The sequence below is a fragment of the Brienomyrus brachyistius genome, chromosome 10 (genome assembly GCF_023856365.1).
Source record: "Brienomyrus brachyistius isolate T26 chromosome 10, BBRACH_0.4, whole genome shotgun sequence".
Classification (NCBI taxonomy): domain Eukaryota; kingdom Metazoa; phylum Chordata; class Actinopteri; order Osteoglossiformes; family Mormyridae; genus Brienomyrus; species Brienomyrus brachyistius.
This window is the reverse complement of record NC_064542.1, coordinates 25,572,562-25,818,834: the sequence shown is the minus strand read 5'-3', so window position 1 is coordinate 25,818,834 and position 246,273 is coordinate 25,572,562. Positions and strand designations below refer to the sequence as shown.

Genomic DNA, 246,273 nt, shown 5'->3' with positions numbered 1-246,273 from the left:
AATTAATTTATATTTTCTCAATTTTTTTCTATATGTACTACAATGGTGGTGCTGTACTGAACATCACAGACTTTATTTTCTTGTCATTTTTCTCTATACAATACAGTATAAAAACTCTTTGCATCGTATTGACATTGTAGTAGGTATTATAAGTAATCTAGAAATGGATTATAGTATATGGGAGGATGTGTGTAGGTTATATACATAAGGGACTTACGCATCCATGGATTTTGATATCTGCGGGGGGGTTGGTGGCTCCTGGATCCAGTCCCTCATGGACACCAAGGGGCAACTTGGTACATTTTTTTGATGCTCGGATTGACTTTGGATGTGGAGCCAGTGTTTTGCAGAACTTGCATTCTGCATATTTTTTCATTAAATTTGTTTTACAGATAAAACAGTTTTTTGCGCTGCGTCTGTACCGCATTCTCAACCTGCACTTCAGCAAGAGTGATGATTACCAGGTGTGTGTGTGCGTGTGTGTGGATTACGTTTATATTACATTGTGGGGACCAAATATCCCCCACAATGTAATAAAAACCTGTTATTTTGACATTGTGGGGACCATCTTTCAGGTGCACACAAAGACATGTGAATGCAATCATAACACTAAAAATGCCAGAAGTCTCATGTTTTGTTTGGTTACTTGTAGTTAAGGCTAGTTAGTTAAGGTAGTTAAGGTTAGGGCTGGGTAGGGGTTAAGGTCCACATGTTGGGATTAGAGTTTTCCCCAAAGAAATGAATGAGTCCAAACAAAGATATAATTATTAGCCTGTTATTGTGTGTATGTGTGTGTGTCTGTATGTGTGTGTGTGTGTATGTGTGTGCGTGTGCATGCATGCGTGCGAGCGGGTACACCTATCCTTATGGGGCCACAAATCCATTTTTTCCCTTATGGGGACGAGTTTAGTGATGATTATGAAGAGAAAGTCAGCCGACATTCCCAGGTACATTGCGCTTCAGTAGATGTACCGTAAATCTTTTTGCTTGTAGCACAGGACCGGCTGTAGCTACAGGCAGAACAGACAGCTGCCAAGGGCCCCAGATTACCTGCTTTGTGGAGGAAGTGGGGGCCCCAACTAAAGCTTTGCCTAGGGGCCCTTAAAAGGTAGAAACAGGAGTGCTGTAACGGAAGGAAAAGGTGTTTCTCCACCTGTTGTAATGGACACGGCAGTAACTTGCCCCCCAGCAGTTCCAGCAGCAGCCTGTCTCCCCCCCAGGCACCCGACAGGTTTGTGGAGGTGTCGGAGCTGGCCTTGAGGGAGTTCCTCAACGCCATCCAGGCAGGGCGCGACACTGACCCCTGCTGGAAAAAATCTATATACAAGATCATCTGCCAGCTGGACAGCCCTGTACCAGACAGCTTCCGGCTGCCTGGGTGCCCCCCGAGCGGCGCCGCTGCTGAGTGACCTGCCGCACACAGCCTGACCCGAACACAGCACACTCACTGCATTCTTGGTTCCTGAACTTTGTTTTTGGTTCTCCCTGCTGTTACCGGCTGACAGTGCCTTCCCGTTTGTTTTGCTATTTCAGTTGGCTCCTTTTCTTTTACTCCTTCTCCCCCATTTGCTCAGTTTTCAGTGTTTTAGTTAAACCTTCATGTTTGTTAGTTTTCCCTAGAGTCCAGTGCTGTTTAATTGTAATATGCCACAGCTGTTCTTTGGCATGCTGTCAATCAAATTCTGGGCTAAATCCTGACTGATGGCAGCCCATTCTTGCATAATCAATGCTTGGAGTTTGTCAGTTTGTGGGTTTTTGTTTGTCCACCCGCCTCTTGAGGATTGACCACAGGTTCTCAATGGGAATAAGGTCTGGGGAGTTTCCTGGCCATGGACCCAAAATGGTGATGTTTTCTTCCCTGAGCCACTTAGTTATCACTTCTGCCTTATCACTAGATTTACCGAGTTTTTATTCTCTGCTGAGAGTCCCAAGGTGTTTGTCACCCCTGCTGTGATTTTCGCAGGTCTTCAGCCCCATCCTCCTCCTGCTTTTGTTGTGCAAACACACCCATTACCTGTGAGGCCTGGCGCATTTGCATTTTTTACTCAGAGTAGCTCAAATCCAAGGCAGGCTAAACCTCTGTGTGTGACATGGAAACCTTCACAAAAGTCTGCCATATCTATACCAAATATCCCACACGCTGACTGACCTGCAAATATGAAAGACGCACATTCACAAAATATATGGAAACACAAGTCTGTGTTATTTATAAAACAAATTGAGTGAAAATAGAATGAAAAGTTGCTAATAGAATGAAATGAATAAAATGAAAACATGCTAACACTTCAGTCTCCAATGCATGTTTGTATATAAATGTCATAAGCTGAGTGAAGTCATGGTCCATGGTTTTTGACATGCTCATACACATAATATGTATAAAATATAAGAATAAAATGTCATTTCATTTTCATTGGCCATCACTGAATTATAACACCAAAAGTGAATTTTGTTTTTGTGTGATCTCTCCAGCTTTGCATGTTTGGCTGTTCATGTAAAAATTGATGTATCCGTGCCTCAGTTCCAGGTTCATCTCTTCGTCATCTTTCTGCCTTTTGTCTCAGTGGTTACTGTCCCACACAGTCTGTCTATCTTTCAAAGTCTGTGTTTGCAGCGTTTGAAAACCCAGTGACCATCATCCCTGTATTTGGCAATGGAGTTCCTTGGCTAGAAGAATCGGAAACAATCTTCTTTTTCCTTTCCACCCTGTAGATGCTTTGTACAGAACGTAGGCATTCAACGCCACCAAGTCCAGCATGTTGTAAAACACAGCTACTGGCCACTTGCTTGTTGCTGCTCGTACTGAATACATGCGCGCCATTCTAAACACTGACGTGGAGAATTCCTCTCCCTGTGCAGTGTCCTTTGCCAATGGAGGAAGTTCACGGCAAACGTTATTCACCATGCCCAGTAAAGTGAAGCAGTCTGTGTGACAGTGAGGTGAAGAAATTGTCCATTGTGACATTTCTCCCGTCATCCAGAAATGACTCCATCAGACTCATGACCACGTTCTCTGCCAGCCTTCACCAAGAACTGTGCTGAAAGTTTCACTCCAGGAGAACACATGAACATAGATGTACAGCTGTTCTCGACCAAGGTTCATTGTCCATGCAGTATATTTACATTTACATTTACAGGATTTGGCAGACGCCCTTAGCCAGAGCGACTTACATAAGTGCTTTGAGACTCTGCAATGAATTTCCGATGCTAGCTCAATAAGGACCCCAGCTACGAATACTATCTCTGAGAACGCCAGTGAGTAGTGCAGAATTTTTATTTAATTTTATTTTTTTAAAACACACACCAGAAAAAGAGTCGAGTAAGAATATAGAAGTTCTACGTCAGGTATTTCTGAAAAAGAAAAGTTTTGAGTCGTCGCTTGAAGACATTCAAGGATTCAGCTGTTTGGACATCTAGGGGGAGTTCATTCCATCAATTAGGTGCCAGGACAGAGAAGAGCCGAGATGCGTGTCTTCCTTGTGCCTTGAGGGGAGGTGGGACCAGTCGAGCAGTGCTGGAGGATCGGAGAGATCGTGGTGCAGAGCAGGGTGTGATGAGGTCCTTTAGGTAGGATGGTGCCAGAGAATTTTTGGCTTTGTATGCGAGCATCAGTGTTTTGAATCTGATGCGTGCAGCTACAGGAAGCCAGTGGAGGGACCGCAGCAAAGGAGTGGTGTGGGAGAACTTGGGAAGGATGAAAACAAGACGAGCAGCTGCATTCTGAATCAGTTGGAGGGGACGGATGGCGCTCAGTGGTAAACCCGCTAGAAGCGAGTTGCAGTAGTCAAGGCGTGAGATGACGAGGGACTGGACGAGTATCTGGGTAGCCTGGGTGGAAAGAAATGGACGTATCCTCCTGATGTTAAAGAGGAGAAACCGACAAGAGCGAGAAAGACTGGCGATATATGAGGAAAATGACAACCGATCATCTATGGTAACTCCAAGGTTTCTAGCAGAAACCGAAGGACGGATCAGGGAGTTGTCAAAGGAGATCGCAAGGTCCTGGAGGGGGGATGAGTCAGCCGGGATGTAAAGCAACTCAGTTTTACTAGTGTTGAGTTTTAGCTGGTGAGTGGTCATCCAAGATGAGATGTCTGCCAAGCATGTAGAGATCTTAGTGGAGACATGAGTGTCTGAGGGAGGGAAGGAGAGGATGAGTTGAGTGTCATCGGCATAGCAGTGGTAGGAGAAGCCATGTGAGGATATAACTTCGCCAAGAGATTTAGTGTAGAGGGAGAATAGGAGAGGGCCAAGAACCGAGCCCTGAGGGACACCGGTGGAAAGACAACGTGGAGTAGATGTGGATCCATTCCATGTCACTTGGTATATCGCATCCAAGCCGGACAAATTTGGGATCAAGTTCTGGATGGCCACGGATTTGGAGACCAAATACGTCTGCAACGTGTCCCCTAACTTGGGAAAGGACCCCAGTCACCAGAAAAGGGAGAGGCTGGCAGAGAACATGGTCATGAGTCTGATGGAGCCATTTCTGGATGACGGGAGAAATGTCACAACGGACAATTTCTTCACCTCACTGGCACTGTCACACAGACTGCTTCAGCGCAAAACAACACTACTGAGCACAGGGAATAAAGTTTGGTATGAACTTCCTCCAATTTCAAAGGACACTGCACAGCAAGAGGAATTCTCCGTGTCAGTGCTTAGAAGTGGCAGTGTCTCCTTGACAATTTATGCACCTAAAAAAACAAGATTGTGTGTGTTCTGAGTTCCTTGGACCAAGATGTGGCGATCTGTGAAGGCAGAAAGAGGAAACCCAACACGATAACAGACTATAACCACATGAAGGTATGTGAATGTGTGTATAATTTTACATCAGTGCTACAATGTTTTCTGATATGTACTATACAGGCCTATATAGAAAGTAGGTAGAAAAAAAGCAAATACACTCATGACTCTCTCTCTCTCTGCTGTTATAGTGTGGTGTAAATGTGTTGGACCAAATGGCGCGCATGTATTCCGTAAGAGCAGCAACATGCAGGTGGCCAGTAGCTGTATTTTACAACATGCTGGACCTGGTGGTGGCAAATTCCTACGTTCTGTACAAGGTATGTACAGGGTGGGAAGGCAAAAGAAGATTATTTTTGAGTCATCTAGCCAAGGAACTCCATTGCCAATTTATGCCACAAAAGGCTATGGGGACAGAGGAAGGCTGCTGCTGTGCCAGGACTTGTATGGACAACTCAGTGTCAGGTACAGGAGAACTGCAACAGAAACCGCAGCAGGTTTACCAGTGCAAAGTGTTACAAATTCACTTGCGCCAAATGCAGGGATGATGGTCACTGGGTCTGCAAACACTGCAAAGTTTGAAACACTCAATTTTTTTTATAAATAAAACAGACTTGTGCTTCCATATATTTTGTGAATGTGTGTCTTTCATATTTGCAGGTCAGTCAGCGTGTGGGATATTTGGTATAGATATGGCAGACTTTTGTGAAGGTTTCCATGTCACACACAGAGGTTTAGCCTGCCTTGGATTTTAGCTGCTCTGAGTAAAAAAATGCAAATGTGCCAGGCCTCACAGGTAATGGGTGTGTTTGCACAACAAAAGCAGGAGGACAATGGCCCAAGAAACTCTCAGCAGGGATGCTAGTAGGTGTTAGGCCCAGGGAATTTACGCAAATTTGCGTAGATTTGGCAGTTCTAGTGTTATGGCACGGTGCTCCATCATGCTGGAAAAGGCATGTTCATCTCCAAACTGTTCTTGGATGGTTGGAAGTTGCTCTCGGAGGATGTTTTGGTTCCATTCTTTATTCATGGCTGTGTTCTTAGGCAAAATTGTGAGTGAGCCCCCTCCCTTGGCTGAGAAGCAGCCCCTCACATGAATGGTCCCAAGATGCTTTACTGTTGGCATGACATCGGACTGATTGTAGCGCTCACCTTTTCTTCTCCGGACAATCTTTTTTCCGGATGCCCCAAACAATCGGAAAGGGGATTCATCAGAGAAAATGACTTTACCCCAGTCCTCAGCAGTCCAGTCCCTGTACCTTTTGCAGAATTTCAGCTGAAGCTACTTTAGGAGGTTCTGGTTTTGCTGGACTTTCTTTGGTCCTTTTGTGGCAGGGCTGAAATGCAGTGGAAATGGGTTTTTTGGGATTAAGTTCATTTTCATGGCAAAGAGGGACTAATTAATTGCAATTAATCTGATCACTCTTCATTATATTCTGGAGTTTATGCAAATTGCCATCATAAAAACTGAGGCAGCAGACTTTGTGAAAATTAATATTTGTATCATTCTCTTTTGGCCACGGCTGTATTTGTATTTTATGATTTCTTCATTATGACCCCTTGCAGCCCTTTTATTTTGTGCCTTCCGCATTGTGTTCATTATTATTAATAAATGCCTGATGTCTTAATCTCAAGTGGGTCGTCTCCTTTTTTCTCGCCTACACTACGCAGAATGAACATGCAAACTCCATAAATGCAAAAATAGGCAAACTCAACACACACAGAAAGAACATGCCAAATCTCACATGCAAGTTCCTCACATGCAAGCTCCATGCATGCAAGCTCCTCACATGCAAGCTCCTCACATGCAAGCTCCACGCATGCAAGCTCCTCACATGCAAGCTCCTCACATGCAAGTTCCTCACATACAATCTCCTCACATGCAAGCTCCACACATGCAAGCTCCTCACATGCAATCTCCTCACATGCAAGCTCCACACATACAAGCTCCTCGCATGCAAGCTCCACGCATGCAAGCTCCTCGCATGCAAGCTCCACGCATGCAAGCTCCTCGCATGCAAGCTCCTCGCATGCAAGCTCCACGCATGCAAGCTCCTCGCATGCAAGCTCCTCACATGCAAGCTCCTCACATACAAGCTCCTCACATGCAAGCTCCATACATGCAAGCTCCACACATACAAGGTCCTCGCATGCAGGCTCCACGCATGCAGGCTCCACGCATGCAAGCTGCAAACATGCAAGATCCTCACAATAAGCTGGGGTTAGAAAGCAATAACCTAAGCTGGGGGGTGTGAGGACACCACGCTGCCCTGTGTAATCCACAAGGAGCACGTGTTTGTGTTTGCTGGTGCTGCTGAGGAAGCAGAGAATAAGGGAGCCTAGTAGCCGTAAATAATGATAGTAACTGACATTAGTACTGACATTATATATAGTAAAGATAAATATTAAGTGTTTTTTTGCAGATGTAAAACTGGTGACCAGGGTTCTGAATATCATTCTTGTATTTAAAATGAATTCAAATGCTTTATTTAATATGTTCTAAGTGATTGAAAAAAATACCATCCATTCTGTTTGCACTTAACTGTGTGAGTGTGCCCTGCGATGGGCTGGCCCCCCTATCCTGGGTTGATCCCTGCCTCGTGCCCATTGCTTCTGGGATAGGCTCCGGACCCCCCGCGACTCAGTAGGATAAGCGGGTTGGAAAATGGATGGATGGATGGATGTTTCCTCAATCATTACAAAATTTTAAGAAGGTTGAAGAGGCTGATCATGTTGCTGAAAAATATTTGAAAGGTATTACAGTCTCATGATCATTAACAACACGCTTCAAGAACAGCTTCTTCCTCAGAGCTATCAGACTTTTCAACTTCTCCTCCTGTTTATAACCATAATCAAGAATGAAATGCTAACCTTTGCATCAGCACAGGCTTATCAATCTTTCTGCACAGTAAAATTGCACATTGCATGTGGTGTACGATGGGTGTATGTTATACATTATATACCCAAATGTATGTTGTCTGTATTGTGCCTGTGTCAACCTTCTCCATTTTACTACGTGAATATGCACAAACTTCTGTATTTATCACGTCCCTGCATTTACTCCTGTTGTGCATCGTGCATCTTGCATATATTCTGTCAGCTTCATGCCCTCTGAGCCTGTCGTCATGGTGTCTCCTGCAGCAGCGAGCTGTGCTGTGGCCATGGAGCAAAAAAGATTTTTATTCCGAATCAAACCATCAACCAAGAACATCGGGGCATCTTTAGTACTTTTCTTTACAATTATCATCTCCAATTTCTCTTAACCTAGGGGCGGCATGGTGGTGCAGTGGTTAGCACTGTTGCCTCGCACCTCTGGGACCCGGGTTCGAGTCTCCGCCTGGGTCACTTGTGAGGAGTTTGCATGTTCTCCCCATGTCGTCGTAGGGTTTCCTCCGGGTACTCCGGTTTCCCCCCACAGTCCAAAAACATGCTGAGGCTAATTGGAGTTACTAAATTGCCCGTAGGAATGCATGTGAGAGTGAATGGTGTGTGAGTGTGTCCTGCGATGGGCTGGCCCCCCATCCTGGGTTGTTCCCAGCCTCGTGCCCATTGCTTCCGGGATAGGCTCCGGACCCCCCGCGACCCAGTAGGATAAGCGGTTTGGAAAATGGATGGATGGATGGATGGCTCTTAATCTCCCTCCCTGACATGTGCAAATGTCTGACATCCTCTGCAGTATTTGTTAATATTTCTCACAATAAAACTTCCTCTTTTTCAGTCTGTATTAAGTTTCACAACAAGTTAAGTTCACCTGTTCAGCTTTACCAATGACAGTCAGCTTATCTCTCCACTTCATATACTGTGTAACTCGAAGTCTCTTGATCTGTGGAATGTCTCCCATATTTGGACTTTTCTTAATAATGGCATAATGAGAGCTGTGGGCAGAGAGAGCTTTGAAATGGGGTAAAGAGGAAGGAATTTAAGCTGCATTACAAGACGCCCCTATAAGGAAACCGACAGTAGCCATCATGATTAATGCACTTTTCAAATAAAATATATTTAGACAACATATGATTTCTTGTCACCAAATATTGGATTATGACAGTCAAATCCTAAAACAAACACAAAGGAAAAATAGGAAGCCAGTTACTCAATGTTGTTATAGAGTTTTAAATGTTTTTAAAATCTAAAATAGCAGTGACGCACATTACTAAAGTGAGTTTGAAAAAAAATAAACACAAGTAAGTTCTAAGCTAAATTCCTCTTCAAGAAACTGGTTATTTGTGTGTTTGCAGAGTTGACAGGAGATTATTGGAGTTAAAAGTGCTTTAACTAATGTCCAAATCAATGTGATTTTTTAAGCCTATAAAAACATTACAGTGAAACGTCTGCCTCTGTATAAGGAACAGCTGTCTGCTGGTGAGTTCCTTCCATTTTGCATGGGTGTGATATTTTCCTTACATAGGCTGGTTAAATGAACTGGTGTTGCTAAGCTGCGGATTATTTATGTGCCCATTATGGGATGTCATCCAGTACGTTTCCCTGCTCTGTGGCCAGTCAGTTATGGGCTCAGTGTTCACTGCAGCCTGTACTGGATAAGGAGCTATAGAGGATGGAGGGAGTATGTGTGTATTCTTATTGTCATGAGCTGACAGGAGGTAGGATCGTAGGTCCCTGCATTGCCGTGGCTAAGCATTCTCCAGCTTCATGGCTTTATGAGTCCCATTGCACAGACAGAGAATTTGCAGGTTACGTTATGCTATATATAAACAGGAAGTGACATTAGTGTGTCTTGTGTTTCCTCAGCATCAATATCAGGCATGAAGTGCAAAGAAAATGCCCATTTGTGTTTATTTCTGTTTGTTTATTTATATACGTTTATTTGCTAAATGACCTGGTTTGTGTGGCACATGACTTTGCCATTTGAGGTTATTTAGTTTCCACCGAGTCTGATCAGTTCATAATTCTTAAATCAGCAGCGGAATCCAATATACATGAACTCTATCCTAGTCAGTGCCAATGATGACGTGTCAAACCCTGTCAACACCACTTCTCAGCAAAACGCAGAGCAATCGGCCCATCCAAGATAAATCTAATCAAAGGAACAGAGTATAAGGGTTTTGTTTTAGGACAAATTGTATCAGGCAAGAAGCAAAGAAGGATTTTAATTTAGGATGATTTTTCCAGAGAGGAAGCAAAGCGCAGGTTCGTTTAGGATAAAATGTGTTAGATGCAAAGCAAAGCAGAGGAGGTTGGGTCCCATGTGACCAGCGGCCTGGGAGGGATCTTCAGTGCAGTGCCAGAGAGTAGAGGTGAGGACACCTTGTCAACCCAAGCTGAGGAAATAATGTCAGTTACAATCTGGAGGAATTTACTTTGTGTGTTTGCATTTTATTTACACCGAAAAACTAGATTAACTGAGGTATGATTTAGTCATGGTTTAGAGAAAAACTGAAGTCTCTTGAATTTTCCATCTGTAGGAGTCATTCATTGCATGCCGATTCAAGCTAGTTCTGATGTTTATAAAATTAAGACATATCTAATGCCTACTTGTTTCAGTGTTAAGCCATAATCATGTATGTACATCCAGAAAACAATATACATCCATCTGTGCACGGATGGACAAGCAAGTGTGGATGTTCATGTTTCACAGAACAAGAAGTAACAGCCGCACACTGCACTGCACTGCACTGCACTGCACTGCTCCCCGGGCGCTAAATTAGCTGCCCCCTGCTATGTCATGAAGTCACACATGGGTTAAATGCAGAGGACACATTTTGTCGTTGTGCACTGTGGTGTATCAACACTGATCACTAAATTCTATTTTCAACAAAGCAAATGTTGACCAAATAAACTTTGCAAAAGGCCTTAATATTTTGTAGCAGCAGTATAAACGTAAACCAGAACTGTATGAAGGGCCATTGCAGCATCTCAATATGGGGAGTAGCGTTAGTCAAGCTAGGAGCCCTATAAAGACAGAATTTCAAGAAATTACATTTACGGATATAAGACGGGCAACATGTCTGTTATTTGCATTTTAGCCAGCTTTCAGGATGGACAAAGTTGCCCCCCCCCATCCTGGCAGTAATGGACTATTCCTACTCTGAGACTTCATGCTACCCAGCTTAGTTTTAACACATGAGTCTTGTTTCCCTGCCAAGCAAACCAGCACCAAGTCGCCCAAGAGAAGAACAAAACAGTACAAAGGTGCAAGACTAACATTACATATCATATGTATTTCAAACTATCCTGCTCGAGTGGTAGACAAATTATGAACAGACATGGAGAGAACGCAATTAAATTAATGTATGCCAAAATTCAAGACTAACCTTAGCCTCAGCTTCTTAAACTTAACTGAACGATCTGCAGATTTTACCAACAGCTCTCCCACTGCATCGTATTACTTGAAAACTTTTTTTTCTTCAAGTCAAGTAGATTTTATTGTCTTCTAATCTATTTATGGCAGTAAAGTGATATGAAATTTTGGCGCAATTTAGAACAAAATAAGGGCTATGCATTATACATAAGGGGGTTCTATATATATAGGGACGCTTTACAGATATACATAAATATGCAAACATTTTAAATACGGTGCAATTTCACAAAGCAAACAATAGCAACAGTACAAAAACACATAGACTGCAATTATATAGGAGATTCAAAGACACCAGCTGTGTGCGGGAAAGAGGCAGAGCAGAGATGAACATCTAAGCAGCAGATTCAATGAACACATTTACAGAATAAAGTGTCTGCAGTAGTTGGTGATACGGGACTTACAGAAAGTGGCTGGTGTAAAGAGCAGCGTGATCCTGGTGAGCGGAGGAAGCTGAAGGAAGCTGAAGGAAGCTGAAGCTGTTTAGTAGTGGAACAGCTTGTGTAAAGCAGCATCTCCTGCATTTATTGTGCCTTGTATTTCTTCTCTGCATTACACCCTAATTGTTAGCTCTCCGTTTTGATGGCGTCTCCAACATTAGCAAACTTTACCAACAAACATTTCCTCCGGCCTGAAGTCATGTGGCAACGAAGATTCTGTTTCTGATTCAAATCAGCAACCAAGAACACTGGGGCGTCTTCAGTGCTTTTCCTCAGTCACCACCTTCAGTACCTCTTACTATGAGAGCCGTCACCGGAGAAGGAGTCAGGTGTGTGATTTGAACTAAATAAGGACACATGCACACCTTCGCAGCTCAGGGACAGTGAGTGCAGGGGGGGTAGAAAAGAGGTGAATATGAGCAAACTTAACACCGTTACTTTATTTCAGTGATATTCTAAGTAATTCTGACTTAGAATCTAATATTCTAAGTAATTCTGACTCAGGGAGATGAATCAAGTGATACCAGGTTTATGTCTAGGCTGAAAACATCATTTTGGACACCAAGGGTCAAAAATTCATTTTTTGCAGTATTACCATCAAATTTGAGCATGTAGTTCCTGAGGCTTGTGACTTTCCCTCCATTGTGCTGCTAGGTTGATATGAAGGTGTACAGACGGGTAGACGGGGCCACAATAAAACACATAATTTTCCACTAAAACACTTACATTTACAGTGTTTTTACACCATAATACTAGCATTCTTAGTAGTTCTGTTGTGCTGCAGAAGAACCTCGCAAGCGTCACACGAGACGACTTTTATTCCTGCGGTCAAAGTGGTTCAAGAGCAGTAAGCAGTATATTTCTCAAAATACCAGGGTGCTGCTATTAGTGGTTTTAGTCTTCCTCTGTGAAATGTGCTGAAGTATGTCTCCTTTGTGATACTGATAACAATTATTCACGACAAAACTTCCTCTTTTTCAGTCTGTATTACATTTCACACACAGTTAATTCAGCCTGTCATGCTGTGCCCATTGGAATCAGCTTATCTCTCCATCTCATATACTGTTTAACTCAAAGTCTCTTGATCTGTGGAATGTCTCCCATATTTGGACTTTTCTTAATAATGGCAACGGCAGCACATGGTAAGTAAGATATAACAGTTACTGAGCTATGTGGCACGATATCTGTTTACAAGGCTAATATATATGTACTGCTTGTTAATAGGAAAAAGTCCGTCTGAAGTATCTGTCACTGAAAGCTCAATCCAAAATGCATTGAGTCGTGCTGCCAGTGCTAGTTACTCCTTCATTGAAAGTCTGTAGAGCTCATTAAGTGAGAGCTGTGTGGTACAGAAAGCTTAGATATTATGGAAGGAGGAAGGAATTTAAGCTGCATTACAAGACGTTCCTGTAAAGAAACAGAGATTAAAAGGGGTAGCACTTTCTGTGAAGCCCTGTTTTATAATGCATAATACATACTTTCTTAATGCATTATACTGAAATTAATAAATTATTATGAACACAGCTATAAATCTTTACGAAAAGGCATGATGAATCATGTTTATTACTGTAAGTAGCATGAATGCTCTATGAAACTCTCATCTATAATGCACTATAAAGACCTTATAAAAAAGAATTATAATGATCAGTATTAGAATTACAAATGCTTTGTGCTGCATTATGGAGCTTCACAGTGCATTCATAATGCACTATAATGATCAGTTTTAGAATTATGGATACTTTGTAATGCATTATGGAGCTTCATAGAGCATTCATAATGCATAATCAACATGGCTATAATGTGTTATGCCTTTTTTATAGATAGTTACAGCTGTGTTTATAATACTTTATAAATGCATTATGAAGGTATCTATCATGCATTATGACGACTGCTTTAAATAAAGTGTCACCAGTGGTTTTCGTATAGCAATGAAAAAATGTTTGTCTGGATATTTAGGTTCAGCAAAGACTCAGTATGAACGACCGAGAGGGTAGAAAATAACATGAGCAGAGTGTATCACCTCACCCAGCTTATTAACACAGACAGTGGACTTAATAATTAATTAAGTTTTAAAATCAAATATATTTAAATCAGGCCTGTAGCCAGGAATTAATTTCGAGGAGGGCCTGGCAAATTTCAAGGGGGGTTCAAAATTGTTATTTTGCTAACCAGCTCCATGCCTGGACAGGAGCAAACAAATCGCGAGGTGGGTTGAAGCCTGTAATTTTACCGAGCTACATGCTCAATTTCTAGTCATGAAACGTATTGAATTATCTCAAGTAAAACCTAAAACAAACACAATGGAAAAAGAGGAACCTGTTTACTCAATATTATAATAGTGTATTTTAAACATTTTTAAATGTAAAATACTTGTGTTGCACATTGCTAAAGTGACTGAAAAAAACGATCATGACTGCAAATTAAAGGGGTAGGTTCTACGCGGAACTGAAAGTTGGGTCATTCTTATCGAATCACTCAGAGGGTCCCAGGTCACCCTCTCAAATCCCCCTGAAAAAGTTCACAGGTGCTCCTACACCAAACTTAAGGAGAAATACGAAATATTAAGTCTGTATCTCTATAATATACGATAATAATATATAATAATATAATAGGTTTGAAACTACAGTTTTTGGAATTTTAATTAATTTAGCATTTTGCTGAAAAAGCCTTTCGGTTCAAATTCCGACATTCATAGCTCCTTTGAAATGGCATGTAGAGCTTAGAATTATTGTGATTACACTGTAGAATTCGGAAATACAGTCAGATCTACTGTATCTTATGTACTTTTCCTCCTACAAAGTCTGTAACAAAACGACTACAAACAATATGCTAGATAAATCATTCAGTTTTTCTCCTGTCATTTATGACACTTTAGGCCATGTGTATGCAGTAACCAATCTACTATTGTAGGAGTGTTGGAATTATGTTTTTAAATGGACTCGATTGTCATATTTCCTCAGAATTGCCCATTTTCATGTTCTCATTTACCATGTGAGCAGTTAACCATCATGATCATATTTTTACTTTGTATGCTTATATACCTGAATATGATCTGACAAAAAACTGTTGCTGTTGTTGAGCTTCCTTTTGGAGTTATGATTTTTTTTTAATGATTGATGCCCTTTTTGCCAGACAAATTCAACGAAAACACAAATATTACATAGTTCACAGTTGTAGAACTGTCACACAGACTTATTTCAATACGAGGAATTTACTTCTCTTATATGAATTAATTCAAAATTAGAATTAAAAAGCTTTGTAATGCATCATGAAGGAATCTATAATGCATTATAAGATGGGAGCTTCAAGTAAAGTTTTTTTACGTTACACAATTGTATTGATTGTCAAAAACATGTTAAAGCATTATCACCCGTAATGGAAAATGTGATTATTTACAGCAACAACACTTTCTTTACATGATATAAACAATCATTTTAAACTGCATTCAGATTCACAGCGACAGTTGGATTTAATAGCTAAAACACTGGGAATTACACCCTGAAATTCCAGAGTTGATAGAGGAAGGATTTGCTATGAGTCTGTGCATTCAAACACAAAGCTTAACAGTTGTCCTGTTTAGAATTACTATCCAACAAATGTGTCACGCCCGGCTCGTGAGATCCTCGTGTGTGCCACGCCCCCCTGATTATCCACGTGTGCTTCCCCGGTTGTACCCAGCTGTGTCCGATTATTTTCGCCCAGTCTTGTCTATTTCAGTCCCTGTTTTGCCTTAGTTCGTCTGTCATTGATGTTTGTAGATGTCAGTGCTCGTTGCCCGTCCCGCTCCTTTATTAAAGTCCCGTTTGTCCCGTACTACCGCCAGCTCGTCAGCTTCCTGCTTGCCTGCCAGCCAGTACGCTCACCCATTCACCGCTTTACCAGCACGGATCGTGACAACATGCTTTTGGAAAAGAAATTGAAAAGAAATAGCAAGATCAGTCACCAGATCAATATGAAATTGTAGTTTAGTTTCAACAATCAGTTTTGGGGTCCTGGTGTTATAAGTGTCATATACTTTATAATTTATTCTAACTGAAAAGTCCTTGAACAACAAATGATGTCCTCTGATGAGCTGGGGCGTTTTGCAAAATGCTATATAGTGACTGATTTTAGGATCAGCAGGAAGTTAATGTTCTTCAAAATAATTGAGAATCCTTTATCTTTTCTGACACTTCCAGGTTCTGCAGGCTCAGACAGCAACAATAAAACACATTATGTAGCTCTGGGACGACCTGCGTTTATACAGCTGATTAATGGAGCTGGTGGCTATCTGCTAGCGCTCAAAAAGGATGGAAGTGAGACTTTCAAGTTTAAAAAGAACAACATCACTATTTTTTACGGAAATTGGGAATCTCAGTTTAATTTTTATACGAACGGCACCTTGATGATCATCAAGGCAGAAAGAAGCCTTTCTGGCAATTATACTTTGGAAATACATGACTTAAATGGAAACGCTTTACGAACTGAAAGATTCCTCTTGACCATTGAAGGTAAGTTAGATGTTTATCCTTGTGTAACTATGTCTAATACTTACAGACTCTCATTGTCTGCACGGTGTATCTGACTCCCGGCCGGCATCTCGCTGATGAGTATCTGCGTGGTACTAACTCAGAGCAGTCACCCTGACACTGCGGGCTTCTCCCCCCAGAGCCTGTGACCCTCCCAGCTCTGACTTCACTCTGCCTGCCCCACGGAGAGCTGAGGGTGTCCTGCTCCTCCGCGGGGGATAATCCCCAGTACTCCTGGAATCTGGATGGTTTGCTCCTGAATAACTCCAGGCCTGTTTATGACGATGGGAAAGGGGCCGTCATTCTGGGAAAGAACACGTCCGGAAGCCTCACCTGTACGGCCAAGAATAACGTCAGCGAGGAAAAGGCCGCAGTGACGCTCCCCAACTGCGCAGGTCAATCCAGTGTTACATTACTGCAGGCATGCAGGTCTCTGAATGATCACGCTAAATAAGGGACCTTTACTGGCACTGAATCAATAATCTGCTACCGAAATGATCTGCAGCAAAATGTACAGTGAGTTTTGTCACTGTAATACAGGAATGGATCTGGAGATACTTTGATCCCAATGGGGGATTAAACTGGGGTAAAAATGAATCCTGTGGACCATTTATTTTCTCATTTTTTCCCCACTACGTGACTGATTAGGTCTAAACTCTTTTCTTCTTAAATAATGACTGAATAATGCATCATTTGGTTGGTTAGCATATCTCACTGCATATCATTTGAAACCACAGGACTTGGACCAGTTGTAAACTGCACCTTGACTAATGGTACAGAGATCGCAGTACGAATGAATGCTGCAGTGAACCCTTCTCTGTTATATAATATGAAAATATTCTTCACTGTCGATGGGAGAAAGACACTGGCTGCTGTTTGTAATGCGAGTAGCCAGCAAACAGGAAAAAAAAATGATAATCATTGTAAGTGTAAATATTATTATTATTATTATTATTATTATTATTATTATTATTATCGTTATTGTTTAGCACTGGTCTGTTATATTACTTCATAAGGATACAAAAGATAAATATGTACAGGATATGCTTGCTGGAAAATAAGTGTTTTCTTTTCCAGCAGTTGATATGATGCCGATGCTTTTTGCCGCACTGGGAACAGTGGTCCTAGTCCTCGTATTGACAGTGGGGGTTTACAGTTACTGCAGGAAGAGACCCCATGTGCAGGCAGAAGGTCAGGAATGAAACAGCTGCATTCACTGCACACTGGAACTTAACAGCTACGTTTATATTGCTGGCACATAACTGTTAGAATAACCTGACTCTCTGATCTCTTTCCACCTAGAGATCAAACCTGACACTGAAGAAATGACGTACGCCCAGGTCACATTTAACAAGAAAAAGAGCAGGAGAGAGAAGAGGGCTGAACCGGAGGTGGTGTACGGGGAGGTCAGGGTATAGCCTGAGCGGCACCTTTGGCACAAGAAGGACGTTATGTATGAAAAAGTGTTTATGCAAAGTGTAGTATTAGGGTTACAGTCTCCAAGAACACAATATGTGCCATGTGAGGAAATGGAATACATTTTAATTATTATTTTTTTTATTGATTGATTTTCATTCCATTTTCCTGTGAAGAATTTGTAGTTTTATACCAATTACTTGGATTTGTGTGGTTTTTGCATCACAGATTATCAGGTTGACAAAAAAAAACTATACTTTTTGTTTTCCTCTTTAATTTTCACCCTGGTTGTCTAAAATGGCCAGTTAATCCCAGCTCAGGTCTCCCCCCACCAAAGTACAGTAAAATGCCCCCACCGACCTGAGCAGGCCGACGGCCACAGCATACCAACCCTGTAATATGTCCTGTCAGCCACATGTCCTGCTCTCCCAGCTAAAGGTACAATGACCCACGTAGCAGACTTGGTGGAAAGTGCTACAGGCTGGGCTCACTGCCCTGTGGCTGCCCGGCTGACAGCAGACGTGTCTGTAGAGCGGTGAGAGGCAGAGTAACGCAGCCGGCGAGCCGCCCAGTGCCAGTGCTCTAAGGGCTCCTACTGACCGCTATTGTGGCCTGGGGGAGATCAAACTGGGATCCCAGATATTGGAAACCCCCTGCTCTTTTGTACCTGTCAAGAGGGAAACCCTTTGATTTTTTTTTTGTCTTGCATTTTGTGTCACTTACTTATTGAGTTTAAATGGTTTTTGCATTTTAGTTTTGAAAGAATTTGTAGCTTAAGTCTGACTTAAGACCAAAGAGAAGTGCAAAGGATCCCATCTCAAGTCATATCACTGAGAAAAACTGTAGAATTAAAACATTTCTTGACCTCAATTTGTAAGACACTTCCATTGCATTTTTATTGAAATATGCTGTTATTAACAAAATAAAAGACATCATGTGAAATATAACTCCTAAGTTGTTACAGTGTCATAACTATACTTACAGACTTTTCATACCGGGGAAAAAATTAAAACCACTTTATTTATTTTTTAATCTGCATTTTTAAATCCTGGTTTAATCCTGGCTCTGCTGGCAGAAGGCTTCACGGCAGGTTGCTTCCAGCCTCAGAATTTCTAAGACTGACATCCTGTCTGCTCTGAAGGGACCTCCAAAGTAGCACTGCAGTCTGGCACCGTCTTTATAAAATTCAATAACAACAATATAAAGTCAATACAATAGATTAGGTGAACAATAGATGAGATGGGGGGGCGGCATGGTGGTGCAGTGGTTAGCACTGTTGCCTCACACCTCTGCAGCCTGGGTTCGAGTCTCCGCCTGGGTCACATGTGTGTGGAGTTTGCATGTTCTCCCCATGTCGTGGGGTTTCCTCCGGGTACTCCGGTTTCCCCCCACAGTCCAAAAACATGCTGAGGCTAATTGGAGTTGCTAAATTGCCCGTAGGTTTGAGTGTGTGAGTGTGCCCTGCGATGGGCTGGCCCCCCATCCTGGGTTGTTCCCTGCCTCGTGCCCATTGTTTCCGGGATAGGCTCCAGACCCCCCTGTGACCCAGTAGGATAAGCGGTTTGGAAAATGGATGGATGGATGGATAGATGAGATGGATTTTATTTTTATTTTTGTATTTTATCTTATTGATGTGTGTCATCATTTTGAGAGAAGTAAGAGAACTGAGAACATTTATCACTGTGGTGGAAAAAAGTTGTTTTTTTTTTTATCTCCAGGCCTGCTGTAATGCATGGGGTTACCTGGGCTGCTGTAATGCATGGGGTTACCAGGGCTGCTGTAATGCGTGGGGTTACCTGGGCTGCTGTAATGCGTGGGGTTACCAGGGCTGCTGTAATGCGTGGGGTTACCTGGGCTGCTGTAATGCGTGGGGTTACCAGGGCTGCTGTAATGCGTGGGGTTACCAGGGCTGCTGTAATGCATGGGGTTACCAGGGCTGCTGTAATGCATGGGGTTACCTGGGCTGCTGTAATGCATGGGGTTACCAGGGCTGCTGTAATGCATGGGGTTACCAGGGCTGCTGTAATGCGTGGGGTTACCTGGGCTGCTGTAATGCGTGAGGTTACCTGGGCTGCTGTAATGCGTGGGGTTACCTGGGCTGCTGTAATGCGTGGGGTTACCAGGGCTGCTGTAATGCGTGGGGTTACCAGGGCTGCTGTAATGCGTGGGGTTACCAGGGCTGCTGTAATGCATGGGGTTACCAGGGCTGCTGTAATGCATGGGGTTACCAGGGCTGCTGTAATGCATGGGGTTACCTGGGCTGCTGTAATGCGTGGGGTTACCAGGGCTGCTGTAATGCATGGGATTACCTGGGCTGCTGTAATGCATGGGGTTACCTGGGCTGCTGTAATGCGTGGGGTTACCAGGGCTGCTGTAATGCGTGGGGTTACCTGGGCTGCTGTAATGCGTGGGGTTACCAGGGCTGCTGTAATGCGTGGGGTTACCTGGGCTGCTGTAATGCGTGGGGTTACCTGGGCTGCTGTAATGCGTGGGGTTACCTGGGCTGCTGTAATGCGTGGGGTTACCTGGGCTGCTGTAATGCGTGGGGTTACCAGGGCTGCTGTAATGCGTGGGGTTACCTGGGCTGCTGTAATGCGTGGGGTTACCAGGGCTGCTGTAATGCGTGGGGTTACCTGGGCTGCTGTAATGCGTGGGGTTACCAGGGCTGCTGTAATGCGTGGGGTTACCTGGGCTGCTGTAATGCGTGGGGTTACCAGGGCTGCTGTAATGCGTGGGGTTACCAGGGCTGCTGTAATGCATGGGGTTACCTGGGCTGCTGTAATGCATGGGGTTACCAGGGCTGCTGTAATGCGTGGGGTTACCAGGGCTGCTGTAATGCATGGGGTTACCAGGGCTGCTGTAATGCGTGGGGTTACCTGGGCTGCTGTAATGCGTGGGGTTACCAGGGCTGCTGTAATGCGTGGGGTTACCTGGGCTGAAGCCCAGGGGCTTCAGCTGTCTCACCCATTTTCTATGCTATGCAGCGTAACAGGAGTCTGGGGCTTATTGTTTGTAGTTAGAGCAGAATGCTGTAGTTATAAAGTGACAGCGTCCCAGGACCTTTTGGCAGGTATTTGTCCTGGGTGCTGTGGCTCAGTGGGTCAGTTCTCCGGGTCCATATGGGTTCAGATCCCTCGGCTGGTGGAGTTATTTTATTACCATGGGGCCCTTGAGCCCATCTGCCCCAGCAGTGCTGGCCGACCCTTTGCTCTAAGCCCAAGTCTGTCTCTTTTAGCTTTGGACAAAAAGTGTCAGCCACATAAGTGCAGGTAAAAAACGGTACAAACAGTCAGTCAGAAAGTCTAAATCCAGACAAAGGTTTTGTTTCGACAAACCAGTTTAGTTCTCTGTGAATGTGGCTCTTTTTACTCAACTGGTTGGTTGCAGGCTGGGGGGGAGAGGATATCGGGGGTTCAGTCTTCCGGAACTGTGTCAAGAGATTGTGAACGTTTGTATCGCGGTTTGTGGTCTGAGTTTCAGAAGCATCACACCATCATTGCTGACACAGAGAGTGCTGAAGCACAGAGACACACACTGTGCCACAGCAACCCAGACCGAGCATGAGAGAGCATGAAGGAAACATCCACCAACCACCACCACCGTCAACCTGGAAAAGCCAATCAAAAGTCCATATGGCAAACAGAACAACAAAAAAACAACAGGACTACAAATCACAAAATTAGTCAGTTATGACTACAAATATATATTAATATTGCCAAACATTACAAAGGACCTGGAGGTGCTGTTTCTGAAATAAGGCACCGGTCAGGATTCAGTCGGACATTAATATGTTGTTTTATACTTACATGGTTATGTATTTTAAGATTTATGACAGTGCTGGCTACAGCATCGCATCCCTGTACCTCAGAGTTGCTGTGTTTAGGTCAGCTCTCTACCTGTGCTTATCTACCTGTACAGCTATGACAGAAGCATACTTAAGTGGCTCTTATCGTTTATGGCCCTGATAAAACTCTGTTCAGATATTAATACAAATCCTGTGATGCTGACAACAGGCCTCCATGCCTGGTCAGCCGCATGGACAGGGTCAGGAATGAAGAGCACAAGATTGTTCTCCTTTTCCTGATGTCTTCACTTCAAGCAGTAATTTCAGGCATCTAAGCCAAAACGTTAGCATGCTAGCATTGCACTTTTTTAAGAAGTCATGAGAAAGTCTTATAAAAATTATTTTCCTTTATCACTCCTGTGTGCCTTTGGCTTTGTGTTTAGGTTGATTGTCCTACTGAAAGTTGAACTTCTTCCCAAGTTTCAGTTTCTGCCCATGTGGGGGGTGTTTTATAACAGGTGCAGCCGTGTCCTCAGTAATAGCATAATGGTAAATAGTGTGAATGTCCTTTAACTGTTTGTCTGGAGCTTTCAGACCGATGGGGTTTAAAACGGCGGCATTTTCAGTTCTTGGTTTTTCCTAAAAGATTTGCTGACAAATAGCGGATTTTGAAAATTTACTACGAGAGACTATGAGTTTGCAATAAATATACAGGTCGTGTTGCCCAGTGTGAGTGTATGACAGCCCCCCCCCCCCCCCCCACACACACACAGTGATAAAAAGGCTAAAAAAGGCTGGAAGCAAAAAATACGACCTAAAGATCATATCATTTTATTATACAGTATATTAAACATAGAACAATTGTTACGTATAGAATAAAGGGCCGACTTACGACCATAAGGACTTGCGACTGGTCAGTCGTAACCAATCACCGTCTTAAAAGTCGACGACGACCTGTACTGCAGGTACTGTGTGTATGTATCACTACAAATTCAGGAAAATCTGATCATTTCAAGGAGGGTTCAATACCTTTGCAAGGCAGCGTTTGTGTGTGTGTGTGTGTGTGTGTGTGTAACAGGATTTGCATGATGGGTCATGTTTAATAGTAAAGTGGGGACAATTTATAAAAAAGGAACGGAAATGATACTTTTATGAACAGCGCACTGGCAGAGACAAATATGGCAGAAATAAGGCACAAATAAGGCACAAATAAGGCATAAATAAGGGAAGTCCACAGTTTGCATGACATCCACTCTTGCGGCAGGTGCTTACGAAAATACATTCAATCTATGGGAAATATTTTCGATTTACAATGTAAATGCACGGTTGTGCATATATATATATATATATATATATATATATAAACATATATAACACACACACATATACAGCCATGGAAAAAATTAAGAGACCACTCTATATTTAAAACAAAATATTTAAAACTTTTAAATCCTGGTTTAATCCCAGCTCTGCCGGCAGAAACTTGAACTTCCAGGTTCAAAAATTCTGAGACAGCAGTACATAAGAATAAGGTGAAGCAGGAGACACTGGGAAGGACCAGAAACCAGCCAGATAAAAGGTGGAAGCGATATTCTAATGCCAGAGACGACCGTCAAGTTATCCAACAGTTTCACATGAATCAGTGATTGACATCAAGTGACCTTCAAAGGAATGGGAAGCATTAAGTGCAGGTGTGAAGTGCACGGCTAGGACAGTTCGTATCTCTGAGAAGCAGGACTGAAGTCCCATAAAGCAAGGAAGAAGCTCTTTATTAATGAGAAGCAGAGAAGAACCAGGCTACAGTTTGCAAAAAAAAGTATATTATTCACAGACACACACCCATACACTGAGAAATGAGTGAAACAAAAAATTGTGCGGTGGGTCTCTTTTTCTGTGGCTGTATTTCATGTTTTTCTTGCAATTTGCACAAATGCCGCTAGATTCGAATGCTTCGCCTGCCCCATCTTACTCCCGGGACACAGGAGAGAGTTTGGGGATCACAGGCTCGGCCAGCGGGCAGCACCCCTGCGGCTGGGGGATCAGGGCCCACGGACGTGTGTCTACCCTGCTAAGGCCAGAACTCAAACCAGGGCTCTTCCACTCCCGCAGAGGCTAAGCCACTCACATGCAGGGACTATGTTTGTTTTCCAGAAGGTGGGTGGCTGGGTGGGGGGGGGGGGGGCACTCAATTTACTAGAAATATCAAATTCATTTTTTTTATTAGTAAATCAGTAAATTAATTTTAAAAAATGATAACTAATACAGCCTCGTGCCCATTGCTTCCGGGATAGGCTCCGTACCCCCCCTGACCCAGTAGGATAAGTGGTTTGGAAAATGGATGGATGGATGGATGGATGGATGGATGGATGGATGGATGGATGACTAATACATCTTATTTGACATTACAGCTGAGCCGAGCAACTACTTTAACAGCAATTTAATTTATAGTTAAAAAATACAACAATTTCAAAGATCTAAGGGCAGGATAATTGGTTTGGTTTAACTTTCTTCCCATTGGTTACTACCTGACCAGAACCTCCTGCTGATTTGGACTATGCACCTAATACGGTAACCCCCCCCCCCCAGTGGTGGTGATGTGTGCACTGCTGGCTTCCCCTGTCTGTGCCACTGCTAGTATCTTCAGGCAGTCGAGCACAATAAAGCGTTTGTGTGTCTTCAGTGCTTCTGATTGTGTTTTTTAAGCCTGTCTGACTGAGCTGACATTGCAGCACCGGTGTCAGAAGTGGGATGCCAGGTTGGCAAAGGAATCCTCTCCTCCATAAGCTATGGGTGGGGTGTCCCAGATGGCGGCGGAGAGGGGCAGCGGTAAACCGGAGACCCCAGAACCGAGCGCCAAGCCTTCTAGGGGCAAACTGATAGGTCTAGTGCACCCCCACCCCACCCCCACACCACACTACCCGAAAGAGCTAGTTTACCTCCGCAGTAGCACACATCCCGGCCCTTGTATTACAGCAGGAAAGAGATCCTGGAGTTTTACCTCTGCTGTATGTGTACTGCATTGTGGAGAGTAGCCACTGCCGAGCCCTGGTGGACAGGTGGTCCACCGTCACCCTCATCTGCCCTGGTGTCCTCCCAGACACGAACCAGCTGGCCCCCCCTGGGTGGGATGTGACCTGAGGGTGGCTCACCTCCGTAACTCGCACGTGCATCCCAGTGAAAGGGAGGTGGCAGTTCCACATCACGCTGGTGGGGCGAGTGGAGCAGGGGGTGTGGCGGGTCTGCATGAGGGATGCTGGCATCAGCGTGCCGGACGTCTTATGCTGCCTGGGAGCAAACGCCAACGTGCCTGCAGCCAGTCCCACTGCAGTGAGGGTATGATGACCTTCTGTCAGCAAACTATGGTGTAAGGAGCCTCCACTGTTCCAGCAGACACCGATGCGCAGCCAAGTCCCGCAGTGCAGCGCAAGGGCAGCAGCGAGACCCTCCCAGAAACAGCACAGGCAGTGAATGAGCAGCGGCAAAGGATCAGCATAGGCTTGATAGCTGAGCAGCAATGCTGGTTGAGGACTTTTCTGGATTGGCAACTGGACATCTTCGCCACCCAGTATGATAAGTGCTGCCCACCTGTGCTCGTCCAGCACCACATCGATATCGGAGATGCCCAGCTCATCTAGCTGTGATCTCATTGGCTGGCACTTGCAAAGCGTCAGTCAGTGGAGCAGAAGACGACGTCACTGGGTAGACTTGTTTCGGCTCTTCACACTTCCGAAGTAGCTACTGGCATGTTGAACGGCTCCGGATGCCCGACCTAAGATCGCGTTCACCATCGGTGGCAGTTCATGGCACTCTCAGGTGGTGCCATGCGGGCTCTGTGACACCCCAGCCACCTTCGAGGGGGGGTAGACGCCGTGAGTGCAGGCCACCATGCCCCACAGCCAGTGTCATCTGCCTCGATGACCTTTTCATCCACGCTGCGGATTTTGACGATGTTCTTAATAGCCTGTGTGTGTCTCCACCACCAAACCACTCCACTGCCTCACTGAGGAGGGGCGGCCCCTCCCACTGGACCGGAGAAAAACCCCGATCACACACTGCCTTTTATCCTTGACCCCCCGCCCCCCCCCCCCCCCCCATGGTGTTAGATGTGTGTGCTGATGAGAAGTGACTTCCCCTTTCCAGACTGCTGCTGGTATTCTCTGGCAGTTTTGCACAATAAAGCATTTGTCTGTCTTGAGCGCTTCTGCGTGTTTTAAGCATGTTTCACCAAGCTGACAGCGCAACAATATGAACAATAAAAAGTTGTAAAGCCTCACGAGGGTAACTATTCTTGCATTCGTGAACACAAAAATGTTGTTATCCTCTCGAAGAATTTTAAATACTGCAAAACTCTAAATCTGTCCCCCCGTACCAAGGCAGTAAGTAACACAGGAGGTAATCGCTTTATTGCATTGCCCCCTTTGCTCCCTTCATAGGATGCGCGCCGCCGGCGCTTCCCGAGCGCGCGCACGTGTCGGAGGTGAAGGAGATGGCGCTGCCGAGGCTGGTCACTGTGGAGCTGCTGCTGCATGCCAGCTGCTTCATCTGCGGAATCGTCACTGCAGCCTCGCTTACCATCGTACAGGTAAAACCCAAATGAAAAGTTTTAGTCTGTACACTTCGGCCTTTTGTCGTTCTGCCATCCATGCTGTCATATTAATTAAATAAGCTTCATACAAGCAATTCCCTTATAAATAGTATTTGATCTTTATTCCAGTTTGCGTTTCAAGTGAACAACTTAATATGCATGTATATATTTAAGTGGATGGATGTACATAATTTTTCCGCGTTAAACCCCAACCTTCCCCTTCGTCATTAATGTCGCATATGATCAGAAACACATATATCAGTGTGCGCAGTACTTTAAAGCCAAAGTTAGTGTATTCCGAAAGCAACGCACGCAATACTTTCACTCTTTTACAGTTAGTAATAGTTAATGTTATATAGTTATAGGAATAATCTGAAGCATACTATACGACTCGGGAAAATAATAGCTGAGCACGTTTTCCGTGGTTTCATTTTGTCGAACTGACTCTCTTGTCCTTTGCATGGCGTTTTATTTGGATATACAGCTGGATGACAGCATTATGCTGCTCGATCACTTTTTGCCAGCCACACTGCATTCGGGATTTCAGCGCAGAGAACTGTTTTAGTGGCGTGAAACAAACTGAGTGATCATATGATTACCACCATTAAAGTGGAGGGGGGGATTTCCTGCTTGTCTCGAAATGAGATTCTCGCCCGCATTTTACACTCAACGATCCGTAAACCCACTCAGCTCCTGCGTGCTTAAACGTCAGCAGTTCGCAAGGGTGTGAAAAATGCATGGATTTCCAAATGTATATATTTATAAAATAAGTCTGAAAACTATAACCACTTTTATTAAAGCAAAAAAAATCTATGACTTCCGTGAGTTTAAATATGCTTTGCGATTTTCCGTCATGTGATCTGCTAGCGACTCCTTCCCCTTAGTGTAGTAACTGGAGTCGACGTCAGTCAGCATTGGGCAAAGGGCCGAAGCTTTGGATGGGACGCTGCTCTTTTTTAGGACAAATATTCGGAGTACTTTGCAGTTGGCAGTTCACCACCAGTTGCGTGTTTTTGGACTGTAGGAGGAAATACATAAAATTCCCAGCCTTGTCCACCGAGTTATCATCCCAGCCCTGAGAAATGGTGTTCATGGAACGGAAGAGCTCCGCGGTTGTACCTTTAAGCAGGAGTCTTAATTTAAACGAATAACGGATGAAAAATATCTAACATTATGTATAGGTGATGTGTAAATAACTGTGTGAACCGGTCGGGGGGGGGGGGAGAGGCTGCCTGTGCACCTGCCCCTTTTGCCCAAACGATTGTAATAACTGACAAAGAAAATCTAGTGATGGCCAGATTTACTTGGGGGGGCCCTGTTCAAGCACCTGCTGTCTGTGCACATCAATGGAGTATACATCCATTCGTCTGCTCTATGCAAGGCACTGCAGGATAATAATAACAGCTGACACATTGTACAGTACGGTCTCTATCACCTACAGCCACTGAAATGGCATCCAAGGCTTAAAATCATCTAAAGGGAGTTTCCCTTCCTCCTAGACACACAGTGCCAGGCAGAAGGTCTTAGAGAGTCACAGAAATGATGTATAAGTGCTCTTCACCTGCAGCAGCTGTCCAGTGAACTCGACCTTTCGACTTGGCCGCTAGCAGACCTCGTATGGCTAATCTAATGGCTAATAACCTCCAACTTATTCGACTTACTGACTCATTATTCATTGAGATGGTGGTAAAATATAACACACACATGGAATGGCCGAGGTGCCTCTGAGGAGGGGTTTGGGAACTGAAGCGATGTTCTTCTGGCCGGCCAGCAAGATATCAGTAACGTTTTGGAGAGCAGAAGAACTGAATTTCATCCAGGATCCGAGGCTCCTGAGCCCCAGTCTGTTCACGCTGTGACGGTCAGGCGGCAGGGCTGCAGTATGCGGGCCCAAACCAGCGCTAACCAGCCCTAACCAGCCCTAACCAGTAGAAAGCAGGCTAGCAGGCTCCGAGACAGATCCTTCCATAGGGCAGTCAGAATGCTCAACTCTGGTCAATGAAACCGCTCTGCCGTCCATTCCCACCACATCCATATTTACATTCACATGGCTGTTCACTATATTTATTGCATTTTTCTCTTCTAATTTGCACTGTTTATCACGAGATTACAATCACCATTGTGTTCTGCACCGTCGTACTTATTTGCACTCCTTTGTCACTGCTGTTGTGAACTCACTCTTAGGTTCTCACCCCTTGTACTTACTGGGTGTCAAGCGGAGTGATCCGATTGCCTGCAGCAATGCTCACTTCAGTCTGTGCTGTAGGGGGAGTTTGCCGGCCGCTGCATGCTCTATGGCACAGTCAGCTACAACGCCACGGCCCAGTCCCTCGGGGTGGACGGCTCCAGCCCCACCTCCCTCTGCTTCTTCGTCTCCGTCATTTCTGTGTTCGTGGGGGTCTACTGCTTCTCACTTACCTTGTACTGGATCTACACCAAATGCATTGGCGAGGAAGTCAGCAGGTGAGGGCCTGCTCACCATTTTCCCACAATCATTTTGGTGTGGGGTGATGGTCTTTGTATTTGCTGTTGTTTTCTGTAGGCAGTAATAAGAAGTATTTGTGAGTTCCCATTGTGTGGTGGTTATCACATTTGTCTGGCACATGAAAGGTCCCCCAGAACTGAGTTTATCTGATCTAGGTATTTCTTTGTACCCTTTGGTTTAAGGTTCACATTTACCTTTGCTATTAAGCAATTTCTCTTTAAGTGTCTGTTTCCTAATAGTTCTATCCAACTCTGTATATGGTATAGGAATGTTCTAGTTTATTGTTGTAAACTGTTATCTTTAATTGGCAAGTCTTAACACGCTCATGAATGAATGTGATTCTGTGACTACAGACGCACTGAAAGCCTCCGCTGCCTCCTCAGTTTGAAAGCAACAGCTCGATGTGCTTAAATATTGCAAGACGAGGCAGTTATATAACAAAAGTAACCGCGGTAACTTGTGGTGATTCTTGACATTAACCGACACCTGTCATGTGTTACCCCCTGTCTGTCTCCCAGGACGCGTCTTTGGATGAATGTGAATCTCGGGGTGTGTGGGATTTTTCTCTTCTTCCTCCTAGTGTCTGGGTGCATCCTGAAGGTTGGGAGAGACCGTCTCTGTGACTCCATACTGCGCAATAGCGCCATAAAAAGGTGAGCAGCAGGATAGCCCAGCAGCCATGGGCTACAGCGGGGCTATTTAAATCAATGATCTCGCTCTCGGGCCCAGTTAAATAACTATAATGTAATAAACAGGTAATTATCTCTGTTCTCTAGTGGAAAGTTCTTTGTTATCAAAGAAGATCAGAGCTGATTGATTGATTTTTATAGCTGGGTGGGTGGATGACAGTAATGATTCGTAATTAACCTGTATTACGAGGCATGCAAATCCAAAATGATTTTGAATTATTTATACAAAGCAGTGTGGGCACTTGTCTGTCATTAACTTCGTGTTTCCCATTAATTTACAGTGCTTCCAGCATTTAGTTTCATTCGTTAAAGTGCCTTATTGCTCCCAGGGCAGTTTCTGGAAAGCGCCGCTGTAACGAAGATGAGCATGAAGATGTTTTTGAGCATGGTTGCTGCACAGAAAGTATCCGTAATCATGTCTGCGTGTGTGTTGCAGTTGCGAAGATGCTCAGACTAAGACATGGATCAGCCCGTACAACGGCGAGCGGTTCTACTCCGGCCTGCACAGTGCCGAGGTCTGTACTGCCAGCATTCACAGTGTGCACATTAATAATGGCCAAAAGATCCAGTGTAATTTACCAGCAATCCTCCTTTTACATTTTACTTTTAAGGAAAAAAAAATGTAATATGGTGATGGTAACATAAGATGTTTACTTAACTTTAACCTTTTCAGTTTTTTTAACCTCCTTGCCGTTCACTTCCCCCCCCCCCCCCTTCTCCCAGCCACCTGTTGCCCACCTGTTGTTACTTTTTGTCTCGACTAGGTGGCAGTGTGGGTGAACTTCTTCTTCTGGATGCTTATCTTTATGGTGGTGATGTTCCAGAAGTATCAGGGCTCAGAGTTCACCGTAGAAGAAGGAGAGCACGTTTCCTCATCAGAGTCAAACCCTATTCTTGGCCGAACAAGTAGGCCCCAGTGATTCTTGTCTGAGGCTTGGCTGTCATCCATCCGGGCCGGAGAAATCGATGGATGAATTTTTAACCTGCTAGGACCCATTTCACTTGAAAAATCTAATTCATCTGTTGCCATATTGCGTTAGTTTGCATGGTAACTTACTCTTGTTCATCATACTTGGCCTCACCTTTGCCTGGACATCCATTCAGTTAGAGTATCAAATATTGAGCTCTCTGCTTCTATGAAGTCTTTTCTTTTCTGTTACCTGGTCTATATACATTTTCTCCACTGATTTACACTGAATTGAATGAGAATGTTAGTTTTTTCACCACTAAATAGAAATGTCCAATCATATACATCCATGTCTTTAATAATAATGTAACTGTTTCCTTAGCTGTCTGATTAATAGCCAACAACCATGTTACGATGTTACAAAATAACTACAGGTAAAAAATGATTGGGTCATTGTTGCAATATCTGCATTTTACTTGATACTTATCAAGTACAGGATAATTATTCTAGGTTGTAAAAGTTGCCCTGATCCTGCGCTGTGATGTGACAATGTGGACCTCAGGCTGATCTTGTGGATCGTTCAAACTTTTTTTAAAATTTAGGTAAACCTTGTAAGCGAATTTTAGGAAAAAGGACTCAAGCGTAGGTTAAGTCTAATCACTCTTAGGGATAGTTATTGATCAGTTGTATTGATAAGTTAAGAGTCCTGCAAAATTTAACTAAGAGTAAACATTTCGGAAAAATATCACATGAAGCATATTGGGGCTTTTTGGTTAATTTCCTACGTGTTTTACTAATGTCTATGCCGACAACTGATTATAACCTTGGCTGTTCAAAGATGGTTGGATTCTTAACTGTATAGCCCACTACAGAAAGCAAGTAAGGACGTTTTATATGGCCTTTGTACTCTTTTATTGCTGCTTGACTTTCATGGAAAAACAGTATACAAAAGATTCAGTGTTTTTTGCAACAGAATAATATTAATTCTAAATTATAATCATAGTGCTGATAACCAGGTATTTCTGGTCTGTTTCTGGTTTACTATATAATCTGCATGCACTAGTGTAAACTAGTTAATGTGCTGAGATGTGAACATATTAACACTGTGATACTGGAAGTGTTTATTGGTTTGTGAACCAAGTCTTTTGCAGTTAGGGTTTTTTTTAAGGGTTTTAATTTTCAAACAGTCTATATTTCCACTGAGATTTTGGATTTATTACCTGGGAAAAGGATCAGGTTTGACTGTTGTTTGACTCGTCTGTGTACAGAGGCAAAGGCATGAAACCCATAATCTTTCTTACATGATTTTTTATAAAGAATGACAGTATAGATGACAAAGGTCTACTAAGGGCAGCACAAGACTGAATCAGTCTACGTAAATGTTCTAACCCTTATCTGTGTGCGGGTCAGTTTCGTATAGCACTGTTGCCGAGATAAGCAGCAGACAAACCATTTAATGGACATTAGATCAAACTTTTGCGGTTGAAAGTAGTTGACTGTGACTCATTTGGGCAGGTGGTCATAAACCAGGGGAACCATTGTTTGGAAAGTGAATGCATCTAGAGAAAAACAGCTAAACCCATCAGCCTCACTCACGATCACAGTGTGCTTCTCCGCTAACCAGAGATTGATTACTTTTTAATGCTAAACCAATCAGCATCATTTTTAGAAGTGCTTTTTCTACTGTTTGTAAAATAAATGTATTACTGGCGTTCCTTTGAGTATGTGTGTATGTGAGGACAATGAATGGCAATAAATATCTCTTGTGTGTGAGATATGAGATACGATTTTCTGTGTATGAAGAGAAAAAGAACATTTTAGTCGTGTGTTTGAAGACAGCAGTGGGACTTGCAGTAAGGAGCAGATGCTGATCTAATCATACTCTGATTGAAGTGTAATTAATTGATAATATAACGGCCTTTGCATGATGGTGTCATGCAGAGCTCTGTACTTTCTGTCTGACCTGCTGAAATAGTCAAGGTCCTCATATCGCATAACAGTTATGTTGCCAGTCTTCTGTCGAGATTCTCTGTCATTCAGCGTCACCAGTACGCCAGACCAGAACACTAGGAGCGATGATGATTACTCTGAGAACCTACACAAATTACACTCTCAGCTGGGTGCTCAGTGGTTTTTCGCTTTTTTGTAACTTTTTTCCTTGCATGTTCTTACTCTTAGTCGGTGGAAAGACTAAATAAGTAACAGCTTTTCACTACATATAATTAATTTGGTAACGGTGTCAAAAACATTCAAACGTGAGACTTTAAGAAATTCACAGACGGCAGTAGTCATTCGTCACACATACTGATTTCATATAGCGTATTTAACCCACTCTCAAAACTAGTTACCTGCACTCGAATAATTAAAATGTGACCCTTTCACAGATTAACAATTCATAATAGTTCTCATTTCCCCATTAACACCAAGTGGAAGCGCTTAATGTACAACGGGCATCACAAGCGCAAGTATCAGAATATTAGTCAAATCATTTTTCCTTCTGCCCTCAGAACATTTTTGTGTAAGTAAAACTCGCACAAGCCAGGATCAGCCACTTCACACCCAAGGGCTGGGCGGCCGAAGGGGATTCGCTGCAAGGAAGTTTGAACTTATAGGTCAGTGGACGGGAGGGGTTTGTGAAAACCTAAAGAGAAAGAGTCTAGCAGGCGTCTCGGAGCAGCAGGGGATTCAAAGCTCCCTGCAAAGGTTTGGAATACGACCCAGTTCACTGTGATGGATGGCTGTAGATAGTAAAACAAACTAAATAGTGTATTCATCTGCTGGACAACTTAATAAAGAGGGTAATCGTGTGTTTTACTGAGGCATAGTGGACAGTGGGGTCTCACTCCTCCGAGAATAAGGGTTTCAATGCTGCCTGTGTGTTTGCATATTCTCCTCATATTATGCACATTTCCTCTGGAAACTTCATTTTATAGAATAGAATAGAATAGAATAGAATAGAATAGAATAGAATACCTTTATTGTAATTGTACAGATTAAGCACAATGAAATTTAGTCGCAAATAGGATGTAACCAACATTAGCCAACATCACATTGGCCAACCACGATCATGCTGGGTTAGGATAGAATGATGCAGGGCTGTTGGTATTTATGCCTACATTTGTACACTTGATGCTTCATGGGAATGGATGAGCTTCTGCTCCTGGAGGTGGTCCTCATGATGCATCTAAATTCTGTATCTGTTTGCACCTACCTTCTGCAACTTGTGGACTGGTTTGACTGAGCCAGTACAGCAGAAAGCACAGAGGTCACCGTAAGCGAGGGTTGGCATGTCCCGGTGCCGCCGTTCTGGGCTTTGTGTCACTGCGGGGTCCTTGACGTTCTGCACCGGAACATTAAGTCAGAGAATATCTTAGGAAAGACAGACACCCTCCTGATCAAACTCATTGACTTTGGCTGTGATGAAATTCTTAAGGACTATAGTTACACAGAACTTACAGATGAGTGAAGGAAGGTTGCTCGAATGTTCTCCAGAACAAGCTGCTTGTTGAGGGCAGGGGACCCTAGAGAGGCTTATGAAAGAGCAAGGGGTACTGCTTCCTAAATGCTACCCAACGTGTGTTTCAGCCCCATGCCCTGTGCTGCCTGGGATTGGATCCAAACCCCGCCCCCCGCTCAGCCCCAAACAGAATTAGTGGTTAGAGTGATGCACTATATGTGTTAGCTTAGCCATGTCCGTCAGCCACGAATGGCTAGTAGCTGTGGTTCTAGTGCAGCAGGATGCTGAACATGCCATGACCATAGAAAACAGGATATGAGCTCACTGATTACATTTTGCAAATTATCTACAGGCTTCACGAGTGTTTATGGGCCTGATATCTGTTGAATTAAAGTGTAATTGTATCACAAATTGGATTTGGGCTCTAATTGCGTTTTTTTTTTTTTTTTTTGAGAAGCAAAGAGTTTCAAAATTCCTTTTTCCTTCCAGTGGTACTTTTATTTTAAAATGTTGTGGTAATGAACATTATTAAATTCAACCAAGATTTGCCCTTAAATAAAACAACAAAAGCAGACAGAACACACAGGTGCCACCATGGCGGATCAAGGCAGCGTTAATAATAAAATAGAAAGTTCTCACCATTCACTGATACATCCTGAAACACCAGATTACACAGTCGGATGGAACTGGAGCAGTGGAGTGACATTTTATTTAGCGGGTTTCAGAAACATTCATTTCAATGTTCATTCTCATTGTCTCCAGTCTGATTCAGTTTGATCGGTATTATTGAGTAAGTAAATTATTATGATCACCAGTAGATGGAGATATGTGACTGTTTTCTTCAGTCCATGGTTGTGATTGAAGAGAACTGCATGTTATATAAATGAAGGGTGTTACTAAACTGTTTTCTTTTATTTATTTTTTCAAAATATTATTGTATGGAAGCTGGGAATATGGTATGTAGGGTCAGGGGTACACCAGCACTTCACTGTCAGAATGCCCTTCACCCATGGAAGGTCAGAGATGCTAAATGACATTTTAACTGAAAAGGTAGTGATCAGGGTGTCATTCCAGGGAAAGAATGTACTCCAACCTTCCTCCACCCTGGAGAGATTGCTCATGTTGGGCATTTTTGGGGGTACGTTTCCCAAAAGCTCCCGTTAGGAGTGTTCAGCTGCGTAGTTCTAACTATGTAACTACGTATGTTGCTAACGTTGTTAGCAACTATGCTTTTGGGAAATGTACCCCTGCTCTTTTCACTGAAGGCCACACGCTGATCCCCTGGGATGATTGAGAAATTGGTAGAGTGTCAGTAATATGGCTGAAAACAGAGTAATGTCAAAACAATCAGGGTCAATATGGGCCAGAGCTGCACCTGTTCTGAATTTTACGTTATTTTATCCCGACAAATCCAACTACAGCTCAATAAAGTCCACTACAAGAGGAAAAAAGTGAAATACTTTTCAAGAAATTAACTTTATTGATATCCTCATCTGCATCATCGATACGAATTGGAGAAGCAGTAATAACAGTAGCAGAAGTTGTCCCCGGTTTCAATATTACGAGTCAGTAATGTTGAGTTTTCATGAGGTTGCCATCAGCTCCAACCCACCCTGCACCCCCTTCTTCTTATTTCAACTTTGCTCTAATTGAATTCTATTCAGTTCATGTTTGTTTAGCGCATTTTCACGTTACATTGGCTCAAAGCGCTTTACATTCTCCCTGTCCAGTACCGCCAGAGAGTAAACCAGTGGAGAGCGGCAAGGAAAATCACCATGTCCATGATGTACATACATTCTCTACGTTTACACCGTCGGTCTTTTCACTGTCAGTACACATTCATGCTAGTTACATAGAACATTTAGATGCTGCTGTAATTGGACAACAACATTACTGCAACAGGAACTTTATGGGAGTGAGTACAGGGATGCATGCCCTCTTTGCATTTGCATGGCCATTGGCTGGAGCCAGAGGTGGATAATTTGGAGTGGATACCCAACCAGTTAAGTATTAAGAGTCACAGTCACAGAGTACGCAGCTGGTTAGTTGAGCTGACAATGAGACATGATATTGCTATTTTAAAGAATTTTGGAAAAGGAAAAAAAAAATGCATTCATTTTCAGACAAGATTTTTTGAAACCTTCCTAGGACCACATTTTGTATTTTTACCACACACAAACATTCAAGTCTGATTTTTTTTCAGCTGTTATGCATCGACTTTCCACTGCCACCTAGAACCGAGCCCCACCCGAGCCCCACCCGAGCTCCACCCGAGCCCCACCCGAGCTCCACCCGAGCTCCACCCGAGCCCCACCCGAGCTCCACCCGAGCCCCACCCGAGCTCCACCCGAGCCCCACCCGAGCTCCACCCGAGCTCCACCCGAGCCCCACCCGAGCTCCACCCGAGCTCCACCCGAGCCCCACTCGAGCTCCACCCGAGCCCCACTCGAGCTCCACCCGAGCCCCACCCAAGCGATACCCAAGCTATAACTGGTCTGAAATGTGACCAAATTGGACTGACTCTGTCACCACCATCTGACTGGTTGAAATGCATGGAGATACCGGTGTTGCGCATGGATTATCTCTAGGAAGAAAGGGTATATTCTATATATGACTCATTATTAATAGTACCGCATTAATAGTAATTAATACTATTAATAGTCCATTCCAAAAATTTCAAAACTCCTTCTTAAAAAAGTACTATAGGACACCTGAATGGAAGGGATTTGTAAAGCAAATTTGCACAAGCGAATGCTAATTCCACTAGCATTTGATGCTAACATAACACACTGATTCTCACAGGAAATTAGCACACAGTACATCATGATATACACCGCCATGCCTCTTGGGATTTACGTCACTGTCGCTCTTCAATCCCTGAGTTGACCCTTCTGCAGTGGAAAACCGAAGCACACTGCGCTGAAATAGTCTCTTTGCAGTACGGCTCGGGTATGGATCGGTTCTGGTACGCCAATGGAAAACTGTCACTTATGTGCTGATCAGCTGCAGAATATCCAACTGGTTATAGCTTTTAAGCTTCTTGTCAGAATCTGCAGTGCTTCAGCAAAAGGGAACTATGAAGAACCTCAGCTCAGACGTCCAACTGGGACTCTCAAGTGCCTGAGTAGTTAACAGCACTTTTAAAATAAAATTAGACGGCATCTTTAGTCAGACTTTTCGGTTCTGGACAAATATTTAACCTAAATGCCTTGTAAGCATCTGTTTCCATGACATTTCTTGATGCCGAATTGGATGGACCCAGAAGAATGAATGACAAACAGCAGTAAGGCATCGATTCGTATAAAAGAAAACAGTAGAAGCACATGTATCCATTCTGGCATGTGACCGAACTGTTATTGATAGTTATACATTTTTTTTAAATATGCACCAAATGAGTCAGCGAAAAAAGGACCAATCAAGCGTCTGTAGAGTATCAGGAGTCATTCCTTTGCACGTGGAGGTTCTCTACAATCAGTCCATTACCCTGATGGAATGTGTCACCAGGTCCGTGCGACGGTGTAGTCAGGGAGACAACAGCGCCCTGGCATTGCAGTTCATGTGGTCTGAGCTTTAAGAGAGTTAGGCGACATTAGCAAGCACAGTGGAATTGGACGAAATGTCTATGAGGCGTAGATGGTGAGATAAGCACAAGATGATTCGACAGAGGAGTGCAAAAGCTAAATGCTCGTCGAGAAAGGACATCTTGAAGGAAGCGAAGCTGCAAAGTCACTGATAATCTTCCATCATCTGCTCCTTGTTCTCTCCTGGGTCCGCTGTCAGAACTGATTCACATGCTGGGGCCATTTCCTCTTTCTGTTTTACTTTACCAGCTGAAAAATAGACAGCCAGACAAATCGCAGGACAGTTCTGCCCTCCCCCCCCCCCCACCTACCCACCCCCACTTCTCACGTATCAAATCAATTCCTGCAATGCTAGATCTTCAGCTCAGCAGTGAATCAGCAGTGAATTGAAGGCGTGAGGACATCTGGCCCCTGTCATCCAGGAGTCCCACAACGAGAGCACACTCTGCTGTCTTTGCGCAGATGACAGTCCTGTTTACATAGACAAGCACAGACGTCAATTAAAACCTTAATTTCAAAAGTGCTGGTCACCTGCGTGTGTAGTCATTTGGATTTGAAGGCAATTTTTAATGGTGCCCAGTGTAGGAACAGAGGTTTCCAATGTATCCAGTGCAAGGACTTTTAATTTGTCCATCATTGCATCATTGCGACCACACCCAGTCTGTATAAGAGACCACTCACAAACTCCACTATCGCCCCAACACCCTTTTGCTGAATGTTGATTGGTTACTATTGAGGGGTGCTGGTAGTGTGACTATTGATCCAATCAGCAATTGGGCACAAATTCACAGGTGAAGCATTGAAAGACAAATCAGTAGAACATTCTAGTCTATAGTATATAACTATAGTTTATTATTATTATTATTATTATTATTTTTGGCTGAAGCAATAAATGACTTTGCATTAATTGCTTGAAGTTGCTGCTGCAGATGTTTTTTGTGAAGATTATATCAACCAGAAAATAATGAAGGTGTTGTAATAAATTCCAGAGAAACTGTGTCCTGGTTACCAGATTTGTTATGTTGTTTTTCGTTCACTGCTAAGGTTGTGGGGTTAGACCCTGTGAGCTCATAGAGGAGCCGAATGAAGATCTGAGGTCTCTTTGCAGATACACCTGCATCCACAGTACAGCTGAGTGACATGATCCAGTATCTGTCACAGACGTTTGCTGTGTGATGAGTTCCCCCCCCCAAATTAAAGGGAACAGTACATTCCTCTAGAGCTTACTCTCCATCCGTACTTAGAAGCTGGTATTTGTTACCGCCAACGTCTGTTTTCTGGTCGAGCCCAGCAGACACGGGATGCACATGCATGTTGGTGCACGGCTTCCCTGCCTTCTACTTACATTCTTTCGTATAAAAGGTAGAATGAGCCTCTTGTGAACCCTTCATCCACCTCAAGGTTTCCCCTGCCCTTCCATGACGGCCATTTCTGCCGTTCCTACATGCGTTTCTCTCAGGTGCCCTGTGGTCTTCGTTCTGATTGACACCTTCTACATCTCTGCTCAGAGGTTTCCCTCCACCGGCTTCCTGTCTCATATCTCCCCACTGTGGCAGCTCTCTTCTCCATGGACAATGAGCACTGGGAATAAAAACGCGTCCTGATAGGCCGGTGGCCGGCCTCTTTCCCCTTCCGTTACCTCTTCTTCACATTCTCCTTCCTGTTCCGCCTCCTGCTCTCCCACCTCCTCTTCTTCCTCATCCCCTACTCTCTCTAGAACCCCCCTGCTCTCCTCATCTTGCCGGGACCCGAGACCCAAAAATCCACCGCCCTCGTCTACCCTGCCCACGCCGCCCCCTCCCACGCTGTGGGAATGGAAGAGGCAGGTGGGTCGGGAATTCTGCAGCCGCCCCAGTGAGAACCCGCTCCGGCTCAGCACCAGCCGGCCCCCTGCGACCCCAGGGCCGCTTCCATTAGCCCTCACTCCCACAACCGGCCCGCCCACGAGCACGTTTGTACCCACGTTGACGTTGCCCCTGATCCGAGATGGGAGTGAGGTGCTGCTGGAGGACCGCCGGCAGCGGGGACAGTTCTGGAGAAGGTAGCCTGAGTGAAAGGCTCCGGAGGTGGCTGTGCTGGCCGGAGGAGGGGGGTTGTTACTGGAGGTGTGATCCATGAGCATGGCCTCAGAATAGCTTGGCGCCATCTGCTGGTTGCAGCGGATGTGCCACTCCAGCTCGGTCATGTCCACAGTGTTGACCCGTGAGATGGCACGGTAACTGGAGCTAGGTGCCGCTCCCCCGCCCCGGCCACTCTCCCCCTGCTCCCCACCTTCACGGGCGTCGTCACCGTCGCCGAACAGCTTCTCCACGTGGTAATGGACGTAGGCTGTCCGGTACTCGGCCACTACGCGGAGAGGCCAGGAGAGCAGCAGGGCGGATGCCAGCCAGAACACGTGGTGCCGGGCGAACCAGGGCAGGCGGGCCGGATCCGGAAAGGCCAGCAGGTGCTCCCGGAAGTCCACGTTCTTTAAGTGCATGCCCTCGCGGGCCTCCATGTAGTCGTCCAGACCCTCGTTCTCGCCGAAGAAGCGGGCACGCTGGGTCAGGTAGGCGGCCTCGGCACGGGCGCTGGAGAAGCTGAAGCATTTGGTGAAGCGCAGCCGCACGGCCGGATGCTCCAGGAGATCCAGCAGCTGGCGGGACACGTCCTTCACCCCGTGCCGGCTGTAGTCGAACTCGGAGCTGGCGGCGTGCGTGTTGACGCGCTCGTGGTAGACCTGCGTGGTGGTGTAGGCGTCGCCGTTGCGGTAGCGGGTCACCTGCCGCGTGCGTCGCACGTAGTGGTAGCTGATGGCCTTCCACCAGATGCAGGGCGTGGCCTGCTGGAGGCGCTGCACGCGCTCGTACACCTCGCTGACCTCGGCCTGCGCCAGCGCCGCTATCTTGGAGTAGCACTGCCAGCACTCCACCAGGTAGACCACGTAGAGCATGGCGAGGAAGGCGAGCGGGATGTAGACGTAGCCGCTGGAGCAGGGGCTGTCGTGGTGCACCGGGCCCAGCTGGCCGTACTGGACGCTGCCGTTGGAGTCGTCGGACGCCATGATGGGCACGCGGCACAGGGCGCACCAGCCCAGCGTGCCGAAGCAGCCGAACATGAGCAGCGTCAGGAGCAAGCACTTCCACTGAGACTCCCGGCACAGGGAGCCGCTCAGGGACTGATTCAGGGGGCGCTGCTGTGGGGGAGGAGGGGGGCGTCGGGGGGTGCAAGGCCATGGAGGAGGAGAAAGTGAAATGGGTTTGCAAAGAGGCGTACCGGTAATGAGGGAAGGGCGGTGGGGAAATGGAAGGAGGAGCGATAATCAGGTTACGGTGCGCGGGGGGGGGGGGGGGGGGGGCACGGGGGGGGGGGTGAGAGAATTGTGGGGGGGGTGGAGGAGAGAATTGGGAAGACAAAAAAAGACTGAAGTTAGTGATTGACTTTGTCTCCTGCATTGTTTCTCTCTAAAACAGCAGTTCATCCATAAACAGTGAGGCACGGGACACCTCTTTAGCAGTATCTGTACATGTACAATACATGGATTCACCTGGTATTAAACCGGTAAAAACTGGTAAAAGAGATTAATGACACATTTGTATTTGCAGAGGAATTGTTGCTTGGCTCTAACTCAATTGAAGGAACAATATTATAAACTATTCTGATTGGCCTATTACCTCAAAATGAATCCACTTCAAATGGTAAACGGGGCAGCGTTCAGCTCCGCGTGTAAGGGCTCACTGGGAAGGCTGCCAGCTGAAATCCTGCGGTCGGCAGGGTTTCACCTTAGAGCCCTTGAGCGAGACCCTTAACCCCTAACTGCTCCAGGAACTGACCCTGCCTCCGCTGCTGCACTCCGCTTTGGGTAGAAGCATCTACTAAATACAGGGCCATGACAATTTCTGCACATCTGTAACACTTATTTGTATCTGATCTCCAAAACAAATGTGTAGACAACCTGTAGCCACTCAATCGACTAATGATCCGAATCTAAATGATACCTAGTCACTGCACTGTAGGTATGTAGGAGTTTGGTAAAGCCGCATAAAGGTTTTATTTCCCAATGAGGAACAAAGATGTGAAGTAATTAACTGATCATAGTTGTTACATGTGAAATATTTAAAAGGCTATTTTAACTTTTAACAAAAGCAACCAAAACGTCAGCAGCCACCGAACGACATTGCCGCTTACAAAACTGCAGTCCATGATATAGGGAATAGCCCCGGGGTACAGTAAGGCACGCAGCATCCCAGAGAAACACTCTGCACACTGTTAACTCAGCACGACTCATTGAAGCTCAGCAGAATGACAGGGTGCGGGGGGGCACGGAGACCTTGAGCAGTGGCTAAACATGGTACTGTAGCCATCTGGCCTAGACGGATACAGGCAGTGGCCAGTGAAGCGGAACGCCGCGCATGCTGTGATGTGCACATGGAGGCCGTAGATGGAGCCCAGCGGGAACGAGGCTCGTGCTGAGTCAGCGGTACCGGGCGCTGGGCGGACGCGCGCATTTGTGTCCCGCTGAGCACTCGGGAAGAAGCAGATGACAGTGCAGCCCGTACAGACAGACAGGAAGCGGCGTGACGTCTCCTGGCACAGATATAGCGGCGGTGTGGTCATGGTGGCTTGTCCAGGAGACAACAGCACCCTGGGGCTGCAGCTCACATGGTCGGAGTGTCCAGAGGATTGTGCAACATTAGCAAGCAAGACAAAACGTTCATGAGGCATAGATGGTGAGATAAGCAGAAGATGACTGGACAGCAGAATGCAAAAGTTAGATGTTTGTCGAGAAAGGACAGCTATAAGGAAGGGAAGCCGCAAAGTCACTGATAATCTTCTGTCACAGCTATAGTCAAGAGGTCGCGTGATGAGGGGTAAATAGCAGGGGGATTAACCTGAACCCTGTGGGGAAATCGGCTCCTTTTCACATCCGCCATCTTGGTCTCCATGTGAGATAGAGTGAGCCGAGTGGAAAGCTGGGCTGAGCTAGCATTCCATGCCCTGAGAGCAGCTGGAGCTCAAGGGCCCCGGCTGAACTCTGCAAAATACGATTACTCTACAAAAGCACAACGTCGGGAAGAGTCACTGTTTACCTTCAATTTGTCTTTCTTAAGTTCACAGGCACATATTAAGAATTTTTGCTTTTCTATCCTTCAGCCCAAAGGCAGATTTAAGCGTCTCTTTTTTGCCAGGTTAGGAGTTCCGGTAAGCAACACCCATTTTACAAGAAAAAACAAGCCACACGGATATTAAAGGTAACTTTAGACATTCGACCACAAAATCAGAGACCTAAGTCTCATTCAGTGAGCATTTGAGTAATCTGCAGACGCTTGTATAATATTGTTATGATGTTGCAATGCAACGGCAAGGCAAAAAATCACCCAGGAGCATGACGTCGCGAGCTGGGCGGGATCCAGTTTTGCAATCATGGAATTCTTAAATAACTGGCGACAATCCATACTGGCAAAGTTTTCCGAGGCCGACCATATGCCCTGCTCCCAGTCTCAGAAGCAAGCATGACATACTGGGCGTGACCACGAGGTATGAAACGGCTCAGCCCGCACGCTGGTAAAACCTCTGAGAGGTGTGATTGTCCCACCTCCCTCAGTGGCACCTCCGGTCACGCACCACCTCCAGTATATTCCTGCCTGTACTCCCAGCTGACTGTCAGACCACATGCAGGGTCCAACAGACGCCAGACGGGTAGCTGAGGGCCCACAGACGTGGGGGGGGGGGGACATGTCTGTAGGGCTGTAGCACAGAAGCTCTGTCAGCTTTCACTGCTGTTCCTGCTTTTGATCCATGAGTAGTTAAGGTTAGCAGCACTCCCGCTAAGTAGTCCCACATAATTCTCTCTCAGGAGGACCTGCTGGGGGTTGAGTGGAAGCTCTGTTGCCGCAGGGTGTGTGGAGTTTGCATGGCTTCTGTATCCTCTAACAAACCATCACATCAAGTCCGGTGAATCAGCATCTGCAAATTGTGCATGATGTCTAACTGTGCATGCGTGTGTGCATGCGCGTGTGCATGCGCGTGTGCTCCGCCACGGACCGGCATCCCATCCAGGGCGTCCCCTGCCCTCTGCACTATGCTGCCTGGGATAGAATCCAAGCTCCGCAGCTCCCTGTACTAGATAAGTGGCAGGAAGATGGATGGATATGTATAATTAAAGCTGCAGCAGCAATATGAACAATAATACACTCCCTTGTTCTGTTATGTCATGCATATATGTTGGCAAAATGACCCTGTTTATGAGGCAGAGGGCAGGGACCCTGGCCAGTGGCAGCGGAGGCCTAATGGTTACGGAAGGGTGCTTGTAATCAAAAGACTGCTGGTTTGAACCTCTGACCAGCAAATTACCACTGTGGTACCTGAGCAAGGTGCTGTGCCCCAGATTGTGAATTAGCTTCTGTGTCATGATGTCACATATGGGTTAAAAGCAGAGGACACGTTCTGTTTTGTGCACTGTGTGCTGTGGTGTGTCAACAATGACAACTAATCAGCCCCCACCCCCAGCTTGAAGCTGTGTCCAGATCAGTCACACCATTACAAGAGGAGCATTTTTCTATCAGGAACAGTCCCAGATTAATCCATAAATCCATAAAAGCTTCTGCTGACATGCATCTCTGCAAGAATAATGGATTATATTCAAACGGCAAACGAGTCGACATAAAACACACTTTCGCAGTGTGGCAGCTGAGAACAGAGTGGCCCGAGGTGGACACGCAGTGCTGCACGCAGTGTAGCAGTTATTAACTGATGTGCCTGGCTGCCAATGGTGTAGGGGAGTTTGGTATTGGGGGGGGCAGAGCTTAATAAAGGCAAAGGTCTATTTATGGGGGAGAAGAATGAAGCCAAATTAAATATTGGGGGGTACACCGCCCCCCACCCCGGTTCCCACACCCCTGCATGTGCCCCCAACACAGATCAGACAGACTGATCCGACAGTCACTCTCTCTTTTTCTTTCTACTAACGACAATCCGAACTCGCATGGTTTCCGCATTCTTTTTTTTATTAATAATCCACCAGTTCGGACCTGATCATTGTGAATCTGGTTGCATTTGTATTGTTGAAAAACCAATGGCGTACAATCATCTGACGACAGAGCGCGGCGTTTTAAAACACTTTTTCTTTTACATGTTTTGTACCAATTAGAGTCCTATAACTTTATGTTAAGGTCAGACCGTCAACGTGGCTGCATATATTTAACCTGGGACCCAGGAGATGTGAATCGGTATAATTCCCATTTAGTAAAGCAGGACAACTTAAAAAGAACTGTCCCTACATGAGATTTTCCTAGTAACAACAGTAATAGCATGGTATTGATATAGCGCCTTTTCGCATTCTGTAGCTTAATCAGCACTGCATTTCAGGTCAGTAACCTGACTAAGCACTGGTGCTGCTGATATGTGACTTATTGCTTAGTGGCTAATTAAATTGGTCCGGGGGGTATTTTTAGCCTATTGAAAAGTAAATCCGAGGGAAAGGCAGCCTCCCACGCCATCGCTGGACTTCCAGGGATTAAATTCACTTAAGGATACCTACTCGAGTTCGTGGCGTGCTGGATTGTGGGTGCTAAGATTACATACCTCTGGCATTTATTTTGATTATTCTTTTGTAGAATGTGTGGCTGGTTTTGTTTTTATGTATCGTATTCTGTGGTGAGCGTTTCCACGGTGATGCTCTTCTGCAGTCATGTGACTTCGTAAATCTACAAGACGTTAACCTCCCAAAACCCGGAATGTATTGCGCTTTGGTGTTAGCCGTTATCCACTCACCACACCGAGGCCAGGTGTTCAGATTGCCGATCCGGAGCTTTATACCTTATTACGCTGCACCTGGTCAGTTACAGAGTTTGCCTCAAATGTGATGTGTTTTCTTATTCCTCTTGTGTATTAAATCATGCCCTGGGTCTCACTCTGTCTGCTAGATGCTGCACAGTCCAGCTTCTTATTAAATTAAGGTCTATTGGCTTGCGTTGTATGGGTTGTCACTATAATAATTACTATATTACGACGTTATAATTACCATCCGGTTTCTGTAATTAATAAGTGTACTAGCTGCAGACTCTTTAATGAGCGGCTTTTGCACATTAATGCCAATACACAGTATTCGTTACTCCACCTTGATTTGCTTCATTGAGGAACCTGAAGCCGCAGGACAATAGGGCTCTAATCTCTCATTCAGCTATTTAATTTAAGTTTTATAAACTATTGAAGACCTTGGGAAGATTAGTGTTTTATTTGCCATAATTCCACTGAATACTATAATTATTTGGAAGGACAAATGTAAAATAACTGTTCTTTGGGCCTCTTATCGGTGCAAAAAGGTCTCCCCAGAGAGAAAAATCCTCCAAAAGGTTAGATTACAGACATTCAATTAACAGTCTAATTAACCTGAACAACAAGGGTCTGTCTGGGTTAGAACTGACACACAGGGAGAAGGTGGTTAAGCAGCTTTTGATTAGTCCCCGCTAATTAATGTACTTATCACAAACTTTCTTTTAATATAATGCATGAAGCCATTACAGATTTGATTAATCTGACACATCGGGAGACCAATTTCTGCAAAAGGAGAGTATACATTTTCCCAGACACCAATTCTTGGTGTATTTAACCCTAATGCCCTTAAAATACACGCAAAAAATGATGGTGACCAAAGAAATGCATGAAACTTTAGAGCTAAAGGGATAGATTAACTTGCTTTTGAGCCTTATCTTGTGGCTTCATCGCTGCTAGTTGTACATCGTTCCCGCAATGCCTGTGGATCACATTTCCCACAAGCAGTTCCCGTCCTGTTGGAGGAAATGCTCTAGGGCAGTGCAGAAGGTGCTTTATTGCATTATGTGGTGTGGTGTGGTGTGGTGTGGTGTGGTACAGCCAGTGAATGGACATCCATTTGCATAGAGCAGTCCGGCCTGCTGGGATTCCATCTCCTAGGCTATAGAGCAGCCCCCCCCTTTGCCGCTGTTAGTACCCGTACACAGGATTAGAGATCAGGGCTCTCTGCAAGGTCTGAATTCAAGCTTGTTCAGCCAGAAGGATAGAGGACAAAGCAGAGGCCAGGAAGAATCACCGATTCCAAGTTGATGTCCAGCAGGGCTTGAACAACTTCCTCAGATGTCTATTTTGGTAGCGAGGTTTTCGATACAGAAACCACAACTGGGGCAGTACAGATGGTGGATGCCATTCATCTCATGGAAGACAGTGGTTCTGACCCCATTTTGGTCAGTGTTCTCTCTGGGCTCAACATGAGGCATCATTCAAATTTTTTTTTAAATGTTTCTATTTTTAAATTGATAGCAGTGCCAGAGACACTATATAGTAATTAAGTTCATTTAACCAAGACATACTACATACAGATAATAAAAAAATCTAGTTAAAATGAAACAGAAAGAATTCTGAATAATAGTAAGTTTATGTATTGGTCCATGTTTTAAAGTTCATCTCTAACTAGGGTGCTTATTAGGATACATCAGATTCAATTTCATGGTCATTATTCAAAGTCAACAATATTCAGGCAACAATGGATGGCTGTTCAATTCTCCTCTAAGCCCGTGGCAAAGTAAAGTGTATGAGAGAGAGAGTTTCTCAGCTCCTCCTCTGAATTTCCTCTGCTTAGGATCTATAACCCAGTTTCAGAGGTTAGATAAGGAGGCAAAGCCAGGTTGACTGGCCTGACAAAAAAACTACAAGAGAATCGTTCAGAGAGAGCAGGGAAAGAGTGTCACACAAGGAATCAGTTACCCTTTAAAGACTGAATTTTATAAATCAAATTGAAATACTTTGTGGAAGACTTTGCATTACTTTGACTTCCTTAACTTTTATAGTTATACCCAATGCGTGACTTGAGGAGGGATGTCGTCCCCAGTGTTAACAAAATTTAACCCCCCCCCAGAAAGTGTGCATCCTTGTGGTTAGCACTAGATAAACCTCCCAGACTTGCTTATTATTCATCCACGCTCCCCCACCTGCAGCAAATTTAGAACCTGCTCCCGTGAGATTTGCGCTGCTGGGATGCAACGCAAAGCGGAAAGAGGGACACACGTTAGTGCGAGTGTTTGCTTACTCCCTGAATGTGTGAAGCGAAAATGGCATCAAAAAGAAGAGAGGAGCTTGGCCTTCTTCTTTATTTTAAATGTTAAATTATTGTAGGTTTTTGTTTCATCGAGTAATTAGATATTTCACGATTATGGTTAACATGCAACAATGTCCTTGGAAAGGTACGTGTTGTACTCCTGTCTGTGTGGTGATTGGTTGTGTGTGGTTAGGGACGTGGCTCCATTGACAATCCCTCCTGTTAAAAATTAAATAGCTTATTGGTTATACCTTCCATTTATTTTTGCACCGAACTTTTATATGAAAGGGACACTTCCTGGAACAAAAGCCAACATATATACAAAATAATGTGGTACACAGGCATGATAGTGAGCCAGCCCAGATTAATGGTCACCATTTTATCAGGATACGATTTCTCTGGGGGTGTGGCAGGAGACCAGAGCATCACACACACACACACACACACACACCTACCTACGACCTTCCATTAATTTCTACGGGAAAAACCCTAATCCGTCACCCTTAACCTTCATCTATTTTTACTTTTTTTTTTATTACCTTCACAGACTTTTCTAAAACTGAGGTTATTGGGGATCTCAAAAATATCCACAAAAGTACGAAAGTTTCAGGATTTTTGGGGACCCCAAAGTGCGGTAAAACCTGAAACTTTCTTACTTTTGTTGATATTTTTCAGATCCCCATTTGAATGACCAAATGTCCCCACAATGTAGTAATTACAAACCCACAATAAGCAATCTGTACAAACTGACCTGGGGTCAGAACTGGACCCCTAATCTTGGAACCGTGGCATTTATACATAGCAAATCATATTACTATATGGCATTATTAACATATCTATTGATTTTTTTAAGCTAGGCATCCATGTTGTCTCCAAAGTGCATATATAATGTGTATATATTTATGGGGGAGGCAGTAACAGGGGGCAGGGCGGGTGAGAGAATGATGTGTCCTAGTGCACTGTTTCAGCTGCACAGTCAGCGCCTCTCTCTCTTCCTCTCCCTCTCTCTCTTCCTCTCCCTCTTCCTCTCCCTCTCTCTCTTCCTCTCCCTCTCCCTCTCTCTCTTCCTCTCCCTCTCTCTCTTCCTCTCCCTCTTCCTTTCCTTCTCTCTCTTCCTCTCCCTCTCTCTCTTCCTTTCCTTCTCTCTCTTCCTCTCCCTCTCTCTCTTCCTTTCCTTCTCTCTCTTCCTCTCCCTCTCTGATCCTGCGACAGGCAGCACAATGCAGGAGGAAAATGCAGCTCGTGTCGTGTACTCCTACTTGAAACAGCTCTCCTCTACCTCTCCTCTTCTCTCTTTCCCTCTCCTCACATCTGCCTCCCCTCTCTCTCTCTTCTCTCGTGACACAAAGACCAATTGCTCTAAAAAAAATAAAAATAAATAACAGAGTAGTCAAGGAGAAAGGGAAAGGACAGACAGCTGGGAGCAAAATCACTGAGACGTTGGCGTACCAAGAAGAAGCGTGTAAAACTTGTTCTTGCCACCAAAGTGGTACCAGTAGAAGGGACTAATATAGTACAGAAGTGTGCATTAGCGTGATCAGCACTGCATTAAAACCTTATATGTGCTTCTGATCCTATTGCCTTTTCCCGCCTCTCCTACTATTGATCAGCCTGTAAGAGGAGCACCGAGGTTAACACAACGATGAATATCAGCACTGGGTAAACGGAAGGTTAGAAAGGAAATGCAGAGAAAGACTCAGAGTATCATGTTTCAGTTTAGATTAGCGTGTGAAAGTTGCAATTCCATGCTGATGCAGGACTGGGGACGAAGGACTCTAAATTAGATGGAAACAAAGTGTTCGAGGTTATTGGGGTTCCATCCAATTCTGTTAGATGTCCTTTAACCTGTTCTGGGACACTGTGAATTTGATGAAAGTACAAGGGGGATTGAGGGAAGAGAAAAATCAGGAGGATTCTATTTGAGAGGGAACAAGGGAGGCAGGACGAACAGCTGAAAGGCAGCAGATTGCACATCCCCAGGGAAGAGTGCCGTAGAAAAAAAATACAGCCCACTCTCGCTCCCCTTTCTGCGTAAATCCTCCTTTACTCAAATCGCAACTTGGGAATAACATGAGAGTCTATATATGGCAGGCCAATTAAACCTGCAAGACGGACGCCTGGAACCCAAATACATTAATTTCGACATTCATCTTCCCATCCCTCAGTAACTCAGATAAAATCTATACCAAAACCATCCATCCATCCATTTTCTATATCCCCTTGTGCTATTCAGGGTCATGGGGGTCTACAGCCTATCCCAGAGACTACAGGCGTAAGACAGGGAATAACCCAGGTTGGGGTACCAACCCATCGCAGGCCATGTACAAACCTATACCAAAATCATGTCAACGAGTAAATATCCTTACAACCTGTAGTGTAGAGAATTGAAGAGCAAATTTCCAAAATTCACTCAGACCGGCAGAATACGTTTCAGAAAATTTATGTGGACATAATGGAAATGTAACACAAGTTCTTCCTTGGATTACATGAGTAACTGAATTTGCATCCCAATCTCATCCCATATGATGAGGAAGTCTGACTTCATCTCAAACACGACAAAAAAGTGAGTGAGTGAGTTTTGGAAATTCGCTCTTCAATTGTGAGAGTGTAGCTTAATCATATTTCACAAGCCAGAACAGCCATCGCTTCCAAAGCCAGCACAGATTTTCCACATAGCAGGGGAAGGGGGTGTCTAGGCCTTTCTTTAAAAGGACAGCTTTCCTTAGTCTGTTGTGCTTTTTCACCTGCAGTGAAAAATAATAATAAAAAAAAAACTACAAAAACGCAAAAGCACAATCCTTTTTTTTTTTTCCAAATGTAGAAATTGCTGACATGCTACAAATGGCGTTTGTGGTTTGCTCTGCACCTCAGCCAGGGTTTTGCTTTTAAAAAAAAGGTGGTTGAGAACTAATTTTACGGAACTTGAATAACATCACTCAGATTCAGCTGCCACTGCTTCACTCACTTCACATCTTATCTCCAATAAACATTAAGCAGAACTCATTGTAAGTGTTGAGTTAGCATGTTGTATTTCAGGCCTATCGGAGCACTGGCTACTTCACTGCTGTGTAAATCATTTCCTTCAGAAGATTATTCTTGATCGGTCTCTGTCTGTTCAAAATCCCTGAGAATCCAAACCTCTGTACAGGCTGTGATCAGCTGTGATATCAGTTTCATCAAGATACTGCCGTACAGCACCGACTCGCTACACTACCTCACAGTAACAATCACATTCCATGTGGTTATGTACAGTAATCCCTTTTTTTTGACCATCTGTGTCTAACAGGATAACTAATCCCAAAGATATTTGGTTTGCATCCTAAAGATGGGTTTAATGCATCTGATAACTGCCTTAGAGACTTACATACAGCTGATTAACTTCAAATTGGAGTAGACTGTATAACATGATGGACCCACATACTGCAAAATCATGGAAATCACTATTGTATGAGTGATAATTTTATTATACTTTCATTCTCTCAATCACTAAGCATTAAGACCAGCTTTGTTCTTTGAATCTCTTTTCAGTCTTTTAAAAATGTTTAGGCATAAATTAAAACAAAAAAAGAACAGTTCGAAACAATCAGACATATCTCAATTTAAAATTTTAGAGATGGTTAGAGGTGAAATGTATTTATTTGCTAACTGACTTGTACATTTTAAAGTTGTTAGTACGTCATAACAGATCTTACTACATTCAGGAAATAACTCCTGTCTTCATTCACCATGATTTTACTGAAGAAACAGGACATACAGCCCATCTACCTTAATACTGATGAAAATTGGTCTTAGGTGAACTTCAGGTCTTTACTATTTTGATGACTTAAATGCTACAGTTTTACTGTTTGAACTGCACATAATATGCTATTCAGCATTACAAAAGAGTAGACTACTTTTTCCACATTTGCTTATACACAAAATTTTGCAAGAAATTCACACCTAGTGTGAGGTGACTAAGTTTTTATCTACATTCACAATTAGATAAATAGGAACTTAAGGTAATATTCAGTACACCGGTATAGTTTGCTATTAAGTATATATACAAGTATAGTCTAAATTATGTTTTAAAAGGTCCATCATCCACCACTGAGAGTATGTGGTGTTTATGCAGCAGATGAGAGTCCTATAACGTCCGCTGTTCTAACGAGTTGAGCTACCTATCGTGACGTGCTATCCAGCCTTTCTGCGCATGTGCAGTTCCACCGTCTCGGGATTAGGGTTAGATTTTAGGGGTAGGGTAAGGGTTTTAGCGTTTTTTTTGGGGGGGGGGTAGAGTTAGGGTTAGGGCTATCGATTAGCACTATGGTAGCCTAACTCCCGCAAACTCTCATTCTAACCAATCAACCAGAACCAGTCATTCTTTTATACTGATGCAAAGAGCAGCTAAGCATGTAGGATGAGAACCCAGCACCGGCTCCTGTGCCATCAGCACGCAACACTAATATTACAAATGTGCAGATATTAATGTCGGAGTTTTCCGTGCATGTAAAACCGCATGCGGCGCCTTAGACTGACCGTAAAAGGGCCTTAACTTTAAGTCCTATTTTGTTATAATTAGTTCTAATCCGCTTGATATTTTAATTGGATTTGAGGATAACAGGCAGCAATTGAACTATAATTAGCAGTTTTATTTCCGGGGTAAACGGTAAGAACTAGGCGGCCCGTGGAAGCTCATGGTCCAGTTTGGCGCAATGAATTTGGATTTTTGTTACAGCGGGCGTCTGCTGTTTGTTTTCTAGAGTCAAACTGGTGTTTATGCATTTACCATAAAGTGGATTTATTGAGTCTTATCATAGACAGTGGTCCTAGTTCTCATTTCGTGTAGCTTTACATCCGAGCCACTCCGCATATGACATATTTCACCAAAGAATATGAGTACCATAAGATATGGAAGGACAGATTCACGGCAAACGGAGCAGTCGGGGTCACAGTATACAGTCTGCACCGCGCCAGCTTCTCTAGCTGCAATGCAGACAGACAACGCACGTGTAGATAAAGACGGAGAGGAGGAACAGAGATATGCGGGAGCATGATAGAGGAATGGAGACGATGGACCTCTAGACTAATGTGATACTTAGTAAAACGTAACTAATTTATGATTAACCGTTTAACTCCTGCCGTACTACCGGTACCAAAACAATCGCCAAACGTGAAACGAGCAGGCCTGCAGTTCTTATTTTATCCCACGTAATCCATCTTTTGAACGTGTTGATATGATTTGAAACGTGACAATTGTCATCCGTTCTTCCCAGAAATGACCAGGTTAAGCTCTCCGATCTTCCCGATGACACGTAGGATCCCCCCCCCACTCCCCCTCTGCCTAAATCCGAGGTGCTCATGCAAACAAATCACGCTTTCCGACTGGGTAAGCAGGGGATCCGTATGATTAAACTCAAAACTAACCATGACAAAACAAACATGAAATTACATATGAACTGGTAAATTCACATGTCACTTAGACTGCATAATAATAGCTGGTTTGTAGCTTATTACTCCCCACCACTGCCTTTGACATCCATGCGTCCTTTATCCAACTTACTATTGCCTGCACCGACAATGACCGAAACAATATCACGCTACAATAAGACGGTGTTAATCGTAATGCTTGTTAAGCTAATAAGTTATAAAGGAACCTCAGACCAATGTCTTATTGTAAATGAATGCATTGAAATACCGAGAACGTAAAAACGTCAGAAAATGGATTAAAACACAAATGCGCAGCCCTGCAAATTTTTTACAAGGTGCATCATTTTAAAACAGCAAACACCAGATAAGTAGGACTCACCTCTTCCCTCCCATTGCCATTCATCGCTGGCGATTCCTCAGCCATGGTCAGTCCCTGAATCCCCCCTCGTCCCCGGACACGTTACACTCCGCTTCGCGGCCCGTCAGCACCGGACAGCGGCCCAAAGCTCGCACAACCTGGCGGCCGCGACGGGACCCCTTGGCCGGATAAGTCACCCCATCTGCATCCGGCTCCGCTCCGGTTCTCCGAGAGCAGCGGCCGCGGCCAGCACGCATTATCCTAAGCGAAATGTGCCTCTCTTTCACCCCCCCTCCCCTCTGCCCATGTCCAGTCCGAAGCCCCCCACGTCTTTCCCACCGCCTCCGATACGAAGGGGAAATCCACTTCGGCTACTGATGGGTGACACTGCGCCTCCAGTACCGCCACAGCTCAGCGCACCTCCTCAGTACAGCGCCAAAGACCAGCGAAGGAGCTGGTGTGATGCCAAGATGCTTGCGGTGCGATCGATACGGATTTTCGGATGGGGGTTTTTCGCTGTCCGGCTCACGTCGCTTGAAGCAGATACAGATAAGAGGAGTCGGCGAGTCACCGGGAGCGTGTCCATTCTGGGGAGGTCCGTCTTTTGTTTAGGGGCTTGTCACCCCCTTCTCTCTTCTACACTCTTCTCTCGCAAGGGTACCCACTGACGTCACCCACCTGGGTACCCACTGACGTCACGTACCTAGGTACCCGCAGACGCGAGCCATCCGCCCCTGCGGGCACTTCGCGGGGCTCTTGGTAAACGGACACAAAAAATCGAATTGGTTCGGCAGCCAGCATTGGATACGTAGCACAACGGGCTCCGCACCGCAGGAGTATTAAATCAACACCGCCTCTTAAAGAAGACGGCACTTTGCAATAAAAATTAAACAGTCTATAAGCAAATTATGGGCGAGGAAAGAAACCATTTCCTCAGAGGGTTAAGAGATTTTTTTTTATTATTAAAAACGTCTACAAAAAAATTCTTTGTATTACAATGATTGGTGCATTAAACTGCTACAAATGACAATATCACAGGGAGATAAAGGCAAAATTAGCCAAACTATGAGAGGGCTCCTGGGGCGGAGTACAGCTGGTAGATGGTGCGGCTCAGGGCAGGTCCAATGTTCCTGAGGGGGAAACGAGCGGATAAACACCTGCTTCCAAAACATTACACATACATGTGAGGTCGCTAATAATCCCCACTGTGCCTTTATGCAGGAGAGCCAACCGTGTGTAGTTTAGATACGATGCACTAGTAAAGGCAAAATTTTGCATATGGACCGACCTTTTTAACTTTCCGTATCTTACGGAGGAGAGGAGCTTCTCTCTATCTGCATCACTGGAACACTGTTCATAGGCTTGAAGCAGACTGGAAAATACAGAGGATATAAAGTAAAGGATTTATTCCTATTGAGAAAGACTCCTATTATTAAAAAGCAACACTGAAATCAGCCTCTCATATAGGCCATTTGCAGTATTTACAATGAATGCCATTTTAAAATCTTAAAAAGCTTTATTTGAAGCAAAATATGTCAAATAAAAGGTGCCATTTACTTGGTCCATGTGACTTTATGAGCGACAGACATCTTGCTCAAAGAGTTTCTCCAGCTGAGAGCAGCTTCTCCGACAGATTAATGCACGCTGGAACACAATCTCTGGAGAGTCCGTGTTGACGGTAACCAGCTTGAAAAAGCACTAGAAGCACCCATATTTTGTGCAGAGTCTCCAATATACCTGTAAATTATATTTTAATTGCACTGTTTTATTAACGGCTAAATTTAAAAGCACCTGCTTTCTAAAGCCGGCAGTTGCAATCACTACTTAAATTTCATCTCCTACCTTGTCCGAAAAAAGGTACAAACAACAGTAATGTACTGCCAATGGTACAAGTATGTCCCTCAAAGTCAATTTCTGTACCTTAAGATGTACATTTACCTACTGCTAAGGTATAATTGGCAAACCCTTGAGGATACAGCCCTGTTGACAGGTACAAATTGGTACTCTTTGACAGTATTTCTTTTGGCAAGAACCATGTTAAAAAAATAATGTAGGAATTCATTTTAAAAGCAACTCAGAAGGGCAGTTTTAGCTAGTTTGTCCGCAGGCTATTTTAAATACATATATGATGCAGATGACCAGTACATGTCTACAGAAAAGCACGCGTGTTTCAGGAGGCTGCATATAAACAGGCATGTAAACTACAGCAGGTGAAAGTCACACGTCAAGAGGCTTAATGTGTCACCGATTGGAAAACGCATTTACGGTGCATGGCATTATATCCAGAGACCCCCCAGATAACATGACATCTGTAAGCCTTTCCTACTCACAAGCTAACGTCTACGAGGCACATCCGAAATTAAATTTGTTAATTATAAGATCTAAGGGTCTTGGACCTGCTTCCTGAAGGGCTCAAACACCAGTAAAGGTGTATAAGACTGTAAATATACGTTAAAGATATATTCAATATGCTTTTATTTTGCCAAAATATATTGTCTGGAGTGAATGATATTTTACATTTCATTAGGTTTCAGACCCCATCAGATTCACCACTAATCCTCCCATGCATTAATATGATTATCATCTGATCACTTCCCCCCCCCCCCAACACACAGGTAGATCAGGAGTGACGAGAGCAATAGGACATTTCTGTCAATGTCGTCTCCTGTTCAAGTTACGGGAGGGTCAATCACCATGCTTTTTGCAGAAGAATTCATTTTCAGCAAAATAGACCTCAGGTTATTTTCTGTGTACAACCTGTAGAGGTTTAGGTAGCAATTTATCCCACAGAAGGGCACCTGTCAGGCCGGGAATCTGGAGTCTATCATCAGCTATAGCAGCCTATCATCAGTCTGCTAAGCAGATCAGCTTTATTAAATACACACACTGTATGCTTATGTAAAAAGATGTTGCCAAAAATGTTTTTTGGGAGGCCTAGTAGAGGCATAATATTTGCCAGGTAATTTACACATTTATAACAAATTTTACTAGCAAAAACAAACTGCACCACACACACACACACACACACACACACACGTTTGTATTCACATATAAGTGGGGACTCGCCTTTCATTTCTATGGGAAAACCCCTAATCCCAACAATCCTTAACCCCCCACCCAGCCCTGACAACCATAAGTAAGCAAAATACAAAACTTTAGGCATTTCTAGTTTTTTGATTGCAGTCACAGATTTTTTTTTTTTTTTTTATAAAATTGAGGTTTATATTGTGGGGACATAAAAAAGCTAAAAAATAATATTTACCACACTGTGGTAAATACAAACCCACACACACAGATGTTTGAGTGATGTGGGACAATTCGGCTTTTCTGCACCACCAAGTGGCTGACACTGAACTTCTCCACCTCCCCATATAAAACTACGTCAATGACGACTCTCAATTAACACGGCAGACCACAAAACAAATGAATCACAGGAAAACGGCAAGAGAGATTTTATTCAACCAGGACTGATGTTAATCAGAAAAATAACTTTATATACTTCAGACATCTGGCTAACCGAAACTGAAACCAAAGCAATGCTAAGCAGGTATGAACGACACCGTACTGTGCAAAGGTCTTCAGCAGGTAAAGGAAATATTTCAGGCTATATACCTGGGTAGTAAATTCACATTTGCTCAGATAAAAACACCTTGTTGGACGGTTATACCTTCACTGTGGTTCCCAAACTTCTACTCTATGGCACCACAACCACTGCATTTACTTGTTAAAATTTCACCTCCAGCTCTTAATTAACTTTAACTAGTTAAACAATTCGATGAGGTATTGATTTGCTAAACATGGTGTGCTTGTGGTCCATTGGTATATTGATCGGTGACTGTCAGAGTGGTTTTTAAATGGCTAAGCAGACATTTTGACAGAGAACCAGCTCTGGGGAAAAAAAAAATTTGAGACTGCAGCAAAATGTTCAATTTCACTCATTTCTCAACTTCTGGCCATGCACCTGCGTAAAACAGACATTTACTGCAAACTCCAGTCTGGCTCTTCCCTGATTCTCATTAATGAGTCTTGCTTGCTTGCTTCAGTGTTGCTTCTATGAGCCTGATACAAACTGTCCTAGCAGTGCACTTCACAGCACTTAATGTTTCCCATTCTATTTGAAGGTCACTTCAGGTCATCCTCCAATTTATGAGGCACTGCCGGGTTAGTTGACCTCTGGCACTAGACAGCCGCTTCAGCCCTTTACCTGGCTGGTCTTTGGTCGTTCCCAGTATCTCCTGCTTCACCTTGTTCTTGTGTACTGCTGTCTTAGAAACATGAGCCTGGAAGCCGCCTGCCTCGCAGTGTAGCCTTCTGCCAGCAGAACCAGGGCTATAGAGTAGTCTCATTTTTTTCCAGAGCTGTATAATCAGTTTTACACCAACATGAAGATCATCCATCCATTTTCCAACCCGCTTATCCTACTGGGTCGCGGGGGGTCCGGAGCCTATCCCGGAAGCTATGGGCGCGAGGCAGGGAACAACCCAGGATGGGGGGCCAGCCCACCGCAGGGCACACTCACACACCATTCACTCACACATGCACATCTACGGGCAATTTAGTAACTCCAATTAGCCTCAGCATGTCTTTGGACTGTGGGGGAAAGCCGGAGTACCCGGAGGAAAACATGAAGATCATTTAGACATAATTTTCTTTGACTGCCTAAGACTTTTGCACAGTGCTGGATGAGAGACACGAGGAATGGATTGAATGAAAAAAGGCAATCAAATCAGCATGCAGTCAGCCTTTGGAGTGCCTGTGTTCATCTAGAGAGCTTCACCTTTGGCCATAGAGGACGGCAGGCGATGGGAATTTTGCTCACCTGCTCACAGTGCCATAGTGCTCCAGGATGGCTGCAGCCTTGTCCCCAGACACCCCGCTGATCTGCATTAGCTGCCGGGCAAACACCTCCCTCACTGTCTGGCACTGAGAGACACACACACACACACACACACACACACAGGTAGGGTCAATGACCGCGACTGGCCGAACCACCTGAGAAATTTACACCACTTAACCGCTGCCCTCCTTAGTCAGAACACACAGAAATGACCTTTAACCAGACAGAAGCGGCATCTCAGGATTTATGGGAAATGGAGATATGCCACAATGGACAGAACATTAACACTACAGATAACAAGCTCACATGGGCGAAGGAAGCAAAAATCGAACCTTATTTTTAACAGCTCCTTCATTGAACTCGGCAAAGGAAAGCAAAGAGCATGATGGGTCCTCCAGGCCTCTCTCCTTCCCCAAACACACCCGCTCACTTGCCCCCTCTTCCTCTTCCTTCGACCGGCAGACTAGAGTCTTGTTCTGTGTCAGAAATAAAGACACACAGCTGAATGACAGACCACTCACTGAGGGACGCTGCCCAGGCACTGAGCAGGCCGAGCGAGGCAGTGTCTCAGTACAGGTGCTCCTCCACTAATGCTGGGTTTACGTTCAGATGAACCCACCATAAGTGGAAAACATGGTAAGTTCAATATGATAAGTAAATAACTACTGTCATGGAAGTTTTAAAAAAAAAAAATACATCAGTCGAAAATATTGTACGGCATATCGCTAGTCTAAGAATAGATCAAACTCAAAAATGTACAATGAATGTACAATGTTATGCCGCGGTAAAGCTGAAATATTGTAAGCTGAGCCACAGCAAAGCAAGGAGCATTTGTGCTCCACTCCACTAGGTGTGTAAGACAGAACCATCTGTGAAAGACTGGCCACATGTAGTAAATATCAGTGGAAAAACACTGTACCAGTGTTTAAGGTTCGAGTGGAGCCTACTTCGATGTGTGTGCAGACCGAATTCTGAAACTCACTCGGTAGAGCTTCTGCAGGTACCTCGTCATGATGGTGAGGTAAACGGCCGATTCCCTCACGTCCTGCACCCTCTTCACGAAGAAGCCGTCCACCACCTGACAGAGACACACTCTGATACTCTGGCATCATCTGAGAACCCATTACATCATTACATCTGCCAGGTCACTGAGGATGCCAGCGGGGTCACAACTTCACAAGCAAGAAGACGTTTACAGTTTGTAGACAGTGCTGATGCGGCACAAGGGCTAATTTTGTTAGTTAAGGAAGAAATGAAAATGAATCCCAGATCCCTTCAAAGAAGGTAACTGAGTATTAGGCTTGGCTGGTATTACAGCAGCAGAAATACTGCAGCGTTTTGAAATCTTGGCGACAAGATCAACTCAGCGAATTATATCGTGGGGACCCTCTGCACATAAAGGTGGCCCTATGCTTCAAACGATATTCGGACAAAAACGACAGACGCACACATCCGCGAGAACAATTCGCTGGATACTTTAAACGAGTGTTCTTTGTTCTATGTCACGCCACAACACTAGAAGGCGCACAATGTTTCCGATGCAGCAGACCCACACACAGAGCGAGAACAAACATTGCAGTGCCAATGAGATGCCCCGGTCAGTAGAGCCCATTCGTGTATCCCAGCATGCTCATGAACCATGTGAACAGCCCTACGTACGTCTTGTTAAAAATAGCCATCTGTGTTTTGGTGTAAACAGCTACTGTGCTCCCGGATGTTGTGTGTACCCTTACCCGTGTTGTATGTGTAATCTTGACGTGTCTCTAACTGCTGTCTAATTACCCACCGTGTGTGTGCGCCTTACCACCTAATGTGTAACCGTCCTGCGTTTCCATGGCATGCTACCGGAGTGTCGTCGTTGCTTGTGTGTGGTCCGCTTAAGGCCTGCATGAAAAACTGGCTTCGTGCAAAACCGTCCTGCCCTCCTCTTCTCTCCGCTGCTGCGATGCCTGGGTCGGCGCAGAGCTACACTGACGTCAGAAGCGAAATGCCAGATGCGGCCTAACTGGTTCTGTTAGAGCGCGCGATCCTCAACATGGCGCAATATGTCTACTCCAGCCTTGCTAATGCGAAGGCAGCTGTGGGGCAGCGGATCAGGAGAAGCGGCGGTTTTGCAGCGAGGCTGGCCCGGAAGGAGAAACTCGTCTGTAGGTACTGCAGCAAGAGAAGGCAATGGGTACGCCTTTGTCTGGATGCCCACTCCGAACTTCTCAACGGACAAGATAGCAGCAGCACAGAGAGGGAGGTGTGCAGTGTGCCCACCTCAAACCGCTTTGGCCAGTCCGCTAGAGCCTCGTCTAAGACGATGACATTGCCGAGTGAGGAAGGCGGCCATTACTGCAGACTCCAACCAGCCACCTTCAAGGGCACCCCCAGCGATGACTGCAACGGTTAGAGGCAGCAAGCAGGGGCTGCTCCGTTCGACGTAGCAGAGCCCATTTACGAATCCTGGCATAGTCACAAGCCGTGTTAATAGCCCTGTGCATGTCTCTGTATAAATAGGTGTCTGTATTTCAGTGTAAACACCTGTTATGATCCTGGTTGTCTCATGTACCCGGACCTGTGTTGTATGTGTAATCTTGACGCGTCTCTAACTGCTGTGTAGTTACTCGCCGTGTGTGTGTGCCTTACCACCTACTGTGCAACCTTCCCTCGTTTCCCTGGCGTGTTTTCGGAGTGTCGTTTAAATGGCTACATAAAACGAGCAGCTTTGTGCTCTATCAGTACGATGCCTCAATCTGCCAAGCACTATAATATGCTTATTCGCAATTTCTACCCATTTTCTACCCATGGTTTATAAGTTGCCTGTATATCTTTAAAATCTCAACATCACCCTTCATAAAAATGTAGAAAATTTTAAACATGTTCAGTGAATCTTCTTTCAAAGGCATTGAGTAATACTGCTAGAAAGCAATGTGTAAGACTGAACAGATTGCATTTGTGAAGAGAAGTGTATAGATTAGTGTGTCCCAACTTGATTCTCAGGGTTCCACAGTACACATTTTCGCTCCCTGCCAGAAAGACCACATTTACGCTCCAGTAGGGACCTCGGCGGGAGCAAAGAAATGGACTGTCAGGGCATCCCCAAGGGCTGGGTTGGGAAACACTGGTGTAGACAATGTGAGCGCTGTCATCTGCTAATGTGAGCGCTGTCATCTGCTAATGTGAGCGCTGTCATCTGCTAATGTGAGCGCTGTCATCTGCGCGGAGTCCCACACCTGTGTGTTTACGACGGCCTGCTGCAGCGTGCTCTCCGGTAAGCTCAGGTGAGTGCCCGCAGATCCGCACTCCTCCACCAGGTATACAGGGCGCCGCAGGCCGCACCTCTTAAGCCGGAACTGCAGGCAAAAGACGGTGAACGCTACAGTACATGGTGCTGTTCCTATCCATACTGCACCAGCCCCCAAAACGCGCTACCTTCTGCTCCCTAAAACGCCCGTCGATGATGCTGCCACACAGGTCGTCGATCCGCTTCCGCTCAATCACGTAATCGAGGACCAGCTCTCTGGCAGGGGGTGGGCGCAGGTGACCTGGAGGAGGGGCAGGACGACAATCTCACAGGCAGCTACAAACTTATTTAATCCAATAAGAAACCACACTCATGGTTTACAAAGGATCAACTGGGGATAAACAGGACAGTCACAGGGGTACTGGTCCCTCACGCTGGACCTGGAGAGAATTACAAAGGGCTGGTCACCTGGCCAGTATAAATTTAAAGAGGCATGACTGAGGTGTTTATTGAACGAAGGGCAGCACTGAAATCAAGTCAATAATAGCAACACTTGGGGTTTGTGTTTAAGTTTCCTAGCAATACCTGTTTTGGGAAATTACTTTTACCACAACTGAACAGTATATACGGTAGACTAGGAAGCTTTATAGATATTCTTAAAATGGCATCAATGTAGAAAAGAAATGACTCAACTTTATAAGGGTCAAGTTCTTATCTATAATCAGTGATGTCCCAAGCCGACATCACAGCGACTGAGGGAAATGCCCCCCAGGTAAGGGGTGGGGGGGGGGGGGGGGGGACTGCCTTCACCTGGTACAGGGGTTACTTTCTCTTTGGCCACCCACAGGAAGTCCCCCACGTTCAGCTTCCTGATGTCGAAGGTGACACCGTTCCTCTGAAGTTCCCGGACCAGCTCCTGTTTACGTGCAGCACAGCCTCTGCAACAGGAAGAGGCCCAGCTAGACAATTTCACCAGTGATTTGCCAAAAACACACGGTCCAGGACAGATCTGATTATATCAGGCCAGGGGCATCGAAGTTCCAGAACCTGGTCCTGGTTTACAAGTTCCTGAGCTGCGTCAACTAGGAACTTTTGTGACTCCTAGCCACTTTTGTGTGTCGCCACACAACGGGAACTGGGATGTTTATGCTCAGTAAGCACGGGAGACACAAAAGCTCGTAGGTTAAACTTCACACATAACTCCATATGAAACTACATCGCCACATGAAAACAACGGAGCACAAACAAGCCATTTTGTTAGTTACTGGAGGGATTGATCACAATCAAAACAGGACATCTGATCTTTTTCATAGAATAAAAACTATAACATTATCTTGCTTGTAAGTGCTGGGAAGTTTCACTGCCAACACTGATAATATTAGACAAAAACATATTGGTTAGCGAAAAATGCGAAAGCGCCTATACTGGCCCCCCCAACCCAGAACAATCCATTTATTATCTTTTAGCCCCCCCCCCCACTGGAGTTGTTCCAACCCCACCCCCATGACACCCCAGTAAGACCCACAGAGCTCTGAGACACTGGCCTATTCCCACTGTAGGAGGGATTCATTTCCACATCCCAGCTAACAAGCGTATCAGCACCTCTAAGAGACGGTCTACAAGGGCTCGCCTGCAGAGACTCGGCACGTCAGCAACCCGACCCAACTCTCCCGCACGGTACTCTAAGGCCCAGAGTGAGACAAATGGCCATGAGGTGACCGTGTGTGTTGAAGCAGCACACAAACTCCGTCCTTAATGCTTCCTGGCACATATAGGGCACATAGCTATCTACTGTAATCAGCAGAGTAAGCTAGACTGAATTGGAGCAGGACTGCAGGTATGGGGGGAGACCATGGTTTATATGCGGAAAAAATAATAAACCAAAACACAGCGATGGAGTTTATACATTCAGTATCCAAGTAAGGCTATCTGCTCACCCTGTTGTCTCAATGAAGTCCACACATAGTACGATGTCATAGCTGCCTGGCAGAAGGATGTCAGCCGCTCTCATGTCAAGGCCTGCAGCCTGGGGTTTTCCTGAGATACTCATCCCAACCTCCACGCTTTGCTTCTGGGGCACAGTTACAAGAGGTTCCGGTCTGTGTGTGGTACTGCTCAAAAAGGGACAGATTTTGACTTTATCATTAAAAAAAACCATACAGACAGAGAATTTTATCAGATGTCAGTGTCAGAATGACCTGATCCCCCATTTATTTTATATACCAGGCATCCTTCTCTTCCTGCTCATCCTCTGTCAAGTCTATAGTGGCTGCTGGGCCCAGGGACGCGTCTTCCTGATCTCCAGATGTCTGCTGCTCCTCCTCCTCCTTCTCGCTGGACTCCAGTCGCTGTGCCAAAGCCATGCCTACCTCTGTCAGCGAGTACCTGTGTGCAGAGGCAGCAGATCAGCCATGGGAACACACCGTGATTAACAGTCGAACCCCTGGCGGTTGTTGTTCCATCTCCTTTACCCGCCAGCAGTGACATACTTCGGCGTATCACATCCTTCGTTTCTGCTAACAGGCCACTGCATTAGCATACTGTGTAACTATCGAGAAAACAATGGAAGTCATTAAATGTTTGCGGCTATATGGCTGCCGACGCCCCCAAAAAGCTGTAAAACTCATAACACAGTCGTGCATATCTCATATTTTTGTGCTCAATGATTTAAGTATTGGGTATGATAGATTAATCTCAGTCCTACCTCGCTAATAAAAGAAGCGCCTCGCTTTAACAGAAATACCGAAGTATTGCAATTGGGTATAGTTGAGATTATTTACGGTCAACATATGGTGGAATACCTGTGTCATGACTGGATTGGCAAGGTGCTTCAACTGAACATACACATTTCATTTCAAATAAAAACCACATTTTTTTTCTTTAAATTGTTTCACTTGGGTTTACGTATAAAAAAATATTGCTTTATACAGTTGTTAAACAGTGGAAATATGAACATATAATCACCAATAAAATCCATCTATTTATCCGATATCTTACGAAATGCAAGCCGCGTTCGAAAACTTATCAGCTTTACGATTTCATGACAAAGCAGCCACTCTATTAGGAACATTACGGCTTTTTATTTAAGGGTCTTCGATTCACTGCCGCTATTAACACTAACAGCACATTAGTGCAAACGACAGGACTGCAAACGCCGAAGTACGTCTGCTTGGAGGTAAGAGGAGGCTGACATTCATCGGCATGAGAAATGGCTGTTCAGGCATTAAGGGTGCTGGACAACCAAGAGGAAAAGACCCATCCTACCAGACAAACATCTAAAATCAGCTGCATCCCAGATGCAGAATTAGTTTGTTTACAGCTCATTCCTTTAAGAAGCTGCCAAATTCCCACCTGGCTGGATTATGAGTCTTGAGCAGAAGGTCCCTCTGTAAGAGTGTGCTCACCGATGACCAGGCCGTGTACTTACTGCCCAAGCTGGGCTGCAAAGGGGAGGTGTGAAGGTAACAACTGTGTTTAGCTAAATATACTGTCACAGACATCATGGACAATGTGGCCAACTGGATCAATTTGTATATATAGTACATCACAAAATGCTTACTTTTTATATTACTAATAGTTCATATGCCAGTTAGTATTAGGCGTCTTAATTAGGACAGCTAACGAGCTGGTAAGATTGCCTGGCTTTCAGACTCACCGCAGTGAAGGACGCGTCACACAGCGTCTGAGCTTCTCTCTGCAGTTCCAGTTTGGACAGATAGCCTTTGCTTCCAGGGATCTGCAGCCACAAGGAACGCGAAGCCGCTTAGGACCAATCAGGAGTCAGTCGTCGTCATAAGGATGAAACCTCTGACGACGACTCACTCGGAAGGATAGAGAAAAGGGCAGCTATGTGGCCCAGTGCGGTGGCAGTACCTGACAGTGCCTGTAGAGGGCGAGGAGGACAGCGTAGCCGCCGGAGCGTTTCTGTGGTACGTACTCTCTCCTCTTCCTGCCTCCTTTCTCGATCCCTCCATCACCCATGAGTCGCTTTGGGGCCCTGCAGCCCTGGGGGGGACGTTTACATCATCATTAATTTCATACTGCTTTTGCCTGATGGAATAATATCATTCTGAAATGTTACCAATTGTATGTTTAAAGGCAGTGTAAGAAAATCATCTCCTAGTCACACCAGTTGGCAACAAACAGTTGCCTAGAGCGCCATCTGCTGGGGGGACGCCTACTTCGCAAACAGAGGTTTCGCACAGTCCAAGAGAAAATACCGAAGCTCACCTAGGACGCCATATTGGCTTTGACTGGCATTTGACCCTTCAATGCACAACTGAGGAGCTTGCAGTTACAGCCGTGATCAATCTGGCATGTGATTTTACAAGGCTTTTCGATCACACCAACAAAAGTTGCGGTGCCAACCAACAGTACATGTCACAGCCTCATTCTGAGAAGAGGAACTGTTCCACTATATAATACTTCCAACCTTCTTCCCTGTGGACTTTCTGGAGGTTTCAGAGGGAATTGCGGAAGAAGCCATGTTGCAACTATGCCTGCGCCGCGGAGTACCACGCCTGGACTGGGAGTGGATAGGGGCATCAGCACCTGCAGAGAGCCAGCAATGATGAGCGGAAAAATACTGCAGATAAATACAGCTCACACATTTAGTCACTCGTGGGGCAGGATTTGTTTTGCGTGGGGATTAACGACAGGCCTTCACAACCCAGATTTACAGTTTCAGTTCTCCAATGGCCTGCCGGCACGGCTTGCTTTGCATCACAGAGCTTGACCACTCCCTGCGCCTGGATTTCCCCCTCCAATCAACAGAGCTTTGTGGCTCCAGCCCACAAGCTGCCCTGCCTCAGCGCACCTTCACTCCCCCCCACGTTCCCCCCTCTCTCACCGTGCTCCTTGTAGTGCTTCTGTAGCCGATCATCCAGGAGTTTGCAAATCCCGTCGCCAAAGTTCTGCAGGATCTTGGCCTCTCTGCCGTTTCTTAGAGGAAGAGGGTACTTCTTCAAAGAGCAGATGGCCTTGGTGTCGAGATTTACATTTACATTTGAAAAATAATGGCACATTAGTCATTGTCCAGTTGGCTCTCATTACTATTTATCAGCACCTCTATATCTGACATGTCACTGCTGATGATACATCAATGATGTGTAAGAGATCTTCTGTCATCTTAAATGATATGCACCACATTTAATCTCTCTATAAAACATTGTTTTGTTCCACCCCCAAGATCTGTGGATGAGTTTTAAAACCACGTTAAAATCACGGTTACTAACGTACAGTTCTTTACAGGTAACCGCCTTACACAGAGAGAAGTGGTAATTACTGACATCTTTCTCAATAATGCAGGAGCATCTCCGCCAGATTTACACCTAGCAGTTACCGGCTGAAACACTAACCGCTAACTACCACCTGCTTTTGTAATCCTGGGCCGCAGCTTGTGCAAACAGGGTATCTCGGCACGGCTGACCGACCTTCTGGTAGACGTGCTGCGTTTTCAGCCCCCTTTCTCGGGCTTGGTCCCTCAGCTCGGTCAACCAGCGCAGGAAAAGGGGGTTTGGACACGGGGATAATCTGCGCCTCCGACCCAGGCGGACCGGCTCGGACGATAGCATCACTCTACATGCTGGAAGATTCAAAGAAATACTACAATGACTGTAACCGATGGTATCATATGCGTACTGCAGAATCACCAATATATACATCAAGGTGGGCAACATTAAAAACAAATAACTAGTTCCCGATACCATAGATAAGAATTATTTTCATGACGTTAGCTAATTCGAACACATGCAAACGTTATAAACTGCTTACAGTCAGTGGAGGAGAAGGCAAATACATAATACAGATATCTAAACAAACATAGCTGCAGTAGGTCCCCCTTTTGCCGAACCGCCTCGTCATTCAAACGGAGAAACTCTCTGGACGTCGCATCAGATTATTTCGCAGCGCCACCTACAGCCTCGGGTGTGCAAGTGTGAAGGAAGTCCGCGGCTTACTTATGCAAACTGGGTGGGCGGATATGGCGCTCCATCCACAGAACGAATAGTGTCTCTAGGTTTTGCTTCCGTTTCACAATGAAGTACGTTATAGCTGTATGCTTTTATCGTGTTTTATTACTTATGGATATGGAATCATACATGTTATTTTCTTTTATGGAGAATACACATATGGCTTGTGTTGAACTTAAACATTTAAAGTGGATGTTGATCAGGAGGTCGCGGGGACTGTTTTGACGTAGTGTTACTACTTGAGTTTCGTGGTGACACCTGGGAATCCTCCACTGGAATGTCAGGAGAGCTCCGCCGCTAGATTCCATTGACAAGACTCAACAGAACCCTGGAATCTGCCTCGCGATACATCCACCCACACACAGGCACCTCCTGATTTACCCATGTGAACAAAGGCTCTCTGATGTGCTCAGAAGAGAAGCAGTCCATCCAGGAAACGTGGCACGAACTGGAAATAAAGACAAATGAACGACACACAAACGTCCTGGAAAGTCAATTTACTGTTGAGCAATCCCACAACAATCGTAAGCGCATTGGCTTACATGTACCACAGTCTGCTTCCACTCAATACATAGCAACAGTGAAGCCACACATTTGTGGCAGGATTGCAGAGAGCCTGTGCAGGGAACCACAGTATTTTGCAATGAGTTACAACGCAGCAGGATCGAGCAGTGTGTACAGAATTCAAGTTAATACACAGTCTGTATCACCACAGCACAGACAGCGTACATCTTAACCGCTGAACGATGAGTCAGACAGCCCATTAAAAAGTAGCGTACCACACATGAAATGTATTGCACAATATGGCACAATAACGTGGCAATGAGCCAAATGCAGTTGACTGCCCAGACATGAAAGGAGCGGCAATTCAGGTCTGTGTTTCACCACCCTGCTCACCTTAACCTAGTCAGCGGGAAACCCTTTTGATAAAATACAGGACCACAGCCTGACACATCATCCTGAAACGCGGTCAGATGCAAAAACAAACATGTGTTTCTTGCTGCCGAATGTCACCTTTACAAAGAAGTCTTAGATCAAGTCTATAGAATTAAAAAAAAAAAACAAGAATATATTTCTTTTTTGTAAACAGTAAAAACAACACCGCCCATAAATAATAATAATATCTCTCTATACATATAAAATGCAGCTGGAAATAGTAACCTCAAGCATATTCCTGTTATATGTTCCCTTTTCACATACAAGGCTACTAACAGACTCATTTTCTTACTGCTTCACACACACTTAGTTTCGTACACAAAGGGAACTTGCCGAGATCCTCCTCAAACTCTTCCAAAACGTAGCCAAGAAAGTTACACCATGACATCGCTGATAACCTCAACAAATTCACCTCCACAATTTTATTGTCTAGAATAAGATGCTAGAAAGAAAAATATATATCTTCTCCCAAACTGAAATCCTGTTTCAGTTCAGCCCTGGCACTCTCCCGATCACCCGTCACACTCCCACATCATACATGTTTCACGTGTGTCTAGTGTTCCCAAACTTTAAATGTAAATTAGGATGTAAACTTCATCGCACAGTACTTCCATTCTCGCTTTTGAAGAAATGGCATTAGAGTGTCCTTTCTGTGATTCCTTTTTAAATCACATACTTGAATATGGCAGTGGATCAGAACAATAATTTACCCGGCTAATATATTTGCAGCTACTTATGATTAGACAACTCAAAATATAAATATCAGAAAAATGCATTTAAGTATATAGATCTATATCGTTTTGTCAACATTAGCCCAGCAAATGTATGTTTGCAATATAGTGACAGATCATTTTGGTCCATGTGATTTTGTTCAAAATCATAAGTGAGTCACATGCTCAGTATGTAGTGTTTCCCTATTGATTGAATGGGAAAAGGAGGCCTAATTCTGTACAGAAAAGATTTTAAACATATAGAAGAAAGTCAGTTTCATTAATCTACACATATCTGGTAATCGAGTTGTTTGTTGATCTCAACAGTTAAACAGTTAAAAAACATGGTTTACATTTCATACAGTAAGAGATGCACTGTGACAGGCAGTGTGACAATCGTGGCTGCAACACCTCGAGGTCATTCTTCACGTGTGACTGGTTAATATTACTGGTTTTAGTTTCAACAAAATGTTGAATTTAGCTTTCCAAAACAGTATTCTTAAAGCATGGCTAAGACGTGAAACAAAGTGCATTCAAGACATCGACAAAATAAAAGCTCATCCGGGATGCTGCGAAATGCAGCTACTATTGCAGCCGGGCTACAGCATGAGACATATTCCACTAATTAGATATTGTGCTAATCTTATAAGTCCCTGTGTCCTTTAGAAAATTAAAAACTCAGGATTGTATCTTGCCCAAGACAAAGAAAAACAGTAATCTCATTTTTTTTAATTTACAGTGTCATAGGAGTGTTTAAAATTCTCCTTTCCTTTAGTGTATAAATCGTCGATCACCCCTTCCTCCCTCCCTGCCTCCCTCACTCTACATCCCCCCAGATTCGGCCATATCGTCACTGTCAGGGTAGTTCTGAGACTGCGGGGAGCCGGAGGTAGACATGTCTTCCCCATCCGCACCCCTGAACGGGCCCACTGCCATCCCGAGCTTGCGAGCCCCCTTGGACTTGAGCAGCGCGCTCTGGGGGTGCAGGGCCTGCAGGTGGCGCAGCAGGGAGTCCTGCGTGGCGGCCGTGTGGCCGCAGTCCTCGCACACGTACAGCTTGCTGCGGCGTTCCTTGTAGGCATACTGCTGCACGATGCCGTGGATCTTCTTCATGTGCGACTCCAGCGAGCAGCGCTGAGTGAAGGCCTTGTCGCACTGGTTGCACTTGTATGGCCGCACGCCTGCAGCGCAAGGAAAGGAACATGCGACACGGAATGAGCCAGCGTGCAGCTTGTCAGCACACTTAAAACCGCCCTGTGACGCATCTGCCTGTACAAGTGACTAAACTGTAAGCTGCTGTGGGGGTAAAAAAAAAACTCTCAGCTAACTTGGTTGCAGGGAAAATAATCAATATAATTAAAATGAATAATGACACTAAATTAGCCCGAAGGACTGAAAACAATTCAGAGAAACAGAGGCTGTCTTGAGGATGAAAAGGAGAATCACACAGAGTGTCAATTCCAACCAGGTCCCTTTACCACCAGTGAAGATAATCCTGGATTAGTAACAACATGTGTGTTTTTAAAGCACCTTGCGTGTGTCAGTGCTATCAGATTCAGGAGGTTTTAACGCACGAGACTGGGCGTCGCTTTCAGCAGCTGTGCTCAGAAGTGTAATTCAATTATAAATGCTCCTGGTGCCTAAAGATGACTTTATTTACATAGTATACTGTACATTGTAAATGCAATTACTTACCACTTGAGTGGATGTCAATAAAAACTCATTGCTTGGAAAATATACAATACAAGGTGGGCCTGGAGCCCGTCCAGATACAAGGCAGTGGATACTCTGAAGGATGTGCCAGGGCATATCACAGCACACGTGCAAACAACGGGCAACTTAGAGACGCCTGTCAAGCTAAACCGCGAGTCCTTTTACTGTGTGAGAGAGCAGGAGTGCCCAGAATAGACCTACACAGGGACAAGTCACCTGTCAGAGCTAGCAAGCGTGGAGGTGTGGAGTTACAGCGCCTCCCACTGAGTCACTGTTTTTCTTATTGGCAGTTTATTAAATTGTCCTGAAACTCAATAAATATACTGAGATTTGAATCTGAAGCTAACAAAACAACCGGGTGAAAAAATAAGCTTTACTCATCATAAATGGGTGCAATTAGTCAGAGATCATTGGACGATTTTCAGGTCTGCACCCCTGGCGTCCCACAAAGCCCACCCACACCTCGAAATCAGTGTGGTGGTGAACTTCAGGGGGGGGCCCACCTGTGTGCGTGCGGACGTGCCGCTTGAGGTCGAACGTGTCGTTGAAGCCTTTCCCGCAGAAGCTGCACGGATGCCTCTTGGTCTCGTTGTGGCACTTAAGGTGGCGATTCAGCATGCGCTGGAACTGAAAGGTCTTCTGGCACACCTGGCACTCGAACTGGCCCGAGCCGGCAGTGGAAACGGGAGCCGAGACGGGAACCTCGCTGGGAAGCTCACCTGTCGTGACCTGCAGAAAGAAAAGGAGACATTGTGATCGAGTGACACAGCGGTCACGAGACTGACTGTGTCTGGTTTCAGACACACCGATGTACATAACCAGCCACTTACGTTTCTCTCCAATAAGTGTCGGTCAAATTGATAACAGCGTGTCAGAGAAGCATGCATTTAGCCTTATGTCCAGGTTCTGGGTGCTTAGATTACACAGTCTTACACTACAAGCCTAAATTTCCTAACAACTTACTCTATGCCAGTGTTTCCCAATCCGGTCCTCGGGGACCCACAGACAGTCCACGTTGGTGCTATCTCCCAGCTCCCTGAACAAAAATGTGAACTGTCTGTCAGGGAGCTGGGAGGGAGCAAAAACATGGACTGTCTGGCAGGGTGTTGGGAGGGAGCAAAAACATGGACTGTCTGGCAGGGAGCTGGGAGGGAGCAAAAACATGGACTGTCTGGCAGGGAGCTGGGAGGGAGCAAAAACATGGACTGTCTGGCAGGGAGCTGGGAGGGAGCAAAAACATGGACTGTCTGGCAGGGAGCTGGGAGGGAGCAAAAACATGGACTGTCTGGCAGAGAGCTGGGAGGGAGCAAAAACATGGACTGTCTGGCAGGGAGCTGGGAGGGAGCAAAAACATGGACCAACTGGGGTTCCCCGAGAAGCAGATTCACAGTGTTCTATGCTCTTTCCGCTGCTACTTCTTCTCTCTCGTTCTCCTGCAGTCCTCACCTTCATCTTTGAGCGGATATAGGTGCTGCCCTGTGCCCTCTTTGGACTCTCGGGCTCTGGGCTTTGCCGCTGACCCTGGGCAGAGCATGACGGGAGCTCGGCTGTGTGGGCATGCCGCAGGGGTTCCTGGGTAATCGCCAGCTGGTATCGGCTGAGCTCGGCGGTGCTGGCCTCGGACTCCTCGACGCAGACAGATGGAACAATGGACACTTGGGAAGGAGTGAGAGAGAACATGCACAATAAGTATTTCTGGAGTCACAGAGCACTTAAGCTACAGCAGCAAATACTTTTCTCTTCTTATTAGGACTTGTTGCACGTTCACATTACTACGGGTGAAAAGCTGACACTGGATTACTAAGTGGGTCACTTTGGCATAGAGGTATGGATGTAAATAGATTATTCAGCAAGCAAAATAAATAATGAACCATGAAATTTATAAGTATTAATCAAGTAAATACTGTTCAAGTAAAGTATATGTCATAGAAATGTATATATAGGACACACACACACATAAATATATATATATATATATATATATATATATACACACACACACACACACACACACACAACTGAATGGTCGTTATATAACCTGAAAAGATTACGTAATGGTAATTCAGTTGTATTTTTTAATTTCATCATAATATACAATTACTACTGCACAGCACACCTGTCTGACTTAAAATATCTTTTTAATATAGTTTAGGCTTTAGAAGCAGGGAACAGGTGACCCCATAGGGTGACCGGCTGGTGATGGGTGTACGGGAGAAGCAGGACTGTGTGTCTGTGCTGCTGTAGGTGCGTGTCATTCACTCATGTTACTGCTCTACCTGTCTGACCAGCCGAGCCAGAGGTACTGGCTCACCAGAATTACTCACTCCATACACAGCAATAACTGTCCACACTGCTACACAAAAGGAGCATGAAAAATAAAATACCTGCTCTCACATAACATGGATACCCTTCTGTACCTAGTAAAGTATTATCACACATGTTTACCTTTATCATCGTATCTGTCGCGGTAACAAACCAGTGCGCTTATCCTCGCATCTGTATTAAGTATAAACATATATCTTACGTGTAGCAAAGTTAACAGATAAGATCCATGTGTAATTAAAACAATAATAATAATAATAACAATAACAACAACAACAATAATAATAATAATAATAATAATAATAATAAAACGCAAGTGAATAGGATGATTACGACAGTGGGTCTACACTTAATTTTGATCCTGAAGTTTGTACGGTGTCAAACGCCGCAAAAAATCGCAAAAGGTAAAGGATCGGTGCAAAAAAAGTCATATGAAAGCCAACTATTTGCGAATCTCAAACTGGTTGTCGGACACCGAGTCCATTTGTTGATACTGCCTGAAGTCGATCAGATAAAATTGCAAATTGTCTTGCAAATAAGAGCGGCTGTGTCACTAACGGTATACAGTTAATTCGCCACCGGTGTTGCCTTTCACAGTTACTAGAGGCCTATGACTTTTTTTCCGAAAATACGGATTTCACTTCATGTAAGTTTAAGTAGCTGAGCACCGTTGTACAGCAATTGGTGTAATAAGGTAAATCACGACCCCCCCCCACCTACGAACATGTTCATTCTTGCGCCCCCCGCCCCCAGTGAGTCAAGCAGCTATGGGCGTGGCAGCCACAACTCACTGTACAGTTCGAATAAACACCCGGACAAAGCTAATTGATACTGACAGAGAATGATTAGCCGGGAAAATATTAGTAAGATAGAAGTTGACATATTTATTAAAACTGATCTTAAATGCAAAACTGGGGGGAATGCGATCCGTCAGCACCTGGTCTTTTCCAGTTCAGCCTAATCTCTGCTGTTTGCACACCCCTCCCTGCCATGCACCCACACCCGATCCGTGTGTTTCCAACGACAACCGGACAATGGCATCAATAAATTGGGGATTGTTTTGCCTATGGCACAATGGGGGTAGGGAATATGAACGAAAATCTATTTCATTATTTTTGTGGCATAGGCTATGCACAACTGTTGAATAGAAGGCGATTTTAATCGAATTTTATAAATACGTTAAAAAGTAAAACTAAAAATAATTCAATATTCTGTTTACATTTTACACATTGCAGTTTATATTTACATGGCTATAACTGATATATCCAGCAAGAGCTGAAGCCCGTGACGCAAATAATTTTTTTACGTCAAGTTGTGAAAAATTATGATTATAGAAAGAGAATCCTCGTTTTTATCATTTTAAATATGCCATTGTTCCATAAAAATAAAGACGTTGAAATAAATATTCGCGATCAAATGATAAGCTACATTTCTTATCTTAGGGAAGCAACACAATGAGAACGAAGCCCTAGTGACGTTACAATGTAGCACTTCAACAACAATTTATGTTCTAATAATAAGACAAAAATAAGACTATAGTTTAGGATGTTCGAGAAAGTGTTCTTATTAAAAACAAACAGTAATTTGTATGTTAAAACCATAACTAACAAATCACCATTATATTGGCAACTACCTTTCTTGTTCACTGATTCATTTTTTTCACTTCACCTTTTTAGACTGTTACTTTTTATATTGTCTAGTTATCGAATGTTTTACTTTGGTGGTAGGTCCACAGCCATATTAAGACAATCAATTTATAGGGCTCGGTATAAGTACAGTTCAAAAACAATCTACAAGAAAGGATGAACGCAAAGAAAGAAGGAAAATAAACGCCAGAGGAGTGAAAGTCTACAAGCGAACGGGTCGTGCCATGTTTACTAAAGGTGTAGTGAAGAGGAAGGCGGGTGCGCCGCGCAGTCCGTTATTTCCTTCACTGCACTAAATATTAACCAGACCAGGAGCCGCCAGCCATGCAAAAGCCGATGCACACTTACACCCGCCGAGCTACAAGCGGGCGGCTCCGCAGATAACAATTGCAGGCAGAGAGTCGGACACACAAGGCACATGCTCGGAAAGTAAGTAAACAGTAAGTGTACTTGCCTTGCCTGCAATGCCAGGGAATCGCGTTTAACGAATAAACAAGCCAAACCTTGAAGCGTGATGAATACGACCAAGGCTGCTCGGATAAATAAACGCGCGCCTCCTTTACGTTGCTATTCAGAAGTTATCGTGAGAATACACAATAAAAGGTGACTGCTATGCCAACCACAGGGAAATTACAGTTCAGTACAATTAACATACCTGTAGCGGTAACAAGCGAAACAGGCACGACTCCCCTGCCAGGTTAACTATATAACCGCAAGAACTGAAAGTCTCTTTGAAGCACAGTGTCACTCTACAATACCCCTGCGAATTAGAGACGCATTTAATTAATGAACTTTATGGTATCATTGTGTACTTTCTGTACAATATATTTCATTAAACAAGACATTGCATTATGTGAAATTCAGTGCGTCAGGTAAGCTATTTAACTATAGCCTTTACTATGGGCTACAATATAAAACCGTCCAATTACGTAAAACGCGACAGAGTTTCTGTTTTGGGCATATTTCTGATTATTTAAACAGGGGATGGATTTCAAGGGCACAATAAAATGAAATAGGCCTATATAAAATACATTATCTTTAATAAATACACCATATTTAACGTTTTACGAACACACATAAAAATCAGTGCATTGAAATAATTGTAATAATAAGTAAAGGTAATCGTCTCTCTTAAATAATTAGTACTTAAGTCCAAATGAGGAAAAAAACATCACATATCGGGCCTATGTTAAAAGATATTTGTTCAGATAAATACAGTCAGAACTGAACTGTTTGTTAGTCTGTCTGTTCCGAATTATGGCATTACATGGGCTGTTAATGGTACATATGCAAATACAGGATTGAAAAACAAAATAGGAAATTAAACACATAACACCCTTCAGCACACACCACGTCGCATCATTCCAAGTCAAACGGTCATGCATCAGTACATTTCTGCACACGGAATATTGCAGGTGCCTCTTGTAAGGAATATCCTAGACTAAGCTGTTAATTGCACAATCTTGGTAATATTGTTGTTGCCCTCATCTGTTCAAAGTTGAGTATCGTGCATGTAATCGGAGCTCTGCTAAAGTTGTCAATGATTAAATAAGGGCTCTTTTATGCGACCGAACATGGAAAGAAGCACTATTGCCAATAAATGAGTGACGACGGTATCATTCCGTTATGCAATTATAGCTGTCTGATGCAGCGTCAACCTGGACTCCACTTGGAGGCATCGTATAGGTTCTGGATACTAAAACAAAATGCGTAATACATAAGATTCTTTCTTGAAGTATTTCATCTGATGACGGGCCATTAATGTAATTAACAGTGTAGATGAGAGAAACGTCGATGTAGGTGTCGGGTCATAGTAAATGTAAAAACAATCTTAGCGCAGAGTGGCCAAAGTAAATCATGCCCGTAGATTGGAGGCAAGTTTCACTCTATAAGGAAGCAAGGCAGGTCTGAAGGTCAACAATGAATAGTAACGGCTCTCTACAATCCCTTATTTAACGAAGGTACGCACTCGCCTACATGCACTTAAGCAAAACACATCTAGATTGAGTTATCGCATAAAAATAATCAAACACAACAACAGGGCCTAAAAGAGGTTGAGTTTTCAGTATTATTTGCTGTCAGAGAATATTTTACGGACACCAACAGAAGACAGAATTGATATAACAATATATTTTAATTCCGAACTTGACTGTGTTAATAAACATGAAATTCATGATTATGTGTAATATTTTGTTATTATTCAAATTATCTGTGCAAAACATTTACAGATATTTTAAATTATGAACATGCATTTTATCATTTACCTGGAATGTAAATGTCTCCACGTTCGTGATCTGGACGTTCGCTCCAGTTCCGTTTGCCCGGCGAAATACTTGCTTTTTTCACAAGAAAGGCTCGGGGCATGGTTTCTCCGGCTCCTTCTCCGCTACTTTTCAGGTATTAAATCCGACTGTTGATTTTCCCAAAATAATAAATTACGAAACCGTGATTTGAAATATTGGAGTCGCCGAAGAAATAACTTTCGTCGCGTTACACTCGATTTAAGTTATATGGATCATTTGCTCGGCTACATAACAGAAAAAAAGTCTCGGGTTTTTTCAAGCACTCCTCCCTCTTTCTCTTCCTCTACAAACTTAAACACTTTTCCCGATCTTTAGCCTGTTCCCGGTATGTCTATCTTTTCCTTAATTGTCTCTTTCTTAGTTCTGTTTCAGTTTGATTGATGAGAGGTTTCGCAGGTAACGGAGGATCGATGCATCCGGACAGGTAGAAGTAATAACGGAGAGAAGCAGAAAGCGCCAGTTAGACGCTCGGACCCGCACTGCACCGCACTGCCAACGCAAAGGTTGAAGCGCAGGTACATACTGAGCAGGAAACGGGCATGACCGCGCATGCGTGTGGAAATAACGGTGACAACAAACCCGATGGAGGCAAGTCCAAGTTCTACCTGTTCGACCGGTTTCTTTCTTTACCAGCCTGCGCTGAGCTGCAAACGGAGAGGGAGAAGCGGTAGACGGAGAAAAAAAAGAACTTTGGCGAGAACGGTAAATTGTGGCGGAGTACAGAAAAAAGTGACATTCACCCAAGAAATAGGCACAACCATGTCTGCGCCCTATTAACGGAGATACGCTTCATTCATATACGTATTTCATAAAAGACGTCTTTAAGGAGAGGGACGAAGCTTACATAACTCATAGCTAATAATAGGCTGTTTTTCTATGCAGAAAAAAAACGCAAAACAATGCATCGCAACGCACAAGTCAGTCACTCAAAACACGCAGAAAAAACTTTTGGAAGTTGTTACTGTATTTTGTTTCAGTTGTTAATGTTGTTATTGAGTAATTATTTGTAATACAGCAGTGATGTGCAAGACTAACGTGCGGCAGAGACGTTTCGTTATGTATAACTCGTGTGACCATAGCAAAAACAGATTCTTTTTTGGGGCGTGGGCTGTATGCATAGAAAGCGCGGAGGTGTGTGTTTTTGCAAAACCGGTAATGTGGAAGAAGTGCACTGCATTAGGCCTACATATGCTGTACATGTGTAATTAGTCCTTTTCTTAAAAATTAGTGTAATTTCCACGGCCGCTACTCTGGATATCTGCTGCCGCACCCTATCTACTAATATATAAATACTCATGTACTTATTTGTATCTCATGGATTTTGGCCTTTTTAGTTTGCTTGAGTTTTATATTTATATAAGACAGAAAGGTCCAAAATGTCACTGCCGACGATATTGTTGTTAATAGCAACAAAAAAAAATCAATTATGTGTTTCCAACATATACCTATGTGTATTTATTCATTTTAATGGGCCTTTCCAAATATAAACTAAAGTACAATCTGGAAAAGGTACACACATAGTGTGTGATTCCTGCTAATCTACTTTTAATCACATCACTACTTTTTCTGGTAGTTGTTACAGTGACATGAGTTACAAATTTCAGTTACTAAATGGGGAAGAGAGACTTGCACCTATAGCCTTCTGGATATACTCCGGACCCTAAATATGACAATCGGGTACAGAAAATGGACGAATGGATAAAAGGGGAAAAATGTGTTGCTTGGTATTGTGTCATAAGCACGTTACGTCAGCAAGCTCATCCAACTGTTTTATATCGCTGCTTTTCCATGGCATGGTTTAGGGGGGTTCGGCTCCTAGACAGTTTAATTGATGATGCAGGTGACACCCTGGATGGAATATTCCAGATTTAAATTAGCTACTGATGACTATGTAGACCACAGTAAAAATATTACTTACATTTTCGAAGCTTCTTATAATATGAACAATACATTTATTTATTTATTTTGCATTATATTATACGATATTTTTGAAGAGAAACATAGAATAACATAAGTGATGAAAAGCAGAATCTATCACTTGGCCAAAAAGATTGCATTAGATTACAAGGGAAATAAATAGTTAATGACCTTTTTTCTAATTCTTTTGCTTTCTTTGAGGAACTGGTTAAAGGAATCTACCTGATCTGGGTAGACCGCTTAAAGAAAACTACTTTCTGAGAATGAGTGAGCCATGCGGGGAGAGAAACATTTTGTACAGAAGCCAGACTTAGAGGGAGAACAAGGTGGGAAGGGCTAGTGCCCTTCAGAATGAATGGTATGCTACCAGGGCTGTCAGGTCGGTTGGCTCAAACAGCTACCTCTCCTTCCTCATCACCCCTAATTCATCAGTCGTCTTTAACTGCTGACTTCTGGCATCTCTTTGTGTCTCTAAAAGAAACTGGTTTGGACACCAGAGTCGTGTGATCATTCAATTTTGGGGAAAAAGAGTAAATAAAATATATTGTGAAAAGTGTAACTGGCATATTCTTCTTACTTACCTTCAAATATATCCCAGTATAGTCTGCTACCCTAGGGGCAGCTGTTTTACTTTTTACATTCCAGGAAACCTCACAGCAGGAACTGAATTAATACACCATCTCTCTTTTGGAAATGTATACCTTCCCAGGTTGTATTAAGCCAGTCTTTAGTGTCTTTGTTTTATAAACCAAAGTAACATACCACGGTATATGTGAAGCAATTCCATATGATTTTTTTCTGTAATTATTACTTTATGTTTACTCATTTGCCAGTGAATGTAAAGACTTGCAAAACTCTCATAAAATAAGTGGCTTCGCTTACTGTGTGGGCTTTTGACTGTTATCTGATTTATGCTCCTGTTAACAAACAAGCCCAATTCTACGATAGACAAACACACTTTCTTCGTTCACACACACTTGCGATGTCACTGTTCAGTTGGCGCGTCAGGTTACGTGTCTGACATTTGAAGTTCCAAAGCTGTGCAGACTGACCGAGTGCTAAGACAGACGCCTGGAAAATATGGGGAGTGGTGCTGGGGAGAAGCGGTAGGTGCAGAGACCAAGGGAAACACATGGGCTGGGTGCCGTACTTCAAGCTCAACCTGACTAGCAGCCTTCCACTCTTGCCATTCATCTTCTTTTCCACTCACCCTTCTGCTATGAGGATGGATCGGACAAAAGCTCAGCCATTCATACAAATGTCCAATGCTTCTTATTCAGTAGCGTACTGATTCCTTGACTTGGGTAGATGTTGTCAGGGTGTTTGATATCTCATTCACAGCTCATTCTGTTTTCTTTACTATTCTTTACCCAAATTCACTAAATTGGGGGATTTAATGAGTCACAGGAAGAGCTAACTGTAGCCTTTTTCAAAACATGGAAATAGCTTTTACATTATGTACCGAAGATATGCGTGCGCCATGCAACGGCCTTGTGTCTTCTCCGGACCCGTCGAGATGCTGAATAAGTGAGGTGGTTACAGAAAATTGATGGATGGATTAGATGCCAATGTTACTTTACGCGTTTGGAGCAATACAGAATCGCCAGTCCACCACATTACTTTTCTGCTCCCGTTGAAGATCTTAGATCTTTGTTTGCCACTGCAGTTTATACTGAACTTTTTAGTCTTTCTCTTTGCATCTTCCCATATTGCTGAGAAGAATTTCCGCAATGTTCCAAGCCGCTTGTTGGTTGTTTTTTTACATACGTACAGTTACTGCCATTATATCCACACCTGTTAGACCTGTTACTCTTAAAGCACTTCACACAAAGCACTGAATTTCTTATGATATTTTTGGAAGTTACTTTTGCTTTCATTTTTTCCAAAACCACAACTTATATCCAGAAGACATTGTTAAGTCTGAATTTAGAAAATGGAATTTTTCTTAGACTTAATGCACATCGGGAATATTTCACATAGACTAATTTTCTGGACAACCATAAATACACAACTGCTTATCAAAAAATAAGTAGTTAAATAAGCAGAAGTAGTTATGTATCATATTTTTTTCTGCGAAATATCTATCTTGACACGTTGCTTTTCTTTGATCTCCTGTAACCATCAAAGAAGCATATTGGTGAGATTGCAATGCAGCGCATAACCAAAATGGGGGGAGAGATTACACAGATTACAAAGACATATATACCACTACATGGAGATGTGGTGATGTCGACTAGTCAAGTGAAGGTGTCAGTGGTAGCAAACTCTTCACACGCACAGGAGGGCCACACGTTAAACCCACAACACTGGCTGAGATCAGAGTATTAGCCACAGAGCCCCTATATTAACATACCTTATGACATATTTAAATAAACTTTTAACATAAACTCTTGTCCAAAGTGACATGGACAAGGGTCAGAGCCAGTGAGCATCTGAGCAGATAATGGCCGTGCTAAGGGACCCAACAGTGATCTGATTACGTTGCTGTCCACAGGATCTGAACCAAAGACCTTCTGAGCCCTGACTCAGATCCTTCATCAAAGGAATTAACTCCGCCAGTTACACAAATCTTCTTTTATTCATTAATTTCCAAACGGATTTCCCCTTATTCTCAGAATTTATAATTAATAAGATTTTTCTTCAGAGGTTAATTTCTTTGTTGTCAGTCTTGCAATTTCACTTTTCATCGACTCAGATGCTGTATGCAGCAATAAATATTTATGCCTGTCTGGTGTTTGGTGCGCCATCTAGTGGATATTTTTTAATATGACAACTCTCCGATTTCCTGCTTCGTCACCGTGAATTCTTAATCTTCACTGTTAGTCAGGGCAGGTTGGAACAAGGCAGGATTTTGGAATCTGAAATACCGTTAGGATTTGGGGCAGGGAGGAGCGTGGGTGGAGTAAATTGATGAAAAATATAAAAAGTCTAGGAGGAGTGTTGTAACATACAAAAAAATGCTTATGTTTATTACTTACACATGTATAGGTAATAACACCATGTACACGTCAGTGTTCATGACACGCCTGTGGTGTCTTGCAGAAATGGCCTTAAAAGTGGAGGTATGTGAAGGCAAACCAATGAAGAAGGGGCCATTAGCCAAGAAATGGAATCTAGCAGGAAGAGAGAATCTCAGGACTGGACAACTGAACAGCCAAGTATAAGAGATGTAAGTAGAGGTAAGCTAGTGACATTGGTACTACACGAGGTAAACTATAGAAACTAACTGTAAAATGAAGAAGCTGATTGGTTATGAGCGTATAAAAGCACTAGCTTGTTGCTTACAATGCACTTCCATATAAACTGCCAGTGACCACGTGATTTGCTACACCAAGTGACTATCAGGTTAGGCTTACTTTTGTCTCTGGAATCACTTCAAAGATAGGCGAGTGATGTGCTCTGGGAAGCATTTCTGTACATGTGTGGCCTTCCTGTTATCTTTAACCGGTCCGGCCTTTTTTCTGAGCTCTCATTAACGTTTTCTTTCGGCCACAGAAATTCCTTTAACTGGAAAATTTTGTTCGTCACGCCATCCTGTAAACTCACAACACTGCAGTGCTTCGTAGAGGTTGATCTTTATGTAGCTTTATGTAGATGCCACATAAACTATCAAACCAGTATACCAAAGGCATTTTGGTTGTTCTAACGCTTAATCAAAAAGGGAATGACTTGACCCTGCATTTCTGCTGTACGTTTGCAGTTGCAGTCACATAAGCTGTTTACAACGGAAAGTAGGCATACCTCATAAATTGGACATTGTATACAATGAACTCTGCATGATACACGGTTGTCATACACCAGGGAAGCATTTACATATTGACTTCTGGCTTTTTCATATTTTCCTGTGTTTGTTAACCTAGTGCATCACTACCTAACGTGTATTAAGTAAACCAGAAGCTAATGGTACTTGGTTGTATTTTCTGTGACTTCCAATGTTAACCCAAAGTTTAATCAGACACTAATACCCCCTACGCTAGTTACCTAACATATAGTTGTTCAAGTTAGGCAGTAGTTCTCCAAACCTAGGCTTTGAAGACATTCCTCCCAAGGCAGCAACATTATATACCATTGCCATCTTGTGGACAGAATCAATACTGCAGTACAGCACATATCCCAAAAAATGCACGGAACATACACCTGGATACATACCTCTGCATAAGTAAATGCCAACTCCAGCAGCCTATCTGTGATGAATGACCAAAACCTATTCATTAAATACAGATCTGAAACTGCAGGGACCCTGTGAATCTCATCCATCAGTCACTGTACCGTCAGAAAGCATAACCGGCAATTTTTTGTGTTTTAGATATAAAATGTTGTGCCGATTGTGTATTCATGCCCAGGCCTTTCTAGTAGATATGCCTGATGTCAAAAGACAACAAGCTGAAGTATTAGTCAAGACAGCTACCATTATACCTTTTCATCACTCATAGGCCAATGTAAGCTTACCTGATGCCCCAATTGCAGGATGGGCATGGAGCAATTTAGTTACAATATGCAACCATTCAAAGAACAAGAGCTACACAAAATAAAGGGCATCACAAGGTCAGTTTAGTGCTTTTTTATTAGAGATCGGGGACAATACAAAACATCCAACCACGCAGCAAATAGCCTTCACTCCATACACACACTACCTCAATACCTTTATCATTCCATTCTACAGGCTTTTCCAAAAGACATTATTAACTGGTTAATGAACTAAGTTTATCCTTAATGTGCCAAGGTTGGTTTTGGTCTCAAAATATTTCCAGTCGTTTTAATATTCTACCTAATTTCTGGAATTTGATTTGACACTTAAAAAAAAAAAAAAAAAGTTCCCAAAAACCATTTGAACACTCACTGCATGTTGTATAACACTAAGTGTGAAGCTAATAATTCTAACTGAATAAGAAGTTTGGCAAAAAAAAAGAGCAGGAATGAAGTTTCAAATGTAACAGCTGCTGTCCTCACCTCAGTCTAAGGGAATTCTGAAAGATAAACCTGCTCTCAAACACGGTTTAAATCTCAGTTCTACACTAACTTCTAAACCACGTTTGAGTTTGTTATTAGTTGAGTGAACTGGAATGACAACCAACAATATTGGAAATTAAAACTGTCAGATACCACCCCTCCTGCAGATACCCCCCCCATCTATTACCCCCACCTACCCAGAGAGTCCCCTCCCCCCCCCAAACACTTTATATCATAATGAATGGCCATTCCCCAACACAAATATGCTTTCTGGTAGGCCCAAAGTACAACCTGGAGTTAAACTGATAAAGGAAACCCTTCCAGAGATACCACTGCTGAGCCTCCAAGCTTTTCTGCCAAGATGCGCCGGTCCTTGACATCCTCTAGCCCATTAGCTTGGAACTCGTGCTTAATGCCTAAAACAAAACAAGACAAAATCTTTTACTAGACCTGCATTTCAATACCATACATGCATATGCTGCGTTAACCAGATTGCTCCCCATCTTATCTGGAAGTAAGCAATAAGACTAACTTGTAGTGAATTTCCATATCTGGATTAGGACTACACAAATGTACTGCTTGAGCTCAGTGTATGATGACTGATTAACCAAAGGTCACAGCTAGATAAGCTGCCTACAATAGTGAAACCATGTGCAGATGCGGGAAACTAACGGCGTGTCAGAGTTCTATATTAGTGGCTTTTCGTACCGCAAACATTCAGCTGACTTTCAATCCATTCAATGCCATTTTAAAAGCCCGTTTTATATTTAGATAACTAAATACAAGCCTAATCCTGTCTGCTGGGAGCCAACAGTTCAACCTGCATTTCCTCTTCAGTCATCCTTCCAAACAAAACACTCAATTGTAAAATCAAACTTTAAGGAATGAAAGGGATGCTTCACCAAGCAGCCAACCCTTCCTTTTGGACTTCTAACCTGAGAATTTCTTCTTGATGGCATCCTTGGAGCTGGCATAGATCATCTTGCTCTTCAGAGGGGCACACTCTGGGGCCCTAAGACAGAGAATGCGGTACAGCTCAAAAGGCCCATGAATAAGACATTTAAGACAACGTATTAACACACGAGTCAATCAAAATAAAACCTTTTTACCAGAACACGAAGACGAGGTCTTCCTTCTTTGTCTCCTTGGTCTCGTAGGTGGCATCATACAAGCCATATCGGCAGTCATCGTGAGGCAACATCTGGATGAAGTGCATGTAGGGGTCCTTAACGGTGTGTCCAACATCACCCGCCAAGAGCTCCTTGCCTTCCTCCAGGATGATGCTCTTTTTGTCCTCACTCAGGCAGAAAAGCACAGCCTTCTTTCTACTCTTCTTGTCCTCCTCAGCTTTACGCACCTTCATATCATTGAAGGTCTTAATCACATCATCTGTCACTGTCACTCCGGAGGCCTAGAAGGGCAAGTAGCGTGGTTAACCATGAACCAGTGATATGCAAATGTATACTTACTCCACTCCAGCCCAGTGCTGAATACCTACCAAGCCTAAATGAGCAGTATGAGAAAATGGAAGAAAAAGGACTTGGATATTTAGTCCCAATATGAACAACACCTGACACTGACTAACAAAAAAACTTCACTCTGGAAAAAATGAATATGAGCAAGGAGTGGCCTAAATACAACCTTTTCAGGGTAAAGTAAAGCACTAAAGGGCAATAGATAAAAGATAAGAAGCACGGCATAGATTTCCCAGTGACCTACCAATTTAGGACATGATATGAGTACACAACAGGCTACTTCATGGGTTTTCCTTCAAGGGTGGCACTATCAAACCTATAAACACCTATAAAAGTTTCTTTCAATACGAGCTACAGCACACAGTTGTGTGAGATGTAATCTATGGATAGAAATGTTTTAAAATCTACTACACAACTCAGTGTACTGTAAACTTTTTAAAGCTGAAAACAAATCAATGACAAGCTGATGGGTAGTTTGAGGGGGAAAAAAAACACTTTTGTAATTCCCAAAATGTAATTTGACAGCACAATGTTCTGCAATAAATCTACTTCATATAAGAAAGTAGACAGAATGATTACAATGACCCCCAACCAAGTGAAAGATAAGCAGCTGGAAGATGATTCCAATGCAAAATAAGACCTTCCAGTAATAACATGAAATATTACCACAAGGGAATTACCTACTAACTGTGCTCTTCATCAATTGGACTGAGCATCACATTACACTGGAATTTTTCTGGAGTAGACATTAGCACCACGGCCTCTTGTATAAAACTCCGCTAAAACTGTTAGTTTTAGGGCTGCCACTAATCAATAACAAAATAGTTGTCAACTAATTGTCATAGCTTGGGTGCATTTTAGCTTGCCGAGTAAACAGTATGACGACATCACCACCTAGCAATGTTAAGGTCGGCGTGTTATGCCTAGTTCATATTTCACTTCTGTGCATCCATTACAGTCTGTACACGGTTATGTGCTCAGACTCCGGTGTACATACGTTTGTCCGCAGAAACAGGTCACGGTCAGCACATGCATACAGCAATGCTACTCCACCAGACCAGCAGGGGGCAAGTGTATTGCAATAAACAAATACAAGCAGTGAAGTGAAATGGGAAAATTTCACAAAGTTGTTACTAGGCCAAGTACAATCAGCAAACAATATGGTGGACAGAGCAGATTTTGTATTTCTAAGGCTACGTTCACACTGCCAGCCACATCGTTCAATTCCGATTGAAGTGACCTGTATCAGAGTAATGTGAACGCATCGGTCCTCTGAAACGTCACGCATGCGCACACTGATACGTTTTTACGCGGGCCAACTGCGTCACCAACAACAAAAAACGTCATATCTGTGGGACGACTCATGGCATTAAAAATGAAGGTGTTAGCAGCTGACGCATGTATCGCACTTTGCTCTGGAGGACGACAAACAATGAATCAGCTGTACATGAGCAGGTCGAAAAGGAGAAAAAAAAACGGTTAGCTTTTTTTTGTTTTCGCAGTTATTGCTGGAACTGCTGCACCAAGAGATGTGTGGGTACGAGCCTGCTGCCTCAGGCTGATGATGTCAGCGCATGCGTATAAGCAAAAAGCCACATGAATCCCGATCTGAGCGTTCACATTCAGGTCGCATAGCCACGAATCGTATACGTATCCAATTTAGTACCACGCATGAAAGTGACACAAGCCTGATTTGAAAAGATCAGATGTCCGTCACATTAAGGCAAAAAATCCGATTTGAGTCACTTCAGCATGGCAGTGTGAATGTAGCCTATGCCGCTGCCACTTTAGAGATTCTCTACATTGTGTAAAGGTTTTACTACAACAGTGACTTAAATACTTATTGTTTTTTTAAATAAAGCATTTGCTTTACTTTAAACCCTGTTTTGGCCCATATCATGAATTAGTCGATCACATGATGAATCAAAATAATTTTTTGCGGCCCTGTCTGTCAGTCTCTAAGCATAGACATTTCAAAGCCTCTCAAACCACTCCAACATACCCATGCACTTCACTAATTTGGCTTACCAATATTTCATGAAGCCAATTAATAAAACAAGCTGGCGGTTAAATCAGTGGGATCTTAGGAGTATTCAGAATCAAAGCTGGATTCCTCCAGCCATCCAAGAAATCTTGTTTCCCAAAAGGTAGTTATTGTAGTGCTCTTCTCAGTTGAAGTCTTCTAACTAGCATCCTACTGCACTGTGCAAGTCTACCATTTCAGATAGTGTACTACTTTTAAAGATATAAAACTAGATAGTACAAAACCACACACTGCAAGTTATTTTAGCATTGTAATTCACTGTGTGCAGCAAGCTTAATACATTTAGGATTTTGCCAACTTGGATATTTTGATTTAAAATGTTTTATGGATGAGAATGTTAAGCATGCAAAATGTAATATCACCTAAAACTAAGTCTAAGAAAACTTAATACTAAGCAGCTCTATATATAGTTTAAATTAGTGAAATAAAGTGCATTATTCAGTACAACAATCATATCCATTATTCAGTTTGTCTGGGATGAACACAATTTAAATGAAGCATAAAGGCATTTACAAATATACAAAAGTCCTGCAAAAGTTAAATCAATGAACTGCTTAAGGTACGTAAATGCTGCAAATGAATGTCAAAATACTTCAGAACAATCATTTAGGTTATCAATTGTATATGGGAGATATTTAAAAAACTATACCAATACTGGAACTTTTCTCCAAACTACTGACTAGACTGGATAATTTCTGTCTTTCCAATTGGTCTTGTAGGAGATCTTCACCTATATAGAAATGTGTATAAAACAGGACAAACTTATTACTCCAAGTCTGGGAAACATCAAGTGCTCTGATGGTAACAGCGCATGATTTCAGGGTACGGAAAAAATTTGCCTCTGGCTAAGCACACTAATCAAATGAAATCATCAAAAAGTCAGCAATGCTGCAAGTTTGTTTGGAGGACGCATGCAGGCACTACATGAATTCATTGTATCATGGGCTCCTACTACAGACAACAGGGCTTTAGTGGTGCTAAGTCAAGTAAATCTCAATCACAATGTATGAGACTGAGGACTTCTGATTTTCATTAAGACAAAAGCAGATGAAAGCCGGGTATAGCAACAAGGTACTACGCAACTGCAAACCACAACCATAAAACAACCATCATTGCACCAACCGCATGTTTTTAGAATGAAGAGGACAAAGCTTATTTGGCAGATGGTTCTGCATTACCTAGGCTTGTCTACAGTTGCATACTACATAACTAACCACCAAATTAAATATAATGGGCACCAGACTACAGAATCGGATTGATCCGCCAGAGTGTATCAAGTGTGTAAATCCCTGGTGCAGGGGAAGGGTTGTTTCAAGGAGCACCTCAATATTGTACCTGTGTACAAGCTGCCAAGCAAGGACTTTAGACAGCAGTAAATGATTATAAACAAGAAACTACTTAAGTTTTAACAAAAGGATAAACGTTTTTCCATATTTCTCAAGGTTGAGTCTGAACAAATTCAACGGCAAGAATTATTTAATGAAGCGAGTCTGCAAAATTCGCAAAATATTCCGCTCATAAAAAGTCTTCCGTGTCCTGTTTGTTCGCGGCCTAGACGAGTCTGACAGGATTTTAATCCGTATTATAAAAACTCCAAAGACCAATATGCGGAGTGCAATTTAAAATACCATTAACAAACAAGAGGTTTCGATTCCTACCAAATGCGTTACCACGTACAACTATCTGCCCGTCACTAAAATTACTAGTGATAGTTTGGGTATACTGCATGAATTTCGGTTAAAAGTCGTTTGACTTGACTAACACTGATTTCGGGGCGAGTGAGTCAATTGCGACACTGCAACGTAGGAAATGTAGTCGGAAGAGGCTGCAAAACTTCCCTAATTTAGCTTTTCGGGTTCTCTGGCTGAACGAACACACACCTGCCACCTTCCCCCTCAAGATTTCGGAAATTCAGCCGATTAACATACGGCAAATTAGACACTCAAATGCGCCACCATCCTACCCCAACAGCCAAAACCATGGCGACCGATTTTCAGTTTTGCTAACGGCTAGACAGACGCGAAACAAAACCGGAAATAAAGGGAAAAAAGGCTGAGTATGTGTATGGCGAAAAGACGAGCTGATACCGGTACCAACGCAGCTCGAGACGGGCACGCGCACGTAACTAGGCCCGAAAACGGCGAATGCGATGATTTAACACGCTATACTACATTTCCAAGCGCAACGACGACAAACTCGCTACAAAAGCAAAAAAAACCCTAAAATTTAGCATTTGGAAGCATGAGGTTAAACAGCTATTGGAAGAAAACTTAGAAGGATGGGAGATCGAGTAGCATAGCTTCCGAGAATCTACAGTAGTAAAATTTAGTGAATAGTTGCAGAGCACATGGTACAAAACTCGCACATACAAGTGGTAATTCAGAACAATGGCATAATTTCACTGGCAACAATGACCATTGTGCCACATCAACTGGTCAGCCGGAGCAGCTGAAGTTAACCTTGAACTTTGACGGGCAGGGGTGGCCACCGACACGGCTTGTCAAAGTTGCCTGCGCGCAACCAGGAAGTCGGTCAAGCCACTTCAGACGACACCCAAACGCCAGGTGTCTTCTGAAGAACCGACGTAGGGTCGCTTAAGTCATGAGATATCACCTTTTGTGCATTGGTTATAACATAAGTAACCAAGTAAAATATATCGGAGATGCTACGGAAACACGGGACCCCGAGCTTAGAGCGAAACGTAGATTAGGGTGGGGCCGTGAGCACAGCGTATGTGAGAACCGGCCACACTCGCTAAAAACTGCAGCTACGGCCGTCTGCAAAGTCAAACACATCAGCTGAAATATTAATCCATACGCGAAATTGGCAAACGTTGTGCACCGGACAGTTAACCGCTCAGCCGCCCTTTGAGAGTTAAAAAATCACATATACAAAAACAAAGCAATCTCCATTCCTAAACCGAGACAGACTTAATCAAATACGACATTCACAACGAGCCGGAGAACTGAGGTGGAGGCCTGTCGACTCATTTTACTAAGATGCCAAAACAGATCTAGACATACCGAGCTAGGCCTCAACTTGCCCAGAGAGAACGAAAACGAGGAAATGGCGCCAGTTTTCTCGTCGTTTTGTTGCTTCCGTTATATACCGTTATATATATATGGTTTAACCAAGTAAACAAGGGGGAGAAACAGCTACAAAAAGTATCCCCTGCATCACTTCATTCGTACCCAAACATTTTATAAAAAATAGGAACTCAGATTAGTCACTGCCTGACTTTAAGTGTTTTCTGTCAAGTGCAAAGCCAGTGGGAGAGAGAGAGAAAGAAAGCAAGCAAGCAAAACTAGGAAGTGCTCTACTGCAGCTCTAATACATGCGGGCTATTACAGCACAAAAACCAAAACCCGCTAAATGGCTACAGCACTATAAAGCACAGTTCCTCGAAGAAACATATGGATTATGTGTTGTTATATATATATCTTTCTTTTTCGAAATGAGGGCAGAGACGTTAAAATGTGAACGTACCATGGTAGTATCTCTGTACGACTTTGTCGACGTCTGGCTCGCGATTGAATGAGCTCGAGCGCAGCGCCTCCGTATGACTTGCTACGCCTCGCGGACGCGCCCAGCTGTGGGTGGGAGCGCACTTCCGGGTTTTGAGACCCTGCGCTTCAATCGGAGAGGATAGTGGGAATTGAGGTTTGTCTAGGAGATCCTGGTACAGTTTAAATGCAGCGAATGTCTACTGCGATGCCAACATATATGTTTTAAAATATGTAAGGGTAGGTATCACGATCTCAATGATTATGACGTGTAAATCTTTCAATGTACTATACAAAACACTAGCACAGGGTTAAACTAATGATTATCATACGGAATTTTGAAGCGCGATGTAGATCGCGAGAAATATTAAGGGGCTTCGGCATACTTAATCAGACAGTTTATAATGAAGAAAATTAGGATTGCTGTATTTTCAGAAGAAATGTGATACAGCACAGATTTCCAAGTGCAGGAAAATAAACAGGAAATTGCACAGCCAGTTTAAAAGAGTTGAGAGAATGTAAGTTGTGAAGAAACGCACACAGTGAAGGGACTTCTGGTTTCAGACATTCAGCAACTTTTCATTTTCTTTTCCTACATATTTTTATTCATTAAAAATCATTTCACCATTGAAATGACATTATTGACACGGATGCATATACGTTGGTTGCCAACGTTGATATTGTAAATACCATTGCAACTAGCTGTAGTTGTTAATGCAATACTTTTGTCCTTCACTTATATCCTCTTAGTCAGCCTCTTGCTAGCTCGTACCGTTATATCAGTAAATGACTGAAGAATAGCTTGTTTTTGCACGGAAAGAAGTTGATTACCTACGTTGTTTTATTATTAGAAACTAGGTACAATTAAGAAGCCAAATAAAGTTAACACATATCTACGTGTATGTATCATTTTCATATTTTTAATCAGGTTCCCTTTCCTCGGGTTGCCCAAAACCACATTAAAAGAACGAATCGACGTAGTCACGTTTAACTATTCTGCAGGATACCACAGTTCCGCTCTCGCGCTTCTCCCTCTAAGGCGCCTGAACTCGCTTCCAAATAAGGAAGCGAATAGTAGCACCGGCGGCGCGCGCGCGCCCCACGCTGCTGCTCGAGCGCTGTGCGGATTGTGGCGTCGATTGCCATATAAGGTAATAAGCCATCTCAGATCTGAAGCGAACTTCGTTGAACTGCGCGTGGATTAAAGAGAACCGCAGAAGGCGGCGACGGGCGAGACAGCGCCGCAGTAGGCAAGACGGCTGTAGCAAGGAGGACAACTTCCGCATTTTAAATAGGAGACCAGTTTTTGTAAAGTTTTTCTTGTCAATATTATATTCTTTGATCTGTAGTATTGCTCCGAAGTTATAACCAAGTAGAAAAAAATAATTAAAACAAACTTTTCTCAACATGGATTAGATCTCGGTAAAACCAAATCGAAACAGTTTTACTTGTGCTGCATAAAAACTGTCATTTTGTGTTTAGTTCAATGCTGACACCTAGTGTTTTGAAGTACAAATGTAAATAAGTTTTAAGGAGTAGCAATTTGCATGAAAATTATCGTAAAAATAAGTAGGCACTTAAACTGATTCATTTTAAACGTTCTCATTTTATTTAGTTCAAAAGCTTTTACTCCTTTCAGTAACAATTCCAGTAAACGATATAATACAGTACATGCTCTTAACGTGTAAGCTGATTTGGACAAAATAATAAATTTACAATTAGCATCGGTAAAGCCAAGAAAGGAAGCTGAGTAAATACATTTAATGCAAATGTTTTTATTACGTAAATGAATAAACTTTAGATTTAAACAAAGTGTAAAAAGTGCAAAGAGTATCAAAGTTAATGAACAATACCCACATCATTTACATGTGCAACTTTACAGGATGATGTAAGATATAAGACCTGAATGCAACATGCTGTGGAATGTGATGTACATTATATATATATATATATATATAACATTACTGCTTAACTGAGGGGTGTCCTCTTGCAGCTGGAATTCTTTTTCTGTATTGTCAAAATATAAACTTTTTAACTTGTCCTTCACTACTTTATCTGTTCCTTGAAGATGTACTTTGTGCGAGTTACTGGAATGATATAACCAAAATATCGATGAATATGTCATGATTTAAAATAAATCTTGATATGATATGGCAGAGTTGAGTTTCTTAAAGACAGGACTGGAGTCAGAGTTATCAGACAGGATGTAACAATGTAAGTAGTGGACCGATTCCCATGTAATAACAATATCATGACAATGGATTCATTATGGAGTATACACACAACCAACCTTTATGTGGAAAGTTTATCTAATTGTTAAACATGAGAAAGAAAGAGAGAATAACAGGGAAAACAATATGAATACTACAGCGGAAAAACAGCTTTAAGCAGAAAAATAATGCATAAAAAATGCAGCACTTAATTATTACCCTGGGAGTACTGCTATAATTATGTATAAGGCACATTGTGTAAAATACAACAGGGCATTAACGCAGCATGGTGCCAGATACAATTTAAGGCACATATAGACATTAAATTATTAAATTACATAGTACACTGGTGTTTAAATTATAAGTAATCGTTTGCAGATGAAACCCAGATAAAACACATTTTGATATTGCAGTCACACAACCCAAAGATTGTGGTGACAAAGCTAACTGACCAATGTTTTATGTGATAAATTCATCCACTTCCTAGTTTTGAATTTTCTAATCAACAAACACCAGTGCCCCTGAGACAGGGTAACAGCTTAAGGCAGTGTGAATGCATAGCAGTACAACACGACGTTCTTTGGGTTCTAAGATGGAGACCTGCAGTACACCTTAACGTTTAAAGCTGGACAGTGCTGTAGGTTGCCATGCTTTTGTGCTGGTGAAATGGTATTACTGTCATTGCCACGTAGTGTATTGTGGTGTGTAAGGGTGTCAATGGTCAATTAAGATTTCAGAGCCTGTATACGACCAGACACTTGCACTGTTTCTCTCTTGGTGTCCATTCTGTGAATCACTATGTTGTTATGTGAGCCATGAATGTCACCTGCCAGCCAGTGAGCTTTATTTTGGATCCTAACTTTGTTTCTTCTGTTGCACCACTGCTGGCATTCTGGACGTGTTTAATACCACTGTAGCCTAAATAAAAAGAGAGAAGGATCAGCAGATCACACACACACACACACACACACACACACACACACAGACGCACAAGGATGGACATAACTGGCACGCAAGTACACATTCACCTTTAAAAACGATATGTGCAACAATCGATTGTTTGTAAAAGCACAAATGTGTACTTATGTTATGTGCATTTGTGCTGCTATGACAAGAAAACACCTTGCATTTTAACCTGTATACCGCAAATGAAATAGAGTTAGCATATAGAGATTAAAATGCATTATATTTTGTTTTCATATCAGCGCAGATGTACATAAAATAAGTATGCATTTACACTATTACCACAACTGATTGCCAGACATATCATTTTTAAGGGTGAATGCATACCAGTTATGTCAAGACACAGACAGACAGTATTTAGACAAAAAGTTTTGGGACGCCTGTCAATTACATTTACAGGAATTTTTTATGACATTCCATTCCAAATCCAAAGACATCAGTATGGAGTTGGACCCCCATATAGGTATAACAGCTGCCACTCTTCTGGAAAGGCTTTTTGCCCAGAGTGTGCCTGTGGGAATTTTCCCCATTCCTCCTAAAGACCATTTGTGTGGTCAGGTACTGATGTTGGATTTGAGATCCTGGCTCAAAATCTCCGTTCTAGTTCATCCCAAAGGTGTTCGATGGGGTTAAGCTCAGGGCTTTGTGTGAACCAGGCAGGTTCTTCCACACCAAAGTCACCCAAACAAGTCCTTATGGATATTGCTTTGTGCACTGGGGCACAGTCATGCTAGAGCAAAACAATGGCCTTCCCCAAATTGTCTGAAGCATAGAATCGTCAAAAATGTCTTGGTACGCATATCAAGTTCCTGTGGGTGTAATGGCGTGGTGTCCCAGTACTTTTGTCCATATAGTGTACATGTAAAATCCTGAGGTCACACTAATGCAGTGGTTCTCAAAGTCGGTCCTCGGGACCCACTGCCCTGCTTGTTTTCCAGCTATCCCTGCCCCACACGCTGCTGATTACCTGGATCAGCTGTGTTCAGTCAATCAGACGCTGAAAGACAGCTGGGACTTGTGTGTGGGGCAGGGATAGCAGGAAAACAAGCAGGGCAGTGGGTCCCGAGGACCGAGTTTAAGAACCACTGCACTAATGTATTGCATTAGCCAATTACGTTCATTGTAATATGGAAATGAATGCACAGCCACTCTGGATGACACTCATTTAAAGAGCATGTTAGTATTCATTCAGAAATGCTGCATCAAGTACCTTCATAACTGGAACTGAGACCTTTCTGTTTCATGGGACTGCATGACCTCAATATTTGTAAAAGACTAATTCTCACTCCATCATGAATGTAATTGTGTTTTTATTTGAAAGCCTGATCTGGTATGATCAATTCAATAGGTACAGCACATTTTCACAACATTACCTAACTAATTAGAGGATTGATTGGCTGAGAAGTCTTCACACTCCTAAAGTTTATCCCAAAAACTTCCACACATACTGGCCCTTTGCGGATAAGATCGGCCACCCCTGTTTTAATGTGATGTGACCTTTGACAGGGAACTTACCTGTTCCAGTAGTACCCCAGCAGCGTGGTCTATTGCACTGCCAAGCCCACGATATTTGCCAGAATAACGGATGAAGGCCCAAGTGAGCATGGCAATCATGGCCAGGCCCAGGACAAGGTCGCACAGAGACGCCATGCTGGCCAATCCGATGAACAGCAGCAGGCCCGACAGAACGTACAGGAAGCACACAAGGACAAACAGCACTGCAGGTGTTCGGAATGCACTGAAGACATTCTTGGACTTTTAGCAGGGAAAAAAAAGAAGCTATATCAGTAATACAACGTTAGTCATTCATCGGTTACATTCCACATATTAACTTTAATAATTGGTTTATCCTAGGTATATAAAATCCCATCCAACTCCTTATCCAGTACAGTGTCATGGAAGTACATTAAAAATAAAAGGCATTTTCCTATGTGTCCACGGTATACTGACTAGTCCAGTGTTTCCCAATCCAGCCCTTGGGGACCTGCAGGCAGTGTACATTTTTGCTTGGGAACTGGGAAGGAGCAAAAACGTGGACCATATGCGGGTCCCCGACGGCTGGGTTGGGAAACACTGGACTAGATGGTGACACTGCTTCACAGTTGAATCTGCGGCTGACCTCGTTGTGTTTGCTGAAAGACTGCCACATCTCCTCCAGCTCCTTCTCCAGTTGGCTGTAGTAGCGCTCACAGAAGTCCTGCCCCCCCATTTTCTTGGTGGACGTGAAGAGATCCAATGACTCCTGGAGGCAGAACTGATGCTTTTCCTGTAAGGAGTCTGGCGAGACGTAAGGTAAGTCTCCGCCGCAGACCTGACGGGGGCAGACAGTGGCGGGGGGGACAGAGACAGTCATACAACAACATTTTAAACAGATAAACATTCCACTACATTTAATTCTTAGGTATTGCAGGAAGGTCTTGGAGGCTGCATTCACATTGGGGATTTGACAGGATGTATTTTCTTAACGCACAACCAGATCATAAACTTATTGTTCTTACGGGTGTCTTTACATCGCAGCTATATTTAACGGTTCACGGCATAACCCAGAACAACACCTGCAACCTTTGTCTGTCACAATGCGTTATATTTATGGAACTGACTGCAGGTTAGATCCTCGGGTAGTGCCTCTGAGCTGTGCCCAAAAGCACCTCCGCTTCACCAAAACTGGCTTGTACTCCGCTTCACTGTGGCTGACCGACAACAACAACATCCGAATGATAACGTTCTCAGTGTCCTTCAGACTCAAGAGAATGAAGTGCCATCAATGAAATGGGAAAGGTCTCACTTCCTGGAACATACACCCCTAACTCTCACACCGTCCTGACATGTGCAGGGATGCACTAACCTTCTCCATGTTCTTGTAATATTGATCTTTGGCTGCTGCCACGGCTGCCAGGTTGTTGGCTTCTGCTGTTGCCTGAAGGAGGACGACAGCTTTACCACAGTTTTCAAAAAGAGTCCAGGAATAAAACAGCACAAAATCAGCTTTATGTGCGTCACTCACAAATTATCACCCAGTCTGATACCCTAAACAGAAATGCAAACAGGAAGTCTCACACGAATAATACTTTCATCCAGTTTTCAGTTAAACACCCTTAAATCTTACCTTTGTTGCAAAACAAGCCATTGATTACATTTATGAATACTAGCACTCCCAGTATTAAATTGAACGCACAGATTACATACAAACCTGTACCTGATAAATCTGTAAAAGACAGGTGGATGGATAGACTACGGTTTGCATTTGTTTTTTAAATCTACATGCTGATAGAGGCAGCAGTGATTATACAATTTAAATTATCCAGGGAATCTCACATGCAGTCAGAAAAAAATGGGAAGAGATGCTCTTATCCAAACTGTCTTTGTTCACAGAGCAGAAAATTAATATTTTGCCAGAAGCTACTGCTCTGTGCAATCAGTGTAAAGGTGAAAACATGGAATAGTCCCATCGAGAGACACGAGGCAAAACTCTAGCGGAAGCAGTGGTAATTAGGCTAAGTACCAGCAACATGGATTTCGGATGGGGAAGGTCCTCGCCTTGGTAGATCTTTATGTATGCCTAAAGACAAAAAAAAAAAAAAAAAAAGAAAGTTATCACCCACCAGATAAGGAAACAGTGACAGTGCATCTCCAGCACGCTGTGGCAGCTACAGCTGCATCAGAGAGAGTAACAGGCGTCATCACCGCCTCACCTTAAAATACTCGAGCAGGCCCCTGCATGTGACCTTGTTGCCATTGATCTCCTTTTCAGCCAGGCTGGCTGGCTTCAGCAGTGTAGGAATCAGGGTACGGAGCCCGTCCTTAAACTCCTGGGCCACGTCTGAAAGCAATTAAACAGCCCATTGCACTTGCGGTACAAATTTAACACGTGTAAAACCGGTTTGTCTCAGACAAACGCTATTTCATTTCACTGTTCGCCTGCATATTTTTAAGTGACAGTGAAGTTTGACTTGTCTTGACCTGAAATGTGCGGGGATGAGACAGGAATGTACAGGACGTCGCCACAAGCCGTTTGAAAGTGACGGAAAGGCAGGCGTAGTACCTCTTAGCTGCCCCCGGAAGGCAGGGCTGGTGGCCACCTTCAGCCCTGGGTGTGGCAGCAGGAAACAGGAAATGGAGTTGAAGCAGGAGTGGATATGCTCTCTCACTGACTGCAGCTCCTCGTGCTGTGACTCTTTTACCTATACATACATATACACACATTAGTGACCCTTCTACTGATACACACTCTATTTACGAGCTTCTGCAGTCATACTGATAGAAACTGACTACTAGACATGCGAGGTGACACTGAGCAATCAGTGGGGATGATACAACTTTAGCTATCAAATGTCTGGCTCTTTAGAAATAGATATTCAAAAAGATGATCTTCAGTAAAAAATAAAAAATTGGCCGAGGTCCCTGGCCATTATGGCAATGAAATAAAGATTTGCCTTATATTTCTGAAAGGTTATCAAATATCAGAATTCACACTAACATAATTCATGTGCCATTTCAGTTCCATCAATATTTTCTCTGCACCAGGATGCACCAGCGGTGACCAAAGGCATATCATGTCTACAGGTCACTCATGGTGTATGTGCAAGATTACAAATTCATACAAGCTCCCAGGATTCAGCCTATTTTCCAACACAAACATGCTCCTTGAATGACACAAGATAAGTATTAAAATCTACACAGCGCCACCTACGTACCATCAAAGGACTAGAAAACATCGCACATGCTGCAGATTATGCCAATATTTAAAGAAAATACAGGTACTACTATTAAATAAAATAGAAGCACACAAGCCCTATGATGCCATATATAACTGTACTGGATTCCAAACATGTACCTGCAAGCGTTTGTCCAAGAAGTCACTGCCCCCCTTCAGTCCGTAGGGATACTCATAGGGGAAACTCCAATCTCTAATGAGGAACATTAGGGACTGGGTTGGGGGGGGGGGGGGGTGAGACACAAAAAAAGTGAGATAATTGAATTATTACATGGGTTCATGGCATGTAAACAAACTGCCAACAAAATGTTAGCCCTAGTGACACCAGTGCATCATGAAGGACAGGAAACCCAATGGCATGTGCCGCTAGGACAGAGCATGCATGGGACGCCGCCGCAGCCCCCAGCGTGCAGCCGCCGCAGCCCCCAGCCTGCAGCCGCCGCAGCCCCCAGCCTGCACTGCCACTTTGCATCGTTGGGCAGATGTTGTGGTTTGTCCACTTTGTTAACAGATAGCATGGGGGAATTAGCACAGCTGCTAGTCTACCTTGATGGGTTATTACACAGCATGAACTCCAGTCAATTCATAATAAAAAGCTTAATAAGGCCACTGGGTCACAAGAGCCTTTTGAGAGAAGAAAAAAAAACTGCAAAGTATAAGTAAACTTTTAAAAACAGTGTTACTTTGAAATGAGTGACTAAAAACGCAGTGGTCTGGTTAATGTCTTTGTACCTGAAAAGGCTTCAGGAAGATTTCATCCATGGCAAGGCGACCATACTCTGTGAACAGCTGAAATGAGGTACAGACAGGTAGGATTATTCGGCAGTGCTGGCGACGGGCATCATTTTGCGTTGGAATGCGCGCATGGCGTGTGTTTAGCGTGTGTTTAGTGTGTGTTTAGCGTGTGTTTAGCGTGTGTTTAGCGTGTGTTTAGCGTGTGTAGCAGATGAGTAACCTGAAGCTGCTGTAGGTCATCCTCCTGGATATTCTGAGAGAGGTTGTAGATCTACAGAAACAAAACATGTTGCTGAGCTCCAGACACAATGGAAGTTCAGGGTTTGCCTGCTACAAAAATCAGGGATGCAGAAGTAAAATTATCATCATGAATACAGACACACACATGTACGTTACACGTACACAAGTAGAATAACAAAGAAACCAGGCCGAGGAGAACCCAGACATTGTGAAGGACAAAAGGACGCTAGTAAGGTGAAGATGCAAACCACCTCGCAAGACTGAGAACCATCCACATACACAGACAGACAGACACACAAAAAAACAGGACAAACAGCATGTCAATGCCAAAAACATGGTTGATCAGACAGGCCACACCTGTATGGAGCTAGTCATGGTGCTAAGGGCGAAGATGGTGGCGCAGTCCTTTACAGTAGACTGGGTGTCAAAAGCTCCTTGGGTGTCCATCAGCACCACCGCCACCTGCATGGGGCACAATGCAGACCTGACACAGCTGCCCGTCCATGACGGCCTAATATGTGTGAAGTACCAGGCTCTTCCACCAAAGGAATTTCCCGAGGGTGGTTTGGTGCCTGAAGCAATGCATGCATACAGAAAACATGAGCACAGTGCCTGAAGGAGTCTGGGGCAATTACACGCTAAAGGGCGTAATGTAAAACCTGTGTAACAGCATGTGACATTACATAGCAGCAGAAGGATCACAGTGCGTGATTCATTTACACGGAAAAAGATATTTTCAATTTGCAATCAAATTCATCCATTCATTCAAATTCAGGGTTTCAGAAACGCATTTTCCAGCTTAAAAAGTGAGGTGTCTTTACAGTAGCATCTATATGACATCTTGCCACTGCATATTTAGTGGTATTTTCTATTTCCTCCTTTTACCGCTTAAAACACAGTACTCTTTACATCACCAGCAGTGACACAGAACCATGCACTGTCCCTTCAGAGGCAGCTTCGGGCAGTACCTCAGTGCCGTCTTGCTTTTCCACCAGAAAGACCTCGCTCCACAGCTGGATTCCGGTGGTTTCTGGTTCCGAGCCCCCTCTCCAAGAGAAGCCTGTCAGGGGCTCATCCTCTGATCCCAACCAGCTGTCATCAGCCTAAACATGTGGAGAGAAAAAGGCAGGAGTCACGGCAGGCAGCTGGGGTTACTACACTAGGCATTACTGTGCTGTGCGGCCAACCGGGACACGTTGCTCTAAGCAAACAACCTCTCTCCGTGACAGAGAGCCAAGTCACTCCGCTGCATCACAAGATTTGTGCCTAAATCTCGGACGGCAAAGATGCGACGGCAGTACAGCCACAGAGATTCTCACACGACGTACGAACACTGACCTTCCTGTACATGTACCGAAGCATGAAATCCAGAATGAAGCTTTTGCCCTTGCGGAAGGCGCCGGCAACAGACAGCACCACGACATGCTTGTCTCGGACGTGTGGGGACAAGAGAACTCGCTCCAGAGCCTCTGTGTCCAGGGAGAAAGCGTGATCGTCCTTGTTAACAGTCACAATTTGGACTGCGCCAGGCTCGCAACTCCCCCTCATTGATGAGACGCTGGTATTGCTTCCTGTGCGTGACAAACAGAGAACACTCATTTCAATGACAATAAAAATATGAATGGAAAATAAACAGCATTACTCAGAAAGTACTTCACAACAAATATCCCCGCAACATGAAAACATGACAAACCACACAGTAAAGACTTCTCGTAATGTGAGAAACCATAACATAGACATACAGATACTAAAGCATGAGCTAAGACTTCCAAACTACCTCCGTCAGTGGTCATTAAGATTAGCACAACTACATCACGCCTGGCATTGTTACAAGAATACTAATTAACATTTTTATTATCAAACACCTGAGATCTTTAGAACATGGAATGCATTTGATATACCACTCGTGTCTAGCCATTACTTAGTAAGATATAGCAGGGTAAATGGCCTCTAAGAGGTTAGGGCTCTGGATGCGCATCTGTCCTGGACAGCTGCTGGCTCTGCGGGTTTATGATGAGGCTCCCTGCCGATCAGACACACTCCTTTGCCGCCAATACTTTCTGAACACAACTCTTTGTTGCACCCTGGCGCGTTGCTTTTATCCGTGGGACAGAAAACACCAGCAAATCGCTGATCATCGCAGGCCAGTGTCTCTGCTAAAAACCAAAGCCGCAGATTCCGGACATTTGTCACGGCAAACACTCCGTAACGTCATGGGTTCTGTTCTTAGGCCCGTGGAGATAATTTGAGTATTACCTGTTAAAATGCTTAGACGGAATAACGCCATGACATTTGCAATTGTCCATTGGTGGTACGAAAATGTTAACATTCGCGTTACAAAATTACATTAGTATATGGGATGCAACAACCACGGATTAAATATCGTCACATATACTCTCTATACGCAGCATGCAGGCACTATAACAGAGCTCAAAAAATCTTATAACATATTCTACGCCTGATGCGACAGATATACCACAATAAACGCAAGGTAATTAAAGAAAATTTATGTCCAATAACACCATTACAAAATGGCTCCAGAGCCACAATATTAAAAATGAATTACTGCCAACTATAGTCAGGTCTCGAAATGTTGATATACGCAGCATCTATCAAGATACTACAACACAAACGCTCAGCCCAGAAAAATCTAAATTACATGTTAGAACTATGCAATCAGTACATTTTTCTCAAATTATTTATACCTTAAGTATCCGGTTAATTGAAGCGCAAGCAAACCCTTTCCTTTTAATGACTGTAAAAAATATCCAAAACTTACAGCTACCAGCGAAGTATATCTTGACGTTCACTTCCCCACTGAATTGCCATATAGGGATTGTAGTTCTGGGATTTAAAAGTCTCATATAACTCAAACAATGTGCGGCAGCGATGAAACGCCATCTCCCAGGGTGCACCTCGCTAAGCGAACAGCGCATCATGTATATATTTAAGGACGTGGTAGGCTTGAATCATTACCAATGCGGAAGGGTGGAGTGCAACACGCTGTTTTTCCGTTGCCGTAGTCACTGACGATTTTTGGGTGTGGGCGGTGTGCTTGGTTGCGACGAAGTGAGGGTTCGCCCCGGCGCACACAAGCTGTAGCTGGCACTGACTGGAAATGAAATTGGAAGTTTATCGTTGCTTGCGCTTACTTTGAAGGCATTGTTATTTTTTGTTTTGGCGCAAAAGTGTTATCCCTTTCTAGGTGTGTCACATGATGGATCATGACTGTTGGAGTTGCAGAAAAAATAGAGAACTTGACCTTGGTGTCAGTGGTAGGTTTGGGTATGCAACCATCTTTCTTCTGCTGTTCATTCGGGTCAGGGGGACAGCAGCCCAAACCTCAGGGTTGCCAACTTTGTTCAGTTCGAGATAAGGCTGCACATGCATTCACAAGTATGTAACAGTTTTCATGTATGTAACAAAGCCGATTCATGAGGCTACTGGTGCAAGACAGGATACAACCCAGGATGGGGCACCATCCCATCACCAGGCACACTCAAACACTATTCACACCTATAGGAAATTTGGTAGCTAATTAACCTCAGCATGTTTTTGGATTGTAGGGGGGGGGGGGAACTGGAGTACTTGGAAAAAAAAACCATGACAACCAGGGGAAATTTTCAAACTCTATGCACATAGATCCATGGCAGAGACTCAAACCCTGATCCCAGAGGTGTAACCACTGCACTACCCCAAATATAGTAACAAAAAGATGAAATGGGTACACACTGGGCTCTAAGAATCTCAATAATCATTTATTGTTGACAGAAAAGAACATTTAAAATGAAAACCTTTATTTCATTCAGTTGACCATGCAAAATCGTTTATAGCTGGAAGATTTATAGTTAGTGAAGCTAAAATATCCATTTTTCTAAAAATGAACTAAAAGCATTTAGCAGTTATATGTGTATCATAACTTAAAACTAAACATTAAAACTTTATCTGGGCCCTGAATCTCTCAGTGCTGGCAGTTAATTTTAACATATTGAATAAACATATTTTTATTGCGTAAAATCTCACACGGCAGTCTTGATTATTAATAAAATCTGAGTATATCAGCCATCCAGATTTGTCTTGGATAAAGTTGTCCTTTAATTTTCAGATGTCCCACATCATCGGAGTTCAACTAGATCTTTTGCTGAGCTGCCTCCATCTCTGCATGCTGGTGATAAGTATTAAATATATCACTGTGTGTCAACATTTCAACAGGACTAATTCAGGCAGTGTGAGGATCAGTGTATGTATGTGTCAGTATGACACATGGCAGGTGAGACAGTTTGTGCCTCTTCCTGTTCAAGTTTCAGCCAGAGGATGTTAATGTCCACCTCCTGCCAAGTCAAGCAATGAGCCAGCGGCCTCCTGGGCTTCGGCATCCAGCTGCAGAATCTCTACCGTCTCCAGGTCTAATTCAGTCTCCCCTGGAAGCACTAGGTACTGATACTGGTGATACTGGTAGTAGTGAAACTCAATGTAGCCACTATCTGTTAACGGGTCTTTCTCTCCGTCCTCATTCACTTCCTGGAGTTCTATGGTCTCCATGGACACCAGCTCTTCTTGGTCAGCAGTCATGTGGACGACCGTATCAGAGGGCAAGGCGGGTGGGGAGGGTGAAGAGAGGAGAAGGGTTTGGGACAGTGAATCTGGGCGAAAAGAGAGCAAAACTGATAACGCACAAGCAAACACGCTTACGACCACAAGGTACGCGAAAACATACGAAGGCATTAACATTCCGCCTGTCCTATTTACACAGCAAATATATAAGATATGTGCATTTGACTCTACAGTAAGAGTGAAAGTCAGTCCTTGGCATTAAGTGAACAACAGTGAACCCACTAAAGGCACAGTGGTATGCCATCTGGCTGCGGTGGCTCAACGTTGCCAAGGTAACAGCTGGCGGTTGCTAGGGAAATGGCATACAAACGCAGAAGATATGCAACATGCAGAGGGAAAGAGGGAGCGCGGAAGGGAATGAAATTAGAGGTAGGATGCGTTGTTGGACTGTAATTAGGAAGGAACAATGCAAAATATGCATACTTCACGTTTTAACCATGAAAAATTAACTTTAATCATTTTCACATATTAATTAATAAAATCTAATTTGGCTAAAATATGTAGAAGGTTTTTTGCTTTGCCTGTGTATATGTTACGCATTTAGTACAGAAAGTAAGCAAGAGAAACTGACCTGAGATCTGTATAGCATCACTTAACACTTGTGCGCCATAATCTCCTTCCTCAAGCCTGTTTCGGGGCACAAAAATTTAGAGCATTTTTAAAAGCTGTTACATTGATGCAAATAAGTATCATAAAATACAGATTTGATGGGCTGCTGCCCCCCCCCCTATCCCGGGCTGTTCCCTGCCTCGTGCCCATTGCTTCCAGGATAGGCTCCGGACCCCCCGCGACCCAGTAGGATAAGCGGTTAGGAAAATGGATGGATGGATGGATGGATGGAAAATACAGATTTGTGCTGTGAAATCAACAAAGCCAGCGGTATAAAAATCAGTGTTTAAAACAGTTAAGGCTGTTTCTGATTTTGTGTCACACTTCGGAAGGGTCTTCAAACGTACAATGAAGTTAAAGATGTCCTTCACAGCTTTCCTTGTCAGAGTGCTGTCGCTCAGTGAAAGTGTGTGTTACACTTCACAGCTGAAGAGACCAGTGTGAATATTCGGAGAAAATCTCCCTGACACTCATTCTAAGTTCCTAGAAGAATGTCAGACTAACCTATTGTTGAGTCTTTAAAAATGCATGACGACACGCATATCTTGTGTCTGGACTTAACAGGCTGCTCTTTGGAGGGGTGTAATTGCAACACTAGCAGTGGTTAATATAAAGAGGACTGTGGGAGAAACTAGCAAAAATACTAATCAAATTACTTTCAACGTCAGGGACATATTGGTCAAGGATGGATAATTTCTTGACCATCTTTTCCCCCTTTTCTTGTTAAAATGACTAGATCCTTTCAAAAGGAACGTGTCTATATCAAACGAAAGGTGCACATTTCCTCCTTTTTAATTCACTCTATGGGATACCAGCTTTATCTGATGTAACAGACTTGACTGACCTATTGGGAATCTGGTTGGACTCCCTCAGGAGTCCCGTCCTCACATAAATATCTTCATCACAGACGGGACTGAAATCCCCTCTTTCAGATCCAACATCTTTAATAGCTAATACTATCCATATGGGAAATAATGCCAAACAAAGGTTGCTATAACAACCGTCATCTATATAGAAAACGCCAAGGACACATGCGACTAGATGGACTCTGCATGAAAGGAGGCTGCGGCCATTGCTGTGTTATTGCTGTGCACTTAAGCTCACACGTGTGTCTGCGTTAAGTGATCGCAGGAATATTACATAATCCAGACGTTTTCAACTGACTTGGTCGCAGGATCCACATTTTTCTTGGTCATTAAGTTACAACCCAGAAAAAAAAAACATTTACTCTCTGTGACTCACTTTTAGTTTATAATCAACCAGTTGAGAAACACTGACATAAGCTGTAAGCAGCCAGGCAGTTAAAACAAGGTTGTGTTATAATTTGCGAGACTTCTTCGTTCGGACTGTAGATGTAACTTAAATAAGCAAAATCGGTGTGTAAGTCGACTCACAGCAGAGGGCTGCTGTTCAGGTTGCTGCTGGTGTTGTGGCAGTGCTGAGTTTTCCTGAGCACCTCCAAAAGAGCAGGTCTGTACTCAGGAGACACGCACCACAAGGATCCTTTGCCCACAGTCTGGAAAAGACCCACTCATTGTTATTTAAACACACTACAACAGGACATTGCATGCATGTGTATGAATATGCCTCTATGTATCAAAGGGAACCAATATAGAAAGACAAAAAGGTAGACACTCATTACTACTAGTTATTATTGGCCGAATTCAATGTACCGTCATTTTCATGATAATATTGGAATATATTCAGTTAATGTGGTACTTGGTCTGGTGTGTGACAGTTTATTATTTTTTTTACCTGGTCTTTCTCTCTGCGAATCCGGTGAAAACATTTACTCAGCGACAGGTTGTGTCGCACCGAGTTTCTCCAGCCACCAGGGGCCGCCCTGTAGTAGGGGAAGTTGTTCACAATCCAGTCATAGATCCCCTTCACGGGTAGCATCTTTTCTGGGGAGTCCTCGATGGCCATGAAAATCAGACTGCTGAAGGAGTAAGGGGGCTTGGAAGAGGAAAGGGGCAGATGAGGGGTTGGTATGGAGTCTCGGAGTGTTAGCTGGGGCAGTGGAATGGTTTTGGGTAGGGGCTGCAGGGGGAGTAAGTCGCCCCTTTGGTGCAGCCAGCTGAGGCAGGTCAGGTCATCCTCGTCGGCGGAGGTAGGCAGGCTTGGGCAGTGCGCGACAGGTCCTTGGGAAAGTGGGGGAGGAGACAGGCGATGACAAGGAGCAGAGAGCAACTGGGATTCAGCAGTCAGGGCTGAGGGAGAATAAGACGTAGGCGAGAGAGGGATGGAATTAGAGGGTGTCAAAGGAGAAAGGGGCAATGAAGCAGGGAGAGGAGAGGACGATGGCGGGGACAGTGGCTGGGACTGGAGGGAGGGGGACACAGGGAGAGCCAGACAAGGAGTGAGAGCGGAGTGAAGAGAATGAGATGGTGGCAGTGGTTGAGAGTTGGTGTCCATCTCTCTCCCAGCTCCAGATTCCTGATATACTCATCCAACTATTGACCTGTTCAGAAGTCAACAAAGTGATTATTCATCTTATTTAGAAAACAAATTAAAAGATGCTCTTAACACGACAACAACTATATACAAACATCGTTAAAGAAAGACGTTACACATAATGAGAAAAGAACATATTCTGGAAAAAAAACGACAAAGTATAAAAGTTAGCCAGCCTGGTCAGAGTCCTTGTCTGTCATTCCCAGTCCACTTTTCGTGTTAATGATTTAGCAACCTAGCTAACCAACAGGTGCATATATTTTATGTTGCAAGATGTGTATATACACACACACATATATATAGATCGTGTAAACACACGTAGGTAAAAATGAGCGTTTATTGCACCGTTTATAAAACAAAACGGATGTTGGCGGATTTTATGAAAATGGCGCTAGAATATAGAGTTACACTTTGCACAATTAATGAAACAGGCTTTGTCCATTGCCCTCTATCTCCGTTTCGAATCAAAGAAAGGTAGTAAAGAGACAATTAAAGCATGCGCTGCTTACCTTTATTACAGAAAAACCTTAAGACAGATATGCAAGTGTACAAGTGTTTAGAAAACAAAAAAATGCCTATTTTTGTAATTAATATAAAACGCGTTTTAGAGGAATTCTCCCGTCTGTCCGCGTTCCAACCTTCCTCGCGTTTCCTTAGAAACCAAAAGGACGCTTAGAAACCTGCGCGCGTCTAGCGCGGCCACGATTAAAGGGGAACGAGCTCGCGATTCTCCGCTACTGGGCCTGCAGCGTGGATGCACGAGACATACCCAGAACAATGATTAAAGATTACTTACAAATAAATCTAAGCACTAGGAGTTGGAGATGAATGTTTATAAAGCAATGCAGATATACTACATATATACAATATACTAGGAGACCAGACACAGAGGAAGTAAAATCGTTATCAGACACACACACACACACACATCAATGTAGGATGACCATATTTTGCTTTGCAAAAAAGACTGCACTAGGGGCAGGACGCAAAGATGTACTCAGAAAGCATTCTGACTGTATTTAAGGATAGAAAACCTGTTCAACTAAAGAAACGAAGACAGTTTTCAAAACTTCAGTTTATTTTTCCAAAAGACAAATCTATATTAGCGCTATTCATGCTAAGGCGACAGCACAGATAAATGTAAAATAGTAAGTGAAGGGGGAAAACAGAACACAAAAACACCATACCATTTAATCTCGCCGTTGTTTATTTAGATCAGCAGCAACGCATTTTTGAGTGACTCAAATTCATGTGACGTTTCAACTTCAGCAGAATTATCCCTTTTAGTCCATATTTCGCATCAAATACTGTTCACAGCACTGCTGAAAGCTCTTTGGGCAAGGCTTATTTATTTTATTTTTAATATATTCGTTGTTCGGCCAATCTGTCTCTGCACTAGCTGACGTTGAGGCCCGACGAGCTCCCCCATGTGGTTACAACTGAAAACGGGAAGTTATGTCCGTCCTTTGATTAAGCACGTGGCAACACAAAAAGGGCAGGGAGGGAGAATGCGTCATAATCCCGTACTTCTTGTTTGTGGAAAATACAATATTAAACCGAAATAAAAACTAAAACTTTAATCCATTACACAATGACAAGTTACAATCTCATCTCTAATAGTAGGTCTTCCTTTTTGGTTGGAAATGCCATCAAACAAAATGCATCTCCTTGAAGGTGGAATTAGTCAATGTGTGGATTAAGGTTTTAAAACTTGAGTCTGTCCTCCATTAAACCATAGGAGTCGCTCTCTTTTAGGTCACCTGACCAGATGGGCAGTGAGCCAGTAAATGATGATTGGCTGAAAGGCAGCGGTGGCTACAGTAATGTAAAGACGCACGCGGGGCTTGGCGCTAGCCCCAGTACCCATGGAGTCAGGAGAGAAGGAGGATAGAATCTTCATCCGGAGGGAGCGGACCTGAGAGACAGAGTTTTAATGTCAGTGAGTTGTGACAATCTTAATGCGACGGAGACTGCATCACATGACAAAACCTAGACTGATCAGGAAAAATTGGTCCCTGAAAAGCACAAAACTGACACAAAACAATGCGGTCATTTTAACTTGATTAAAATATAAAGTCAAAATGACAAAACTATTAATTCCAAATGGTAAAATCCATCTATAAAATCTGGGGTTCATGATATTACATCGAGATCTAATTTCGATTATAGGCGCATTTGCTAAAATCAGCAGGGCTTTAGATGAACATAAACAATTAAAAAAATATTTGTCCAAACATTCTCAGTACTGCCGTATCCTTATCTTTATTTAATTAGTAGAGCGTGTCTCATACTACTATTCTGGTACATCATGGCAGCAATAAGCACTTCAGTTGTTAGTGAAGAGAAGAACATCCTTTGAAAGAGGAGATATTGTTTTTAAACAGGGTAAGAAAGGCGCTGGTGCTGTGGCAGTACACGTCTGTATGGTACCGAAACCGGCGTCTGCAGAATGTTTACGTCCATCATCTACAGCCCCGCTGATTATTGCGCACGCGTGATGATATCAAGCAGCTCTACATAACATGCATTTTATAAAAACAGAACTGCTCGACTTAAACACAAGATATTATAATTAATATTCTTTACATTTTACTTCCAACACAAGGAGATTTTTTTTTTTTTTTTTTTAACTTTCCCTGTACCAAACCTTAAGCAGTCACTAAATGGAAAATTGCTGTGAAATATTAGTTATTTAGTAGTTATTCAGAATAATGTAAAAAAAATGTAAACAGGTAACTGAGTATGCAAAGATGCACGCTATTCCTGAACAGCTGGGTAAAAAAAAATCTATGCTTTAAAACTTACAATGAAAAACATGAGGGCACAGGAGGACCAAGCCAGGGCAATAAAATAGCCATCATTGCCAAAGAGCAGCCCACACAGAACTGTAAAGATCATCCTAGGAGAGACAGAAACAAAGCTATAGTGAAACACAGTAGGCCAAAATAGTATGTACTACAAGACAACAGTCTGCATTTGAACACAGTTAAACTAAAAATCACATTTTATCAATCAACCACTGTTCACTTCTAATATTTTAGACCTCTGGCTGTGTCAGACGAGCCGACTGTGCAGCTGTTTACTGCAGTAAGCACGACTCCCTGCAGCAGAGAGACTTATTACCAGAGCACATAAGTCACATATCAACCAGAGGATTTGAACTTCCTCAAAGAGAAGGAACACCTTAATTACTGATTAGTGAAAGCAACATGAGGGTGATCTACGCCAATAACTCCTTCCTGGTCTTACAGTCAGCCGCCCGATTCAACCAACCGCAGACTGAAATTATTCAGTGGGGGAAAAAAAAAAGCAAAACTTGAACCCGCCAGGCACCAAGCGTTAATTTACAGTTAGATGCGGGGGCAGGCGGTGGAGAAGTAACGGGACTTCATTCATTTTTTCCAGCCCCCAGTGTTCTGCTTTCCCGTATTGGCAGGGCTGACTGACAAAGGTGCTCTCCTGTCTCATTTACCCACAATGCTTTACTCTGCCTGCAAAGAATGCTGGTTAAAATCTGATATGATCCTGACTCTTTAGAGTGAAGGTAGAAAAATCTATTTTATTTTATACTATTAAGTAATTTATTTGGCTTCTGTATTTTACCGTATTTGCATTGTATTAGGTATTAGAGGTAATCTAGAAACAATTTAATGCAGGGGTGGCCAATCTTATCAGCAAAGGGCCGGTGTGTATGTGGGTGTTTGCTGTAGCTCCTTAATTAGATTACTAATTAGAGGACTGATTGGTTGAAGAGTCCTCACACCTGGGTTTGAACAGCTGACCTGCAGGTTACCCCAAAAACCTGCATACACACCGACCCTTTGCGGATAAGATTGGCCACCATATATATTGAAGGATGTTTGTAACATATGCAAATACCCCTCCCTTTTATGTAAGGGACTTGAGTATCGGTGGGGGGTGGGACCCTGGAACCAATCCCCCCCCCCCAGAAGAAATGGTGGGCCAACTGTAAATAGCAACATGTGATGAAAGTCATACATGAATCGGAGATGCTCACCCCACATATTTGTATCCGCTGTAGGCAATAAGATCAAAGGTTGACAGGTCTGAGTGGACGGTGAGTAGATAGAGACCCAACAACATAACCAGAACCTCAATGATGACCCAGACCAGAGCAGTGCTGGCACACAGACCGAGGACTTCTGGGCTAAACCTGAAAATTAAAGAGTGACAAATGAATTTAAAATTCATCTGACTGTACAGTACAAAACATATTGTGTGTGTGTGTGTGTGGGGGGGGAGCCTTAAATAAAACCATAAGTAGGACTAACCTTTTCTGAATGCCCAGCGCCATACCTGCCAGCAAGATGTATGTGATGAAGGCCATAGCTGTGGAGGAACATGAGGTGAAGATGGTCAATATGCTTTTTAATGGGTGATCACCCAAGCGGCATTCAAAATTCAGGTCAACTACTCACTAGGTATGTAGAGATCAGGGGCATTGACGTCATGTCTGGGAGTTAGGGGTGTGTCTCTGTGATACCGCACCTCCCAGTCCTAATAACATGAACAATTATATAAATGAATAAAACAAAAAAAAGAGAGACTTTGCATTTCACAGCATGTAAACTACCAAATATGCCAAACTGGCGAACACCGAAGAAGTTAATAGATATGTTATGTATAGTAATCACATGGGAATTCTGGGAGGAATGTGTAACAAAGGGACAGGCACAGACAGGAAGTGAGGACCTACATTCCAATGACTGGATAGATGAGGAACACTGAGGTACTACAAAATTAAGTTCCTGTAATTTATAACGAAGACTGCAGCAGTTTGCAGGATTTTTAGTGTAAAAGTGGAAGATATCAAATTACCAAAATTAAAATGCGTAGGACTGTTAGAATGTGATATATACCAAAATGGACAACTGGTTTAGCGACGAGTGACCAGCAAGGCAGCTGGATTACCTGATGTGTGTAAGGAAACATGAGAAGGAGTAGTTTTTTCATGACGTATTTTGTGTCAACGGCAAAGAAGTACTTTAACTTGTTCACTGACATGAACCGGCTGATCTAGAGGTTAAACAGAACAAGCACAGCATTTCACTTCAGGATAAGAGGCACGGCAACATCATTCAAATTTCATGTCCCCTCTCTCCTACCAAACTGACACCTCAAACTCACTGCAATTTACCCACCCCCCAAAAAAAAAAAAAACTCACCTCCTTGTTGACCATATCCTTCCCCTGTGTGGCAAGTGACGAGCCGTACATGACAGCAGCACTGGCCATTGGGTCAGTAAACAGTTCATTCATCCCACTGTTTCCCACGCTGCCACCAACCCCACTCATGCTGTATCCTGAGCTGTAGTACCCCTGATGCCCCATAGGTGGACCTGAGGAGCTGGTGTCCTCAAACAACAAGGGATCGCCAGAAGGGGGCGCCGCTCGAGCCCGAGGCTTTGCTGCTTGGGAAAAGAGGAATGAAGGAATACTAAAGTGATGAGGAATGTTTTATTAATATTAACAATGACACTGCTACACAAAACCTAAAACTCTAAACTAAGAACGAGACCACCATGCAGGAATCACAAACCGGGCGCAGGAATAACCTGATGAATCTTACTTGTACTTGAGTTCAAGCAATACACACTATTTATCTTTAATGGAATACATTATATCTTCAATTACAAAACGCCTGCTTAAACGGAAGCTGAATTTTGCCTTAAACAGCAACTCATGGGGAACCAGGATAGAGAGTAGATGGACAGACCGATGTGATACGCTTTACTACTGTGTCCAGCGTTCAAACCAAAGTTTAGATAAATATTGTTTCTTTCTGTCACTGTTCTTATTTGCATCGGTTCTCAAACACCATGAGCAGATAGAACTACGCCAAGAACATCAGAGAATATGAGAAGTAAATCCTCAAGCCATTCTCTTCTGCTCACATGATGATGCATTATCTGAGGGTTGCCAGCTCTCAGGCATCAAGCGTGATACTCACCCCTTCAGATTTTCATGCTCAAACAAGAAATCTTCCATTATAAACCTAAAATCAGCTACATCAAAATCGTTGGGATAGTTTGCAAACCCTATAGGCTATTTATAAGGTAATGCATACACGTAAATGCGTGTGCAGACTCGTCTCGACTTGAAAAACATCACTCCAAGAAGATGTCCAAAGTTGGCAACCCGTTATCTTATTATGCATTATAAGAAAGATCACCGTGATTAAGAAAAACTGTTCAGATTCAGCGTTCGGTCACTCACTGTCTGAATGTATCAGGGCCGCCTTCAAATGAAGGGAAAGAAAACAATGATGTATTTTTACAGAGCAGAAAAGGCGCATTAAGTGAGCCTAACGGAAACGCCAAAATCATGTGTCATCTGCAGGGATCATCTGCCATCAAAACGAACGAGGGACGAGCTTCAGAGGCACAGGCCAGACCGATTACTTCTCAGAAGCAACCCTGCAACATTTGCAGTCCTTCATACTTACTTGCTCGATAGCCGTGGTGTGGGACGTCCATCGCGCATTACTGTTCAAAAAAAGTAATATGGTCAGCTAACAGAAATTTACATTTGTGTAAATACAATGCATTATGAAGCTCTTCCTGCTGCTCGTCAGCTAATACAGCCGCATACTGCCTGCGATTTAACGCCATTTATTATTACGGATGTACGTGGCTTTAGAGCAAAGCGAGATATTAACAATCGCCCGAAGTTATGCACATAAAACGGAATGTATAAAATTTTAGTAGTGATCTTCAAAATATTTAAAAACTGAACAAAAACTTACAAAAACCACAGACGTAGCAACCTTCGAAGATGCAGCCGCGATTGGTGCGGTGTTCCGTGCCTGCGTGGCAGCGTGGCCCGTTCTAAGCATCCTATTGGTGCAAAAGGACTTCCTGTTTGTGAGCCGCTTTGCGTTTATTGGTTACGTGGTCGGTCAATCCCTTCTTCAGGTAACATTTTGTGTCGGCGAAATCAATTTGCCTATTACGTCATCATGTTAAACAGGGGTTAGACCGGGTGTTGCGACCTCTCGTTATCAAATTTGGGTTGTTCCCGAGGCCTCACCCCGGTTCAGCAATTTTTATCTTTTAATCGTGAGGGACATCCCCGACATTTGGGTCGCGAGACTTGAGCAGTTTTTTTTTGGGGGGGGGGGGGGGGGGGTGGGCGTCTCGAGACTAAATGTTTGAGTGTTTAAAATATTAATTTTCCAATTATATGTGTATGTGTGCATACACAGGAATGTTATATACGCACAGTAGTGTTTCCCCTGCTTCCTGTTGGCCGCTTGACTCAGTGGGCTGAGCATATTGCTACCTCTTAACCCTTCTGTTGTGTGTTCGAATCCCACCTTCTCTATTTTTGTATTTTGTTCTCTAATGTTTCATTTGTATGAGTTTTCTAGTTCCTGTGTCTTGTGATTTGTATTTGGTTTTGGTTTCATGTTTTGTGCCCCGTGCTTGTGTTTTTACCTGTCTGTTATTCCCCTAGTGTAGATTCTGTTTCCTTGTATCTGTCAGTGTCTTCCTTTTCTTCTCCTAGTCCCTGCGTAAATTACTTCCACTTGTTGCCTGTTCTTGTGTCGGTCCTTATGTGTTTCCCGATTGCTCGTTGTCCTGCACCCTCCCTGACTGGCTAATTGCCTATGTCTCACTCCTGTTGTCTCGTTAACCAGTTCAGTTTTTGTATTTAATTTCCTGTCTGAGTTCAGTTCCCCAGTGGTTCACTGTTTGTATTATGTTGTCCAAGGTCTGCATGCCATTGAGATATATATATATATAGAGGAAATAACACAACAGATATATATATACACACACACACACACACACACACACATATCTGTTGTGTTATTTCCTACCTCCCTCTTGTTGCCCTGACCCATTTGTATTAGTCTTCGTTTTACTTTGATACCTGGTGGTCTGATTTTGTTTTTTAGTGTTTAGTGTCAGAGTTTTCTGTTTTTGTTTAATAAATCCCTGTCCTGTGGTTCGTCCACCTCCCTGCCTGCATCATGCCTCACCATCGCCCCAAGTCTGCCCTGATCCTTGACAGGAAGAACATATCCTCCCTTGTGCCCTGTGCTCCCTATGTATACTCCAGGCTTGTAATGATGCTGCACTGGATACGAAACTGTGGAAAATGTTTGACTTATGAATGAAAGTAATAACGTATCAGCACTACCTGATTATGGTGAGCAGAGTAATTTAAGTGAAATTTGTTCTCCAGTTACCACAAAAAGACAGCTAGTTAGGAGTCATGAAGATGACAGTGATATCGTTTTATACAAATCGAAGAACACATTCTGTGAACATGGTATAATACACATAGGTTGAGTCCAATTACAAAAATGAAGGAAACGTGGGGACAGGCAGGATACCATATGTATTTCTGGTAAAAGTTTCATTTCCCTTGGGTTCTCTGTAATTTAATCAGACAGACAGAGAGGGAGACTGTGTGATCAGTGCGGTGGATCCATGCTATTCCCGCTACTTCTTAAGTTTGAGTATTGAACTTGATGTACTAGCGAATATGACGTCACAGGCGTGCACCTTAATCGGTATTCGTCTGAACTTTTTAAAGAAAACGTGTCGGAGAAGGTGTGTTGTGACAACTAGGCTACATTTCAATTGGCTTGCATCATCTTTACCTTTGACCTACATTAATTGTATCTTCTTGGCTAGCTGCAGGGAACGATACACTCTACAACCTGGTCCCCAACTATTTCCCCCCAGGGACAAATTCAATCGGCTACGCAAAGCTACGGTTCAATGCGTCCGAGAATAAAGAGGTGACTCTGGGGTGATGCCAACAGTAAAATGTGCCGAGCGGGGCGCGGAGGGGGTCCGGATTCGTTTTTAATTCGGGCCAGATGCGGATCGGAGTCCGCACGTTGGTGATCACTGCTCCACAATATCAGCGTATAGTCCATACAAAACACAAAATGTTCAGGAAATCAGATACCTGCATGACACATAAAACAAAAATGTCAGACTTAAAACATAATAAACTCCCCACTTTCACTCACGAGACATGACTCATACGCACTCACTACTTTTATTTATAAAATAAATTCATTCGAGTAATAAAGCGGGATTCGTGATAATTCTGAATCATATCTAATTTAATATTGAAATCCCGGTAGATAACTTCATGGTGTTAAACGCTGTTGTATCATTGAGGAAGTTTCTTTTTTGTACTTGCAAAAACACCTTCATTAAAATATTTTTAGATAAATACGCTTGGAAATGCTTAGAAACGAAAACGATCACTTTCGGATTTCAAATAGTTGCAGTTTTCATACTGCAACTCAATATTCAATGTGTAACGGTGATAAGACAGAAAAGCAGAAGAAAGGAGTACGGTCAGTTTCTTGTAACTTTCGTCAGCAAAACGTAGCTGATGGTATCCATAGTCACTGCAGAGTCAACGCCATTTGTTTAATAACTAAGCATTTCTTCCTGAAACCTAGTTAATAAACAAAATGTGCTGTAGGCCTGTAATATGTGTCCAAAACTAGAAGTAGTATTGCAGTTCGCACTTATTCACGGCATTAATAATCTCAGGAATTAAGATTATATAAAGTAAAATGTGGGTTTACTACTAGCTATCGACTAATTCTTTAAATTACGATGTACAGTAAAATCCTGTATTAATATTTGAATTATATTTTTTTATGTTTGTATTTCGACTTTTAGATCATGTAAGACGGGACAGAAATTCTGAGTAAAGTTACTCACAGCCAAGGACATTCTGATTGTTTACTCACCTTTCGTACTGACGTGTATGGTTGTCCCAAGTTAAAAATTGTCCCTAGCATTTCGGCATTGCGCTCAAGTTTGAATCTTACTTTCAGATTCATATCGCCGTATTTTCATCAAGATCGATTCAGTGTTAAACAGCAGTGAATAAATATAATTACGACGGGATGGGGGGTTGTACCTGCCAAAAATTAAAATCGGTTAATACAAATCCCCACTAATAATGTCTCCCCCTAAATAGGTGGAGACCTCAACTCCCCCCCCACCCCAAATAAAAGCTACGCTCTTGAATATCACAATGGGTCATAAGCCACGTTTTATAACGCCATTAAATTTGCATTCTTTCTACCAAAATAAGAAGACGCATATGGTGTAGACACTTCTTCAGCAATATTAATTGTACATTTCTTTATAGTTATGATAATTTGTCAATTTACCATTATCATGCTGGAAAAGGGTTGCCCATACGTGAGTTCTAAAAACATTATTCCTACCCATGAGGTGGGGGCTCAGTGTCTAGTCCCTAGGAGTAGGGCCCCTGCTTAGAGAGGCAAATGCATATTACTTTACACCTATACACCATTTTGCTTCCACAAATGAATTAAAATGTAACTTCTACCTTTTTTGTGGACCGTTGTCACATTATAAGACAAATGACATAAATCCCCAAATAATATAAAATGACATGTCTCGATATGTATAGAGAATAGCTGTTAACTTTTTTCCCCCTTAGATTGTAAGTATAGTTGGTAAACACATCGTTTCCTTTTTTTTATTTAAACCTCAAAACCCCGTTTAGAAGGGATAAAGAATGAATGGACGGTTGGTGAAAAATAGTTCAGTAGTTCCCGTTTCATTCTTTACCACTGAATCATTGCCTGGTGCCCCAGCCATTTACCCTAGTGGTTCCAGAGCACGTTTGCCACGAGCTTTCATCATGCTCTAGCGTTTTTATTTTTCAAGACTTTCACGTGAAATATGACATTATAACAAGTTTCTTTTTTTCTTTTTTTTTTTACGACAGACTACCCCATCTATTTCTTGCTTTATACTTTTAGCGTATTTCTGCTTTGGATAAGTTCACCGTTATAAATCAGAGCAGATCATTTTCTTTTTAGTACTATTATAGCTCAGAAATAAGTTGAAGCGTCTGGACAAAAATTAACCCGAGAGAGCAGACATAACAGAATGCGTAAGGCGTAGTCGAGAAGGCAGGTAGGGTGGGGGGCGGAGGGTCGGAATAGAAAGTTGTATTCTGGTTTCTTCTGTCAAAAGAGGAATCCCTGAAAGTCAGAGAGGAAAAGATCCATATATGGGTTAATACGTCACCCACACGTGCGCAACATCCAATAAACGGTCGGTGCTACCATCTCCGGACAATAAAGAGGGGCGCAGAGGTATTTTGGTATCATTTTCGGCCAGCTAAAGAACGTTCGACCAAATCGATAGACTTAGACTTAACCTAAATATATTAAATTAATTGTTTGTTCCTCAATATCTTGGATTCTGAAGGAATAGTGACGACTGTGTAAATATTACTTGTTCCATATCCACCCTTCAAGACTACTTCACTCTAAATCGCTGTATGAAGAAAGTGGATTTCCTCACCTTTGAATCAGTTTCTGAATATTATTTGGAGGTATTGGCAAGTGTACTACGGGACGACTGCTCAACGTTGTGTTAAGATTATTTCAGACAAGAGGAGATCTTTCCTGGGATTGAATTTGATTACAAGATGTATCATAATTACAAAAATATGAGCGAAACGAGCGACCAGTGCTTCTCAGGAACTTCTGGTACCCAACGAGCAGGATCAAATCCCGCATTACTGGAACCCAGCATGTCATCTTCAGAACAGCAACAGGTATTTATACATACATTATATACACACAAATATATGCAATTTGTATTTTACAATGTACTATACTGATATACAGATAAATCACGATTCAGCGTCGCTAAATATTACACTACTGGATGTTAAATGTATGGACATTATCAATTTTAAATTATATTTTAAATGTATGTATAATGAAGAATGAAATATTATTCCCCTGCTAAAACAAAGATTTTAGGATTTTGGTACACCTGTTCGTTAGAGGTTGCTGTAACAGTAAACAGTGGGTATTTCAGTATATTCTTTTTGCAGTTTATCTTCATATATACTGAGACAGTGGTATATGCTGTGAAATTCAAACTGTAATTACATTGACTTTATGTAGTATATGTAAATGGAATTTGGAAATTTAAATTATTAATATAAGCTTTATATTATCTAAAGGTTGAACTTGACTGGATGTGTAAGTCCCTCTCAATTCCTCATTCTTAGCATAAGTTTCCTGGGATGGGGGCTGCTGCCTTTGTTCCCAGCCTCAACACCATCACATCCAGCCAGGACCTTCAGTGGTTAGTCCAGCCTTCCCTCTTGCCTCCACCGGCGATTCCCAGAGTACCACGGCCACCTCTGCCACCCCCATCAGGACCTCTGTCACCCCCCCAGCCAGCATCTCATATGTGTCTGCTGCGGCCGGGGGTCATAAGAGCTGCCGGAGAGACAGGCGTGCCAAGACAGCGGAGTGATAACTTTGTGAGTTCCGTGCTATGTATACATGTGCAAGTGGAAAGGAATGCCGCATCATTGGGGTGAAGACACAGAAATTTTACACATTTGTTTTTAGGGTAGTGATTTTAGGAGAAAAGAAATTCACTATTTTTAACCTCTGATTTAGTACCAATCCAAAGGAAACAACACAGTAACAAAAGAAGTTCCTTGTTTGTAAGTTTTCAGAGCCGATGAAAAGGGTGGTGACAAGTTGGACTGTTGAAACTTGAGTCAGCATCAATTGTATGTGTAACATCCTGTAGTGTGACTCGTATATGACATTACATACATTACATGTTTGCCAGGTTAATTAGCCAGAGGGGCTTCCCCAAACATAAAGCATTATGAAAACACTTTAGAAGAAACCACATGTTGTTTAGCTGTTAGGAGGAGGCTGCTAGCCGTCTTGATTAAGTGACATACAGAGGAATCGTACGAAGAAGGCTGAGAGTAATTCCAGCTAAAAATAGCATTTCGTATTTGAGAGAAATTTCTGCATTACTTGTTTACACACTCAAAGTGATTTACTTAGATACTATATGTGGCATGATATAAATTTCAAATCAGTGGAAAAAATTTGTAAATCAACACACAAGGGAAGCCTTATCCCTCCAGTAAAATCTATGGTTAAATGTTTATGGTTTATGGGCGGATAATAAGTTGTTTGTTGTAATTCAGCCAGAAAGTGTAATTTCTCATCCTCCTGCTCTGTGAAAACAATAGGTTGTAAAATCAGAAGCTATATTTTTTATATATAGATATATGGGTTCTTCATAAAAATGTATAGAAACAAAGGTTTCAAGTTCAACATGTGACATACGGGGTGCACTTCAGTGGATTGAGAATGATGGGACAGGAAGTGTGCTGTCATGTGACTCATCAGGGCTGGTCATATGACTCACACCTGAGTCACTGTAGCATGAACGTGAGTCACAGCTCATAAAGGCGGGAAAAAAATAAGGGGCAGCCGATTAAATAATGAATGAGATAAGCTGGAAGTAACAACAAAACGTGTAAATGACAAAGTAAAAACAAGGCGTACTGAAGCATGTTTGCAGTTTAAGGTGTAGTAATATATTATAGTCACTAGATGACGCTGTTTCCCTCTTATGCGTAATATATTGCACACAAACATAAGTTAAGCAGTTGTTATTCAACAATTTGTTTCTGAGGACTGTAATAATAATTAAACATATGCTTTCTTTTTCCTTATTTTAAAATGAGCACATTTATTATTATTATAAAGTAAATGTCTGTGCCATACCCTGACATTACATAGCATTTTCATCTCATATAATCCTCATCCAGTTGTCCCCAGAAGAACTTGAAAGACGAAGAATGCGAAGGGAGAGGAACAAACTGGCTGCTGCTAAGTGCCGCAATCGCCGCCGTGAATTGACGGACTCTCTTCAGAACGTGAGTACAAGCCAATTCATGAAAATTCCTGCCGGTAAACTGGAATGGCAAATCTTCATCTGTGGAATGGTTAGCATTGCATTTCACAAAGTCAAAGGTAAACAGTAGTTACTTCAAGCTTAGTTGCATCATCATTTCACTGTATTTCAGCATCAGGTCATCAGAAAACCCCTGAGCTGGTGAGACCCCTATTAGGTCCGAGTTATATGTGCGTGACCCGATTATCACTCTATGCTCCTCCCTTTTTTCCACAGGAGACTGACGAATTGGAAAGCAATAAGACCAGTTTGCAGAAAGAGATCTCTGAGCTTCAGAAGGAAAAGGAGAAGCTGGAGCTGGTCCTGGAAGCCCATCGGCCTATTTGCAAGATTCAAGACTCAGACTCGGACTCTGACTCTGACCCAGACCTGCGGCCGCCTTTGCTTGGGGCAGTGAAGATTGAACCCAACGATCCAGATCTACCCGGGCCATCAATCAGGCAGGACAAGCCAAAACCCAAGATAATCCTCCCATCCACAGTCCTTGCCTCTTCCTCCTCTTCTGCGTCAGCTGTTCCCGCTGAGTGTGATTCCCTGCACACCCCTATCCTCATATCAACACCCTCTCCAAACACCTCGGCCCACCTTGTTTTCACCTACCCATCTGCCCCACTGGATGCATCAGCAGCTGCCTCCTCCCACCATCTCAGCCTCCTCGCCTCTTCCTCCGCCCCCCACTCTCAAAAACCGCACCCTTGTAGTGTAGCCCATCGCCGCAGCAGCAGCAGTGGGGATCAGTCGTCAGACCACTCCCTTAACTCTCCCACCATCCTCACTTTGTGATCGATGGACACCCACTGTAGCAACAGACAGTCACCAAGAGATGGCGCTGAAGATAACAGTTATAAGCGGCTACATTTCATTTTTACTTAAGTCTTTGCTCACAAAGAACAGTTTATACTAGGTTTGGAAATGGCTATTATGTTATATTATTTACTAGTAATAACTAATATATTAATTATAAAAAGGACAGCGACGTCGTTCTGCCCAGTCATCATACGGGGATATTACAATGCATGTTAAGTACATCTGGCATATGCAATCCTTTAGTTATAGTTATTAGAAGTTATTAACTTCATTTAGCCTTATTCTTTAAGTTATAGCACTACAATACATAGGACAGTATTTTAAGTAGAGTGTAATTTCTAAGCTGTGATGGGAAAATGAAAAGCGATTGATAGCATTTGTGCAAGAAAGCAGAAGTTATGTAGAAGTTTAGCTGGTTTTGTATTAAGAATGGAGGACATGGAAAAACTCATCATGTGAAAGGTAAATAATATGCAAAATGCCGTGCATTTTCACAGAAATCTCAAATAACAGAAGCACGACGGTCAACATGAGAGTGTTTTCTCTCTTAGGTTGTTGTCTGAAAAAAAGTAGCATATTGCTCAATTTTGCATATTAACATATTAACTTACACATTGTCGTAATATACAAGAAAGTTCCAGAGAATGTTCCTGATTTTTTTAAGAGATTGAATCAAAATGTTCTGGGGCAGGACCTTTACATGAGAGCATTTTACTTTGTATTATTTATTTTTCATTTGACTGAGATATGGAGGTAATGCATGTGCACACATGACTGAGAGTATTTCACTTGTAAAGGGCAAATTAAAGAAGCTGAGAATAACTCTGTCTGTGCATCCTGGGAGTATGATGTCTATTTAAAGCAACGCATCCCTTAAGGCTGTCAGTGCACACACATGCAATACCATTTCTACAAAAATATGGCATCTAGTTAATCTCTCTATATTGAAATTTATTTTAATGTTTGGTATAACGTTACCCTTAAAGGCTTCAAGGCAATTTAAAACCAGCAATTTCACGGTGATACTGTTATTCTTGAAGGCAACAAGCAGGGATGTTCTGAGGAAAAAGGAGTTTGTCAGCTTGCAACTTCCTTTCTGGATGTCCTGAGTGCACTGTGGAATTCACAGAGAAACACACGCGATCCATTCTCCTCATCTCCAGTAAACATCCATTCATTCATCTTTCATAACCACTCTCCCAGTGTAGGGTCATAGTAACTGTTAAACATACTTTTTCATACACCGAACTGGATATAGTGGAGAAGGTAGGAGAGACACAAAAAGAGGAGGAAATGCAGCAGATGTGGGTGGGGTTTGAGAGGGTGTGGTTACAAGCGACAGGAGGAATGTATAGATCAATAACCTACACGAGTCAAGAGTCCATATCTCTCAGTAAACTGGAACCGGGCCTATGACCCATATTTTAATTACGGAGTATGTCACCCTCACTATACTGCATACTGTACAGCGTTGATAGCTTTGGAAAATATTTAGCTGAATAAATGTGTTGCAGATCAAAGCAGATATGCAGCAGTTCAGAGGTGGATACTTCAGGTCCATCCATCCATTTTCTGTAACAGCTTGTTCTATTCAGGATAAGGGGGGTCTGGAGCCTATCCTGGATACTACAGGTAGAAGGTGGGGGACAATCTAGGATGGGGGGCCAGCCCATCGCAGGGCACACTCACACACCAGTCACTCACACACCAGTCACTCACACACCAGCCACACCTATGGGCACTTCTGTAACTCCAATTAGTCTCAGCATGTTTTTAGACTGTGGGGGGACACTGGAGAACCTGGAGGAAACCCCACATTGACATAGGAAGAACATCCAAACTCCACACACATGGAAACCTAGTGGAGACTTGAACCCTGGTCCCAGAGGCGTCAGGGACACTGCTAACCACTGGACTGCCATGCTGCCCCCTAGTTCAGGTCCAGGGATTAAAAATCCAAACTGAAATTTTGCTTCAAGCAGCCAGTTGACTTCTTATTATACTCAACTGGTTGGTGGAATCAAACCCTTGGTCTGGATTTCTGCTTTCCAGACCTGAACTTTCCATCTCTGTCAGCAGCACCCCAAGTGAAAAGGAGAATAAAGGCTAAAGATGTAAGCAGGGTGGGGGTTTCTGGGTGGTGTCTGTAGATGGGAGACACTGCTGAGATCAGGAAAGACAGGAGCAAAAAGCAGAAAGCGGATGGTATTAACAGAGGGCGAGAAGAAGAGAAGGAGGGAAGAAGAGGAGGAGGGAAGAAGAGGAGGATAATGCTGGAATTAATTAATGTGACTTCAGGCTCCGGATACAAACTTTCCTGTTTCTCTCTGTAAATGAAGTGACCCTGGTCCATAAGACCTGGATTAACTTTGGATGCATTTAAGGAACCTGCACCACTGGAGAAGAGATTTAGCTAGAAGATGAATAACCATTCCTATCTGAAAAGGGATGGTAAATGAGGAATAAAAAGAACACTATTAATTCCCAGAGGGAAGCTGAGAATCTGAGACACTGACCTGCATCAGGCCTGCTCTAGGCGTAACGTCCCCCTAGCACTCAGGCAGGAGTTAAACTGCAATCAACCATAAAGCACATCTCTACATGCTTTCATCCTGGCGGGCGACCAATCATGACACAAAGACCACGTGAGAATGTAGTGTGACTGTCACTGTATTTAAAGCTCTTCCCATTGCCATCATCGGTGCCCATAAGCAGAAGCCAGCGATACAGCCATGTCAGACTGCCCCCCCCCCCCCCCCCCCAAAAGCGGAGTCTCTAAAAACGAAAATAAAATCATTCAAATAATACTGATGGGGGGTGAATATCTTGTAAAAGACTTGAACACAAAACAACACCAAGTCATAAAATAGACCCAAGAATAACCTAAATGGGAACACAAAAGTAGCACAACAAAGGTCATACCAATAGTTGTAGTAGCAGTAATATTAGTAGTAGCAATAATAATAATGTTAATCTAACAATAGTAATTAACACTTAGCAGTGCTCTTAAAAACAACAAATGAGCACAGAATAATTGTCACTGCGACATCAGTTGCATCCAGAGATTCCCAGTGTTTGTGCATTACACTCTTCCAGTTCCATTTTACAACTACAAAGCATGGTTTAGCACAAATGTGCGCTATTGCACCGTAAAAGCATTGTATAGGTATTCAGTGCAACGTGGGTGTAACAGCTGAGCTTAGACCAACATCATGCTGCATCAGTTCATTCACTACAATGCATAATGCAAATTACTATGGTTACACTCCATTCAATATTCCAACCAAGAGAGGGATGTACCCTGGAAAAGGCGATCTTTTCTTGCCACTTGGCCACCGGATGACAGGAGCGCATTCAAGACGCAGTGCAAACAGCGTTTCACAGCGTAGACTTTCAATGGTGAGGAGATTTCATTCTGTCTTATCCCACCACATGTGCATGGCGAACACGCCTTCTGTACATGTGGGATTTGATGCCTGTATTCCCAGGATAATCTGCTTCAGTTCCTCCTGACTTTGCCCTCTTGTAAACATCCACAGCCTGGCTTTCAGCAGATTTAAAACATTTTAATCCAGTACGATCCCGCTGTCTGGCTTTGTCTATTACAGTGCATGATAGTCCAGTATAGTCTAATCAAGACAGTGCAGTACAAGCAATTAAACCTGCTCTAGTTCGGTATTATGGTTTATAACGCCTTTATAAAGCAAACTTTTTAATCTGATTCCCACCCTTTATGTAACCCCCCTTCACAAACTTTTATACAACCCCATTAAAAGACCCCCCCCCCCATATAACAAATTAACAAATTTGCATCAGCAATCATTCACATTAGGATTTTTAAAAAGTCTGTTACTGAAGGCATATCCACTAACCCCAGCCAGGGTAGCCTTTTTTAGTAGCCACTGCTCTGCCCAGTTTGATTCAGATACCAATCAATTGTTATTTCTTAACATTGTCCTCTTTAAACTTTATGGGGCTTAATTATTTGTCAAGTCCAAATGCCCAAAGAAACAAACGTCTTCAGGAAGCCATTATATCACAAAAAACTGAAGTCTATGATCTAAAATGATTACTGTATGAAAGAGACCTGCATTTTTTTGGAGTTGGCATAAAATCTTCCACTAATTTCCCGATTCGGATTTATTTTCCAGGACTTTAGTCATCAGGTGAGCAAACCAGATGCAGCTGATCTGGGCTACCAACACTCCCAGTACTGGAGCTGCCGTCACCCAAGTCTCGTGCGACCATGCAGGGTAAATTCAGCTCTGTGGAGCCTCCGGGGCTGGAATCGCTCCTGCTGACACATTCCTCCTCCAGCACTAAGCATAGTTCCTTGAGGTCCAAGTTCTCTTTCACCAGGCCGTCTTGCAGCCGCTCAAGGTCGGAAAGCTTCTTGAGGTATCCACCTAGATCCTCACGCATCACTTTGGCGGCGTGGTGTCCAAACAACTGCCATTCCCGGGCCAGCTTCTTCACCTTCAGCCGGTCGTCATCCAGAAAGCAGCACAAGTCACGCAGTTCTTGGTTCTCTTCCTGAAGGCGCTGGTTGATCACTTTCAGCTCACGGATTTCCAGAAGATGTCCCTGTAACTGCTTGTTGACCTCTTTGATCAGCCGACCACGCTGGATCAGAGCTGATATCTTATCGGACTCCTCTTTGCGAAGTCGACTGACAAGCTCCTCTTTGGAACAGGCGAGCAAGTCCTCGTCAGACATCTTCGACAGTTCTTGGCTGTATATTTCCCCGTCGCTCCCCATTAATTATATATTTCACGTCAGATCCCTGATAAATATTATGAAAACCACCGACGTTTCGAGTGGACGAAGGGATGTGCTGCGACCTACGGAAAACAAGCCCATCAATAACTCGAATGCTGAAATTGTCTTACAAAATCTGTTAGGACGACGCAAGAAGATTTTCCACGATATCGCACCGATTATTTTAAATGCACAACATACATTTTCCCTGCTTTCTGTTAAATCGTATCTTTACCATAAAGCTCCTTTGTCACTCTTCTTCCTCTCCTCTTCCCCAAGGCCTCTAGTGAAAGTGGGTTATTCAATTCATCCCAGTCTTAAACCAAGGATGGGAAGGGCGGCTTTGTTTTGCTGTACATTTGTGCCGTTTAATTGACTGCAGATGCACTGTGAACTAAAAACTAGGCAGCCATAAAAGAAAATAGTTGATGTCAGCGTCTAGTTATGACAGTCGTAAATGTACCCTGCCTTTTCCATGGATGCACAGTAAGAGTGGATCGGATGTCCCTTTAAAGGTAAAGATGCGCCCCAAAGCCAACTTCATACCCAGTCACAGCATACAAACAAATAACCAAAGAATAAATGGCGACGCGTGCAAACCTGGGCCGATATTTCAGTGTCGGTCGGTGGTCAGTGAACACAATGTCCGCTCCTCCTTTTCCCTTCCTCTTCTCCCTCGGGTTTCGCTAATTCAAATGCTGTAAAGATGGATGCCCTGTTTTTTGCTGGTGTTTGAAAATTCCCAGTTTGCCAGACGATTTCGCGAAAAATGTGAAATAACCGCGGAGCGTAAAAATGTAGGACAGGATAAATCGATGTATTGCTACTTCTGTTTGTATCGAAAAATGCAGCTAATCGTGCAGGGAAAATAGAGGATTTTTTCCCTTTGATTTATATGGATACAATGTTTCGCAACTGTCCTGCTTACTAATTAAAAAACAAACATTTTTTACTAAAACGCAAATATTTATTCACATTCTATTGCACGTTTTCTCCTGTTGTGGTGAAGGTGTTATTAGAAATGTCGCCCCCTCTCCCTGTAACCCCCTCTCCCTCGCCCCATCCGCCCCACCCCCCAGCTTTACGCTAACCTGTATTTTAGGTTTTATTAACTGCGAAGGAAATGACATTGCTGCAATTGGGGGGATATTTTCCAATTCCGGCCAAATCAAATAAGGAGCCTAATTCTGAAAACTCACCGCCTTAAGAAAACGATGTTGTACATAGTTTTAGAAACAGACACAGGCAAGTAAATGTTTTTGGAGAAAGTCGCAGTGGGGATAATAAAGTTTATTTCTTCCACACCAACAATTCTTATCCTTCCAGTGTTACTGACTGGAATGGATATAGGACTCCACATGAAAACCACATCAGCCTCCCAACATGCGGACATGAAATACGCACACAGACCCAAACGGAAAGTGTGACAATAAACTATTCTTTCCTAACAGAGGTATTTGACCGCTTCCTTCCACCAGTCACTCCTACTCCATTGTCACAGTAACTCCATAACAATATGGGGTGTTTTCAGCTGACACAGGGCTGGAGGTAATGGGCAGTACTGTGGGGGTTGGGGGCAAATAATTGAGTAGGGGCCTGTACAATAACAGGTTAGTAAACGAGAGAAGAAATTAAATAAAATAACTATGTAGTATATTTTACAGTATAAAAAGGATGATAGGTTGGTTTAATAATAGTTTAGGCAATACCTATAGATCCAAGTGTGATTACTTGGCTACCGGATTATACAATATTTAAATATTCGGCTGCAGAGTTTAAGCTCTCGGAAACACAATCGTTCTTATGCATCCTTATTTGTAATCATTATAATTATGATTATTATTGCTTGGCTGTGGTTTCAAATTGCTGTAAGAAGAAAAAGTTAAGGTCAAATGAGCATAATTACAGTCGCTGGTTACTCCATGTGCCATACTGTTTTTTTCCAGATTGTTTTCAGAATGATGAATTGATATTCTGCATAGAAAGTGAGATTGTAAACTTCATAATAAAAACTGCATTGTTCTTTGAGCACCTTTTCATATAGCTTATGTGCCATTGCAGCACAGGCAAGAATTTGGAAGTCAGAAATAGACAGACGCACTATACAGCACCTTACAGATCCATATGAAAACCTCTCGTTGTGAAAGGTCCCTTATAGCACCTGTAGACGAATTAAGAGACGGATATAAAATCGGTTCCGCTACGATAAATTTGGCCGCCTCACATATCCATCAGCATACCGGTTTCCCAGATGGCCAAGCCGGTCCAGTCATGTATGACAACATGTTTAAGAAAACGTGTCCACTGTGTTAATTCAGTACGTATTAATGTTAAAATTTATTCATTGTATAAAACAAATGAACAGGTCAACGTACTTCCAAGGCAGTCAAACTAAGTCCTGGAGTGGCCATATCATTAAGCTTCTGACCCACGGCCATGAAGTTAAAGATGTAACTCGCAAAGTACTACGTCTGGTGTTAATAGCTGAAATGTATGACTTGCTGTAAGTCAAGCAAATTAAATGATACATTCAATATGACACAAAGGAGAAAATGTATTTTTTACCGATTTAAAATCAAATAAATATTTCCTCAATATAGATATTTTTTTACTTCTTAAACTCCAAACCTCTTCATCAGCTGAACACGCTTTGCCCGTGCGTTGCTCTAATGGAATACAGTGTCAGAGCAAATGATATAGATATACCATCATTCTGAAGTAGAATACAAACGCAGCTATTGAAGACAGAAATATGGCGAACACTGCACCCAGTTATACTTACTGGTATTTTCACAGCAATGTCCCGGCACTGACGAGAATCAGCGTTGGAAGCTGGACTAATGGATGTATGTAAGCAATAATTTAATCAAGATTTTTTTTGTGCTTACCGAGTTCTGATTTTCTTATATATACTGGATAAAACAACACACATGATAGGATGCGTTAATTGCAATTTCGATTGAAGTAGAAAATTAAAAAAACTCTAATATTGTTGTCCGAAAAATTGCCGTCTAAAATTTTTAATTCATTGGTCAGATATCAATAAGAATTGCATTTTAAAACGTACGTTAACCACGATAAACATTGTTTGCCATGAAGTTAATATGTGCGTTCTATGGGATCTAATCAAGACAGTTAGGTTGGCTGTGTTTCTGTAAATCAGGTAAAACAAAAAGGAAAATGCTTTATTTAACTCCTATAGGCCAATGTTTATTACTTATATAATATAAACGACTGTGTTAAAATACACAACTTACTAAACAATACTGCTTCTGAAATTCACTGAATGAGAATCACACTCAGGATACTTTTTGTTGCAATTTGGAAAAAAAATCATTGTCTGTTTTTAAAAAAAAAACAAGGTGTTGGAGAATTACTTTACCGTATTCTTTGTGATTTAGAACGTCATTTCTCCTCCTGGTATAGTGCCCTCAAGCGGCACTTCCGGTGATGCCGCCTACGTTGTTGTCGTCCTTCTAGTTTATGTAGTTCTATGTTTTAAACAGGAACCAACAGTCAGTGGTGACAGAATCACCGGTCGGACGGTGTTTCACTGACAACCGTCCGGAACTGACATCACATAACTGCAATAATATTTGTCTTTATAATACTGCGATTTAATACACATCTTATGTATCAAAACTGCCATTAAAAATGCATCATGGTCTCCGTATTAGTTAGCTAGCTCTCCAGATACTGCTTCAAGCAAGGATTTCTTTAACTCCATCCGGTGTTTTAACCTCATATATGCATTATCATTATTACTTTACTGTACCTCTGGTGTATATGAATAGTGATAATCCACCATTAGTTAAAACAAGAACACGTTGAAGGTAAGGATTTAACTAAAGTTTAGTTAATCTGTCTAGCTAGCAACATCAAACCAGTTGGTTTTATTTTGGACTTTTAATATATGTTCTGTGAAGTCGCATTGCAAAGAGTGTAGTCACGTGTTTCGCAAAAGACATGTATAAGGTTTCGTTTATGTGTGTGTGTGTGTGTATGTATATGTAACTTTAAACACTGCTGTTTGTTTTTTTTGTTTTGAAACGAAATGTATATCGATTTATCAGGATTGCACTACAACGTGGAAAATGGTACAGTTTTTGTATTCAGGATTATTACATGCATAAGAAAGTTGCAGAGCTCGGAGTAACCTTTTTGTTTTAGTAATATTGAAACTCAGTAAACCTGACGCCACCTCATATGCTGGTGTGTAGATGTCGGTAGAGCTTGATGTGTTTGTGGGGAACACCACTATCATGGATGAAGAGGTCTATCAGTTTTGGCTGGATGGTTATACAGGTTTGTCCCTCGCGCCTATGCAACATGCACATCGCAAAGCACACTTGTACACATATAAAAACGCAGGCAAAGCAGGCTAGGCTGAAGGACCCATTTGACTGGCTGTCTGCATGTGCTCCCTCTCCAAGTGAATGATGCCGTGAAGGTGCGGATGGAAGGAGGAGTGCTGGAGGAATATGAGGCGAGCACCGACGTGCTGCTCAGTGACACCATGGACCAGTTCCGCACCTTCCAGATGTGCGAGCGGCTCCTGCACACGCCTGCCAAGCTGGCCAATCAGCTTCTCTTTCAGATCCCGCCCCATCGGCAAACCATGCTGATCGAGAGGTTTGCCTTTACCTGTCTCTGATTTTATCTCAGATCAGCGTCTCTGTGTCTTCAGGTTTCGTTTCTCTGTTTGGACTTTCAGGTGTGTGTTGCAGTGTTTCTCAAACCAGCCCTCGGGGAGGTGGGGGGGGGGGGGGGGGGGGCTCCCAGAAGATCCCTGTTTTTTTCTGACTCCCAACTCCCAGGGAATTAGGGGGGAGCAAAAACATGGACTGTCGGGGGGTTCCTGAGGACTGGGTTGAGAAACACTGGCGTGTTACCTGTGTGTTTTTTCGTATCAGTGTGTCACACACAGAGCGTCTGATGTCAGTATGAAAGAAGGCAGGTCAGTGTGCCTCTTTGTCTGAATCAGGGTGTATCTGAAATGTGTTTCCAGTATATTTTTTCCTCCTTCATTCACACAGGAGAGAGGGTTTCTATACGTTTTCTTACCTGTGGTATTAGAGTTATTGTCACTGATAATGAAGAGTTATTGGAAGATGGGACGAAAATTAGGTTTCTGTGCCATTTTGCATAATACAATTTCTTGAATCTTCTTCATTAATTTCACTTTATAATATTAACTGTGTTGCCAAATTGCACGTGGGTACGAATGTTGTGTGTGAGTGTCTCCTGTGGTGGGTTGGTGCCCCATCCTAGGTTATTCCCTGCCTTCCACCCATAACTTCCACTATAGGCTCCTGACTCCCACAACTGTGCATAGGATTTGGGGATATAGATTATGGATGGATGGAATATTCACGATAAATGTGGTAACTTAAAAAGTAGCGTGCCTTATAAACGTGAGACCTAGTGAACCGACGTAATGGTGATGGGTGGTTTCTTCGCCATGCATTCGCTCGCACTGTGCATGTTAACGCTGATCTCGGGCTGCGTAGGTACTACGCCTTCGACGACACATTTGTGCGTGAGGTGCTGGGAAAAAAGCTCTCGAAAGGAACCAAGAAAGACCTGGACGATATTAGTGCGAAGACTGGGATCACACTCAAAAGCTGTAGGCGTCAGGTATGGGACACGGATGATACTTTGTAGCTAATGTATCACGATAAACGGATAATTTGGTGACTAACACAGAAGCGAACGCACTTGAGTTCATTGCCTTGTTTTTCACAGTTCGATAATTTCAAGCGTGTGTTTAAAGTCGTCGAAGAGCTCAAAGGCCCCCTGGTGGAGAACATTCAGCAGCACTTTCTTCTGTCGGACAAGCTGGCCAGGTGACTAATTCATTTACATCATGACGTACTGGACATTGCCACCTGCTTTTTGGGATAATGATCCACCTCATATGTCTGCCTGACGTGGCCTGATTTCCCGGTCATGCTTTACATTAACCGCACTTTCGCAATGCATTCATTATGCATTGACAGAATATTCATACCTTCACAGCTTTAATAGACATTGAACATACAATTTTTGATTATGCATTTATGTTTGTTATTATCATGTTTGTTTTTAATGTACATTGAAGCTGTTAAAGTATGTTAGGATAAGGTACTTACATGCTGCTTATTAATGTTCTCTGAATGCATTATGAACGTGCACTGAATGTTCTATGAATGCATTATGAAGGTGTACTGAATGTTCTATGAATGCATTATGAAGGTGCACTGAATGTTCTATGAATGCATTATGAAGGTGCACTGAATGTTCTATGAATGCATTATGAAGGGGCACTGAATGTTCGATGAATGCATTATGAACGTGCACTGAATGTTCTATGAATGCATTATGAAGGTGCACTGAATGTTCTATGAATGCATTATGAAGGTGCACTAAATGTTCTATGAATGCATTATGAAGGTGCACTGAAGGTCTTGTTAATGCAAAGCATTACCAGTTTCTCAGATAGTCTCTCGTAGACCTGCTCACAGCCCCCCCCCCCTTCCTGTCCCCTTTCTAGAGACTACGCCGCCATCGTGTTCTTTGCGAATAACCGCTTTGAGACGGGGAAGCGGAAGCTGCAGTATCTTTCTTTCCAGGACTTTGCCTTCTGTGCTGGGCAGCTCATCAATAACTGGACAGTGGGGGCAGTAGGTAAGATGCAGGAGCTGCAGAGAGATAGTGAATCAGGGGCAGTGAGGCAGCTTCTCAACAAGCAGGTCAAAGAAAAGCACTCAAGATGTACCAGTGAAGTTCAGTACAAATTATGAATGTGTGTCTTACTGTGAATGAACAATTACAGTTGTTAGTAATTTACGCTTCATTCATTTGGTTGGTGGCGTAATGAAAATTCTAAGGTCATTTTACTTGGGAACATTTTAAACAGAATTGTAGTTGAGGGGGAAAAATGGATCTTTATAAATGTGAATCAACATCTTCAGATAACATGGTGGAGGATATGGATGTGGACTTGGATAAAGAGTTCTTGCAAGATCTGAAAGATCTGAAGATTTTAATTAATGATAAGGACTTGCTTGATCAACACAAGAGGTGGGTGTTATAATTAATAGGTGCTTAAAATATGAATTTAAAATAATGATCAGATTGTATATTCTGATGTGTTCACTTTTGTTTAAGGATTTGCGATTTACGGGCTGTTGTCATTCATTCTGAAGTGTGAAGTAAATGTCACTTTTGGCGAGACGTGCGGTACTTCAGTTTCACTGCAAGTTTTTATGTTGACTCTTTGCCTTTGATACTTTGCCTAAACAGCAGAGAATGTTCGCTTTAATTTGAATATTAATTTCTGGAGTAGTTTCTTTGACATTTCCCTCATTTTTATGTAAAAGGTTGACTTTCTGACAATAAGGCAGGTGAGTTAATGTGATGTGGATCTGACCTTTTTTTTTTAGAAAAGATGTGGATCATTTTGTTTTCAGGAACCTAGTTAAACCCCACAGCACAAAATTCCTTAGAAGTAAAGTGAAGACCTCGAAGGTCTGCGTTAGTTCAGTGTGAAAACAAATTGTTTTGAACAATGTACCTAAATCGAGGACCACATCGGTTGTGTGTGTGTCATTTTCTTAATGACTTGCTGTCTCTCTCCTCTTAATTTCTTTATTCTCCCGTGCTCAGCCTTGTCTGCACCGCTCTCAGGGGAAAAACGAAAGTGTTCAACGAGATGGAGGCAAACTTCAAGGTGAAAGCTAGTAACAGGGCTACGAGGCCTCTGAACGCTGACGTTATAATAGTGCATTCTGCTCCTTGCACAGTGCGACGCGAAATCGCATCTCTGACAAAATGGAGCTGCGTTTAACAGATATTCTCATCGTGGTCAAAGCTTTACAAAATGAAGTTCGGATTTTACAAACGTTTTACGTCTGTCTCACAGACCCTTTCCAGAGCCTTGGTGAACATTGCTGCCAAACTAACGAACACTAAAGATGTCAGAGACCTGTTTATTGACCTTGTGGAGAAGGTATGTTGTGTATTTCTGCACCCCGGTTGCATGGTCAAGCAGGCAGCCTTGCAGTCACAGTGTATGCAAATGCAAACGCAGCAGGTGCCAGGCTTGCAGTTTCACGCTAATGCTTACACACTTTAGCTAAAGGCTTTTATCCGAAGCATCTTATTTTAGTCTGTAATTGTTTTAAGTGGCAGCTCACCTGAATTGCTCTTCTTAAAAGCATACAAGCAGTGCCACTCCTGGGGCTTAAATTGTGATTAAGTATCAGTTTCTAAAAATGGAAATGTTTAAAAATACATTTTGTGGTTTTTTATATTGCCCTTTTATAATGGCTACTTTAAAAACAAAGTGTACTCTTTGCACAAACAGTGCATGCATAGAGTAAGTTGTTTTTTGCCCTGTTGGTTTTACTGGCCTCCCTTGGGTCTCCCCCGGTTTCCCCTTATCGTTCCCTCCTTCCCTCCGCCAGTTCATCGAGCCCTGCCGCTCGGACCGGTGGGCGTCCGCAGACGTCAGGCTCTTCCTCACTCACTACTCCAACTCGGCTCGCACCCTCGACACCTTCAGGTCAGTCTATCTTTCCTCCGCCGCCCCTGCATGTTCCTGCCATATATCCGTTCTGCTCTGCTGCTCCCTGCAAAGCAGCATTATCCCTGAGTCCTGCAGTGGCGTTTGCTGCCAGTGGGTGGCGCTGTTTTTTTTTTTTTTTTTTTTTTCTCTGTGTAATTGCCCTGTTTTTCCACTTGGGGTCAATTACAGCTTGCAGTTTGTCCAGTGTGAAACGTGGCTGAAAGTTTACCCAGGAATATTCCTACTCTCACTGCTTAGCCAGGTTAGAGTCTGTCGTACTGATGTTTACCCTCCCTCCTCTTTCCAGGCACCAGGTAACGTGGGACAGATACATGGATGTCATCAAGAGCTGCATCCTGAAGATGTACCACGACTAGTTTCACTTCTGCTCATCCTACGTTCTCTCGCTTAATAATGTATAAAGTCCTCAGCTGATATCTAGCCTGATCTCTTTTCCTCCGCTTCTGTAGTTTCCTTAATCTCCCCCTTTTATTTAATTTTGCCCCAAATTTTGATCCTCATAACCCACCAATCACACGTTGTCTGCTTCTTCGGCTCCGCCCTCCTTCGATTTCTATCCAATTAGCTCCATGTGCTTGTAAATACACGCCCACTATCCCCACTGTAAACTGTGACCTACCTGAATAAAAGCGTTTGAAGCGGCGTTGCTGAGTGCTCTTTGCAGAGTGTGCCGCTCAGGACACGAGGTGGAGGTGATGTTGAATGTAATGCACGGTCACGAATACTTACTGTGTCAAACCTCTGGTGCTGTCCTGTCACACTGAAGTTGAAAGTGATTACTGAAATAATCCAGTACCTCACAAGTTAATGCTAAACTCTACAACACTTGATGTGTATAGCAGGGCTTCTCAGACTTCTTGATCAAATGTCCACATTAGATTTAAGTTAAGGTCTGGAACAATTTAAAATAAAAAAAGCAGAATTTTGAAAACTTTTAAGAAGTTAATGATAATCTTGTGTGTTAGACATCAAGAGCAGTAATAGTGCGAACGTAACGTAAAGACCGACTTAATGGGGGGGGATTATGATGAGTTATGTGTGTATGAAATTTGGCAGTTCTACACTTTGTTTTTGGACTTAGAACCAGGTTAAGCGTTTTTACGTTAATGCACCATATGAATCAGTGAAGTTATCAGCTGGTTCAGTCTGCATTCGGGCCACAGGTCAGACCACGAGGTCTCCTGTTATATAGTGTCATCTGGCTATTGTAGATTTATTCTTGTTCTTGTTAGAGAGAAACATGCCTGAGTAACAGCATAGTAAATACTTGCATACTTGTGTACTCGTTCCCGTTATACGCGTGGCGCACTGAAAAAGGGCAGCGGCATTGCATGAATGCGTGTGAGACTTTTTGGAAACGGGTGGGGGAATGTAACGTCTTGGCACCGTTACGGAGTTGGGGGGGGGGGGTATCTAACAACTCAGCAAACTCAGCGATTTTAAGTGAAATAAGACCAGGTCAGTGAATATATGTTACAGTATCTCCATGCCAGCTGGTGTGTAAACAGTTACTTGTGTGACACATGGTTTGCAGACGGTTATAAGTCATTTTCGCTGGAATATGTTGCTGCTGCAGGGATTATTCCCCCTAAAGGCGGCATGGCAGTGTGATACTGTCCAGAGTGAGTTTGTTTGTGTGGGATCCAGCTATGTCTCTCACTGATCTATACCTAAGATTATCATCCACAGAGACCTCTTCAAATATTTGGGCATAAAAATAAATCGCTTTTCCCGTAAGATGTGCGCCGCTCCCTCTCTCCCCTCTTTCTCTCACTCTCTCTTTCGGATTTTGGTCCACATTCCTTGAGCCTTGCTCTCAAACTATAAATATCCTGCCATCTCCCAGTGAAGGGGGAGAAGAGATAGGGGGTGACTGGGGGGTGTGTGCTGGCCAGACATCGAGAGGTGGTGAAGCATGGGGGGGGGTTAGTTAAATGAAACCAGGTGTGTCACAGGACGGGGGTGGGGGGGTGAATCTGTGCACTGTTGTTCCGCCTGCGAAGAAGACGGATGTGGAGTTTCGGAATTTGGGCCACAGACCAGGAATTTACGTCCTGGGGGGTCAGGGAGGGGGAAAGGGGACCGAGGGGGTGGAGGATAGCAGCGCAGGGGAGCTGGAGGGGGGTAGGAGCGGCCGCCTTCTTTTCCTCTGCACTCCCTTTCTCTTCCTCCCTCTCGCACACACTCACACCGCGACTGTCGACCTCCCCGCTTGCTCTTTACGGGGCCTGAGAGGCCGGGAACGGAGACCGCGAGCGTCTGCAAATCACGTCGCCGCTGGCCAGGGAGAGCGACCGGGCGGCACACGGCCACGTGACGGGCAGACAGGCTTCTGTTCCATTTTCATGGAAGAGGAGCGGCGAGCAGGGGCCCGAAAGCTACTCTGCGGCCGGCTCGGAGGAGTCGGGGAGGAAAGAGGCGAGGCAGTTGAAGATAGAAGAGGCCGGAGAGGCTCTGGAAGGGCAGGAGAGACTCTGTCCGGTGAGTAGGACAGGCGGCTGCCAGGGGACGCAGCTCTTCTGGGTGTCATGGGGATTGAAGATGGGAGGGGGGAGAGTGAGCAGCGTGGTACGTGACAGGGAGCGAGTCTGGGCAGGGCGGGGGGGCAGTCCAAGTGTCTTGGACCCGGCGGCCAGAAGTAGGGGGAAGGGGAAGCGTGTGGCCTGACTGCCGTGTGGATCCACTGCGGCGTCTCAGGCCCCTTGGCTGGACAGGGATCCCATAACACCGACCCCCACTGACCGGGCCGCTCTCAGTCCCGCCAGGTGCCGCATCATCTGCCCGCTGCTGTTACAGGGCTGGGTCTGTTCGCCGGAGGCCCATGTGTGGGACCCCATGACCTAATGCCGCAAAGGCTTTTGGCCGCAGTTCCCAGTAAAGGCTGATTCACTTCCCGAGAAAAATAGGCCCTCTTGCACAATATGCCCTCACCGGACTGTCCGATTGCAGCAGAACAAGAGACGGGTCCAGATCGACCCATTAATAGCAGAGAAGTTTGAGAAGAGTCTTGCAGTCCGGTGTGTTGTTGTTGGCCCATTTGGTGGCTTTTACTCCTTGTACTCCCCTCTCTCCCACCTATCCGCTGTGCCTGTAAAGGGGCGCGGCCAATAGCAACAGGCGAGCGCGAAACAAAGCAGCAGGTGTTGCCACAGGTGACGTAGCGCACCGGCACGGCATTGGGGAACACTGCCCCACTGTTCCCACAGCACAAAATGGGGCCTGTGTGGGGCACGCCTCCACAGATCACTATGTTTGTGTTTTCTTTCTTAATGAGTCGCGCTCGACGGATCGTAGCCCTGAAACACATGGGCGCTTCAGGTTGGCCGGGGGCCTCCCCACTGAGTGCAGTTTCACAAGGCCCTTGGCCTCTGTATGAGATGTGTTCTGTGCCATTACTGCAGCCAGGAGGCCAGGAGAATGCTATGTCAATGTAGCGTTGGCTAAAGGGATGAAAATTAAGGATCTGTGCTTATGTCCAGAAGGTTGTGGGTTCCAATCCCACAACCAGCAAATAATCACTTCACAGTTGGGCCCTTGATCAAGGACCGTAACCTCAATTGCTCCATGGATGCTGGCTGACCTTGGTCTCTGATTCTCAGTTGTATGTCCTTTTCAAATAGAATACCCCAAGTACTTTTCCATATTCTATTCACAACACAAAGCCAAGGTCCACTGTGTCTGAAATAATTCGCCAATTGGGGGCAATCCCAGAAATCAAATTTGCAACTGAGGGGAAGCGGATTGATCACACAGTCCGGAATAAATTGTATATTGTTCACGAGTCTGCCGGCTGGTGACCACTGGTTCGGACAAAAGCTTCTCTAAAACATGTCCTGAGTGGTCATTCAGATTGATAAAATGCTGATATATGTACAAAAAGTGCCCAAATAAAAGTTGCAGGAAGAGTGAAAAGCTCATGCTAGTGTGACGGCTGCGTCCGCAGTCTGTGGATGAAGGATGGAATCCAAAACGGGGCAATCTTGCATGTGGCATCCTGCCGGCAGGCGTAACGGTGAAGGCTCGGCCCCTGTGTGCCGCGGAAGGCAGGATAATGATAACAACCGAAACAAGAGGTGCTCATCATCTGCACAGATCTACTGGGACCTGGGCTGGCGTGGCAGAACCTCAGTACGTCTGTCTGCTAAGATCATTACAGCCATGACTGAGAGTCCTCCCTTATGATAATTTAAATTCACTTAAGCAGCAATCCACTTTGCATAAGCCACATTTAGAGCCTGCACTGGTTAGAAGATCACTGGGAATTAGACATAAGGTTCTCTGAGTCGGTCCCAGCCATGGAGACGACACTGCAGGATTGTTTTGTCTGTTGGACGGTGGGTACTCACTGCATGCCCCCACCCCCACCCCAGGACATGGCTTGGCTTGGACCGAATGACAACTGGCTCCTGTGCCTGAAGCCACATCCTGACTGTTGAGATTCCAAAGGCGTGACCGCAGTAGCATACGTGAATGGGACCTGGGATCTCCTCTCCCCATCTGCCGGCCACTGCTGTGGGTGGGGGCTGGGGGGGGGGTGAAACGTTTCCTGTTTGTCTTCACCAGTTCTTCTTTGTTGTTTTTTTTTCCTCCTGTTTTTCTGGGAAGCTGCCCTTCAAGCTCTCTGCAGACTCTTGGGGTATCTGTCGATTCTGTGGTATCTCTAAGGCTGAGGCCTGGTTCCTTGGGACTGGCGTGACACGTGAGGCCACACTGCAGATAGGACAATCGGAGGCGTGACACGTGAGGCCACACTGCAGATAGGACAATCGGAGGCGTGACACGTGAGGCCACACTGCAGATAGGACAATCAGACGCGTGACTCGTGAGTCCACACTGCAGATGGGACAATCGGAGGCGTGACACGAGAGGCCACACTGCAGATGGGACAATCGGAGACGTGACTCGTGAAGCCACACTGCAGATAGTACAATCGGAGGAGTGACACCAGAGGCCACACTGCAGAGGGGACAATCAGAGGAGTGACACCAGAGGCCACACTGCAGATGGGACAATCGGAGACGTGACTCGTGAAGCCACACTGCAGATGGGACAATCTGAGGAGTGACACCAGAGGCCACACTGCAGATGGGACAATCGGAGGAGTGACACCAGAGCCCACACTGCAGATGGGACAATCGGAGGAGTGACACCAGAGGCCACACTGCAGATAGGACAATCGGAGGAGTGACACCAGAGGCCACACTGCAGATGAGACAATCGGAGGAGTGACACCAGAGGCCACACTGCAGATAGGACAATCGGAGGAGTGACACCAGAGGCCACACTGCAGATGGGACAATCGGAGGAGTGACACCAGAGGCCACACTGCAGATGGGACAATCGGAGGAGTGACACCAGAGGCCACACTGCAGATGGGACAATCGGAGGAGTGACACCAGAGGCCACACTGCAGATGGGACAATCGGAGGAGTGACACCAGAGCCCACACTGCAGATGGGACAATCGGAGGAGTGACACCAGAGGCCACACTGCAGATAGGACAATCGGAGGAGTGACACCAGCGGTCACGTTGCAGATGGGAGAATTGGAGGAGTGACACCAGAGGCCACACTGCAGATGAGACAATCGGAGGAGTGACACCAGAGGCCACACAGCAGATAGGACAATCGGAGGAGTGACACCAGAGGCCACACTGCAGATGGGACAATCGGAGGAGTGACACCAGAGGCCACACTGCAGATGGGACAATCGGAGGAGTGACACCAGAGGCCACACTGCAGATGGGACAATCGGAGGAGTGACACCAGAGCCCACGTTGCAGATGGGACAATCGGAGGAGTGACACCAGAGGCCACGCTGCAGATGGGACAGTCGGAGGAGTGACACCAGAGGCCACGTTGCAGATGGAAGAATCGGAGGAGTGACACCAGAGCCCACACTGCAGATGGGACAAGCGGAGGAGTGACACCAGCGGCCACGTTGCAGATGGGAGAATCGGAGGAGTGACACCAGAGGCCACACTGCAGATGGGACAATCAGAGGTTTTGCCTGTGCCCCTTTTTTGGTCAATGTCTAGAACTATGCTGATGATTTTGTGGGTGTGAGACTATGCCAACATTAGACTGAACACTATGATTAAACTACTGGGGAAAAATTATAATTATGCAGGATTTCTTCAGTTGCTTGGTGTTTTTTTCATCAGTTCCTTAAAGACATTACGCAACTGGTCTGCAGTGTTCCCCTACACTGAACAATAGATCCAGTTTAGTTTCTCTCATTTCCATTTAAACGTGGCACAGTAAAATCACACATACAGTAGTTTGCAAAAGTCTTAGGCAGTCAACGGAAATGATGTTTAAATCATCTTCCCATTAGTGTAAAACTATGACATGAGTGTCTAACCATTTCAAAACCTGCTCCAAAGTCACCCCAGTATTTGTAGCAACCATCCAATTTTATTTTTTGACTCAATCACAAACACACCTCGTGTGGCTCATCAGTACCTCACTGACTCTTTTGACTAATTAAATTAATTAATAGAGTGAGCTGGTGGCAAAATTGAACAAATGGCTGAGGTGTCCCTGAGGAGAGGTTCGGGAACTGAAGCGATGTTCCTCCAGCCATCCAATATCACTGATTTCTGGTAGACCAGAAGAAATTCTTGCTGGCTTTTACTGTGTTTCTCTTAATATGCATACGCTGTTGTTAAATTGTGTTTTTCTTCAGAGGAAATATACACTTACTACTAAGATAAATAGCTTTAAACATTCACTTTGAACTTTGCAAGGTACTGTATGTTCGAGTCTGCGGGCTGTGGGAGCCTCGGTCGGCCTGCGGGATCTCGGAGATGCTGGAGCGTGTCGGGTAACGCCACTGCTGGGGTTAGCACGTGTGCTACGTGCAGGCTAGTGTCCTAGCGCCCTAGCAGCCGTGTCGATCAGCACGTTGTCCTGTGGCCTCGTGGCTATAATCATGATGGTAGCAGCACTGTCCCACGTGTCCATGCGTGTGGACAATAACCTTGAAAAGCAGCTGACTCAGCACTGGGACTGAGGTTTGGCTGACACTTATGTACACCACAGGGTGTGTGTGTGTGTGTGTGTGTGTGTGTGTGTTTCACCAGGGAGGCGGGATTCACATCTGCCTGTCTTCAGTCCGACCTGTGGGAGACTGTTTAAGTAGCTCCCCCCCCCCCATGTCTGACCCCACCAGCACACTGCATGGTGGTGCAGTGGTTAACACTATTGCCTCACACCTCTGGGACCTGGGTTCGAGTCTCCGCCTGGGTCACATATGTGTGGAGTTTGCATGTTCTCCCCATGTCGTCGTGGGGTTTCCTCTGGGTACTCCGGTTTCCCCCCACAGTCCAAAAACATGCTGAGGCTAACTGGAGTTGCTAAATTGCCCGTAGGTGTGCATGTGTGCATGAATGGTGTGTGAGTGTGCCCTGCGATGGGCTGGCCCCCCATCCTGGGTTGTTCCCTGCCTCGTGCCCGTTGCTTCCGGGATAGGCTCCGGACCCCCCGCGACCCAGTAGGATAAACGGTTTCGAAAATGGATGGATGGATAGTCACAACAAAGAACGTGCAATAATCACAGATGATGATAAGACACGATCAGCAATATATCAAGAAGTAATGAACATGAGATACAGTCTAAAAGAATGTACAAGAGGATCAATGTTATGTGTGCACGTGAGTGTGTATAACTATGGATTTGTACACCTGGCATTGGAGGGGGGGTCAGACGGTGTTCAGCAGTTTAGCAACACTGGGGAAGAAATTATTTTTTAGTCTTGTGGTGCGTGAGGAAATTAACCTATGATGCCTTCCAGAGAGATGGTATGCAGGCTAAGCAAGATCTCTAATGAAGTTGATCCTTGATTACTGGCCGATGGAACCTCAAGGAGCAAAAGGAGATACCAAGATTGACTGTCCTGATGATATTTGAGATATTTTCTGTAGCAGGGCAGGAGATGAGGAAGGGGTTAAGGCCTTGGTTTGATGGGTGAGTACAAACTGGAAGGTGGATTTGGCTTTGAGCAGTTGGCTCCACGTTGGAATTCTTCATAAGGTGAGGAAACAAACGGTGTATCGTCCAACATGGAGACACTTTACCGCTTAGCTGTAGGCCTCAGACATAGAATACTAATGCAGAATGAGAAACTCAAACTTTTATTCCCCTGCAGAACTTGGATGCTTATCTCAGTCTTGTGGGCTGTGAAGTAATCATCTCAACTTGTCCTTTTTAAAAGCCAGGAAGGAAAGCAAAGGCACTTGAGTAGGGTGAAGAGATCCTGTTTGACTCCTGCTTTCTGTGCCTCTTCTGTTTCACGATGTGTGCAGTCATTTGGCCAACGGGGACGTGACGTGTTCAGTTTTGTCCTTCCAAAACCAAAACATCTCGACAGTTTCAGTATTCTGTACATTAACTGTAATTTATTAACAGCCATTAAGACAGAGCCCCCCCCCCCACCCCACATCCCCTGCACCCCATTTAATTGTTTATCCAGAGCAACCCATTATTTAGTCGTTTATGTAGATTGATGGTTTTTTTGTTTATTGGATCTGGTGCCTGGTGGGCCTGGAGCCAACAATCTTTGGGTGTTGGGTTGAGTCGCCCACGGCGGCCCCTTCTTTTGGCGCGGTGCCCTCATGGTGGAGCTGCTGCTCCTCTCTCACCAGATTCCGAAATCACCGGGAGTGCGGACATCCTTCACCTGTGACGCCAGCCCCCCCCCCCACCTGATCCCCCCACCTCCTCCATCGCTCCGTTTTGTCGGCCTGCTCCGGCGCTCTGTCCACCCGCCTGTGAGCATGCGGAGTGTGTGCGTGCCGCCCCCGCTGCTGCTCTGTGCCTGCGTGTCTCTGCTCCTGCCCTGCTCCGTCTCACAGCCCCCTGCAGAGAGTGACACCTACACGGTAAGGAGAGCACCGCCTGGACGCCTCTGTACACCCCGTCTTCTCCTTTAATCCTTCCTCTTGTCAGTCTTTCTCTACCACAGGACATCTCTCAGGTTTCAGATCTTTGCTTCCCGTTGCCTACCCTTCACCCGGATCATTTCTCACCTTCCATCTTTACCATCTCCTTTCTTGTATTTATGAAACATTTTCTAATTTGACTCCTGTTTAAAGGTGCTGACAGTTTATTCCCATACTAACTAAACTCAAAACTATCTCCATTTTAATGCCAATCTCCACTGACTTAATTTTCCTTTGGATATTTTGTTCTTGATAATTTGCTGATTGTTTTTGATAATCTGTTGATGGTCCAAACTACCAGCAGACTGACAGAATCCCACTCTGACATGGTGGGTGTTTGCATTTGCATGCTAATGGTTATATGTAATGATGTATGTAACGTAAAACTCCCAGCAGCTGTACCAGGGCCAAAGCAGCCCTCTCACTCATCCTGATCTATCCGTAAATTTAAAAAGTCCCAGATCAAAATGGCCGCACATTTTACCTTCTGGCTGTCAGTTACAAATTACTTCACTGTACTACAACATTGTGCCAGTTGTCAGTTATGCAGAATGAGCTGTATTGAGTGTACAGATATATCGAGATTATCTGCATTGAATGGGCAGTTATGCATGTTTAAAAGTTTATTCACAGCGAATCTGCTAAATGCAAATCGGCCCCTTCCTCTATAGGAGTGCCCGGATGGCTACCACTGGGACCCAGAGAGCAGGCACTGCAAAGGTGGGATGAAACCCCTTTTCCCACCCTTCCTCCCTTTTCTTCTCCAATCTGCATTTAGTTTAATGCCTCCCCCCCCCTCGTCCATCAGACATAAATGAGTGTGAGACCATTCCGGAAGCCTGCAAGGGCGAGATGAAGTGCTTCAACCACTACGGCGGCTACCTGTGCCTCCCACGCTCCGCCTCCTTAATCCCTGCCCCCGAACCGCCCAACCAATCGGAGCACAGCGAGGTCTTCAACTCCTGTCTCCTTGGGTACGAGCTGCAGGGGGACAGCTGTGTGGGTGAGTGGGGGGCGTGAAAGGCAACCTGTACTTTCCTAGAGGTTCATAAAATGGGATTATGACTGGGAATGCCTGGAATTCCAGGTACCTGAAGGATGGCAGCTGTAGAGACAGGGGTGTTTGGGGCGGATGAGTAAATGTGTCCCCTATGGGCATTTAGGAATTCTGGGAATGCTGATTTTCATGGTTTTCCATGGTCAGGGAGTTTGGATTTGCTGCTATGGTTTAATGCATGAAGTAATCCTGCTAGTGTCTGAGGGTGCACTGGAAGGCAGAGGTGCGTGAGATGGTGCTCCTCACTCTGCTCACTCTGCCGCTGACCTCAGACGTGGATGAATGTGAGCAGGACACCCACGACTGCCAGCCGAGCCAAGAGTGCTTCAATGTGCTGGGAGGCTTCACCTGCCAGTGTCCTGAGGGATACCGCAAAGTCGGCACCGAGTGCATTGGTAAGATCCCGGACTGCCTGCTGCCATCTGTGTCCCAGAGCATCCTATCAGTGTCATCTGGCCTTTGTCCCCTCTGTCCGCACTGCTCCTGTCTCTAGCCCACCTCCCTTTGCTCTGTGTCCCCTCTCTGTCCCCACTGCTCCTGTCTCTAACCCGCCTCCCTTTGCTCTGTGTCCCCTCTCTGTCCGCACTGCTCCTGTCTCTAACCCGCCTCCCTTTGCTCTGTGTCCCCTCTCTGTCCACGCTGCTTCTGTCTCTAACCCGCCTCCCTTTGCTCTGTGTCCCCTCTCTGTCCACGCTGCTCCTGTCTCTAACCCGCCTCCCTTTGATCTGTGTCCCCTCTCTGTCCCCACTGCTCCTGTCTCTAACCCGCCTCCCTTTGCTCTGTGTCCCCTCTCTGTCCACGCTGCTTCTGTCTCTAACCCGCCTCCCTTTGCTCTGTGTCCCCTCTCTGTCCACGCTGCTCCTGTCTCTAACCCGCCTCCCTTTGATCTGTGTCCCCTCTCTGTCCCCACTGCTCCTGTCTCTAACCCGCCTCCCTTTGCTCTGTGTCCCCTCTCTGTCCACACTGCTCCTGTCTCTAACCCGCCTCCCTTTGCTCTGTGTCCCCTCTCTGTCCCCACTGCTCCTGTCTGTAACCCGCCTCCCTTTGCTCTGTGTCCCCTCTCTGTCCCCACTGCTCCTGTCTCTAACCCGCCTCCCTTTGCTCTGTGTCCCCTCTCTGTCCACACTGCTCCTGTCTCTAACCCGCCTCCCTTTTCTCTGTGTCCCCCCTCTGTCCAAACTGCTCCTGTCTCTAACCCGCCTCCCTTTGCTCTGTGTCCCCCCTCTGTCCAAACTGCTCCTGTCTCTAACCCGCCTCCCTTTGCTCTGTGTCCTCTCTCTGTCCGCACTGCTCCTGTCTCTAACCCACCTCCCTTTACTCTGTGTCCCCTCTCTGTCCACACTGCTCCTGTCTCTAACCCGCCTCCCTTTACTCTGTGTCCCCTCTCTGTCCGCACTGCTCCTGTCTCTAACCCGCCTCCCTTTGCTCTGTGTCCCCTCTCTGTCCGCACTGCTCCTGTCTCTAACCCGCCTCCCTTTGCTCTGTGTCCCCTCTCTGTCCACACTGCTCCTGTCTCTAACCCGCCTCCCTTTGCTCTGTGTCCCCTCTCTGTCCCCACTGCTCCTGTCTCTAACCCGCCTCCCTTTGCTCTGTGTCCCCTCTCTGTCCACACTGCTCCTGTCTCTAACCCGCCTCCCTTTGCTCTGTGTCCCCTCTCTGTCCCCACTGCTCCTGTCTGTAACCCGCCTCCCTTTGCTCTGTGTCCCCTCTCTGTCCCCACTGCTCCTGTCTCTAACCCGCCTCCCTTTGCTCTGTGTCCCCTCTCTGTCCACACGGCTCCTGTCTCTAACCCGCCTCCCTTTTCTCTGTGTCCCCCCTCTGTCCAAACTGCTCCTGTCTCTAACCCGCCTCCCTTTGCTCTGTGTCCCCCCTCTGTCCAAACTGCTCCTGTCTCTAACCCGCCTCCCTTTGCTCTGTGTCCTCTCTCTGTCCGCACTGCTCCTGTCTCTAACCCACCTCCCATTACTCTGTGTCCCCTCTCTGTCCACACTGCTCCTGTCTCTAACCCGCCTCCCTTTACTCTGTGTCCCCTCTCTGTCCGCACTGCTCCTGTCTCTAACCCGCCTCCCTTTGCTCTGTGTCCCCTCTCTGTCCGCACTGCTCCTGTCTCTAACCCGCCTCCCTTTGCTCTGTGTCCCCTCTCTGTCCACACTGCTCCTGTCTCTAACCCGCCTCCCTTTGCTCTGTGTCCCCTCTCTGTCCCCACTGCTCCTGTCTCTAACCCGCCTCCCTTTGCTCTGTGTCCCCTCTCTGTCCACACTGCTCCTGTCTCTAACCCGCCTCCCTTTGCTCTGTGTCCCCTCTCTGTCCCCACTGCTCCTGTCTGTAACCCGCCTCCCTTTGCTCTGTGTCCCCTCTCTGTCCCCACTGCTCCTGTCTCTAACCCGCCTCCCTTTGCTCTGTGTCCCCTCTCTGTCCACACTGCTCCTGTCTCTAACCCGCCTCCCTTTTCTCTGTGTCCCCCCTCTGTCCAAACTGCTCCTGTCTCTAACCCGCCTCCCTTTGCTCTGTGTCCCCCCTCTGTCCAAACTGCTCCTGTCTCTAACCCGCCTCCCTTTGCTCTGTGTCCCCCCTCTGTCCAAACTGCTCCTGTCTCTAACCCGCCTCCCTTTGCTCTGTGTCCTCTCTCTGTCCGCACTGCTCCAGTCTCTAACCCACCTCCCTTTACTCTGTGTCCCCTCTCTGTCCACACTGCTCCTGTCTCTAACCCGCCTCCCTTTGCTCTGTGTCCCCTCTCTGTCCGCACTGCTCCTGTCTCTAACCCGCCTCCCTTTGCTCTGTGTCCCCTCTCTGTCCCCACTGCTCCTGTCTCTAACCCGCCTCCCTTTGCTCTGTGTCCCCTCTCTGTCCGCACTGCTCCTGTCTCTAACCCGCCTCCCTTTGCTCTGTGTCCCCTCTCTGTCCGCACTGCTCCTGTCTCTAACCCGCCTCCCTTTGCTCTGTGTCCCCTCTCTGTCCCCACTGCTCCTGTCTGTAACCCGCCTCCCTTTGCTCTGTGTCCCCTCTCTGTCCCCACTGCTCCTGTCTCTAACCCGCCTCCCTTTGCTCTGTGACCCCTCTCTGTCCACACTGCTCCTGTCTCTAACCCGCCACCCTTTGCTCTGTGTCCCCCCTCTGTCCACACTGCTCCTGTCTCTAACCCGCCTCCCTTTGCTCTGTGTCCCCTCTCTGTCCACACTGCTCCTGTCTCTAACCCGCCTCCCTTTGCTCTGTGTCCCCTCTCTGTCCGCACTGCTCCTGTCTCTAACCCGCCTCCCTTTGCTCTGTGTCCCCTCTCTGTCCGCACTGCTCCTGTCTGTAACCCGCCTCCCTTTGCTCTGTGTCCCCTCTCTGTCCCCACTGCTCCTGTCTCTAACCCGCCTCCCTTTGCTCTGTGTCCCCTCTCTGTCCCCACTGCTCCTGTCTCTAACCCGCCTCCCTTTTCTCTGTGTCCCCTCTCTGTCCACACTGCTCCTGTCTCTAACCCGCCTCCCTTTTCTCTGTGTCCCCTCTCTGTCCACACTGCTCCTGTCTCTAACCCGCCTCCCTTTGCTCTGTGTCCCCTCTCTGTCCGCACTGCTCCTGTCTCTAACCCGCCTCCCTTTGCTCTGTGTCCCCTCTCTGTCCACACTGCTCCTGTCTCTAGCCCGCCTCCCTTTACTCTGTGTCCCCTCTCTGTCCACACTGCTCCTGTCTCTAGCCCGCCTCCCTTTACTCTGTGTCCCCTCTCTGTCCCCACTGCTCCTGTCTCTAACCCGCCTCCCTTTGCTCTGTGTCCCCTCTCTGTCCCCACTGCTCCTGTCTCTAACCCTCCTCCCTTTGCTCTGTGTCCCCTCTCTGTCCCCACTGCTCCTGTCTCTAACCCGCCTCCCTTTGCTCTGTGTCCCCTCTCTGTCCCCACTGCTCCTGTCTCTAACCCGCCTCCCTTTGCTCTGTGTCCCCTCTCTGTCCCCACTGCTCCTGTCTCTAACCCGCCTCCATTTGCTCTGTGTCCCCTCTCTGTCCGCACTGCTCCTGTCTCTAACCCGCCTCCCTTTGCTCTGTGTCCCCTCTCTGTCCCCGCTGCTCCTGTCTCTAACCCGCCTCCCTTTGATCTGTGTCCCCTCTCTGTCCCCACTGCTCCTGTCTCTAACCCGCCTCCCTTTGCTCTGTGTCCCCTCTCTGTCCACACTGCTCCTGTCTCTAACCCGCCTCCCTTTGCTCTGTGTCCCCTCTCTGTCCACACTGCTCCTGTCTGTAACCCGCCTCCCTTTGCTCTGTGTCCCCTCTCTGTCCCCACTGCTCCTGTCTCTAACCCGCCTCCCTTTGCTCTGTGTCCCCTCTCTGTCCACACTGCTCCTGTCTCTAACCCGCCTCCCTTTGCTCTGTGTCCCCTCTCTGTCCCCACTGCTCCTGTCTCTAACCCGCCTCCCTTTGCTCTGTGTCCCCTCTCTGTCCCCACTGCTCCTGTCTGTAACCCGCCTCCCTTTGCTCTGTGTCCCCTCTCTGTCCCCACTGCTCCTGTCTGTAACCCGCCTCCCTTTGCTCTGTGTCCCCTCTCTGTCCCCACTGCTCCTGTCTCTAACCCGCCTCCCTTTGCTCTGTGTCCCCTCTCTGTCCACACTGCTCCTGTCTCTAACCCGCCTCCCTTTTCTCTGTGTCCCCCCTCTGTCCAAACTGCTCCTGTCTCTAACCCGCCACCCTTTGCTCTGTGTCCCCTCTCTGTCCACACTGCTCCTGTCTCTAACCCGCCACCCTTTGCTCTGTGTCCCCTCTCTGTCCACACTGCTCCTGTCTCTAACCCGCCTCCCTTTGCTCTGTGTCCCCTCTCTGTCCACACTGCTCCTGTCTCTAACCCGCCTCCCTTTGCTCTGTGTCCCCTCTCTGTCCGCACTGCTCCTGTCTCTAACCCGCCTCCCTTTGCTCTGTGTCCCCTCTCTGTCCGCACTGCTCCTGTCTCTAACCCGCCTCCCTTTGCTCTGTGTCCCCTCTCTGTCCGCACTGCTCCTGTCTCTAACCCGCCTCCCTTTGCTCTGTGTCCCCTCTCTGTCCCCACTGCTCCTGTCTCTAACCCGCCTCCCTTTGCTCTGTGTCCCCTCTCTGTCCCCACTGCTCCTGTCTGTAACCCGCCTCCCTTTGCTCTGTGTCCCCTCTCTGTCCCCACTGCTCCTGTCTCTAACCCGCCTCCCTTTGCTCTGTGTCCCCTCTCTGTCCGCACTGCTCCTGTCTCTAACCCGCCTCCCTTTTCTCTGTGTCCCCTCTCTGTCCGCACTGCTCCTGTCTCTAACCCGCCTCCCTTTGCTCTGTGTCCCCTCTCTGTCCGCACTGCTCCTGTCTCTAACCCGTCTCCCTTTGCTCTGTGTCCCCTCTCTGTCCGCACTGCTCCTGTCTCTAACCCGCCTCCCTTTTCTCTGTGTCCCCTCTCTGTCCACACTGCTCCTGTCTCTAGCCCGCCTCCCTTTGCTCTGTGTCCCCTCTCTTTCCCCACTGCTCCTGTCTCTAACCCGCCTCCCTTTGCTCTGTGTCCCCTCTCTGTCCCCACTGCTCCTGTCTCTAACCCGCCTCCCTTTGCTCTGTGTCCCCTCTCTGTCCCCACTGCTCCTGTCTCTAACCCGCCTCCCTTTGCTCTGTGTCCCCTCTCTGTCCCCACTGCTCCTGTCTCTAACCCGCCTCCCTTTGCTCTGTGTCCCCTCTCTGTCCCCACTGCTCCTGTCTCTAACCCGCCTCCCTTTGCTCTGTGTCCCCTCTCTGTCTGCACTGCTCCTGTCTCTAACCCGCCTCCCTTTGCTCTGTGTCCCCTCTCTGTCCATGCTGCTCCTATCTCTAACCCGCCTCCCTTTGCTCTGTGTCCCCTCTCTGTCCCCACTGCTCCTGTCTCTAACCCGCCTCCCTTTGCTCTGTGTCCCCTCTCTGTCCACACTGCTCCTGTCTCTAACCCGCCTCCCTTTGCTCTGTGTCCCCTCTCTGTCCCCACTGCTCCTGTCTGTAACCCGCCTCCCTTTGCTCTGTGTCCCCTCTCTGTCCCCACTGCTCCTGTCTCTAACCCGCCTCCCTTTGCTCTGTGTCCCCTCTCTGTCCGCACTGCTCCTGTCTCTAACCCGCCTCCCTTTGCTCTGTGTCCCCTCTCTGTCCGCACTGCTCCTGTCTCTAACCCGCCTCCCTTTGCTCTGTGTCCCCTCTCTGTCCGCACTGCTCCTGTCTCTAACCCGCCTCCCTTTGCTCTGTGTCCCCTCTCTGTCCGCACTGCTCCTGTCTCTAACCCGCCTCCCTTTGCTCTGTGTCCCCTCTCTGTCCCCACTGCTCCTGTCTCTAACCCGCCTCCCTTTGCTCTGTGTCCCCTCTCTGTCCACACTGCTCCTGTCTCTAACCCGCCTCCCTTTGCTCTGTGTCCCCTCTCTGTCCACACTGCTCCTGTCTCTAACCCGCCTCCCTTTTCTCTGTGTCCCCCCTCTGTCCAAACTGCTCCTGTCTCTAACCCGCCACCCTTTGCTCTGTGTCCCCTCTCTGTCCACACTGCTCCTGTCTCTAACCCGCCTCCCTTTGCTCTGTGTCCCCTCTCTGTCCACACTGCTCCTGTCTCTAACCCGCCTCCCTTTGCTCTGTGTCCCCTCTCTGTCCGCACTGCTCCTGTCTCTAACCCGCCTCCCTTTGCTCTGTGTCCCCTCTCTGTCCATGCTGCTCCTGTCTCTAACCCGCCTCCCTTTGCTCTGTGTCCCCTCTCTGTCCCCACTGCTCCTGTCTGTAACCCGCCTCCCTTTGCTCTGTGTCCCCTCTCTGTCCCCACTGCTCCTGTCTCTAACCCGCCTCCCTTTGCTCTGTGTCCCCTCTCTGTCCACACTGCTCCTGTCTCTAACCCGCCTCCCTTTGCTCTGTGTCCCCTCTCTGTCCGCACTGCTCCTGTCTCTAACCCGCCTCCCTTTGCTCTGTGTCCCCTCTCTGTCCGCACTGCTCCTGTCTCTAACCCGCCTCCCTTTTCTCTGTGTCCCCTCTCTGTCCACACTGCTCCTGTCTCTAGCCCGCCTCCCTTTACTCTGTGTCCCCTCTCTGTCCCCACTGCTCCTGTCTCTAACCCGCCTCCCTTTGCTCTGTGTCCCCTCTCTGTCCCCACTGCTCCTGTCTCTAACCCGCCTCCCTTTGCTCTGTGTCCCCTCTCTGTCCCCACTGCTCCTGTCTCTAACCCGCCTCCCTTTGCTCTGTGTCCCCTCTCTGTCCCCACTGCTCCTGTCTCTAACCCGCCTCCCTTTGCTCTGTGTCCCCTCTCTGTCCCCACTGCTCCTGTCTCTAACCCGCCTCCCTTTGCTCTGTGTCCCCTCTCTGTCCGCACTGCTCCTGTCTCTAACCCGCCTCCCTTTGCTCTGTGTCCCCTCTCTGTCCCCGCTGCTCCTGTCTCTAACCCGCCTCCCTTTGCTCTGTGTCCCCTCTCTGTCCACGCTGCTCCTGTCTCTAACCCGCCTCCCTTTGATCTGTGTCCCCTCTCTGTCCCCACTGCTCCTGTCTCTAACCCGCCTCCCTTTGCTCTGTGTCCCCTCTCTGTCCACACTGCTCCTGTCTCTAACCCGCCTCCCTTTGCTCTGTGTCCCCTCTCTGTCCCCACTGCTCCTGTCTGTAACCCGCCTCCCTTTGCTCTGTGTCCCCTCTCTGTCCCCACTGCTCCTGTCTCTAACCCGCCTCCCTTTGCTCTGTGTCCCCTCTCTGTCCACACTGCTCCTGTCTCTAACCCGCCTCCCTTTGCTCTGTGTCCCCTCTCTGTCCACACTGCTCCTGTCTCTAACCCGCCTCCCTTTTCTCTGTGTCCCCCCTCTGTCCAAACTGCTCCTGTCTCTAACCCGCCTCCCTTTGCTCTGTGTCCCCCCTCTGTCCAAACTGCTCCTGTCTCTAACCCGCCTCCCTTTGCTCTGTGTCCCCCCTCTGTCCAAACTGCTCCTGTCTCTAACCCGCCTCCCTTTGCTCTGTGTCCCCTCTCTGTCCGCACTGCTCCTGTCTCTAACCCGCCTCCCTTTACTCTGTGTCCCCTCTCTGTCCGCACTGCTCCTGTCTCTAACCCGCCTCCCTTTGCTCTGTGTCCCCTCTCTGTCCGCACTGCTCCTGTCTCTAACCCGCCTCCCTTTGCTCTGTGTCCCCTCTCTGTCCACACTGCTCCTGTCTCTAACCCGCCACCCTTTGCTCTGTGTCCCCTCTCTGTCCGCACTGCTCCTGTCTCTAACCCGCCTCCCTTTGCTCTGTGTCCCCTCTCTGTCCGCACTGCTCCTGTCTCTAACCCGCCTCCCTTTGCTCTGTGTCCCCTCTCTGTCCGCACTGCTCCTGTCTCTAACCCGCCTCCCTTTGCTCTGTGTCCCCTCTCTGTCCCCACTGCTCCTGTCTCTAACCCGCCTCCCTTTTCTCTGTGTCCCCTCTCTGTCCACACTGCTCCTGTCTCTAGCCCGCCTCCCTTTACTCTGTGTCCCCTCTCTGTCCACACTGCTCCTGTCTCTAACCCGCCTCCCTTTGCTCTGTGTCCCCTCTCTGTCCAAACTGCTCCTGTCTCTAACCCGCCACCCTTTGCTCTGTGTCCCCTCTCTGTCCACACTGCTCCTGTCTCTAACCCGCCTCCCTTTGATCTGTGTCCCCTCTCTGTCCCCACTGCTCCTGTCTCTAACCCGCCTCCCTTTGCTCTGTGTCCCCTCTCTGTCCACACTGCTCCTGTCTCTAACCCGCCTCCCTTTGCTCTGTGTCCCCTCTTTGTCCGCACTGCTCCTGTCTCTAACCCACCTCCCTTTACTCTGTGTCCCCTCTCTGTCCACACTGCTCCTGTCTCTAACCCGCCTCCCTTTGCTCTGTGTCCCCTCTCTGTCCACACTGCTCCTGTCTCTAACCCGTCTCCCTTTGCTCTGTGTCCCCTCTCTGTCCGCACTGCTCCTGTCTCTAACCCGCCTCCCTTTTCTCTGTGTCCCCTCTCTGTCCACACTGCTCCTGTCTCTAGCCCGCCTCCCTTTACTCTGTGTCCCCTCTCTGTCCACACTGCTCCTGTCTCTAACCCGCCTCCCTTTGCTCTGTGTCCCCTCTCTGTCCCCCCTCTGTCCAAACTGCTCCTGTCTCTAACCCGCCTCCCTTTGCTCTGTGTCCCCTCTCTGTCCCCACTGCTCCTGTCTCTAACCCGCCTCCCTTTTCTCTGTGTCCCCCCTCTGTCCAAACTGCTCCTGTCTCTAACCCGCCTCCCTTTGCTCCGTGTCCCCTCTCTGTCCCCACTGTTCCTGTCCCTAGCCCACCTCTCTTTGCACCTTTCTATAGACTCCATGCTACCTCCTTCTTCTCCACTGCTGCAGTATCTGATTCCCTCACAACATCCAGTCATAGTCACTTGTGGGTTTTTGCTACTGTCTCTGCCTTGTCAGCTGTCACCTCTACCACTTCCCCTGTTTCTGCTAACTATGAGGTTTTTCGACTATTGCTCATATTCCCTTTAACATAACTTCGCACTGCATTGCTGTCAATCCACTGCCTACTATTGCTCTTCACAAAGTAATTGATTCACCTGATCACATCGCCGGCTTCCTCCTTAAGCCCCTCACACCTCCATCTTCCTGTGACACTGTCTGACTTTCCATCCCGCACCATTGTGTCTGACGTGCCGCTCCCTGCTTCTCGCCCCCAGACATAGATGAGTGCCGGTACAGGTACTGCCAGCATCGCTGTGTCAATGTTCCTGGGTCCTTCTCCTGTCAGTGTGAGCCTGGGTTCCAGGTGGCCGGGAACAACCGCTCCTGTGTAGGTGAGGCCCTGAGAGAGGTCTGCTTGAAACCAGCCTGCAGCATCTGTACACCCAGTACATTAATATTGGCAGGGATGTACATAACTAGAATGCAAGTACGCATTCACCTTTAAAAGCGATACATGCGGCAATCGACTGCTGTAACAGCACAAATGCATACTTAATTTATGTGCATTAGCGCTGCTAGGGCAAGAAACTATTGCGCATTTTAACCGTCATACTGTATGCTAATTCCTATAAAGGTTAAAAAGCATAGTTATTTCTTGTCATAGCAAGACAAATGCACATAAAATACATACTCATTTGCGCAGTTATAACAGTCGATTGCCACGCGTAATGCTTTTAAAGGTGAATGTGTACTTGCATACTACTTATGTGCATCCCTGTATATAGGGGGCGCTGTGGGCCTCTCTGGGTTAAGACTCTGTGCCCGTGGTCATCTAACTGAGGAAGGTCCTTAACCCCCAAAAAATACTGCTGCAACGTGCTGGAGAAATGGTGGATCTCGCATTCTGATCCTAAGCTTGACTCTTACCTGCACATGTATGTGTGTCTCATAGGAAGGCAAGATAGGATATGTGACGATTACATTTTATTGTTCTTGATTTCACTTCGACAATAGCAATAAACAATTGTGTTGATGTGTGGCAAAAATTTCTCAGTTTTTCTGCTTTTCAGTGAAATATATATATTCACAGTAAACAAAATAGTTTTATTAGACCACAAATATTTCGTTTGTAGTTTGTGATGGTTTATTTTATCCCCCCCCCCCCCCCCCCCAGATGTGAATGAGTGTGAAATGGGAGCCCCCTGTCAACAGAGATGTTATAACACGTACGGCACCTTCCTGTGCCGCTGTCAGCAGGGCTATGAACTGGCCTCTGATGGCATCACATGTAACGGTAAGTGGCGCCGAATAGCTGGCCTTCTGCAGATGGGGCCTTCTTGACCCACCGTACCCAGACGGCCTGTTCAGTCAGAGTCAGGGACCAGGCAGAGGAGTGAGCCTGTACCAGCATCCCTGTCTCCTTCCCTGCTGCTTCCTCTCTTTCTGCAACTCTAGTTTTCCCACATATGACCTACTTAGATAAGCATTCAAGCCAGTGTTTCCCAACCCGGTCCTCGGGCACCCACAGACAGTCCATGTGTTTGCTCTCTCCCAGCTCCCTGCCAGACAGTCCACATTTACTGGGAGCTGGGAGGGAGCGAAGACGTGGACCATCTGCGTGTCCCGGAGGACCGGATTGGAAAACACTGATTTAAGCAAAAAAATGATCATGAGAGCCCAAATCTGTCAGCTTTACACCTTGGCGGTTGTGTAGTTCGTTTGCAGGCCGTTTGGGTTTCACCACGACGATGGGGGTGAATGCTTCTCATTGCACTGACGGATCGCTGGTGTGATTCTCCCTGACGCGCCACAGGGCTTCCCTGGAAGCGGCAGGGCTGCTGAGGCATACCGACGGGGTCGGGTTTCTCTGCGTGGGAGGAAGTCCGGCTATGGGCCGGTGTGACTCATGGTTGGCGGCAGGCGGGGGAAGCCCAGGCGCAGTCGTGACCCCAGTCCTCCAGTTCATAAAGGGGGGGGGGAGGTGCCTGGCATTGAACTGTAAAAAAAATTAACATTTTTAACTTCAGAATTATTTCACCATTACTCAGCTTATCAACCTGAACCCTCCCATTGCTACAGTCTTATGGAAATACAGGTCAATAGCAGTAATAATGGTAATTATTGTAATTAACACCATCGCCATCTTCACGTTTATGGGCTGCCATAACAAAAATTAAAACTAAATTAATTATTTATCTTTCATTGAGTTAAATGAGATTAGAGGCTAATTATAGCGATATATTTATATAAAATATAATATAATATATATTATGTGGCATGCATACCCCACCAACCCCTTACAGTGTAATCTTGCAGTGCTTTTCACCTTGTCATTTCCTTTTTTGGATTTAACCCACAAATTACCAGGCTACTCTAAACTGGCAGATGCTGCTTCATAATACCATCATTTCCCAGAAACTCCCAACAGGGACCATCAAAATCCTGATCACTAATGAGAACCTCCTTTGGCTAACAGGAACCACCAAAATCCTGATCACTAATGAGAACCTCCTTTGGCTAACAGGAACCACCAAAATCCTGATCACTAATGAGAACCTCTTTGGCTAACAGGAACCACCAAAATCCTGATCACTAATGAGAACCTCTTTTGGCTAACAGGAATCACCAAAATCCTGATCACTAATGAGAACCTCTCTGCCTAACAGGGACCACCAAAACTCTGATCACTAATGAGAACCTTTCTTGACTAACAGGGATCACCAAAACCCTGATCACTAATGAGAACCTCTCTCGGTTAACAGGGACCACCAAAACTGATCACTAATAAGAACCTCTCTCCGCTAATTGGGACCACCAAAAGCCTTCCTTTACCTGTGAACCAGGTGTGAAGCCTCTGTGGCCAATCAGAATCAGTAATTATTAAACTAACTACCTGGGAGAACTGAAAACAAAGCCTGGATTTGGAATCGAGGGTCAGATTGGAAGAACCCAGTATTATGCTGCAACATATGAGTTCATGACCTTGAATTAAAACTAAATTAAATGTAATGAATTGGACTTTATGAGAAAATTATTAAAACAAGAAGTCAATGCACATGTTATATAATACAAGGCCATGAGAATAAAGCAAGCAAATGATAAACGATTTAGTTATAAGGCGTATTGCCATTTGTAAGCAAAGTTTAATGGCTGAATAGTTTTCAAAGTGCCTGTTAAAAGTGAATTTTCCCATATTTTTATGATTGTCATTGGCAATGCACTGTTCTGAATCATATTGCATGATGTGCGCCCTCTTGTGGCCACCGTCTATAGGGTACTCCAGAGCCGTGTTTAACAACCTGCTACAGAACGTTTTGCATGAAGCTGCATTAGAACTTGCGCCGGCAGTGACTCTAAACCCTTCGATCCGCAGATATCGATGAGTGTAGTTACTCCAGTTTTCTATGCCAGTACCAGTGTTTGAACCAGCCAGGAAAATTCTCGTGTGTGTGTCCGGAAGGGTACCAACTACACGGAACACGCCTCTGCCATGGTAATCATCATCTTCTTCATACCTTTATTTATTAACTGTAATTAAAACGATTGCTGACACCTGCAGCTTATTCGTTTTCTTTTTTAAACACAAACCGCTGAAGTTGGAGATCTGCGGGCATTTCTTTCAGGTGTTGCGGGTTATTAGCAATGATTGGGATCTCGGTGCGATACTTATTCTTCCCCTCACACTTGTTTATGCCTCATTTTACCCCCCCCCCCCCCCCCCCCCGCAAGATGTGAACGAGTGCGAGCTCGGCTCGCATCGGTGTACTGACGGACAGACGTGCGTGAACATCCACGGCTCATTTAAGTGTGTGGAGACCGACCGCTGCCAGGACCCTTATGTGCAGGTGTCTGACAAGTGAGTCATGTTTGCAAACACACCGCGGCACTGATACCAAGCGTGATGCTCTAACCTGCAGAGAAGCGTTAGGCCTAACAAACCACAGTCAGCGAGGCACAGACTTAGGCAACATAATTACATGGAGTGGAATGAATGCAGATGTCGATGTTATTTGACTCTGACCTGCACATTGTCAAAGTCTTTACCATGTGAGCACATTCCTAATGTCATTATCAAATTGCATTGTTTCCTGTTTCCCAATCCTTCACCCTATTACATGCTTCCCTCAGCTGACTGTGTTCCAAAGACTATCCAGGGTTGGTTGGAGTGTTAAATTAGGAGCAGCTGCTGGGAGTGAGGATCATTTCAGTCATGACATTTTCTTTGCCTCCTTGGGTCAGATATTTTGACAATTCAGCCACAATGTGTTATCAGTTTAGCTTTTTTCCTGTTGTATTGACTGGAGACGTCAGGCTTGGCGTGAAGCCGTTCAGTATTTTTGTGGGTTATTCAACATAATGACGAAGGGTGCTGTGTGTGTGACACTAACCTCACCCCCGCCCACCCCCCCGCCCGCCCGCCCGCCCACCCCCGGCACCTGCCAGCCTCGGCCAGCCGTCCGTTGCGAATGGCCGCCGGTGCCAGCATGTGTAATCCTGCTGGGACGCATGACAAAGTGCTGCAGCTCGTAATGGGCGGGGCTGTGAACAAGGCGCTGATCAAGTTACCGTGACTCAACCACGTTCACCAGTCAGGCTCAGGACTCAGGCATGCTTGATTTGTCCAAAACGTCGATTAAAACTGCACCTGTTATGGGGCTTCGAGTTTCACTTTCCTCTACTCTAAATTAACTGAAGCCTTCAATATCAGTTAAAATTCTCACAACTGGTTTTTAATCCATTTGTATGTTATAGTGAAAGGCCTCAATGTAATGAAGTAATACATATCAAATACTGCAATGACCAAGAGAAGAGCTCAACATGGTTCTCAAATTTTAGCCTCTGAAAGTAACCCCCCTTTTGCTTCGATGACGGCATTGCTGACTCTTGGCTTTCCAGACCAAACCAGCTTCCAGACGTAGCCACCTGGAATGCTTCTCCAACAGTCCTGAACGAGATTCCACAAGTTCAGGGCACAAGCTGGCTACCTTGCTCTTACACTTCGATCCTACACATCCCGAACTGCGTAGGGTCGTTTAGTTGGTGCATCTGGACCGTCATGTAAAGGTTCTAACATGTCTCTCTCCGTTCCCTGCCCCCGGCCAGCCGCTGTGTTTGCCCCGTAAATAAACTCGCTTGCCGGGACGTGCCTTTCTCCATCGTGCATCGCTACATGAGCATCACGTCTGAGCGTGCCGTCCCATCAGATGTCTTCCAGATCCAAGCCACCAGCATCCACCCCAGGGCCTACAATACCTTTCGTATCCGATCTGGGGACGACAACGATGATTTTTACATCAGGGTGAGTCGAGTAGCTAGCCTGCTTCTGTACACCCTTGGTCTAGGGTGACCACCGAATCCATCTCAGGACGCCATGAGCTACTTCAGGTTTTACAAACAACTTTAGGGCTCCCATGCTCAGCTAAATTGTTTGGTTCATCTTGTACTTTTATTAGTTGGTTCCCTTGATTGAGAGACTCTTCCAGCTGTTTCACATTAACATTAGTGACACTGACATTAGCTGATCTCCGTGCCTCAGTCCTGTAGGCTTAGACTCTAGTAGACTCTCTGTGTTAGATTCACATCAGAATTGTCTGTTTAAGCTTGCCACCCATTAAGGGCTTTGGTTAAACCTAAACCAACATATCCTCTAACCCTCACCGCCTGCCATTGCCAGACTCTTGCTTGATATCAGGTGAGGGCTTTGTAAGTTGTCAGTACCTTCACTTGTCCTGTAATGGTTCTGTTTTGTCCATGAATTTCTTTCTTGCAGCAAATTAACAACATGAATGCCATGCTGGTCTTGGCCCGTGCTGTGACCGGACCCAATGAGTACGTTCTGGACCTAGAGATGGTGTCCGTCAACCGCGTCATGAGCTACCAGAGCAGCTCCGTCCTACGTCTGACCATCTACGTGGGACCGTACGCTTTCTAGGGAAGGAGTAACCAACAGAGAATAAGGGAGTGAGAGGCCGAGGCAGAAGGATAGAGTGGAGAGATAGTGAGAGGGAGGGAAGGATAAGAGGGATAGAGATCAGGGAAATGTTGGGGTGGCCAAAGAGGAATGGAAGGAGAGAGAATCTCAGACCCACATTCACCCGCATTCAGGCCTTTGTCAGCTGGTCCTGTCTGGATTTAGTCAAAACTAGTGTGATGATTTCAAAGAGTAACTAATGTCAAGCAAATCTCCAGTAGGGACCAACCATGCAACCATTACATCACACGGCAGACAACGATGGGTTTAGTGATTGGCGGCAACAAATTTGTGAGCGTGTGGCTCCTGTGGACGAGCGGCTGACTGGCTTTCCAAGGCCAAACCCTGTTTTTTTCTTCAGAGAAGTGAAACTAACCCTGTACCAGCGCCTGCGGAAATTGAGATGAGAATAAAGATGAAGATATTTAAAATATGTAAAGACACTAATAACAGTTAATAATATTCATGCGATCCCAGCCAGTCCAGTCTGATTCGACACTTAATTACCAGCCCCAGTTTAGGAAAGGACATTTAATGATGCAGTTTTACGGCATCGTCTCAGTATCACAGTGAGGTTGGGCGATGGCTGCGTGCTCCCATGCAGTCTCGTACGATCAGACTCCCCCCCCCATGCTTTCAGACTGGCTGGCTATGCTTTATAGTCTCGCCTCTCTCTGCAAGACCCTCCGGTGCTCTGCCGTTATCCCCCCCCCCTCAGAACAGCTTCCAACCATCCAGTCAGTCCAGTCGCACCCATCCACCTTTCACTGCGAGCACTCACAGTCGCTGACCACCCTTCCCGCTCGTTTGGACACCGCAGACCCCCACCCTCCCGCACAGGATTATGGATCAGTGGGTTATAAGGGGGGGGTGTCATTCTCAGTCCGGCCCGTCATTCATGAGGCCGAGGCTCCGGTCCTGCCGCCATCCCTACTCCACCGGCAGCGACATTCCCGTCTCCCTGCTCTTTATCCCATTCGCTGAGCCAGTCCCAAACTCATGTAATATTTACTCTCATCTACATATTTAATAACCACTCCCACTCTACCCCCACTTCCTGTCCCGCTCCCGTGTTCCTGCCTTATGCCTTAGTTATCCTTCCAACCTTCCTTACCATTTTAGTTTTGATGTATTATGGAAAATATTGTACTTTTTTTTTTGTTCAGAAAATAATACGTAAATAAAAGGAAATAAGGTTAAAATCATGCATAATGCCTTTGCTTTTACTGTCTCTCCTTTCAATTTTGTCTCTCACGTTCAATTTTTTGTCGTCTTTTTCCTTTTTCCATCCTTTTCTTATTTCTGTTCTTCCCCCTCTGTTCTTTCCTCTCTCTTCTCTGCTCAGGTGCCCACTTAATTCCTCCACCCACTCACTCCCCAACCCATTCGCTTGCTCTCTCTGCTTCTAAAAATAGCTCCAGAGCCCCTTCCCCTCTCCATCACCCCCCACCCCCAGTTTGTTCCTGAAACAGCGTGTTCCCCTCTGCAGCTGAAGATGACGGCTCCTCGAAAGGAACAGCGGCAGAGTGAATAAGGACATGCGCAGAGAGAGGCGCGCGCAGCGGCTGGCTAACGTGGCCAATGTTCACCTTGGCAACCAACCTTGACATGCGAAAGAAAGGGGGATTTGAATGAGGAGATTGACAATGTACCAGTAATGAATTAGAAGAAAAGGAACTATCAGTTGTACAGTGAAGTGTGTTCTAAAATTTAGGGGGTTTCAAACCCCCTCGCCAAAAAATAGGGAAAAAAATCATTGTCTTTTTCATCCTGCCCGGCTTCACTCAAGGTTGATGAGTCACTCGCTCATCCTTATGTAAGTGAGAGTGACTGCAGTACCACTAAACGTCCACACGAGGGCAGTATCATATACAAAAGCAGAAGGGACATTCAGATAAAAATACTTACAACCCAGCGTAACTACTATTGCTAATCCAATTTACCACCGAGGCCAGTAATTCTCTCTCTATTTGACTGTACTTAAAGTGTCATACTTTTTCTGGGACAACAGGGATGAAATTAAGTACCAGCGAGTAACACTCGCTTCAGACCTGGAGGGTCTGCTGCCTGCTCTTTGTGTCTGTGTAGTTTGTGAGTTCTAGCCCTGCTGTGCTAATTTCCTTCCATAAGCCAAAGACACTCAGTTAGGTTAATTGGTATCTAAAAATAAGCCATAGAGTGTATACATGCTTGATTCTGTAAAAGACTGGCATAATAATGATGACACCTTATTGATCAGAAGGGGAAACTGGCCTACCCCATCTTGCTCTCCGTGATGCACATATAAGTGAGTGATAAGTGAAGGGTAGCCACCTGTAGCTGCACCCATGGAGTTGGGGGTTAAGAGCCCACAGCTAAGACCATTCTGCCAAGGCTGGGCTCAAACCAACGACCTTCTAATCACAGGTACGGAGGCGTAGCCTGCTGAGTCACACACTGCCCTCTGCCGTCTGGGGTGGGCTCCAGGCCCACATGCAACCCTGACCAGGACAAATGGTTGGAAGATGGATACAAATAGCATAAAAGCTATATATAGCACATATTTATGCAAATGTAGTGAAGAGAGCTGTGTAACGTGTCACCGTTGACAACTAATGTAATTGTAGTAGGGGATGTGGCACACAGTAAGTCATATGTGTGATGCTGTCCGTTTCTATGACAGACGTGCGATCTGCCTTTCGACATGGCCGTGGTGTCACCCTGCACGTACACAGAGGCAGACGAGTCACCTCAGTCCCTGACGTTGAGCCCACAGACTGCCCCGCGTGCGCGACTCCATCGCGGCCGCATTGGCGGGGTCCGGACACAGGGAAGGGCGAGCGGCACCTCAAGCTGTGAGGGCAGGATGGGCATCACGCGTAGGTGTCGCTGGATCATCGCGGGGTCCCAACTGGGGGGTTTTCCTGTTTTCCGGCTGCAAGGGATGACTAAACAAGTGGCTAGGAGGACTGTACTCCACCCTGTGGGCACAGCGGTCTGTAGTGTGTGGGTATAACGGGGAACGATGGCCAGGTATGACCTCATTAGCGGGTGAGTCTCGCGCAACATTCCGGGAAGGGCCAACAGAACAGAGGTCCCAACATTACTCAATGAGTACGTCAAAGAATCGCAACGGTTCTTATGTTTGCATCGGTGCCATCAGTCGGCTTCCCCATCCACAGCACTGAGGGTTCGTCTCCTTGGGTGGTGCGACGTAAATGATTGATTAAACATAGAGGACTTCATCTGTTAGAACTTTTTAAACAAGCTACCGTCAGCCATCCTAACACTTACATCCCAGTCTCCCACATTACACCCCACCTTACACCATTCACTTCCAAGTTTCCGTAAGGCTTACCTCACATTTGCAAAGCTATCCGAACACTAAAATTATCTTAACTAATGCATAAATGACATAATGAAACATCTTCAATAGTTTGCTTACAGTAGGGCTACCATATTTGGTGAGATGAAAAAGAGGACATGTCCGGGGATCTGAATATTAACCATGTTCATTGACCAATCAATTAGTGCTTTTCATGAATATTAATGAGTGTTCACTAACCTCCCTGTAAAACAAAATTCACAACCAGGGAAACCTGGAGATATGGCAACCCTAGTTTACAGCATCATGCACAAAGGCCTATATTTGCAGCTGATGGCTTTTATAGTAATACTGTAGCAGCCAGTTCTACAGCCAAGTCTTTACTGATGCTACAAGGTTAAAACCCAAGCATTTACACAACAGAACAGCTCTGATTAAGAAACGTGCTGCTTAATCCTTACGTCAGACTTCTGCTGTAGAGTAGGTGATATATGAGACCCCCCCTAACCAGGGGTGTCGGAGGGGCACAGCCACCCTGGCAGATTCAGGGTGCCCAGCACTTCATAGGGGTCTAAATTCAACTACGCCTCCCAAACCCACTCCCCACCTCGACAAAACCTACAGTGGGAGACCCAAAGTGACATTTTACCAGGGTACCCAGAATTCCTAGCAGTAACTATTCAGGAGAAAGTGCTCCTGGAATGGCGGAACAGGTGGGCTTGGCTCAAGGGGTTTGCCCATTATGGCCTAAGACTGCTCCAGATACACACTGTGATGTATTTTATTAAATGTGCCCTCGTGTGGGAAGGAGGCCCCAGGTGTGAAAAGCCTGACAAACGGTTTATAGCAGCCTACTCATGCAGGATGCTAATTCCATTCCGACTCTGCTCTCCAGCACAATGCTACACTTCACGTCTAGCTGCATAGCTATGTCCCAATGTCCTGTTACGAAACCATCACCGTGTTTACTGTAATAGTCATGGGTATTTTTGTATTTCCTGGAGGGGGGGGGGGGGAGAGGAGGGGAGGATGTGAATCCGCTGGTTCAGGTAAAGCGGTGCTTCATTCCACACCCTCCTTTGGCTGTCAGGATGAGACCATTCATAAAAAGTTCGATGGAACTGATGAATGAAATAACATTGTGTGTCCTATCAGGCATGGTGAGCATGTGATATAATACGGTGTTATATGGAGCACTCAGAGTGATAGGTACATTCCAACATGTGTGTAAATAACATGATCAGACATTGTATGAAGCAATAGTGTGTGTGTTGGGTTCCCACAATGAACCAATAAAAACACAAATAAAAACCTGTTATTTTTACCTAATGGGGACCATTTTATTGGTCCCAACAAAAGGAAACTCAATTTTATGAAAATGTGGGACTGCAATCAAACAACTAAAAATGCCAAAAGTCTTGTATTTTGTTTGGTTGCTTATGTTTAAGGTTGTCATAGTAGGGTGAGAGTTTTTCCAATAGAAATGAATGGACGGCCTTCCCAAAGAGTATGTGCGTGTACACAAGACCAATCAAAGGTCTGGACACACCTGCTTTTAATGCATTTGTCTCTAGGTTATCTGTGTTGACTCTTCAAATATCCATGTTTTTGCCTTGATGACAACATTGCAAACTCGTCATTCTTTCAACCAGCGTCCAGATGTAAACACCTGCTTGTCCAACGGCCCTGAAGAAATTTCCACAAACTCTGGGTAGTCAGAGTTGGCCACCTTGCTCTTACTCCTCAGTGCAGCTCATCCCAACGCAGCTCGATGGGTTTAGGTTAGGGGATTGCAGGGAACAGGTAATCTGTAACCTTCGAGGTGGGCTTAGGGTCCTTATCTTATTGAAAAACAAATGATTTTCAGTAGGTGTGTCTGGACTTTTGACTGGTACCGTATATAGGAAAATATAAGATGAATTACTTATCTGTTGCGAAAGTCTATATAACTTGTAGGAATAAATACTAATTTCCTCCAAAGTCATATTTAATGAACCATAATCGGGACGGGAAACTGGCAAGCCGTGCTGAATAGGAACAATTCAGTATAAAAGATGCACCAAGGAATGCAAATGTCAAAATGTTTTATATTTTTGGATTAGATATATTTATAAAATATGAGTATATGTGTAGGCGTCTACCTTATTAATCAGTTGCTACTGCCACCTGGTTGTCGTCCTTTTTTACTGCTCTCCACTCTCTTCGATCCTAGCCCTTCATATAAACCTTCAGGCCTGTGGTCAGAGGAAATACCAGATATTACGCAATAAATCACCTTTTCTTTGGGATACACAGATCTCCAGTTCATCTTGGTCCTGTAGTCCATTTACTGGCATAGTGGGCAAACCAATGATGCTGGGCAGTTATCATTCTCGTTACGTCGAGTCTAGCAGATGCATCGACGTGACGTCGACGTGTTTAACTGCATCAGGTCTTCAGGCTGCACTTTTACTATGATGCATGACAAACAGAGGCTTGGCTCCCACCCATATATGTGCATGAGCGCACGATCGAAAACAGAATCTATCCCCTGTACCGGTCCTTATGGTCGCATGACAGGCGATTGAATTACCTTACACCATTTTCACCACTCAACACAGAATTTTGGGTAGAAAATTGCCAGAACAATGTCAAAATTTGAAGAGGTTATTTTTTGATCGTTATTTGATTAAAGAAATAGTGCACCAGTAAAATATACTGCAGTATGGTTATATAGACAGAAATTTCCAGTAAATACTCTCCTTCATTTCACACATAACATTGCTAGAGGTAAGTTAGTACTCTCACTGTGCTTCAGTGTCCTAGCAACAGCATTTAAATAAACCTGCCATTACTTTCAAAGGTGAATTTTTAGCATTCGTCTACTCTGGCTACCTGTCTCTCCTCCCCATAGAGAAAAAGGTTTCGTAACAGTTTTTTTTTCCAGCCCCCTGTCTCTAATGAAATGAATGTCGCTAATTCTATAGCCTTACCTCCTTGTTGTAGTTGAAAAGCAGATCTCTCCCCACCTGCTTTTGCCTCCGTGCGTAAATATGGTTACTAAGATACGGCAGCGTTGTTGCTATGGACGTGTGGGTGTAGTGAAGAGAAGGGTCTGAGCTGAAAGATTGTTCCCGCCAACAGAGAGGGCAGAAGGAAAGGAACATTTTTAGTAAAAACTGGGTGCCATGCTTTCTAAACACTACATGAATGTATTTATTATAGAGTTATTATTATATATTTATTATATAAACCAGTGCAAAAAAATCTTTACGACAATATGCCAATGTAGCCCAGGAAAGACAACACGCAGACTTTTTTAAAGGGAGGATTTACTGCTTCAAGTACTGAAGAATTAATTCTTCATGTAGCCTTGCTGCCATTAAGCAAAAAAAAAAAAGTTAGAAATCGGTCACATGTAAAATACACCTGACATTTAAGATGTTATTTCTTGAGTGATATTTGGGAGAAGGTATTCACCCTGATTCAGTAGCAAGTTAGTAATACCACTCATCACTTATTAGTGTGAGCTGATAGGGATAAAGTTTATATTGACTAATGTGATTAGACTCTTTGCATATCGGGATTTCTGCCTGTCTTTAGGTGAGTTATGATGGTATAATGTGGCAGTGATGCAGTCATCACATGGCCAATAAAACCTTTCCCATCTCACTCAGCTGCTATTGGCCCTAACCAGACAATTGGAGATAAAGCAAATAATTAAACCATCTGAAATTGCAGACAAATATAGATCACTGGGGACTGAACTCAGCTTATATTAATTTGTAAACAATTGGATAGATGCCCAACTCTGGATTAGAGAGTAGGGTTGTCTTTGGCTCATTAGAAAGTGGGATTGTTAACACTAGGCCTACCTGTTCCAGAAATCCACTGTTATCATGCACATTTCTGATAAAATAAAATAAATTTCCCCCAGAATACATCACTGAAATCTGCAAAGTGAGAAAGCTCAACTTGAACACCCACCAACCCCAAACTCTCAACAGATGGAAACATTACTTGCATCCAGAATCCTGTCCCAAAGGGATCTCCCAGGGAAGCAGTGAGCTCCCTTGAAACTTGGCACCAAGGCATCGTGGGAAGTTTGTGATGTTAAGCAGCACACTGCGTGTGTGGGGGAGAATTTTGCACTAATATTTTACTGCAGTGTAGATGCAGTTTAATAGTATATAACATAATGGGACTAACCATCAATATGTCAGAAATCTGACACAAAAAATATAAAGAAAATGTGTTCTTGTCCATCTACCCATCCCACTGTTCAGTACAAGATCATGCTATCTCATGCTTATCCCAGGAATCACAGGGCAGAGGAACACCCTGGATGGGATGTCCGTCTATCACAGGGTGAAAATGGGCTATGTATGTTTTGTGAAAAGCTGATGAATTGGTTTGCGAGCATAATTTGTTCCGAAAACGTGCTCGTAATCCAAAGCACTTTTTCACATTAGAAATAATGGAAACTCAGATGATTCGTGCCACAACCCAAAAATATTCATACAACATGATTAATATAAAATATAAAGTAAAAATACATAAAACAAGTTAACCTGCACTTTACCTTTGAAAAGAATCATGGATGGTGCGATAGGTGGAATAAACCTATCCAATAACAGCCACTTTTGCCTACTTTTCGATTACGCGGAAATGTGGACATTGCTTTGTCGTTAAACAGATTCATCGTTCGCACTGCTACGCCCTTATTCGGGTGGTGCTTTTCTACTAAACTTTGACTATACGAGTGAGGCACGCTGACTGAGACCGAGCCTGGGAGACGATTACCCACAATCCTGCAGAGAAGAACCATCGGCTCAGTTGTGATCACGTGACGCTCGGCAGACAAAGCGTATGCATAACGCTCGTATTGCAAGACCTCGCTCGTTTACCAAAATTTGCTTGTCTTGCAAAACACTCGCAAACCAATGTATTCGCAATCCGAGGTTTTACTGTACTATGTAAATAAATACTGCATTTTATCACCGTATATTTAGTACTAACTCAGTTTTTAAAATGTTAAAAAGATGTGCAAATTCCCACCCCTTAACATAAACTTCCTTCATGTCATGCACCTTAGTGAAATCATTTGCACTGTGATTTTATACCAGACAAAATGGCAGCAAATGTCCACGACGATGAGGAGCCCATGACTGACTTTCTGCACTGGTTACAGCATTGAAAGTGTGGGAGTAGTTTGGCTCAGTGTTACGAGTTTTACACTTTCTAACTGTGTTCTGAGAAATGAGTCAAAGGAATTGTAAGTCTGTAAACTAAATTCATTCTGTCCACTTAGTCATGCGACCTGTGTAGAAGATACACTTGGTAAGGAACTGTTGATTTCATCTGTCCTATTTGCACTTTTAGGCAATTATGAACATTTCAAGATCTCATGATGAAACTGTAGTTATGAATTAAATTGGCTTTATAATGTAGATTTTGGCTGCTTTACCTTTTCAGTGTTGTTGCTTGCACTTTGAGCACTCTGGGGTACGTCATTCATCCATCTTCAGATACATGCAAAAATAGCCACTTGTAAATTGCAGAATTTGCATCTGTCCAGGGACTAAACATCTCTTGAAAAAGACATGAAAATGCAAGTTAAGTAATTCCAGTTCCGGAATTAATATCAAATAAGGAACACATCTAAAACTGTTTAGAAATGACCATTTTTTTACATAATAAAATATGCCAGGTAAATATTAAGAAAAGTGGTGTCAACCAACTGAACTAGCTTTGATTTTAGGTCACCAAATATTAGTCTTTTCACAGGAAACCTTGCTCAGACAACTTGTAGAATGCACTGTAACACTTTACTTAAAAGGCCAGAAGTACATTATGTAATTATTATGCCTTTTAATTAATATGTTTACAATTAAAGATATAAATACAAGGGTTGACAACAGCACGGAAACACCACATGAAAAAGGGCTTCAAATTTGAGCTGAATCACAATTTAAAAACACAGCTACAACTGTGACTCATATGAGCTTGAATGTCCATTAGCTGTATTTGGTAGCTATAAAAAGAGGTCTTGACAACCGGGAGCTTGATATGTGAGCTTTGAAAGCCATATGAGGCAGCTAACAGAATTCCAATGGGGGCAAAGTGTCTGTGTCTGAATTACAGGTGCATTGTTAAAAAACTGCTAAATTATTTAACATAAAAAAAAAATCTAAAAAATCTTGAGAGCATATGTAAAACATAGATGTGCCACATCAGCAAAGAGGACCGTGGGTCGCTCGTAGGGTGACCACCGGCATGCCTCTGAAATGGAGGACGTGTCCAAGAAGGAGGACCAAGGCTCAAAAAGAAGGAGACCCATGAGTTGTTGTTGGGCTGCATACTAGAGAAGCCAAGAATTGTCTTTCTATGTCAATAATGGCATCGAATACTTCATTCCAAGCATGGCTGTTCTCGGTATCAGTAGTATGTGTGTGTGGGTGTTTCACGTTTTGTGTGTGACTGGTGGTGGGAGACTGGCCCTAATTGTTGGCGGGGAGGTGCGTGGGTGGGAGAGATAAGGTGGACAAAGGGGCGAAAAAGAGGACAGCAGACCAGACAGAGGGCTGGAAAACCAGACTATCTGGATGAAATTCGGATGAGTGGTCACTCAAGTCGCAAGCGAAAGCTCAGTGAAGGAGACAGATGGACACTTAACGGGATAGTTACTAAACATCGCAAGTACAATCTCAAACATCAGACTGAATCAGTGCTTCTGTGGCCCAGACACAAAAAGACTTTGCATGGTGTGAACTTCTTCAAACTGGTGCTTATGGCAGGACTGCTATTCGGAAACTGCTTGGATCCATGGCTAATGCATGAAGCCCACAACGTGGGGTAAGGAGCACAAAATCTCAATGCAAAAACACATCAGGATGGGTTTAGGTTTGGAGAAAAGCCAAAGAATGCATTCAACCTTGATGTGTTTCAGTGTGGGCGGACGGGAGCAGACTGTTTCATGGGAGCCATTTGGTCTGATGACAGGTCATATAATGACCAAGCAATATGAGGGCATTTGATGGAAACAGTTGCACCCTATGATGCTAAACACTGACTTCTTATGATGTTCCCACATTTCAAGATGATAATGGCCCCATGTACACTGCTAAAGAAATTCAGCAGTGGTTCATGAACTCTAAAAGTAAGTCACAGGATGTGAAGTACATTTGCACATTTTGCATCCCTGAAAGTACAGGAGGCTTTTTGTGTTGAAGAAGGGCTAATATCCTACAGTTTAGATCTTATGCAACAGCATTCCAACAATTATAAAAGCTGCTTATTAGGTTCTTGATATTAATTTATTGTTAGAAATTTGCACCATTCTCTCTCCCCCTTGTGTAAATAAGATTTAAGTTTATTTTATATACTCAGCTTATTTGGGGCGTTTCCTTGCCTTTTACTCTGTTTTTTGAGTAGGCTGCTAGCATTGTGTGTAGCTGCGATGGCCGAGTGGTTAAGGCGTTGGACTTGAAATCCAATGGGGGTTTCCCCACGCAGGTTCGATCCCTGCTCGCAGCGGTGTGCAGATGTCGGGGGATGATGTGCACCTTGCTGCATTAATCCTGTGACTGGAAATGTGCTACTTTGTAGTCACATGCCTATTGGGCCCTTGAGCAAGTTTTGCTCTCAGCTGTACAGATGTCAGCTTCAAAGGAGAGAAGGTGGAATATTAAAGCCCTTAACCCCAACTTATGGATTTATACAAGCCATCAGAGTCACAACATTCATAGCATCTTTGAGTAGGTCAAAAAAAACTGTAAAAGCAAATCATACTTCTCACTTCTCTGGTATTAAGGGGCTTCTACTGTGGTAATGCATCATATTGAAATCATATAAAACACAACTTCTTGGGACCAAATTCCTTTGCTGAATACAATGCAAACACTCATCTGTTTAAAGACATTCAGCAGCACCCACTATAGTTTGTGAGCTCCGAATTCTCACTGGCACACAGTTACTCACTTATTACTTAGGTGTAGTAATTGGTCAGTAAGAATTAGTCAACTCACCATAGCTAGGAACTATGCCTGAAAGCTATAGCTTAGTCCAAGCTGCATGAAAAAACAAAGAAAGAGTGACAATAACAAGACAACACAAGTTATTGTAGGTATTCAATCATAATGCCTTAACAATAACAAAACCATAGCTAGCCCTCCAATATAAGTAAATTTGACTAATATCACCTACCCTGAGGCTCACTAAATGCACTCCAGCTTCAACGAGGATTAGATCCCAGCCACTAACTCCGCGTCCAACATCTCTCCCCCCCCCCTCATGTTCATGTGGCTTTACTCCTGGAATCTAAACACAGGAAGTTCAGAAGTACTTCTTGAACATGTAGTGGATTATATAGTGAGAAAGTGGATGTGGAAAATGGATGGATGGGTTACTTCTCTGTCACTCAGCATTTAACCTATCAGCAGCATGCTGGAGATCCAAAGAATACAACATTCCTAGCTGGCCACAGTGTAGTATATTCAACTAGTAAGTAAGTAATGACCATTCGGTGGCCTTGGAATCTAGACTTCTGTTGAGTCTAGTTTCATATCGCATTTGCTTCGTGTACCTCTCCATATTCCCGCTCTCGCTGCCGGGCTCCCACTGAACTCTCCGGACTATCTCCGCCTTGCTGTAATCAGAACAGGAGCAGACTGCTTTCTGAGCAGACGAGCAGCGTTCTCCTACAGCTCTGCTGTCAGTGGTACATGGTACAAGGCTCTTAGTCAAATAATGATTGTAGTTTTGAGATCCTGAAAAAAGGGAGCAACAGGGAAAAGCAAATAAAATTAACCGAAGAAAGGGAGCAATATTTTGGCAAAAATAAGCTGGGAAAGAAAATACCAAAGACAATAGCATCACCTCCAGCCTGGAGCTAAAATAAGGGCACTGTCGGCCTCTTCCTCCCTCACTGCATCTCTGACACGTTACCACTCTTCATCTTCCTCTGCCCACTCTCGCTCCCCCTCTACCACTTACACAACATTCTAATAAGCCTCTGCTAGTCCTTGGTTTTTTCATTGATTCATTCTGTCCATCTCACTTTCATTATCTAACAGATCCTCTGAAGCGCACAAAATTTGAGAAAGACGTGTATATGATTCTGTAACGCACAGAAGCATACGTGCTCGCGCAGAAACACATCGACCCTTCTGTTGTTATTACAGCAGTACATGCATAAAATACTCATAATCATAATACATCCATCAATTAATGCATGCAGCCATTCACAGATTTTTGATTACTGCTTATTTAATTGCAAATGAGTATAAATCTATTCTGCAACCTAATCATTTCTGCAGTATAATGAGGTTTTTTTTATGTCGTATATTAAAGAAAGTTTGCTTTATGTGCATAAAAAACGTTTGATGGTTGGAGAAGGAAGAAAGGAAATGTTAAATAGTTATTTGCTAGGCAGGAATATAATATGATACTCTGTGGGTTTCTATTGCAAGCTGGTGTAACTTACCAAAATTAATAAAATAAAAATTGGGTAATAAGCTTTCTATATATATATTTCTGTTTTTGAGATGGACATTTTTCATGGTACTGAGCCTCTGGCCATGAAACACACTTACAAAGACTAAAAGAAGGAAAGAGTAAGACTAAAGCAGGAAAAAAAACTGCAAAGACTTTTCTAATGATGTCATACAACTACATCATATCACCATGGCAACCCTGCATCAGCACCAAGTTACTGAGAGGATAACAGAAAAAGAGAATTTGAGGTGAGGAGTAGAGCGAGGAAGGAGAGAGAGAAAATGCTCTGGTTTTAGGGTACATGCAGTACTATAAGCTTGCTTCCAAATAATTCTTAAAAATAAACTCATGTTAAATGCATTCTTGAAATATGTCAGCGACAAATATGTTAGCAACATTGCTGACTTTCATATATGTCAGGTTTATGCATTCACTTGCCCACTTCTCCTTCATCACAATATCTAACAGTGGTTTCTAAAGCTTGCTATTTTTAGCACTAAACTAAACATCACAAGTGCATCCTCGTGATTAATGCACAGGCAATGTCACTGAAGTGATGCAGGCAATGTTGTCCAGCATTTTACCTTTTTTTAAGCTCTGCATCGTGAATTGGATCCAGTCCCCGTTTAATGGCAGTATGATGTGCATTTGCGTGGATATGTAAGATAAAAGCGGGACATATAATGAAAAAGCGTGAGGGGTTGCAGACGCTTAACTGTTACTCCAAACACCACCCTGAAGTTCTAAAAATACACTGCATAAAAGAAAACAAAGAAAGAGCATAGAAAGGTACAAGCTTTGGAAACATCACTGACAGAAGAAGGGAGGGAGAGAGGGAGGGGAGAAGCGGAGAAGGTTGGGTTGGCTTGGGTGGGTGGTCATGCGTAGGCGTTTGTTCAGCTCTCTCAAAACACTGGCTCCCTCTATGACCCTCACTGCACACTGAGAACTCAGACGCGCACTGCAGCATTACACACATGTATAAACAAGTGCACACACATACCTACGCACTCACTGACTCACCTAAACATGTAAATTTGCCTTCTCACAGAAGAAAATGATATTATTCATATCCAAATCCCTTTCTTTCAGCTACATAACCTTTACATATTTAAGGAGTTCCCCCTTGATACTTATCTTTTTCTATTTGCCCTAGTCCTCCCGACTCTCTCTCCTCTTCCCTTCGTACTGTTACATCGCTATACCTCCGCATTTCTCCTCCATTTCCCTCTTCCACGCTCCCTCTCTCCTGCTCTTCTCTCTCATTTTCTGGTGCAGTAGTGGGAGGTGTTGCTAGGCAACAGATTAGAACCTTTCTTTCAAGAAGCAGAGAGAAGACCTTGATTCTTTCAGTGTAAAAATAAACAGAAAAAGAAAACGAGATTGGGGGGAAAATGGACAAGCATCCTTGAACTAATGGGGGGGGGGGGGGTAGACGCTTTGTTTTGCTGAAATAAGAAAAGGTGCTTTGCGACTCTCTCCATCTCTATCAGTCTCTTCTACTCTTACCATTCTTACACACTCTCTCTCTTTCAGTGCCTTAGTTTCATAATTTCCCTTTATAAATTTATTTATGTAAAGTAATGCACAAATAATGGTTTTTCAGACTCAAACTCTCTCATTTCCGTGTCAAATACAAGAGAGTTTAAGTTGCCGCACGAGGCAAAAGTTTCTTTGTTTTCAAAGTTACAATAAAAACTTAATGTCTCCCCAACTTAAACTTCAAATAATGACATCTTTGAAATATAGTGGTGTGTTTTAGGTTCCTGAGGTACAGCTAGACAGTGGTGCAGTGTTACTTTACTACTGAGAATAATTATTTGAAAGCACACAGGTTTACTGTTAAATCAGCATTGCTGTTCTGCCCTTTGTCGTGTCCAAGAGTTTTACAGGAGATTTGTGTTTTATGGAAACCAAAATGCCAGTTTGGAAAGTTGCTCAGCTTATTTGCTCAGAGGGATGATTATCATTAATCAAAATAGAAATAGATTCCAACTGTTCGTCCTTTACTATACTGTAATATTATATTTATCCAAAACCACAGAGAACACAATTCATTACACTGCACCTATAATATGCGGAGTACGAGGCCTGCAGTACATCAACTGTTATTTTCCTCATGCTCTTATAGTCCATGTGCAGTTTTGCTATGTCCTGCTACTATATTGCATGCTATTAAATCTGTCCGTCCATCCATCCATCTATCCATCCATCCATCCATCCATCCATCCATCCATCCATCCATCCATCCATCCATCCGTCCGTCCTTCCACCCATCCACCCATCCATCCATCCATCTTCCAACGATTTATCCTGGTCAGGGTCTCAGGGACAGCTACTATGTGAAAAAAATTTTTTAATTACCTTTCTAATTCTAACTAGTTTCTGAAGATCTACACACGTAGAATAAATTCATTTTATTGGCCAGAAAGAAGTAGCATTTAGAAACAACTGAACGTACCTGTGACACTGAGCTATAAAACACACCTGTGAGAACCTCAGTGCTCCCATGAATTAAGATCGGGGGGAGGGTTTGCTCGCCTCTGATCTGTTTACTTGCATCCACCTCCATTCCCATTTTTAACAAGATACCCATTGATCGAGATCAGTGATAATAACGGCAATTGTTCCAAATAAAATTTAACAAGCCATAAAAAGGGAATTCGATGTGTAAGACATGCACTTTTAACCTGGTGGGTAAACAATGATTTCAAAGATAAAGCTTCACAGTTTAATTGCCAGAACATAAACATGCCGTTGCTAGCTGGAAAAATCTACAGTATTGACTGGTAGCATGCAGTGACAGGCCAACAGTATGCAGTGACAGGCCAACAGTATGCAGTGACAGTGTGGCTCATTAAAATAATTGCATGAACTGAAGTGAATGTTTATGCATTAAGCATTGATTCTCCTATAGGCTAATAATTTAATTATTCCTAATTTGTTTGAATATGTGGGGTAGGTAGTGAATTTGTGTGATAACGAAGTGTAAGGACTTCCTCATTGCACTTGTTATTCTGGGTTCAATCATTTGCATTCACTTTAAATAATTTACACATGTGAGGCAGCTGGTTGAGTAAACTGGTGTCTGTAAGTTGCCGCCAATCTGTGTTTTTGTGTGTGAGTATGTGTCCCAGCAACAGCCAGGTACTCCATCCAGATTGCACCCTACCCTGTGCATTCTGGGATAGATTCCAGGCTCACCACACTCTGATACTGGAAGCAGTACAGCCAGTAATGGAAAGTGGGTGGATGAAAAAGACATTAGGCAGATCAGTCAATTACAGGTCTTCTATATGAACACTGCAAATTAATTTACCCCCGTCCTGTTAATTATTTGGAAATTGTCTACATAAACTCTGGACAGGTTCTCCTGTCACGTAATACTTCCAAATTTCCACTTGGAATCGAAGCTCATCTTCCATTGATTAGCCTGGAACATATTGGGCTATAGGACGCATGCTTGCTGCGATAGGTTATGGGTAGGTCTAGATTGAGTAAGTCTGTTTTTATTGGATAGACTAACTGTTTAAGATAAACGAATTAACGTGAAAATGGCACTAAGTCCATCATGTTAATTGGGTAAATAATCTTTAACATGAATCACATAAACGTCAAAGATCATTTTCAGATTACGTTGATGTAATATACTGTGGCTACGTATCAAAAACGTGGGAAAAAGTAACCTGGGTTGATTTTGAATACACATGCAAGCAAAATGTGCACAATGTTGGCTGAAAATATAAATATGTTCTCCAAAAACAAGAAATGTTTCCTAAACACGAGACATGTACGGTTTGCATCTTTTGTTAAATGGATATTTAGAAAAGCAGCACAGAAAGTCACTAAAGAACATCACCATTATCTGGTTTGAGACGTATGTTACAAACAGTAGCTACTACTCTGCACTATCAGTCAGCTCAGCTGATCACTGTAGATATTATATATTCGTGCAATTTTAGAAATGCGAATCATACGGATAGCGTTGATTAACGCGCTTCGTGTATTGAAAAAGCCTCGCTTAAACCCCAGTTATTACAAACTAATCATTTCGTAGGCACTTTCATTAATTACGACAGCAGATGCAATATCTGACGATCCAGAAGAAAACATGTTTACTAGCAAACACGGTGATAAATATCATTTCCAGAATAGGAAGCGTAAATGTGTTACTCACAACATAACTGCATATTACAGTGCTAAAAATAGCATCTATCCTGAGTTCGTGTTCTTCGTCCGCCGCTTATAATTCGAATTCATTTGACAGGACCCTTTGTCTATAGGGATACTTCTGCACATTTTACACCATTTGCACATGCGAATCAGACTGTTCCGCTGTGTTTTACACCACAGTGCTGCACCGAGATAAGAATGAAATACAAACCAATCTGCTTCCTAAAGCGTCCTGGGTCATGAATCGAGGTCTGTTTGATCATTTAATCGTCAATGAGAAGATGTTTGAGAGTTAAGTCAGACTTATCGTTCCCTGCGCACATCCAACAGCTCGGACAAGCTGCCAGCGGCACCGGGGCTTAATAGCTCTGCATTAATAGGAAACGAACAAATGGGTCCAGATTGTATGTGTTTAACATCAAGGTTCCGTAGCTGATCCTTTAAAGGACACGTTTTGTCTGTCAGATGTAAAATAATGGGTGAACGGTAAAGCAAAGAAAGAGGACGGCGACGTGGTTAAAATATCACCGCCGTCTTCTATCAAAATCTCTCTGCTTTGCCTTATAAGGAAACAGTGGCTTATGTAAAAGATGCAGCTGACTTAAATATTTCTTGATTAAGGTTAAAACACCCCCACCCTGCTTACGATTAGGAATCGTATAGGTCGACGATAAGATTTGCTTAAACCTGCATCTGGAAATATTTGCATTGTAAGAAACAAGGTAAGAAAAATACAGGTAGTTCTTTCTTGCTATAACAAACATTCATTTATCCATCTGTCCAATCAGACGACTTTTGCAAATAATTTTACGAGAGATTTTCGTCCTTTGTAAAAACACAATCAAACTACAGCCTTTTCGGAAAACAGAATAAACCGACAGTGCATGAAACCGGTAACTGCAGGTAGAGCATATCGGCCTTACACTTATTAGTGATCAATTATCAATATATCAGTCACCAATTAAACACTTATTAACTGTGTCATTTTGTGTTTCCAAATTGGGATATATAATCTATTTCAAGTTATCTGTAAGACAAGGGACGCAACGAATGGGAAAATCATACCGATGAAATAGGTTAGCAATGATAAGCAAGAGATAGGTATGTCTTTCGTATGTATTTCAGCTTCAGCCCGGGGACGATGAGCACAGCCCTCCTCCCTGCGATGACACTTGGGGGGCTGGTGACTCCGTCTCCATCTATCTCCGCCCCTCTTTCAGTTTTGTCCAAATCTGGCTTTTTGCGTCGCCGGAGCTCCCGATATTACGCCGACGTCATCACCTGGGAGAGAGGACAGCTGACGTGGGAAGAGTCACAGAGAGAGGGGGATCAAGGGAGGAGGGGGTGCAGGCAGAGAGGGAGGGAGAAAGAGAGAGAGATGCATTACTAACGTTGATGTGTGACATATCAATCCCCCACTTGCCCCCCCTCCCTCTATTACGTTGGTGCTGGCGTATCGGGAGCCCCCCTATGCCGGCGGAGACCCAGCCTATATAACTTACCGGCGTGCAGAGCCACTCCACCAGATACACGGGCTCCCGGCATCTGGGCGAGAGACGGCGATCCGGGGGAGACAAATATCAATCTGCGGCGCCTGGCCGACCGAGTCGGGCGCGGTGGCGGAATCGAACAGCTCCACGTCGGGTCGGAGAAGATTTAAAGAAAAGACAGAGAGACCAAATTCAGGAACCCAGCAAATATAAATCTGAAAGCCCCAAAAACAGCAAACTGATATTAATATTAACGTCAGTGATTATTCCTGCGTATCCGGCAGAAATACGCCAAAAGGGCGCAAGAGAGAGCGAAGGCGCTGCAAAGTATCACCATTGCGGTCAAGGCGACTTAGGCGCACCTGATCTCTGGCTACTCCGAGTGCCATGTATAGGTCCACGAAAGGAGCGTCCAAGGCTCGAAGGGACCAGATCAATGCCGAGATTCGGAACCTGAAGGAGCTTCTGCCGATATCCGATGCGGACAAAGCCAGACTCTCATATCTACACATAATGTCGCTTGCCTGCATGTACACCAGAAAGTCGGTCTTCTTCTCGAAAGGTAAAAGAAGCCATAGAAATTACATTGAAACAGTGCATAGAGCGGTCTGTTCGTGCGGTGCAGCGCGGGCTGAACTGATCAACAGGTGCGGCGGCCGGTTCACTTTAGAGAACCTGCAAAGCGCGCTTAATATGGGCTGTATGAATCGCGCCATATGAGCGAAACAAGTTTTATCTCTAAATTAATGAAATGCTCAGTTGAATGAAAAAGATCATTGTAATTTGAGGCTGGATCTGTTCGTGTTGCTGTCCGTAGTGCTACACACGGCTTGACGCTGTCCGAGGTGCTGGCGTCCTTTGCGATCCCGGGATTTTTTTACTTAAATGTTACAATCGGAGTGAGTGAGACGTGGAAATCAGTTACATCGGTGTGTGAGGAACAGGAGGAGTGCAATGAATATATATTTTAAAATGGTATTTTAAGACTTATGTGTTAATTATCATGTGTGTGCATTTTCTCCCTTCTTTCAGAAGCCGTTGAAGCTGGAAATGAAGAGAGCGCAAGGTTTCTCTCCTTCCATGAGCTGTTGGAGGTGATGCATTCGGTACCAGGCTTTTTACTTCTATTGACCGGAGAGGGGAAGCTGCTCTACCTGTCAGATAGCGTCGCCGAGCATCTTGGACACTCCATGGTGAGTCCAGCAAGGTGGAACATTTTTAAATGTTTATTTCGCTGGGTTTTGTCAGGCAGGTGGTTAAGCTGCTGCTTTGTGGCTAAGCATGTTTAAAACTATTGCTTCGGGTTATGGGTCGAAATAGAACTTCAGCTAGGACAATGTGGATTTACATAACAGCACTGCGTTCATGTGCATTTTCTCCGTGCACTTTTCCTCCTGAGACAAGGGGGTCCGAAAAACTTACTTTTAATGAGAAATGGTGACACTAAATAGTGCTCGGCAGTATATGTGAGCCCTTATAAGCAACGAGGGTCCAGTTTGGGGAAATTCCCGCAATATGTTTTATGCTTCCCTGGATTTCCTGTGGATTGCTGCGACCTTAATTGCATGAGCGCGTCTTGAAGAAGCATGAATGAAAGCTAGCCCTTTAGCCAGACATCGTTACTTTGCGATGGACCACATGAACGTGCTGTTATTAATTTATTAATTGAGGAAGGTCTCCCGGTGAGCCTGCTATCGTTTCAGAGGCAGACACGTCTGTCACTCTCCACGTGAGTGTGCGTATGTACTTAAAATGCCTCTTCGTCATCCGCACTAATCAGATGCCGGCAGTGGCTGCGTGGTCTGGAGGCAGCGGTGCTGAATGGCTGTAAAAGTGAGAGTGTCGGGCTATGTCTGATGTCACAGCCAGCACGCTCATTTTGGATGGGTTATAATTAGCATAACTGGAATACGTGCCGGGGATAACGGAGTGTTAGAGGGAAGCGTGACGCATGACTCACCTACACTGGGGATACGAGAGATGCTACCAGACAGAATTAGACATCAGCTGCCTTGCAGGCGGAGACATCTGCAGCATTTGAAACAGCCAAGTGTAAATGTATATGATGTCATATTCCAGGTGGACCTGGTTGCCCAGGGTGACAGCGTGTATGAGATCATCGACCCCGCTGATCACGCGATCATGAGGAGCAATCTGTCTTCAACAACCACAGGAGACACAGGTGAGATTGGTGTGTGGGTTTTTGCATACTGATGTTGGGCTAATCCTGCACTGCTGCGAACCAGTTCATGCAGACTAGAATTCTGTCTGTTTCACAAACAGAAGACATTCTTTCCTTTTTCTCCCCACTGCAGACCGGCTGTTTCGCTGCCACTTCAACACGTCGAAGTCCGTCCGCAGGCAGAGCGCCGGAAACAAGCTCGCGCTGGTCCGCGCACGCTGCCTGTCGTTCCCTAGCCCCGCCTCCTCACCTGGCTCCTATTGGACCACCAATCCGGTGTGGGTGTGCTTCTGCGCCCCGCTGGAGCCCCACCCACCCCGCTCTGTGCTCACCAGGGAGCCCAAGCCGAGCCCCTTAGCTGACCACAGCTTTTTTTTGGCCAGCTTCTACTCCCAGCACAGCCGGGACATGAGACTGCAGGATGCACAGGACAGGTATGAGGCGACGTGGTTAGGAGAGATGGAGCGGTAACCTTTCACTGCGGGATGCGTGTTATTTATGCAATGCCCCCTTGCTCTCTCACACAGTCTGACGGTTTACCTGGGTTTCGACGTGGCGACACTACGCTCCCGCTCCTGGTACAGCCTCCTGCATCCAGAAGACCTCTCCCACGCGTCTGCCCAGCACTGCTACCTGCGTAAGTGCCTCGGCCACCAGGCGGCAACGTCTGACACCGGAGCATGCCATCACACGGCACCAGAATATCAGTACCGCATGCCTGTGACTCACTGGCTGTTCGGCACCCCACCAGTTCCCATGTGCTGATGCTTTCTCTCCCTGTCATCTTTTTCCCGCAGTGAGTGACGGAAGTGAGGGGCGGGTGGAGGCAGTGGTCCGCGTGGAGGCTGCCGACCAATCGTGGGTGTGGCTTTACATGGTGCTGCAGCTCGAGGCTGGAGAAAACATCATCAACTCCCACAACTATGTCATCAGGTACTTCCTCCTACCATTGCTCTGCCTTAGTTAGATTTATAATGACACTATCTGAGTCTAGGTCATGAGAGGCTGTGCCGACCTCGCTGTTCATGCTGCCCTTGTTGTTTGTCTCACAGTGAAGCTGAGGCATGGGCTGTGAGGCAGCAGCTATGCTCAGAGCAGACCCAGCTCAGCCTGGTACTGAGTTCCAGCACTTCCTACCAAGACAGCCTGAGCCTGCAGTCTCCAGACACTCTGTCCAGCCCAGATCAGGTCTTCACGCCGGGCAGCAGCGGCCTGTCCGCCCAGTCTTTCGACTTCAGCGTCGCCGTTTGTGCCACACATTCCTCCGAAGAACCAGCAGGTGGCGCCGCTGAGCCCATGCAGGTGGAAGCTGGCCCACGTTCAAGCATCTCCTCTCTGGAAGACGACAGCTTCTTTCAGCAGCCCCCTGCTGGCCCCGCCTCCAGCCCCACCTCCACGTCCTCTCCGACTCCAGTGACTGTTGCCACGGTGTCCGACTTAGACTTTCTTACCCAGAACATATTCCTGCCTCCATCCTTCCCGCTTGAGCCCCCGTTACCTGCTCTCCCTCTGCCTCTTCCCCCTCTCCCAATACCCCAGTCCCAGCAGGGGAAGGAGTTCGTCTGCACACCGCCTTACACCCCTCAGCTGGCAGGGGGCAGCTTCCACTTTGGAGATCAGCTCCTCAGCTTTGATCTCACCAGTCCCTCCAGCCCGTCATCACTGGACCCAGCAGCCACTCCCCCGATCTCGACGGCCCTGCCCCCATCTCCCTCTGACCCCATAACCACCGCCAGCAATCCCTCCACCCCCACTAGGCAGTCTCCCCTCCAGTCCCTCTCGCTCCCTCCTCTCTCCTCTGAGCTGCTCTTCACAGCAGATCCTTGCAGCAGTTCCCTCTATGAGAAGCTGCCCCCCACCCCAGACAGCCCCGGAGATGGCGACTGCACCATCATGACTCTGCCGGAAGTCCGTGGGCCCCTCTACGTGGACGTGCCATTAAGGCCTTTCCATTACCCCCCAGACGGTCTCCTCACCCCAGAAGCCTCTCCAGGAAAGCAATCCTGCCTTTCTTTCTTCTCCGTGGAGAAAGAGAAGGAGAAAGAGAGAACGGAGATTTCTCTCCTCGCCCAGCAGATTAGCTCCTTAGCAGAAGGATTCTACTCGGACCCCACATTTCCAAAACTTGCCCCCTCCTCCCCATCGGCGTCCCCTACTGACCCACATCCCCCCACTATCCTGGAATCCATGTCACCCCAAACTGAATTCCAGCCTGTCAAGTCTTGGAAAGGTGTAGACCTCGCCCTGTTTCCAGACGACATCTCTCTGTTTGAAGAGAGTGTTTTAAATTCCCTCCTCCAGGACCTTTCCTCTTGTTCACCCTCCCCCTGCCCTTCCTCCCTAGCCCCTTGCTGCCCCCCCTCTTCACCCCCTACCCCAGTATGCTGGCTCCCACCCCCCCACGTTGAAGGGGGCTCCGTTGTGGGCACGAGCCACATCTGTAGCGTCCAATCGGCGCACTGTAACTGCCAGGCGGGGAGTGGGGCGATGGGCCCTGCCAATGTTGGGGCACTAGGAGGCGGGCAGCCGACGGAGGGGGAAATGATGGAGGTAGAAATTGTGCCATCGCCACATTTCTCCTCCTCGCCCATCCCAGAGTCACCGCCCCCACGCATAACCGCTAGCCCGACCTCCACCCCTGGCACGCCTGTTACCCCCGTGGCCCCTGGCCTGCCTTGCGCCCAGTCCCTCCTGGAGGAGCTGGCCGCCCTGGAACCCATGTTTGGGGCAGGTGCCTCGATTGCCCCTGGACTGGGGCAACAACCTGAGTTGTATCAACTCCAATGTTGCCCACCGCCACAGAACTTCCAGGAAGGTGAGGGTCCAGCCAATCGTCTGGCATTCACTGTGCATGCATATATTTTAAGATGCAACATGCCTTTCGTGCTTTTAGTCATAATGTAAATCTAAGGCTTTGAGGTTTGGGGTTAATCTATACTGTACTGACCTCTCGCTCTCCTCTGTCATTTTGTCTTTCAGATGGAAGCGGAAGTGATCCTCAGTTCTAAATAAGTCTGTGACTTACTTCATAAAGTATGGCACATTGTCATATTTCGTGGAGCTACTGCTTTTGCCGAAAAGTCAACAACATTTAACTGTATGATTATATACATAATGTATATACAAGCAAAAGGACATTTATTTACCTGTCTGATGCGAACCAAGACTGTCTTCTACTTTTGTTAATTTATTTATGAGTATATTTGAACAATGGTTCAACCATTTGACTGAGTGGATCTGAGCCTGGACTGGGTTGTGTTCCAGTTTGTGAGAAGCCACTTTCCTGTAACACAAGCTTCGGCTCTGATAAGGCAGAGACTTGAAGTCGACTCGAATTGTAAGCACAATTCAGTTAGCAGACATATTTGTATTCACTCGTAGTGAGGAACTTCTATTCTGAACTTTGAAGCAAAAGTTTTTCCATGCTCTTGATAAAAAAAAGCCTGTTTCTAAATAATGTTTGTCATCCAGCAACAAACACAAACGGCAGAAGGTACCTAATCACATGGAAATGAATCTAAAACCTAAACTGGGCAGCTCAGATCAACAGCCTGCTTCCTCATCTCTTGTGGGGATTCCTCAATGGCCATGGCAGAAAGCACAAATACTTTATTCGACCTGTAAAGCACAATCAAAGTCAGTTCCGAAAGCCTCTGTGCTTTGAGTTTGTGGCTGCAGCGTATGACATAGTATTACTGATTAATCTACGACTCGCGTGCTGTAAAAATAACGAACGACAAAGTGTCAGCATCCACTGCAAAAAATGGGGGAGTTGTACCTCGTATTTTTCCTCAGAGATATGTCAACAATATGCCAAGTGGAGAACAGCGGGGTCCCCGCCTTTTGTATTTTAATTGTGTGTTATAATGAAGCGGCTGCCTACATTGACCGCTGCCCTGAGACAGAGGCAGACCGAGGCTAACGCTGTGTACGTTCGAGGTTGTACTCTGCGTCTCACAGGCCAAGTCTTCGGCCGTTCGGGTACCCAGCTGGTTTGAGACGGGTTTTTTGCGACATCAATATTTGCAATGCCGGCAACATTCCTGGCTTCTCGGACCAGCGTGGCTTACCCGCCAATCCCTGCTCCCTTCTTAGCGATAGTCCTTTGTGAATACTCAGCCAGGTGATACCTTGCCGGCGAGTGGATGCCACCATTGCATTGTGGGTGTTTCCCCTCTGCTTGGTGTCGTGTCCTGGTTGACAGCTGTTTGTATGAATGGTTGATTCTTCTTTTTTGAGGGGAAAAATCAAAAGTTACTTGAAGCTTTTTGTTTTAAAAAAATGAACTGGAAAACGGGGATGGGGTACTATTTCCATTCAGTTTCTAAGCGACACGGTTGAGAATGATTCTATTCCCATGGTGTCGACTCGCTAACGTAGAGTTGTCTACGGTAAAGTAAAGGATTCATTCCTACGTTCTAGCTATTTAAGTGCTAAGTTTAAGAAAAAAAAAACTTTTAGAACAATCTTGTATGCGTGATGACTGAAAAATCAACGTTGTTCAATATACATGCATTTCTATGGACATAATGTATATGCTGTACAGCGATTCACATGTCGTGGAGCTAAATGACTGTAAAAATGTGTACATTTCTGTACATATACATGTAAATATCAGAGAATTTTTATTATATGAAGCAGATTATACCGGAAGTATATCCATGAAGAATGGACATTGTGGACCAGTGTTCGTTTTTGTGTTGCTGATAAGTGTATTTGGTGGTCAAATGCATTTATATTAAACTGCTCTTGAGGCGGCGTTATATTTGTGTCCTTGCTTCCTGTTACTGGAGTCCTTTCCCCGCACTGTTATCCTTCCCCTCTTCCCACCGTCTTTCCTCCTGCCTGCCAGCATCCGCTGCCTCTCCCTCGCAGCCCAGATGTCCCGCTCCTCGCGCGCCGCGATAGCATTGACGCACTCGCCCGACGTGCCGCGCGGCGGCGATGCCGCCTGACTCACACTGACGCACACGCCTGTGACACAGAGGCACTCACACGGACACAATCGGCTACCCCTCTTACTGGGCACAGCAGGCGCCTTCAGGCACGCCAAATGGCATCCGTGCAAAATCCAACGCCCCCCCTTCCCTGGCAACCCGCATTTCAACAGCACGTGGCAAGTCTGCCCAAAGTCCATATATGGGCTTTCCGGCTTCTGGCGTAATTCGCGGTTTCTTGCCCCTCCCCTGCCGGCTTCCGTCACTCAGATAGGCTGGCAGAAACAGGGCAGGGTGTTGCCGTGCAGATGAATCCCACAGTAATCCAGCCTGTCCTATTCACTACCAGCCATTCAATAAAACATCTCCCTCTCATTCAGCAGGATCCTGCTCTCATTTACTATTGTATGCCCCTGCAAGAAAATCACACACATTCTCCCCTTTCACTATTTCCAGTTCATAAAAATGTATAATAATTGAATACATAAATTCATTGTTATACCCGTCTGGCAGATTCCTCCCATTATCCTCTCTCCTACCATTTGTGTAGATTTGGACCTCTCAGAATGGGAATGACGCAAAGATAGACTAGACCACAAAAAAAAAGAGACAAGAAAAAATAGCACCCAGTATGGATGCTGACACAGTCAATTATGCTTTTCCCACCTCTGTCTCACTGACCTCCATCTCATTTTCATAGCTCTGACTCTCTCCACCTGTCTCACTGGCCCATTGTCATTTTTATAGCTCTGACTCTCTCCACTTGTCTCACTGACCTCCATTTCATTTTCATAGCTCTGACTCTCTCCACCTGTCTCACTGGTGTCATTTTCATAGCTCTGACTCTCTCCACCTCTGTCTCACTGACCTCCATCTCATTTTCACAGATCTGACTCTCTCCACCTCTGTCTCATTGACCTCCATCTCATTTTCATGGCTCTGACTCTCTCCACCTGTCTCACTGGTGTCATTTTCATAGCTCTGACTCTCTCCACCTCTGTCTCATTGACCTCCATCTCATTTTCATAGCTCTGACTCTCTCCACCTGTCTCACTGACCTCCATCTCATTTTCACAGATCTGACTCTCTCCACCTGTCTCACTGGTGTCATTTTCATAGCTCCAACTCTCTCCACTTGTCTCACTGGCCTCCATCTCATTTTCACAACTCTGACTCTCTCCACCTGTCTCACTGGCCTCCATCTCATTTTCATAGCTCTGACTCTCTCCACCTGTCTCACTGGTGTCATTCACATTTTCACAGCAATTACTTTACCTGATGCCCCTGGCAGGAAACCATATAAAAAGAAAATAGCAGCAATAAAAAGTACCAAAGTGTATAATTAAACCTTTCTACACATAAAAAAAAATTCATACCAGACTTGCTGTAACTGATTACCTCATACAAATAATTATCTGCTTTTAAGTCACACCCATAACAACGATAAAATGCAATGCATTCTAACATGCTCATTAAATTATGAATTTTAAGGATTTGTGTATATTCAACCCAAGAGGTTACATGCAAAGATAAACACACTGACTCATTGATATTGAACTTGGTGATACGAAGGCATTTTATTTGCCAACATAAATCTAAATGTCCCATCCATAACACTGGACTTATTTTTATAATTAGGAAGCAAACACACCAGAGTTGTACAGTTCTCATGCGGTAATTGTTGGACTGCTTTTAGTACCTGAAAGTAATTTATGGTAAAGTACTGCCCCACAGTGGCCAAACTGGAAAACTACACTGCTACTGCATTAATGTGCAATTAAATTTTAGCTATTGGTGCCACATTGTGGCCACATGCAGGAACTGCACAAGAGGAGCACTCCCAGTGATTACTGCAACAAGAGGTTAAAATGAAAGCTGGTTTAGAAGAGGCAGGTGTCCCAACTGTAAATTAGCAAAATTTAAACTCCAGGTAAGTGCAAGTAGCCCAAAGGTTACAAGTGAGATCTGTTCCCTAAGTTGATTTTGTAGGTGAGTTGTAAAGTTGGACCAATAATAATACAATGCATAATAAGTTATTACATACAGCACTGTACTGTACTTCAAGCCTTAGAACCGCTGAAGCCGCGCAATGTGTTCATGAGCGTCAGAAAGTAGTGCGTGCCTTTATTATTACAAGCTACTGTATTTAACTCAGACTTTTACATGGTAGGCTTTATAGTATTCTGTTTGTAAGTTCGTAAGTCAGACGTCCTTAACTGGGGGACTGCCTGTATTACGTTACATGTATTACATTATTAAAAATTCCACAATAGTGGTTGGTTGCAAAAATCTGCTGTCTACTAGAAGCAAAAAATGAAAACTAATGCACAGTTCAACGCACAGTTTGGCAAAGAACAGCCTGAAGATGAGAGCAGTAAATTGATTCTTATGGAGAGAATTGTACACTTTGGAACCTCTTTCACACATAGAGAAGATAAGGCTGAGAACAGAGGAGACCGTAATCATTATGGGCTATAGCATCTGCTAGTATCTTGAAGCTAAAATACATCAAGGTCGTGAATTTTTTATTGGTTACAAGCTGTAGCCAGTACAATGAGGCTGTGCTGGGTTTAACATGGCTTGAGCAGTCGAGTTAGAAAGCAGTCGAGTTATTAACGAGTTAGGAAAAGAATATGCAGGCAATGCAATGGCATATGCAATGGAGCAAGAATGCTGTGGATCTTTAGGATGTAAAACAAGAGGAATGTGCGAGGACTCGCTCTGTTTTTTTATTTGCTGACAGGTGAGGTTTTCATGGAGGATGATGCTGAAATATTTGGCAGCTGTTTAGGATGCAGCAGTTGTTCAGGGTGACCATGAAATGCAGATGGAATGAGGCACTGGCTGAGATGGAATGGAGCACCAGAAAGAGGCGGTTCCCAGCACAACCAACCCCAGACAAGGAACATTTAGTATTTAGTCCCTGTATCAATTCAGAGGTTTAAAGTAAGTTTCCCTCCTTCCCTTCCTCTCTCCCTTCCCTCACTCCCTCCTTCCCTCCCTCCGCTCCCTCCTTCCCTCGCCTCCCTCCCTCACTCCCTCCTTCCCTCCCTCCGCTCCCTCCTTCCCTCGCCTCCCTCCCTCCGCTCCCCTCCTTCCCTCCCTCCCTCCGCTCCCTCCTTCCCTTCCTTCCCTCGCCTCCCTCCCTCCGCTCCCTCCTTCCCTCCCTCCGCTCCCTCCTTCCCTCGCCTCCCTCCCTCCGCTCCCTCCTTCCCTCCCTCCCTCCGCTCCCTCCTTCCCTTCCTTCCCTCGCCTCCCTCCTTCCCTCCCTCCGCTCCCTCCTTCTCTTCCTTCCCTCGCCTCCCTCCCTTCTTCCCTCCCTCCCTCCGCTCCCTCCTTCCCTTCCTTCCCTCGCCTCCCTCCCTCCGCTCCCTCCTTCCCTCCCTCCGCTCCCTCCTTCCCTTCCTTCCCTCGCCTCCCTCCCTCCGCTCCCTCCTTCCCTCCCTCCGCTCCCTCCTTCCCTCCCTCCCTCCTTCCCTTCCTTCCCTCGCCTCCCTCCCTCCGCTCCCTCCTTCCCTCCCTCCCTCCCTTCCTTCCCTCGCCTCCCTCCCTCCGCTCCCTCCTTCCCTCCCTCCGCTCCCTCCTTCCCTTCCTTCCCTCGCCTCCCTCCCTCCGCTCCCTCCTTCCCTCCCTCCGCTCCCTCCTTCCCTTCCTTCCCTCGCCTCCCTCCCTCCACTCCCTCCTTCCCTCCCTCCGCTCCCTCCTTCCCTCGCCTCCCTCCCTCCGCTCCCTCCTTCCCTCCCTCCGCTCCCTCCTTCCCTCGCCTCCCTCCCTCCTTCCCTCGCCTCCCTCCCTCCGCTCCCTCCTTCCCTCCCTCCCTCCGCTCCCTCCTTCCCTTCCTTCCCTCGCCTCCCTCCCTCCTTCCCTCCCTCCGCTCCCTCCTTCTCTTCCTTCCCTCCCTCCGCTCCCTCCTTCCCTCCCTCCGCTCCCTCCTTCCCTTCCTTCCCTCGCCTCCCTCCCTCCGCTCCCTCCTTCCCTCCCTCCGCTCCCTCCTTCCCTTCCTTCCCTCGCCTCCCTCCCTCCGCTCCCTCCTTCCCTCCCTCCGCTCCCTCCTTCCCTCCCTCCCTCCTTCCCTTCCTTCCCTCGCCTCCCTCCCTCCGCTCCCTCCTTCCCTCCCTCCGCTCCCTCCTTCCCTCCCTCCCTCCTTCCCTTCCTTCCCTCGCCTCCCTCCCTCCGCTCCCTCCTTCCCTCCCTCCCTCCTTCCCTTCCTTCCCTCGCCTCCCTCCCTCCGCTCCCTCCTTCCCTCCCTCCGCTCCCTCCTTCCCTTCCTTCCCTCGCCTCCCTCCCTCCGCTCCCTCCTTCCCTCCCTCCGCTCCCTCCTTCCCTTCCTTCCCTCGCCTCCCTCCCTCCGCTCCCTCCTTCCCTCCCTCCCTCCTTCCCTTCCTTCCCTCGCCTCCCTCCCTCCGCTCCCTCCTTCCCTCCCTCCGCTCCCTCCTTCTCTTCCTTCCCTCGCCTCCCTCCCTCCTTCCCTCCCTCCGCTCCCTCCTTCTCTTCCTTCCCTCGCCTCCCTCCCTCCCTCCTTCCCTCCGCTCCCTCCTTCCCTTCCTTCCCTCGCCTCCCTCCCTCCGCTCCCTCCTTCCCTCCCTCCCTCCGCTCCCTCCTTCCCTCCCTCCGCTCCCTCCTTCCCTTCCTTCCCTCGCCTCCCTCCCTCCGCTCCCTCCTTCCCTCCCTCCGCTCCCTCCTTCTCTTCCTTCCCTCCCTCCGCTCCCTCCTTCCCTCCCTCCGCTCCCTCCTTCTCTTCCTTCCCTCGCCTCCCTCCCTCCCTCCCTTCCTTCCCTCGCCTCCCTCCCTCCGCTCCCTCCTTCCCTCCCTCCTTCCCTCCCTCCGCTCCCTCCTTCCCTCCCTCCCTCCTTCCCTTCCTTCCCTCGCCTCCCTCCCTCCGCTCCCTCCTTCCCTCCCTCCGCTCCCTCCTTCTCTTCCTTCCCTCGCCTCCCTCCCTCCCTCCTTCCCTTCCTTCCCTCGCCTCCCTCCCTCCGCTCCCTCCTTCCCTCCCTCCGCTCCCTCCTTCCCTCCCTCCCTCCTTCCCTTCCTTCCCTCGCCTCCCTCCCTCCGCTCCCTCCTTCCCTCCCTCCCTTCCTTCCCTCGCCTCCCTCCCTCCGCTCCCTCCTTCCCTCCCTCCGCTCCCTCCTTCCCTCCCTCCCTCCTTCCCTTCCTTCCCTCGCCTCCCTCCCTCCGCTCCCTCCTTCCCTCCCTCCCTCCTTCTCTTCCTTCCCTCGCCTCCCTCCCTTCCTTCCCTCGCCTCCCTCCCTCCTTCCCTCCCTCCGCTCCCTCCTTCTCTTCCTTCCCTCGCCTCCCTCCCTCCGCTCCCTCCTTCCCTCCCTCCGCTCCCTCCTTCTCTTCCTTCCCTCGCCTCCCTCCCTTCCTTCCCTCGCCTCCCTCCCTCCTTCCCTCCCTCCGCTCCCTCCTTCTCTTCCTTCCCTCGCCTCCCTCCCTTCCTTCCCTCGCCTCCCTCCCTCCTTCCCTCCCTCCGCTCCCTCCTTCTCTTCCTTCCCTCGCCTCCCTCCCTCCGCTCCCTCCTTCCCTCCCTCCGCTCCCTCCTTCTCTTCCTTCCCTCGCCTCCCTCCCTTCCTTCCCTCGCCTCCCTCCCTCCTTCCCTCCCTCCGCTCCCTCCTTCCCTTCCTTCCCTCGCCTCCCTCCCTCCTTCCCTCCCTCCGCTCCCTCCTTCTCTTCCTTCCCTCGCCTCCCTCCCTCCGCTCCCTCCTTCCCTCCCTCCGCTCCCTCCTTCTCTTCCTTCCCTCGCCTCCCTCCCTTCCTTCCCTCGCCTCCCTCCCTCCTTCCCTCCCTCCGCTCCCTCCTTCTCTTCCTTCCCTCGCCTCCCTCCCTTCCTTCCCTCGCCTCCCTCCCTCCTTCCCTCCCTCCGCTCCCTCCTTCTCTTCCTTCCCTCGCCTCCCTCCCTCCGCTCCCTCCTTCCCTCCCTCCGCTCCCTCCTTCTCTTCCTTCCCTCGCCTCCCTCCCTTCCTTCCCTCGCCTCCCTCCCTCCTTCCCTCCCTCCGCTCCCTCCTTCTCTTCCTTCCCTCGCCTCCCTCCCTCCGCTCCCTCCTTCCCTCCCTCCGCTCCCTCCTTCTCTTCCTTCCCTCGCCTCCCTCCCTTCCTTCCCTCGCCTCCCTCCCTCCTTCCCTCCCTCCGCTCCCTCCTTCTCTTCCTTCCCTCGCCTCCCTCCCTTCCTTCCCTCGCCTCCCTCCCTCCTTCCCTCCCTCCGCTCCCTCCTTCTCTTCCTTCCCTCGCCTCCCTCCCTTCCTTCCCTCGCCTCCCTCCCTCCTTCCCTCCCTCCGCTCCCTCCTTCCCTCCCTCCGCTCCCTCCTTCTCTTCCTTCCCTCGCCTCCCTCCCTCCTTCCCTCCCTCCGCTCCCTCCTTCCCTCCCTCCGCTCCCTCCTTCTCTTCCTTCCCTCGCCTCCCTCCCTTCCTTCCCTCGCCTCCCTCCCTCCTTCCCTCCCTCCGCTCCCTCCTTCTCTTCCTTCCCTCGCCTCCCTCCCTCCTTCTCTTCCTTCCCTCGCCTCCCTCCCTCCGCTCCCTCCCATTACCAATACAAATGTACAAACCAAAACGTCAGTGTCATTCACTGAACACTTCCCAATTAGATAAGAAGGAAGTACACATTCTCCAGGTCATCTTAAATATCATTTTAATAGCTGTATTTTTGTTTTGATCCAATCTAACAAAAATACTTTTAGCAGAAACAAAATAATAAACAAAACCAAGAATCGAACAAACAGTATGAAACAGAATGAAAAATACATTATTAGGCCACAAACGCCTCTTTAGTGAATCGCCACAGAAAGAATCATCCCTTCATGGGACGTCACTTCTTCTTGGCTTGTGCGGCTTCTGCAGCCGCAAGCTCCTGTTCCTGCCGGAGCTTCTCCTCTCTGGCCTTCAGAAAGTCCCCGTACTCCACGGCTGACAGGCTGAGGAAGGGCAAGAGGACCAATGACGGGAGTCAGGACACACAGATGGAACGTGATCCCCACTGCAGAGACCGGTTGCTTCACCAGGGAACTCTGGGTGTGTAATTATGCAATTCTAGGTATGGAATGCAGGAGTTTGCACAGCCAGGGGTTTGGCAGGGACTAAGAATGGGTCACAGCACCTGTCCAAGGGTGCGTGAGTAATTAATATCCTGCTGCAGTTTGTCAATAGAAAGTTCTGGTTTGGGTAGGGGGTCCGGCTAGTCGAGATTTCAGAATTCCACTGAGGTCCAACAAAGAACCAAGTAAAACAGTAACTCCATCCATCCATCCATCCATTTTCCAAACCGCTTATCCTACTGGGTCGTGGGGGGTCCGGAGCCTATCCCGGAAGCAATGGGCACGAGGCTGGGAACAACCCAGGATGGGGGCCAGCCCATCGCAGGGCACACTCACGCACCATGCACTCACACACGCACACCTACGGGCAATTTAGCAAGTCCAATTAGCCTCAGCATGGTTTTGGACTGTGGGGGGAAACCGGAGTACCCGGAGGAAACCCCACGATGACATGGGGAGAACATGCAAACTCCACACACATGTGACCCAGGCGGAGACTCGAACCCGGGTCCCAGAGGTGTGAGGCAACAGTGCTAACCACCATGCCGCCCCAAAACAGTAACTCAGCACGTGAAATACAATGTGTATCAGCACTATTAGGGGAATAGACAACTTTAATGTGATAATTCTTTTTAAGATCCACTTTTGTGTCATAAAGGGGCTATGCATATGCACAGACTAAACTGTTTATCGTAAACATATCTGCTTGGAAAATGGATTCTAATTACAGGCCGCAAAACATTGGAGCCACAATAACTACTCAGCAAATTTAATGGCCTCCCAGCAGCGAAATAAAGGGAAGGCCTTTTCTGCTTTATACCCAGCACTGAACACACAAACATTTCGGGCTCCTTAATAACAGAACCCTGCAGTTAACTGCTTTAACAAATACTACTTGACTAAGATGATGCACAACACAATTTAACTTGATTACTATGAATGTTCGTTCGGCTTTATCAGTTAGCCTTCTGAGTGTCTGTTAAACAAATACAATTTAAACAGAATGTGTTCACTCTGCTGGCTGTTGTATGGAATTCTGTGCGAAGATAAATTAGTGAGAGCGCTGCCTGGGAAGTGAGCTTGAGCGGTGATTTGATGGGCGTGTGTGTTCCTGTAGCTCAGCATGCACAGTGTTCCCTCACTGGGGGCAGGAAGGGAGTGCATGTCGCTTATGAGAGGGAAGCAGTGCTTATATTCGATCACTATTTTAGTACCAGAAACAATACCATCGGAAATGTTAACACATTTGTGTGCTAGGGGTTGCAGAGGGGTGGGAAATTTCTGGTAAACTTTCCATGGGAAGTTAAGTAGGGGAATTTTGGAAATATTCAGCTCGACATAAAACAGGCATATGCAACATTTTGTGAATAAATACTGCAAAATAATCAAGTGAATGACTTCCTAATGAATAGAACACTATAGTCTGTTGTTACTTATAAGGTATAACAGGTGTTTAGTTATAATAAATGAGCCGATTTGGACCATTCCAGTGAGCTGCGGAACGCCACGCAAACTGTCAGATACTGCAAAGAAAGCAAACCTTATAAATAATACAACACAGAATACGACTTATAAGCAGTGTGTTTTGATGCAGATGATTATTTTTGCAGATGTTTTTTTCGCAAGAATTCCTCACAAGCACCACAAGCACTTGGTTACACGGTGATATCATAATTAGTGCCGTTAAGATGCGATTCCGGTGGTATGTGTATGATTTCTGTGCGTTAAAATGGTAACTCAGTAATATCATCAAAACTTACTTGACTGCATGTAGGCCTGGGCTCAGATACGTTTGTCTTCAACAGTCCTATTATAGTGTGCAGGATTCTAGAAATTATCTGCGCATGCTGTTCATATCTCATGTGCATCTCATACTTTTAGCGGTGTGCGTACATCAGTACTATTGACTGAAAAAATATGTTACAGAGTTTCGGTGTATTTTCTGCAATATGCCAGTGTTGTGCACGAATGCCAAATTGGGCTCCTTACTCATTGACCACTTTAATACCCAGAGAGCGGGCGGAGCCTACGATGCACTTCACCACGGTTTCCATGGAGGCATCCTGCAGCACGAAACAGTCGTCCTTGGCTTTGACACGGGCAATCTCATACACCGTCCGTATAGACACCATTCCTGCTACCTCATGCCCTGAAGGGACAAAGACGGGGTAAAGAATAAGGGTGAAAGCGCAGAAGCATGGATGCAGTGTGTGGGGGGAGGGGCAGAGGGCAGGGACACGACGCAGGAAAAGAGAGACGCTTAAAGAGAGAGAAACTCTTTTTATAATTATGGCTTTACAAAAACGTCCTCAAAAACAACCAGTCAAAGGCCTGTCATTAATCAAAAAAACAAACTTTTTCACGAAGGCATTTCTGGAACAACTCTGACTTTTATTAAAAAGAATTAAAGATTCTGCACTTAAACATATGAAACCATTGGGTTAAGCACATTTATTCATTCATCTGGCATCAGCCTTTAGTCTGAGCGAATTCCAAGAATTAAAGCATATGATATGTGCATTTCTCCCAGAAGAACACGCAAGCCAATAAACTATACAAACCAATATTTATCTAATTGCTCAGGCCATTTATCTAAAGCAGATGCGAGAGGTTTTACATTTAACCCACTCATACAATGAAAAGTTTTTGCACATATTGAGATTTTCTACATGTGCACGTTACTCACTTAGCATTTACTAAAAATACACTCAATATTCTTTGCAAACAAATACATTTAAAGCATGTTTACCATTTAAGTACCATTAGTAGCAAGAAAATGTCACGTTTTTGATTCATCAAAGTAACCTCCTCTAGCACTTGTAACAGCAGAGAAAATTTGAGGCATCCTTCCTACAGGGGAGAATAAAACTGCTGTGTTTCATGGGATGAAACAGTTAACTAGTGCAGTAAAGGTTATAGGACAGCCTGGAATGTGACTATGACATCATCACACAGCCAGTTAACAGGATGTCAGACATGCGCTGTTACAGGACGTCAGACATGCACTGTTACATACTCTTCCCATGTTATGAAGGAATATTTTTTTTTTATTTGATTTATATTTCTATTTATAGTTCTTCACTCAACTTTGTATTGCTTAAGAGCAAAAACGTGCAGTTTATTAAATAAATGGAAAAGTGGTAAAAAGCTGTGTGTACACTGGTACTGTAGATGGGGTGGCTAGGCTCATACGCCACCCTACCTGCTCCCAGCTGATTGTGCTTTTAGCTTTGATATATTACCAAAGAACACAAGAAGTTTACATACGAGAGGAGGAGGACATTCGGCTCATCAAGCTCGTTTGGGGAGAATTCAATAGCTCAGAGTAGCTAAAATCTTATCTAGCTCTGATTTAAAGGATCCTGGGGTTTTGCGCTACACTAACAGGAAGCCTCTGTGCCTGTGATCGGAAGGTTGCTGGTTCGAGCCCCAGCCTCGGCAGGACAACCGCATGCCCTTGGACCCTTAAGAAAGATCCTCAACCCCCATTTTATTATTGTTGTTGTCATCATCAACAACAAAGACAAGCCCTTACATTACTCCATACAGCCTTTACAGGTTAGCATGTTCTTATGTCCCTTAACGAGAGGCATATATAATAAAATCTGTGCCCCTTGGCACGTAATAGAAAACATTGGTTCTGTCATGCCCTGCTCGTCGGCTCCTCCTGTGTGCCACACCCCCTGCCTACCCACGTGTGTTTCCCGGATTGTACCCAGCTGTGTCCGTTTGCTTTCAATCAGTCTTGTGCATTTAAGTCCTGGTCTCCCCAGTTTTCCTTGTCTGTCATTGATGTTAGTTGGCGTTCCATGTCTCCTGCTCCCCGTTCCCCGATTAAACCCCCGTTTTCCCGTATCCCGCTTGTCTGCTTGCTCCTTCCGCACGATCGCCGTTCTCGGCTCGCGATCGTTGCCCTCGACCCGTGACAGAATGACAGACCCAACAAAGAAAAGGAGACGCAGGGGAAGGCGAATCCCGGAAGCGCCGCCTCTTTATCTGGGCGCCTGCTCGCTCTCCAGCCCCGGGCTCCCTCAGGAGGAAGAGGAGCTCGTCCTAGGTCCCGACCTGGGACTGTACGGTCTGGGTCCCTGCTCCGTGGCCAGGCTCTGGGCTCCAAGTGAGGATGAAGAGGACGAGTCCTTCGTCTTCCCAGACCTGGAGCCCCTCCCCACGGAACTGCTGCCGCCCCTCGAGCGGTGTGATTACCGGCCCGAGCGGCTGGCTAACCGAGGTGTCAGAGCGATGAGGGACGTTATTCCCCGGGTACCCCGCGCTCTGATAAGGGCTACTTCTGCCCTACCCGCGCCGGACGTCTCAGTTCCACCTCCCGCGGCAGCCACCCCGGAGGCGTATCCCTCGCCTCTCCCAGGGAAGACGGCAGCCCTCGCCAATCAATTCTTCGCCCTCCAGGGGTTGTTCTGGAGGGCGTTAGCGGAGGTGGCACCTCCAGTGAGCGACGAGGTAGAAGCGCTCACTGTTCGTCTGAGAAGGGGCTTCGACACGTTTACTCCCGCCTCCGAGCGGGAGGACCTCGACCGGCTGGCAGGGGACCTCAAACAGCTTCTCCAGCTACAGAGGGCCTCTGTTTCCCCGTCGGAGCAGCCGACTCTGACGGCGGAACCCGAGCCGGAGCAGCCGTCCCTACCGGCGGACCCCGCTCCCGTGCAGCCGCCATTGCCGGCGGACCCCGCTCCCCGTGCAGCCGCCATTGCCGGCGGACCCCGCTCCCGTGCAGCCGCCATTGCCGCCTTCGCCGCAGCCGCCGCCTGCGCAGCCCGCCGCCTGCGCAGCCGCCGCCTGCGCAGCCGCCTTCGCTGCCTGCTGCAGCTCCCGGGCAGGCGCCCCCACTGCAGCAACCTGCAGCTCCCGGGCAGGCGCCCCCACTGCAGCAACCTGCAGCTCCCGGGCAGGCGCCCCCACTGCAGCAACCTGCAGCTCCCGGGCCGGCGCCCCCACTGCAGCCACCTGCAGCTCCCGGGCCGGCGCCCCCACTGCAGCCACCTGCAGCTCCCGGGCCGGCGCCCCCACTGCAGCCACCTCCTGTTCCTGACCGCGCTCCAGTTCCTGCAGAGGCGCCCCCTCTGCAGCCGCCTGCTGCAGCTCCCGGGCAGGCGCCCCCTCTGCAGCCGCCTGCTGCAGCTCCCGGGCAGGCGCCCCCACTGCAGCCAGCTCCTGTTCCTGACCGCGTTCCAGTTCCTGACCGCGTTCCAGTTCCTGACCGCGCTCCAGTTCCTGCAGAGGCACCCCCTCTGCAGCCGCCTGCTGCAGCTCCCGGGCAGGCGCCCCCACTGCAGCCACCTGCTGCAGCTCCCGGGCAGGCGCCCCCACTGCAGCCAGCTCCTGTTCCTGACCGCGCTCCTGTTCCTGACCGCGCTCCTGTTCCTGACCGCGCTCCTGTTCCTGACCGCGCTCCTGTTCCTGTCCAGGCGCCCCCACTGCAGCCACCTGCAGCTCCCGGGCCGGCGCCCCCACTGCAGCCACCTGCAGCTCCCGGGCCGGCGCCCCCACTGCAGCAACCTGCAGCTCCCGGGCAGGCGCCCCCACTGCAGCCACCTGCAGCTCCTGACCGCGCTCCTGTCCCTGCAGAGGCGCCCCCACTGCAGCCACCTGCTGCAGCTCCCGGGCAGGCGCCCCCACTGCAGTCACCTGCAGCTCCTGTCAGCGCTCCAGTTCCTGACCGCGCTGCAGCAGCTCCCGAGGCGCCCCCTGTGACAGTTTCTCCCTCGCCCCGGCGAACTCGACCCCAACCTGGGGTCATGTCTGTGTCCCGTAAAGGGAGGGGACACAGACGCAGGGCTGGGGTCCCGCCCGCCCTGCCCCCTGGCTCGCCTTCCCTCGCCTGCGCTGGGGCTCGGTTGGCGCCTGCGGGTCCTGGCCCTCCGGGTCGGCTGTCGCCTGCGGGTCCCCCTCCGATGCCTCGTCGCCCTGCCTCGCTCCCCCCTCCGGTGCCTGGTCGGTCGCCGGGGGGCTCCCCGACGGCGGCTCCTCGGTTGCCTGCGGGGCCCCTACCTCCGGCCCTCCACCGGACGTCGCCGCCTGCTGCGGCTCCCCCCTCCTCCGGGCCTTCGCCGTGGGCCCCTCCTGCTCCCTCGTCCCCTTCCCTAGTGCTCCCTCCTGCTCCCTCCCTGGCCCCTCCGCGGGTCCCTCGCCCTGCCTCCTCTGCCCCTCCGTGGTCCCCTCCGGCTCCGGCCTCCCGGCCGCCTGCGGCCCCTCCGGCTGCCTCCCGTCGCCTGCTGGGGCTCCCATGGGCTCCCCTTGGTTCCCCCGCCTTCTCTCCCTTCTCTCCTGCCCTGGTCCCTCCTTCGTTTGCTTCCCCTTTCTTGGTCCCGCCTGTCTCTGCTCCCCCTCGCTTTGTTCCTCCCGTCTCTGCTCCTCGTCCTCCTGTGTTCCCTCCGTTCACTCCTGGCCCTTGTGTCCCGCCTGTGCCCTCTGTATCGCCCTTTCCTGTCTGTCTCTCTGCTTTCCCGACCCTTTGTCAGCTCCTGTCTCATGTCCTGTTGCTTGCCCTGTTCTGTGCCTCGGTCCTGTTTCCTGTCTCTCGTTGATGGTTCTGTTTTTTTTTGCTCCAGGTCCCGGTTCCCGTGTCCCGTCTGTCGCCTCCTCCCTGGCGCGCCCGGTGAAGCGCGCCTTTGGGGGGGGGGTTCTGTCATGCCCTGCTCGTCGGCTCCTCCTGTGTGCCACACCCCCTGCCTACCCACGTGTGTTTCCCGGATTGTACCCAGCTGTGTCCGTTTGCTTTCAATCAGTCTTGTGCATTTAAGTCCTGGTCTCCCCAGTTTTCCTTGTCTGTCATTGATGTTAGTTGGCGTTCCATGTCTCCTGCTCCCCGTTCCCCGATTAAACCCCCGTTTTCCCGTATCCCGCTTGTCTGCTTGCTCCTTCCGCACGATCGCCGTTCTCGGCTCGCGATCGTTGCCCTCGACCCGTGACAGGTTCTAGTCAACGTGGTGATGTCATACGATGAAGACCATGATTGGCTAAAGGAATGAAATACAAGCTCCTCCCTCGTTGACCCACACATGTGTTGAACTAGGACGTGTCCGTACAGCCAGTGAATGTTATGTCACGCAGCATTAACTCATCGCGAGAAGCTGCACGTCTCCCTTCGTTTTACCTGTTTTTTTGGCCCCCTTCTCAACTCCGGCAGCTGCTTTCAGGAAATAGGATACTGTAGGCTGACCAATCTTTATGTCATACGTCCTGTCAGGCTGCACAGAAGAAAGATGCAATCACAAGCCAGCACATAAATGGCATGTTTCATTATGAGAATCGCAGGGACACCAAGGCACGAAACTGAGGTGACAGATTTATAAGTGACAATTAGATTCTCACATATATAACAGGGTACAGAGAGAACGAGTCAAAACTGATGCAACAATACAACCAGGAAGGAGGCGACGAATGTCCTTCAACTGAGGGGGGGGGGGGGCACTATAAATCACTTGGGCTAAGCCTCTGCGCCCGTGATAAGAAGGTTGCCGGCCAGCCTCAGCACGTCTGAGGGTCCATGAGCGAGACCCTGAACTCCCCCAACTCCCTGGGTGCCTAAACAGGTGGCTGCCCTTCGTGGTCAGATTACTCTCACCTACAGAGAGCAAGTAGGGGGAGGCGTAAAGAGAGTTAAATTATCTATTATTATTATTATTATTATTATTATTAAGAACTCTCCCAAGGCAGCCATCAGCGGCAAGGAGCAGAAGTGTCGAGTGACCGAGGTGGACAGATAAGCTGCGGGTGTGATGGAATGAAGGAGGGGTTGGCGGCATCAGCTGAAGATGAGAAACGCTATTCTATTTACTTACAGCAAGAACACAGGAGGGCTCATTAAAACCACAGCAGCAACAGTCATTGGGTTTGAGTGCCGGGATGTTATTACCCATAGAGAGACATGGGGCAAGGAGGGTGGAACTCAAGGTACCATCTCAGTGAGACTCAGTGGCCCTGTCTGGTATGATGTACAGTACTGCACAAAAGTCTTAGGCTGCCAAAGAAAATTATTTAAATAATATTTATGTTGGTATAAAACTATGATACTACACCTGTCAAAGTGTGCTAGCTTAGCCAGTTCAAAAGCTCTGCTAAAGGCACCCCATAATAAGTCACCCTCCAACATCCCCACATGTTTGTTGACTCATCCACTAGCATATTCTGTTTGGCTAATCAACACCTAAAGTTATTTAATTAAGTTAATTATTCATGTGAGCTGGTGGTGAAGTGTAACAAATACATGGAAAGGCTGGGGGGGCCCTGAGGAGAGTCTAGGGGAATGAAACAATCTTTTTCAAACCATCCAACAGTATATTAGTAGTAGCTTTTTGGAAATCAGAAAAAAATTCTTGTCGCTTTTTATTGTTCTACTGTTGAATCGCATGTATTGTAATGACATTTTTCTGAGCAAATACACAATCCAGATAAATCGCTACAACATTTTCTTTGACGCACAGCACAACATACATTTGAGAAAGAGTGTTTCATGGGTTGTGTGAGCCAGTAATGTCTGTTTCTGTTTTTCTGCGAGTGGGCGCCGCACCTGGCCTCGGGTGAGCAGGCGCATGCCAGATGGCGAGTCGGGGGGGAGTGGGGGGAGGTTTCTGAACCCTGCAGGGAACGAATTTTGTTTATATCACCCAATAAAAAAATCGCCCTTTCTGCTACCTGAAATCGGACCTGACACCATGAGTCTACAGCAGCGCAGGAAATGCGGCAGCCTTGCATTGTCTAGGTTTGTTAGTGTGTCTGCACACGCTTGGCTAGAGCCTCCTTTGTTTAAATTTAATAAAGGAATTATTGTCCAAAGCCCCATCAATATCTCTCATCATCTGTACCAAACACACTTCCGTTGCATCCCTGCTTGTCATTCCTCCTTAGCCAGACAATATGGATTACTTTTACGCGATGAATGATTCAAGACATGCACTTCAAACAAAGGGAAATGTATGGCATACATTTTAAGGAAGTCTTCACCCTGTGTAATACTTGGCTCATTCTCAGCAGATTCAGAGGTGCGAATGCACAAAGGATAAATAAAATGGGAACAGAGAGATGAACTGTTACAGAAAATTTGGAAATAAAATGAGGCCCAGAGCAGCAATAGAAAACAGAATCAGTTTAAATATTTGTCCAGGCAGTCTGCACCAATCAGTTAAATAGACTTCAACAATCAATTTGAAACAAGGTTTTAAACTGACTGATGAAAACTGAAAATGACTGGTGTGGTATGGTTGGTTTATGAGGCCAATTACTGAGGGAGAGAGATGCACTGTGAGTGTGCGTGTGTGTGTGTGTGTGTGTGTGCGTGTGTGTGTGTGCAATCGTTGAAAAGCCCTGCCTGGCATTATTCCACCTAAGCTTGAGTTTTATAAATTGTGAAAGTCGTTTCATTTTATGCTTCAAGAATTAGGATAAGCATAGCCCTAAATCCGCCAGCGCTCTCACGCTGATGGCAATTAGCTACTGACATTGACATCGTTATCGAGAGAAGAGAGAGCGACACTGTACAGTGGCAGCACCCAATTAAGCCAGCTGTAATTTCAAATTTGTTGTCAAGCCACTTTCATTGTTGTACTCATTTCAAAATGTTTTACTTCCGATGCATAATCATTACAGACTCTTTTCATGCGAAGAGCAGCTGAAGCCACGATTAAATAATTTTTTTTCTTTGTTGTATTACATTCCACACAGTGTTCCTCATTATAGGATTTATGCTGAAAGCTTTATTGATTCAAACTGTGTACATATCTTCCAATTCCAGCATTAGAACTCGCAATGTAAACTACCACTTGCCTTAACAAATGCTACCAAATTTAAATCAAAATTTAGGCAGATTTAGAAAAAAAAAACTAAATGATTTTCAATGAAGTTGACTCTTAGGTGTAGCCCACTGCTTCCTTTGCATTAAGATTTAGGCGCTACCCTCTTTTTAATGGTGGGCCCAGGTAAATCTGTGTATTACAGCAGCTGTGCTTTATGTTTCCTTTCTGCGATTCTCCTTTCCTCATTTCCGGAATTTTGAGTTGCTCTTCGGCATATCGGCCACGAAACCAGCTGTGCATCTCGGATGTGTCTGGCGTCAGTCCGGATTAACTTAAGGCGTTTTCCCCAAAGTTGAGAGCAGTACTGTACTAGACAGTGCAAATCTTAATACTTACTTAAAACTTACCTCATCTGGAACAGACATAAAATAATTGATAGTTTATGACAAATAAAACCTGCACAATTTTAAACTGTTATCTCCCTTCATCACTTTACATTAACATGGGAACGCATAATATCCCTACCCAGCTAATGCCCTGACTTCTTTGACATTCAAAATCTGTGTGAGATGAAAAATTCATTTGGGAAAGCAGATTTGAAATAAAAGACTCCTTATAATGAATGAAGGCAACTTTGATCTCAACTTTGAGTCATCCTATGCCCTCTAGTGGATAGAATATAAAATACAATGTTACACACTGAAGGAAGAAACATCCAATTAACTCCAAAAATAGATAAGCCTCATTCCTGACGAAACCATGTACAACGTGCTGCTAGGAATGTGTCCCAAAAAAAGGAGCAATTAAAGAGTAGCGGATGTATCTATAGCAAATCTTAAAATGCGATCTGAAAATGTTCCGTTCAAATTCTGTGTACAAGCGAAACATTTTTATCGTGAGCCGCGATGATTTATATAAAAGTTGAAAATGTAATGCACTAATCTTTGAAAAAGACAGCATTTATATCTATTCAAATAATAATGGCTTTCATTAGGGACCATTTTAAACCATCAAATTTCTAATTTCTTATCAGAAGGCTCACTGAATAATTCATGGTTACACATTATGCTCTCTGACATTTTAAAGTTTGACATTACAGCACACAACAGTACCGTCCCTAGTAAATTAATTATTGATAAGAATGTATTTTATCACAGCACCGATATACAGTTGACTCTGAAAAATGGGTAGAAATAAAAAGTTGGACTAGAGTTCATTTAGAGTTCGGCAAACTATTTTATCGATAAAAATAAATAGTAATTAGTTCTAAAATCATGCGTAATTTCAGTCATTATTTGTCATGCAAGAATATATATATATATATTTTTTTTCCAGTTTACAATGGATGTGTTTCCCGTTCTTTAGCGTGTTTACCTGTGCTCCTCCCATAGACACCTGGCTGGTTCTACATTTTAATGGCACTAATCTCCAAGCAGTCGGAATGGTTTGACAAAAAAGTGAAAATCACTTATAAGAATACAGAGAAAAATCTAAGATTCATAGATTATTTATCATTGTCTGCTTGCCATCTTGACTACCAAATAGCTTTGACTTTGGATTCCTCCCACAGTCTGAAGCCATACAGTTCAGTTAAGCTAGTGATTCTTAACTACCTTAGGTGAGTGGGTGGGTGAGTGAGTGGGTGAGTGAGTGGGTGGGTGAGTGAGTGAGTGAGTGAGTGAGTTTGTGAGACGGTGGGTAAGTGAGTGAGTTTGTGAGAGGGTGGGTGAGTGAGTGAGTTTGTGAGACGGTGGGTGAGTGAGTGAGTTTGTGAGAGGGTGGGTGAGTGAGTGAGAGGGTGGGTGAGTGAGTGAGTGGGTGGGTGAGTGAGTGAGTTTGTGAGAGGGTGGGTGAGTGAGTGAGTGAGTGAGTGGGTGGGTGGGTGAGTGAGTGAGTGGGTGGGTGAGTGAGTGAGTTTGTGAGAGGGTGGGTGAGTGAGTGAGTTTGTGAGAGGGTGGGTGAGTGAGTGAGTGGGGATACGTGTGTGTGTACTAGATTTGCCTTCCCTGCTCGATGCATCCTACATTATGCTAAATGCCTATGAGCATAGAAGATCTAAATATTTTTATTTAATTGCTGCACTTAATCACTTTCTTCATATAACTCATCTTGAAAAAGTGCACCATGAATGTTGGGCCAGGTTACTACTGAAATATTAATTTAAGAAGTTCACAAGTTCTACAGAACACTTAAACATAGAAAAGAGGACTTTAAATTACATGAAGACAGAGTAATAGTATGCCTCTAAAAATCCACCCCAAAATACAGTTATACAGAACCAGTAAAAAGTTTGGACACACCTAACCACAGAAAGGTTTATTTTTACTGTTCTCTGCATTTTAGAGCAATTAAATGGTGAACTATAAAATAACTTATAATGGATTAGGTACTGATCAAAAAAAATATTTGGACTCAGAAGGTTACTGGATCAAATCCCCAGGTCAGCCGAGTGATCCCACCATTGGGCCCTTGAGCAAGTCCCTTAACCCCAACTGCTCCAGGGATTGGCTGATCCTACTATCTCCTCTATGCCAGTTTCATGAGGTGGCCTCCTGAGATGCTTTTCCAGCTGTCCTGAGGGAGGTCCCACATATATACTGAGCTCTCATTGGCCGCTTTTCTTTCACTCTCTGATCAGACTCCTCCCAAAGTATCTCTGCGGTGTTTAGGTCAGGCGGCCAGGTCATGTGATGAGACAGTGTATCACTCCCCTTTGTAGGCAGCTTGGCGCGTCCAAACTCTTGGCTGGTACCGACACCCACATTTTAGACGTTTGGACACTAGACAGAAAAAGTGACGTCAGAATTTACTGCTTGGTAGAAACTACCTGAAATTTTCAACAAAAAAATAACCCCTGTGTTGGAGATCCGACCCCCCCCCCCACTTCTTCAAGGTAAAACACAGCCATTATAAAAAACAAAAATATTTGTAGCTTTCTTTACAAATATTTGTTTTCAAGGTGCACCACACAGAGAAAAAAAAATCTGTTTTTAAAGTTCTCAGGGTCAAACGGGTTACCTTTCATGTGAGCCTTTTCTGCTCTACGTACAGACCACGAGGAAACGCTTCACCCTTCACTCAAAGTAACCCTAAAATAGACCAACTTTTTCAGAAAAGTTATTGCGAATGTTTATGTGAAAAGGGCAAACAGCTTATGGAAATTATATATTGAAAATACACTGCAGGACGAAAAAAATTCCTGCTTCTCGTCTGCATCAATGCGAAAGTAAAATGATTAGTGAAGCGATTTCAGATTCTCTTGTCCTGCATCTATATTCCGTGATTATCCTTTTAATCCTGAAATTGCTACGATTAACGATGCCAGGGTCTTCAAACGAGACACACATGACTCTTATGAGAATTACAACCTACAGAATGTCACGCATCATAAAAGGAGAACACGCATTCCTCCATCTATTCCTCCATCCATTTCTCCATCTTCCAACCATTTATCCTAAACTGGGTCACGGGGGAGACAAAACATAAAGTAATAGATTGAAAAAAAGAACATATTTTTGCAAGTACTATAATAAATACTTAATAAAGAATATTATGAATAATGGATAAATTATAAATATTATATAAAATAGTAAAATTCAGTTGTGACACTGGAGCAGAGAAAGAATTCACAGAAAATAAAGAGCAGACCTTGACATTGACAATGGTAGGGAGTGGGATGCCGTCCTTGATGTCTTTGGTTTTCTCATTGAAGTCCTTACAGAACTGACCAATGGGGATTCCTCTCTGTCCGCAGTCACAGGCACATAGGGAAGATACAAAGAGGCTGTATTATTTTACCGTACATCTTGTACATCAAAGCTCAGAATTCCTCGGCAAAAGCACCCCGTTCCAACATAACAGCCTGTGAGCTATGCGTAGGGCGTGTTAGCACGAGGAAGCGTGACAGAAATCCTGCATGAACGCCACCGGAGCATGCCCAGAGCCCGTGCACCCAGATATAAACAAGTTTGCGTGTTTCTCTGGCAGACAGACAGAGCGGGGAGGAAGCAGACCGATAGGCGAGATGAAATCAGTGCAGCACGCAATTTCTGTCATGTCTGTCAGGAACGCATTTCTCGAAGCCGAACGCAGGGGGCTCGGGCAAATCAACAGCGCAATTATCTTAAATTAAAGGATGTTTTTTGGGAAGATGAGTGCCTGACTAAAAACCCACATATCTGACCCGAGGGGGGAAAAGGAATTCATTAAAGAATTAATTTAAAAATGCTCAGTTTGAAAGATGTGAAACGTGGATTCAGATAGAAATTATTTCACAAATGCGGTGAACTGCCCACACGGGTATTAATTCTCAAGAAATATTCTGATGAGGGCTAGCAATGACAGAAAACTGAATACTGCAATAAAATCCTTGGGCCAAGAACAATTCCTAAAATTTATGCATTTTAAAAAATGTTAGTTTATTTAAATCAGCTTTGTTAAAGTCGCACGGATACCATGGAGCAGTGTGTCATCGATCACTGAGAGTTCTGTGACGGCAGGAGATAATGGCCTTGTTCAGTGGCACAGAGACAATAAAGATGGCCAGAGGTTTTTCATTGGGCCAGCAGAGATTTGTGTCCTTTAACGCTATTGGGCATCCTTGAGGTGAATTTCCTCCTTTGTATGCCACTGTCACATCCACAGAAATTCTTCAAAATCGATGCTATTTTCTCCTCAGTCTTTTCAGGAGTAGAGCATTTTTTTTTAAAAGATACTCTTCTACATTCTACATTCTTCAGTTTAAATTTCACATTGCATCCATTTTTTTTTGGGGGGGGGGGGAATCCTCCAGGTAAACTGGGTTTCACCAATCAGTGAGCTGGGCATGAACAAAGGATTCAACAAAAGAAAAAGAAAAAAACCATTAAAAACAGACAGTGGCAAAGTCTGCGCCACATACACAGGATGAAGATACCAGCTGACACATACAGACAGAGACACACGCTAAGAGCTACTCAGAGTAGAGGAGCAGACCCACTGGGAGACAAAGGAGAGGAGTGGGGCGAGAGTCAGACTGAACGATGAGCCACATAAAGGTTTGCAGTGGGCATACAGTGAGGCGTGTAGCTTTAATGTCCACTTATGAGGCTGCCTGACACATTTCAGTATGAAAATAAGTGAGGACATCGATGCCTGAAGACAGCGCTGCAGGCTAACAGCCCAGGTGAGCGGGACAAAAGCAGATGGGCAATTACACATATACTGTATGTCGCATATAACCCGCTGCACAAAATATGTCAGCCGGAGGCCTGCTCTTCCACCTCCTTCCCCATGCTTCGTCCGTCTTCTCTCAGCTTCACACATTAGTGTTTCTCTGCATTGGCTTTTCAGCTTCAGTAATTCCTTTAACAAGAGTGAGCTTTTTTTTTTTTTAAGCAAAAGAAGAAAGACAGAGGAAGTGGGTAAAAGCGGGATTTCCAGCCTCGCGATGTGGGTCAGGACAGGAAGACGTATCCATACTGTAAGAGAGGAGATTCCGCTGGATTAAAAAACAATGAAGACGAAAAAATGAGAATATATTTCCCATTAGCCAAACAAGGATACTGTTAATGTATGAGCGTGTGTCTCTGGGACACTGAGCCTTGGGGCAGTATGTAGGATTAATTGCCCCTGGCACACAAGGACATGGGATTAATTGCCCTGGCAGGCTACTGTTGGCAGGGGCACTGGGGGGAAGGACACAAGGTTAATTAAACTCTCCAGTGTGAAACACTCTCATTAATTACCTTCATTACATTCTTAATTTAATCATCTTTGTTGACCGTTTTATCACATTCGTCCCCATCATGGTGTCACACAGCTTGCTAGTCGCCTTCTACCTTTTGCCTGTGCTGAAGTAACAGCAGTAGGCTTCAACTGGGAAAGAGCACAAACTGAGGGCTACCCGTGCTGGAAGGCTGAACCTTCAATCATGTCATTCTCGGTTCCCCCTGGAGGGCGACTCTGCCTGCAGGGCAGCCAGTACCTTCAGAATCAGGGTTAAGAGAGTCTTGACTCCCATCCAGGCGACACTTCGGCTCAGAGGAGGAACCAGATGAAGACCCTCACGAGAGGTCTTATCAAGATCAGATGGAATCAACCCTTGCTTTATGACCGGGATTTTATCGTCCTGCATAGTTATGCTCATATTTTAATCATGAAAATGTTCCACAGTTGATCATATTCTGTGAATCAAATTAAATGCATAATTTTATTTAAAAGCAAACCCCTGTTACGATTTGCCATTAATAGAATCCTTGACAGATGCCGGTATAACTCCCTACTCCCCTCTTACACCTCCTATACATCTGAGTGCTTTTTTCTTTAATGACCCAGACAGAGATCGGCCCTCTGTATATATGGCGTTTGCTCTGACTGGCCTGTCCTTCCCCGAACCCCTGTGCTGCATCCCTGCGTGTCTCTGAATCATCCTTGGTCTGTGAGAGAGAGCATGGTGCAAAGTGACCTTCATCCAGGACGAAAGCAAGAGCGACGAACACAGAGGAGGTCAGAATTCCTGCACAAATCAGCGAAGCAAAGAACAGATTATCTGAATATTACCCCCCCCCCCCCCCCCCTTTTGCTGAGGTCGGATGATGGATAACAAAACATATGACTTGAATTCTGGATTGAACTGCATTGTTATGGTGGCACAGAGTAATGCGCGATATCCCGCTAAACTTCCCATTTCCCATAATCCACATTTACACCCTGCACAGCACCATCAATTCTAATCTTAATTCATAATTTCATTCTCCAGCGGTTATAAACTGACTTAATTTAAAATGACATTTGCTACTAAACCGACGTACTCTTTTTAATTTGAAAAGATATACATTAATATAAAGTGAATATCAATTTAACTCTAAAAAAATATTTCCCCGATCACAAATTAATTCCCATACTGATAGACATCAGCGACGAAGCGCTGTTATTAATTACAATATTAATATCAAGATTAACTGCTACGATAAATTCCTAAGATCTGAAGCTTTATCCGTAAGAGCGAGCATTTCCCCGAGGTCTGCATCCTCACACAGCATCCTTTCACCACCATAAAAATCACCATTGTAATTAATTACCATTGTAATTACCATTGTAACTGTGAAAACAGTTACAGCTTCTGAATATTCAAACGCAGCGGACTGCGCCGGAAAGTTAGAGGGACCAGCAACCGGAGGGGGGGGGGGGGGGGAGAGTCATTTAAGGGGAAAGAAAGGAAGAAAGGGGCGCGCGTGCTAGCACGTACCCTGCCTACAAATTAACACCGCAATCATAAGCTCGCGCCGGCGCCGCCCCCCCTCCGCCTTCCTGCCTTATGTCGCGACCCGGGATTTTAGCGGGGTCTCCGCGACGAGCATCACCCCCCCCCCGTTAATTATTCAGGGGCAAACACTGCTCCGCTCCTCCGCCCCCCCGCCCCCAACAGCCCGGCCGATGAGCTCCATCTCCGGCCAGACAGAAAAGGAGCTTTTACTACAGTGGGGGGCGGACAGGCTGTGCGGCGGAATCGGGCAGCATTTCCCCGGCGTTTAATGTCAAATGCAGCCGAGAGAAAGAAAAAATCTTCATTTTGGCGACTCGTTTTGAGATTTTTATCTCCAAATGAATGAATACGGAAATCTTTTGATCCAAGCAAGTGGCTATTAAAAACATGCTTTTCTTTTTAACAAAAACTGTACTGTATTTCACTGCAACGACGGTGATTATTAATATTAATATATTTAAACTACAGCTGTAAATAAAGCGCGATCCCTGCGTGAGAGGAATACAAGTGACGATCTGAGCTTTCAGAAAGAACCTGTACATGATCAGTAGTGGCTGGACTCTGGCTTCCCCATGTGCATCACGGACGGCGACTGAAAACGGCACCCAGCAAGTCTGCGGGACGCATAACGCATGGTAACTATACTTCCACGCACGGAATAATTAACGTTAGCATCAAAAGTTGCCGGGAAACCTCTTCCAGCAAATTCCATTGAAATAGGTAATGTGCTTTGTAATAATCGGGTGGTGATGAAAACGATTGCACGCAAAAAAATGCCTAACAAAGAAAAAGTCACCCAAGTGCCCGTAAACGCGCACGTGCGCCGTCGGCACTAAGTTACAAGCTCAGTCATTTACATAAAACAACTATTTGTAACTTGCGCGTTAACTCCAGTTGCATGGAGCGAATCGCTGCTCCTGTATATCAGCAGGTAAAAAGGAATACCAATATGTCAATATGCCATCTGAGCGTGGGAGATCGATTTTCCAACTGTAGCGGGGACAGCAAGAGAATTTTCTGCATTAAAATATATGTGTATCGGAACCTTTCATATTTCTTGCTATTTGCATTGTACTGCATCTTTATTTAGGGAAGAAAAAAACTTACTTGTTGATGGAAAGGTGTTTACAGTGGAATCACAGTCACGGGTAATTTATCTTTATTGTTGCCTTCAGTGCTGGTGACAGCTGTTTATATACTTATATTTATATAGCTCACCCGTGAGTATTGGGAAATACTTTTATTTTCTCAGAAATTCATTTGCTTAGCATGTGGACATATTAATGGCACCCAGCTGCTATGCTAGACTTCAACATTCATGATTACCCAGGCAGTAAGTCATGGAGTGTCGATGAGTAACTCCGGCTTCACACAGGCTTACTCTGCTTAACGCTCTGAATTGAACATGCTGGGAGTCGAACCCCAGGCTTGGGGCTAATGAGAGAGATGCATGGCAAAGGCAGCGGCGTAAGTAAACACCCAAATTTAAAAGCAGAAAAGTGAATCCCCTCTAATTGCATTGCAGCTGGTGTGGACACTAATGCCAGATTAAGTAGGAGCTCATCCATTCCTGACATCATGCAGTGCATTTCATTTTCACGCCGGTAATCCGCAACAGTGAGCAGCTGATGCTTTAGAGTGAGTGATGTGAAGCAATAAATAATAAGGCATTACAATTCTCGGGTGCCTCTCTAGCACTCTGCACACCTGACACGGGGGCAGTTACAATTCTAAATGCATCCCCTACGTATAAGTGACCTGAGCTTGCACAATATTTCCTCAAATTTAAGATCCATCTCTCCGTCACCCTTAATCCCTCCCGTTTTATCTCTCCCTCTCTCCTCATTCTTCTCTCATGTAAGAAGCATTTCCATCATGCCTTAGTATATCATTGTGTTGCCTTCAAGCACAAACACGCCCCACGTGATTTACTTGCACAAACGCGCACTCGTAAACAGCCTTCACTCTCCCAATTCACAAACTCCCAAACCTAGTTTAAATTACATTGACGCCTGTCTCGATTATCAATTAGAATGTACCTCTAATTGTATTCTTATAGAGCAATGATTACAGACCGCTGACACTCCCACAGTGCAGCTGGGACATGGCTTGACAAAACTCGCAGTAAACAATGGGCTCTCAATTTCAATGTGATAAGAGGGAGCGGCCTCAATTTTATCACTGCGCAAGCAATCATTTTCCTTGACGATCAATAGGGAGGTTTTGAACCGTCTGCCGCTGAAAAACTGTCTTGAGGTAGCACATGGAAATGAACAAAATACCTGTCAGCAGAAAGGTGATCTTTCTCTCCTTTGAATTCAAATGGCAAAACACCCACACGCAAAGACATACCATCAAAACAAGTAATAAAAACAATGATATTTAACTGGAGACATTAACTAGAACCACCGTTCCACGACATCTCAGGATGGAAGCGGTTTTCCCAAGTTACTTGGTTGCAGTTATCCATCGTTAAACTGTTAATTGTATAAGATCTGGTGTCGAAGATTCACAAAAGGGAACTTGTGAAACATTCCCAGCGATAAGTTAAATTAAAAACAGGGTCGCGGTGGATTCTATTTGGTGTCAAACAAAGTCATTTTACTTGAGCGAGACCATGGAAACAGCGATAATAGAGAATAATAAACTGACAAAGGAGACACAAAAGATGAGAGCAGGGCTCTCTGTGCCACTAAGCATGCACAACATACTCCAACAACCTTAAGGAACTGAGCTCTTTACATCGAGTTAATACTTTACTTTGCCAGGTGCTGTGTGAAAACTGCTGATTGACACTTTTCTACCTTTTTATGGAAAACGAACGGGATCTGTATGCTAACCCTGCCGTTAAATTCTGGTGGGACGGATGGCACAGCAGATCTGTGGGTGGTGGTACTGACTCATACCTGGCATTACCCACTGCCCATATCTCGTCGGTTTACTCTGTATTTACCCGTTTCTCACGACAGGCTGGTCAATCCATGACTTGATTCACCATTTATGCTTTTGAAGGCTTTTACTAGGGAGCTCTCTCTCTCTCTCTCTCTCTCTCTCTCTCTCTCTCTCTCTCTCTCTCTCTCTCTCTCTCTCTCTCTCTCTCTCCCTGTCTTTTCAGGCATGGTACCCCCACCCCAGGTGTGCGTCTCGACCCTGGTGACGGTGAGCACGATGATGGTGGTGGACCTCTATCTGCTGGAGCAGAGCATGATGGGAGCTCAGTGGAAGGCCGGCCCGGGGGTCTGGCCGTCGGCGGCCGTCCTGCTGGGGGATCTCTGCTTCCTGGTGGCGCTGCGCTTCATCTCGGTGGGCGTGGCCTCGGAGGCGAGGTCGCCTCGCCGCGCCTTCGCCAACGCCCTCTGGTTCCTCTTCCTGTCTCTGCTGCAGCTAAAGCTTTTCTTCGTCTGCCAGAACTACCGGCAGGAACGCCGTCCGCCGGACCCCCTGGCGCGCAAGACGCTGACGCTCCTGCTGTCGGTGTGCCTGCCGTCGCTCTTCCTGGTGCTGACGGGCGCAGAGCACATGACCCCGCTGCGCAGGAAGCAGGAGGCACGCGGCCGGCTGCTCTGGGTGGTGGTGGACCTGCTGGACGTGCTGGACCTGCAGGCCGGCCTGTGGGAGGCGCACGGCGAGACCCGGGCTCCTCTCTGGCTCGAAGGCCTGCTCTTCTTCTACTGCTATGTGCTATTACTGCTGCTCCCCTGTGTCTCGCTTACTGAGCTGGGGGCCACCACTATAACCGCTGCCGCCGCCGCTCCAGCCCCAGGGGAGCGCTGCTCGCGGAGGGGCGCCGTCTACCCCTGGCTGAGCCTCGTCACGGTCAACGTCCTGACGCTGTTCCTGCGCGGCGCCGGCATGCTATGGTATCGCGACCCGCGCGTCTCCACCGTATTCCTGGGCAAGAACCTCCTAGCGATGGCCGTCAAACTGAGCTCGGCCTGGGAGCAGCACAGGCAGAGGGCGGGTGCCACGCGGGCCGCTGGAGCCGGCTGCAGGAGCCCGGTCCCGGGGGCGGCACCTCAGCGGGCGGAAAACCGCAGTGACGTCCTGCCACTGTCAGCCGCGGCCTCCTCGCTGCGGTGTAACTCTCTGTCGCGGCCACACGGCCAGACAGCCTCGCTCCCCCGAACAAACCTGGACCCCATGGAGAACTCTCTGGGGACCTCCTTTATTTCCCATGAGCTGTAGACACACCCCCCTTACTGAAAAGTGCTAAATTAGCCCACATTTTGTCCCTGGGGCTGACTTGTTTACTCTGAAACACCGATCCCTGGAGGCCGCCATTGTGCGGTGGCCCAGTGTAATGCCCAATTCAGGGCACGGGGTGCCCACTTGTCCCCTGCGGCACCCGGACCGCGCTGTGAGCTGAAGGACGACCAGGCTGCCAGGCCACCCAGCCTTGAGTCACGCTGGCATCATAAAACACCGATGGCGGACCGCCTTTACACAACACCTCCATTGTGCCGTGGCCTTCGAGAAGCGTAACTAATGATTTGTGACCAAACGGCCGAGGAAAAAGGGGAAAAAAATGGGACCTGAAAGTCAGAGAGACTGATGGTTTTCTAAACATTACCTGTTACCTGGAATACAGAGATATAGACGGACAGAGTTACATTTCAGCAGGTTTGAGATGTGCCGTGTTCATTCTGAGCAGAGCTGTGTGATCCACATTCAGATCCCCCCCCCCCCCCCGTGCCCTTCAGCGGAAGCCACAAGGCGACGGTAAATTCACTGAATTGCTGTAATTACAATAAAAAGGACAGCTGTTGAGCTCATGCATTTTCCCTCCCAGTAGACCCCCCTCCCAGCCAAACCTTGTGGTGGCCATTGGCCGAGCAGCGTCTACACTAAGGGGGCGGGAGGCCATTGCTAATGCACTTTGCACCTCCTGATTCTCGGACTGACTGATAGCCATCGAGGGGAAAAAAAAAACAAAAAAAAAAAGCAGAGATTTAAGATGGAAATATCGGCCTCAGAAATGAATCCCTGTAAACCGGTATGAACAAAAGCTATTCACTATGAGGAACCTCGCAGGGACAGCTCCTCACCTCTGATTCAGAGGATAATGAATCGGGGTGGGGGCGAGGAGTGGGGGGGGGCGCTCCTCTCCTCCCACAAGGTTTCCCCCCACGGGTGGATCTCAGAAAAGCTATGAGAGCGGCTGTGGATTCCGGTGCTTTCTGAGCCCGGCATGTTGGCCGTGCGTACAGTCGTCTGTCCGCCGTGGCCGAGCGACAGCCCGCGGCTCCTTTGTGACAAAAGCGAGTTCCAGCTCCCTTTCTCTCATCCCCCTCCTTCCCTCTCCTCTCGCAGCCAGCTGTGATAATTCCGCTGCTGGATGTAATTATTCTCCGGTACCGGGGCTGTCGGCTCCCCCACTTTATTTTTCTCGTTTGTTTAAATTTGCCCCCAGGATGCCGGCCTGCTCCCTTCCCTTGTTACGCCTACCCTGTCAGAGGTGGTTAGGTGGGGGGGGGGGAGAGAATCCAGGGGAAGATTACAGAGCGCCCACCTGAGCACGGGGGCTGCCAAATATGATTTATTTATACTTTTTCTCCTCAGATGGAAGGTGATAGTAGCTGAAATATATGGCCGAAACACTGAACGCATCCTCAGCACACAAGCCGTTGAAATGCTCTGCAGAGTATACAGCGCCCTCTCTGGCAGACACATGCCACTGCATTTCAGCTCACCGCTGCGGAAGAGCCTGGAATGTACGCGCGTGTCGTTTGATTTGGAGAAGGGAAGGCGAGGCAGTGGTAGGGTGAAACGTACCTGCCCAAGCACAGGGCCCAGCGGGGGGCCGGGGGCCGCCTGCCCCGCCCGTACGATCATCCGGATCACGTTCCCCATCTCCACCTTCTTCGCCGTCTTTGCTGCTCTCGAGATCTTCGACATGCTGTGAGCGTGACGGTCGCCCCCGACTACCTGCAGTCACAGACAGACAGATAACTCCTTCGGGTGCTGTGGAAGGAATAAATCCGTCCTCAAGGGGTATGTCACTATGCTACAGCTTGTGATTAATCGTTTTAAAGTCCTGTGAAGGGTTTATTAGCTAATGTAAGTCATGGGTTTCCCAACTTTTCAGTGCATGACTCCCAAAATCAGTGCCAGAGATTAGTGACGCCTCCAATGCGCGGTTATGCTTACAATATTATACATTATAATAATATAATATTATATTACGATATGGAAATAACCCCACAAACCCCTGATCTAGGAGAGATATCGTATCCAAGGGTTGTAGCTTTGCGTCGCCAAAGTTCTTTACGGTACAGCACATCTATCCATCCATCATGAGATGCTAGTCTATTGCAGGACATCACTATCTCTCTTATTCCAGAATTTCATATTGCCATGTTTAGCCTATCTACTGAGGCCCCATCAAATATCTCTGAAAGTAAGTCAAATGTAACAGAAAGCTTCTGAATTATGACTTAAATCCTCAAATAATCAGAGCACTGTGACCAAAAACGATGATGACAGATAACGGAAGCACAAGAACAACCAATGGAGATATATTTAAAAATTTCATGCTAACTGAAGCAAATATTTGGCCTCGAAAATGGATGCGATGGAGTGCAGATTATAGAAACACTATCAAGGAAGAAATCTCCTCTATTTATTGGATAAAATATTAAAAGAGTATTGCAGTGACATTATTACAGTGGTACACACTGTATGATGCAGCAAAAACAGACAGATGCTGTTAAAAGGAGGACAGTTGGACAAACAGTTGACAAAACGCAAAAAAATGCATAAATTAAAGGTTATGTATACTTTGTAAACAAATGGCTCAGATATTAATTAATAAAAGGACAAAAATACTAGGCTCTAGGGTAAGTGGTTAGAAAACGAATGGATGAATGGGATTAATGAGGTAATTTTTTTTTTTTTTTTTACATCTCAACTTATCAAGAATGTCTGCATAAAGGAAAATAAAAATTTTCTTTCTTAAAAAATTAGACTTTTCTCTAGAAATGGTGACATACAGAGCGACTGGCAAGGAAAATCTCCCGTCGATTCAAGATGAAAACTACCGCCTTCGAGGCCTTGCTCTTAATTACACCCCCAGTTTTAATTACAGGAAATTCTATCAGTCAGCACATGTCCTCGCTCATGGTTACATAAAACAGCGATAAGAACTACATCCCATTGTGGTTGTGGAAGCAATAAGGTGAGTTTGTCTGCACTGGCAGACCATGTGAATTCAGATTTATCAACAATACGCTTCTGTTCACTACAGTGTGTTCAGTGGCGCACGAACACACACTACACTGTGCTGGAAATGCACACACAGTCTTAGTCTTTGCAAAAAGCTTAACAAGCAGCCAAATGCTGAAGACCTCACCTCATAAGAAAACATATAAGAAAATGATACACCCCACCTTACTGTAGTATAGTGATTTGATTGGCTAACTGGCTAAAACATACAGTACTAGTTAAAAGTTTGGACACACCTACCATTACAAAAGGGTTATCTGTACTAATCTCTATGTTTTAGAATAATTTTAAAGACATCAAAACTATAAAATAATACATATGGAATTATACACTGACCAATAAGTATTAAGCAAAGCAATAACTTGTTTAGCTTAGTGGTTTGGGACTCACAAGGTTGCTGGTTCAAATCCCTACATCAGCAGAGTGACTCCACCATTGTTTCAATGGGAAAATTTGCTTTGATATATGAGTACTTTGGATTACAAGCATGCTTCCAGAACAAATTATGCTCACAATCTGAGGTTTTACTCTATATCATACCACCATTATGTGCAGTGTCAGTAATTGTTGAAGTAAACAATTATAAATCATCAGGTGCCTGTCAAGTTCATTTTAAAGTTAATTTTCCAAGTACTCTTAGTGTGTGTGGATATGTAGGTGTCCCCTGCAACAGAGTGACATCCTATCCAGGGTGTCCCATGGCCTTATGACCTGTGCTGACTCAGACAGACTTCTGGTCCACTATTCTCCATTTGGAGATGGGTGGATGGAAAAGAAAAACCACATATAAAACAATGAAGAAAATCAAATACCAAGTATCACATTGCAATAGTTTTTCCATGAAAAAAACTAATTTAATTTACTGTCAAACAATCGACTGATATGAACATGTGCCTGATTAGTTACTAGACAAAAAAAAAAATGCTGAAATAACTCAAACCCTCTGAAAACTACTACCAAGGCTGAGAGAGTTCAATACTGGCAGGAATTGGAAGGAAATTGATGTAGTTATAAGCAAACACATGTGCGCGCACAAACACACTGAAGTTTTGAATTATTACCATCATTGTTGCTCGGTTAGCATTCTGAAATATTATACTTTCAAAGAGTCCTGAGCTGGACAGATACGGGTAAACCCATAGACCGTATTAACAGGAAAAAACTTTTTTTATGCAACTTCAGAAAGGACATCGCACTGGTGACCTGCATAAAACGCTTGCATAATAAATAACTGCATGTAATTATCATTTCAACTGTCCACAGTTTGGCAGCAATATTTCTAAGATATTTCTAAATTCTTATATATATACATGTAATTCAGCAGTTTCATTCAATAGGGCACTAACTTAAAATATGCACCATGTAACTAAATTTAGTTAAGTCTATCCTATGTCCTGTACATCTCTGGACAAACATTATAAATTTTTAAATATTCAGTGACAGACATGTGCTAAACTATTTTGTTACAATAAATGCCCCCCTTTCCAACAATGGAATTTCCAAAAACTTGATTTTCACAATCTCGAATGAAAATGGAAGATACACAACTACATATCCTTCTCAACTTTTGCTTCTCTGCGAAAAAATAAAGCTATTTCCATTCTGTCTGTTGTAAAATGGAAGAAGCTAGTTGACCTTGTATAAATTTATACTGCATAAAAATACTAATATTAAGCAATCGTAACTATACTATTTGGTTTAATAATGGTGTATTTAACCTTATTTTGCTCGCAATTTAAATGACTTTGTACGACTATACGCATTTCAGACACTTTACCGAAAACCAGAGCCTGCTAAAATACACAGTCGTATATTTGGAGTATAGAATAATCGTATATATCAATCTTACTGACACATCGACCTTTCATTCTGCACGCCCTTGCTTAACTATCTATTGATGCTTACTAGCTAGATCACCAACTAAATAATATATTATACGCAAATGTATGAACGCCTGGGGTCGGCTTCTCAGAGAGAAAGAACAATAAGTACCTTTCAGAAAAAGAGATGGTACTCCGAAGCATATATCCTTCTTCACGTTGCAATTGCACAGTTACATGGGCGCAGACATGTTGGTTTAACCATAGAATCTCGTGACGTTGCACCGGAAACGGAAATAGGAAACTTCCGGAGTTCAGTTTTCTGTAGTACAGTGATGATCGCTTTGTTTTGTGAAACATTACAGCAATCAAACATACATTGTTTCGCGTCTTTATAAAATATATCATATTATTGTTTATGCTATTCTCCTGCCTTTACGATGCTTCTACGAGTGAAGTAAAGCTAAACTAACATTTCCCTTGACCTGCCCATTTTGTAAACGATTCATCTTAAAATACGTATATCCTAGCTGTGTATCTCCTGAGTGACTATTAAATTGAAGTGACTCTTGTCTATTTCAGACACAGGTATAGAATTTCTTTCAAAACTTATATTAGCATAATTGGGTTACAAACCATCAAATTAACATTGACTTCGATTAAAAAGGTCTTTTGTGAGGCATTTTTAAAATAATCCACTATGCATTAAGCAGCGTTGTATTATGTCATCCCTTTGAATTAAGTTTGTTGCATTATTTTGTAACCCTTTTGTTGGCAATGATACTGTCCAGTGGTGTGTATAAAAATAGATAGTATTGTTACAGTGAATTGAGCATTTTAATTTATCAACCAAAATTTCTTTGGACAATCAGCTTAGTTCTCTTATCACTCCCCCAAGTCTTTCTGACTTCTCCCCCCCCCATGCATAAGAACCAAATAAACAAACACAATGCATGCAGACATATTAGCAACTCTTTTTGTAGAAACACAACTTAACAAAACATGAAACATTATTATCTAACCCTATAGTTATAGACTGCTTCAAATAAAATGTTTGTTATGTCCTATACGTATGGATGTGTGTTGTCTGTATTGTACCTGTGTCAACTTGTACTATTTAAATGTGCAAATACTGTGTTCCTTGTGCATTACATTCATTCATCTCCGTTGTGTATCTTGTGTCTTGTATTTATTCTTTGTCTGTAAATGTTAATTGTTTACTGTCATGGTGTTTCCAACGGTAACAAGCTGCATCAACAGAAATTTCCACTGGCCTTGGTGACGTAGCAATAAAGGTTCTAAAGATTCTGATAAAAACAAGCAGAAAAATGCTGTCACCTGAGTAGTGATTCTGGGGGGAGGCCAGTCCTGGACAGTGTCCAGGTTTCTTTGTGTCAAGCTGGAGCCCTTGGCTGATGAGAACATGTCCTAGAAAATTTGGATGCAAGAAAAGTGGCATTTCTTAGCTTTCAGCAAGAACAGGAATGACTGAAGAAGTCTTACAAATAAGCACATTGTCAAGGTAGGTTAGACATTCTTTCAATTGCAGGCTGTGGAGAAACAGCCCCATCAATCTCTGAAAGGTTGTTTTGAGCATTTTTTTTACTTACATCTCTATGACTTTAAAGTGTTATGGGCTTTTTCCAGTTCAGTAAAAGAATTCTTTTCTTTGTCTTGTGGTTCCAGTTAACTTGACAGTATCCTTAATAAGTCCATGTTACTGAACCAGCATGAACCAGAAAATGTTCTAAGACATCTGTAGGATGTGGCAAGTGGTATGAATCTTTTGCAATGACTGAATTTAGCTTGTGAAAAATCTATGCAAAATCCACAGACTCCATATTACGACCAAGGAGATGGGGAATGTTGGCGTTTTATTTGACTTGGAGAAGAGCAGTGACAAACACAAGCCACATACCCTACAGCTTAGCTTGATGACTGCAGTTACATTTCCTGGGAGGTCTGCATCAGGTTACAGCATAGGCTGCGGCATAGGATATGCGACTGCGCATCTGCCCGCGCTGTAGAGTCTGCACACAGGTATAACTCGGTCTTAAATGTAGCATATGAAACCCGCTTGGGAGAAGAATATAGAGAATGATAATGCCATCCCAGCCAGGAGATAAGGTTCTCTTCTGTACACTGTAGGGTAATTGGTTGAGGGCCATGTATAGTGGAGATGTCATAGGATTCGTTTAGCTGAATAACTTCATCTCTGGTCTTTCCAGCTGTTTTTCTATTGCGTGAGTTCAGGAGATCAGTCTGACCTGTACTGCTTAAAATGTGATCAGGTTGTTATTTTGTAATTTCAGTATTAATCTGTTTCTTTTCTTCTCTTTTATTATGTGTTCTGGTATACCTACTGATGTACAGCACTTTGGTTACCACACTGTTAAACATTAATGAAAACAGAAAAGTTAGAAAATAATTAGACGTTTCTAACAAAAATCACTGAAAGAGTTAAACAGTGGAACTGTGCCTAAAATTCTTAACAGATAGATTTAATATCAGGAAGTCTGGTGGCTTTTAAACAAAATACAATTTTGTTAATCGCACATGATTGTAACAATTAAGCAGCTACACTCAGTGTAGCTTAATTACAAGCATTAAAAACAAACTATGACCTGACCCCTTATCAAACACATCCCTGAAAATAATGCCACATTTTAAAAATCTTGAAATGCTCTCATATAACCAGGCAGAAATTATTAGTGCTTTTCGACTGGCATACAGGAATTGACCTGTACTGCAAAGACTAGTTACAGAGAGGTTCCAGATTGCCTCGGGTCTCCACTGCAGAAGGGTGGGCTTGATAAAGGCGTTACCTGCTTTGGAGAGTGACAGTGAGATAAAACCGGCATTTATTTACAGCTCACACGGTGTACATCATGATTTACTAATGAGCTAATTGAATTAACATTCGCTTATGTATATTCACACTACAAATCCATTTTATCCTTCAGATAATTCATGCGCAGAACACCTGTATCTCCATGCATTTCAACCAATCAGATGGTAGCTTGATTTGCTTGTGCTTTCAGCCGTGTCACTGCAGTTATGGCTCGGATACGGCTTGCATACTTTACATAGGAAAACTGATAGTTTGTGGTACGGTTTGGGTATGACTTGGTCCTTGGTGGCAATGGAAACGCATCAAAAGACTTACACTATGCTTTAAGAGACTATTCATTAATTTTTGATGAACACTCACAGAAAACCGTGGTAACAGCGGTAAGCCTTGGGCCTATTGCAGTAAGCCTGGGCCCTATTTCAGTAAGCCTGGGGCCTATTGCAGTAAACCTGGGACCTTTTACTGTAAACCTGGGACTATTGCAGTAGTCCTGGAGCCTATCACAGTAAGCCTGGGACCTGTTGTAGTAAACCTGAGGCCTATTGCAGTAGTCCTGGAGCCTATCACAGTAAGCCTGGGACCTGTCGCAGTAAACCTGGGGCCTATTGCAGTAAACCTGGGGCCTGTTGCAGTAAATCTGGGGCCTATTGCAGTAAATCTGGGGCCTATTGCAGAAGTCCTGGAACCTATCACAGTAAACCTGGGGCCTATTGCAGTAAACCTGGGGCCTGTTGCAGTAAATCTGGGGCCTATTGCAGTAAACCTGGGGCCTATTGCAGTAAACCTGGGGCCTGTTGCAGTAAATCTGGGGCCTATTGCAGTAGTCCTGGAGCCTATCACAGTAAGCCTGGGACCTGTCGCAGTAAACCTGGGGCCTATTGCAGTAAACCTGGGGCCTGTTGCAGTAAATCTGGGGCCTATTGCAGTAGTCCTGGAGCCTATCACAGTAAGCCTGGGACCTGTTGCAGTAAACCTGAGGCCTTTTGCAATAAGCCTGCAGCCTATTGCAGTTAACCTGGGACCTATTGCAATAAGCCTGCAGCCCATTGAACTAAGCCTGGGGCTTATTGCAGTAAGCCTGGTGTCTATTGGAGTAAGCCTGAGGCCTACTGCAGTAATCCTGGGACCTACTGCTGTAAACCTGGGGCCAACTGCAGTAATCCTGGACAGACACCAGTTCACCTAAACCACATATTTTGACCGTAGGAAGAATCCCACATAAATCCCACATAAACAAAAAACTATGATCTTACAACACAATTCCAAATCAAGAATTTATCACACAATGAAACAGGGGAAGACAGATGCGCATTATTGCACAGGTTTACCCCGGCAGATGGCCAGGGGGCTCTGCAAATAAGAACTAGCTTTGTTTAATAAAATGATCAGTGTTATTTTCCAGTGAGCTACTCAATCAAACCACCTGGCGCTAACCCCCAATCCCCTGGGCAGTCCTTTTTAAAATCATCATTTATGTTTCTCTAAAATATTTTTACTCTGTCATAGAAAAAAACCTTAGCTAGCTTTGCAATTTTAATTATTATTTCTTTTATAGCTTTTCTAATATATGTTTAAAAAACGAGTTTAAAGTTCACTTCTGCTGCTTTTGCATAAGCCCTACATACATTCTCTGAGACAATCATGATCATCTTCCTCCTCGCTGTTTAAATCACTCCTAGGTTTGTGAGAAATTTATGAACTCCTGTGTGCTTTACAAATACTCCAATATTTATTGCAACAGAATGGTATAGGTATATTTGCAACAATATCGCATCGCCAGGACAACACGTTACACACGTTCTTGTCATGTAGTTCTGATCTTTTCATTATATCTGTTCTTATGACCAAATCGCAGTTAATTGTTTATCATTGTTTTCAGAGTCTGCAGCTGTTTTCAAGGCTGAGTTTGTATCGGGTTTCAGCAGCAGACTACTTGCATAACCAATCAACCAATTAATCCCACCCCAATGGACCGAAGTACCAAAGAAGTACCCCAGCTGGTTTGGTACTTTCGGTACTGGAACTTTTGGTACTGGAACTTTTGGTACTGGTCCTCGACCGATAGTCAATGGAAAAGGGAAAGTACCGAAAGAGCCATCCTTGGTGCAGTGGAAAAGCGTCCTACGATATTCTGACCATGTCGATGTGCCTCTGCAGGAACCCAGCTAGCAGGTAACATTAGCAGAACTTCAGCCAATGTTACATGAAGGTCTTCTCAAATTTGGCAGAGAACGTTCTTAATGGAACATCATTTCCATGTTTTACATTTTAACAAGGTTCCGTCAATATCAGCAGAATAACATCATTACCTGAAAATCCTTGTAATGCAATTAATGCTGGAAAATGTTCTATAATAAAATTTCAATTTCTAAAAGTGTCATACGGGTAAACTGCGAACACACCACTGCGAAACCCTTTGAGATGTAAAGTGACAATATCACCTGGTGTCCCACTGTACTCTTCATTTGTGTCTGTATTATTATTTTTAGCTGTAGTAATTGTAGTAGTAGAGTTCTGGGAGCATCAGGAAGACTGGACACTTTGAACGTTTCCATATCTTAATCGTAATGTTTGGTAAACATTCCTACAACCTAAAATGGCTAGCAGGGAAACCTTATGCACCATGCACACAGGGCGGGAATCAAACAAACAACCCAAAGGTTTGAAAATACTCCAGTCCACTGAGCCACAACACACTGTATGATATATATTTAATTTACCTTGTGACTCTGTACTGGATGAATGGTTGGACGATGAATGGGTTGTTTTGTGCAATGAGTCCTGTTTGTTATTCAGGACCAGACTTTGAGAACTGCCTGTGTGTGGTGCAGAAATATGACACCATTTATTGAATTAATTCCAACAGCAATACAAACAGTGACACAGTCCACTGCATTTTAACAAGGCTTTTATTTTTAACTTCTTGTTTCACATATGATATATGCACATGAAGCCGTTTCGTAAAGTTTCCCCGGTTTAATAAACACTAATTCAGGGTGATGGCAGAATTGGAGTGGAGGAGAACAGCAGGGAATTACTTGTAGAACGGTACACACACAGAGATGAGGGAGAGGAAATTGAAATCGCTGTTAGTGGTGGGCTTTCAGCAGATTCTCGAGGTACTTCAGCAGTATAAACTGAAATCCCGCTTTGAGGTTTTGTAGAATAGCATTAGCAAAGTTAAAGCAAAACAACGCTGCTTTGATATTTATATTTAGTATTGTACATTTTTACGAGAAAGTTTATCACAAAGTGCATTTCAGTGAGCCCCTGTAAACTGGATGCACGAACACACTGTGGTAAGAGACGCCAGACAGTGTACAGTGCATGTCTGCTGGAGCAAACTGAAGCACCCAGGGAAGGTTGTGTGATATGGGAAGAACATGTGAACCCCCACTAAATTACCCAATAGTGGTATTTTGAAGTATTCACTTGAATCTCAGTGTGTAGCCTTATTTTGGATTTTATACTTGCATATACATGCAACTAGGTTAATTTGCTGCATATTACATGAGACTTCGTGAAAAAAAACAAGCGTAGCTCATCACAAAAAGCAGCCCAGGAGCCTAGCTAGCAAAATTCTGCAGTGGGTGATAGTTGCTCTTGGGCTCATTTATAAAACCACTGGTTTGAAGCCAAACTGGAGAGGCTTTGGATGGTGTGGGGACAAAATGCCAAACTGGTGTTTTAATGTTTTATACTGTATAGTCAAAGTGCATAGAGGCATCTATTATTTACTGTTTTTTTTTTCCTTTTATTCAGTATAAGGTCACAGTGATCCTCACAGCCTAGCAGTGGCCAAAGGCAGTGGCAAACCCTGGATGGTTCCAGTCTGTTGGCAGTAACTGTGAGCACTGTGGTAAATTTAGAGATGCTGTCTGCCCTGCAGTGTTGTGGACTGTGGGAGGAAACCAAAGTAGCCAGAGCAAACCTATGCATGTTCTCCCTGTCTGTGTGATCTCCACACAGATCCAAGGTAGGATACAAACTCCCAGCCCTAAAGGGGTGAGGGTTTGGTACTACCCACTGCACCAAAGTGACCCGATCATCGCTCATAAGAGCACATTAAACATGATGCTTAACATAATTCTGTTTTGGTAGTTGCCCCGACAAGTTTGACATTGCCCAGTTTTTCTGTATAATGAATTTCTTAAGCCGGCAGAATGTTTTGGACCATCCTCCTGGTGCATAGTGAATTGCCACCCTATGAATCAATAATACATTTGCAGACCAAAATTCCTAAATTCATCCAACTGCTGCCATCATCAATTATGTCATCAATAAAAACCGTTGAGCCCATTTGAGAAGCAGGCATATTGACGTGAGAGTAATATCGGGTGACAGCAAACAAGCACGAAGTATCATTCTGTGGAATGACTAGTTGAATACTGTGGGTGGTTCAAACGCTGGTGAACTCTGGTTGTGAATAGATCATCCATGGGTACCGGGGGGGGGGGGGGGGGCAAGCCTGTGTGGCAAACAGCCAAGGTTCATTACTATATAGTGACGATGTAAGATGTGATAATATACACTCTTTAAACTGGTGGCTATTCTTTTCTGCATATCCACAGCAGACTTTCACAGGGGGCAGCTGGCTCAAGGTATGATTTTAGGGGGCACCTTTAATAGAAGAGTTGATAACATTACACTTCAAATTCAGCCACCAGTTATGAACTCTGAAGGAAGCTTGGTGGCACAATACAACATGAGCACAGGCTCAGCAACCTTCATGTACTGAAAAAATAATTCTGAAAATAATTCCACTACCTGCCCACTAAATCCCATTTCTGCTAAGTCAATTAAAGACTCCATGGCAGTACTGATAGGTCCTAGCCTTAAAAATAATTAACATCCCTATTATCAGGTCTCTTCAGATCCAGCAACAGCTTCTGCTTAAGAAACTAATCTTAGATCCAATTTTCCTTTTCACATGTCCTTGAAAAGGAAGTTGAAGATAATTGAAAAATTTTATTCAGGTTTCTATCCTGGTCAGAGCACTGATATTAACATGCTGTTTTTTTCTTTAAAAATAATAATCATAATAAAAAAATGCTGGTAATGGGATGTGGGCTGACTAAGTGTGAAAATGATTCACACTGCATACACTCCCACAACAAAGCTAAGGGCCCTGAGGTAAGGAACATGCCCTGATTACAGCAGCCACCACACGTCAAACCACCTCAGGGATGAGAACCTAAATGCAGCCACATGGCAGGTGACACCTCAGCACCACCCCAGTCCAAATGGACCAGTGTGAGTTTTTTCAATTCCTGCCACCAATCTTTTCACCGTAAGTTGGCAAACCTCCTCATAGGGCTGGATGTAGATTATTGTCATACCCAAGACAAAGCAATTGCGGGTTAAGGGCCTTACTCAAGGGCCCAATGGAACAGAATCACTGTGGGCATTCATGGGATTTAAACCAGCAACCTTCCAGTTACTGGCACAGATCCATAACCTCAGATCTGCTGCTCCATCCCAAGGACCCTCACTGCTTTTAAAAAGATGGACACAAAACCACTTTAGTTCAGCACTGACACTGTCCATGAACATGATCTCAAATATTCAGTGCAATTGTAGATTCCAGTCAATCAGTATAAACAGTCTAAACGACTTTCCTTTCTCTAAATTCTGCTTGGCCCTAGAAATTTACCTCACATAACATGAGTAAGATAACATTTCTTTTATTAAGGCAGGACACTCTAGAATTGACAGCAAAAACACAGAGTATCCCCGTTCCCAAGAAGTAAACCCCCAAACAAAGAAAATGCTCAGGTTTTATACATTTCTGCAACTACCCTTAAAAGGCAATCTTCTTCCCCATTGGTTAAGACAGGGACCCTCAGAGGTGACCTCAGAGGTGGTGACCTCGTGCACCTCTGCATCCCTTTAGGCTCATGGCCAGTCAGCCAGTTGCCACCAGTTTGTCCCCCACCCTTGCTAACCCCTTACATCATGTCCCCATGTTGAACAATACTCTACAATCAAACAAACTTCTCATATTTCATCATATATTCGGTTCATTAATCTGTTTCATTACAACACATTCATTAGAGAATATGATCCTCGAAACAGGTAAATAGAGCAAACACAGAAGAAGATAAGCCTGTTAGTCTCCATTAACTTTTCCCGTTATCTTCCTCTGCTGCACTGAGCTGCCTATGTAGTACGTCCCGCTCTTTCAGCAAAGGAGGTTCCGATTATCTTCACAAATAGGCAGTTTTAGCTCCCGGATACAGGGTCAGCACAAGACACCCATACATACGCATTCTACTTGCCTAAGGTCTAAGACCCTGACAACAATCCCACTATGCACCTCTCCCCAGCCCTTCCGGAACTTTTCTTCCATAGCTGTAATGCTTTATTAATTCTTATACCAGCCATTATAATGGTATAGATCTATAATGCATTATGGATGACAGCTTGAAGTAAAGCATTACCAAGGTTGTTTTACACCCTTGGGTTCAGGGGGCCTGAGGTGTGTTTAGTTCATTTTCTGTGTTGTCAAAAACTCAGGTTGCCCAAACCTGTTCTTATATTGCTTGGCTTCGGTGATACTTGTATTATATCAGTTGATGTAACAGATGTAGAAATGCCTGCTATAAAAGGTTCACCCATGAAATATTTAGCCCAATATTACATAGATGTACTGATCAGACAAAAAGGATGCAAGTACTGGAGATTTGCATGTTTAATTCGGGAGTTAAAATCTATGTCAGAGACAGGTAGTGTCAAAACCAGCAAGGCAGAGGGAGAAACAATGCAAAGGTGTAATTTGGTGGGGAGAATGCAGGTACGAGCAATGGGGCAACAAGGAGGCAATTGGCAAGGCAACCAAAAGCAGGAATCACACAGGCAAGAATCACAAGTCCAGGAAGTGAGAAATGCAGAGAAATGCAGAGAAAGGCTGTAATAGTAATATGGATCACTGGGTAAGGTGCAGACACTCAATACTTTGCAAGGAACCAGGTCAGTGCTGGGCTTAAATCAAGTAACTGATAACTGAAGGTGTGATGCAGCTTTTCAGAACTCTGGGGATGACGGGCGTTGGTGGTGACATGCTGGCTGAGGCCAAGGTGGGTGGGGTTAGGGTTGACCGAATGCGAATGTGGCAACAGGTTACTAATAAACTAGATAAAGATGGCTTTTGAGAGAGCATATAAACCCCTAAAGAGTTAGGCCAAAAGTAGAGAGATTGCAGTGCCTCTGTTTTTCAATGGCTTATAGTAAAATAGATGTCAGATATGTAAGATCAACAAACTTCACTCACAATAGGCATTAGAAAAAAATATCGTCTGGAATGATTGATGATGATTTAACTGCAAAAACAAGGGATGTTGGAAATTAATGGGGTCTGCGTTGCACATCGGAGTTCCCCTTGATCTGGAACCATGCCTGTGTCCTGAATGTTTATCTTTGCTATTTATTTGATCTCACACAATAATTTTTATTCTATTAGCATTCAGCTATTTCAATACTGTTGCCAGCTCTCCATGATTAAGTTATTTTACGTATGTCTCTCCAATTTGATTAACTAACCGGAAGGCGTGAGTAGACTGAACAATCAAGAATCAATATTTTTCATCACCCAGCAACCTAGTTGGTGGTATTTGGATATGATCCAGTGCGATGCAAAGACGAGGCCTGCAACCAAAGTTCAAATGCATCCCCAATGATCTGCCAGCAAAGAATAGTGCCAAAGAAAATTAGCATGTTAATTTTGCAGACACTGTTACTTTTTTCATAACAGTGAGAGTACCATGCTGGTATATTAAATAGACATGTCTTCATATCGCACGAAACCAGTCCAATGTAACATTTAATTATATCTTGCATATTTTCTTTAATCCTATGCAAGTTAAATTCATATAAGCTATATTTTAACTTATGTTAAGACCTGGACTGGCCTTCTGGCCACATACAAGTACAATGCATCACCACCACCCTTCCAGTTGGCAAAATTTATCGTGGGTATGTATACCTGCTGGGGCGATTTTTAATTCCAGTCCGTACCCAGTCAATACGAGTGCCTTGCTTTCTGTAAGGCAGTGTTCTCCAACAAATAGACAGATACTGATACACAATTATTGCATAAAATATGGTGATGCTGATAAATAAATGGTCAATATGAGAATGAGTACAGAAATACTGCATTAGAGAGATAAACACATAGACAGATATTGATGAGGTTGTTGCACATGTGCCCTATGTGACTGACGGGTTATACAGTCGGATGGCCTTCATAATGATTTCCTGAGGCGCTGACTGGAGCAGTTAATGCTGAGAAATCTGCAGCTGATTCTGCCCTCCTGTCCAACCACAGCGCTGTGAAGCGGGTGAGTGACATTCGCCATAACTGACTGAGGTCCGGACAGCGTCTTCCTCTCCGCCATGCTCTCGGTGGAGTAGCTCCTGCCCTAGCGCTGGCCTTCCTTTTACCACGTCATGCATTTATCTGATGTCTTTATGGCAAATCAAAGTACCACAAATGATAGCGTCTTAAAATGTAACAACACAATTAAATATGAAGAACTATTTTCCCTTACAATAGCTTCACCTATCCATTACTTTACACTGTATACCACATTATTATTTTTTTGTTTGGAAATACCTCGGAATAAATGTCCAAGAAAATTCTTTTTATAATCTCTCATCTAGCACTAAAACTATAGAGTTGATCTATTAAGCACAGTTTGGAGAATTATAACTAGTCTTCTTAAGTTCTTAGCATCAACTTTCTCTCTGGTCTGTGCCACATTCTCTGGCTGATCCTCTTGGCCGTCAGGTGAGCATAACGTCAAAATATCACACCTGAAATCATTTAGCTAATCTTATCTATTGGCTATGTTGGAACATGTGTGAATATTAGCAGAGCTTATAGACAAATGGTGTGACTTTATACATATCCTCTGTCTGTTTTCTAGAAATACATGCAGACCCATTTTTTCTCCTCTGTCCTTGGTCTGCATCATGCTCATGGGCTGAAGGCTGAGAGAGCTGAGGCCCTGTTTACTCCTGGTAAACGTGTCCTTGAGCGATCAAACCACAAGTGGACAGCGCTAAGTACAAGTGCAAACGGCCACCAAGACGCATTGAGATCTGAGCACGCAAACCACTTGCCGAGATGGTCTGAGATGCATTTGACTGTATATCTTATGTAGCGCAAACGCTAATGCTTCTTGATGCTGACAAGGACATCAGAATAACTGATGTAACTAATCTGTGGGGTCGTTTGACCTTTTAACGGATGTGACGTCAGCAGTAACGAAACACAGGTGGTCAGCTGGACATCTCGGAAATGCATGATAGACTCAGGTTTAAATGCCGATGTGTCTCAGCTGTCTACTTATGATCCAATCGCCCAAGACACATTTTAAAACCAAGTGTAAAATGGGCCTGAGATATCTCTCTCCCTCATTGTATTGCTTTGCAAGTGAAGAATGGCACTGTTTAAAGACGAATGCCTTGGTTGCAAAGCGTGCCAGCGCTCGGTTTCGCTTGAGTAATGCAGAACTCTCTTCTTCCCCTCTCTCTGGCCTCAGATTTACTTGCAGCCTGAGAGTCTGTAATTGTCTCAGTGGTAAACGAATAGGTGAGAGTGACACTGAGATTACTCTGCATCGTTTTGCTCATCTAATGTAATGGCTGCGCTGAAACAAGTGCGACGAGTTCTGGAAAAGTTTGAACACAAATGCTATGGCTACAAGCATAGTCTGTATTGGTTTAGTGTGAATAACTGTCTAACCCTTTTTCTTCCTCTGTCTCTGGCCTGTATCACCTTTGTTGGCTAAGAAACTGTGATCCTCTCTGTGATCCTTTCTGAGGTCAAGGGTCAGGTGAGACTGACTCTGAGGTATCACATCCCAAATCTGACTCATCTTTTTAAATAGTTGTGTTGGGCTGAGAGTGACGACTGGCAGAGTTTATAAAGAAATGCCTTGGTCACAATGGGTGATATACCAGTTGTTTTGGCTCATCTTGTCAATGCTGGCCAACCCAGTGCTCTGACCCAAAAACTTGTTCTCTGTATGTGTCTGGGATTTTGTCCATCCTATCTTGCCATCTTTGAAACACACAATTTCCCCAATGGGATGAATACAGCCTAAAAAATATCCATACCAACTAACACTAACAGGAGAGTGGTTGTGAACCAATTTGTATGCAAACCAAGGCAATTTTCCCCATAAGAAAGCATTGAAATTCGATTAATTTGTTCACTAGCCTACCAAAAAACATTTTTTGTTGATAAATTTTCTGGTTTTTATAGTAGAAACTTTAAAGAAAAACACAATATAGTGTGGCAGCGGGCGGACCGAGGCATCGCGGGAGCAGAGAGAAACATGGAGACCTGCTTGCTGGGGAAATCATGCTCTTTATTAACAGCCCTTAATCCTTGTATTGTTCTGGTTGTTAATGTTAATGGATGTGTTTCCATATTGTTGTGCGTGTGTTTGCCCGTGTCTTGTGTGTACCCAATTCGATCCTCACCTGTATTTAGCATGTGTACATGTTCCACCGTGTGCATCTTGCAGTTCTGCGTCTGATAACCTTGTGTTTTCCGTCTGTGTATTTGGGTTGGGTGCCCGTTGGGTGCCTGTTGTGGTCCTTCTATTTATAATTGCATGCCGGGCATGCTGGGATATGCTGGGGTATGCTGGGATATGTTGGGACATGCTGGGATATGCTGGGGCATGCTGGGATATGTTGGAACATGCTAGGATATGCTGGGGCATGCTGGGATATGCTGGGGCATGCTGGGATATGCTGGGGTATGCTGGGATATGTTGGGATATGTTGGAACATGCTAGGATATGCTGGGGCATGCTGGGATATGCTGGGGCATGCTGGGATATGCTGGGGCATGCTGGGATATGTTGGGATATGTTGGGGCATGCTGGGATATGCACCAGGCCGGTGCTACACTAGTATAAAAAATGGAATCTGGTTGAGGAATCTGTTCGTCAACCAAATTTTGTACGTGAACCAATGCATTTTTTCATGAACTTCTTGGTCATGAACCAAATTGTTCGCAAGCCACAGCGTTCGTGAACTGCAGATGCTACTGTATCTGCAATTGGCTTGCTGGTAAACAAATGCCAAATGCTATTCTTGCTTTTCTCCTTTTTTCGTAAAAGCAAAAATCTTCTTCGGATTTGTTTTGGTTAGTCAAAACAGGTGCTAATGTAGGTCTTTCGTAAAAGTGAACGTTCATAAAATAAGAGATACCTCAATCAAAAACTTTCTGCAACTGACTCATATCTTTACTGTAGGAATCCACTATTGTGACAATACTCACTGACAAGTCTGCTAGTGATTGTGGGATAATCATGAATGGTTCTCAATTGGGAGGTGGTTAGCTCTGTTGCCTCACACCTCTGAGACCAGCATCTGAGTCTTTGCCATGGTTCTGTGTGTGTGGAGTTTGTATCTTTTCCCCATGTTATCGTGGGGTCCCCCCCCATGCTGAGGTTAATTGGAGTTACCAAATTGCCCATAGGTGTGAGTGGAGTGAATGGTGTGTAACTGAAGCCGTCCTGGGTTGTTCCCTGCTTGGTTTCTGCCTCCAGGACAGGCTGCAGAACCCCCATAAGCTGCAATAACCTGCATGATGACAATTTTAGCATAAATGTTTCTCTTGGATATAAAATGTCGGTTAGCTTGTCCCAATTTCCTAAAAAAAGACCATTATTTGTGTCCAAGCACTGCTGAGTTGCACCAGTCAGCTAATCACTGATGGAGAAAAACATTATAAATCACATGTAGACCTTCAGGATCCTATTATGGCAGGAGCAATGAAACATGTACTCCTCAAAATAGCATAAGGCCTACAATTAAAACAAAAATATAATTACTGCAGTACAGGTATAAATCTAACTAAAAATCAGGGTTTAAACACAGATGGAGATCCTGATGTCCAAATAAAACATTACAGAAGCACAGCTTTGCCAACTTCAGCATTAACCTTTTTCAACGCGAATGCTTTCATGAAAGGTCAGTTCTGCGCTAAAAACAATGTTTTGTCAATCAGATTTAATGTTAATCTTCATTCGTAGCTCTGTACTAAATCATATGATGTCATGGGGCAGTATGAATGAAGAACGTTACTTGTATCAATAAGCCATTGTGATGCATTTTAAAGTATCATTTACATTTTATGTTTCATGATATGTCCAATATACTTTTTGATACTTTTTAGTTAATTTTGCATTGCTCAGTGGTAAGCGACACGCTGACACATGAACATACATCATCTTGAAGACTGTGATCATAAATACATGTGATGCGGCTTTTTCAGCCCCCCGTACCTAACAGGGCTCCCCTCCTCTCTGATTCTGAGTTAACCCTGCCTAAAATGCACTGGTCACCTTTATGTATCTCTGCAGAATGTGATGGAAATAGTATATTTTAGAAATATTTCATTACCATGGTTACCAGGCAGAGTGGTGGCTCTGAGTATAAGGATCTGAGCAGCAATTGGACGGTTGCTGCTTTGAATCCTGTGAACCCCAGCAGTGATCCTACTCCATTGGGCCCTTGAGTAAGGCCCTTAACCTGCAATTGCTTTGTCCTGGGTAAGACATTAATCTACATCCAGCCCTATAAGGAGGTTTGCCAACTTACAGGGAATAACTTGGTGGTTGGTAGCAGGATTGTCACTCCAGCCACTGGGAAAAACTCACACTGGTCCATTTGGACTGGGGTGGTGCTGAGGTATCATCTGCCATGTGGCTGCACTCAGGTTCTCATCCCTGAGGTGGTTTGTCGTGTGGTGGGTGTGACAACGTGCTGTAATCAGCCTCTTCCCCCCTTACTTACTATGGTTTAAAAGAAAAGTTTTTATTTGTATCATTAAAATGTAATAAATGCTGTTTTAAAAAATGTCATTTGTGGAATCATTACATTAAAATTGTAAAAAATATTGTTTAAGTGACTCTGGTCATGCAAGATTAAGCACGACCGCTTTGCTGCATTACATGTTACCACGAATCACTATTAATCGCCAGACTCATCTTTTATACCTCCTATATCTCCATATGGCTCTTTTGTGGCCTTTACTATAGAAGCGGCTTGTGTAAAATTAGGGCCATATATATTAATGGTGCATTTGCAACATCTCAGCAGCTTCAGGGGAGTCTTGGACTGCCATAGAATCTCCAGCAAATGGACTATGCTAGGAGTACCTTTCATAATTTTGAAATTTCTGGGCCAGATAAAGTGGACACTTGTGTGGAAATGTGTACTGGTGACATACTCTCTCTTATGTGAATACTTCACTGCAGAATATAGGACAACTAAACAAAGAATTGGAGAAGGAGCTGGGGATGGTGATATGGTTGCATTGCTCAGAGGTTAAGATACATTTTCTGTATCTATTTGCAGTTAATAAAAATATTTCAATTCAAATCCTTAATTTAAATATAAGTAAACACCAAGGCGCTAAGTGTGTTCTCTGTCAGTTTTGAACGATTAACTGCCTAACAATTTATCTTCTTCTTTACTTGGCTTGTATCACATTTGCTGGCCGAGAGTTAGTGATCAGGGGCGGATCTTGGCAAGGACAAGATGAGCAGTTGCCCAGGACAGCATCTTCTGATGCAGGGCTACCCTAGCAAACTGCTGCTGTCGTCCCCTCCCAGCCTTCAGCATCGCTCTCCATTCAGAACGTTGAGACTGTACCATTGGCACTGTGTTTTTTTGAATCACGCAGCTCACTGTTCTCACCGCACCTAAGCTGATATTGGATAATGCATCTGAGAGAAAGTGTAATTTGGCTCCCGATCCTTGACAGATAAGGATCAGGTGAGGCTGACCCTGAGATATCACGCCCCAAGTCCTTTGGCTCATCCGTTGTGCTGGTCTGTCTTTGGAAGTCCGGCAAGGTTTTCAGAGGAATACCTTGGTGAGAAAACGTGTCACTTGACAGTTTAGTTTCATTAACTGACAAACCCCTCCTCCTCTTTCTTGGCCTTGGTCACACATTGGCTGAGAGTCTATGATCATCTAGGAGGTCAAAGAATTGGTGAAAGTGAAACTGAGATATTCACAGTCCGTGTCATTTGGCTCATTTAACGACTATGTTGGAACAAGTGTGAAGATCAGCAGATTTCATAAATAAATGCCAGAGCTTTAAGCATGTTCTCTGTGCATTTTGGACAAATAACTGCAGTCTTCCTTCCTCTTTGTTGCTCTGGTCTACATTGTTGGCCGCGAGTCTATGATTATCTTGCTGGTCAAATATCAGGTGAAAGGGACACAGAAATGTCACTCCCTGTTCTTCAGCTCATGTTGGAATGATTGTGAAGCTAGATAGAGTTAAGGTTGGGTACTTCAGGTGTATCCTCTGTCAGTTTTCTGGAAATAACTGGCAAAACTTTTTTTCATTTTCTCTCTGGCCTGCATCACATTTGCTGACTGAGAGTCGGTGATCGTTTCTGAGATCAGGGATCAAGTGAGACTGACCTTGTTGAGATACGATGGCCCCAGTTCATTTGACTGATCTTTTATAATGGCTCCTTTGGAACAAGTGTGAAATTGGTCAGAATACAAAAACAAATGCCTTGGCAGGATTTGTGGCTTCTATTGGATTTCTGTGAGTAACTGCCAAAGCTTTTCCTTATTTTCTCTCTGAGGGTTGGTGCTGATCTTTCCCTCAGTGATCTGCTGAGACTGACCTTGAGATATGATACCTTAAGTCTTTTGTCTCAGCTTTTAAATTCGTGGTGTTGGTTTGCAAGTGAAGACTGTTTATAAACAAACGCCTTTGCTCTAATTGGCTTCTGTTAGTTTTGTGTGAGAACCTGTAACCTTTTCCTTCTCTGGACTGCATCAGATTTGCTGCTTGAAGTCTGTCTTGTGTGTTTTAGCATCTGAAATCACATTTTCCCATCCTATTGTGTGCATGTTCTGCTGTATCGATTTGTATCGTTTTACATTCCTGGTATAGTCATATAGTCCAGTGGCCACATTATCTAAATCTCTGCATTCAATTGTGATTATTTGTGATATTTCTGCCCAGCAACTATATTAAATGTTTGCTTCTTGGTGGTTTCTTGGCAGTGATTTGCAATTCCTGGCCCTGTGTAGTTCACACTAGAGCACTGAGCTCATAGCACTGGATTTTTGGGAATCTTGGGGTATTAAAAAAGTCGATTAAACTGGGAATGAATAGCTGTGTAATATTTTAAAGCGATAATCTGCCATGTAGCCTTGGCTTAGAGTCAATCATTGAATTACATTGAATTGCTAGTGAATTGATCGAACGTGCTGCAGCCTCTGAGTAGAATCAATCAGACATGCTGAGAGGATGTCAATCAGTTTGTCAGTTTGTAGCTGTCCTGCAGTGCTAAACTGGTTACGTAATAGCTTCTATGAATGCTATGTCTATAAGAATCTATGAACACATTCATAACACATCATAATGCATTTATAAAACATTTTAAACATGGTTATAAATATTTATAAAAAGGCACATTATAGTCATGTTCATTATGCATTATTAATGCTCTCATGTATAATGCACTATAGATGCCTTCATAAAACATCCTTAATTCTTATACCGACCGTTATAATGCATTATAAAGGTATCCATAGTGCATTCATTATACATGAGAACTTCATTGGAGCTTATGAAGTATTGCTTCCAGGATAGGCTCCGGACCCCCCGTGACCCAGTAGGATAAGCGGTTTGGAAAATGGATGGTTGGATGGATATATAATATCTTCCCTAGTCTCTGAGATTTCTCCAAAACAGCATTAGCAAATTCCTCCATCATCATCAAAAGAATTCTTGCAGAGCAGCAGAAAACATTTTTAATTAAATACAATCTTTCATTTTCTCAAGTCTTTTGTCATATTATATTATATCTCATGGAACAAAACAATATTAACAATACTTAAACATTCAGTTGAAGTCAGACTGTCGTGAAAGAGTTCCAAGATCCAAGTGAAGAGCATGCAAATCTAGTGATTTGTAACCGGGAATGACAAAGCGCCGAAATATAATTCAAGAATCAAGGTCAAAACTAAAGCCAAGTTCAAAATCCAGTCCAGAACAATATGCACACCAAGTCCAACTCACATTCAGCCAACAGGGTCAGACAGCAGGCTCAACACTGCATGAAGGAAGCATTCAATTCAAACATTAAAGGAGTTAAGATGAACAGCCATGGATAGTAGGTCATACCCTTCATTGCTGCCCAAGTTAGCAAAAAAATATATTTACAGTTTCCTTGATCTCCTAAAATATAAGTCAAACAGTATGAGAGTGTATATCCTGATAGTGTTTTTTTAATTTTTTTTGAATTTACATTTTCACAGTCAGGCATTTAACCGGATTATCTGTTGTGGCAGGAAACACTGATTATTTTTTTCCTTCTGCTGGAGGTTTGTAGACTCTTGTGTACCAGTGCAGTCTTTAGACAGTTTAGACAGCCTTATATATATATATATATATATATATATATATATATATATCATCTCCTGGGATGATTTATGGCATGGGTTGCCAGACTATGTATATAAAAATTCATATACCAGAAAAAAAAAAATCATTGTAACCTTATCCACAAATGATCAATTGCCATACATGACCCCCCCATGACCAAGGTCTGATGGGGGGACCTGGGCTGTGGGGAAGGAGAAGGCCCCCATTTCTCCCCAAGGAGGAAGAGAAACATGCTTACAGTATCGTGTGAGGACTGCAGTTGGATGAGCCAGATGAGTGTGTGTAACCACTCTGTGAGCGGCACTCTGTTCACCCTGCTACCGCGACAGCGATTGTCCTTGGGTTCGCCACTACTGAAGCAACTTAATTCGGGTATTTCACTCTTCATTGTTCTGTTTAATCACCGATAAATATTCGACACACCCTGACTGTTGGGCATAAAGTAATATTGCAATTCTTCATTGTAATGGGAGGTATAACAGTGCATTCCATACACGTCTTAAATGCATAAAATACTTCCATTCATAAATAACGCAGCCAGGCCTTTACAGCGATATCACTCTTCCTTGCTCCTGCTATTTTCTTTTGGTTTATTATCAGCCCACAGAGTGTTGTTTGTTAACACCACTGGAGTGATATTCTTGATTTTTATATATGCCTACTATTTATATTATAAGTGAACCAAAGCAGATTCGCTCATTGTGATTGGTCAATTAAACACATTTTTTTTACCATATATGGTAGCATACTACGGATTATCATGTTTATTATGTTGCATAAGCAGATAGTAGGAAAATCCTTCTGGAGTCAGATGAGCACTCAAGTCCTACCTGTTTCCAATCGAATGCTTGACATTTAGTTGCCGATACGTTCTTGAGAAAGGGGAAATTTCATTTTTCAGTTGTTCTGCAGTTCTGTCAGATGAATCTATTCCTTATATATTTCACACTCTTGAAACATCCATTCCTCCAATGTACGGCGTTCAGTTTGCTGTCAGGGTTGCCTCAATCGCACTGATGGCTATTTCAGATACTTAAGGTCGGGTCCAACAGTCTATCACAAGCACCCAGTAAAAGATTAAAGGGAATTTATAGAATTACATGTACAGTAGACAAGCTTTTTCAAGGGACCCAGAACAGTTGGAGAAAACATTTGAAGAATGTGTCAGACTGTGTTTTTCAGTCTGTAATAGACTGATAATGCTGTGGTAAAAATGTAAATTAAAATAAGCTGTACAAGAAATGGACTAAGTGCCTGTGTGTGTGTGAATGTGTGAATGTGTCCTGCAGTGGGTTAGTGCCTCATCCTGGGCGGTTCGCCGCGTGGCCTCTGGGGTAGGATCCAGACCCCCTGCAACCCCGAACAGGACAAGTGGTTTCAGAAAATGGATGGATGGACGAAAGAAACAAATCAGTTTATTAATGTTCTATACAGACTGTCCCGACTTACAACCTATGCAACTGGCAATGACACGTACGTGTAACTTAGTGTGCATTGTGCACTGTACTATTAGCTACTATTAATTCTCAGACATGTAGGTTCTTAAGAACACTGGGCCTCGTTCATGAATATCATCCTAAGTGTTTTCTTAAATTTCTTCCTGAGAAAGCCTCTAAGAGGTTCTAAGAAAACACTACGTCAGATTCAAAACATCTTGTCCTCATAAATCGAAAGCGCATGTCAGTTGTTCTTAATTAGCATAAGGAATTAGCATAACTAGCATAGCATAACCCTAACTACCGACCAGCATCATTTTTCTCTTCACTTTCAAAACAGTTTACAATCAGCTGTCTCTCTATATCTCTCAGAACAGCCTCCATGATCCTAACCAATCTGGCTTCAAAGCAGCACATTCCACAGAGACTCTCTTGACTGTCACTGAGAAGCTCCATGCCGCCAGAGTGGCTAAACTGTCATGTGCTCTCGTTCTCCTTGACCTTTCAGCAGCATTCGACACAGTCAACCACAGGATTCTCTGGTCCATCCTTATGAGTCTTGGAATTCATGGCTCCGAATGCAGATGATTTGCTTCCTACCTAGAAGGTCAGTCGTCCACAGATGCTCCAGGCTGACTCTCCTCTGGTGACCCTCATTGCTCAGTTCTTGGTGAGGTCATATCCTGATATGGGTTCTCGTGTCACTGCTATGCAAATGACACTCAACTAATCCTCTCTTTCCTCCCTCAGACGCTCAAGTCGCCACACAGATCTTCGCATGTCTGACAGACATCTCATCATGGATGACGGCTCATCAGTTGCAACTCAGTTCCAGGAACACGGAACTGCTGTTTATCCCAGACAATCCATCTCCACACCAGGATCTTGTGATCTCCCTGGACAGCTCTCTGATTTGTCCTTCGGACACTGCTTGTAACCTGGGCTAACTATGAACAAACGCCGTTCCTTTTCCTCTGACATTGCTAATCTTTCCCGCTCATGTCAATTTCTCCTGTTCAACATAAGACAGATTTGTCCATTTCTTTCCTAGCACTCCTAGCGGATCTGCCACTGAACACCATTTGTCCTCTGCAACTCATTCGAATGCAGCTGTGGCCATTCGAGAATATTTCAACCATCCCTAGTTCCCCCACACCACACCATTGCTACTCTCCCTCCACTAGCTTCCTGTAGCTGCCCACATCAGATTCAAAACACTGATGTTTGCCTTCAAAGCCAAAAATGGACCAGCACCCTCCTACCTAAAAGAACTTACCACACCCTGCACTGCACCACTCTCTCTCTGATCCTCCAGCACTGCTCGACTGGTCCCACAAGGCATGAGGAAAACACGTATCTAGTAACTGTGCTGACTGAGCAGTGCAAAATGTACTCACCACTCGGAACTCAGCTGTCAATAACATGTAATTTGGACAGTTTTACTATGAAAAGCATGTGAAAGAATTAGGAAACCCAATAAACTTTGAAGACTACATCCAATCTCGGACACTGAAGAAAACTCCGGAAAGCGTACCGTTTGACCGGAGACATACTCTTGTCATAGAGAATGACTTTGAGGAAGATGTAAATTATACAGTTAAGACAACACAGAAGTGTGTGACGGACCACTTCATTCATCCATCCATCCATCCATTTTCCAAACCACTTATCCTACTGGGTCGCGGGGAGTCCGGAGCCTATCCCGGAAGCAATGGGCACGAGGCAGGGAACAACCCAGGATGGGGGGCCAGCCCATCGCAGGGCACACTCACACACCATTCACTCACACATGCACTCCTACGGGCAATTTAGCAACTCCAATTAGCCTCAGCATGTTTTTGGACTGTGGGGGGAAACCCGGAGTACTCGGAGGAAACCCCACGACGATATGGGGAGAACATGCAAACTCCACACACATGTGACCCCAGGAGACTCGAACCTGGGACCTAGAGGTGTGAGGCGACAGTGCTAACCACCGGCAGATGAAATTTAAAATAGATAAATGTAAGGTAATCTATGCAGGGAGCAGAAATATAAAGTACAGATATTTTATGGGTTTGACTGAAATAAAGGTAGCTGATTATGAGAAAGATCTCAGTGTGTATGTTGATGCTTCCATGTCCCACTCTTGCCTGTGTGGGGAAGCAATAAAAAAGGCCAATAGGATGTTGGGCGTGTGGAGTTTAAGTCAAGGGAGGAGATGCTATGATTATACAATTCCTTGGTAAGACTCCACCTAGATCCGCAGCCTCATGCAGAAAGAGCGACAAATGGCTCACGATCCGCAGGTTGCCGACTGCTGATCTAGAGTCTTCTGTGTTTTCTATGTGGTGGAATGAACTTCCCCTAAATGTCCAAACATCTCTGTCATTGGGTCTTCAAAGGAGGACTAAAAACCTCCCTCTTTCAGAAGTACTTGGATTAGCACTTCCAGGGTTATACACTTATTTAAAAAAATTGTACTAGTTGCTAACAGAGTGCTTTAGCGTGATAGTAATCGTAGCCAGGATCTGTTGAACCAGTATCAGAATGTATCCACTGACGAGACCCCTAAGTACTAATGTAACTAAGGGTGTCTGCCAAATGCCGGAAATGTAAATGTAAATGTAAGCATAGGGAAAAGCCCTGGGAATCCCCACAGAAGGGCATGAGACTGCATAGAAGTGCACACACACAGAAACTACAAATGGAATTTAAGAAGAAAAGTTGAGAGAAGTCAATAAGACACGTGTAAGATATGCTACAGTAGTTCTGATGTCGAGGGATTGTTGTAGGAAGTGAACAGCAAAGCAGCTTTAATATTGGATATAAAAACACTCAATAAAGGCACTTAGGATGCTATTACTCATTTAAATAATTTTATGATAAAAAATATTTATTCTTATAAAATAATTATGAAAAAAAATTATTGATTCGTACAATTTATAATTATTATGTAAAAATATTAACGATAAAACATTACTGTAATTTAAATTCTATAATATTATACAACTGTTGAAATTGAAGAAAACACAATAAGCATTTATTTGGTACAAACTTGTCAACACTCATGCGTCTGCTCTGGATAGTGTGTGGATTCTGTTCTTGCCTAAAAAGTCCGAAATAAGAAAAAGCAGAAGAACGTAAGAATTTTCACAAAAACTGCGTAAATGGGTTTGAATAAGAAGTTTCTTCTTAAGAACAGTTGATGAACGAGGCCCACTGAGCTACAGAACAAGATCGATGATTTCTTTTATTCATGGTTTTCTGAAATGTTGCAGAACAGGCAGGTTCTACTTAATGCTAAACAGTTTGCAGATAGACAGGCGTTGTGTCTGCAGTTCAATTGCTAAGGCATGAATCTTAGTAGGAGATTAAGATTAACGTTCCTTCGTCCGGAATAAATCAATCATCCTACCTCCCATCTTTATTTTCCTCATAGGCCCTGTCCTCCCTCTTCCAGGAATTCAGGAAGTCTTTCACTGCAGTGGAGGAGGTTGAAATAATTGTAACCATGGTGATATTTTAAATAGTGTCGGCACAACTCACTGCCGTAGACAGCGGACATTTGAGTGGCAGCTCCAAGGTAGGAGGAAGACAGCCCAGGAGAACGATAACTACTTCTCCTAGTGCTCGAAAAGCAAGTATTATAACAAGTCTGTTTCTGGGCTTCAGGAGTATTGACCATAATGTTGGTCTTAATACTTTATGCGAACACGACCTATCTTTCATATCCTTTTTTTCCCCTTCAGTATGACTATGGGAGTTGGACGCTGAACAATCTCTTCTGCCTCCAAGAACCTCCACCCATTAACGTCGCAGTGCACAGCATGACCATCTCCTGGGTGCTAGAATAAAGTCCAGAGGTTTTGTACGTTTTTTTTCCCCCATCTGTATTCCAGTAATTTATTCTGGGTCATGGGGGCGAAGAGCACAGGGCTAAAGTACATGTTGTAGGTGGTTAAAGGCCTACAAATATTTTCTAATAATATTTTCATTCTCATACCCCCAGCTCAGCAATTTTTTTAGGGAAGCTCTTCCTTCTAGGCAAGTCTTCTGGTGGGACCCCCTTGGCAATCAGAATCATGGGCACACCCTTAGTTTCTGGAGGTCCTAGAATAGCCCCTGGTATCCTGGATGAGATGCCAGTCCATCACAGGGCACGGGGCTGGGGTACACCCTGGATGGGATGCCAGTCCATCACAGGGCACGGGGCTGGGGTACACCCTGGATGGGATGCCAGTCCATCACAGGGCACGGGGCTGGGGTACACCCTGGATGGGATGCCAGTCCATCACAGGGCACGGGGCTGGGGTACACCCTGGATGGGATGCCGGTCCATCACAGGGCACGGGGCTGGGGTACACCCTGGATGGGATGCCGGTCCATCACAGGGCACGGGGCTGGGGTACACCCTGGATGGGATGCCAGTCCATCACAGGGCACGGGGCTGGGGTACACCCTGGATGGGATGCCAGTCCATCACAGGGCACGGGGCTGGGGTACACCCTGGATGGGATGCCAGTCCATCACAGGGCACGGGGCTGGGGTACACCCTGGATGGGATGCCAGTCCATCACAGGGCACGGGGCTGGGGTACACCCTGGATGGGATGCCAGTCCATCACAGGGCACGGGGCTGGGGTACACCCTGGATGGGATGCCAGTCCATCACAGGGCACACACAAAACTACATGCAGCAACAAGCACACAAACCCTCAACCCTGGAGACAAAAGTGCCGCCTACCCAATGAGTCATCCAGATGTTTTTTTCTCAGTACCAAACTTCAAATATTAATAGATGCAGAGGACTGACAAACTGAGGCTTTGTAATTCAGAACTGTATCAGAGAAACTGTAATGGATGAAGTCATACTAGATAAATAGTAAATATATAAACCAGCCCACACACACACATAGACACAGACACAGACACACACACACAAAAACAGACACACAAATAGTTTCCACCTCTGCCTGTCAATTTCAGGTTGCCTTGGGGGTTTACCCTGAGGAGCTATTCAGTGAGTCTGCCCCCTGCAGGCTGGTCACAGATCTGCAAGTGGAGCTGAGTCTGAATCCATAAAAGCCAAGAATGCCATACCAGTACTGCCTTAAGGCTACCTATCCTCTTTTTCATCTGCTGCAACATTTCCATTGCACAAAATTAGAACCAACATATTATTAGTGAGAGGATAAACTGTGTTGGTCTGAATGTATGATATTCTGCCCATTTTGGCTCTAAATTACGAGCTAAGCCGTGAAATAACCAAGACAAAGAGAAACTGAGCAAAGTGAACTTTGGGAAGTAAAAAGGAAGATTCTTACTTATATGTGAGTTACATGTTATCCTGTTTAAACAAGGTAAGTGCAACGTGTTTGTTATATATACTGTCTGATGCAGAAGAAACTAGCAATTTAATGGCAAGATAGTGGCATCCATCCAGCCAATCTTCCATTTTCTATACCTCCTTGTCCTGTGCCTGTGACAAGCCGAACATATATACATACAGTATATCATACAGTTCATTATAACAGTGATTTGAATGAATGACCAAAAATTAAGATATTGCGCTGATAGAACTATATAAGGACAATAACGCAGGAATGATATATAAAAAAAACTGCTGAAATAGAACGGCAGTCACTGGTAAACGGTGTCGTAGAAAGGAAAAGAGAGTAAGGTCAACGAAAGGACAAGATTAAATTTTAGATAACATCCTTGATCCAAAGGCAGAAATGAAAAGATCGACATCTGATTAGTTGGAGAAATAAGGAAGCAAGACTGACTCAGCTTAGAGAAGGTACAAGGTTAAGGGACGGTCAGAAGTGCATGACGACGTTGGGAAATACAAAAATAGGCCAATATATCAGCCGAAGTAAACAATCTTGCTAAGGGCCACTAATCCCTGGTATAAAGCCGAAATCGTTTTTTTTCTTTATTTGACCAGTCAAAGTGAAATGTATGGAAATGTCATTTGTAACTGAAAAGTATATAACCTGTAATCATTCATAATGGAATCGAGCCGCTCTGTGGGAGCTCCTGCATGGGACTTCCTGTGCATGCAAAGGGAACAAACTAACCCAGCACTAAAGGATCTCTGCCTGTTGCTTGATGTTTGTTATTTGTTAACCTGTTGAGGTTTGGTTCTTCCATCACATTGAGTCATATTAGTGATATTTCAGAAGCAGGCTGAGAAGCTTCTTTTTTAAAATATAATGTATATGTTCAATGTTTTGTACAAAGTGTAGGACAAGTAATTAGATATTACCACTGAGGGAATGTGGAGCAGATACAGTAAATTAAGGCTGCTCCTCACTTGAAATACTGTTGAAATGGTCATACAGTGTTTACATATATTGGATTATAAATGTTTACATATATTTGATTATAAAATATTCATTATTAAATGTTCTGATGGAGCGGAACACGCCAGTGTCTGGTATGCAGATCAGCAGCTTGAAGTACACATCAGGGATAAAGACCATTTTTCAGTTTTCTAGTTAAAAGGAATCTCTTAACCCATGAGCTAACTGCTACCTCGTTAGCCGCATAGAAACCGGACACCTTTCTCGTGGACTGTAGTCTCAGGGTAGAAGCTTGTATGACAGAAACTGTATCAAAAACTGGACAAAGAGCTTAAAGACATTACAGGAGGTCATAGCAGGACGATGATGCTCTACAGAAGCAATGCCATTATCAAAGATTAAAATATGGTCATATCTTTAATGTAACATTAGCAGACTGTGATTACAAAAGTGTTAGTTAAGAAACAAAATGATTAAGTTTTCCACAAAATTACAACAAATTGTTCTAGTGCAGGGGTGGCATGGTGGTGCAGTGGTTAGCACTGTCGCCTCACACCTCTGGGACCCGGGTTCGAGTCTCTGCCTGGGTCACATGTGTGT

The 246,273-nt window shown here is 44.9% G+C and overlaps 15 protein-coding genes, 2 long non-coding RNA genes and 1 other non-coding gene across 34 annotated transcripts; 8 read left to right on the top strand and 10 right to left on the bottom strand.

Moving 5' to 3' along the window:
• Nucleotides 1–25,646: 25,646 nt before the first annotated feature.
• Nucleotides 25,647–31,643, top strand: tmem179ba (transmembrane protein 179Ba). The gene is made up of 5 exons (XM_049029055.1): nt 25,647–25,786; nt 28,056–28,252; nt 28,793–28,927; nt 29,400–29,478; nt 29,728–31,643. The coding sequence occupies exons 1-5, from the start codon at nt 25,691–25,693 to the stop codon at nt 29,881–29,883; spliced, it is 663 nt and encodes a 220-aa protein (XP_048885012.1). The 5' UTR covers nt 25,647–25,690; the 3' UTR covers nt 29,884–31,643.
• Nucleotides 31,644–37,788: 6,145 nt separating this feature from the next.
• LOC125751204 (transmembrane protein 151A) lies at nt 37,789–53,585 on the bottom strand. 2 transcript variants are annotated; one of them, XM_049029843.1, is made up of 2 exons: nt 52,745–53,585; nt 37,789–40,083 (listed from the first exon to the last, which is right to left on the bottom strand). In XM_049029843.1, exons 1-2 carry the CDS (start codon nt 52,787–52,789, stop codon nt 38,443–38,445), a joined length of 1,686 nt encoding a protein of 561 aa, XP_048885800.1. In that variant the 5' UTR covers nt 52,790–53,585; the 3' UTR covers nt 37,789–38,442. The 2 variants fall into 2 exon arrangements, with proteins under 2 accessions (XP_048885800.1, XP_048885801.1); XM_049029844.1 differs by having other exon boundaries at nt 37,789–40,080.
• Nucleotides 53,586–53,664: 79 nt separating this feature from the next.
• On the bottom strand, nt 53,665–67,085 carry mus81 (MUS81 structure-specific endonuclease subunit). 6 transcript variants are annotated; one of them, XR_007400514.1, is made up of 18 exons: nt 66,562–67,085; nt 66,222–66,373; nt 65,639–65,768; nt 65,222–65,340; nt 64,663–64,794; nt 64,445–64,525; nt 64,141–64,229; nt 63,013–63,174; nt 62,727–62,900; nt 61,600–61,727; nt 60,978–61,090; nt 60,779–60,898; nt 58,543–58,638; nt 57,893–58,036; nt 57,543–57,646; nt 54,281–54,460; nt 54,012–54,095; nt 53,799–53,853 (listed from the first exon to the last, which is right to left on the bottom strand). XR_007400514.1 is itself a non-coding variant. In XM_049029574.1 (17 exons), the coding sequence occupies exons 2-17, from the start codon at nt 66,360–66,362 to the stop codon at nt 53,787–53,789; spliced, it is 1,884 nt and encodes a 627-aa protein (XP_048885531.1). In that variant the 5' UTR covers nt 66,363–66,393; nt 66,562–67,085; the 3' UTR covers nt 53,665–53,786. The 6 variants fall into 6 exon arrangements, 5 of the variants coding, with proteins under 5 accessions (XP_048885531.1, XP_048885530.1, XP_048885532.1 ...); XM_049029574.1 differs by lacking the exon at nt 54,281–54,460 and having other exon boundaries at nt 53,665–53,853; nt 66,222–66,393; XM_049029573.1 differs by lacking the exon at nt 54,281–54,460 and having other exon boundaries at nt 53,665–53,853.
• A 155-nt stretch (nt 67,086–67,240) lies between these two features.
• ovol1a (ovo-like zinc finger 1a) lies at nt 67,241–76,906 on the bottom strand. Its single transcript, XM_049029586.1, has 4 exons — nt 76,350–76,906; nt 71,564–71,772; nt 70,621–70,846; nt 67,241–69,585 (listed from the first exon to the last, which is right to left on the bottom strand). The coding sequence occupies exons 1-4, from the start codon at nt 76,447–76,449 to the stop codon at nt 69,227–69,229; spliced, it is 894 nt and encodes a 297-aa protein (XP_048885543.1). The 5' UTR covers nt 76,450–76,906; the 3' UTR covers nt 67,241–69,226.
• Nucleotides 76,907–76,963: 57 nt separating this feature from the next.
• Nucleotides 76,964–83,049, top strand: LOC125751077 (uncharacterized). Its single transcript, XR_007400515.1, has 2 exons — nt 76,964–77,090; nt 81,348–83,049. It is a non-coding gene; the product is annotated as an uncharacterized LOC125751077 (long non-coding RNA).
• cfl1 (cofilin 1) lies at nt 82,852–90,415 on the bottom strand. Its single transcript, XM_049029588.1, has 4 exons — nt 90,261–90,415; nt 84,365–84,666; nt 84,191–84,267; nt 82,852–83,671 (listed from the first exon to the last, which is right to left on the bottom strand). Exons 1-4 carry the CDS (start codon nt 90,261–90,263, stop codon nt 83,553–83,555), a joined length of 501 nt encoding a protein of 166 aa, XP_048885545.1. The 5' UTR covers nt 90,264–90,415; the 3' UTR covers nt 82,852–83,552.
• Nucleotides 90,416–91,863: 1,448 nt separating this feature from the next.
• On the bottom strand, nt 91,864–101,988 carry atl3 (atlastin 3). 3 transcript variants are annotated; one of them, XM_049029581.1, is made up of 14 exons: nt 101,919–101,988; nt 100,478–100,710; nt 100,108–100,242; nt 99,497–99,601; nt 99,120–99,170; nt 98,897–98,953; nt 98,285–98,377; nt 97,493–97,631; nt 97,143–97,270; nt 96,953–97,009; nt 96,296–96,367; nt 95,570–95,761; nt 94,966–95,205; nt 91,864–93,405 (listed from the first exon to the last, which is right to left on the bottom strand). In XM_049029581.1, exons 2-14 carry the CDS (start codon nt 100,685–100,687, stop codon nt 93,343–93,345), a joined length of 1,542 nt encoding a protein of 513 aa, XP_048885538.1. In that variant the 5' UTR covers nt 100,688–100,710; nt 101,919–101,988; the 3' UTR covers nt 91,864–93,342. The 3 variants fall into 3 exon arrangements, with proteins under 3 accessions (XP_048885538.1, XP_048885537.1, XP_048885536.1); XM_049029580.1 differs by having other exon boundaries at nt 101,845–101,957; XM_049029579.1 differs by lacking the exon at nt 101,919–101,988 and adding an exon at nt 101,396–101,794.
• Nucleotides 101,989–102,857: 869 nt separating this feature from the next.
• Nucleotides 102,858–107,738, bottom strand: si:ch211-145o7.3 (forkhead box protein N2). 2 transcript variants are annotated; one of them, XM_049029582.1, is made up of 5 exons: nt 107,326–107,738; nt 106,118–106,823; nt 105,757–105,878; nt 104,325–104,380; nt 102,858–103,782 (listed from the first exon to the last, which is right to left on the bottom strand). In XM_049029582.1, the coding sequence occupies exons 2-5, from the start codon at nt 106,775–106,777 to the stop codon at nt 103,457–103,459; spliced, it is 1,164 nt and encodes a 387-aa protein (XP_048885539.1). In that variant the 5' UTR covers nt 106,778–106,823; nt 107,326–107,738; the 3' UTR covers nt 102,858–103,456. The 2 variants fall into 2 exon arrangements, with proteins under 2 accessions (XP_048885539.1, XP_048885540.1); XM_049029583.1 differs by lacking the exon at nt 107,326–107,738 and having other exon boundaries at nt 106,118–107,318.
• Nucleotides 107,739–107,876: 138 nt separating this feature from the next.
• Nucleotides 107,877–113,720, bottom strand: yif1a (Yip1 interacting factor homolog A (S. cerevisiae)). Of its 2 annotated transcripts, none has more exons than XM_049029585.1 (9): nt 113,582–113,720; nt 113,282–113,321; nt 112,003–112,244; nt 111,749–111,853; nt 111,256–111,334; nt 111,109–111,166; nt 110,835–110,990; nt 109,622–109,715; nt 107,877–108,731 (listed from the first exon to the last, which is right to left on the bottom strand). In XM_049029585.1, exons 2-9 carry the CDS (start codon nt 113,310–113,312, stop codon nt 108,573–108,575), a joined length of 924 nt encoding a protein of 307 aa, XP_048885542.1. In that variant the 5' UTR covers nt 113,313–113,321; nt 113,582–113,720; the 3' UTR covers nt 107,877–108,572. The 2 variants fall into 2 exon arrangements, with proteins under 2 accessions (XP_048885542.1, XP_048885541.1); XM_049029584.1 differs by having other exon boundaries at nt 112,003–112,247; nt 113,582–113,716.
• Nucleotides 113,721–117,965: 4,245 nt separating this feature from the next.
• Nucleotides 117,966–122,248, top strand: fosl1a (FOS like 1, AP-1 transcription factor subunit a). The gene is made up of 4 exons (XM_049029922.1): nt 117,966–118,422; nt 118,888–119,145; nt 120,469–120,576; nt 120,831–122,248. Exons 1-4 carry the CDS (start codon nt 118,294–118,296, stop codon nt 121,395–121,397), a joined length of 1,062 nt encoding a protein of 353 aa, XP_048885879.1. The 5' UTR covers nt 117,966–118,293; the 3' UTR covers nt 121,398–122,248.
• ccdc85b (coiled-coil domain containing 85B) lies at nt 121,491–127,205 on the bottom strand. 2 transcript variants are annotated; one of them, XM_049029923.1, is made up of 2 exons: nt 126,780–127,205; nt 121,491–126,262 (listed from the first exon to the last, which is right to left on the bottom strand). In XM_049029923.1, the coding sequence occupies exon 2, from the start codon at nt 126,177–126,179 to the stop codon at nt 125,577–125,579; it is 603 nt and encodes a 200-aa protein (XP_048885880.1). In that variant the 5' UTR covers nt 126,180–126,262; nt 126,780–127,205; the 3' UTR covers nt 121,491–125,576. The 2 variants fall into 2 exon arrangements, with proteins under 2 accessions (XP_048885880.1, XP_048885881.1); XM_049029924.1 differs by lacking the exon at nt 126,780–127,205 and adding an exon at nt 126,415–126,545.
• Nucleotides 126,574–135,391, top strand: fibpa (fibroblast growth factor (acidic) intracellular binding protein a). Of its 2 annotated transcripts, XM_049029919.1 has the most exons (12): nt 126,574–126,694; nt 128,976–129,025; nt 130,400–130,484; nt 130,613–130,811; nt 131,690–131,816; nt 131,925–132,025; nt 132,712–132,845; nt 133,133–133,241; nt 133,827–133,890; nt 134,083–134,169; nt 134,627–134,724; nt 135,035–135,391. In XM_049029919.1, the coding sequence occupies exons 2-12, from the start codon at nt 129,020–129,022 to the stop codon at nt 135,102–135,104; spliced, it is 1,080 nt and encodes a 359-aa protein (XP_048885876.1). In that variant the 5' UTR covers nt 126,574–126,694; nt 128,976–129,019; the 3' UTR covers nt 135,105–135,391. The 2 variants fall into 2 exon arrangements, with proteins under 2 accessions (XP_048885876.1, XP_048885878.1); XM_049029921.1 differs by lacking the exons at nt 126,574–126,694; nt 128,976–129,025 and adding an exon at nt 129,716–130,012.
• Nucleotides 135,392–136,849: 1,458 nt separating this feature from the next.
• Nucleotides 136,850–161,237, top strand: efemp2a (EGF containing fibulin extracellular matrix protein 2a). Its single transcript, XM_049029916.1, has 11 exons — nt 136,850–137,229; nt 143,394–143,630; nt 144,362–144,410; nt 144,499–144,693; nt 145,020–145,142; nt 154,337–154,453; nt 155,236–155,355; nt 157,435–157,554; nt 157,791–157,917; nt 159,165–159,360; nt 159,832–161,237. Exons 2-11 carry the CDS (start codon nt 143,526–143,528, stop codon nt 159,991–159,993), a joined length of 1,314 nt encoding a protein of 437 aa, XP_048885873.1. The 5' UTR covers nt 136,850–137,229; nt 143,394–143,525; the 3' UTR covers nt 159,994–161,237.
• LOC125751241 (uncharacterized) lies at nt 155,029–172,153 on the bottom strand. Of its 2 annotated transcripts, XR_007400561.1 has the most exons (7): nt 171,900–172,153; nt 171,521–171,634; nt 171,343–171,384; nt 168,783–168,906; nt 166,309–166,435; nt 165,478–165,570; nt 155,029–156,057 (listed from the first exon to the last, which is right to left on the bottom strand). It is a non-coding gene; the product is annotated as an uncharacterized LOC125751241 (long non-coding RNA). The 2 variants fall into 2 exon arrangements; XR_007400562.1 differs by lacking the exon at nt 171,521–171,634.
• trnas-uga (transfer RNA serine (anticodon UGA)) lies at nt 170,769–170,851 on the top strand. The gene has a single exon. It is a non-coding gene; the product is annotated as a tRNA-Ser (tRNA).
• A 6,353-nt stretch (nt 172,154–178,506) lies between the features above and the next one.
• On the top strand, nt 178,507–185,609 carry npas4a (neuronal PAS domain protein 4a). 3 transcript variants are annotated; one of them, XM_049029914.1, is made up of 8 exons: nt 178,507–179,035; nt 179,506–179,666; nt 180,553–180,655; nt 180,789–181,089; nt 181,183–181,292; nt 181,453–181,588; nt 181,708–183,470; nt 183,635–185,609. In XM_049029914.1, exons 1-8 carry the CDS (start codon nt 178,861–178,863, stop codon nt 183,661–183,663), a joined length of 2,778 nt encoding a protein of 925 aa, XP_048885871.1. In that variant the 5' UTR covers nt 178,507–178,860; the 3' UTR covers nt 183,664–185,609. The 3 variants fall into 3 exon arrangements, with proteins under 3 accessions (XP_048885871.1, XP_048885870.1, XP_048885872.1); XM_049029913.1 differs by having other exon boundaries at nt 181,708–185,609; XM_049029915.1 differs by lacking the exon at nt 178,507–179,035 and adding an exon at nt 179,330–179,402 and having other exon boundaries at nt 181,708–185,609.
• Nucleotides 185,610–192,197: 6,588 nt separating this feature from the next.
• Nucleotides 192,198–218,942, bottom strand: mrpl11 (mitochondrial ribosomal protein L11). The gene is made up of 6 exons (XM_049029925.1): nt 218,829–218,942; nt 215,388–215,540; nt 206,018–206,113; nt 199,732–199,825; nt 194,607–194,766; nt 192,198–192,497 (listed from the first exon to the last, which is right to left on the bottom strand). Exons 2-6 carry the CDS (start codon nt 215,508–215,510, stop codon nt 192,392–192,394), a joined length of 579 nt encoding a protein of 192 aa, XP_048885882.1. The 5' UTR covers nt 215,511–215,540; nt 218,829–218,942; the 3' UTR covers nt 192,198–192,391.
• tmem265 (transmembrane protein 265) lies at nt 209,785–214,387 on the top strand. Of its 2 annotated transcripts, none has more exons than XM_049029918.1 (2): nt 209,785–210,250; nt 212,731–214,387. In XM_049029918.1, the coding sequence occupies exon 2, from the start codon at nt 212,733–212,735 to the stop codon at nt 213,798–213,800; it is 1,068 nt and encodes a 355-aa protein (XP_048885875.1). In that variant the 5' UTR covers nt 209,785–210,250; nt 212,731–212,732; the 3' UTR covers nt 213,801–214,387. The 2 variants fall into 2 exon arrangements, with proteins under 2 accessions (XP_048885875.1, XP_048885874.1); XM_049029917.1 differs by having other exon boundaries at nt 209,785–212,918; nt 213,024–214,387.
• Nucleotides 218,943–246,273: the final 27,331 nt, after the last annotated feature.

Excerpts from the sequence above, each read along its gene's own strand:
- tmem179ba (XM_049029055.1), top strand. The coding sequence starts at position 25,691 with ATGGCGCTGCCGAGGCTGGTCACTGTGGAGCTGCTGCTGCATGCCAGC. Across the intron at positions 28,928-29,399 it reads CGCAATAGCGCCATAAAAAG|TTGCGAAGATGCTCAGACTA; the intron begins GTGAGCAGCAGG and ends TGTGTGTTGCAG. Across the intron at positions 29,479-29,727 it reads CCGGCCTGCACAGTGCCGAG|GTGGCAGTGTGGGTGAACTT; the intron begins GTCTGTACTGCC and ends TGTCTCGACTAG.
- LOC125751204 (XM_049029843.1), bottom strand. The coding sequence starts at position 52,789 with ATGGCTGAGGAATCGCCAGCGATGAATGGCAATGGGAGGGAAGAG. Across the intron at positions 40,084-52,744 it reads ATGGCAATGGGAGGGAAGAG|CAGCGCCCCCTGAATCAGTC; the intron begins GTGAGTCCTACT and ends CCTCCCCCACAG.
- mus81 (XM_049029574.1), bottom strand. The coding sequence starts at position 66,362 with ATGCTATCGTCCGAGCCGGTCCGCCTGGGTCGGAGGCGCAGATTATCC. Across the intron at positions 63,175-64,140 it reads AAGACTCATAATCCAGCCAG|GTACTCGCTGACAGAGGTAG; the intron begins GTGGGAATTTGG and ends CTCTGCACACAG. Across the intron at positions 62,901-63,012 it reads CAGGAAGAGAAGGATGCCTG|TACCACACACAGACCGGAAC; the intron begins GTATATAAAATA and ends CTTTTTGAGCAG.
- ovol1a (XM_049029586.1), bottom strand. The coding sequence starts at position 76,449 with ATGCCCCGAGCCTTTCTTGTGAAAAAAGCAAGTATTTCGCCGGGCAAA. Across the intron at positions 71,773-76,349 it reads TGGAGACATTTACATTCCAG|TGTCCATTGTTCCATCTGTC; the intron begins GTAAATGATAAA and ends CTCCTTCCCAAG. Across the intron at positions 70,847-71,563 it reads ATATCCGCTCAAAGATGAAG|GTCACGACAGGTGAGCTTCC; the intron begins GTGAGGACTGCA and ends TTCTTTCTGCAG.
- cfl1 (XM_049029588.1), bottom strand. Across the intron at positions 84,268-84,364 it reads GACCTCGTCTTCGTGTTCTG|GGCCCCAGAGTGTGCCCCTC; the intron begins GTAAAAAGGTTT and ends TCTCTGTCTTAG. Across the intron at positions 83,672-84,190 it reads CATCAAGAAGAAATTCTCAG|GCATTAAGCACGAGTTCCAA; the intron begins GTTAGAAGTCCA and ends GTTTTGTTTTAG.
- atl3 (XM_049029579.1), bottom strand. The coding sequence starts at position 101,468 with ATGTTAACATTTTCGTACCACCAATGGACAATTGCAAATGTCATGGCG. Across the intron at positions 97,271-97,492 it reads CTTCCGGGGGCAGCTAAGAG|ACGTGGCCCAGGAGTTTAAG; the intron begins GTACTACGCCTG and ends AATTGCTTTCAG. Across the intron at positions 97,010-97,142 it reads GCCTGCTCGAGTATTTTAAG|GCATACATAAAGATCTACCA; the intron begins GTGAGGCGGTGA and ends TTTTGTCTTTAG.
- si:ch211-145o7.3 (XM_049029582.1), bottom strand. The coding sequence starts at position 106,777 with ATGGACACCAACTCTCAACCACTGCCACCATCTCATTCTCTTCACTCC. Across the intron at positions 105,879-106,117 it reads TTCGCAGAGAGAAAGACCAG|ACTGTGGGCAAAGGATCCTT; the intron begins GTAAAAAAAATA and ends GGTCTTTTCCAG. Across the intron at positions 104,381-105,756 it reads CTGAACAGCAGCCCTCTGCT|GCTTGAGGAAGGAGATTATG; the intron begins GTGAGTCGACTT and ends GCCCCGAAACAG.
- yif1a (XM_049029584.1), bottom strand. The coding sequence starts at position 113,312 with ATGGACGTCCCACACCACGGCTATCGAGCAA. Across the intron at positions 112,248-113,281 it reads ACACCACGGCTATCGAGCAA|CAGCAAAGCCTCGGGCTCGA; the intron begins GTAAGTATGAAG and ends TCTTTTCCCAAG. Across the intron at positions 108,732-109,621 it reads GTGCCCTCATGTTTTTCATT|GTCCGCTCCCTCCGGATGAA; the intron begins GTAAGTTTTAAA and ends TCTGTCTCTCAG.
- fosl1a (XM_049029922.1), top strand. The coding sequence starts at position 118,294 with ATGTATCATAATTACAAAAATATGAGCGAAACGAGCGACCAGTGCTTC. Across the intron at positions 118,423-118,887 it reads CATCTTCAGAACAGCAACAG|CATAAGTTTCCTGGGATGGG; the intron begins GTATTTATACAT and ends CCTCATTCTTAG. Across the intron at positions 120,577-120,830 it reads TGACGGACTCTCTTCAGAAC|GAGACTGACGAATTGGAAAG; the intron begins GTGAGTACAAGC and ends TTTTTTCCACAG.
- ccdc85b (XM_049029923.1), bottom strand. The coding sequence starts at position 126,179 with ATGGGGAGCGACGGGGAAATATACAGCCAAGAACTGTCGAAGATGTCT.
- fibpa (XM_049029919.1), top strand. Across the intron at positions 130,485-130,612 it reads TTGGCTGGATGGTTATACAG|TGAATGATGCCGTGAAGGTG; the intron begins GTTTGTCCCTCG and ends TCCCTCTCCAAG. Across the intron at positions 133,242-133,826 it reads TTGCTTGATCAACACAAGAG|CCTTGTCTGCACCGCTCTCA; the intron begins GTGGGTGTTATA and ends TCCCGTGCTCAG.
- efemp2a (XM_049029916.1), top strand. The coding sequence starts at position 143,526 with ATGCGGAGTGTGTGCGTGCCGCCCCCGCTGCTGCTCTGTGCCTGCGTG. Across the intron at positions 144,411-144,498 it reads AGAGAGCAGGCACTGCAAAG|ACATAAATGAGTGTGAGACC; the intron begins GTGGGATGAAAC and ends CTCGTCCATCAG. Across the intron at positions 159,361-159,831 it reads ACGATGATTTTTACATCAGG|CAAATTAACAACATGAATGC; the intron begins GTGAGTCGAGTA and ends TCTTTCTTGCAG.
- npas4a (XM_049029913.1), top strand. The coding sequence starts at position 178,861 with ATGTATAGGTCCACGAAAGGAGCGTCCAAGGCTCGAAGGGACCAGATC. Across the intron at positions 179,667-180,552 it reads AGCATCTTGGACACTCCATG|GTGGACCTGGTTGCCCAGGG; the intron begins GTGAGTCCAGCA and ends GTCATATTCCAG. Across the intron at positions 181,293-181,452 it reads TGCCCAGCACTGCTACCTGC|TGAGTGACGGAAGTGAGGGG; the intron begins GTAAGTGCCTCG and ends TTTTTCCCGCAG.
- tmem265 (XM_049029917.1), top strand. The coding sequence starts at position 212,616 with ATGCTTTTGAAGGCTTTTACTAGGGAGCTCTCTCTCTCTCTCTCTCTC. Across the intron at positions 212,919-213,023 it reads TGGCGCTGCGCTTCATCTCG|AACTACCGGCAGGAACGCCG; the intron begins GTGGGCGTGGCC and ends TTCGTCTGCCAG.
- mrpl11 (XM_049029925.1), bottom strand. The coding sequence starts at position 215,510 with ATGTCGAAGATCTCGAGAGCAGCAAAGACGGCGAAGAAGGTGGAGATG. Across the intron at positions 206,114-215,387 it reads TGGGCCCTGTGCTTGGGCAG|AGAGGAATCCCCATTGGTCA; the intron begins GTACGTTTCACC and ends GACTGCGGACAG. Across the intron at positions 199,826-206,017 it reads CTACCATTGTCAATGTCAAG|CCTGACAGGACGTATGACAT; the intron begins GTCTGCTCTTTA and ends TCTTCTGTGCAG.